Genomic DNA, 246930 nt, shown 5'->3' with positions numbered 1-246930 from the left:
TTATGTTTCTGTCTGGCAGCCGGGGGAAGGGGCCAGCTATCAGTCAACGTCAGAAATAGCAGCGAGCAACCAAACACTTTTATGCGTGCCGACGGCTGATTGAAAACGGAACAAGCAGGAGGGGAGAAAATTGGTTCCATCTATCTTCCCTGGCCGTGTATAATCTTGTTTTGTTTTTTTTGTGTCTCTCTCATCAACGCAGGATGCTGATGGGAGTGATGCAGATAAAATGAGCGGTGTTAATTGGACATTAAATCAACTCTAACTCCTCCTTGTGAGTTAAATGGTGGTGCTTTGAATATTGACCCAGCACCGCGGCATGTTGGGCTGTCTAAGTTATAGATCGCTCGCTCGCGCCGCTGAAAACCTCGTATCTCCAAAATGTCAACTTTCCCGGAGCTACGAAAGACACAGCCTTGTTTTTAGCTTGACCACCCTGCCTTTTTGAGTTTATCTAATTGGTTTTGAAAAGGTTTCGTAAACCCAAGGGTTATAGAATTTTCTCAACCCACAGAGGAGCATGTAATCTTTCAGTTAAAACATGAAAACCGTCAAATATGTTTATAGAAAATCACAGTTTTTCCAGTCAATAAAAGTGCTATCAGGTATCCCTTAGAATTTTTTAGATTTCATAATAACGATAATTTTATAAATGTAGGTGACACTTGTTTTTTTCAAATGTTAGATATCTCATTTTGGAACCAAACTCAAAAAATACATACGCATACGTAAGTGGAATGAAACTCAACAAATACATATACATATGTAAGTGGAATGAAGTGTCCTGAGCTAATAATTGTGTACAGATTCTGGCATCAGCTGTTTGTTTCCGCTGATAGATTCTGTGGTCGGATTGGAGTGACCGCTGGGATTTGATGGCTGGATGATTTCCATCTGGGCGTGCATAAGAGGATGATGATGATGAGGAGGAAGAAAACAAAGAGGAGGATGAGGAAGAGAAGGAACAAGAAAACCCAGAGGAAGAGCAAGGAAACGAGTGGGATGGGGTAAACAATAGATAAGAGGAAGGGGGGGGGGGGATGAAGATGAAGATGATGATAATGATGATTGGATCCAGTAAATCAAGGAGGCCTCTAATGGTCCGAGTGCTCCCAGGCTATCTTCATACTGCGGGCCTTCATGCTCAATTCCTAATTGCTGTTCATATCTGAATTTGTTTAATATTTATTCTAGGATGTAACCCTTATTGATATGAATTGACAGCACTGTTGAAAAGAGACGCATGTGCAGAGTAACAATAACGAAAGACGTCACCTCCGTTTTTGAACCTCCGTTTCTCATGCTTTTTTCAAACATAAGTGTTCACTAAATACAAGTTTGAAACAAGGGTATGGTTTTGACTGAATTGACGCAGCTCTAAAAATATCAACCAAGTTGTTATTTGTCCTTCTGTCCATTGTCGTGTCTCTTTGTCCTCCATGCTAACTCTGGTTCAAGCTGCTGTGGGTGTAGATCGTCTCAGGCGAATGACGTAAGACTCACTTATGGTTGAGTTGAGCATTCAAATGCAAATCATAAGTCGCATGCCTTTGTACTACATGTGCAACTCCATGCTGATTTTTGCTATTCACACTGAAAACATTAGATCTATGTTACATATGAGGGGAAAGAAACAGAATTGCGACACTTTCAGCTGCGGTGTGAACATAGCTTTCGAGACATGACAGGTTTCCCGACGTCACCTTAGCTAAAAGTTTGATGTGCTGGGAAGGCTGAGTGCTGCTGCTGGTGACACGCACGGCTCCACTTGGCAGCCAGAACTTGCAGTTTCGACCATAGGTGGCATTAGTCACCAGCAGCACTGAGTGGGTGGGAGACACTTAAAGGCCGCTAGACTTGTTCTCATCAGCAGCTGAGTGGCTGTGTTACTTTGACACGCTGTCGGTTTAAGGATTATTATTATTATCATGGCTGGATCAGAGTGGAGGGCCCCAAGCATTTTGTCCATATTCTGTCTGTTGTGTCACATTCTTCAGGAGCAAGTTTCTTTAAGGATTTGTGCAGCCAGTGAGCAGAAACTTCAATGTAGACACAGAATGTGGAACCAGTAAACGTTTTGGGACGTGAAATGAAAGAGGGCCGGGAGACATTGCATTCCTGAAAATCTCAATTTGGATGGGGCTCCATTTCAGAGTTCAGGTATTAGTGAAATTGACACAAAGTGCTTGAAAAGAGTGATTGCGCAGTTTCCTTAAAGCCCTTTTATTGGTTTTCATATGAGATCATTTGGAACATTACGGTGGCTGAGTGCACAGTCTCAGAGGTATAACTCAAATGGGATGGGCAATTAAAGGTAGGCAGGAAAGTGAGAATTATCAGGGGGGAATGCTCAGAGAAAAATAACATTTCTTTTACCCCTTTAGATTTCTTTTCACTTCTGGGCCATTGCGTCTTTGTGCCTGGAAATCTCTGGTGCATTCACAGTTTAGCCTCTATGCTTTGTCTTGCCAGTTTAATTAGCATTGGTGGAGCTTGTCAGGCTTTAATAAGCTGCTGTGATGACTGAGGCATTTGGATGAGATTGTCAGCAGCACAGCAGAGGGGGATTCAGAGTGCGTATGTATGTATGTGTGCGTGTGTGTGTGTGTGTGTGTGTGTGTGAGAGGCTTACAGCGTCACATAGAGGTTTGTTTGGGAATGACAGAACATGGTTCCCTCCACTATTTCAAAGTGTTTGCACCGAGTCTGAATCATGAATATGCAAGGAGAAAAAACTGAAGCTGCATTTGAATAAAAATAATGTGCTTGATTTTGTAAACAGTTGCAGCACATTTTGTGCAATTTGTGCCTTGAGTATGATCAGATTTAAACACTCAGCTATTTAAGACTCACAAATGTCTCTTATTTGCATTTGTATAATCCTAGAAGCTGCAAGAGGATTTTGTATGTGGTGTTGTAGTTTGCTTGCCTGATTGGCTTCCCTGGCTGAGGCAATCATACAAATATTGAATAATCACAGCTGCTGTGGTTGGCAGATGAGGGATTTGCAGCATTATTTTAGAAAAGAGCCTAAGGGAAGCTATTTCAAATAGCCTGTAATACAACTGACTGTCTTCAAATTAATTTGTCACCTTGACTCTCTACTAATACGCTATCAAGTAGTCGTCACTCTGTTCGGGTCGGTCCAGTCCATACTGCTTTTGTGATTGGAGCATTCAAATAAATGCGTAGTGAAAATATGCTTTATTTTGAAGGCATTGATAAACTCGTATGCCACTGTTGTTGGCTCATGTGGATCCTTTCACTGGTGTCATGCAGAGTTCCCACAGTCCTTGAAAATCCTTGGAAAGTGGATTTGAGAAAAAATAAAATAAAGGTTTTTGAAAATGAATGGATGGCCTCGAAAGTACTCAATTTAGATATAGCCCTTAAATTCATCAATGCCTCATTGACAAGATCATGAGTAAAAAGACCTCAGTGACTAATGTTATGTCTACTTTTTTTGTCCTTGAAGTTCGCCAAACAAGACCTTGATGATTGAATAGTCAATGAATTTGATAGGAATCCTGACTATGATAGAAAGCCTTACCTTACCTTTTTGGGCAGGAGGGTGATGTAGTGAGTAAGGAGCCACCATTCAACAGCTTCTCTACTGTAACAGAGATCAATAAAATGTCACATTATCATCGTTATTATTGTCAGTTTACACCACTGACAACTGGAAGTTAGCATTGAAGAAGAGAATAAAAGTCCAATTATGAAATTCTGCAGCTGTTCACATTGCAAATGCCTTAAACTTCTATATCATGTCATAGTATGTAACCATATTTGAGCTGGCAAGTACAAGCTGATTCCCTCATTTGATACAAACGAGGACACCGACATCACTGCTTTTTGGCACAGCTCCTCCTTGGGATCAGTTGATTTATTCATGGAACTCAAGAACATGGCCTGTTTATCTTTAATGTGGCCTAATAAATGTGCCTGCATATCTTAGCAAAAGTTTCAAAGGGCATATTTAGTAACCCCCAACCCTCAAAAAGCTCATATTCACTCATTCACTCATTCACCATTCATTTGGAAGCAGAAGATATGACTGAATATTGCCATGTTTGTTCACAGAGCGAGATACTTTACTTCCTTATGTTTTCAGTCTCATATTTCCATTTAAAACAAACAACTATTTCTCATGTCCTATTTAATTCTTAATTCAATAGGTGCTGCCCGCTTACAGATGTGAGCCCTTCTGACTCTTCTGGGAAAAATCTATTTCAGGCTAAATACGATTTTACTGGTCCCACGGAAGACTAGGCTGCAATGTTTTGAAGGGACCAGTGTTTTTTTTTTTTTTTTTTGAAGGATCAGTAAACTCACTTTCATTCCCACAAACTCCTTAATTTCTTAAGGGAACATAAGGTTATGACCAGCAAATGGGTAGTCGAAGCGTTTTTCGCACAAAACAGCCGCTGGCAAGACAGCAGTCAGTGAGCAAAAGCAGCCCTGTGTGTGTGTGTGTGTGTGTGTGTCTGTGTCTGTGTCTCTGTGTGCATGTGTGTGTGCATGCAGGCAGGTTGGTAGTGAGTGTGTTTGCCTGTGTGTGTGTGTGTGTGCCTGCTAGTAGCATTGGCCGGACTCCCCATGTTCTCTGGCCATGCTGTGCACAAGCAGACAGCTCGATGCCTTAATACGTTCTGACGGAGGAGGCGTTATCGCAGCTCTCGACTCCCATCTGCAGCACGGAGCGTGGAAGTGAGGCGTGACCGGTGATTATGGAGCGTTAGGGAAGACCGGGTGGCTCAGCAAGCCCCTTCCTAGATTATCTGACCCATCAGCAGCAGCAGCAGCAGCATCAGTCTCCTCACAGGCACGCTGAGAGTGGGGACACAGGAGGAATGTAACTCACTGAACTTGCAATTCAATTAAATTTTTTTTTTTTTTTTTTCACCTTGTTGGCCAGTTCTGCTTATCACAACCTGCACATATTTAACAATAAATGCCAAAAAAATTGTAAAAAAACCCCAACATTTTCTTGTATTTATAAAAACTTCCTGGATTTACAGATATTTGGACAATCCTCCCCTCTGCTCCATTCATCATATAAAACCTGCAACTTCACAACTTTCACAAGTGACATGAGTGGCAACGTGGTATAGTGATATATTTTTGGATGTATTTTACTCGTTTAATGAATATTTTTGATAAAACGTTACATTTCTATAATGGGAGATGGTTACAAATTTGAAAATGCCATTGGCCCTTATGGTGCTATGCCACTTTGATTGACAGTCAAGACTTCACTCGCTCTCTCTGTCTCTGGTGATGGTATTGGCCAATTATCAAGAGAGTCAATCAGAAAATTTGCCCCAACATTCCCGCCCACTCTCTCTTCACTCAAGACTCTGGTTTGTTGGAAGCTGTGAACATACAACAATATGTGGCGGCATTTTCAGAAGTAGCAGGTCAAAATTTTGAGTGGCAGATAGACATTGTCATCTACCTGCCACAGTGGCTGGGTAGAGAAAAGACCCTGGTATTCATCCCAAAACCCCTGTTTCAACCTGCTCACTTTTGACTCTGCCTTTTGTCCCGCCCCAATATCCAGTTTGAATCGGAAATACATTGAATTTCGGGAAGCAAGACAGTTTCCTGGTGACTTTAAGTATCCAATGTATTCAGTCTGAAGTCACTGGAGGGATTTGTGGCATATGTCAATTTGTCATACAGCACATTAATACATATGATTTAAGATCTTTGTATAGCATCTATATATTAGACTTTATTGATGTCCCAACGGGGAAATTCCTTTGTTGCCCTCGGGTTGGGGTGCAGCAGGGTCGACCAGCTAGTGTGACGCCCCTGAGGCAGGTCGGGTTATAAGCAGCTCGCTCAATGAAAGTCGACCTCGCATGGAGATCAGACCCCGACCCCTCTAGGTGGGGGACAACCTCACTAACTGCAAGGCTATCCTGCCATGTGTTAGGACTGGGCGATAATTCAATATGACCGTTTATCGCCTTTCAGTGGATTCATATCGTGATAATATGGTGATTTTGCTATATATCGTGATGCACAATTCTGCTGTCCAAACTGATGATAACAAGCAAATTTTATTTAGGTATGAAACATGCAAACAAACAAGGAATATTATTGGAAAATTTCAATTATGTTTGACATCACACCTAACTTTACCATTCGATTCAATGGGATGAACATGAATTTGATTATTTTTAACGTGTGATTTTGCATTTGTCAGCCATATGATCGATATGTAACGATATAGAAAAAAATCCATGATTATCGTGATAGTGATTATTCAGCCTACTATCTATATATCTTCATACACTGCCAGTCAAAGGTTTGGACACACCACATTTTTCTTTATTTTTGCTATTTTCCACATTTTAGAATAATAGTAAAGACATCAAAACTATGAAATAACACAAATGGAATTCTGCAGTGACCAAAAAAGTGTTAAACAAATCAAAACTATCTTATATTTTAGATTCCTTCCACCCTTTGCCTTGATGGAAAGGCAAAGGCTTTGGAAAGAAATTCACACATAGGCATCAACTTCACTATTTATATTTGTCTAAAAAACACATTTCAAGCATTTAAGCATGAGCCTTTAGATCAAAATGGCTGCAAGATGATGAAAAACATAGTGCATTCAATCAGGTGTGTCCAACTCTTTGACTGGTAGTGTATATACCGTATACATTACTTCATCCAACATTGGCTGACTCCTGTTCCTTGTTGCTACATTGCTGTTATTGCCAGATGAGACCCGCAGGGTGCAGTTCCCTCCTTCACCACTAGGTGTCTGTGTACTCTCAAATCTGTGCTTCTCTGAGCTGTGCACCTGTTTCTGCTGCTGCTGCTGCTGCTGCACTTGTCCTGTCCTATCACTTTTTTTTTTTTAAATTCTCCATCCAAAGCTCTCTCATTCTCTGCCATTTTTTTGCCTCGCTTCCTCAGTTCATTCTTCTTCTTCGCGGCTTTGTTTTCCTCGCACTCATCCGAAGCCAGTACGCACCCTCCACCAGTATGACACAGACCGCAAAGATCATTTCTTCCAGAGATTTGTTTTTGCTGTGGGATTGTTTTGAATACCGGAAACCCCTTAGAATATGCTGTTTATTGATCAGTTATATGACACAGACCGCAAAGATCATTTCTTCCAAAGATTTGTTTTTGCTGTGGGATAGTTTTAAATACCAGAAACCCCACAGAATATGCTGTTTATTGATCAGCATGTGTTTATGCTAGGCCATGCAAGGCCAAGTCATTACAGTAAAATAGGATAATGCAGTTTGGCAATTAGGATGGGAGTGGAGCTGGATATTGCCCTTAATGTTTTTAACTTTATCTTTATTTGTGGAGTGACAGCAGTGCCTTGCTTCATAGTTAAAGTTGTTCTTATACTGGGGGCTGCTAAGCTGCTCCACTGGAACAGTTTGGGGGTTAAATGTCTCAAGGGCATGTTGACAGGAGCTGTTGAAAGACGGAGTGTTTGTCATTCATTTTCACCTCCCAGATTTTCCCAGTCAGTCCAGGATTCAAACAATCGTCTGCTCACAGGTCTGCCTCTCTAACCTCAAGGTTACTGTCTGTATATACTATAATGTGATGTGTGTTTCATGTAGATTGTGCTCAGGATGTGGCACATAATTAATGTATTATGTGTTTCCTAAATGCAAACTGGTAGTATACTAATGGCGTGTTTGTCTGGGGTATCAGCTCATTTGTCTATAGACCATCGTAGTGGATTTTCTTCTCTCTTCCACTTCAGGTTCGAGGAGCTGAACACAGATTGAATGAGACAAACTCGGACTCTTTTTCCTTTGCCTTTATTCTTCAGATAACAGAGTACATGATACAACTGATATGTGAAGGGTCTGACCAAGAATTCTCATCTTCAGCTTCTTTTTCTACCTTCTGACCCCCCTTCACATCATGCTCCACCTAGAAGGATAGTCTGCTTGAGTCCTTGTCCTTGTCCTTGTCCTTGATATGAATGCTCTTCTGCGTACAATATTGGATCCAACCTCTCTTTCTGGCAATAACAATCCCATTATTCTTGCTTGTCTGCGAGAAACTTACTGGCATGAGCTGGTATCAAAGGCCTCTTTCTCTCTACTCTCTTCTTACTGCGCATAGTACATGTACTGTATGTGTGCTGTCTGATCAAAGGAATGTGTAAATATATATTTCTCTTTGATTATATTCATTAAGTATAGATTATGCATTGACTATGAAGATAACATAATTTCCTTCAACAAGACTATAGACCATGTTTATCCACGATAGGCCTGATAAGATGATAAAAATCAATAGGAGCGGAATAAATTTACCCAAGTATCTTGACAAACTAGCCACTCGGATGGCACAAAATCTTCTTCAGCTAAACTCGAGTAAAACTGAGGTCCTTGTTGTCGGCCTGGATCATATTATTTGACATGATTAGGCAGTGTCTTAGTCTGCTGGCACCTAACTTGAAATTTGAAAATCATGTGAAATCACTAATTCAGTCTTGCTTTTCCAGAAATATTGCCAAAATCTTTGCCAGGAAATCATCCTTGCTTTTGTCTCTTCCTGCCTTGATTGCTGCAGCGCTTTATAGCTTGGCCAAGCAACTATTGCGCGGTTGCAAATAGTGCAAAGCTGTAAGGCTGCTGACATTAAAGGTACCTCGTCTGTCTTACATCATCAACCCCATATTGGCCTCCTCACAATAGCTACCAGTTACCTTTAGGATCGATTTTTAAAGTTTTCCTAATCACCTGTAAGGCTTTGCACAGCCTGGCTGGCACCATTATATACAGTATATTAGTGAACTATTTACCCCTTATAAAACTGGAAGGTCACTTTGGTCTTCTGACCAGTGGCTTCAGGCTGTCACTTGGCTGAAATTAAAATGAGATTGTATCTTTGCTGTCACATCAACAAACTCTATAGAACGTTTTAAACAGCAGTTTAAAACACATTTTTTCATGCTGCCTTTTTATTGATGCTATTGTCTGTATGTTATGTGTGTCTTTTGTTACTTTGACTGCTATGTTTGCACTTTTTGTTTTGTGAAGCACTTTGTAACCTTGGTTTTGTAACACACTATATAAATAAAAATGCACTTTCTTGCTTACTAATATTGAAGAGCTTTTATTGTGTGGCTCGTTGATATATAATTGACATACTTCAATATTTGATTCATCTCTTGAATTGTTATCTTGACAATGATCCCTATGGTTTAAAGAAAATAGAAATTGTCATTCAACTGCTGAGAAGTATGAGGTTCTAAATCAGGTTCCTGGCTTGTTGAAATTGATTGACAGATATAATGTATGTCATGGAGGTTGTGCTCAAGGTATGGCATGTAATGAAACTAGGCCTAATGTGGTATGTGTTTCCTGAATGCAAACCGCATGCAGGTGGTGTGTTTGTCTTGGGCAGCAGCTCTGTTGACTTAGAAATGAAAAACTCTGGTGTCTCTCAGTATAAGACCATGTCTATCCATGATCAGTCTATAAGATAATAATAGTCAGTGGGAGCTGAATTATATTGAAGAGCTTTTATTATAAGGACGATTGGTGATATTCCATCTTAGATTCATTGCCTCTTGAATTGTTGGTGGTTTTAAAGAAAATAGAAATCGTGATTCAGTTACTGAGAAGTGTGAGTGAGCTTCTGGGTCCAAAGAGCTTCAGAAATCAACTTCGTGGCTTATTGAAATTAATTGAGACCACGTGACGCACCTGTCCTCTGGCCACTGATGGACAGGATGGCAGGCGAATGAATGATTGTCATGTCGGCTGAGGATCTCCGATCAAAATGAATCTGATCATCACAGAAGCGTTAACCATCTTGGCAGTTATGTAACCCGTTGGGGCGCCCAGTCTGGGGTTGGCTGAACGCTTGACGTTACAGAGTGACGACGACGTCTGAAGCCTGGACGCGATGGGACCTCACATCTCCCCGGGATGGAGGAGAGGAACGCTCAGTAACCAGGAGAACAGCTGATGTTCAGCTCAGTTTTGTCTGAAGATCCCGTGATGCGGCAGGGAGGGAGAAACTCTCACTCTGCCTTCTTGCAGCTGAAGTGAGACGAGGATGCGGTTTTCTGGCGGCGTCGGTCCCTGAGCCCGTTGTGACACCAGGACGCACACATTTGCCGCGCGCTGCCGGAGGGAACCCGGGAGGCAGAGGGACATGGCAGGCGCTAAACTGACGCCGTCGCCCTCGGAGATCGACCCGGACGTCAAGACGGAGGCTCAGAAAACCCCGGAGCCCACCTGGGTCAACCCCTCGATGTCTATCAGGACCATGGGCTCTTTCGGGAGCGATGCCGGCCAAAGGTAGCTGCCGCAGATCCGCACCAAGTCGCATGTTTCTGAATGCAGCTCGTTTGCAAACCTGCAGCATCCGCGAAATATCGGCTGGTATGTTGCCGGGAGCGCATGGTGCATATAAAGTCTTCCTGATAACTTGGCTTGTAATCATCCTTCGGCAAAAGTCGCGCCGTGATCAATATTCCATTAACATTAAATCTATCTACCCATGCATTGATATTGCCCATGGAAATATATAGGAATACGAATGACATAATCGTTGCGCACCGGGTCGTATGTTTTCCCCATTGGGAGCAAACATTAATACATTAAGTGCGCCTTTTTATGAGGCAGTTTTATGACAGATATTGAGAGAGAGAGTGGTTGCAAACACAGACACAAATCTGACCGTCCCTTTCTGCCGTCAATCAATTTTCTCTCGGCATCAATGGGATTCAATTTACGGCTGCAGTGTTTAGTGATTACATAATTCGGTGGATGCTGCATTGCAATTACAGTTTTATGAATCCTATAATGGTCCCAGACAAGAGGGTGGGGGATATATTACCCCACTGCATTCAATGGTGAAATTATTTTGGCATGATGAAACCATGTTGTGTTGCTTTCAGGTTGGCTGAGAAAAAAAAAAGATCACACTGAAATGCAAACCAGGGGAGATTCTGTTGACATGTGTAGAGCAGACGTGCACATCTGCACCATTTGATAAACAAATTATGGTGGTTTGTGTGAAGTGGGTTGGACCTACAACAACGCCTTTTTCCTTTAGAGAGACAGAGAGATAAAGAGAAAAAAAACTTGTTATGGTCTACAGAAATGCTGCTATTACAGCTCAGATTCACACACTTCTCTTCTCAGGAAGCTATGTAGTACTACATGAGGCTGGTTTGGCAGAAAACTGAAAGATTGTGCTGAGTTTGGCAGCATGTCAAAACCCACAGCACAGCCAATATGTTGTTGGTGCAGTGTGTTCAATCTCGGCATTTGCAGCACACATTTTTCTTTCTGTCAATATTCATTCATCGGGCATTGGCATTTTCAGTTATGTTTGTCATCAGAAATCTGTTAGGAATCTATTGACTGAATCATGCTGCATTTGCTTTGCTAATGTCACAGACGTTCTATAAGTAACACGGACATGTCAGCTGCACGTTAATTGTGTACAATCATACATTGTGATTTTAGCTTCCACAATTAATAATCACAGCAACATTGGCATGACCGAAATATTGAAACATTTCATTTCATATAGGATGACCAAGTACTTGAAAATAGTCAGGATGTTGTAATTTTATTTCTCAAATAATCAAGACTGATCTGCATAATTGTGATCACAATATCTAGCAAAGTAATGAAGATCTTGAGTTTAGTCATAATCGTGAAGCTCCTCTGTGAACCCCGTGAAGCCCCTGTAAATATGAATGAAATGGTCGCTCAGCCTCCCTCACTAGACACTATAATTTCCCTTCGGTAATAGAGTCATTGAGAAGTCTTCAGTGCTGCGCCAAGTCCACCCCAAATATTTCAGCCCTATCCAGTTTTCTCTTTCAGCTGAATAAGTGTGCCTCTGCACTGCCTTCCCCCATGGCTCAAAATGTCTCTTTTGCTTAGTTCCCGTTGTGTTGGACAAACATGTCACAGTGTGTTATGGTCAGAGGATGCCAGCCCAAATTCAGATGCAGGGCGTTTTCCCCCGGGATTTCAGGCTTGAGATGACACTGATCGGGGATACAAGCGAGTGGTAACAGTGATGAAATTCAGCACCAGTAATGATGTCAGTGATTGCGATGGTTATGATGATGACAGCCATGATGATGATGATGAAGATGGGTGTGAGGCTTGAGATGACAGGTGTAGCTCAGAGCAATCTGCTTGTCGTTTTCCATCATCGCAACGAGCAGGAAATACATGGTGGTCATGGTAACGGTGATAATAACAAAGCCCAAGATGACGTCCTCAAATGTCTTGTTTTGTCCACAACCCGAAGATATTCAGTTTACTCTCATAGAGGAGTAAAGAAACTAGAAAATATTCACATTTAAGGAGCTGGAATCAGAGAATTTTGACTTATTTTTCTTAAAAAATTCCTCAAACCGATTAATCGATTATCAAAATAGTTGCCGATTAATTTAATAGTTGACAACTAATCGATTAATCACTTAATCATTGCAGCTCTAGCGTTTTCATCATCACAACTAGCAGGAAATACATGGTGGTCATGATAATAATGTAAATACCGCTAGTGATGATGATGGCAGTAATGACATTGATGATATTCATAATCAATGCAATAACGATGATGATGATGATGAAGCTGGTGGTTGTGGCAACAGTGGCAGGTCTCTTAGTTAGAGTGATCAGAGCTTCAGCCTTGTGTACTCTCAAAAGCCTGTGAGTCAGCTGCAAACAGGCTGGAAGGAGAGCAAATTGGCCGTCGGCTGTGAGAAAACGGACTGTTTGTGTGGGGATCTAATACACAGTGTCAGCAAACGGCTGAGGCTGTTTCATATCCAATGTTTCATCTCTAAAGTACATTTGAATCTCTAAATTTCAGCTTTCAAATGTGTTATTCCCGTGCACCAGTATAGGTGAATATTTGTTGCTGTTTCCCGCACACAGAAACAAAAGGGTTTGTCCCACCCTCCATCTTTGATGTATTAAGTGACTGGTTGATTGATTGATTGAAGAATTGTTTGATTGAACGATTTGTTTCTTGCATCATTTTGCAGGCAGGTAAAGTATTTACTGACACAAATTACCTCACCAATGTACAGCTCTGTAGGAATGATTTTCAGTCTGCCTCCCATTGATTGTCAATAGAGCAGCCTCAAGCTATAGATGTGTACAACTTTACAAATTAGGCCCTTGGTTCTGTCATTTCTTGCTTTTGGAGAGAGTCTTTCATGTTGATAAATACTAATGAGGCTACTGCACACCACAACAATACCATGTGGTAATTACTAACATGAACCTTGAAATAACCTTGAAATACCTCATCATCTAACAAAGATGTTTGTGGATAGCAAACATACAAGGCATGCTGATGGATCAGGTTGCTGATATAATGCATACCACATAGTTTAATTTTTATAGTTTCAAATCCAGATTAATGCTTTCTGTACCTACTAAATATCTATATAATCTACTGTACATGATGCATAAATACTAGGGCTGTCAAAGCTAACGCGATAACGTGTTAACGCAAATTCGTTTTAACGCCACTAATTTTTTTTGACGCATTAACGCCGGTACTGCAAGTCGGATAGCAACTAGCAAGCAATGGATAAAGAAAAAGGTATTTTGAATGGCAAGTTCAGCTACAAAGCCCTGCCAGATGGGTCTGTCGACAAGACCAAAGTTATTTGCAGTTACTGTCGATGTGAATTGAGTTACCACCGGAGTACATCTAGTCTTAAAAACCATTTGCTAGCCAAGCACACAGCTAATGCAGGCAGCCCCGTTAGCCCCGAAACATCTCGCTTACGGCAGACCACGCTTGATAGGGAAACCCGTGGACAAACCTACAAGCAGCAACCTTTCAACAACAATAGCTAAATGGGTGGCTACAGCTTGCAGGCCAATTAACATTGTGGAGGACGAGGGCCTGCGTGAAATAATTCGGATCGCATCCAACGACTGCACTTATGAATTACCTTCGAGAGCCACCACCGTATTGAAGATACACAACTTGTATGAAGACCAGAAAGCAAAAGTAGCGGAGGAGTTGGGACGGTGGCTACGACGGTTGCGCTCACCGGGGACTATTGGACTTCACTCAGCAATCACAGTTACCTCGTCCAGAGTAACAGCGCATTATGCACATGCGCATTGACAAGCAGTGGGAACTTCGGTCGCATGCATTGACTGTTATGAAGACAGAGAAGAGGCATTTTGCTGCGCCGAACACTTTATGCAAAGTAGAAAAACAGTGGAGCATTGAACATAAAGTCAGCACACTCAGCACCGATAGTGCTCGCAACATGATAGCAGCGGACAGCCTCCAACGCTCCATCACAGTGTCTCTGCAGAACAGTTCGTTTGACACCACATTAGCAAAATGCAGAAAAGTAGTGGGGCATTTCAAACATAGTCCGCCAAACGCCGCGGAGCTCGAACAACAGCAAATTGCAAATGGTCAAAAGACAGAGTCACTCACACAGGACGTGTCAACGAGATGGAACTCTACCCTGGAGATGATAAAGCATGTGCAGAGAAACCAACAACCACTGAGAGCTGCACTGGCCCTACATACAACCAACGTCGCCATGCCAACAACAGCTGAGCTGGAGAAACTGCAGAGGTTGGAGACAGTGCTGGAGCCCTGCAGGTAATTTATTGATACGCTCATTGATAGCCAACGTGTGTTTCTTTGTCAGAAGTGTGTGTGTGTGTGTGAGAGAAAGAGAGGGAGAGATGAGGGAGGGCAAGAGAGAAAGAGGGTAGGGAGAGAGAGAGAGCGAGAGAGTGTGTGTGTGTGTGTGTGTGTGTGTGAAAACTAAATATGCCCATTCTTAGTGGTTGGTAGGCTAGTAAACAGACTAACCTGCAGAATTGACCACCCTCTCCACGCTACTCTGCGCTTCTCATATATATGTGTTGACGCAAATAGGCTACTCTATTGGCATATGGATAGTTTTCTCTCAGTCATCACCTGTTTAAAATTAGCTTCCCCAAATGAAACACCCACCCGCCGCCTAGTAGCTTGTGATTTCTAGGTCTCAGCTGCGGAAACACTCATTCATGCATTCATCACTTCCAGACTGGATTGGGTTAGGGTTAGGGTTAGGGTTAGGGATGGATTAACCCTAACCATTACTGCAACAGCGTCCTCTATGGTACATCCTCCAAAATCCTCAGAAAACTTCAACACTGCTCACTCGCTCTCGTACCCGCGACCACATCACCCCCGTCCTGCAAAACCTCCACTGGCTCCCCGTCCCACAGCGAATTCAATTCAAACTCCTCCTCATCACCTACAAAGCTCTCCACAACCTGGCTCCCCCCTTTCTGACTGAGCTCCTTCGCAGGCACACTCCCACCCGCAGCCTCCGGTCTGCTGACGCCAACCTCCTGCACCCCCCATCAGGACCAAGCACCGGACCTGGGGGCCTTCTCGACTGCTGTTCCCTCCTTATGGAACTCTCTCCTAAAGGACATCAGAGACTCTTCCTCACTCTCCACATTCACGAGATCCCTTAAAACAAACCTTTTCAAAACTGCTTTTAACCTCTAGCTCTCCTTTGGCCTCCTGGCGTTTTATTTTAACTGTCTTCTCTTTTTCCCACTCGACATGTTCTATTCTCTGTTTTATTCGTTGTTTTTGTTTGTAAAGCGTCTTTGAGTATCTAGAACTCTGAACTCTGAGCTCTGAACTCTGAAGAACTGGTCCCCACTGACTTCAGTTGTTTTGGAGAAGGCTGCTATGGAGTTGTGCTGGCAACCTCCCTGTGTGTTATATGGCCAAACTTCACCTCTGTTTCAACTGGCATGAGGGTGCGAATTTTCATTTCTGGGTGAACTATTCCTTTAAGGCCCTCAAGTGTCTGTGCAGACCTGAGAGAGCTGAGGTGTGGGGTTCAATCAGTGCCTTGCTCAGGGAGGAGAGGCCTGCACAGCCGGAGCAACCGGCGACATCTGAGCCACCTAAGAAAAGAGCAGCTGCCCTAGAGTTTGACTCTGATGATGAAGAGGACTCCATTGAGAAATGTGTGGAGTGCTACAGGGCAGAGCCTGCTATTGGCATGGAGGACTGTCCCCGACAGTGGTGGTCCAAACATGAAGGGGCACACAGCAAGCTGGCCTGCCTTGCACCCAAGTACTTGGCAACACCTGCCACATCAGTACCATGTGAGAGGTTATTTTCACTGTCTGGGCATATTGTGCAGAAGAAGCGAGCTGCCCTGTCATCCGACAATGTAAACAGGCTTGTCTGTTTAAGCAGCTGGCTTGGTGCAAAGAAATAGAAGTATAGCCTAACTGCTGTATCCAAAGAAATGGAAGTAAAGCCTAACTGCAGTATCCAAGAGTCCTATTTCTGTAATTTTCTTTCTTATACTCCCTTTCCACTCTTTCCTGCTCACTTTATTTATTGTTTGTTTTATTCTCTATTATCCTGTTTTGATCCCAAATAGAACAAGGGGATGTTTTTGTGAGCCTTTATTTTGTGATGTGATATGTGAGGTTGGACATAATTACATTGTGATTTGCTTTATAAGTGCAAATGATCTTTGATCTATACTGAAGTAATGGAAAATTTAGCTGACCAATGTACCTGTTGTACAATGAGTCTGTTTTTTGAGATGCATCGTTTCTTGGGCTTGAGTTTGCCATGAGTTGTGATTTGAGCATATTGGTAAATGCTTGACCTGTGTGGGTCCCTGGATTGTTTCAGTCCGTTTGTGTTAATGTTTAAAAAAAGGTTGGACACACTACATTGTGTGAGATACTTAGTCATATTACAAAGTAATGTCAAATTTAGCAGGCTTGAGTTTGCCATGTTATGATTTGAATATATTTTTATGCTAAATGCAGTACCTGTGAGGGTTTCTGGACAATATTTGTTTTGTGTTGTTAATTGATTTCCAATAATAAATATACATACATTTGCATAAAGCAAGCATATTTTGTCTACTCCCATGTTGATAAGAGTATTAAAAACTTGAAAAATGTCCCTTTACGGTAAATTTTGAACAGATAAAAAATGTGCGATTAATTTGCGATTAACTATGGACAATCATGCGATTAATCGCAATTAAATATTTTAATCGATTGACAGCCCTAATAAATACAAAAAACGCTAGAGGTTGCTTGCGTTATTCTATTATTTATATATTATTATATATTATATATACTATTTGCAACATCAACCGCCAGCCTCTGTCTGCCCTCCCCAGACACTACAGGCTGACAGGATGCTGTCAGGAAGCGGAGAGCTTTCTGGGTTGTGAAATGTGATCAGCGTGGGATTTGTGTCCAGCTGGCCGGAGAATGATGGGAGGAGTGAGAGAATCAATAATCTGGACCATCGCCATCAAGCACTCCTCATCTGATATTTATTTATTACTGCATAAGTTACAGCTCCCGGGAACCCCCTTGACATTAGCGTTTACAGTATTCTGTGTACGGTATGGATAGCTCAATACTTTAGGCTGTAAAGAGACTAAATGAGGCTTTAAACACTAAACAGTATGCATTCAAAACAGAATGGTAAACTTGCTCAGATTTATTTAGTCTTCACACCTATGCCGCCACATTGGCAGCCAAAAAATGTGGTTGCCAAAGTGTATTGCCAATTTGTCTGAGTGGTTTGCCGTACCTATTGCCAGGATTAGACCAATATATTGTATATCAAGTTGATGTTAGCCTTTTATTAAATATTGGGTATCAGCCAGTCATGTCATCCGCTGCTGATATGATGGAGGTTTCTTGCTGACCACAGCTACAAAATAAGTCTGTAAAATCTGCAATAAAAAAAATTTCTTTGCACATTTTATTTATAATTTAGGTCACCCTGCCTTAAAGAGCTGCTAACCCACCTAAAAGAACTTAAGATACATTTTTGGGGGGCATTTTGCCTTTATTTGACTGGACTGTTTTAAGTCCAGAGAGACAGAAAGGATTTGATCCCAGGGCATTGTGGGTAAATGGTATGCGTTTAGCCACCAGGACACCAAAAAGAATTTAATTAGTCTGGGTTTCATTGGAGAGTTTTAGTGTTACATGATGGTCTAAATAGCTGTTTCAGAGGCTTTTACACCCTGGCAAGAATAAAATTCTGGGGGAAACACTAAATCCTTGGCATTTTTGGGGCATTAGAATGGTTAAATTTAAAGATATTGAATACTGACAAAAATAAGGTATAGGCAATTTCAGCCTAAAAATAGCACGGTATGGCCTGATGACAGTGCAGGTATGGGAATATAACTGGACTCCACTGAACTTCATCTTTTGACATAATGAAAGATAAATCAAGTACATGCGATTCGCTCATAATCAGGTCAGCTTCCAGACAGATTTCATAATCTTAACTGGGTTTAATTGCAAACCCTCCTGCACACCAAGCAGGCTTTTAACTTATTTAGATTCAGGTCTCCCCTACTCCCACGCGCATTCTTGTCATCCTACGGCTGCCACTTAAATACAGTTATCCTCTTCAAATGGTGTAGTACCCCTCTTATGCCGCAGGTGCATTTAAGAGTGATGTTAGTATCAGCAGCAAATGTACGGTTTAGCCCCAATCCACCTTTTGAGGCTCCACTCAACCTAGTAAAGTAAGAGCTATACCTCGGGTAACAGATCTTAGATAAGCCGCAGCAGCTTTAACAGCTAAAAAAAGAGAGTATCATAGTCAACCAGGATAAACTGATGGGAAGCTAGTGGACGTGTAACCTGTTTCACTAAATACTGATGTAAATCTTCTCTTACCCCTTCTTGCTTACATTCTCTCTCAGCTATTTTATATTATCTTTATAGTTATGTGGCTGTATAATTGCCCTCAGTGTAGTTGTTTGCTTAATGCATCACACATATATGGATGGTTGTATCCTAAGATTCCCATGCTGCCTTCCTCGCAAGTGAAACAGAGAAATCAGATTTATTTGTTCATTAATCAGTTGTCAAGCTGTGGCTCTCTCCTTGCGACATTCATGGCTGCCTAGTTACACAGTAATAGCAAATTAATGTACTATATTTCACTATGTGTTGTCCTTTTTTTCTTTTTTTCTTTTTTAAACGTAGCCTGCCTTTGTACGTCCCCTCCTCTTTCTTGTGTTAGTCTTTATTTATAGCCCTCTGCTTTCACAGAAGAATTATGTTTTCATTTTGATTTGAGCGCCCGCAGTTTAACGAGCGGTTTTAATGTGGTCCTTGGGGTAAATTACGTGGTGTTTGTCATTATTGTTCATTAAGCTGAATGGATGGAATCTCTCATCAGTTGACTTGAGAGTTGAGAACCCAAAAAAAAAGAAAAAAGTGCCCTGATTGGTATGTCTGTTCCTAACTAAAATCTGCATTTTAAAAGACCCTGAATGTCATAAGAGACTCAAAAACATGGATAAGTAGCCTTTAATTAAGTCTCTACAGCACTGAGGTGTGTGTGTGTGTGTGTACATGTGTGTGCAGTTGCATGTCCTTGGGTGTGTGTGCGTACGTCTGTGAACTTAATGTGTTTTTGTGTGTGCCCTTGAGCATCATTACAGAGTGTGTATGTATGCCGCCACGTTCACACCCTCCGTCTCGCGTTCCTGTTCCTGCTTCTCAGGAGCATCAGTTAGCGGAGAATCAATAGTGAAGCGAGACTAGTGAGGTCGCTGTCAAACCGAAGGCATCTTCTCTCACAGTCCGCTCTGGCTCAGGCTCACTCCACTGAAAACGGTGTGTGAGCCCAAAACCAGAAACCTGGGCGGATTATCGGCAGGACGGACCTGTCAGAACGGAGTCGATTTGTGGCGGGCGGGGAGGCCAGCACTCTGATTTGATGATGTGCTTAGCAGAGAGCTCTTATGAAATGCTGTTATCACTGAGACCATGTATTTTTAATGATTCACTTACACATAGCAGACGTACACATGTTCCTCCGCAGTCATGTGACCTCCATCCACTCCTAACCTGCACAAACACAAACACAGAGCATCTATGTATCATCTATGTGTCATTGCAGTTTCCTTACAGATTAAGGCTTGGATAAATTCAGCTGCAGGGCAAGATATATGCCGTTGTGCGTTGTAGTATGAAATTGACAGTTCAGGTGATGGATATATTTGGTCATGTTTTTGACTCAGAGAACTCTGTGACGTGCCAGGCAGGGGGAATTGTAGTTTTGGGGGCAATGCTGGCAAGCTTCCCGGTGCAGGAAATAGATTGGAAACTACAAATCCCATTCATCCTTGAAATTACTGCAGAGATCAGTGTGGCGCCCCCCATGCTACGCCGGTGAGTCCTTGAGGACACTTCTCAGCTGATGTCGGTGAAAGCGTACTTTGATTGAAGGTGCCGGTCATTTTCACTCCTCCTCCCTGTCGCTCAGCTCATGTCTGGCGTTCCGGATCTGCCTTCAAAAGGTGAGAATCAATTTGCTGCTGCGTTGTATGCTCTCTTATCATCAACAGGGCAAGACAAGTCAGGCAGTAGGAGGCAAATTGCATGAATATTAGGATGTTTGAAACTTTCCAGCAGTCAGATTTGTCTGTGTTGTGTTGGCAGGACAGAGAGAGGGACAGAGGGAGTCGTTGTGTGTTTCGGTAACAGATTATCAATAGGAAGCTAATGGAAGCGAAGGGAACATCTGTTTATCTTAGCCTCTTCTGTATTGCTCTTAGCTCTTAGCAGCTCAGATAGCATCTTTATTGTTCATTATGGTGATAAATGTGTTGCCGGACAACCACAAAACCGGCACTCAGATCACAGCGGAGGATTTGAGCTCGTTGTTTGCTGTGGATCTCCCCCCGGTGAACTCTGATAAGCAGACTAATAATTCTGAGATTGTACTATTCTACTTCTGGACTGACTTTGTACCTGACCGTTGATGCGTAGCGAATGGCACAGGCAGCATTTGTATTGTACAGTTCATGCTGGTGCCCATGTACCTGTACAATAAATGAAGTGTTGCTCTCTCACATACAGAGTTTACTTCCAAAATGCCATATCCACCTTGTGAAAAAGTGACGCCCAGTTGTGCTAAAACTAAACTAAAAACTAAAAGAGTTCGCGGTTGACAACGTGTTAACACTTTTATAGAGAGCATCCTCTATATTTTAGAGATACTGAGTGATGAACTTCAGGTAATGATTCTTTTCCAAACTGGATATACAGCATTTTGAAATAGTCTTAATTGTTATTGGTAGAAAGTCAGCGTCAGCAGAATGAACGTAACAGATATTTATCTTTCGTCAAAACTCTGCTAAATGGTATTTGACAGTAATTGAGTCCCACAGTTGATGATTTAATGAGTCCTGGGGGCTGTAATAATCAACCGTTGCGATGTTGGTGAAGTCGCTAAAGGTTTCTACTGATTTGTTTACACTCGGGTGGTACCATTCCTCTCAGGCGGCCTAACTACTTCCTGTGTCTAATGGACGTTCCATTAATCCCTTCAGTGAGGCGTAAATGGGATGATGATGGGATGATCAGACGTTTGTCAGAAACTTTTCAACTCTACAGCCTGGAGTGCCAAGTAATGAAGTTGTTATGACACAGATTTCTTCTGTACTTCTTTATAAGAGACCAACAGAAAGGCTTTGATCTCTTACAGACTTAAGAGAGATTTCATCCTAGGCTGAATGTTTTTATCCATCTACCCGTACTGAAATTTATATTTTTAGAGTTGTCTTCAATAAAATCAAACTTTGCATCTTACCCAGTAGGATCACTACTCAGGCATATTCCTCTATTTACACAAAACAGACAGGACACTGCATTCTTTTATCGAACGAGCCTACTGTTCGATTCTCTGTGGTCAAAGAATAAATACGGAAAATGTATATTTATGTTTAAAATCCAATAATTTTCATGGTTCAGTCATGGTTTCAGAGGGAGTCTCTGAATGCTATAGAGCGCACTCCAGTGCCGACTTCACTTATTCTTCATCGAATCATACTGTATGTTCAACCTTTGACCCTATTATCCATCTTTTTTTTCAGCCATCGAAATCAATATTTGGATACGTCTCTGTCTGTCAGTTCCTCCAGTGTAACACACTCCCCTCTCTTTATGGTCATCTCAATATGGCGGCCAGTGAGATTGACCAAGAGAGGGTGTGTCCACTGATCCCCTGTGGTTTGCATTTAGTGTCCCATCTGTTCTTCAATCAGTTGAAGCGTTGTTTCTAATTAACCTAATGTTTAGCTTTTGCCTTGCATGTGTCCAGTAATAGCATGCCTCCAAAACTCGTATTCTGTTCCCCTCCTAGCCTGAACATCCTCAAGATTTGCTGCAATTTGTTTGCATGTACCTGCACTTTGAGTCTGAACGAAACCCATTGAAAACCTTTGCAGGAAATGTGACCACATAACAGCAAGACGCAGCTGGTTGAAGACGGGTGTAACAGCTTCCTGCTTGACAAAACAGATAGATGTGAAAAAAAGACTTTCGAAAGATCTTTTTTTTTTTTTAAATCCACTTTAAATGTCTCAGAAATGGAAAACTCCATGTTCATGTTCACTGATTGCCTCTAGCACACGCAGATCAAAATATACGTGGATCAGACAAACCCAGTGATCCCAGTAAATGGCTTTTTATGATGCAGCCTTGTATGTTAGGATTTGCATGTGTGGTCCGCATTTCACTTGCTCTCATTTTGAAATTTGATCTGCGCATACCAGAGTTCACACGGACACGTCGGACAGTGGGCAATCAGTGGACATGGACATTGACTTTTCTGTTTCCAAGACATTCACAATGGATTTTAACCACAAAATCAAACTTCCGCATGTATATTTTCTCCCATCTATCGATTTTGTAGATTTTCCCACAGGAAGCGCTGTATCGGCTCCCAGCGCATCAGATCCCGTCTTCCACCGGCTGCTTCTAGCCGCACAGTATGTGGTCAAGATTTCCCTTGAGGTTTTGAACAGATTGCATTCGGACTCAAGACGCAAGTAAAAATGCAAATAACTTGTAGTGGCATCTTGAGGTCGTTATTTCCCCCTCCCTCCTTCTCTTCCTCGCCTCCTCGTCCCACTGCTCTCTCCTAACCTGTGCCTATCTGTGTCCATGTGTGCTGCGTCCAGGTATCAGGAGGAGTACAGTATGGACTCAACCAACGCCCAGTAAGTCCCTGGCAGCATCATGCTTGCATGGCATGGAATGTGTCTGCAATGGTGATTGTACACGGGACTGTTTTGGAAATTTTTCACAGTTGTGAGCACCAAAGCACACAGTTCACTTTTGTAATTTGCACATGTTGGATATAATGCTTTGATTGTGTTTGGGGGGGTATATTACCTTTTTTTCTAGAAAGGAAAGGATACAAAAGGATTGGATTGACCTGGATTGTAAAGTTACTAATAGTTGTTCTGGTAATGCTGCAGAAAGTTTAGACCTACCTGTTCACCAGTTATTGTGACAAAAACTCAAAGAAAACATTTCGATCCAACATAGATCTTTGTCAGATGCCATCTTGTCATAGTAAATGGTGAAAAGGCAGACAACAGTTTGTGTGTTTTTATCAACTTTCTGCTGATGTGCACTCAACCCAGCACCTTGACTAAGTGTTCGCACCCGTCTTCACTCTGTACACGTTCCTGTAATGCTGCAAACTCTCTCACCAGATTCAACCAGTTTCAGCTAGTTTGATTAGTGTAGTTTCAGCACTTCTGATAAGATCACTTGTGGGAAAGTGAGAATCTTTCAGGATATCTGAGTTGCAATGTTTGTGATGTGATGTGCAGGGGGCGGAGAGCATGGACAATTGATGATAAAAGTGATGTATTATATTATTATGTTATTGTTTGGCTTTCTGTGGAAGTAATTATTATTGATGCATACTTCTATTTTCACTCTTTTCTTTAACTTTTAGTTGTCATGCATGTACAGCAAATTTTGGCTAATCGATTAAGTCAGTTACACGCCTGATGTGCATTTTCTCCTCACAAAGCGGCTCTGTGCCACGTGATTTATAAGATAAAACAACAGCCACCACAAAACTACTTTTGTTACTGGATCCATTTAGCTATTATTTCCCGAACGCACTTGTATTCGCCTCTTCCGAGGTCTCTGAAGTAGGAGCTTAGGACGAGCACTTAAAATCTATTTATTAATATAAATTTGTAAATGTGTAAATTTAATTTAACAGTGTAAATGTTTAATTTAACTCGTAACACTATGCTGCCATTATTGCTTTTATTACTGTTTTTATTTATTTGTTTTATTTTTAACTACAGTGAGAGGAGCCAGGCGAAATTTCATTGTACATGAGTATAATGACAATAAAGATCTATTCTATTCTATCTATTCTATTAAAGACGGCGTGAGAGTCAAAGTGGAACAGCCCAACTGTTCACCCATCAGACAGCTACTGAAGCCAAATGAATGGGAATCAATTTTAAATGTGTCAGTTGTTACATATTTAAAATTTGGGGCAAATTCATACGCAGCATTTGGCATAAAACAAGAAGAAACGAGTGTCGATTTTAAGGCACTGGCTCTCCCCGGCAAACTGAGGAATAGTCTAATTTCTCGTTGATTTAATTCAGCAGGAATTATCCAGTTAGTATGTACAAGAATGATGACTCTAATTGTAGGTTTTACACTATTATAAAATTCAATATTGAAATTCAAATCAGGGTTTTGTGGAGGTCAGTGGTCTTTTAGAAAAGACAGAGTTTCTTTACACTCCAAGTAAATCTTGCCCTTTGCTATTGATTGTTGAATAAATATTGCTTGCATATATTATGGTAATAATAATCACATTATTGATCTTCTCATTACCTTACATTATTGTTGGCCTGTGCGAGGATGCAGTTGTCGTGATTACCACGCAGTTGACAATCCTTATAGTATGGATGACCAAAAATAAATTTAACATCTTTTCGATCAATTCAGCATCTCTGCAGTCACCACCAGTATGTTTAGCAGGTTTCTTAATGAGCATGTTTCATGTTAGCGGTCACCATAAGTGAGCAGTGTCGTGTTTAAGGGGGCTGTGCTGCTGTCGGGGAAATGGATTGTGCTCCTTGGGGACGTGGTAAGTGGTGAGCTACAAGCATCTGTTGGCATGAGAGTGTTTCCTCCGTCACCGTTTCTCCACTTCCATGGCAGTTCTTTAAGTAGGAATTCTGGCTGACTGTATATATTGCTTTGTATGAGCTCACTTATGTAAATGTCATGTAAATCACCTAATGCACAACACCAAAGGTGCCTCTTTTTAGTTGATAGTGTGAGTTTTTTAACACAAAGCGCTGCATATCAACAAATTGTTAAAGGACAAAATCCACCCTAAAGCACTGTAACACTGTTAAAAGAAAACAGTGGTGGTGTATTTTTCTTATTTCCTCCCCTTTTTTTTTTTTTACAGGAAAACTATAATTAGGTATAGTTAAGCTGTCTTCATAGTGTTTGTATAGTGGACTTGGTGATATGTGCATTTTCTCCTATTTTTCTGAGAGTGGCTGCTGTGTGAAATGAGAAGAAAGATGTTTTCTTGTCAACTGGGAAAAACAAATCAACTGAGCAGTGGCAAAAAGGTTCAGAGGAAAGTGGCCCGACCTTATATATAAACTGTATCACATTCATATTTTGAATTAACGGGGTCTCTCTTTGTTTGATCAACCAGTCTGTTTTCCATTTAAATTGCTTGTGCAGCATAGCATTGTATACTATCCAAATAGTAAAACCTCATCTGTCATTTGACTGTAGTGTCGCTCTCAGCAGCGGTTCTGCAATTTTTTTGATTGGAATAAATGGTTGTGCTTTACTTTGATATGGGTCCTATTGTCAGTGTAAAAGTTGGTTCTGCATCAGCCAAAACACTATTATCAGACGAATTCCAAACCTAAAATCGGTTAGGACCATATTATGTCCTAGTCTTACTGTCAGTTTAAATATTCATGAAAAAAATCAAAATTGGAATGCTTTATTTTACTGAATATAATAAAGGCATGACTACAAAATGTGGCTGCTCTGATATTAGAGGTGCACACAGTGTGGATTCAGTCAGTTGTTTTTGTTGTTGCTGTTGTGCTGAGTATTCAAATTTCAATCAGATATACTGTGAATTGGTTTGATGATAGGACCAATTCACATTCAAATATTAATATTCATCAGTAGAAAGGCTTTATGAGGTCTTAGTATCACTGCTATTATAATTTACACAACAGCAAAATGTAGGGGAGCAGAGAATGTCGTCAGCATCTTTCAATACAGGGTGAATTTTAGTTCAAGGATACCATGTCAAGTTCTTTGTGGCTACTCTCCAAACCTCCATGCTCCATTTAAAGTTCCTGAGAGTCCTTGTGCTTTGTTCCAGGACTGTTTGCATGTTAAACATCATGTCCATGTCCTGGAGCGGTCTAGTTTATATGTTTCTTCCACATACTCATGTCATATTCTTACGCATGAAAAGGCTTTCCACAGCTCTTTTCAAGCCCATATGGTCTTTATTCTCTGACAAAAGGACTTTCAGTTCATCTGCCATTTTCTGAGCCTTACTATTTATAGTTTGTTGTTCAGAGACCATGGGATCTTTCTTTGATACTTGTCCCTGAGAGAGACTAATGCTTACCAAGCAGATCCTCACTCTCTAGAGCCTTTTTACCTTTTTAATTGGCCTCAAGGTTGCCATCATCCAATCTGCGAGCCTCCAGAGTTCAGGCAGCTCCTTGCTGAGGTCTCAGTGTGGTGCCTCTCACACAGTGGAGGCTTAAGCTCTGCAGGAATCTACACTCTGGTTTGAATCTTGAATCTTAAATAGCCTCTCACAGCATTTCTGTCTCTCTCGCAGGGTAAGATCTTAAGAACCTCTCAGAAAGAGTCTTCTGATTGTGTTTCTCATCCAAAACACTCATCTAGCCGCAAACGTTTCAGCTGTCTTTTTTAGCACAGCCTACTGAACCCCCTGGAGTCAACCTGGAGTGTTTTGATTTGGCTTTTCATTGAAACCTCAGAGTCCAGTTCTTTGGCTCTTTGGCCCTTTCAGGACAGAAGAGCATCTTTTGGTGAATTGGCGTTTGCGAAGGACTGACCTATCCACCTAGCTATCTTCGGTAGCAGGGTGGCTTCATGGTTAACCTTTCCTCAAGACCCTGGCTGAAATATTACCCCTGGCAGCTAAAGAAACTGACGCTATTTGATGCGTATTTGGGGTTGAAAAGGGTCTCTGCATAGGTGTTGCGTCCCTGCCCAAAAATCTCAACTTTGCACCAGGTCTACGTGGAGTCGCGCACTCTGATTGGTTGATCATAAGGGCCATCATGACGTCATCCAACTCTTTAAGCTCCAACTGCTCCAACACTGGTGATTGTCATCACATCTGCTTCTGGTTCCTCTCTTCTTCTATGTCTCGTTTTGGTGCGATATAATTTTTTATAAACACTGCCTCCCTGTGTATGGGATTTCTGCGACACGCTACACGCACATCAACGCAGAAGTATAAAAACTTAAATGTAAGTGCCACCGGGTTCTTTACATTACTTTTACGCTGTGTTCGAATATAAAATGCACTTAACCCTGCACTCAGACCTTGCTGCGGTCTGGTGAAAAGATGGTTTTCCCCCTTATGGAGCTATTGAGTATCATAAAAGAAACTTGGTCTCCTCCTTTGGTCCACTAATATCATCATTGCTCTGCAAGGTGGTGAAGGAAGAACAATTATTCATCTACTTGCACTTTCTTTTGAAACATACAGTGCAGTCCACAATAAAGTGAGCAGTGGAAAAAGATGTATTCCTATTACAGCTGCACATTTATACTATGAGTCCTTGACTGACCTTGACAGACATGCAGAGATGCTTTGAATGACTGTATTCTCAGTGTGAGGCTGTGTCTCCGCTTTGCAAGGGTAGAGGATTCATTCATATTGTGTGAATGACCTTCTCATGAGCATCCAGTCGAGCCAGCAAGGCCTCGCTGCTCTTTGAATAGCTGTTATGAAAAATTAACTGGATGAATATTCATGTTGCCATTGTAGCCCGTTGGTAAGAACAGTATCTTCACAGAGAATTAGTTGAGCCATCCGCAGAGTGATTCATTTAGAAACTGATTCAAACCAAATTGCACTATATTAAATTCTGCTGCAGTGCACTCTGCTTTGGCATATACTCAGTGTGGCATAACACAGTGCTCCAGTCTGGTTTAGGTCCTTAAACGCATTGTGTGCACACAATAGTAGCTGAGACCCTCTTCTCAACACCCACTCACATACCCAGCAGCCCACACTGAGTCTAAGGATGTCCCATCCCTGCTCGTTCATGCTGATCTTGTCAGTCCAAAAGCCACCCGGCTCCCATCAAGATGATTAACCACCCCCTCTCTCCCTCTCTCTCCCTCTCTCTCCCTCTCTCCCTCTCTCTCCCTCTCTCTCCCTCTCTCCCTCTCTCTATCGCTCCCTCTCTCTCCCTCTCTCTCTCCCTCTCTCTCCCTCCCTCCCTCTCTCTCTCTCTCTCTCTCTCTCTCTCTCTCTCTCTCTCTCTCTCTCTCTCTCTCTCTCTCTCTTTCTCTCGCTCTCTCCCTCCCTCTCTCTCTCTCACCCCACAGCTGATTACTGTAGAAACCTGGTGTGTGAGTATCTTTGGCATCCAAACAGACACCTCTCTAGAAGTTGCTGGCTTCAACCTCCATTTGAGAAAGTGGCTCCACACTTGCCGCAGCCCTTGTCTGGCCTGAATCCCATTCACCTATTTTTGTCCTGTTGGCATACTGTAATGAGGCTATGAACAAGCAGATTTAAAGGATAAGTTCACTGATTTTGGACCTATATATAATTTGTCTTTTACATACCTGCAGTACCTGGACCCGCAGAGAATATTGTCAGCAGTCGGTTGCAACGGCAAGTTGCCAGGCCTCTTGCTGCTAACAATGAGTCCAAAGAAGGTTTGATGATCATATCTTCAAAAAAAGCCATTTGTAGGTTCCACAGGGGAGTTGAGAGTCAACAGAAAAGTTGCAAAGTACATAAATTAAATTTAGCTCTGATTGCATGACACAATTCAGCTGACAGCATGACAGCTGACTCAGGATCCAATATTGTCTGTGGGTCCAAGTACTACAGGTATGACAGAAAGACAAATATAATGACAAATTATATATAGGTTAAAAATCTCCAAATTTACAGCTGACAGTACAATATTACAATTATTGTACATTGATTGTTGGAGTCAGATCATGTGATACTTAATAATGCAAGGCATTAAAAAATCATTCCCCATCCAAACACTATGGGAAGTGTTAGAAGTAGCTTGGCTACAGCTGGCTGATCAGAAACAGAATAACAGAGAGAAATCCACAGCCTTTGAATATTCATGTCTATCCATGATATTTTTAGAAGTCCCTGCTGCTTTTATATCAGAAACTCCTCTAAGGGCGGCGCCTGGAAATTATTCATGCTCCAACTGTTTACTTTGTCAGGGGGGTAATAGAGCAAGCCTGAGATCAGAGAAATGCAAAACATATATTCAGGGTGTGGTGGGAAAGAGTGATGTTGTGCTGTTGTTATTCTATTTACAAGATGCGGTATGAATGGCAAATGGTCTAAGCTCAGAGAGACTTTGTGCGCCTCCTGTCCCCCGAAGCCTCGATCTTATCACACTCCATTATACAAGGGGTACCAACATTCCCGCAACCTGATTGGTCAAAGAGAGCCATGCTGATAATTCCCACTCTTGCGATAACCTGGGAGTTGGTTATCCATCTTTCTTGTTTTCTCCTGTTTTTTTATGTATGTATACATATGTTGAAGAAAACGTTTCAAACTTTTTTCTTGTATCTGTCATATAAAATCCATAATACCCAAGAGGGCATGGGTACATTATGGGGATGTCTATGCATCTTCTATGGTCTTCTATGCTTGTACATTACCTACTGCATTACCGCCATACCCATACTCATAGTAAAGAACGCAACGAAATGGAAAACAGAGGAAGCGGTTGCTGTTTCATAAATCAGATCAAATATCAAACGTCTAGCCAGTCTTGCTGAATGCACTTTGTACTGCTGCATCACTCCATCATCTCAGGATTGACCTGCTTTACAGCTTCCTCCCACAGGTTTCCATGAGCATTTTATCCTCATTGATGTTACGTTCACTGATTCCGTTGTTCACCTGTGCTTGCCGTTGCCACACTCCCAACAAATACCCCATATGGCACGGAGCATCTGTGGCTGTTGTTCGACGAATGTTTTCAGCAATAGATGATTCAGAATGAACACAGGCTTTTAAACAGCTCTGTTCTGTGAGGCACATTATCCCGAGGTCAAAAAGCTGTCTGATGTTTATTTACAGTGTCTACAGAGCAGTTATGGTCTATCAATGTGTCGGGCGAGGGAGCATACAATTGTAATCCCATCACTGGCAGCGGTAATGGTGTGCTGTGTGTGCGCCTGAGTGTGTGCCTTCGGGTGAAGTATGCATGTGTCACCATTGTTGATGTTTCCCCAGCAATGCTACATAAAGTATTTATGCTTTCTGCCGATCCAAATCCATGTCTGAACCTTGCAGCTGGTTGGGTCATTGTTGTCCTCGGCGTAGGATAATGATGGTTGTTCTGCCTGAAATACAAAGGGAACAATACCACACATACATACATGCACACACGCTTGAACTAGGCTCAATGGGAGTTTTCTCAGTGTCATTAAGCCAATGCTAATCATGCAAAATGACAAGTGAATTGGGGTAATTGACAAACTGCCAAATGAAATCCCTCAAGAGTTGGCATGTTCTCCAGTTATACTCTCTGGATAGATCTGTTTCTATCTACAGATTTTCACTTCACTTGTTGCTGAGTTTCTTCTTAGCGAGTCATATTTCATGTTTTAATGTGTTTGCATTTCCTACAGAACATGCAATTACATCCAACCAAGCTGGGTAAACATGAAGTCAGTTGTTGCCCATGTTTATTCTGACAGCTGTGTCAATTGTCTGTTGTCCCTCTGTTTCATCACCATTACGTCTTTACGGCAGTCTTTTACTGCTTCTGGTCTGATAAAGCTGTCAATATACTTGCATGGTTTTCTCAATATAGCTATTTGTGTTAGGTAGGATGGTGTCACATGTGGGGGGAGATCAGTGTCTTCGTACAAGAACACTTCAGTGTGTATGTGTGTGTCTGCACCTAATTTTCTAGCACTGCACCGCACACACACACACACACACACAGGAGCGAACATTTCCTGCCTGGAAGCTGTCTCCATGGCGATGCAGGCGGGAGAGGGAGAGAGGGAAATAGCGGGAAGATGGTATACAGTCTCTCCATTTCTCTCCCTGTCTCTCACTCTGTCTCTCTCTGTCTCATATTCTCCTTTCTTCCACCTACTCTCTCTCTATATATGTCTCCCTTAGGAATTGCCTGTCGTAATTGCCCTCCTCCTCTCTCCTCTCCTCTCCTCTCCTCTCTTCTCCTCTCACACCCTGTATTCATCTTGTCAGACAAGGTAGCAGGCTCTAAGGGTCCCTGCTGGAGCTGAGAGGTCATTATTGTTCCCCTCCACACTCATTAGTGGCAACAAGCCCTCTACATTACAGAAACAGAGTTAATAGGTCTGCCTCACTTCTTGCATTCATCTAACCTACCTCTGGACATAGAGGTTACAGCACCTAGATCATCATTTGTACCTAGATCTTCATTTAGCCGAGCCCCCAGCCCCATTAAAGTGCGTTGTGTCACCCCGACCCTTTAATGGCCTCGATTTGTCGTTGAATGTGTAGAAAATGTTGCCGTTTGATTTGAAGCACTGTAGATTTGAATGGGACTTGTTTGTCAATTATAAATGAATGCTACTGTGTTAGTGCTCTATATAAGCCAGGCTGTTCTCTCATCCTCTTACTAATTCATGGGGAGAAAGAGTCAAGAATCCAGTGTGAGAGATTTGACATAAATGTAAATGATATTTAAGATTATGTGTATGTGGATGATGGTTTATGTGAATATGAAATATTAAGAGTGAATAGTAATTATTCAAAACCCCTGGGTTACTGTGTTGTCACACTTAAAGTGATGGGTTTGGGTCCATGACTCAGGGGAGAAATTAAAGCCCTTACCTTGGAGAGCTGAAACCTCGGATGTGTCATGTCTTTATAATGGCATATGCATGACAGCAAGTGCACCATGCACTGATGTACGAGAACATCGGTGTATGAGCCAATAGGCCTAAAAAAATTTGATGCTCTGCATTATTGAACACCTACCAGTGCTGCCTGATGGGATGAGTTGCAAGCCCGTATGCATATGTGGCTGATTTTAGCTACATTCTGTGGTAAGTGGGAGTGAACATAACGACTGATGGAAAATTAGTCAGAGGAGACACGTGTCCGGCTGTTTCCTTGGAGCGAGACGATCCAAAAGCACCCACTGGTAAACGTTTTAGTTGGAAACCCTCACTGCACAGGATACTGATGGTGACACAAGCAGAAGCATCAATGTACTTTTGAATTTACCACGATTCTAAGGAAGACTGTCGCAATAACAGGATCCAAACATAATTAATCTGACCCATTTTATAATACGCAGTAACCTGTATTATGTTTATGCTAACTGCTTTTTGTTTTTTTGTTGTTGTTGTTTTTTTTTTTATTGTTATGACATGATTTAATAATTTCCTGCCACAGTACCTGACAGCCACGTGATTATGCCTAGACCACAACAATGGGCGTGTGTTGCGAGACTTACTATAAGTGGCTTTGTTTTCAACAGTCTGAGATACTGTAAATCCACTGCTTCCTCTGGCACCTCATTATACCGCTGTATGATGCAATATACGGTCTTTAGTCAAATGTAATTTACTACATCTCTTGTTTATATGAACAGTTGTGAATTTCTGTGTGTCTGCATGTGTCTTGTATACTAACATGATGTCACTGTTTCCCCGCAGGGTGCAGGTGGAGTTCTATGTGAATGAGAACACCTTCAAGGAGAGGCTGAAGCTTTTCTTCATCAAAAACCAAAGGTCGAGTAAGTACAGCCGAACTCTCCTCTCCTCCCGTATCGCAAATGGTAAGAGGCTCGCCGCGCCAGAGGTGCTCAGAGTTAAAATGAACAAATAAAAGACTAATGCAGGAAATTGCAGGAAGTGATGAAGCATATCCAATTTCAGTCTCAGCTGGGGCTTTTCATCGTTACATTACCTGCCTCGTTGTTAAGTGCTGCATTTTGGATTTTCATTTTGTGACCCGGCAAGGAGTGAAGAGTAGGCTACAATTCTTTTGTTGAGAGATGATGCAGGGCTGTATTTATTTATTTTCTTTTTCTAATTTGGAGATAAGACTGGCACTTAATCTCTGAAAAAGACATTGGAGCAGCGCTGCAGATTGGTGCACCGTGTGTGTGGAAGCCATCCATTTGCATCCATTTGTTGTATGTGTGGACGTGTGCACCCGTCTGCGTCTGATAGCAACGTTTAAGATGTAGTTAACTTATCATTGGCATTGACATGGCTTTATTGTCTACTCGCCATCCGCTTGTCATTATCACTAAATCACGGTCATTGACAGAGAAAACCCCAGAATCTAATGGAAAAGTCGCATCTGGCTGCAGGGGTCTGACAGACTATTGCATTTGTGCTTGTCCGGTTTTAAATCATTTTAGCATTGATGCTGGTTTTTGTCTGAAGAGGTCATGTCACTGTAGATTAGGTGGTGGTTGTGTCTGACTGGAAACGTCGCCCTAAGAGAATACACCTAACGCCACCCTCTGGCTGCCAAGTGTAAATGCAGTCAGGCTCCAGTTTCTGTGTGTGTATGGGTGGTGGTGCATGGGGGCAGGCTCTGCTCAACCTTATGTGTGTGTGCCTCCATTTGTGCAAATAGGAAATTGTGCTTCCACTAACATTTTTATGCTGCCCTCCTGGCCGCTTCTGCACAGTCCACCAGTTATTCAGCTTCCTGTTATAAGCCCACACTTCAAAATGAAAGTGCCCGTGTTATTCTTCGTTATTCTTGGAGGATTTGAGAGTTACGGGTCAGAGTAAATGAGTTGTGACAGGGTGCCGGAGCTGCACCGAGCTGCATTAGTCACGCTTCGGGGCTTTGACAGATATAGTCACTTTAGGCCTTTCACTCTGGGCCTTTCCTGCACCTGAACAACTAACATTCAGCAGTACTTAAGCACTTTCTGATGGGGGGGGGCATGGGTGCATCTGCCATCAGAAGTGGACTCAGACAAGCCGCATAGCTGGTCACAATAGAGTAGAGTGATAGATGGTGTCAAATGAGGGAAGGGTTGTTGATGTCTAGACAGAGAGGCGAGAGCTATAAAGAGCTGTGAGCAAAAAGACCGAGAATAAACATGTAATCACCTAATCCACTTTCCCAGCCATTCATCTGAGTCAGTTTTAAACAAACCCAAATTCAGCCAATTATCACCTAAGCGACAAATGCTTTTTAAGTGCAGTCAAGTATTTTGTTGTGCTGCGGTTGATCCGCAGGTCTGAGAATCCGGCTGTTCAACTTCTCGCTGAAGATCCTGACCTGCGCCCTCTACATCCTGAGAGTCAGCCTGGATAACCCCGATCAGATCAACGGCGAGTGGTGAGAGTCTGACATCATACATTTTTTTGAACTGGTTGTAGTTGAGTCATTTGTTGTGTTCAAGTGATAATCTGCGAGATCCTTGTTTTTTTTTATTATTTATTTTGGCGATGTGTTTGGTGCTAAGCGCTCACTGCTGTGGTGTTTCTGCACTGAACTTCCCAGAGATCAAACCTTTGTCTGTTCAGCCATGGTGGCTTTCGCTGCTCATGTTAACTACCCAGTTCTTCTTCTATTTATTCCAAACAAACGGCATCACTTCCTGCGCACTAGAGAATTTTTCCCAGGAAAGACCTACCAGACACCGGGTGTTAAGAACAGCAAATGTAAAAGCTTTCATGAACTGGCTATAGGTTGAATAGATAATAGAGAGTAGCAAAATGGACATTTATTTATATGAAAATGTTGTGGATTATTACTTTGACAATGTTCATAATCATGGCTATGTGGTGTTTCTAAAGAATGGTAAAAATATTATATTTATCCATATTTCCTAATTGAGAATCAAGCCTGAAACTAAAATCATGCTTATCATTTAAATCAAAACATAGTGGAATCCTTTCATAACATTTAGAGTTTGTACAGGGATAAAATAGTTTATTATAAATAGTTTTTTTTCACCTTAAACACAAAAGTGCAGAGGAGCAGACGGAGCTTGCTCTTTCTCTCAGTGCAGTGAAGTGGAAGCTGTAGACCGTCTGTATTGTTCTCACTGCCAGCAGCTCTTAAAGACACATTGGGCTTTTTTCATAATGGCAACATACCAACTGATGGAAATGTTTACGGGTGGGGATGTTTTACACACACACACACACACTCAAACAAGCTTTCACACTGTTTTTGTCTTGCTCTCATTATTGGTTTCCTCAGCAGTCCAAAATGTCGGAACAACAGTTGGAATAATAATAATACGACAGCCCCGCAAGAAATCAACTGGTAAGTTATCGTCAAAATGCCAACCATGTTATCATTTCATTGTAAATTGAAGTTTTTTAATTGAAGTCTCTTTTTATTTAATCAACTGTGGGGTTTTTTTTTGTTTTTTTTTGTTTTGCTTTTGTTGTTTGACAGGGAGTTGATTTTCTGGGTTAACAGACGGGTTCCTGTATGGGCAATACAGGTGAGAGGAACGCTTCCAGCCCCTAAATCAACTCTAATTTCCACTGCACACAAACGGCGAACTAGTAGCCGTTTATAACATAAAAGCTTTTTAGAGCACAGTTGCTCCTCGGTGAAGGTTCAGCAGCCTGATCCGATGTGAGATTGCAGTAGCTGGGGTTCATTTGTCTCCCTCTCCCCTCTGCCCCAGGTGACAGTGGCCTTAATCAGTTTCTTGGAGACCATGCTTATCACATATCTCAGCTACAAGGTAAGGAATTGGCCCACATGTGCACTGTTTTCTCTCTTTAATCTGTGCTGAGGTCTTACAGCTGTCTGGTGAAAGCCCCGCAGTGGCCTTTTGCTCTGTTTGGTGGGCTGACAGCTTTCACTGTCCAATCTACGCGTTAGTACCAAGACTCCTATCAAAGCCAGGCTTCTTTTGAAAATAAGTCTACGTCTTGTCAGTGCCCTCAAAGTATTGCCAATCTCAAAATAAACTGGTCTCCTGAACAGTTCCCATTTTTGGAAATACAAGACTTTCATCAAAACATCGGCTGAGTCAGAATTCTGCTAGTTTTGGATTTCTATTTAGCTGCTGCATGCAGGGCCGCACTGAATACATAACCCACCATGTAAGGATAATAATAAACTTTATTTATATAGCGCTTATCTAAAAGCAAGTGCAAAGCTTGCAGCAGGGTTTAGAAAGTGCTTTACAAGAGGGTGTAAAAACAAGAAAAACAGTAAAATATACTACCAATCAAAAGTTTGGACACACCTGATTGGATGTAATATAGTTTTCATTCTTAAAGCCATTTTGATCTAAAAGCTTATGCTTAAATGCTTGAATTTTTTTCTTAGACAAATATGTAGTGAATAGTGAAGTTGATGCCTATGTATGAATTTCTTTCCAAAGCCTTTGCCTTTCCATCAAGGCAAAGGCCGGCTACTTTAAAGAAGCTAAAATATAAGACGGTCTTGATTTGCTTAACACTTTTTTGGTCCATGCTTTATTCCATTTGTGTTATTTCATAGTTTTGATGTCTTTACCATTATTCCAAAATGTGGAAAATAGTAGAAATAAAGATGTGTGTGTCCAAACTTTTGACTGGTAGACTAGTGTATATTAAAAAAGAGAGATATAAAATTGGTAAACACATTAAAAACATGGTTAAAAAATAATAATAATAGATGAATGCAGGCATGTGTGCACATATGTTATCTCCTGGGTCACACAGTAACTAAGCTTGTTGAAAGCCACTCCTGCTGTGCTCCGAGCCAAGCAGAGCCGGCCAAGAGAAAGCATCATTAACACTCTACAAATGAGCGCGTGCTTTGAATCCTAATGAATTGAAGACAGGTCACTTTGGACTGTTGTTATCTTGAAGCCCCACAGTAATTACAGCAGCTACTGTATCTTAGCAGCTTTCGTCAATTCAGGTGCCAAAGAAAGAAGAGATTTATCTTTGGGGTGTAACGTGTAACAAGTTTATGCTCTCTGAGTCCAATCCATGTGAAGACTTCTCACTAAACCAAACAGCCTTGTATTGATCACCGGTGTTGGTTGAGACTGCCTTTTACCCCGTTGATTTATTTCCAATTCGATTTTCTTTCCAGGGGAACATTTGGGAGCAGATGTTCCAGATGTCCTTCATATTGGAGATGATCAATACAGTGCCATTTATAATCACTGTGAGTAATTAGCTTCTCTTTCATTTTTTTTTATCAATCAAGCTACCAGAAAAAGCAATATTATTAGAGGCACCTTCAAATATTATTTTGGCTCCAGGCCATTTTGGTATTGGATTGCTCTAAACTGGGTTAAATAATGTGATGTAAATCCCCACTATCTTCTACCTCATCAAGAAAATACTGCTATTTAACAAGCAGTGGGTCTTGATCTTTCTGTGTATAGAGTATATTGATCATAGTGTATTGATTCCTGGTGGAGTCTCGTGTGTTTCAAGGACATCACAGTATTTCATCTATCAATTTTCTTTCTTTCTTTATCTCTTTCTTTTTTCTTTTTCAGATCTTCTGGCCTCCGTTGAGAAACATATTCGTCCCTGTATTTCTCAACTGCTGGCTTGCCAAAGGTGCCCTGGAGAACATGATTGTGAGTAATTTCCATGACTACATAACTACATACTGTAAAGCACACAGAACTGCATATGCTGGACTATAGAGAGACTTTGAGGTGACATAACCCTCTGGCGGCCATATTGGAGGTCCTCAGCTTTTGGGCAACAGTGGCAGTGAACAGCTGATTGTGCTTCTAAACATACAACTTGGCCGTGGTTAATTTCTGTGCTGTTTTGGACCAGGGACTGATCATTTCCCCACTGATATATCTGATTGGTTTTGTGTTTAGATTTGCGCACTAGCTAATGTAGATCTAGTAGACGCTACCATTTGTGGCAAGTCGCGTTAATAACATTGGTTGCTTTGCTAAATTAGCCTGCTGACTAGTTAGCGAACACCAATTTGTTTAAGTTTAATGAGCTGACCCTTCTTAAGTTACATTAGTGTTTTGGAAAAGAGGTGCAAGGGCTAAACACACTCAAGAAGAGAAGAAGAAGAGAAGAGAATCAGCTTTATTGGCCAAGTATGTCCACAAGGAATTTGACTCCGGTTTTTCGTTGCTCACAATGTACTTACACAGAATAAATATACAGCTAAAAACAAGGACAACAAAATGGACAGAGGTAAACCTAAACATCTAACTACTATGTACAAATATGCATATATATAAAAAAAAGTATAGAAAGTACATATATATATATGTATATATATACACATATGTAAACAACACTGGGACAGTAGTGCAATGGTGCAGAGTGCAAAGATGCTGGAATAAATGCTGGAATAAATACTATGTATTATATACACATTATATACACACAAAGACAGTTTCCTAAATTGAAACTATCACTTTTACTTATAACATTATTGAACGCACCTACATCCACACCACCAGGTATCTCTTTTTCTTGCCCAGTTGTTACATACAGTATTTATCCATTGCCAGTCCTCCACTGAACCACCATGATGGTGACAGCTGTGGTTGCTGGAGATTTGTAACGCAACTGCAAAGCCTCTATATACTCAATATGAACCTGAACGAAACTAACAGAACTGAAATGAGAAAGTTTTCCTTTGGGTCACGGCACATTCCATCACCCTGACGATGGCCATGTTGCCGAAAACATTCGGTGGGATGAATGAAGCACGAAACTAAACGAAAAGAGAAGCGAATTGAATTTGCTTTATAAGTCACAGCACATTCCAGACAAAAACAAAACGGTACAACTGTGGACAATGCAGACAAAACAGTGCAAAGCAATTTAAAAATTGTACAAAACTGACTAGTGCATAGAATTCAGGTATTACAGTCCAGGATGTAGGTCTCTCTGTTGGCATAGTGAAATTTCCAAGCAATTAGATGATACCCAACTGGCGTATATACGCTGTCGCTGTGATTCAGATGAAACCGTCAATGGGACAGAGTGAGGGTGCACTGCCAGGGCGGTAGTTGGGCAGATGGTAGGATCCAAGGCCAAGGAGACCAGCACAGGGAGAGAGAGAGAGAGCAGGGACAGCTGGGAGAGGTGACGAAGTGAGGTGGCGGCCAGGCAGAACACGCTAACAAGGTGTGACTGAACACGAGTCGTGAGCTGCTGCATTTCAAGAGCCGTGTGCATGACAAAGTAGATCACGGTAAAACTGCGGCTATCGGTCAGGGATGGAAACCGTAAAATAACTTCCTCGCTGAAATTTTACTTGAGTATAACTGAATAGTAGATTAAGAAGTATTAGTGCCCCATTTAAAATGTTCTGAGAGAGTAAAAAAAAAAAACAGACATTCTTACATTTGATCTTTCCCATGCGGTGCAAAAAGGATTAGGGGGTTGGAAATTGATTTAAAGTGCGAAAAGAAAGAAAGGCAGGAATCAACAACAGTTTAGGGATTTGTTAGTGCTGATTACAGACCATCCCTCTTTTCTTCACCGACATGCTGAAACAGTGTTTAAATGTAAACAGGTCAAGGCCATGGGTTCGGGACTGATTACAAACACTGACTTTCCCTAACCTTGTTTCATAAATTAACCAGTTTCTGATGCAATGCTTATGGAGAGCCTGCAAAATTGGATGTGATTTAAAATGTTGTGAAGTACAATACTTTAGTCAAGGCATACTGAAGTGAAAGTAAGACTATTGACTTAAAAAAAACAACTAAAAACATCACAAGTACAAGTTCCACCCTTGATATTGGCACTATAGTGGAAAAGCATCTATTGTTTATCTATCTTGTGTATCTAATGTATCTATCTTTCTCCCTACCTGTAGAATGATTTCCATCGAGCCATCCAGAGGACACACTCTGCCATGTTCAACCAGGTGTTCATCCTCATCTGCACCTTACTGTGTCTGGTTTTCACAGGGTGAGTGATCCTCTACTCGTGCCATTAGTCACAGAAACTGGTCTCTGGCCATATAGAGGCTTTCAACCCAGTTCACTGACCCTCAACCCAGAGTCTCTCCCCTGGACCTCCTACCAGATGACCCCCCTTCAGTTGGTGCCACACCTGACAATATACTGTACACCTCTGAAAATAGGAGAGATTTTCCAGCTCAATAACAGTTATACAAACATTTCTTGGATGCAGAAATAATCTTATTGGTTGAGTTTAACCTCAATGGGTGGAGCCAAAGAAACAGTTTTTCTGGCTAACTGTGCATTATTCACACATTCAGGCAACTACAATCTACTCCAATTATTAAAGAATTTAGTTCTGGCGGAATATTTCCCATACTGTTAAATATTATCCCAGCCAGTTTAGACTTTGTCACAATGCTGATCTTGAGAGAGAAAGTCCTTCTTGCTGTACCCTACTATCTTCTTCTTCTCTAGAGAAAGAGAAGGCCAGCCAGGCTAATTACCTAACCAAGATAACTTAGTATGACTAAATTGGATTTTTTTCCAGTTAGTAGCAAGAGAACTAGGCTTCGCAATATTGTTCTTTGGCTCCGCCCATTGAGGTATAACTCAACCAATGAGATTATTTCTGCTTCCAGATCAGCTCTGCCCTGAAAGGTTTGAATGTTTTAAATATATCCGATCAATGGCAGAAATTACAATAAGGGAACACAGCAGGAGAAAGGGTTAAAATGAGGGAGAAACCCAGAAAAGGATTGTGGCGGACACGGTTGATGCCCATCCTCGATTGCTTCCTCTCATGGATGTCAACTATTATTACAACCCAAAATTGTGTGATCACAGACAAAGCCTGTCACTTGAGTTTCTCATCACTGTGCGTTGCCACAGCCTCCTTGTGCCTAGACCAGCACCCAGCACCCACCGCCTCCACTCATCCTGTCACCCATCCTCATCCCTCCTCGCCCCAGGGTTTCATTAATTCTCCAACTTCTCACCGAAAAAACAAATGAATTAAACACAGGCAGTGAGGTGGAACCAACAGAGCAATCAATGGTGTCACTCCGAATGACTGATAGTGATCAGTAACCTAAGCTATATTGATTTCGGTGCCCTTTGATCTTGGGTAAATTGGATTTTGATATACTCACCAGGCAGAATCTTAATGGAAACCAGTGGGTCCTGCTGTATTACTTGTAATAATCTTTATCCTCAGGAGACTGTTTTAGCCTAAGAATTCTTTTAAGCATCATGTAAAAATGTCACACCGTCAAATCATCATATGAATCTCTCTCTGCAGGGCGTGTGGGATCCAGCACCTGGAGCGGGCGGGGAAGCACCTGACGCTGTTCGACTCGCTCTATTTCTGCATCGTCACCTTCTCCACCGTGGGCTACGGGGACGTCACGCCGCAGATCTGGCCCTCCCAGCTGCTGGTGGTCATCCTCATCTGTGTGGCCCTGGTGGTGCTCCCGCTGCAGGTAACGGGGCTGCGGTGACCTAAAGCGGTGGTTCCCAACACGGGGTCCGGGGAGCACTTAGGCGGCGGCCACTGATCCATCAGAAAACAGACAGAATTATTGTCGGATAGATTTCTGTTCGATGGTTTGTTTTGGAACGTCAACATGGTGGGAGAGGCAGTAGTACAGGAAAGTAAAGCTTTGCTCGTAACGGTGCTACTTCATAGAAAAAAGAAGAAAAACACTGTACAGTATAAATTAAAATTAAATAAGAAGCTGACCTGGAAAACCTACAGTCATCCCAAAATTATACCGGCTTTCCCTGCTTTATCTTTATTTTGGTCGTACTGTTGTCACCATGTTCGCCACTATTTTTTCCTGCCTCTGATTGGCTAAACAGATGATTATGAATCCGTCCGTCCAGAAGAAGTTCAGCTGGGTTTAACTTTCTTATTTCTGTCTGTCAAAACTGATCTGATGGAAACGGACACATAATCAGCCCTGTCTGGACAATGGACAGCTCTCACTGAAAATTCATTGAAATGAATGTAGACAGACAGACACAATGGATCAGTGTGGCTGCAGCCTCAGGCTTCTTGTGTGGGTTCCAGGGGCGCCCCAGCAAAATTAGTGTATTTATATAATTATTTAATTTTTTCCCTCGCTAGAATTAGCACAAGAGAATGTATGAGGGTGAGTTTCTGCTTATTTGACTTTTTACTTGAGAGCTGCTGACCTAGAGTTTAGAGAACCGGGCTTGTGACTGGAAGGTCAGCGGTTCAAATCCTGGATCAGCTGGGACTGCCTGGGTGGAGAAAGTGATTTCCCTGCTGGGCGGGGAAATAGTCTCGCCTCCCTCAACAATTATCATAGAGGTTCCCTGAGCGAGGCAATTAACCGCCAATTGCTCGCGAGGATCTTTTCAGTGGCCAACATTAGATGATTATGGTTTCTCCCAGGTGTGGATGTGTGTCTCTGTGAGTATGAAGGCATTTGTGCTAAGGGATTAAAAAAAAAAAAAGGGTTAAAAAAGGATGGTTAGGATGGTTGGTTAGACTCTTTAAGTGCATCCTACAACTGGGTGTCAAAACACTAAAAAGGGAAAGGAAAATAGTGGTTGAGAGAGATATACTCTACTATACTCTCTTTAAATTAAGGCGTACCAATAAATGTACGCATTTTGCATTTGAGGGGAATCATCCTCCGAAGCTTAGTATTCAGGTGTCATACAGAAAGACTGTTTTTGATTGTATAATCACTGATACCTCAGTGCAATTTGTAGTAGTTCTTGTCTTATAATTGGTCGGCCATTTCATTGATGTTCTACATCTAGTTGTGACCTGGTTGGGATTATCAACAATCGACATTAAAGGGCATATTTTCTTGCAGCCAATACAAGCCGACAGTAAATACTAATGTAATAAGCTGCCTCCCATTCTCTGACATTTTCGACTGCAGCTGCAGTCTATGAATCTTAATTAGAATTCAGGCCAAGCCATGCTGGCTCAGTGCAACAAAACACAAACACTCACTACATGATATATCCACCTCTTCACAGTGTTACTAATTGATGGAGATCGCAAACGTGTTCATTGGATCAGATGATGTGTGTGTCCTGTCCTTGCCGAGCAAATTAGCCGACAAATAGAAATGCTTTAATGAACTCCTGCTGCTGGCGAACTACAGCCTCAGTAGATTTCACCCCCCATGCTTTCACCAGCTATGCAAAGAGAGCAAATCCATGTCTCTTTCATTCGTTATTGCGTTCTTTTGCTTTTGACATCCTGCTGATCTTGCTGTTGTCGTGCCAGTTTGAAGAACTAGCCTACCTGTGGATGGAGAGCCAGAAGTCGGGGGGGAACTACAGCCGCCACCGGGCGCAGACAGAGAAGCACGTGGTGTTGTGTGTCAGTTCGCTGAAGATAGACCTGCTGATGGATTTCCTCAACGAGTTCTACGCTCACCCCAGACTACAGGTACAGCATAAGCACCAGGACAGCAGATCTTGAAACTTAATAGATTCTCTCGGTCGATCCCAACAACAGTGGGGCTTTAACTGTAGCCAGTGTAGAAGTCCAACTTTTCACTGCATGTTTCGCTGAACTTCTGCTCTACTTCGCAGTTCCTCTAACCCCAAAATCAAGTTTTGCTCTCTAGTCAGCCATCTGCACAGGGCTAGTCTTGTAATTAGCTGAACAAACACTATAGTTTTGTGTTGCAACATGCTAATTTGGTTCTACTTTATGTAAGAAAGAATTGTCCGCAGTATTACTCTGGAATAGATGTAGAATGAATGTAACTAAAACACTGCACAAGTAGCAGACATTACACAGTATATATGTAGATAAATACATATATATCACTGATGTCATGTGAAAACCTTATAACTCCAATTTTTTATGTTTTCACTTAAATTGAAGGAATACATGCTCCTCTGTGGGTTGAGAAAAAATCTCCAACTTTTTGGGCTTATGAAAAACTTCCAGAAGCCATAGGATAATGTGTTGTAATCAAGCTAAAAACAAGGCTGTTTATCTTAGTTCCTGAACAGTTAACATTTTGGAGATACAAGACTTTCCCCCGGCAGCAGCGATATGCAAGTAAGTGTAGCATGGTTGAATTAAATGCACTCATGTGCCTCCGTCCCGCAGGACTACTACGTGGTGATCCTGTGTCCCGCGGAGATGGACATCCAGGTTCGTCGTATCCTCCAGATCCCTCTGTGGTCCCAGAGGGTCATCTACCTCCAGGGATCCGCCCTCAAAGACCAGGACCTCATGAGGGCCAAGTGAGTGGCAGGAGGACACACACACACACACACACACACCCCCACTCACACAGAGACAAATGCCTGCATACAGACACACATGTGTGCACACAGTTGCGTACACACACACACGTCCTGTTATGCAGATGTGGATGCCCTCCAACAGTTAATGCACTCATGATATGACTGCTTTCTCCCTTGACCGGTCAGCCTAATTAGAGTTTTTTTTTGTTTTGTTTTTTTGGACAGATGTTGTAGGACTATTTATCTAATATGGGCGTGAAACCAGGCCCTGTGTTTTTGCTTATTTTTAGATCATATGCTATTTACTTGGAAGATTGTGGGTTCAAATCTAGTGCATGATCTTTGTTTTACTCGTTCTGGATAAGAGTGTCAGCTAAAAATGCCTAAAATGTAGATCTAAAGTGTAAATCCTTTCCTAGTAAATCAGAGTCACTGAAGTTGGGGTAGAGGGCAAGGTACTTACAAATCCACTTGGCTGTCCTCTGCTTGCATATCGTGTAATGGGATTTCACTGTCCACTGCTCATCTCCCAGCATTAAAGGCCAAATGCATACGCAGCAACAGAAATCGTTGCCAGAGGAGATCACATCAGAATGTGTTTAACCTCTCACCATCGCAGTCATAACTGACCTGTCAATATTGTCACTGTCACCAGACTATTGCAGCACCGGTGTACGATCCACTGTCCTGATATTCTTCATTGTAGCTTCAGGAGATTTTACTGCTCACCGACAGATTTTCGCATGCCGCTTTATATCGCTCGTCCCAGAGAGGGGCGAGCGTGATGAGTGTGAAATGATGCCTGACCACTTCTCACCAACACACAACAGTAGTGTGAAATCAGTCATAAATTTCTCCGGGAGCTGATCCCCTCCCCTTAGAGCCCCTCTTCAATATGCAGAATCGTGCAGGCAATTTCATGCATTGAAATTCAATAAATAAAATCACCCAGCCAGGTGAGCCTTGAAACCACATCAGGCCTGTGATGCTAATGGCTTTTCTTGTAATCCTTACACCTTGTATCTGGAGTTTGTGATTCTGTCAGAACATGGCGGTTTTTCTGTCAGAGAAATGAATGATTTTACCACTTTGCCCTTCTGTTGCAGTACAATTTCAAGCAAAGGGAGATTGTTTTCTTGCTACAGTAGGGATGTTATCACTTTAGCCACTGTCTTGGGACATTAGGGCTGATCCCTGTCTATCATCTTTTTATAGCATACATCTCCTTGAATAATGACTTATAAATGATTGAATACCCCCTTCCCAATCACCAACCCCCACCCCACCCTGTCTCTCTCTCTCTCTCTCTCTCTCTCTCTCTCTCTCTCTCTCTCTCTCTCTCTCTCTTTGTCTCTCCCTCTTTCCTAATCCTTCAGGATGGACGACGCCGAGGCCTGTTTCATCCTCAGCAGCAGGAACGAGGTCGACCGAACTGCTGCCGTGAGTCACATCATCAACAAACGTTTGTTGCAGTAATAACTCAGGGCATGATCATAATCTCTGTGAGCTTCCAATATGAACCCTCTCTTCATAAGATTGCACCAATTAATCCCAATGGAGCAATTTCTCTTCAACACTCTACTTCGTTTTCAAATTAGCCGAGAGAGAGGGAGATATTCAGATGATATTGCCATACTATTGGAATTGATATTGAGTATTGAGAGCACACTGCGTCTCTGAGGAAGACTTCAAGGTCCATAAAATTCAGATTGCCTTCACAACTGAGCGATTGGATCACAGGATGAGTTGAATTGGCAGATTGTTTCAGATCTTCTTCTCCAACAGGACCACCAGACTATTTTGAGGGCTTGGGCTGCGAAGGACTTTGCCCCAAACTGCCCTCTCTACGTCCAAATTCTCAAGCCAGAAAATAAATTCCATGTGAAGTTTGCTGGTAAGTTCGGGATCTATAGCTATTATGTTTTGTCTCTCTGCTTTTTTCTGTTCATCTGTTTTTCTTCTGCAACCTCTCCATACACAAAAACATAGCCATTTTCTCTCTCTCTTTCTGACTCTAACATACAGTATTACTCCATTTTGTCCATTTCAGATCATGTAGTGTGTGAGGAGGAGTTCAAGTATGCCATGTTGGCACTGAACTGTGTGTGTCCGGCCACATCCACCTTGGTCACACTCCTGGTTCACACCTCCAGAGGACAGTGAGTACATGCTATTCATCTCCTCTCAATTAAAACAATTAATAATGCCATTTATTTAGAGTGATATGCACATAATGCATATCACATGCACTAAATGTGAGGTCTAGTGTCAGCAATGTGTACCAGCAATATCACCAAGACTAATTCCTGTACATTTATTGTACTTGTAAAGTGAAACCAATTCTGACAGATTGAAGGTTTAGTTATACAAGCATTTCTCTGAGGCAGAAATAATCTCATTGGTTCAGTTAAACTTCAATGGGTGGAGTCAAATAACCACAGTTTTTTTTTTATAGCTAACAGTAATATTAATAAATATTAATAACAATATAAATGGCAATGACTTCATTTCATTGATTCATGACTATGACATTCATGATGTTGGAAGGTCAGCTAGGCTAGACTGCATTTTTCAGTTACTAGTAAAAGCGCTAGACTTAATAATATTGGCATCCTCCTCTCTTACATTTTGCCTTTTTCACTGCATGGGCTTCAAATATAACAGTATGCTACTTAGCCAGAAAAACTGTGGTTCTTTGGCTCCGCCCACTGAGGTCAAACGCCACCAATGAGATTATTTATTATCTACCTAATTCTGAGTAATCTGTTAATGATCAGTGCCTTCTTGTTTCCTCACTCCCTTGGAAAGATCCACTATTAAACTTCATGACTGATATCAGAGGAAGATGATTGATGCCACTGCAGTAACATTTGTAGCAGACTGTACATGGTTCAGTTGTCCAGAGCAGAGCACTACACCCACAACAATGCGGAAACTTGTCACTGCACAAAGGGGCATTTGGATGAATCTGTTAAAAGCACTGCAGTAAACGTCTCCCTTTTGCTTGTTAGGCCATAAATCTGTCTGTGGTTTTCATATTCTGTGCAAGGTGGCCACTTAGCTTCACCTTAGTATCCACAGCCTGACACAGGACATCCATCTTAATTTCCTTAATGGAAACTTGGACTGGCTTGGGGCTGTTTTGGGTGACAGGTACGGGGATAGACTGCTCTGTGGCAGGTGTTAATTTAAAGACCATCAAATTGATTAAAAGTTGTGAAGTAGATAAACTGCGCAGCTAAAATGACCTTATTGCCCTTTCTGTCCCATTGTCTCTATGAGATAATTATTGGGAGGAGAATTGAGGAGGTTGGGGAATACATGGCTGTGAAAGGTCGTTGATAATTTGTTCGGGCCAGATGGATCTCTCAGTAAAAGGAGAAATGAGAGCCATTGATTTGCAAATCAAGTCAGATTTGATTTAAGGGTCTTTCTTTTGTGAATTGATATAAAGCCAGAAGGAAAAATATGTTTCAAAAGGTTTGAAAAGAGATGGCAACTGCATGTATTGCTTGTATTCAACTGATATCTAAAATCTTTCCCAAATCTCAGAAATATAATTCTGCCTTCCAGACAGGGCTGCAGTTTATCAGCCGTCCTTCAGTCCGTGTTAGGAGGACTGAAATTGTTCATAGTTTAAGAAGTGGTAACTATTGTGATGCTGCCGTTGCAGAGAGGGACAGATGTCACCGGAGCAGTGGCAGAGGACGTACGGGCGCTGCTCAGGAAACGAGGTCTACCACATCCGCCTGTGTGACAGCAAGTTTTTTGGGGAGTATGACGGAAAGAGCTTCACCTACGCTTCCTTCCATGCACATAAGAAGTTAGTAACATTGTTTTTTGTGCACATTAATGTTTCTGTCATTTCAGTGACAAAATAGAACCTTATAATTACTGTGTCTGGGAGCAAGAAAACCAGCTTATTATGAGCTGAGGCCATTTTGAACCTGGCTTTTATAGTCTCAAGTCAAGTCCCAAGACTAAATGTAGATTACCAAGTCAAGTCCAAATCAAGTCTGTGTCATTAATGTCAAGTCAGAACGAATGAAGAGTCCAGTATCAATTTAATATCTTAAAGAAAAAAAAAAATCTAGGACTTTTCAATGCAATATTGTTATAATAGGATAAAAACTTGAGTCATGAGTTTGATTTCTATAATCAGTTTCAACTTCAATAAATTCAATCATTTCATCCTTTTCAAGTCATCAAAGTACAAGTCAAAGTCAAGTCCCAAGTCACCAGAACCCAAGTCAAGTCAAGTCTCAAGTATTCTCTTCATGCATCAAGTCAAGTCTCAAGCAATAAAAATGTGAAATCGATTGTGACTTGAGTCCAAGTCATGTGACTCGAGTCTCCACCTCTGGTAGAAAGCCTCAGTTTTGTATTGCTGTCAAGTTTAACTATAACACACTATGAACTACAGAGTTTCCAACAAAACCCCACCAACCTCTCTCCCCTCCCTGCCTCTCAGGTATGGCGTGTGTCTCATCGGGGTGAAGAGGGAGGACAACAAGAGCATCCTCCTGAATCCCGGCCCCCGCCACATCATGGCCGCCACCGACACCTGCTACTACATCAACATCACCAAGGAGGAGAACTCGGCCTTCATCTTCAAACAGGAGGAGAAGCACAACAAGGGCCTGCCCGTCTCCGGCCTGTACGACGCTCCCTCCAGGCTGCCGGTGCACAGCATCATCGCCAGCATGGGTGAGAAGTAGGCAAAGTGGTAAAGAAAGGAGGTAAAGAGAGGAAGGATGGATGGTTTGTAGTGGGACGAGGAAAGATTCAGGTTGTAGAAGTTGTTTACATGCTCTTTAGAAAGCTCTGAATCATGCTCACACTTACTGAACATTTTTTAATGGCAGCTGCTTCGGTGACGCTGTATGCTTTCGCTGACTGTTATGCATGACTGCTTACATGCTTTTTTTTCCTTGTGTTGGCTGACATTATTTTGTTGTGTTTTTTCTTTGACCTGTGAAAGTTGAGGCCACTTCATATGGTAAGTTTGTGCATGATGCATCATGTTATGCTATAAAGTACAATTTTCACCATTTATAGTACAGAATACACTGTGCAATATAGTATTTTATTATCATTTAACTAACACTTGTCTTAATTATTCTTTTATTCTTTTCTGTTTAAGAAATCTCTTTTTATTCAAATGAAAAATGATATATGTATTTATATACATATATCCTGTCAATATGATTTATGTGTGGCACATATAAAGTATTGACCTAGACACAATGCCAATGTTGTCTGTATGCTAATAGCCTTAGCTCTTGATTACAGTAAGGTTCAGCTTCAGAAAGCAATGCATTTTCTCCTCAAGGTCAAGCAGCTCAGCTCAAGAGGGTGCTGGTTTGAGGGAGATAAGATGGTGGTGGTGAAGACAGTTTTCAGTTCACAGCACTGGAAGGTTTCTCAGAAAAAATGGTCATGGCTCAGCAGTAAGGATGGGGCGATATATCGAAATGAAATATATTGCAATACAAAAATGTGACAGTACATATCGTGAGGGACAAAACTGAATTGTGATATTATTATATTATTATATAGTATAAATAAACATAATTCTGCACAGTCATACTTTGTTGTTATTGAGCTGTCTTGTGTTGTATTGAATTGCGAACCACATATTGTGTATCGAATCGCATTTTGAGATAAGCATATCATTCCATCCCCCCTGCTCAGTAGTACTCAGTAGTCCTTAGTGTAGATACTCATTCACCATTGACTTCACAACACACTGCAGTATATGTGCTGCGCTTGCCACTTCTAAATAGCCTTATAGTTTGGTGGTCAGGGGAATATAAACATAACAATCACATCACAGAGCCGGGGGTTGCCATGTCAGCATCTTAACCCCCTCCCCCCCCCTTTATTTTCAGGCACAGTAGCCATAGATCTCCAGAACCCGGACCCCCCGGAGGACAACAGCAAGCTGACCTTGCCGACAGAGAACGGCGCCGGGAGCCGCAGGCCGAGCATCGCGCCCGTCCTCGAAATCGCCGACTCCTCCGCCATCCTGCCCTGCGACCTCCTCAGCGACCAATCAGAGGACGAGACCAACCAGTCGGACGAGGAGGGCTCCGTGGGGTCGGAGTAAGTCATGGCCGTGGTTAGAGAGCGTGGAGGAGAGGTCGTAGAGGTTTGGTGGTGTTGAAGTGTACAATATGTCCCGTCTCTGGTAAGGTTACGGTGGGAGGCTCTAAGAGGTCGTTATGGCAGTAAATTTAAAATGACACGCTTGTCGTCGTAGAGCGTGGAAGTGCACTGCGCTGTATACTTGATTGGTCACGCCTATATCCTCCTCTTCTTCTTCATGTGTCAGAGGTTGTGGGAGGTGAGATGGATGGAGGTGGAATGGGCGAGTAGTCTGTGTGTCACGGCGCTTTAAGGTGCTGATGCGGCTGTGATGAATGTGCATGATGACAGAAGGGTCAGCACTTTCCTCTAGAGAAGTGACGCTCATGTAGGCCGACCTGACACACACCCTCACCCTTCACCGCTCATCTATCACCAGGTAGCTGCCATGATAGTGGTTCAATAGGACAGGAATCAGTTTATCTCATCCACTCTTTTCTTTTTATGTCTTTTTCCTCTCTTTTTCTCTGTCCGTCTCTATCTCTCTTGTGTTTCATTAGATTGAGATAAGCTCAGGACAAATTGCATGCCCGTGCCTCTGGCGATGTCACAGTCTCTTTCTCAACACCCGGTTAGGCCCAGACACCGACGGCTCTCATAAAGTGGGACATAATGCGGCCCTGCTAACCTCTGGGCCTCTGTTATGGCCCTGTGCCCCATGACGCTTGAGTGGTTTCCCTGCTTTGAGGGATGGCAGACGCAGTGCTTGGGGAGATACAGGCAATTACATTGTGTGCAGGAGTGTGCAGGGGAAGCATGGAGTAAAACCCGAGGTCTCACAGTGCCACCATGTGGTGATGAGGATGTATTGGTGTTTAGATGCAATTAGAGTCAGAATCACAGGGGTACAAAGAACTGACTTGGTTATATACTGCTGCCATATTACAAGTCTGTTACACAGTATTGAATTGACACACAAGGTGCAGGACAGGACGTGATGGGACTGCAAGTAAACGCATTACAAGTGTACAATACATGGCCAAAAGTATGCGGACACCCCCTCAGCCACACCCATTGCTGATATATAAAATCACGCACACAGCCATGCAATCTCCATAGACAAACACTGGAAGGAGAATGGGCTGTACTGAAGAGCTCAGTGACTTTCAACGTGGCACCGTGAGAGGATGCCACCTTTTAAACAAGTCAGTTTGTCAAATTTCTGCCCTGCTAGAGCTGCCCTGGTCAACTATAAGTGCTATTATTGTGAAGTGAAAACGTCTAGGAGCAAAAACAGCTGAGCCGCGAAATGTTAGGCCACACAAGCTCACAGAACAGGACCGCCGAGCGCTGAAGCATGTAGCACATACAAATCATCTGTCCTCGGTTTTAACACTCACTACCGAAGTCCAAACTGCCTCTGGAGGCATCATCAGCGCAAGAACTGTTCTTCGGGAGCTTCATGAAATGGGTTTCCATGGCCGAGCGGCCGCACACAAGTCTAAGATCACCATGCGCAATGCAGAGCGTAGGCTGGAGTGATGTAAAGCTCACTGACATTGGACTCTGGAGCAGTAGAAACACTTTCTCTGGAGTGATGAATCACACTTCACCGTCTGGCAGTCCGACGGACGAATCTGGGTTTGGCAGATGCCAGGAGAACACTACCTACCCGAATGCACAGTGCCAACTGTAAAGTTTGATGGAGGAAGAATTATGGTCTGGGGCTGTTTTTCATGGTGTGGGCTCGGCCCCTTTGGTCCAGGGAAAGGAAATCTTAACGCTGCAGCATACAATGACATTCTAGATGATTCTGTATGATTCTGTGGGAAGCCACTTTCTTGTTTCAGCATGACGATGCCCCCGTGCACAAAGCAAGGTCCGTGCAGATTTGTCGGGATCGGTGTGGAGGCTGTTATAGCAGCAACCAACTCCATATTAATGCCCATGATTTTGGAATGAGGTGTCCACATACGTTTGGCCATGTAGTGTACATTCAAAGCCATCGAATTGTTCTAGTGTTGCAGTGTAATTGATAAAAGTAGTGGGAGCAGTAATGAGTTCTTTAGGGTCACAAACATGAGTAGGTGGAGCAGAATAGGACCAATTTGAGAATGCCAAGAGTATGTTGATAAAGTCAGAAGCTTCTCACTGAATGTCTGTCTTCTTCTTTATTTTCTGTCAGTTTTGTGAAGGGCTACCCTCCCAACTCGCCCTACATCGGCAGCTCTCCAACTCTGTGCCACCTCCTACCACAGAAAGCTCCATTCTGCTGCCTTCGCCTGGACAAGGTGAATTCACGTGCAAAAAAAAAAGGCAAAAATAGCACAGTAACTCATTGAGACTCTCACTAGTTTGACAACAGTTATATCATAAACTTTTACTACCTGACACTGAATAACCATGAATTATTAAAAATAGAGGGCAAAACATAATTGTCCACACACTATAGAAAGTTGCTGTAGGCTCCTTAGAGCTCAGCCCGACTAAAACCTGATTGACTTGCTGTTGAATTGTCTGTCTCCATCCAGGGCTGTATGCATAGCAGCTTCGAGGACGCCAAGGCGTACGGCTTCAAGAATAAGCTGATTATAGTGTCTGCCGAGACGGCGGGGAACGGCCTCTACAACTTCATCGTCCCTCTGCGAGCCTACTACCGGCCCCGGAAGGAGCTCAACCCCATAGTGCTGCTTCTGGACTATCCGTAAGGCTGCACACCTTTCAGTAGAGAATCCCTTGGAATGTAGTGATATTGGTAAAAAAAATACTCATGAGGTAAATAAGCATATTATGATCATGATCATATTGTGTTTTCTGACGCTAATTCACTCTTAAAATCTTTCTCAACACAGTCATTGACAATTTTGCAAAGATGAAATCCAGAAAAAATAATTTGTAGGGTTTGGTGCAATATGGCAGATTTTGAAAAAAAAATGTTGATGTTGTTGCTGTGACATTGAGGCACTTAAATGACTTAATGTGAATTGGTAAATGTACCAAATTTCAGGTAAACACTCATGTTGTTGGTGTTTTAGCAGGTCACTGAGTAACACTGCATTTGCTGTGGCATAAAGGTTGTGAATTTTTATGTAATTTGAGTTTGCTGATAATGAAATATAGCTTACACCCATATGCATGACAGGCAAGCCCCGCCCCCGCCAAGAGGGCATATTTTACTTTGGTTGTAGGTACGGCAGTTATGCAATATGAAGTATCCATAATCATAGTAAAGAACATACATACAGCATACAGCAGTTACCAACAGCAGTTTCTGCAACGTGGCATACATACATAAGAATCAAAAACAGGAGAAGGTGAGAAGATAACTAATCTACCTCGTTACCACACAGGTTGGCATAGCAACCAGTAAAGTACGACTTCTACCTGGTGAGGACCAGGTAGAAGTCGTACTTTACAGGTTGGGATTATTGGATTTGGATTTATTAGATTTGCTTAGATACACATAGACATAGGGTGGTGTACGTAAATTTACGAAATGCTTAAAGTTGCATGATTAGTTCATTATTTCGTTGTGAGACAGTTTCACAGTTTGAATGAAGTGGGATTGCTTTCAGTAGAGTTTGTGCTTATACCTAAAACTATTTTGACTCAAGATATAGAAAAAAAAAAAAAAAATTTGCTTTGCACTATTCATGAATGGCAGCTCTCTCTGCAGAAGAATGAAATGCAATGCAGTGAATGTAAATGGATGGATGGTGTGTGCAAAGGTGCCTGTTTGTGTGTCAGTGCATGTATTCATTTGTGTGTGTGTGTGTGTGTGTGTGTGTGTGTTTGTCATAGATGAAAATTAATTGGTACTTTAATATGTACGCAATTTAGAAGCGCCAGAATTGCCTTTGGTAGAGAATTGGAAATTGTGAGTGGAACTATGGGATAACTTTGACTCAAGATAGAGTGAAAAAAAAAAATGTTTTGCATTATTCATAAAAATCTCTCTGCAGAATAATGAAATGGAATGCAGTGAAAGTAAAGAAATGGGTGGTGTGTGTGTGTGTGTGTGTGTGTGTGTGTGTACAAAGGTGCCTGTTTGTGTGTCAGTGTATTTATGGATTTATGTGTCTGTGTGTGTGTGTGTGCAGGAGAAAGCGAGAGAGAAAGAGAGAGAGAAGTGTAGTCTATACCTCTTTCTGCTCTAACTTACTGTGGGTTTCATTAACTTGGGCCCACTCTCCTGGGAAGCTGACACAGATAAATAACACAGACGGGGAGCCAAGAAACCCCGGGCTTAGCTACCCCCTCAGAGGTTTCCATAGCAACCGTTAAAATCCTCCGTTTGCATGAGGAATTAAAAACATATTTCCAACACGTTTCCTTATGTATGTCAACAACTAATAGAGTACATATCTGTCCCATCCTAATTAACACATTGCACACATTTCAGGGGATTACTTCAGTAGGAATGTTTTACGAAGCTAATTAGTGTGGGACACTAATCTTCAATATTTCCTGCAGGCCCGACAACCACTTCCTGGAGGCCATTTGCTGCTTCCCAATGGTTTACTTCATGGCTGGCACCATTGATAAGTAGGTTTGAAAAATAAAAATTGGATTAATTAACTAATTTATCGTCAATGAAAATGTCTACCTCAATGACATTTGTTTCCATTTTCATTACAGTCATATGTCATGAATAATGTGCAAAATAATCCTTTAATGTATGTCAACAGTCAGAAATTCATGTTTCATGGCCAGATTAAAGGAAAAATCTCACCTAAAACACTCTAAAGCTGTTAAAAAAACAGCTATTGGCGATGTACCTTGCATTTCTGGGCTCATTTTGTCATTTGGTAGTGTATTTTTCTTATTCCTGCTGGTAAATGGCCAAACTTACTGAGATATTTTCAGCGCAGCTACAATTGAGTTTGATAGCAGAATGTTTTTTTCAGCGATCAGCAGTAAAACTCAGGCTTTGATGTCAGTTCCACAGCATCAAAGAGCGAGGGGCTTCTTTCTAGACTCACCATTTTGCACCGACGTTCAACAATCATTCAGGGAGTAATCCATCGTAGAAGAAACAGAGAGACAAATTTCAGCAGCAGCCTCAATTAGACCAGAATGCAATGCAGCCACAAGACGTTACGTTTTGAGTAAGGGACGCGGCTTTTGCTCTTTCTCAAATGGAAAACTTCTCACTCTGCTATTGCTAGTCGCTATCGCTCTCTCCACCTACACATATAACCCACAGCTGAATGGAAAAAAGTTCAGGCCCGTTCTCTGGGGGTTGTTGGAAGGCATTCTGGGAAATGTAGGAAATCACTAACTGAAGTAGAAGCAGACGAGGCAGGTTGAGGGAAAGTGGGTACACCAAAAAAGTAAATTGTAACACTCCATCACAAAATAACTCCTGGAATGCATTGATGTTATAACAGTGTAAGAATATCCAAGGGTGTATTTTTCCTTTTAAATGTCATAACAAAATATTATTAAAGTATGAAGTATTATTATAACACTGTTGTTTTTTTTGAATGGGCCAGCTTGGACAACCTGCTCCAGTGCGGCATCATCTACGCCGACAACTTGGTGGTGGTGGACAAGGAGAGCACCATGAGCGCTGAGGAGGATTACATGGCTGATGCCAAGACCATCGTCAACGTCCAGACCATGTTCAGGTAACACAGAGAGAGAGAGTGACAGAGAGAGAGAGAGAGTGACAGAGAGAGAGCTGTTCGCTGTGTAGAAACATGTAGTGAAACACAATGAGTGGGTTTCAAGGTGAATTCAGACGTCTTGATTTAATTCCGCTGACAGGGACATTTCTCAGTTTAATTGCACGTCGGCTCCACACACTTTTAGGAAGACGCTGCAAAGCAAAGCCAAGTTTTTATTGTTTGCCAGAATGGAGAATTGGTTAATCTCAAAGTATTTTCAAAGACAGACTACCAACGACAAAGCTTTGAAACGACTCTTTTCTTTTATTTAACAACCCAATATTAAGCGTATTTATCAATGCCACCCTGGGTAGTTCCCAAAGCACAAAGCTTTTAATCTCTCTGCTTTCTCTTGTCCCTCTCTCTCTCTCTCTCTCTCTCTCTCTCTCTCTCTCTCTCTCTCTCTCTCTCTCTCTCTCTCTCCCTCTCTCTCAGGCTGTTCCCCAGTCTCAGTATCATCACTGAGCTCACACACCCGTCCAACATGAGGTTCATGCAGTTCAGAGCCAAGGACTGCTACTCACTCGCTCTCTCCAAGCTGGAGAAGGTGAGGATGTTAAGACTCCCAGGCTTTCAGCTCACGTTACTTTCTTCTCTGAACGTGACAAGTGTGAAGCCCTGTGATCCGTAGACGCTATCAAAGGACGGCTCATATCTGTTCATGTTCCATATCTCTCTCACTCTTGCTTTCTCCTTCCTCTATCTCTCTATCTCTCTATCTCTCTGTCTCTCCTTGTACCATTGTAGAAAGCCCCCCTTCATGCATTTATGCTGCATCTATGCTGCATTAGTACATTAGCCCAGGGCATTTGAGCAGACAGTTCTATTTTTGAACTTTATACACTAAGAAGAAATTAGCATATTGTGTTAAAAAACAAACTTTTGTGTCTTTCAACCAACTAGTTACCAGTTCAGTCCTTGCAACTTTCAAAGGCTTAAAGCAAAACCTGAGACTAAAACTTTTTTTTTTTCCCGAACAATTCCTCTTGGGGATGGAGCAAAAGAGCAATAGTTCAGGAAAGCATACAGTAACAACTGTGATTTCAACATCTGGCTGCTCTGTATCTCAAATCTCTTTCTGTTCCCCTCTACAGATAGAGCGTGACAAGGGCTCCAACCTGGCCTTCATGTTCCGTCTGCCGTTCGCCGCAGGCAGGGTGTTCAGCATCAGCATGTTGGATACACTGCTCTACCAGGTGGGTCGACAGACACTGACCTGTGAGGTTTATCATTGTATCTCTGTTTGTTTGTTTGTGTGTTTTTAGTTGTACCTGTTTACCTCATATATTACATTTTATTCCTATTTTCTATTATATATATATATTTTATGTTTCTATCATTCATTGTGGTAGTTTCACATCACTGCTTTTGGGTTTTATTGTATGTAAAGCACTTTGTAAACATTGTTTTTAGAAAAGTGCTGTACAAATATAGTTATTATTATTATTATTATTATTATTATTATCATTATTATCATTGGTTCAACACAGGGGAGGTCGAGATACAGTAAATGTAGGGTTAACTCATGCACACACGCCTACTGATGATTTGATCAGCCTTGGATTCTTATGCAGCTGCTGCAAAGCAAGTTAAAGAAAGAGCATGGTTAAGGTTTTTGGAGGTTATGGTTAAGGCTTGACCAATATGGGTTTGACCAATATGGGTTTTTGAAAGCCAATACCAATACTGATATATTTAGACTAAACCGATAGATGATATTTTCTGCTGACATTCAACATCTTTAAATTTGACAATTTTCATGCCAAAATTACATGTATTCAGTGTTTACCCCATAATTATATTCTTGGCAGGGAGGAAAAGCCTCTGAAACAGCATTTAGACCATGGGGAACCAAAACTAAATAAATTTACAGAAACATAATTGAATGATTAAATAAATCAATAATAATAATAAATAAATAAATCTATGCCATCGCTATCGCTGTCTCCGTCTACATGTAAAAACCCACAGCTGCATACAGGTCCCGGCCCGTTGTCAAAAGTAATTCTGGGAAATGTAGGAAATCACTAACTGAAGTAGAGGTAGATGAGGCGGGTTGAGGGAAAGTGGGTCCACCAAAAAAGTTAATTCCAGCACTTCATGACAAAATAACTCCTGGAAATGCATTGAACATCAGAGATTGATGATGATATAACAGTGTAAGAGTATAAAAAGTCATAAAAGGCTAATATAGGCCTGATATATCAGAAAACCTGTATCGGTCTAACTTGATTCCAGCTGAATTTGTTTACTTGAGTCAAGAAGCCTCACAGATAGAAATATTGTTGATTTCTTCACGGCGGCCATTGTTTCCCCTCTGACAGTCGTTTGTCAAGGACTACATGATCCCCATCGCAAGGCTGCTTCTTGGTCTGGACACAACGCCAGGCTCTGGGTATCTGTGTGCCGTGAGTACGAATGATTCTGTCTCTGTGCCAGTGATTTGTGAATGAGCTCAGCTGTGTGATGTGCTCTGATTTGACCCTGGTTCTCCCTGGTTCTCCCTGGTTCTCTCCCTGGTTCTCCCTGGTTCTCCCTGGTTCTCTCCCTGGTTCTCCCTGGTTCTCCCCGCTCAGATGAAGGTAACGGAGGAGGATCTGTGGATCAGGACTTACGGCAGACTGTTCCAGAAGCTGTGTTCCTCCAGCGCTGAGATTCCCATCGGCATCTACCGCACCGAGTCGCACATGTTCTCAGCCTCCGAGGTGAGACTGCCTGCAGGCTTCGGCTCCGGGTGTATCTTCCTTCCTTCATTCATTCCTTCTTTCCTTCTGTCCGTCCTCCCTTCTTTTCTTTTTTCCTTCATTCAAAGGAATGAGGATGAGAAGAGAGAAAGGAATGAAGGAAATAAGAGAGTAGGAAGGAAGGAAGGGAGAAGGACGGAAGAAGAAAGGAAGAAAGGAAAGAAAGAAAGAGGGAAGAATGGACAGAAGGAAGGAAATAATGAAAGAGTAGAGAAGGGAAAGTTGGAAGGAGGGAAGGAATGAAGATGAGAAGGGAGAACGCCATTCTCATCTTCATTCCTTCATTCCTTCCCTCCTTCCAACCCTTCTCTACTCTTTCATTATTTCCTTCCTTCTGTCCATTCTTCCCTCTTTCTTTCTTTCCTTTCTTCCTAACATCATTTCTTTCCTTCCTTCCTTCTTTCCTTCCTTCCTTCCTTCCTTCCTACTCTCTTATTTCCTTTATTCCTTTCTCTCTTCTCATCTTCATTCCTTCGATCCTTACTACCTTCCCTTCTTTCATTATTTCCTATTTTCTTTTATTCTCCCCTCTTTCTTTCTCTTTCTTTCTTTTTTCTTTCTTTCTCTATCTCTTTCTCTCTTCCTTTCCTTTTTTCTTTCTTCCTGTCTAAGTTTCTTGTCTCTCTCTATCCTCCCCTTCCATCCTTTGTTCGTCATTCCTTCCTCACTGCATCTCTTCCGCTCTACTCCCCCTGTTTTTCCTCCTTCCTACATTCTATCGTCCCCCCCTTCCTTTTTGCATCTCTCTCTTCTTCTTCCCTCAGTGCTTATCTGCTCCTGCTGTGTTCGGGCTTTTTTTCTGCCTGTTTTGATCATCAGTTGCTGCTCATTTTAATGATGCGTCAGTTGCATCATTGGCTTATGTGTTGTTATTATTTACATGTTTTGCCGAGCAGGGGAAGAAACTTTTTTGTCTCCCTGACACAATTTGTGATGGATTTCAAAATCCTCCAGCTACTTTCACAGCCAATTTAATTCTGAAAATAGAATGAAGAATGAACCTCTAAATAATAGTTGTAGAAAGTGACTGGTAGAGAGGACAAACTCACCAGCCACCAGCCAGAAATTTACCATTGGTGCTTAGTGTTAATGTCCCACCCTTTTTCCAAGTAAATACGACATATTTACTATTCTATGTGCCGGCTTCTGTGGATTTTAATGGTTTTGCTTGCTTTGGATGTGCCCATCTTTCATTTCATGTGTTTATTTGTTTGGTTTGTCTGTTTGTCCCTCTCTTGTTCCCAGTGCAAAGACGGTTATGCGCAGGTAAGATCCAAACCTCCTTGTCTTTGATTTTGCCAGCTGTCACTCCCTGCTGAAAGCATGCAATGCTAAAAAAAAAAAGGACCTCACTGCCATTTTCCTGTGATAAAAAGTTCAGAACGATCACATCTTCATAATGCAGTAGCACTCTAAAAGAAGTGCTGAAACCATTTACATATCAGGACTGGCTCTCTAAAATACTCTTATAAATGTGTAAAAGCCAGAAATGTATTTTTAATGTGATACAGACAGCTATTTCTATAAAAAAAACAACACTGCTATTCATTTTTGATGACAGTCACACTCACACCCCATTTCACACACACACACACACACACACACACACACACACACAGGATCCAGCATTAACACCGCCACCCTCCCTCCCTCCCAGTCTCAGGTGTCCATCAACGCGGAGGAGGGCGAGGAGCAGCGTGAGCGCGGCGAGTCCTGGAAGGAGAAGACGGCCCACCGAAACTCCACCACCAGCGACCAATCGGAGCACCCGCTGCTGAGGAAGAAGAGCATGCAGTGGGCGCGGCGCCTGAGCAGGAAGAAGCCGGCCAGCCGCGCCGAACGCATCTCCCAGCAGCGCCTCAACCTGTACCGGCGCTCTGAGAGACAGGAGCTGTCGGAGCTGGTGAAGAACCGCATGAAGCACCTGGGCCTGCCCACCGTGGGATACGGTGAGTAGGACAGCCAGTGGCACCAGGCTGAGGTCAGGGTTAGGGAGGTGTGTTGTAGCTGCTTTGTTAGGAGAAGAAGACGTTTTAAGGAAACAAAAACATTTAATGGTTTTAATATATAAATATCTTGAACGGCAAGACTATGAAAGCTTAATCACTATATACAGTATTTATCACAAATTTCTCATTACTAGCCATATCTAGTCAAGGCAGTTGATGTAAATTATATAATTGCAATTAGTCATGTTGTTTTTGAAAATGATTGTTATGATAATGCAATTTTACTATGCCCATCGCAGATTGGATTTTTAGTTATAAAACTTTTCCTGGAGGCAGAGTTGCTCTGAAGGCAGAAATAATCTCATTGGTTGAGTTAAACCTCAGTGGGCGGAGCCAGAGAACCACAGTTTTTCAGAGTGAACATTTGCTTACAGGCAAACTTGAATGGCAAAGAAGAGTTAAAAATATAAATGGCAGTGACTTAGTGTTTTTTTCATTTATTCATGACTATGGCATCCATGACCTTGGAAGGTCAGATAGGCTAACTAGCTAACCTAGATTACTTAGTATGACTACATTGCATATTTTCAGGTAGTAGCAAGTGTTAGGCTTCATAACATTGGCTAGCTCCTCTCTCACGCCTTGCCTTTTCACTGGGTTTCAGTCTGACGTTACTGACCCGGCGTTCACACTGCAAGCAATTTTTTTCAGGTATTTTGTAAGTTAGTACTTTGGGAAAGACCCAGTACAGGCAAATCGTGTATTTTTCACTGCTTTGGTGTTGCCTTTCAACATTGTTTTGATAGCCAGCCACCACTAATTAGGTAGGATTACTCGAAAATAAACAGGAAAAAAAGAGCAAAACATTACATCAGAGCTTGCCATCGACCCCAACGAGGCATGCATTCATAATGGAAACTGTTGTTCATGAAATGAAATCACATCGGTAGTGAAACAAGGAAGCGGACTGTTGACAGCCAATGACCATGAAAAGTTTAGCCATGCCCGACTTTTTTTGGTTGACAAGCTTGCTGACTGTCTGCACATCTGCCAAGTTTCTCTAGTTGCTTAGCTCTGTAGGAAATAAATGGACTTCTGGTGGTTCTTTATCTCAACCAATGAGATTATTTCTGCCTCGAGAGCAGCTCTGCCTCTGAGAAAAATGTTTAAAACTCCAATCTGCGTTCCAATCACTCGGTCTCATCTAATTGCCTGTTTTGATGCGGTGCTATGGGTCTTGAAAAGTTCAAGAGGCGTCATTACCATCATCATCATCAGCTTCACCATTAACCTTCACAAAACCTCATTCTCCCACTAGCATTACACTCTCATCAAGGTTCCTCCATGTTCCATAGCACATATACATGCAAGTACAAAACCATGATCATAACACCATGTGGATGTGCATAACCCCTTCATGCATGAGGATGCAGGAGCACTAGACCTTGAAGCATTTGCATTTGATCCCAGACAATTGCCTGCATTCTTATCTCTTTCTCACTTTTTTGTCTCTCTATTTCAAATTTCTTTTAATCTCAACTTCTTCTCTCTCCCAACAGCTTCACGCTCTTTAAAACAAAAAACAGAATCACGTTCCAGCATTGTTCCCCTCGCCAAATATTATGCAACATATCAATGAAATGCCTTTGAGAGTAGAAAATCCAAAAGTTTAAGATCTTAATTAGAACCACAAATGTCACTGAGGATTACTTTGAAAGGATCAGAAATGTGACAGCGGATTAATGTGGAGGTGATTCTGTGAAGGCTCACTTTTTTTCTTCAGCGCACATCACTGCACGGCTTTCTTGCATTCTCACTTTTTAGACTTCTTTTTGAAAACTGCCAATGCATTTGCTGCCTGCCTGATCGTTTTCTTTTTCTTCTCTCTCTCTGTGTGTTTCTCTTCTTTCTCTCCCCGACTCTTCTTACCTTCCTTCTTTGGCTTGTAGAGGATGTTTCTAATCTCACTGCGAGCGATGTCATGAATCGAGTAAATCTAGGATATTTGCAAGGTAATTTGTGTGCCGTATATATACAACTCATGTTCAACATGTGAGTCGTCACATCCATCTGTGGAGAAAGGAAGTGTCCTTTCACCGGCATCCTTTGTAGAATAATAGCGCACTGAATTTTATCCATAAGCACTAGATATAGCCTTTGACTCATTTGTGAAAGATTGTTTTCACACAGTTTGGCATATGTGTTTTGGATAGTAATATATATTTGCAAGTTTATTATATAAATAAACAAAGTGGGCCATTGAAGTTAACAGTGCTCCCGTTGCTTAGAGTTGCAGGACATTTCAGAGCATCCGTATACAGAGGGGACCAGGCCGTCAGGTTAGGTTGATCACAGTACTGCCACTATACTGCATGAGTGTGTGTGCGTGTGTGTGTGCGTGTGCGTGTGTGTGTTTGTGTGTATGTGTGTGTGTCCTGCCCAGAATGAGTGGTAGATCAGCAGTCTGTCTCTCTCTCTCTCACTACCTCTCCCTCTCTCTCTCTACTATCTCTGTCTCCAGTCTTTTTCTGCATTGTGTTGACTTGAGGTGACTTCCCACATGGCTAGAATACTGTGGTTACTGCAGGGCATTAGAGTTTGGCTTAAGAGTGGAGCAGAAAGCATTATGTCTGTGTGTGGAAGGTCAATTTACAGAAGAACTTATTCCATATTGAATACACTGGGAATTCCGCAATAAGGAAGTGTAGGTTTCGGGGGGAAAACGTCAAAACGGGGTGTTTCATGTGCCGAGTATAGAGCTAAACTTCACTCACATAAATCCCACAAACATTTTTTTTCACCCCATCCAGAAAAGACGTGATGATTTTCAGCCTTTCGCACATACAGGACGATCCCACAGTACACTGACTCCTTCCGCTCCCACACTCCCAATGTGTTTTGCTTCACTCTCAGTTTGGTTTGAGTCGCACTGCGTTTGTTCCAGTCTGACGGATGCTGGAGCATGTCCTTTGTGTCTGTGGGTGTGTCCGTCCGTCCGTCCGACCGACGTTAACTCTGGGCGGGTTGTGGGGGCTGAGTGTCGTTCGTTGGCATGGCAACCCTGGCGCCGCACCAGTCCGTCCGTTGGTCCTAGTCTGGAATGCGCAGGACAAAAGGAATGCGATGGAGAGCGATATGTTGCGGAGTCGCGGACGCTGTCTGCATGTTGGTTCCGTTTTTTGAAGCCGCGCATGGAGTGCGCTTGCAGCAGGCAGCATGGGCCTCCCCCGAACCAGACGCCCTGTCAGTAACGGTTAGCCCTTCTCTCTCTTCCACCCCGCCTGGCTTTATAAAGGGCCACAAACAGGTGGGTTGTTATGGAGACGCACAAGCCCTCCTTTACCTTCCTCCCTCCATCACCCAACCAAGCAAGTAGGAGTCGCCCCAGACACTGCACTTAGGACACACACACACACACACACACACACACATACCAGTACATCAACACACACTCACACACACATACATGTACATTAACACACACACACACACACTCACACACATACATGTACATTAACACAAGCGCACACATACCTGTACATTAACACATACATTCACACATACACACACATACATTACATGCTTTTGTCCAGAGTGACTTACAATACGTACACATACACACACACACACACTGTGTGAGACTTATTTGGGGAATGAATGTTAGGATGGTCAGTTGCCTACTGATGACTGAGAAAAAGTCAACAAAATATAAATGTAAGACCTCATCAGCACCAGGGTCAATACTATATAGTAATTGATATCATCCCAAAGTTTCTATGGTTTGCTTAATTAATCTTGACTAGATTGTCAAAGCAATGAAATACTTCCAAAATGTAATTGTTACAACTGTTAATGTAATAACTTCTCATAAATGTATTAAACCAATAACACATAACAATTTGTAGTAGTAATAGTGTAATAAGCCTGTCAAGGTAGTACATTTCCCATTAATGTAATACAAGTTACCTACAATTAATATTATAACTTTTTTTTCCTGTTGACATTATAATTGTTAGATTATTGAGTTAATTACATCAACTGGAAGATTTAAATTTTCTGTTTTTAAAAATTTAATAACTGAACTGATAATGTTATCATCAAAGTGGATACATATTCATCCCATTTTAAACACAGCATCGTAGTTAAATGCCAAATCTGTGAATGGACAACTGTTATAACATTATCAGTTCAGTTGTCACATTTTTGAACACTGAAAATTTCAACCTTCCTGTTAATGTAATAAAACCCAACAATGTAATAATTATCACATTAAAGTTATTACGTTAAGGGCAGACAACTTTTATTATATTAATGGGAATTTATTACATTAACAGGAATACACTATTAGCTGCATTTTTTTATTACCTTAGTTGTTTATTCCATCAATGGGAAGTTATTACATTAACAGTTGTAACAAGCATCATGCCCATTTGGAACTAGACAACTAGAAACAAATCATTTCTATTTTAACGATTTGTCTCAGATTTTCTCACCACTCGGTCTTGTACATGGGTGACTTTGCTCTCCCCTGACTGCAAGGCTGGGAATGAAGGAGTCCTTTATCTCCGGTGGTTAGAGGGATCATTTCCTGGCTAATGTAGTGTGTAATGGAGGAGGCTGCAGGGAGGGCTCCCGAGCAGCTGTGAAGGTCTTTTCTGTCTCTCTGTTGCAGATGAGATGAACGACCACCAGAACACGCTTTCCTACGTCCTCATCAACCCTCCGCCTGACACCATGCTGGAGCTCAACGACATCGTGTAAGAACCAGCAGCATCCCTCTTCCTCTTTTTATTTCGGCTGGTAGACTGTACTTTATGTTGCCTGTGTATTGTAACTGTACTGTAGGAAACTTGGTCCCATAGGTGCTAATTTGCAGGCGGACAGGGCGGCATCTCCCCTCAATATTTGGACAAGGATGAATTGTCCTCTAAAATTAGTTCTGCCTCAAACGCACACACTGTATTTTTACTCACTCTGTGTTTTTGGAAGCACAGTTGAGTTTTACCAAAGCACATTTTGTGATTGGTCACAAAGCACAAACACCCCTTTCCATTAAAAAAAACAAAAAAAAACGCATTTTGACAGCAAATTAGACTGCAGTGTTTCACATTTTGACTAGGCTTGCTAGAATGTAAACAACAATTTAAAAATGTCATTACAAAGTGCAAATAATATCATTTGGATGGAGAGCTTGTGAAACTGATTGGCAAGCCGTCTCATTTGTGATTTTCTGCCCCACGATATGTATTGTCACATATTTGTATTATATTATATATTATATATTATCGTCCCATCCCTACTTGCTGCTGCTCCATGCTGACAGATGATCTTGATTGTTCCTCTGTAGGTATATTATCCGGTCTGACCCGTTGGCACACATGCCAGACGATGCGCCTGTGGGCCAGTCCCGTGGCACCAGGAACCAGCAGGACTTTGGCACAGAGACGAGGGACGAAACCCACCTCTGAACCCCCCCCTCGGTCCTCATAACCCCCCCCTCCCCCTCCCCCTCCCCGTCACGATGCAGAAACGGAACGGGGGAGAGAGACCCAGACCCTGACCCTTAACCTCCAAGCCCTGCCCAGACTTATAGGGGCCCGTTTCTCTCACGCAGATGAAGTCTAGTCTTGGGCCGAGAAACAACAGTCCATAGAGAACGTGCATTAACGTGTCTTTCGGCCCGAGGCCAGACGTGATCTGTGTTATCGGAAGACGACCCCTGAGAGGACGTCCCGTTTTCCTACCGAGCTGCTACAGAAGGATGCATGAAGAAGAGTGCCTCGTCACCAACCCCTTACCCCCCTCACACACCTACCTACTAACAGACATCGCCCTCGCAAAACACCACAAAAAAAAAAAAAAACGCAGACCAGTCAGCGGAAACAGACTGGCAGCACGCTCCCCCTTCAGTCAGGTGAACCAACCAAAGGACTAAAGAGATTCGATTCATTTCGGGAGAGGTCACGCGACGGGTGGTCTGAGGAAGTTTGTGTTCGGACAGGATGTGAGGTCATTTCGCTCAACATGTCGTGCTCAGGGGGGTGAAGTTGTCCTCGTGTCCCGACTAAGGCTCAGCTTCCCCGCGCCCCTTTTTCCTTACCTTAACTATGTTTTGGGGAAATTGCAAAACTGACACCAGGTCAGAATCTAGGGGCAACTACACCCTTCTCCACATATTATCCACCAGATCAAAACAATCATAATGTTTTCTAAAGATATGGGGTATATGCCATGAATCTTAGTAGATATTCAAGTCATGAAATTACAGTACATGTGCACTTTTTAATCTAATACAAATGCTTTTTGTTAATTCAGTATTTCTCTTTCTCTTCTAAGATTTTTAATTCCCTTCTATGAGCACAAACTGTTTTTTTTTGGGTTTTTTACAACTAAATATGTCATCTGTGAACGTACACATTGTGTGTAGGGACACTTTTATTGGCCATATTAGATTTGTGAGCCTTTTTTCATTGTTGTGTTGTTTTGGACACTGAACATTTTTTTAGCTATTGTATTAGAGTGAATATTAGTAATTTATTCCATTATTATAAGTGTCACAAACCATATCCCCTATATGTGCCATGCGTTTGTCCACTCTATTTCTTTGTAAATATGTTCTTATCAAACTTTATGCAGTATGTATTTTCTTCATATCCATGTTAGAGCATCTTCTCTATTACTTCTATTTTACTCTTTCATCGGGGGTTGTCTAGAAGAAGCATTATGAATATCATGATAATCCAGTTTCATAATAGTTAACGGTTGTGAATGTAAGTCGCAGAATGACTGGTAGCCTAATTGTTTTGCACAGATAGCGACAGTCAGTTCTGTCGACGGTACCTGAGAATTAAGTGTTCTCCTCTCCAAATTGTACAGGCCACACCTTGTGCATAAGGCCGTGTCAGTGTGCAGTATTTAATCTTCATTTGAGATAATTTTGGTGATCATTTATCATCGTTGAGCCGTACGTCTTGTTTTATCACTGTAAATAGTAACTTTATATATCGGTTGTTTGGTATTCAGTTCCTTTTGGTCTATGCTGTACGATACAAAGGAAAGAGGACTTGAACTACTTTTGCACTAAGCTCTGTTGGGACGTCTAGAGCATAAGCATGACCCTTTAACCTGAATCTATACAAGGCGGCGGACAGTATTCAACCATTCCTATGAACTAAGATAGTCAAATGTGCGGTACCGAGTAGTGCATTTGCAGTTTTGATTAGCTTGCCATTGTTAGCCAGGTTTATTTTGGTGTGTGTGTGCGTTTTTTTTTTTTAAATTTGTCAAAGAAATATGAAAGTAATATCAGATGGATTGTTGTCTCTTGAATGAGATCTGCCAATGTCGGACTGGATAAATGATAGGACAGTGGGTTTTTTTTTTGGTTTTTTTTGAGGAATCCACATCAGCATTTCTCGGGTGTTTTACAGTGTGTGTTTTTGCAAAGTGTCCCATTGAAATGTATTGTTGATGCTCTTTACTTTGCTTCATGCGAGCCGGCGCCCCTCAGACGGGCAGTTTACAGGACAGGGGAACTGATGAGTGAGAGAGTGCGTGTGACCACTATGGAGGATATAAGCAAGTGTATAATCCCATTCATTCAACGTCTTCCTTGGGTCATCACGTCTCTCTGACAAACCTTCAATCCCCAAAAGGCCATCCTCCTTTTGGAAAATAATCTTACTAGTCACTTCAGATCTCCTACTGTCTGTACTGTAACACCACAAGGGGCATGTAAACACAAAAAGCATGTTTTGATATACAGCTTGCCAAGAAAGACATGTTTTTGTACATTTAGCTGGACAGTGAGACATCCCACAGCTAGAAAAAAATCATTAGCAATCACGTCAACTGCTTGTAATTTGGAACCATATCATTTGATACTGTGTATTTACATGAATGGGCCATGCATGTCCTCTAGGTGTATCAAAAAGCCTATGTTTACTTTCACCCAATCATGTTTTTAAGTCATTGTCGAAGGGGTTGATCCATTTTGTACTATTTCTTATAAGAAGTAAGTGTACTTCTCTACATGTAAAATATGAACAAATAAATGCTGCATGCAGCCAGATATATTGAATGAATACTCTTCTTTATTTCATCTCAAATCTTCAAATGACAACTTGATGAATATAAAGACAATCATTTGATAACATTAAGCAGATAGATGTTTGATTAAACTTTTTAAACACTGCCAGTAATCATTCAATCAGGGTGGTATTATTCACTCAGTTATCACAGGAAAAAAGACAATTATCGATGACATGATTATGGATTGATTTATTATCATACATAATCACACAGTGTGGGTCACAAAGATTATTGCATATTGCAAATATTGCAGCTCTCCTCTCCTATTTGTTTCTATACAGAAAGCAGGTAAAATAAACCATTTTACTTTCCGTAAAGTGGCACTGAATACAATTACAATATGGTACTGTAATGTTAACTTACACTACATTTGATTTTTTAAGAGAACTCCCAGAGGAAAGCAATATCCTAAATAAGATCCTGTTCTTCTCATTTACTTCTCCTTGATGTAGATGATTTCATTTAAAATCCTGCTGCTGAGAAACAACCTTTGGATTGTCTCACTCATGCTTCTCACTCAGTCAGCTCTTTCATTTTGTTTCTCTTTCATCTCAATATGCACTCAGTCTCTTCTAAGTCTCTAATGGGTCAGCAATGAGAGACTTCTCAGAAATCTATCAGCAATCTGTGAGTGTAGTCATCTACAAAAGAGATGATATGCTTTTCTTATTTGGCTTGACTTGCACTTCTTACAATGATGTAAGAACGCAGATGTATATTCTCATGTGCATCTCTTTATTGCTCCTAAGGGGGGATTTAGGATTTAGGAGAAAGAATTCAGATATCAGTGATCCTAAATGAATACAATATTGAGATATGCTATATTTCTCCAGAGACAAAGAAAAGGCAATAAGCAACTCTGACCTAATGCTCCTGTCCCTGTGGCTTGCAGCGCTGCTTGTTGAGGTGCGTCTGTTTCCATCTCTCTCTGGTCCAGCGGCCGTGGTTCTGGACGACCTCGTGCAGCAGGTCGATGTAGGCGTACTCATTGCTGCACAGCAGACTCTCGTCACCTGGGGAGGCTCCAGCAGAGGGAGCCTTTGAGCCACCAGGATTTCTCTGCTCTCCGCTCTGACTGCTGCTGCTGCTGCTGCTATGGCTCTCTCTTGTGTGGGCTCGCTTTGGTTCATTTATTAATTCTGCCTTTTTGTTGGTCTTTATTGTGGTGTTCTGGTTTGCAGGACTTTCTCTGATTTGTCTGGTTCCTTCAGGTTCGGGGTCTTGATTTTGACCGAGTTGGGCCTGATTCAGATTTTTGAGCTCGGTTTTCTCCTCACTGATTTGTCCCGCAGAGTCTGGATCTTGGTGCGTGATCTCCTCAGGATCGTGGCTCAGCTCCTCATCTTGACTCGGGTCAGTCTGGCTGTGAGTCTGCGCCTCACAGAATGGGGAACAGCTTGTGATTACGTGATATGAGCTGGACTCTGCGGTCTCATCATTTGGTTTTGAATAAACAACTTCTATTGCTGTGAAAATCTCTTGACAATCTGTGTCAGAGGTGACCAGGCGTGACTGGGACTGTGTTGATTCTATCAGAAGTTCCTTCATTTTAAGTGGATCTGGGTCTTGGGTTGGAGAAGCAGTTAATAAGTCCGGCATGTGAGTTTCCTCAGGCGTGTCTCCTAGAATACCAGTTTGATTGCCTCCCTCCAAAGCGTCATTACCAGAAAGCTTCTCCATTTTGTTTACCACTGCCTCCATTTCACCTTGGCACTCCTCAGTTTCAGTTTTGAACTCTAATGGAGCATTTGGCACGATCATGGTGGATGGAAGATGGAAGAGAGCAGGCCCCTCCTCCTCCCGAGCCTTAATGCTGCATCTTGCCTGCCATTGAACCGAAGTTGGAGGCCAGGAGGAGATCCTCCCCATAACTTTACCCACCTGTGACCTTTGACCTCGACCATCAGGGTACTGACCTTTGTTGAGCTCAGGGTTTAGTTTGTACTGGTCAGTGCCGATGCTAAAGTAAGGTACGTTTTCTGTGTTGACAGTATTTTTGTCTGCATTTTGCTGTCTTCCAGAACCACCATGTTTCTCTTCTTCCTCAATCGTTTCATTTGCGAGGTTAGCTTTTTCTGTCTGGCTTCTTCCAACCTCTTCAGTCTCTTTTTCCACTTTCTGGTTTCCTTCAGCTGAGTTCTTTGTGTCTTCTGATGGACCCTCTATCTCAGTCTGTAAACCGAGTTGATCTTTCACAGCCACACAAAAAGGGGATGTAGACAGTACAGCATTAGCTGACTTTGCTCTGACTCCTGTAACAGGACTCCTCCAAGCTACCTCTGGGTCCCAGTGAAAGGTTTCAGTCAGGTCTCTCTTCTCAGCGTGTTCTGGAGATGTTGGATGCCTTGCTCCACTGTCTTCTTCTGACTTCTCTCTCTCTTCTCTTGGAGGTCCGGGCATCACGGTTTTCCTCTCTCGTTTCCTCCTGTACAGCACTGCCAGGAAACACACCACACACAGCAGCACACACAGGGCCACTGCAACAGGACAAGTTGTCAGAGAAAACAACAGACATACTATGCAATTATTATGCATTCGACACCTGGCAATATTCTACTACTGATTCCATTGTTGGTTGTTAAAGGTCCAGTGCAATAAGAATTGTATTTCTCAATTTCATGGTATAATGTATCCTGTTAATGTAAAGTTACCTAATTAATTATAACTGTCAGCATTGTGGAGATTTGACTAACAGCCTTTGAAAAACTTTCCCTCTGGTTGTCAACAGTCAATCCAATCTACTTCCTGGTGTAAATGATGTCACGTACACCCAGGTTTTATTGAATGCTCTGATTGGTTGACAGTATGCATAGTTAATGCGGTGCCCCATAGTCTGTCAGACAATAGCCAGCCAGCTACTTGCCAAACCAGCCATAATCTCTGTGCCTCCATTGTTCTTGGATGCTGAAGTTCCACCACTGCATGGATATTTGTTAGAAAGTTAGAAATATTGCCTCTAGTGGATGCTTTGGCTCTCACTCAGCCCTACAAGCTTTGTACCATCTAACCATCAAAAACTGAAAAAAATGCTCATTATTTTAGAAATCAATATGAAACTTTTCCTGCCTGAGTTGAAATCACTGCACTGGATCTTTAAGAATTTTGAAATATCAAACTGAGACTCAAGAACAATCAAATGTACCAATCACTCCGATGAGCGTGGGCACTGTGATGGGCGTATCCGTGGGCTCGAGGTGGATGGAGATTTCCGTCTCTGGTGGGGGTCGTGACGGAGGTGTGGTCTCTGGTGGGGGTCGAGACGGAGGTGTGGTCTCTGGTGGGGGTCGTGACGGAGGTGTGGTCTCTGGTGGGGGTCGTGACGGAGGTGTGGTCGCACACACCGACACATTCCACACAGGTTTGCCACTCAGGGACTCAGGAGTCTTGCAGGTCACATCCATCTCCCTCTCCAGCAGAGATCTGTTCTGAAGACCTGAGGACAGGAGAGACATAAGGTTCAAACACCTGACTCGTTTTCTTCTGTAAACGACTAATCATTCGCTCCCCTCCCGTCTCACACCGCCCTTCTCTAGCACACAGACCTTTGAGGAAGTCAACAAAGTCCTCTACCCCGCAGGAGCAGTCCCACGGGTTCCCATCTAGTCTTATCCTGGTAGAGCTGAGAGACCTGAAGACCTGAGGCGCGACCCGGGTCATCCTGTTCCCAGACAAGTCCAACTCCACCAGGCCGGTCTGGAAGCTGAAACTACCTGGATCAATGGCTCTGATCCTGTTCTTAGCCAGGTTCAGCCTAGCGAGGCCAGTGAGCCCACGAAGCATGGACTCCTCCAGGACTTCGATATGGTTTTCCGTGAGGCTGAGGTCTCTGAGGACAGCTGGCTGGCCAAACCAGTTCGGGTCGATCAGGGTGAGGGCATTCTGGTTTAAGCTGAGGTTCTGGAGGTTCCGGAGGGAGGCGAAGGCTCCAGGGACGATTCCTGTGACATTCGCGCCGTTGATGGTGAGTCTGGAGACGGAGACGAGGCTGTCGCTGTGCAATGCAGTGGAGTTGATCTCTCCAACGTCTTTCAGCAACATCACCAGGGACAAATAACCAGGGCTGAAAGCTAAGAGCACAGAAATACAGTATCATGTTATTGCATAGAGACAACCTGAGATCACAGAAGCCACTGTATTACATGTATAAGACAAATATTTAGATTTGTTACAAGAAAACAGACAGTTGATGTAGAATTCCCACTTTGTACTGCATGCTTGATGACCTACTGCTGCACTTTGGCTCCATTCCCAGAAACTGTTTCAAAACACTTTTTGCTGCTTTTTTTCAGTCTTGAGAAGTTACAAGGAATGGTCTGGTAACTACTTGAGGCACTAAAATTTTGTTTTAAAATACACTAACTTGATTCTACTGTATAACATTCAAGAAATAATTGTCTGCAGTACTAATAGTACAGGGTAGATGTGGGATAAATGCATGAACAGGGACTTCTACAATGGCCACCACTGTATTTTCAGTGACCTATAGTAGGATTTGACCGATATAGCTTTTTGAAAGCTGATACTCATGTCTTTTTACTGAAGCTGCTGATAGCCAATATTTGTGCCGATATTCATTATCTTTAAAAATTGACCATTTTTGTGCCCAAGAAATAAAAGAAAAATTACAGGATGTACCAGGATTTTATTCTTGGCAGGGTGGAAAAGCCTCTGAAACAACATTAAGACCATGGGACAGAATGAAGAATTTCATTAGTCTGGGATTCAAGAGTTTTACTCTACTGAAACCCAGACTAATGAAATTCTTTTAGGTGGGTTGAGGCAGGGTGACTCACCACACCACAGTGGAACTCTGGGATACATTACTGGCTTTAAATGAAGAATTCATTTGCAAAAGAAAATATTCTTGAACAATTAAAGGAATAAAAACATTTTCATTCATGTAGCTTTGGTCAGGGAGGAACCTCCATCATATGAGAGGGTCCGATATTTAATAAAAGGCCAATATATCGGTATATATACCCTGACCTACATTCATATCTTTGAAAGTCTACATATAATTTCGCATTATACATCAAATATTTTAACCAAACCAAAAACACTCACTCGATGGAACCTCCAGGCAGATCAAAGTTTGTCCATCTGCTGTGCAGGCATGGCCCAGGCCCGAAGACACACACACCAGCAACAAAACAAGACCGGGAACAAGAGCTGTATAGATACATAGGGATCAGATGAGCATCGATCTTAACATCTCATCAACTCATACAAATATGTGCATGGAATAACTACAATATGCACTTACCTTTCATGGTGAACAATCCCAGATGTGGCTCAAAATAGACACAGGTATATTATCAAATATCAAGTAAACTACCTAGAGTAACAGTTTGAGAGTCTTGTGATCACCTGAACCGCCAGCTGTGAAAAAAAAAAACACTGTTGCCATGGTAGGTGCAAGTTTCTGTCTGCAGCAGTTTGCCATGGTTATGAGTGCTGGCGTGAAGGCATTAAACTCTGCTGTTCCGGTTGGTTGGTAGAGTGGGAGGCAGTTAGCACCCAGGGAGGCCTGAAGATGTTCTGTCTGTAAACTCAGGTTACTTAAATAGGATGATTTTGCAGTGATACATGTGTGTGTCATGTCAAATTATAAATTTAAGCTCTTGTTTAAGAAGAGATGCATGCAACCTTGACATTAGTTTTAACTAAATAAAAAAAAAAACGTGAAGGGATGCAGCAGTGGTTCCTTGTGAAAACAGGCTACTTTGGTGAGCTGCTGTGTAAAGATTAAAATCGGTGTGGTGCCAAAGCAACAACAGAAAAAAAGAAACGGTGAGTCCCACAAAACAGACAAATGAAGCCATGAGAAAAGAATAAAAATGAAAATGTGTTTTTATTTACTTGGAAAATTTATTCTGTTTCAGTGCGTCCTTTTTAAAATAAATAGATGGTATGGGATCAAAGATAAAATCAACAAGGATGAAAAGTACAACTAGTGTAACAAAAATGGTGACCAATGCCAATACAATCTTTTAGTAAACATAAAACACGCTCACATACAATAAAAGATCTATCCCCTGCCCAAAAAAAAAATAAAAATAAAAATGCAGCAAATGATAAATCAAGTATTCTATGTTGTTTTTGGAGACAGCAGTAGTATCAATGGAGGCCCTTCAGTTTTACTGGTCAGTATTAAATCTTAGTGTTTGGTTTAGTTCCACACAGGTTGCCTTTTAGGAGTGCACAACAGCAGTTTTAACAACAATACCATGTTCATTAGTTCACACCTAGTTTTGTCTGCCCATTCAAAAAGGTGAATTCCACTTTTCCCCCCCTCCCTCCCAAACAGCAAGTAAAGTGCACGTGCAACACTTCTGGTTGTTCTTGAGGCCAACACATGGTTTCTAAAAAGCACTTGGATTTTGAACAACAAAGAGACAGAGAAAGAGAGAGAGTGAGAGAGACAATGTGGCAGTGTTTGTTAACACCTTGGAGGAATGTTCTTTAATGTCGGTACATAACTGACCCCCAGACACACAGTAACCCATGGTGAATATATCAAATACTGTCATTCAAACCGGTTACAGCGCAGCGCACACACACTCTTCACAACAAGAGTAATGTGGCTCTCGGAGGGGGGGTTAAGATGGGACAGGCTGACAAAAACACTCAGGGAGGGACAGGGGGAGTGTGGGGTGGGGCGGGGGTGGGGATTTGGGAGTACATTGCATGAAAGAAGCCTTCGACACGTGTTCATGAGTGCACCTTTGTACAGGACAATTCAAGAGTGCCCAGTGGAGAGAGAAAACACAACTAAGCTCTAAACATCAGAGAATTCCTGTTATGATGAAAACACATAACATCAGCTCAAACTCTTTACCACATTGCTTTAATAATAATAAAAAAAAAAATAAGACAAAAAAAAACATAAAAGCATCATTTCTGTACCAAAGCCTATGATTCACCCTCTTTCCACACCCTCACTAAAAGGATGTTTTCAACAAAAAAAAGCTGAGTATTTAAAATGAACCATCATTAGATTTTTTTTTTTTTTTGCTATACACATATCCAGTGCTACACGATCAGCGTCTAGTTTTAAAAAGCGGTTGAATAAATAGACGATAGTACCACGATGCGTGAAAAGGCCAACGGATGTCGGAGGGAGACGGGAGGAGCTCCCAGTGACAAAAGAAGACAGTTCAGAGCAGCAGATTTGGAAATCCCTGGTGAGGCAAACTTGGCAATGCCAGCCTGATTTAACAGATTAGACAATCCACACTGAAGAGATTGTTGTTGTTGGGACAGCAGAACAGTCCGATAGTCCTAAAGGGTTGTACACAGGTCCCTCGCTTCAGATTTCTGAAAGGGAGAATAGAAATCCCCAATTTCCCCTCCTTTTGTAGTGGAATGGACCCACCCTTTTGTCCAAAAGAGAGGCATTCAAGGACCGGAGAGGGAGGGGAAGGATTTTAGTGCTGCAGCTGAGCTCTCGACCATGACAGTGCCAAACCAATAAATACTTCATGTAAAAATGAAAAACCCACCACATATGAGAGAGACAGAGAAAAATGCCACATGCTTTGAGTCGTGGTCGTCGTAGAAAAAACAGAGCTGGACCGACAGAACCTGAACAGATCACACTGAGATCACAGGGAGAGGATATTGTAGTAAATTCAGCTGGCATTCCCTTTTGCAAGCACCAGTCCCCTAAGACCACCGGTAACACGCACATACCTTTGCTCTTATCCCTGCCTTGGTTCCACCTACAGGTGACCACATGTCCGTTAGGCGTGGCCTCTCCTGAGTAGGTTTCCAGACCGAGCGTGACGGTTAGCTTGGCTGTGGGCATCAATGCAGTCTATCCAGGAAACGAGCAAGATGAGGGTAAGATGATTTGGGTAATGAAGCGTTAAAAAAAAACGGCCTGCTATTTTCCGCTCTTCTTTGGCACAGTACTTCTCTTGGCCTGCCACAGGTGGTTGTGGATGGTCAGGGCGTCCACGCTGACCGACACCGTCTTGGCGGGGATGACTGTGAACTGCTTGCGGTCCGAGCTGTACTTGTACAGCTTGTCGATCATCTTCTTGCTGATGCTCTTGGGTCCTGTGCCCGTCAGCTTCTGGATCTCCTCGGTGTCGGGAAAGTACGAGTAGAGCGCCCGGAACTGACAGCCGCCGTCACGAAACAGGATCATCAGGTGGTTGGATTCACACTTCTCCAACTCCTAACAGGGGAGCAGAGATAAGAAAAACATTGATAAATTTCACATTAATATAGCATTCAGGAGTTTTGTGAAGCAGGCTTGTCACCAGAAGGCTGCCGATTCAAATCCTGGAAGGGTGGAGAAAATCTGGGCAGGTAAAGTGAATAAGAAATACTCCCTTCTCTCAACAACTACTATGAAGATGAAAAGGCCCTTGAGCAAAATATCTAACCCTCAGTTGCTCCAGTGCAGCTGCTGGACATCAGCTCCTGTGTGTGAATGTGTGTAATTGATGCTGAAGAGTGTGCATGCTCAGTTAACCTTATTTGGTTAAGAAATTAAAAACACTGTTAAGTTTTAAGAATTTGCAACCCCCAAAACCCTCCCCCCCAAAAAAATCAATGGAGTGACTATCTCTGGCTTTCTGCTACAGAGTTCATTTACACTGAATTTTGGCTACACTGAGTGTCATTTCAAATGACCAGGCCCAACAAACTTCTTTAAAAATACTATAAACCAAATAGTAAGCTGGTCCATCTGAGGCAAAGAACTGACCTCTAGGATCTGGTTCTTCTGCGGCTCGTTGACCTTGCCAGCCAGGCAGCAGTGGGAGATGGCATTGTGGATGATTGGCTTGTTGGACTTGGCGCTGGGTTCCTTGAACAGCTTAGGACCTAAAGGAGAAAAGCCAATTCAGCCATACTAAATTAAGTATTATGTAACATATAATCAGGGAGTGAAATTAACACCAGCCAACAGCCAAACGCTGGTAAATTTGGCTGCAGCTCATACATTTTTCTACTTATCAGCCACACAAAAAACTAGCCATTGTTTTAAAGTTCTTTTGTATTCTGAAGATTATATTTGGCTGGTAAAAGAGTGAAAGTAACTGGCTGTTATTTGGCCTGTATGCAATGCATTCTAGGATAATGAAGAAAACAGGTTTAACAAGGCCTGCATCTTGCTGTTTTTGTCACCGATTAATGGCTGATGACTGAGGAAAAACACAACCACAGGTCCCAGTTACCATGATTACATATTCTAGTGTAGCTGAAAATAAGAAATAAGATAATAGAATAAAATCTGTGCACTGACCAGTGTATTCAGCCATGGAAGTGATGGAAGATGCGGTGGAGCCGTTGTCCCAGTCTCTCTCTGCGGTTCGACTGGTGTTACGACTTCCTGGAAACGACTCCACAGAGTCACAGCTGGAAAACACAATGACACAAGGCCTTGGTTCAGCAAATATGACGAGGACAGGAGACAGTCTTTGTACACAGAAATTAAAATATAAATACTGCCACTCTAAAACATGAACAAATGTATACTCACAAGGTTAAAAAAAAAAATACACACACAAACACACTGTGAGTGACTTACCGTTGGGAGCCAGCTCCTCCAGAGTTGACGCTGTCAGCCTCGTTGGTGGCAGCGGAGGCCAGGGACAGACTGGAGCCTGACTGGGCATTGCTCAGGTTGTCAGCTACGTAAAGCGGAGAAGATCAATTCATATCTTTTATAAAACTGTTATGATCCTCCTCAGTTCAGATTGGCACCAGGGTTTTTCCTGCATAGAGAATTCCGGGACAGCTACCTGGGTAATTTTCTGTGCTGCACTGATAAAAATATGCCTAGTGTCGGCAAAAATGTGTAAATATCTAATTACAACGGTAAAACTCTTCAGTGTTGCATTAATAACATGCATTGGTGATAGCAATCTAGTTGTAGCTGACTAGTTCCACTGCAGAGACAGAGAAAAACATCAAGCTTGTGTGTATGACTAGCAGTATTTGAAATTGTGAATGTCTCAGAGTGTACTGAGACAAATGTTGGATTGTTATTGTAGTAGACAAAGTGTGAGCCAAGGTGTGCCAAGTCTTATTTTCCTGTATTTTATGCCTTGATCTATCTGTATTTTATTGGGATGGTAAGTGGTAAATATGACTGTCGCTCATTTTCTGAGATTGCCAGGATTAATAATTGTAGGCATTGTAATAATTTCAGTAAAAACAGAATAGTTAATTTGATTAAAGAGACAGGCGATGACAAATAATGAACACAACAAAAGGGCCATCTTTTAAATTAATTACAATTTAAAATTAAATAAAAATATCAATCCCCATTACTGGTATTCATTATTGTTATCATTATTAGAGTGAAAATATGCTGTATAGTCACTACAACCAAAAAAATAAAAATGCCCCTCAGTGAAACGACAGTCAGCCAATAAGCCCCATAGCTCAGCGGGAAAAACTCTGTTGCCTTGGCAACTCAACGGAGTGCACCGTGTTGAGGCACGTGAAGAGGAATGGAGCTTCAGCTCACTGTCAAACAGATGATATAACTGAATGACTCGGATGTGTAATCTTACGTGTGGAAGAAGAGCACTTGGAGAAATTGTCGCTGGAGGACTCCTCTCTGAATACAGTCTTGGGTCTCTGTTTCTGCTTGGGCTTGGGGGTCTTGGGCGTCTTGGGCGTCTTGGGCTTCACCAGGCCTTGCTCCTCAAACATCTCCTGCTGCTTCCTCCGCAGGTACTCCTGCTTGATCAGCTCCCGCCGTGTCTTCTCATCCTCTTTACGAATGCGGTCCTCCTCGGCCTTACGTCTGGCAATGAAAAAGAAACACTTGGGTGTCAACAGCTGTGATGTTGTCAGGTGTACAACTGTGTGAAACTCTGATCTGAATCATGATGTGAAGCGTGGAGAAAATTAGTTACCTGGCTTCGTCTCGTTTGAGCTCTGAATCTGCTTCTAGCTGCTGTTTGCGGAGCCGAGCCTCCTCAGCTTTCTTCTGCTGCTTCAGCAAGAATGCCGCTCTCTTCTTAGCCAGCTCATCCTCTGCCTTCTGCTCATCCTACATGAGAAAAACAGAGGTACAGAATTCTTCTCTTTTCATGTATTTACTGGACAGTATAAGGGAATTACTCGACACGGGACCACTGCAATTTATAAAAATTATATTTCAATCTACCAACAACATTCCACACAACCTACCAAAACCTATCAATACTACAGTAATTCAATCTTCATTTTCATCCAAGGTGTTACCTTGAAGAAGAAGCCCATGACAGACTTCTGCTCTCCATCGCCCCCTTCTATGGTGCTGTCCTGGCCACTCTCCTCTCCCTTCAGGTCTGACAGATCCACCTCGATCAGGTGGGATTTGTTACGCTGCACCTCCTCCGACGGCACATTCTCTTTCCCTGAACCGTCTGAGGAATTGAGCTCAGACTCTCTCAGGGTACTGGACAGGCACTCATCAAAGGACACTTCTGGGACAGCCACAGCCGCCGGGTCCACTCGGGTCGGTAGGCGCATGTTAGCCTCGTCGTGAAGCCGGAAAGTAGCGCTCCGAACGTGGCCAGAGCCTGGCTTGTCGATTGTCTCTCCTGCTATGGGGTTTCTGGGGCTGGGGGTGTCGGGCTGCTCGGCCCTGGGGGACCTGCCCCCAGCTAACTGCCTCAGGTGGGGTAGTGTCTCCGTCCCACTCTGGGTCGGGGTGAGGGCCCTGGAACCCTGCCGACTCTGCTCCTTGGCTATCTTTAGCTCTGAAGGTTTGGATCTGGAGCCTCGGGCTGAGGTCAGCTTGGGGGGTTTCCTGGTTGGGGCGGTGGCTGCGGCGGCAGCAAGGGGCTCCACAAAGTGAATGGCTGCCCGAACCTTAGAGTCATTGGTCTTGTCGCTGGTGGGGGGAGGAGGTGGGGTTCCACCAGGGGGGGACTGTACATTCTGTTTCATTAACATCTCCTGCTGGAGCGACAGCTGCATCATCTGTTGCTGGATGCTGCCGATGGCATCGTTCAACAGCTCGATGGAGCGGTTGCACTCATTGAGGTCCAGCTCTTCCTCTAGATAGAAGCTTCCACTGCTGCCCTTCTTGTCTGTCTCTAAGGCACCTGGCGGGGCGGCCGCCTCCACCTCTTTGTCCCCCCTCAGGGCGTCAACACACAAGTCATCTTTAGATGCTGTTCCTTTCTCACCGTTGAGCTCGTCTTTGGAGTAGTCAGCCTTGAGCGGGTTGGGCAGTGTGTCACTCTTGCCGCCACCCTTCTTGACAATGTGCAGGAAGGCAGCCTTGCCCAGCTTCTGCCTCTGACGAGCCGACAGCACTTCCATCTTCTTCTTCTGGTGCTCGATGGCCCGTCGCTTCTCCTCCAGCTGCATGTGGAGCTGGACAAGCTCTGAAGCTAGCACATTAGCACCACCACTACCGTCGCCTGTACGACTGCCCCCTCCCAAGGGTGAGGAGGGGCTCTGGTCCCGTTTGAGCCTCCAGGAGGAGGCTAGGGGCCCACTGCACTCTGAGCCGTCCGGGGTGGTCCTCTGGGAGCTGGAGGCACTGGAGCGTAGGTCATGGTTGCTGCCGAAACGCTGCTGGTGGGCTTTGCGCTCGGCGAAGGAGGTCATGCGTATGCTGCCACTGGCCATGCTGCTGGCCTGGGAGTGGGTGCTGAGGCAGGGGCTAGAGCGCCCACTGCCACCATTCATGTCTTTGTCTTTGTCCTCGTGCTCTTTCACATTCATGTCCTCCTGGAGTTTGGCCGATTCTTCTTCCTCATCGTCTTGATCACAGGTTTTCCTGGGCCAGTTGGTGTCCTTAGTGGTGAGGGCTTCATCCAAATCCTCTTCATCCTCATCCACCTCCTCCAGCTCAGGCTCCAGGCCCTGGCCAGGCTTTGGTTCCTCAGAGTCTGAGTGCAGGTAGAAACCCCCGGCTGGCTCTCTGGACGAGGGGTCCACACTGCTGGTGACGACGGGCCTGAATGTCTCCTGGCCCTGGGGAGACTCAGTCGACAAGTCAAACTCCTCGCTGGAAGGGGTAAAGGTCCGGTTCAGGCTGGGGGGGGCTTTCCTACGAACAGCTGCCGCAGGACCATCTCCTCGGCGTAGAGAGCCCCTCCCTGAGGACCGGGGCACCTCTCCACACTCTTCCTCCTTATTTAGGCATACAGACTTCTCTTTGGCCGGTTTGAGCACGGCAGGCATCAGTGGTTCTAGGTAAAAGCTATCCGGTGCAGGTTTGGACTCAGTGGAAGGTTTGGGTCCGACCGCGGCAGCTGCCTGCGTCCCGTCAACCCGTTTGGGGATGGCGGAAGCATCAGTCCTGGTGACTGCCACTGGAGTTTCTTCCTCATCCTCCATGTTGACGTTGCCCAGGAGGCTGTGGCCGTTGACTCTGCGTGTGGCGGCCTGTGGAGGTTGGTGGCCGGAGGTCTGGTGCTTGGGTGTGACACTGACTACGTTGGAGGCCAGGCTGTCCTTGCTTATGGAGCGGGCCAGACTCACACTGTCGCCAGAAGCTATGTCGGCGTCGCTGTCTGTGGCTGTGTGGAACATGTAGGGGTTCAGTGTAGACATCGGTCTGCAGAGAGAGAGCATGGAGAAATCCTCATTAGTTATGTCAGAACAATATAGACAGAGTTCCAACACATTTTCAAAAGTTCAGTCCTTAATTTCTAGAGTGGATGTTTGCTGATAGTGGCAGGTCAACATTACTGTTTGTAGGCCATATCATGTCCATGCCCACGAATAGATAGAAATAGTGGACTTAAAACTTGGGAGAATTTCCATCAATTGTATTTATAACTATTTAAAGCTTATTACTTAAAGCAAAGCTCTCTGTTCTTCTCAACTTCACAGAACTATGGATGGACTGCTACTAGAAAGAGTCCTACAACAGGTTAGCACATACATCTCTTTTCGAAAAAGTACTTTGTCTAGTTAATGTACAATAGGTACCTCTGCCTCTTGTCGGGCCAAGCGACAACAGAGCCTCGGGGTTGTCCCTCCATCTGAGTCAGGGAGTTGGAACGGTTTCTTAGACCTAACCAGAAACACAAACCAGATACCAATCAGGACGCATAAATAAATAAATGAATGAATAAATAAATAAATAAACAAAAACAGCTTATTATTAAACAGCTGGTCACGACTATACTAACAAATGAACTTGAACTTAAGTCTTCTGCCAACATACATGAACTGTGTGAAGCTTGTTTTAGAAAGTGGCTGAACTGTTGTCCTTACCTGCACCATCCTCTCCTTGCTGCTTTTGTTGCCTCTGTCTCAGGGGCAGGAGTGGGTGGGAAGGGCTGAATGATGGACCCCCTTTACTGAAAACCACAAATAACTGAAATCAGTTTGGTGTTTTATTACCACACCTTAAGTGATATTACACTGTACATTGTGTAATAAGATTTCCAACAGCAAGTCTTCTAGCAGGTGCAATCAGGATTGCCATCCACAACACTATTAGGACAATAGATTGGCCAACATTTTTGACTGGAACTGGCCAATTCATGGATTAATTAAAACCAATAGACAACCAGTTTTTAAAATGGCTTTTGCTCCACACACCAGCTCAAGTTGTAACATTATCTTTCAACACAGACACAGTAAAAGCCATATAATTCAACAGACAAGCAAGCAGCATGATAACATCCAACCGACTCTTGCCTACCAACAGATTACTTATCAGAGCAACAGGTCTCATGTAATCCCTTCAGCTAGCTAGCCTAATCTTTCACCCTCCCACACAGGCACTCATATTGCACTCATATTGCACGCACAGGCAAACAGGCAATGCAAGAATCAGCCTGACTTTGTGCATATCATTATTAAATTTAGTGAAGGAGAAGACAAAGGGTTAAAAGTGGAGGGCACATGAGAATGAGAGGGCAAATAAGGTGATTCGCTGCATTGAGAACAAATTCAGAACACATTTCTGAAGCCAAACACTGCAGCACATCTACCCATCCTTGATGGTGAAGATGGCTAACTGGTAGAGAAACAGGAGCATGGTGTGATGGAATGAGAAGGAAAGTGAGAGGAGACTTACAGGGGGTCAGAGTCTTCGGGGTGCAGGAAGTACCTGTTACAGACTTCAGGGCTGCTCTGGCTTTCAGCAACACCAGGGCTGACCAGGAAGCTGCGCTTGGTGGCGTTGGAGATGGGCACTGATGGGCGGGCACTCTTGGGCTGAGCCATGGCTCTAGCTGGGGGAGGGAAGGGGAAGAGGTGTGGATCAAAAATACAAGGGCCGACTGAGGGTGTCTGTCAATAGAAAAATAGAATCTGGGACGCTGGCTGGAATTTAATTTTCATTTTGACAGGAAGGTTGACCCAAAAAAAAGTGGCTGGCATTTTAAATGCAACTTTGCATCATGTAGACATGAACCGTTTACTCCAAAATCTTATAGGGTTTATACCTAAATTAACGCTTAACAATCAGCCATGAAGAAAAATACCAGTTTCTTAGTTAATTTAATACTTCAGTAAAATACCACTTCATGCATTTCTCTGTAGCCATAGTCAGTTAGTTAATCCTTAGTTAATCCGCCTTGAGGGACTGGTACAGATGGACACGGACAAAAATAGATGCTTATCATCCATTATACTGCTATTGTGTAAAAACCTTACAATTCCAATTTGGGGATTTTACATGCTTTGCTTGAATTGAAGTTTCATGACCCTAAAACCAAGGATGCCGTTTCATAATATATTGTAAAACAAAATGCATAGTCATCAATCGTTTAGCAGTGTGAGACAGTATTGATATGAAGAGCATAACATTCACACTGTGATGCCTACCATCTTTAAACTCTTGGAGATCTCTGGGCTGGACAAACTCCGGCTTGACAGTCTCAAACCACCAGAAGAGCTCAGCGATGAACACCATCACATTGTGCTGCAAAGGGAGCAGAGCCAACATTTCAGAAACACTTGGATGCAGTTTCCTGATCATAACAAAAATTTAAAAATGCCACCAAGGATGAACATTCTCTGTTAAACTGTGCTGTAATACCTGGTAGGTCTGGAATTAACACCAAGCAAATATAAGTCAGACTCTAAAAATTGGTTTAGCAGGTAAAATAGTGAGTGTGACACGTGAATGTTGGTATTTAGCAGCCACTGTTTCTTGAGGATGAAAAAGTTGGCTTCTTGCACTACATTACAGTGTTTAAATAGTACTGCAACTGCTTATCAAAATGGCAGTAATTCTACCTTGAGCACAAGTGGCGAGTACAGCATGTCCTCTGTGGTCAGGTAGAAGCTCTTATTCAGATACTCGTTGGCGAACTCTTTGAGCAGCTGGATGTTGTACAGGCTGTCGGCGATGGAGGTCACCTCCTTCAGGCAGATATCTGCTCAGAGAGGCACAGGGAGGGTCAGCTCGGGACACAACTGCATGACCTGCTGGCTATAAATGTCACAGTGGACTGGGACAGCGAGCCATGTACAACCGACCAGAATAGCATCGCGCATGGATATCACATTCAACACGTTAGGGAAAAAGGTCTTGTGCTCTTTACAGAAAATAATTTTGAAGGGAACTGATAATTGCTGAAATTTAGCTGAGTATCAAAGTGACTGAGTGTGAGTGAGTGAGTGAGTGAGTGAGTGAGCGAGTGGGTGGGTGAGTGAGTGAGTGTGTGTCTGTGTATGCAAGCACAGCATACCCTCTAGCTTCATGAGGTCTGGGCAGTAGTAGTGGACCACGGTGAGCAGCGCAGTGCCGTCACACACGTCCCTCATCAGGTCCTCCAGCAGTGGGAAGAAGGGCAGTTGTCGGCCCGAGGCGTGCTCCCGGCGATACCGCACCTAACCACCAGGGGGAGAGGGGGAGGCTCTAATGAGCAGACGAGCCACGGCAAAAACCACCACCACCAAACGACTACTACCAGAAGTGTTGCATTAGAAAACATCCCAGATGCAATGACTAGTGTCACAAATATAGATCTCTTTTGTACTGAGATTCATGTCTGAACTAGTCAGTTATCCATGGATGTTTCCGCTTCAGTTAACAACGTTCTACTCTCCTTATTTAAAGTCACAATGAAATGAAAAATGACTTTTTCACCTCGTTAGCCAATAGCCTATGGCAGAATATACACCTATTTAAATAAATGTCAAAAAATTTACAAAAAATATATTTTCTTGTAGTTTTATATCAAAATTCCATTTACTTTCTGGGAAAAAGTGCATCGTTTTTTTAACATTCCCATTCCTACCATCAAATAAATCAGCCTTTCTCTCCCTAACTGATATCCCATTGGTTTACACTTTTGAATGATCACTCTGTGTTATGTCCCGCCCCAGTATCCTGTTTGAAATTAAGGAAGCAAGATGCTCTCAAAAAGCTGTTTCATTGTGACTTTAAGCCCAAGGTTCTCCCCAGGAGTTTGAGACAAAAACAGTGTCATACTGAAGTCAGATAATACTCCTCTTGAACTGAAAAATTGCAGATTGACTGAGTGCAGATTTCATGAGATGGTACCGCTGAACAACAAGGCGTTGTGGCATCATGGTTACACAGTTCAGGAAGAGGAGAACCCTGAAGACCCGGTTAACTGGGTGGAGGATGGAAGTGTGAATATTGGAGCAGTGACATGAAGAACACAGAATGGACCGTCAGCCACCCTCAGGCCTCAGTGGGAATGCTGTGTCACCGGCCAGTGGAGCAGCCCAGTCAAACCAGGCAACGAGGACAAGCTGACTGGGAGAGACACTGGGGAATCACTGGCCCACTTCTGGGAACCGGGTGTGTGGTTAGTACAGAAACTCACGCACCCCAGTTACATTACTGATGGATACATACTCTATACAGCTGGTAGGGATGGGCATCATTGCACAGATTACACGACTCACTTGATCAGATTGATGAATCTACACAATTCACGCAGTTATATAGGCTGTTGCGTGTACACTCATCTGCCTGCACTGTAGCTAAAAAAGGAGAGGACATACAGGCCAACAATCTGGAGCAACATGTAAAGTGTAAAGTGAACAGGAGGCCAAATTAGGCCCTCGGTAGATAAATGTGTCACTGTGTGAATCCAATCAGGCTTCTGCTATATGCCAACCTTAACTGCTTCTGCATCACTTTTAGCCAAATACCCTTTTCTGGGATCACCACTCACTATGTAATGGCTAATCATTCTGACATTTCAGATTTTTGCTCTCTTACTTATTATCTATTAACCTTTAGCGTGTCTTGTTTTGTTGATGTTTGTTATGGTTTGTTTGCTGGCTTGTTTAGTCTATTTTGTTGTGTTATCTTGAGTTATGAATGTGTGTTTGTATGAGCGCACTGCAGCAAATTCCAGGCAACTGTCTAGTTGATGCGGCAATAAAGTTAAGTAAGTAGGTAAGTATTTGTGGCAATAAGAGAAAAAAAGAAGGAATTAAGCGGAACAATTGGGAAATACAGACTGAATTAGCCTTGCACCAATTTGGAGAAAGGCGGAAGAAAGAATTAGCGTTGTGAGCCATGTGATCATAAAGGTGATCATAGTACGAGACGTGAGTAATTTGCAAGATCAAATGGATCAAAAGACTTAGAATTAGGGATGAATCCAAAAAGTAAGGAATTAACAAAACTTTATTAACAGCCGAATAACCTATTTAAAATCAAGCTTTGATCTCCTTATTTTTTAACACTTGTTTGGAGTACTCAAAAGACTGATTAATGATGCCCATTCCTACTGCAGCTATCAACCTAGCTTAAACCAGGTCTGGTGCAACTATGTTAAGACTAAGCATGACATTGAAATAGCCTACAAACAGCACAACACAGCTACACAGCTGTAAGATAGTGGCCTAAATCACTGAGAAGCTTACAGCATTTATTTCAGGCCATTCCACAAAAGTAGTCCAATTCTACTGAGGTAACTCCCATCAGGGGTTGTAGGTGAAACTAACAGCCAAACTTTAAGCAGCTCTACTGCAAGCTCTAGTTCTACATAAGGGAATCTTCTCCTCTCTAAAAAGGTGGCTTTGGAGAAGGAGCAGCGTACCGCTTCGGAGAGCTCCTCTGGCTCCAGCATGCAGTGGGCCAGCTCGTGCATGACGTCAGGCTGACAGACACACACACACAGAGCAGAGATACTGTCAGAGGAGACCGTGGGCACAGAGGAGAGAGTGTGAGAGGAGAAGAGAGACCAGAGGAGGGATGACACAGCAGATCAGTGAGAGGAGGTGGCTAGGGATGGGATTGCAAAAACAAAAAGGAGAGGTGGAGGCATGGATTTTCTCTCATTCTCACTGGCAAGCAAATGCCTCGCACTCATACACACGCACAGCAAATCCACATGGCCTACTTGAGTTTGAAATGAGAGAAAACATTGCGTACAAAAAAGGAATATCTTTGACCAAATATACAAAAGTCAGAAGAACTTTACACCACAGTGTGACATTTTTGCCACAAGGAAAAGAAGATAAGCAAAAAAAACAAAAACCGGCAGCTTTCTCCCCCTTGCTGACACACTGGCTACAAGCAGCACAGAATGAGCTTGAATGAGCCATGGTGGAGTGCGCGCGCACATCGACACAGAACTATGCGTGCAAGGGGGAGAGGGGGAAGAGAATGGGGTATGGGGACTACCATCCAACTTACAGGGACTAGTTTCCAATACCATTTGGAGGGAGACTATCCAGTTTGCAGGGATAAGAGAGGGGGGAGGGAGGGACAGATAAGGAACAGGAGCAGAAAGGTCAATAGGTCAGAGGTCACAGACAGAGGATCGGATATGCTTCCGGGTTAAAGAGAGAAAAAGAGAGAGCAGGGTCAGAACAACTCCAAAATGCCATTTGGGAGAAACATTCCTTGTCAAAACTGCAGACCTTGCAGTTGTCTTGCACCCAGCTTTCTCTAAATAAAGAGATTTTGTGGTGATGGCACCAACCTGTGTAAAGGCTTAATGAGGGAAAAATGTTACTTCTGGCCGCTGGCCTTGTAATTTCTTGGACTGAAGATGCTGTGCGCCTCTAGCCTTACCTTCTGGTGGCTGGGGGACTCCAGCGGGTGCTGCTTCACTTTGTGCTCCCTTTCTGTAATCTCCCTCATCTTCATGTTCACCTGCAGAAGAATTTATGACATATTCCCAGTCAGCACATTAACATAAATGGTTCCAGGTAGAGCTGAACAAATAATTAAAAAAAATTTTTAAATCGCAATATGAACTTCTGCAATTTCCAAATGAGAGGCTGCAATTAATGGCTTAAGAGGGAGTTGTGTCCAGCGTGAATTTCTGAACAAGGTGTTTTAGTGCTGCAGTTAATCTTTGGTCTATGAATCAAGTACAGTATTGGTGAAAACCGTTCACCATACTCAAACTCAGTAAATCCTGCACACTGACATCCATTTTTTTTTTTTTAACAAAATCACTTTTCTATAAACAATTTTAAAGTTCTAAAAAATTCATGACGAGAAGAAATTATTGCAATATTCTGTCAAATAATCGTTTTTAAAAAATTTTGTCAATATCTTTCAGCCCTTGTTCCAGGGTCATTTATTGTACAAAGTTCAATGTGGAGAAGAACACCTTGAGGGGAAAGTCAACCATCCAGTCTAGTGTTTTGCTCTCCTTATCCTCAGCTATACATGTCAGTCCAGAGTAAGTATGGAGCAGTAAGCATCTGTTCAACCAGAGGGGCCCTGGTTCAATCCCCAGTGTGGCCATACCTGTCGCAATATCCTGCAGCAAGACACTTAACCCGTATCTGCTCCAGGGGCACCAGAAGAGAAAATCCCTCCTTGTAAATTAATAAAATATACAGGACACACTTTCTCCCTTGTCCCAGACAGCGAGGGTGTGGTGTGGGACATCATGATGATTAAAGGACACACTGCGTCAGGGCTTTCGGCGCCTCAGGCTTGCAGCCCATTGAAAGACGAGCGTAATATGAGCCTGCATGTTACTGACTCATGTGCGTCCGTGGATGTGTGTGTGTATGTGTACTAGATCAGCACTCCACTATCTGTTGGCCTGTCTCTGAGCATCAGTGACATAGAGGCTGCAGGGAAACAAGCGGGCCACTGTAGCCTGCCATGTCAATGTGCAACACATTATTCATCTGACATTATGCTGAGTGAGGAGATGAGTGGCAGCCCATGTACACAGAGAAAAAACGGCTACAAGCAGTGCATGATGTGTGAAACTTTATTATAGTTTATTATTATTATTTTTATGTGCTGCTGTGTTTCTCCTTGTATCTACGCTGCACATGTCCAGGTGTGTGTTTAGACCTTGTTGATCCAGAAGACCATGGCGTCCTCCAGGTCAAAGGGCAGCTCCTTGGAGGCACTGAAGGTGGAGAAGCGCTTGACAGAGGCCACCACCTTCTCAATGCTGATCATCTCAACGGTGTAGGCCATCATCAGAGCATCGATCATGGGCATGTGAGCACTCTGGGTGGGGAAGAGAGGGAAACAGAGGACAGTTCAGTTTCGCTGGGATTTTTCCAGCTTCCAACCCAATGAAGGCAAAAGCTAGAGGCAAGTAAACTCAGACTGTAATCTAATGCATACAGATCCAAACAACAAAAAACTAAAAGAATGATCTAGCATCATCAAGGTTCATCTTTCCTGCATTATTCCAGCAAACAATCAAAACCATCCAAACAGTCTAAGCCTATGTCAAGCCAAACAGTCCAACTTTTGGGATTTACCAGGTATTGTGGCCTGTGAACAAAGACGCTAGTTTGCTTCCATCAACCTACACAACAAAAAAGAACCACAGAGGGGAGTGTCTGATTCAGAGCTACAATGGAACAATCCTGAGGGTACAAAACAATTGTGCAGCTTTAAATAACCTCCCATGGCTTTATCTAAACTTAAACTCCTCATCCAGCACATTGGGAGTCTGATCTCACACTATCTTAGGCCCACTCTCTACATCCTAATCCCATCAAGAGGCACAGCAGGGGATCCCCACTCCAAGTGGCCTCACACCTGGTGCCTAGCAGGCAAAATATTCCTCCTCGATACCCATGGTGGGAATTAACACCAGCCAAATGCTAGTGAATCTTTGTCCCTGCCTGGCAAGTTTGTCTGCTCTACTATCCACTTTTGCAGGTAACCAACCATCATTTGGAAGTCCTATTCTATGCTATTGAATTTACATCTACAGTACACTACCATGACACTGAACATACACTAAGGCTTACACCTAGTCCACACCATCACACCCAATAATGTAGTACACTACTTGTCTCCAAACAAGCCAAGTGAGTTGAATTTAAAGTCTGCATAATAAAACGTGCATCTGATACCAAATTACAGCTTTAATGGCTGTAAAGAGTGCAAGAAGAGATGATAGTTTAGTCCATTTTTTATAGTCAAGTTTTATTTACATCAACAAATGTAGATGGTGCTGTTTCAGTCTATGCTTTGTGTGACACGCTAGCCAAATCCAATTGGCGATGGGAAGTGCACAGAGATTAGGCTCGTTAACATAGCTAATGAGAGCTATTCAGAGATTTCCCCGCAGCAAAGACCTACAACATGGACTCAGATAATGACACAGGGAAAAAACAACTCAAGTGAAATAGGCAGACAAGCCAAGACTTCAACATATGAAAAAGGGAGGAAAGGATGAAGACTGTGCATACAGGAAGCTAGAGGTTGTTCAAGTTCTACTGGGCCATTAGAGTGATTCATTCACGCAGTAGTAATTATTTTGCAGGGTTCCAGAGTGCAACCATTTGGTCGCATTTTGAAAGTCTTTGCTCCAGTAATACCACGGAGTAATGTTTTGTGTTTTCATAGGTCATTATGCAAAGTAAGAAACTGTTAGGGGTAAATGATCATTTTGGGTTATCTTGCATTAATAATAATCTAAATAATGACTTAGAAAAACATTTTAAAAGCATCATAAGAGTTAATATGAAGAGATTTGTCGAAGATTTGTCGAAACACATTTCCTGAAACTAATGCTGTATTCAAGTGGGGTCAGAAATATCTTCATTATGGGTTTGAGCACACATGAATGATCCAAAAAATAGCTAATATGACAGAGTTGCTGAGATGTGAGATTTAGGGCCAGAGAGCATGGAAATCATATCAACAACTGATGGTAAAAGTCATTTATTATGCTATTGTTTGCCTTTTCATGTAAATAATTAGTACCGAACAATTAGGCCCATATGCCTTTCGGCTGATATAACATCAATTAGTCTAACATTTTGTTTTAGTATTAGGCTACTAGTAAATATGTGCATATTGACCTGCTGATTTATAATACACAAAGTAATGCAGATGGAGTATCACAGTCCTATTTCAGAGGTCAGTGTTGTCAGACAGGACAGTGCATTGATCCCAAATGTAACACCGCCAATTACTCAGTTGGCCCATTGCCTACTTTGCTTCCCCACACAAATGCAGAGATTCTGCCTACCAGTAGCTTGTGTCAATTGATTTGGCTGTGTGTGAAATACGTTTTTCAGGCCTGCCATAACACAGTCCAACTCCACTTTGGTTGTCAGGCAAAGTCCTTATTGGTTTAAAAAAAATTAAAAAAACACTTAAAATCACGTCATGATATGAAGCCTTCAGCAAAGACTAATGGTGAACCAAATCTGGTAAGAAGAGGATGTGAATGGAGTTGCCTGGTATAGCCTACTTCATTACCTACTGTAGTACATTCTTTACATTTATCCAATTGATACAGCACAACACTACATTCTAGGCACAGCAATATTAATTTCACTGAGCAACATATTTCTCTAGACAACATATTAATTACTGCGTGCGGAGCAGTCTCCGAACTAAAATACTGTTGCCACAAAATTATCTGCTGGTGCAACCAACATTTTTACAACATTATCTGTTGCAAGCACCAGATAATTTGGTGGTTTTCACAGTGCCACAAGTGGAACAAGTTTAGCACCAGATAATTTGGTGGTTTTCACAGTGCCACAAGTGGAACAAGTTTAGCACCAGATAATTTGGTGGTTTTCACAGTGCCACAAGTGGAACAAGTTTGCCCGGAGCCCTGTGCAGTCAGGGCCCATGAAGAGTGTGAGCAGACAAACAGTAGGTCAAAGGCAACAGGGCCTGCTATTCATTCCTTGGTTCCTTCTACGCCACACTCACACTTAATCTGTAATGCATTTAAATGTTGCTTAAAACTATGTGCAGAGTTCTATGCAAGGATCATGTGGCTCAAACATACTGAGATGAAACTGATCAAACACAGTTACTGATGATAATAATATGCACATATTATAACATACAATTTTGATTCACTGATTAAATGTTTTCATGAACAGATATGAAAAAAAAAAAAACAAGGCAAAAACAATGTTCAGTTCACACATGCATAACCGACACATGAACAGAATAAATCCAATAACTCTTGAGCCGCAACACAATGCATCTGCCACAGAATGATGCAGCACTGACAGAAATGACCAACTCTGAAATGACCAAACTTAAATCGGACAGCAACATATTTAGCACATTAGGTGTGATCGAGTTGTGTGAATAAATCAACAATACAGCAAAGACAACAGCATGGTGTGCTGTTCAATCCTTCATTCCCCTCTAACACTCTCACACACTGCCCTTCATCAGCCCGGCGTGGAACCCCACAGGGAGCAGGGGCTGTTGTTGCCCTGAGCTGTCTGTGCAGACAAACACACACACACACACACACACACACACACATTCACACACATGCAATCTAAGTGGACCCAAGAGGGTGGCTAGCATGTTGGGGTTTTACAAGCCCCAGCTGCTGCCCCAGTCAGAGTCAGACAGGAGGTGCAGAACTGTCTGCAGGTACTTTCACACACACACAGTAGGAACATGGAGGTTGCCATGGAAACACCTCGCCGAGTCAGCAAGCCAGGAGGGGGGTTCAATTCCAATAGTCTATCAAAGATAAGCATGCTCCTGCAAAGGATTTTCAACCCCTCTCCAGGCTTTGTGTCTGGCTGCTTGCACAGAGGCCTGCATGTGGATTATTTTGCCAGGCCACTGTCAGGAACCAGACGCACATCCCTGACTAGGCAGCCCGCAGGAGAGGCTGCCTCGACACCATCTCCGGTTGCCATGGTAACAAAAGGGTAGGAAGATGGCTGGAAGCAAGCGAGCTGGCGTTCACTCTATCCTGTATAAAGTGCTCTCTGTGAAATTGCGAGACATCGGATCTCATTGCCACAGAGGGGGGGGGGGGGGGGGGGGGGGCTGCTCTGCACTTTCAAACACACGGCCTACTTTATTCAATGGCTGTGACGTGGCAGTGTTGATTCAGGCAACAACCTGCAGGCTGTGGCTTATGTACTGAGGACGTTTTAGCATGTTTGAAAGCTGACCTGTGAAAACATTACACGCATTACACTCATATGACGATTACAGGAACAGTCAACAGAACGAAGCCTCCAGCTTCCTGCCGAAACAGAGAGACATGACCTTTCTATCAAAATATTCCGCATTTGCCTATAGATCAGAGCTAATGGGGATGGATTAGAGACAGTCAAATTGAGCATATGCTGACATCAAACGGGGCAAGGGGAGGACGTTCAAGTGCCAGACCATTCTTTTTGCAAACACACTTTACACATGACCAAAATCTAGGCTAGAAAAATGCCTGTGACAACAAAATCCATTCCTAGAAGTATTAGTGGTAGGGTAACCCTCTTTACACTGATGCCCCTGAGTAGGGATGGGCCTCCTTTTGTAATTCGTTTTCTTTTACCACTTATTACTGACATTCTTTTGCCATTGATTAAACCCAGGTCCCCCGCTTCGTCCATCTCTGTGACCACTAGGCCACCCAGCTTCTTATGTGCGTGATGTAAAAAACTCTGCAACACAACTGATGGGATGGTGCCTTCAATGAGTTTAACAGTTACCATGGTGCTGGTGTCAGCAAAACACCAGCTTTAGTGTAAACCGAAAATCTGCCAGTTCAAAATGAGAACAGGTTTTAGGACTTGGCCAAGAAGTGGCTGAGAGCAAGGAGCTTTCTGACCGCTCCGAAAGGGGTAGTCTATGGGGTGTCAGGAATGTCCTAAATTGCACCAGATTCACTTCTGTATAGCCCTAAATGCTCTATGTACAGACAGATGGAGACAAGGATAGGCGAAGGAGTAGGTACCTGGAAAAACATCAAAGGTGTTCTTTGTAGAGTGGAAAATAAGCCTGGCCAAAAAGGTCAGGAGACATACTAAGAACACCATTGCCACAGCACAATAACAAAGACACCACCAACCCCATTCACAACCCTCTCTGGCTTGGCACGAACTGTCCTCAAGTGTCCTGCATGAGTAACAGTCAAATTATACCTCCTACTTTGAATAAAAAAACGATAAGGGTGCAGCCAAATGATCTGGAACCTGTTTCATTAAGTCAAGCTGCAACAACATGTCTAAATCTCCCTGACACGTAGTGTATGACGTGAAACTCGAGTATGTCTGCATGTCTCTCCTCCCAAGGTTTCTACACGTTATACTAGACAGGTCCACTAGATGAAAGCCATCCCAATGTTCCAAAATGCTGCAGCCCAGATGCCAAGGCTAGATAACAACGAACAATGGCCACTTTCACTGATTCCACTGTGGTGAGATAATATATCAGGAGCAGGAAGAGATCAGGATTGCCCAGGTTATGTGGCAGGCTGTTATAGTTTCTGCCCTGGTTTCCGTCTCCACCTTTGACAGGCTATCTATTGAAGTTTCTAAAGGCCAATGTGCTGTTCTCTATAGAAATAGGCTATATTACATTTTGCAAAGCCTCTATGGCTGAGAGTCTGCTCTATGGCGACATCATGGGCTGCCTGGTCCTGATCTGTTGACCTGGTCTACCACCAACTTGGGCTACAATTCATTTTGTATAATGTTATTTCACAATTTTATTTTCCACATTTAACAATAGACTATTCACGTATCAGATGCAAGACAAGAAATAATTTTGTTACATCACTGAGACTAAAAATCTGGATTAATAACTGATCAAGAATAGATATCTAGCAAAACAATCAGGATTATCATTTTAGCCATAATTATGCAGCCCTACCACCACAACCATGGTCCTGCACTATCCAATGCTGCAAATACAAGAAGGCGTGGCCCACCGCCTTCTATCCAGCCAACTACCAACCCATCTATCCGCACCCCTGATCCATCCACTCACCATTTTGATGGGCACACAGGCCAGGTCCCCCTCTGTGACGGGCGTATCATCACTCTCCACGACATAAATGCCCTTCCTAGACAGAGCCTGGATGACAGACAGGTGGGACTGAAGCGAAGCCACCTGCTCCGTCTTGAGGATGAGGGCGCAGACGCGGCAGTAGAGCTCGCAGGACAGCAGCAGCCGGATGACAGGCGGCTTGATGTGCTCCTGTTCGTACTGGTCTGTGTAGAATGGGTCCCGCAAGTCCTCCGGGATGTGGTCTGGAATGGAGAGAGTGAAAGGTTAGGTGAACCGGGTGGCATTGCCATGTGCTGTGAAGAAGGCTGTGCGTGACTTAAGCTTTTACTGCGACCTGGATTGATCTCAGAAAAATGGGCTGGTCAGAGGAAAAGGTTACAATATGTGCTGAGCAGCAAAGGGGGAAACAAGGCTGCTTGGACATGAACAGCAAGCACCTTGATAAACCTAGATCCATGTAAAATACCAATCTGAACATTTGATCCCCACATCCAGACATATTGAAAAAGCTGTTTACCAGCAAAATTTGACCCCGACGTCTCTGAACAGCTTCTTAAAAAGGCCATGATACCCGCCTTCTCCAGTGTCAAGCTAAAGGAATGCAACAAAGCGCCGCGCTTGCCATGTATTCATATTTGTGCAGGCCTCAGTTTACTTGAGTAAATACGCCGATCTATGATTAGAAGCCACAGCTCCTAGTCTCATGAGTACACTGGGAAACAGAGACAGTGGCCTAAGCCAATTCTTCGGTGAGAGCAGGCTTCTCAGGTGACACAGTGGGCCTGCCAGCACTAACTTAACAATACTGGAGCCACAAGGAAAAGAAAACAATGACCTATACAGGGGATTCTGTTGCTTTGGATGTGAAGTCACTCGCAAAACCAGAAACCACAGCCATATAAGGGCACGGGACAAAGCACTTGACTCAAGGCATGCACAAACCAAATTCGTACTGCGCCATATAAAAAAAATAAATTAAAAAACACTCACACACAAACTTAAAATAGGTCTTAAATGATGCACACACACACACTCCCTTCAAAAAACACTTTCTCCATAAAGGTGTGGTGATAGAAATAACCCTGTTCCATTACTGACATCTGTTTTGAACTATGACCGAGCTCCAGTAAGACAGTATAAGCCACCATGTGTGTGTGTGTTGTATTCTTAGTGTCTGCTCTGACTGATGGGATAAAGGGAACCACTCGTCAGCAATCCCCCATCCGCGCAAACAGGAAGACAGGCAGGCAGGGCTCTTCTTCAACTGGTGCCCGACAACTCTATATGGTACACAGATGATAATCCACCAAGCACAAAGGTTGTACTGCAAACGTGAGGCGGCAACAAACCAGGCCTTGCGAAATACGTAAGATAACATCACGGCAGCAAAGAATAGGAAAGCATAAAACCATTACCTAGCAGAGAGAGATCAATTTAGAGCAATGTCAGTGGGTACTGATGTTTAGAACGCATCAATCCTGTGTACTGTATTACGCAGTATCAATCCTGTAAACTGTATTACACATGCATCACGACAACCCAAGCCTAACAGATACACAGACTGCCGCCGTATGCTCACAAATACGCCTGTCATTGTGCAACAGCATTAGTCTAGGATGCATAACAACAGCCAGCAGTGCGGGTCATTCCTGGAGAGCTGTGTTGGAGTATATTAACGCATTAGAACAGCGGGACTGATTGTGGGTGAAAACAAAGGCGTCTGGCCCGGGCCGGTCTTCACGTTTGACTTCCCTGCGGAGACACTGATGCCGTGTGGCAGCTGCCCCCCTCACCCCCTTTCTCGCTCCCTACCACCAGGAGCCAGGCTGAAAAATTTACTAACTGGGAAGGGGTGGAGCATGGGGATAAGGTCTGGCAGCGAGAACCGTTATATTCTATTGCCAGAACAGAGCGGATTCAGTCATCCATTCGGTTAGCATCCACACCAGGCTCGGCGCAAGCAGGGCAGGGCAGGGCAGACCATGCAATCTGCCTGCAACCATGACGGGTGCCCACTCTCTCCGACTCTGTATCTGGCCGTCTGGCTGGCTGTCGCTCAGGTTGGGAGCAGCTGCGCCACGTGCAGAGGGCACTAGGACAGGAGTGCATACACACAAACACAGACACACGCAATTAAACACTTAACACAGAATCCACACTGATGAACACACACCAGACGCACCTGAATCCCCCGCAACCCCCGCATCACATGATGGTTGTCTTTATTTATAATGGAGTCAAGTCAGTGGGGTTGTTTACATGACACTGCTTGTGTCTGTCACTCATCGCAGGAGTCGAGCAAACAACTGCGCAGCATTACCACTGTACTAGACACCATATGAGCCATAGGGTGAAAAGCAAACAGGCCTAATATATTCAGTTCCCATGAGGGGAAGATGATTGCTGCTGCACCTGGGAGTAGCCCCCCTCTCGATACCCAAAGCTTTGGGGCTACCGTATGCTTTCGATTTAACTGAACAGCATCTCCACCCCAGTTCATCTGCGGTGCATTGTTTCTGTCTATACAGAGATATTCTTATGCTCCATCTTTCTGTCTGCTTTGTTAGCCAGGGCCTGTGATGACAGACAGCGAGGACATTCCTCAGAGTGAGACAGACAACAGACAACCTTTCTTGTCAGCCATCACTACATAACGCCAATTAAACTTGCCCAGCCTTGGCATGAGCTTTGGAACCATATGAGCCTAAGTAATACACAGGAGAGCAGGGGGTTTCAGAGCAAAATGCTGGGTTCAAAAAACATGGGACGATAGCTTTCCATCCTTAACCTGGATAACCATTAAAACACTGAACTTACTGTCCTTTGTTTACTATGGATGTTTCAGTGGAATTGGGAAATCTGTGTAATGACTGCAGATGCAGTAAGGCAAAGCAGCATACAAAGGAAAGGTTATCTGAGCCTCTGAAATAATGATGGATGATATGATCAGAGCACTACACTGATGCAATAGACATGCAAAATAGTAAATGGTGAGCCTTCTGCATCAGCTAGCCGAGGCTTACACTGAGCTGCTATGATAAGAGATACCCAGTGGCAAATCAAAAGGTAAGTAGGACCCGTGCAATAACACAATAGCAATATGCTGTGATGTTATTCTCAAACCCATTTCAGACGATGATGATGGTGAAACACCTGCCAACCAGTCAGGATGTTGTCCCTTGCAATGATTCTGTGTTTAGAAGTTAAAAATTTATTACGAGTGCAAGGGCTCTCTGTGAAAAATTAGGCCAGCAGTCTCACACGTGGTTTCTTCTCCTGGTAATATATTGGAATCTTCAAAGAGAGGCTGGACTACACTTCCTTCCAAAACAACAGGGCCCATAATAATTAGTAAAGTGCATCTAATTTACTCATGTGCTAAGCTAGTGTGCACATACAATACCGTATTGGCTGGGGATATGATCAAGACATAATGACTGGTCCATTTAAAATTCACCAGCCACTTTAATTATTTTACCAGCCAACTAGATTTTTACAATTGGAGCTCTAAACGATGGCTGGTTACGTGCCTTAAGTGGCTACCAGACTAAACAAACTCACTAGCCACAGCCAAAATTCACCCGCGTTTGACTGGTGGCTGGTTAATTTCCCTCACTGGACATGACCAGTGAGGTTTTCAGCACACTCACTGGCTACAATAAAATAAGGAAAATGGGCTCAGTGTATCAACCAGACAACAGAAGACAAGCACTGACGGTCACTGCATGAGACAAGGAGCACTATAATATGACCAAATGGAAAATCTATATTTCTCCCTGAGCCCCTGATAAACATAGGACTCTCGCAATGACCGTATGATACTGAAACTGGTGTTGCTTTTATTTGGTTGGGGTTATTCTGAAGGCTCTCGCAGGCCTATAGGCTATGGCAAGCGAAAATTCCAAAAAATATAAATAAATCATATTCCTTCTACCTACTCTGTTAAGGTTCACAGCAGAACAGACCATTAGGCCTATACCAAATAATTGTTGGACTATGTTCAGTTGGTGGCCACCAAAATATTACCTTTAACCACAATATTGTGTCACTTTCTCATCAAAATTCATAAAACGCTTTACAGTTCCAACCCTAGACAAGACAGGAAAATCTAGCCTACAGGGCCAATTACTAATGCTGACACCATCTTGATAGGGAGCGTGAATGGCTAGCACTGCAGAGCAGTATTTTCCATATCCTGAGTACAGTGTAATAAATATAGCCTAATGCTCAACTACAGTCAGTCACTCTGCCTGCTTTGGGTTCAATCTCACTGGCCACTACACAAGAATGGAAGGATCTGGTGAGTCAGTGGGGAAGACTTCAGTTGCCAAGTGTCATGGGGGAATTAGTGTTAGCTCAAGTGCACACACACACAAATATTTCTTTCTCTTGGGCTCTTGCTGTCAATGTTTCGCCAGTAAAGCTCTGCACATTCTGCTGACCATCAGTATGTCGTCAAGAAGACCAAACACATTGTTCTGTCCAACAATAACATCTGAATTAACTATGAGGGTGTGAGGAACATATGCTGTGGATCCTCAAGTAAAGCACAGGTTCAGTGAAACTGCTGGTGGTTACAAATGCACACTTCCTAAGGCTGTAATGCTAGAGGTATAAATATTACTTAAGTCATACATCCCTAAAAGTACTGAGTGAAATATGAGTGGATCTTTGAGCTTGTAATTCCATTGTTAGGTTTGGTTTATTTGATAGGATCCCCATTAGCTGCTGCGTGAACAGCCACTATTCTTCCTGGGGTCCACATGTACACATCCATTGTACTTTCCTGAACCAGTGAGCACCTGCAAAAATTAGGCCTGAGCTTAGTGTTTGTGTGTGCATGTCCGTGTTTGTGTGAAATAACTTACCAATGCCATAAGCTTTGGCAAACAGCCACCGTAGATTGGCATCTATTTTTGCTCTGGCAGAATCATACATCTCCAACGGTACAACTTCCATTGTGCCTTCTGCAACCCCAGCCAGATCCACTTTTCTCCTGGTACTGTCCCCACCAGCACACAAATCAACGTCCATCCTTAAAAAACGAAAACAAAAAGCATGATGTAGCAGACGTAATTATAATGGCCACGCCAGCTGCCTTAACATGCCAACTATGCATTTGACAAGTGGTAGCAAGAAAAAATCCTACATGCTCTTTGCTACAATCATCAGCTAACTAATCTTAATGTGTTGGGTAAAGAAAGCAGCCAAATAATTTAATAGGACATTAGGCATCCACAAGCTGCCAGAAGACCTGCAATTCTCCTTGGTACTTCCTGCGTGAGTGGCTGGATGCTCTATGGGAGTGATTCTTCTACAAGAAATTCCATCATTTGGTGCTTTGTTGATGATGATGCAAAATGTTTTCTCGGGTGCCGCTCTTAAACCTCCCTAAAGTGGTCATTTAGGCTGACATCCGGTGGCTGGGTCAGTATGAAAAGCTGCAGTCTGGAAGGAATGATCACTTCCATCATGACCAATGCTTTGCGATAAATGAAGGTGATCACTATGCAACTTTGTATTAGGCTAACTGGTGTTAAACTCTCATACTACAGTATATGAGTGAACCTAAAACAATCCTGCCAGGTATATGCCCACCACACAATAAGGAAACCTCCAGGACCAATAAATGTGGGAAACAAGCACTCAGGCCTCTATGTACATTGTGGCATACAACACCCTGTACCGTACTAGTCCACCAGTTAAGAGCAAAAGATGTCTGATGGACCATATAACATTTCCCACTGTGCCAACAGATTACTGCATTGGTTCCTTAAACAATTTTACTTTTAATTTTACTATTTATTTTCAGGAGAAGTAGCACTGTAATTTGACCATAGAATACCTCAATGTGGAATTTGATGGACTGTTGATGATGAAGCAGGCTGCTCACACCCTGTATCTGCAGTCAAGTCAATCAGATTTGTTTATTTTCACTTTCATCTTCAACCAGTGCATACATCAAATTCGGAGAGTACGTTATGCGCTTTCAATGACAATTGCCCCTCCAAGCTGATGCATTTTTCTCAGATTTCCATACTACCATAACCTTAAAAATTGTTCTCTGTGAGACATTAACAATAGTCTTTGTCACTGAACCTTTCTCAAAGACCTAGAGCCCAAATAGTGTGCAGCATGATGGACACGAGAAAGGATGCGGATACTGAGGAGATGCATATGCATGCACCTGCTTTCAAGACGTTAAACATGTTATCCCAATTTGCTCCCGTGACTTGCTTAATTGCGACAGTTAACGTAGTTATTGTTAGATTACCTGTAGCACGCCGCCATTCAATACCGTTACCATTGCGGTAGTTACGTTATCATTAACAGCGGGATGCTGGCTTGCTGGAAAACCTGGCGCTAGCTAACAGTTAACTTTCAACAGTAACGTCAATAAAGTAATGTTATGATAACTAACCAGCGAGCTAGCATTAGCTAAGGTAGACAGTTAGCTTAACGCTAGCTAAGCAGCCATGCATCCCATAGCAAACGTTAACCTGCTAATAGCAGCTAGCCGTTAGCTTGCTAGTGTACTATAACGTACATAGGGCCAGCACTGCATTCATCGGCCCCATGAATGTTATGCTGAACAATCAGCACATCGAAGTTACCTTGACGTTAGCTAGTTGGCTAGCCATTTAACGTTACCTTGAAAGGTGTGGTGTATTTCCAAGTCACCCTTCTGTTCCCTCGGGGTAAACAATTAACCAAAGACTCGCCTCGCTATACAATGGCCTGCTGTGTAAAAAATACACCAGCAGCAGCAACGCATCATAGCCAGCTAATGCTAGCAAGGAGGCGAGTCTCAACGGTCTCCTCCCAGCAACACAACCCAAATTGCGGCCTGTGTGACAACCGCTCCGCGGCAGACTTCTTGCTAACACAAACGCCAAGCAGAAAATGGCAGGCTCCCGACATAAAGCAAAGCAACGTCCAGAAGTTCTTCTGCTAAAAATCTATCTTTCTATACGGCGCCTCATGTTAGATCACAGATATTCGCATTTCTTTGAGGCTTGTAAGCAGCGACAACCTCAGAGTGTTCGCGCTCTGCCCATAAAAATCTAATTATCAGTCCCATCCGTCGTAAGGCAACGACTACGCCTGCGTGATTACCTTCCAGACAGACACTGCTACCAGTACGCCTACAAAGTGACTTTTTTTTTTTTTTTAGCACGTATACTTTATTCATTACTATATATTTTAGATGCCACAAGATGGATTCAGCTCCTGTCTTCCAAATAATTTTCTTACTTTCATTTTACTCCTAAATGTCTTAAAACACAAGATGCCGATCGTTGTAAACATTACTTTGGGAGGCTGACTGAAAAAGTAATGTGTATGTCTAATAGACTTGTCCATTCTGAAATGGACTAGAGTAGCCTCTTGAGTCAGTGTTAACTAATGCAAATATAGATAGTATTTTTTGTTACGAAGCACGATTTATTAACAAGTCCTGTATGTTGCTCCTGTGACATTGACCAATAATGCCCTCTAGCGGTAAAAGTGTGGTAGAAGAATGATGAATCTTTGAAGCATCTAAATTGTTTTGTACAGTAGTAGAGTAAACATTCATTGCCCAATGTTATTTTCATGACCAGAGATTTTTTTTTAATTCACATTCACACACAGTGATCTCCGACATTCACACACAGTGAGAACTGAGGACAGTGGAAATACTGGAAACTGGTGAACATTTTGCATAGGAGCTTTTTGTAATGAACCAACATCGCGATTTCAGATGCGATTTCTGTTTTTAAATGTTAATTTGTCAATGAGACAAACATCTTGATGAACAATTGTAAATTTAATCTGCATTTGATAAGCAGAAATTACTTTGTGTTTTTCAACAGCTTCAACATGCTTCATGGACTGCATTTGTATCGCATGCATTGCATGCATTGTGATGTCATCACTGTCTATTGTGACGACAGCCTCCAGCATGCCCTATAAAAGCCTATGGGTTAGGGTTAGAGTTGGAGAAGCCATTCCATTGTACTTGTTTGACAAATATTGCTAGTATCACATATACCGAGGTAGATCTATATTTTGAAAATGGAACAGAAACCCCTGTTTTATTGGGGGAGCTCTGCCTGGGGAGCCAGGCAGAGCTCCACCAATTCACATTCTGGTGAGTCCTCTGCTGATGAAGAAATTGAAGAGGAGATCACGGAGGAAATTATGGATGAGACTGAGAAGCAGGTCTCTGCTGCTGACACTGAAAAGGACCGTCACTCCCCCAGCCTCAAGGAGCAAGAGGATAATGAAGCTTCCATTGGTAAAGTGCAACAGGATGAGTACTCGGGGGCCTATGACTATTCCAGTGACATGGAAAGTTACTCCCCAACTTCCACTCACCCCTCCTCAAAGATGCCAACAAAAACAGCATCCAATGGGAATGAGAATGTCGAGCTTAAGGAAGCCCTAGAAAAGGAGAGAAAAGCCAGAGCTGCTCTTGAAGAAGCCTTGGAGAAGATGACTGCTAAATCTGTCCAAGAAGCCCAAGAGAAGGAGCAAATAGCCAAAGTGGAAATGGAGAACATGAAGGCACAAATGACTACTCTTACAAAGTCACTTAAAAAGGAGCAGTGCAGTAATGCAAAGCTCAAATGTAGAGTGAATGAAATGGCAGTTGAGCTTAAAAAAGACAAGAATTTGATCAAGAAGCTCAAGGAAGATCTGGCTACTTCCTCTTGCCGTCACAAAAGGGACAAAGAACAGCATGATAAAAAGGCTCTAGCTAAAATCCAGGCACTGAAGGACAGCCTCATCCAGCAGCAAGAAGAACGCTTGGAGAAAGTCAGTGAAATTGAATCCTTGCAGGTAAAAATACAGAATCTTCAAAGAGAAAATGAAGACATGGACAATCTCCTGACTTCACTGAAGCAGAAAGCCAAACAATTGGCTTCAGACCTCAAAGAAGAACAGCAAAACAACTGTAGACTCCAGAGAGACGCTGAGGCTGCTCTCTCTGAACAGCAGAGCGGAGCAGAAGACTTAGATCGTCTGGCTCGTGAAAACCTGTCCAGGGTCAAAGACTTTCAGGAGTTAACATCAGCCATGGAAGCAGAAAAAGCTCTTTGTGCCAAGCTTCAAGATACACTAGAAGAAGAGGCTAAACACGGTGAAGACCTGTGCATACAGATCGAGGCCTTGCAAGAGGAAACCAGAAGTAAAGATGTGCTTCTGGCCTCAAAAGACCAAAGAGCCAAACAACTGGCTTCTGAGATTTCAGAAGAACAGATGCGGAACAAGAAGCTGCAAGGTGATCTTGAGGCTGCTCTAACTGAGAGACCGTTTTCTCAAAAACTGCTTGAAGAATCCAGAGCAGCCTGCAGTAAACTTGAGGAGGCTCTCATGAAGGAAACAGCTCGGCTCAAGAGAGTGTGTAAAAAAGTTAAGTTGAAAGACAAAGAGCTCTCTGAGAAGACTCTGGCTATTGAAAAGAGCCTGACTACTGAGAGATTGTTGAGTTCTTCCCTTAAAGAGGAGAAGATGCGCTCTGAGCAGATGGCTGTAGAGAATCAGACCAAAGTCAAGGACCTGATAAACCTCAGTAACCAGCTAAGTGAGAGTCTCGGATCTGTGTCCTCACAAAAAGAGCGCCTGATCTGTGACATGCAGACCTTGAAGATGGAGAATGAGGATATCAGGGTCAAATGCAGGGTTATGGAGATCGAACATGAGAACCTCCTGTCTAAATACAACTTTGACTCTGACCTTCATAAAGAGCAGATATCTAAGAAAAATGATATCATCTCTGAGCATGAAGGTGCCATCAATAAGCTCCAGGCCATGGTGGATCAACTTCAAGCCTTTCTGCCAGAAAGCAAGACTAGACAGACTGAACTTGAAGATGCCCTAAAACAGGAACAGAAGCGTAGCTCCAAGTTCCAGCAGAAAGCCCATAAAATTGCCTCTAGTCTCAAAGAGGAAAAGGCCACAAGTGAGAAATACCGTGTTGAGCTCAAGGAAGCTTTGTCCAAGCAGATAAAAACATTGGAAGAACACGGACAACTGACTGTGGCACTCCGGAAAGCTCAAGAGACGCACTCCATGTTTCAGGGGCAGCAAGCAAAACATGCGACAGAGATGGAGATTCAATCCAGACATGTCCACGACATTGAACTGAAGTTCTGCATGCAAAATATTGCCCTGGATCAAAAGACAAAGGATCTATACAAACTTCAAATGGAATACCAAGATTTAGGGAAGCGGCACAAGGACATAAATATTGATTATTGTCAACTGCTTAAAGATCACAGTGCCCTCCAAGTTAGACATGAGAGGCTCAGCTATGCACAAGGCAAGCCCCGACCAGAATTCTGTCCACCTTATTTTACAGCTTGTAACTAGAGTGCTTGCTTCAGCCAAACTTCCTTGCTACTTCTCGACCCAGTAGACCTTATTATTCCCATTCCATCTTGGAAAAATGTTATGGTCGATACACTCCAGTTGAAATAAACAATTTAAAAACCACCATGCAAGTTGCTTGTTTGTTATGTTAGCCCAGTGGTTCTCAACGTGGGGTCCGGGGACCACCAGGGGTCCTTGAGTGGGTTCCAGAGGGTCCCCAGCAAATTGATGAATTGTTAAACTTCCAACCATAATTTCATTTACAAGAAGTTAACGGAATTAATGGATAGTTTCACCATTATCTCGCTACCTACTCTACAGATGGAATTCAAGACAAAATCATATCGAACAATAAAAATATTCTACCAAATATTCTACCAAAGCTTGTACCTTTGCTGATTCTGCAGTATGAAGTAAGGATACATCTCCATTCACTCAAATTGTAATCTAAGAAGGCAAACCCCTTTTAATTAGGCTCAGTTTCCCATAACATCTCACACTGCAGCCTGTGTGAGGCAGAAAATTAACCCTTCTTTCAACTTTAGAGGATACTACTATGTCAGTGCTGCAGTGAGCAATATTCACAGAGAGGTGAACGACACTCTTGAAATGAGCGCAACATGTTAATGTGACATTCAAGAGCACATTGACAATAAACACACAGGCCTAATATATCTTTTTTTCTTGTAAAAACATGACCAAGACAGCATAGTGTACAGTTGAGTCAGTGTTAACTAATGCAAATATGGATAGTTTTTTTTGTTACGAAGCACGATTTATTAACAAGTCCTATGTTGCCCCTGTGACATTGACCAATAATCTGCCCTGCAAAGTCAAAAGACCTTAACTCGCCAGAATATAAAACTGAGAAAAATGACTTTAAAGTTGTTGTTGTCCAGCCAAAAGAATTGTAGGCAGAATATTGGAAATGTGGCAAATCTTTGTTTTGTTAATTAAGTTATTTATCTACATACAAATCTTGAGCTCAAACTTGACCTTTCATTCATCCTTTATTCGGAAGTTAATGTACTCTGCCTTTGCATCATCTGCAAAATAATAAGGGGTCATGCCAAATAAGGCAAAAGGCATTAACTTCCATTTGATCGCTCACTTGGTTGGATTTAACTTCTCAGAGGACGTTGTTTGCAATGGATTTTTATCAGGTTACAAGAAAAAGTAGACTATTTAATTGTGAATTGCTGAGCTTGTGTGTGTGTGATTAGGCTACTTAAGAGGTGTGTCGTGTGTCTATGCGAGCCCTAACCCACTCGCGCTGTTTCCTTGGCTGTCAGTGTCAGGCTGTCACAGGCCGGCACTGACTAGCCTGCATGACATGAAAAAAGCATTCATTGCGTATGATTTATGATTACTTATAGCTGGCAAGCCATCTAGTTATTGGTTGTTTCCAATGCTTTGTTTGCATTCTGAGCGCATACGGGAGCAGTTTGGTTTTGTTTGTCCAGTAGTTAGCCTAAGCTAGCTAAAGCTAGGTTGCGCTAAGTAACGTTAGTAAAAACAACCACTGCAACACTATTTGCTTTACACTTTATTCAAGCTACTGTGTGTGCGTCAGACATGCTTCGATGATAGATATTAATACATAGGCATAACACCGTAACTCCAGTGCGGTAAAAAAATATTCAGCTCTATTATTGATTCAATTGTGGTAGTTTTACATCACTGTCTCCTTGGGTTTTATTGTATGTAAAGCACTTTGTAAACATTGTTTTTAGAAAAGTGCTATACAAATAAAGTTGTTATTATTATTATTATTATTCCCCATAAGTGAGCCATCAAGAAGCAGCCTCGCTACTTCTCGACCGGGTAGACCTTATTATTCCCATTCCGTCTTGGAAAAATGTTATGGTCGATAACTCCATTCAATTGAAATAAACAATTTGAAAACCACCATGCAAGTTGCTTGTTTGTTATGTTAGCCCATAATTTCATTTACAAGAAGTTAACGGAATTAGAGAATGTAGAACAATGACTATTTTGATTAGTTTCACCGTTATCTCTCTACCTACTCTACAGATAGTCATGGAATTCAGGACAAAATCATATCTAACAATAAAGATATTCTCAGATTTGGGTCTGAGATACCAAATCTCATCAAATAGACCCCAGGAAGACTAGTCTGCCGCTTGTGCGTCGACTAATGGGGATCCACAATAAACAATAAATGGGCGTCCGTGGCCCCAATGTGTTGTACTAAATTAGGGGTCCATGGTATGAAAAAGCTTGAGAATCACTGTTAAACCACCCATATTCTTTTTTTTAATAAGCATTTATAAAAAATCATGGTACACAAACTACTATTTCTGCCACTTGTTTTCTGACATGTCATTCACTTTGAAAGAACACACAACTCAAAGAATACAGCCACAAAAAATACTTTAATGTAAAAGTGATTTAGATGCCAGTAGCCATGAGGCTGTTTCACTGAACAGAGTGTGAGAGTCTTGGATGGGCATTTCAAGCAAAAATACTATTCAATATTCACTGGGAACTATTCGACCATTCTTCGAAGATGGTGTCCCTAAGCAATAAACTAAAGTTCATTTTGCTCTTTTCTGTTCCTGTTGACAGATTTGATGGATGTACTGCATTTTCAGTGGATACCTTTCTTAAATGTAGACCTCCAATTGTTAGTTTCACTACATTTGGGAAGTGAGATGTTTTTTTATGGATGGCAATGGAAAAAAATATTGGTTGGAAGTTGTGAGATAGTTGGTCACTGTGCTATTGTGGTGTAGACGAGTGCTGAGAGGCTTCCAGAGACGTGTTCACATCCTGTATAGAAATTAGGGATGGGTCATGATTTTCGAATAGTCGTTAAATTATAAAAAATCAAATTGTATATGCGACTATCGTCTTGTCTTAAAAAGTATATTTTCATAGCTTGCTAGTAGTAAATAGCTTTGGCTTGATTAGCCCCCTACCGGTCCTTCTCTCATTTTAACGTTAAAACGAGAGAAGGACCGGTTCGGGCTAATCAAGCCATAGCTATTTAGCCGGACTAGGTAGCTGGCTTAGATAGCTAGCTCTATGCTAATGTCCGCCTAGCTTGCTAGTTAGCCTGGCTAGCTAACGTCAAAATGGCTAGTACAAGATTGAGCCTAGTTCCAACCGTCCGTGCAGGGGGATCTTCGAAGAATGGTCGAATAGTTCCCAGTGAATATCGAATAGTATTTTTCCTTTTAATGTCCATAATAGAAATACTTCCACATTCAAAAATGCTGTACTACTTCTAATCACCCTGTGACCTGCCAAAGTACATTTTCTAATGGTTTGTAAAAACAAGATTTGAATCATATCATTTTGTTCCGCATAATTTATAGATCAGCTTTCAGGTTTGCTAAAAATGTTATAAATAAGAGCAAGTTACTATTTTAGCTTCAATATAAATATAAATTCAATATTATTTTTAAAAACATTTAAATATTTTCAAATATTGCATTTACCAAACCATGTTCTGTGGTGCTCTGATTCACAAGCAAAGTTCTTAACGGATTAGTTAAAGCCATTTTTCAAATGCCAAACTAGAAGAGGGTGAGTAGAGGTTTGCCATGGTGACAGCACTAGAAAAACAATCTCAGCCTCCCTGAGCAGAAAGTCACATCAATACCACATTTCAAACATTGAATAAAAACACTCAAAAGCTTGGCAAAAAACACACCACCCTCCATATTGTTTTTTAACTCGCAATACAAGTAGGAGAGGCAAAGCCCACCATTTTGTAGCTGGAGATTTTTAAGTACTTAATGCAAAGGGTAATATTTATTACTACAGCCACACTTCCCATTGCGTTTCACACATCTCTAACACTCAAATCCAATATATTTCTTTACAGGTCAACATAACTCCAAATATTCAGCTCTATTATTGATGTAATTGTGGTAGTTTTACATCACTGTTTCCTTGGGTTTTATTGTATGTAAAGCACTTTGTAAACATTGTTTTTAGAAAAGTGCTATACAAATAAAGTTATTATTATTATTATTATTATTATTATTCCCCATAAGTGAGGTGCATGGAGAGTCATATCCTTCTGCTCCAACCTGCCATTGTGCAGAGGTGTCTGCAGAGAAGAAGTGAGCTTTCCCAGGTCTGTCCATATGTCATTAGGGTGTTAATAGTTTTGAAAAGCTGATCATGTATAATCTCACTCTACTCATGTTAATGTAGATAATGATGCTCAAGTACGACTACTTAAATTAATTACTGTGTTATGTGTTTCGTAGTTGGTGGATCATGAGAATGCCGAGCTTAAGGAAGCCCTAGAACTTCAAATGAAATACCAAGATTTAGGGAAGAGGCACAAGGACATAAATATTGATTATTGTCAACTGCTTAAAGATCACAGTGCCCTCCAAGTTAGACATGAGAGGCTCAGCTATGCACAAGGCAAGCCCCGACCAGAATTCTGTCTACCTCATTTTACAGCTTGTAACTAGAGTGCTTGCTTCAGCCAAACTTCCTTGCTACTCCTCGACCCAGTAGACCTTATTATTCCCATTCCGTCTTGGAAAAATGTTATGGTCGATAACTCCATGTATTCAATTGAAATAAACAATTTGAAAACCGCCATGCAAGTTGCTTGTTTGGTATGTTAGCCCAGAGGTTCTCAACGTGGGGTCCACCAGGTTCCTTAAGTGGGTTCCAGAGGGTCCCCAGCAAATTGATGAATCGTTAAACTTCCAACCATAATTTCATTTACAAGAAGTTAATGGAATTAGAGAATGTAGAACAATGACTATTTTGATCATAGTTTCACCGTTATCTCTCTACCTACTCTACAGATAGTCATGGAATTCAGGACAAAATCATATCTAACAATAAAAATATTCTCAGATTTGGGTCTGAGATACCAAATCTCATCAAATGGACCCCAGGAAGACTAGTCTGCCGCTTGTGCGTCAACTAATGGGGATCCACAATAAACAATAAATGGCGTCCTGGCCCCAATGTGTTGTACTAAATTAGGGGTCCATGGTATGAAAAAGCTTGAGAATGACCGTTAAACCACCCATATTTTTTTTTTATATACATATATATATATAAGCATTTATAAAAAATCAAGGTACACAAACTACTATTTCTGCCACTTGTTTGCTGACATGTCATTCACTTTGAAAGAACACAGAACTCAAAGAATACAGCCACAAAAAATACTTTAATGTAATAGTGATTTAGATGCCAGTAGCCATGAGGCTGTTTCATTGAACAGAGTGTGAGAGTATATTGCATAGGTTGTTGGTCTGGGACAGTCCTGCATGAAAGCTGAGTGAAAACGATACAATAGTCTGTGACTCCAACAAGTCTCTGGTGTCCCTAAGCAATAAACTAAAGTTCATTTTGCTCTTTTCTGTTCCTGTTGTCAGATTTGATGGATGTACTGCATTTTCAGTGGATACCTTTCTTAAATGTAGACCTCCAATCGTTTGTTTCACTACATTTGGGAAGTGAGATGTTTTTTTATGGATGGCAATGGAAAACAATATTGGTTGGAAGTTGTGAGATAGTTGGTCACTGTGCTATTGTGGTGTAGACGTGTGCTGAGAGGCTTCCAGAGACGTGTTCACATCCTGTATAGAAATACTTCCACATTCAAAAATGCTGTACTACTTCTAATCACCCTGTGACCTGCCAAAGTACATTTTCTAATGGTTTGTAAAAACAAGATTTGAATCATATCATTTTGTTCCGCATAATTTATAGATCAGCTTTGAGGTTTGCTAAAAATGTTATAAATAAGAGCAAGTTACTATTTTGGCTTCAATATAAATAATGTAATAATACATTGATCAAGCAAATACTTATTTTTAAAAACATTTAAATATTTTCAAATATTGCATTTACCAGACCATGTTCTGTGGTGCTCTGATTCATAAGCAAAGTTCTTAACGGATTAGTTAAAGCCATTTTTCAAATGCCAAACTAGAAGAGGGTGAGTAGAGGTTTGCCATGGTGACAGCGCTAGAAAAACAATCTCAGCCTCCCTGAGCAGAAAGTCACATCAATACCACATTTCAAATATTGAATAAAAACACTCAAAAGCTTGGCAAAAAACACACCACCCTCCATATTGTTTTTTAACTCACAATACAATTAGGAGAGGCAAAGCCCACCATTTTGTAGCTGGAGATTTTTAAGTACTCAATGCAAAGGGTAATATTTATTACTACAGCCACACTACCCATTGCGTTTCACACATCTCTAACACTCAAATCCAATATATTTCTTTACAGGTCAACATAATTCCAAGTCCTAGCTATTGCACAGAAATACAAGGTGTGTTGTCAAGGGATACATCTAATGACAAGGCAAGTTATATAGTGAAATTTTGGTTTGGTTTGACAGCATAAATGTTCATTGCTCTCAAAAGAGAATCATGGGTTTCATCTCAAATTCCTTGTAATAATTCATCAAAGATGCTTGCACCTTTGCTGATTCTGCAGTATGAAGTAAGGATACATCTCCATTCACTCAAATTGTAAGCTAAAAAGGCAAACCCCTTTTAATTAGGCTCAGTTTCCCGTAACGTCTCACACTGCAGCCTGTGTGAGGCAGAAAATTAACCCTTCTTTCAACTTTAGAGGATACCACTATGTCAGTGCTGCAGTGAGCAATATTCACAGAGAGGTGAACAAGTGCTAAATGAGCGCAACATGATAATGTGACATTCAAGAGCACATTGACAATAAACACACAGGCCTAATATATCTTTTTTTCTTGTAAAAACATGACCAAGACACAAATAGACAGCGTAGTGTACAGTTTTCCTCTCAAAGGCAAGAAAGTTAAATAAATATTCTTGAAGAAGCACAAAAACAAAAGTTCTCCTTTTTTAAATTGAGAGGAGCGTGATTTACAGTGACCAGACAGGCAGGCTCTCAAGGTTGAACGGAGAGAGAGGTAACGTGTCTGAAAGCCCATATGCCTTAACAAACACTCGACTTCTGCGACTGACTACCAGGCTCTCAATATAAGCAGAGATATTTGTTGAAAAAGAGACAAAGCAGGGGAAGGAAGAAAAAAACAAACTTGGTACTAACAGGAGTCCTCCAAACATTCACCACTGATGAAATGTAACAATTTAAAGAGACAGACAAAACTGTAATTGATATTTAAATATTGCAAAACATACAAAAACAGTTTTCTTTGAAGTGTAAACATTAAATTGATGTCTGATGGTCATTTTTTTGTACATGGAGAAATTATATAAAATAAATCATGTCTGTCATAACTATAAATTGTTCTTATTAAAATGTAAAAACAACATACTAAATCTCAATTTTTATTATTATCATTACTATAATAATAATAATAATGTTCATGTTAACATCTGTTTTGTATAAGTGTTTTTTTTTCTGCAATGTTATAAATAGTTATATGTGTAACATCTCTATTCACACTTTTGACTCCTCTGGCTTCGTCTTTACAAGGCAAAAACAATACTTGTGTCCCTGCCACACCCAAACACACACACACACACACATCCCTGCTCATTCACACACACACACACGCTGCCACAGTCACACGGGGGAGGGGGGGTCGCCAGGAGGCTCTACGTGCGATTGAGGGTCTGGAAGATTCTGGAAATTTGGAGCATGACGGGTCCGGTCTCGGGGTCGTTCATCCACTGGGTGCTGTTCAGCGGATTCTCCAGCATGTCTTCAAAAGCTGCACACAAACACAAGCCACATCAGTGAGAAGCCCATTCCACAGCAGCAGCCTTCCAAAAGTCTTCAGAATGACACGTGAAATTATATTCCTATCTATTCTGTGAAGATACTTTCATTTTGTTTAGATAATACATGTAAAGTGGATGCATCTTAAAGGGAAAGTCCACCCCTGGATACTATTATACTATGAAGTGTTGTAATTTACTTTTTGGTTGTACCCACTTTCCCTCAACCTGCCTCATCTACTTCTACTTCAGTTAGTGATTTCCCACATTTCCCAGAATTACTTGGTCTCTCTGCCTCTTCTACAATGGATTTCTCCCTGTGTGATTGTTGAAAGTCGGTGCTAAATTAGACTAAAAAGAAGCCCTTTCTGAGGGACTGACACCAAAACCATGGTTGAAAACATTTCTGCTAATGAACTCCATTGTAGCTGCACTGGAGATAACTCGAAGTGACGTCACATTGTCTACGTTTGACCAGTTATCCACAGGAGCAAGAAAAATACACCTCCAAATAACAAAATGGCCCCACGAATGCAAGGTACATTGCCAATAGCTGTATTATTATTATTTTTTTAGGATGGATTTTTCCTTTTAAGTGTGATTTCACTAGAATCTCTGGCTACAAAGAGCACAACATCCACAATCCTGGCATTTGTACTGAATTGGACTAGACTGTGTACCAAGCAGAGTCTTGGGATTGGTTAGGCCCAGCTGGACCACTGGGTTCTCCAGAATGGCTTGGAACAGCGGGCTGTTGGTGTCGATGCCTTTGTCCAGGTCCTCTGGAGAAGGTTTCCTGTCCCCCAGCAGCCACTCGCACTGCAGGATAGAGAAGTACTGTGAGAAACCAAAACTTGGCTCAAGTATCATGGATTTGATTCTAAAATGATACCATGGTGCTCAAGAAAGATACCATGAAACTGATGCAATAACTTAAAAGTAGCATGAAATATGAAATAATTCTTGGGGACAAGAGTTGAAAATTAGCAATAGCTATAAACTCTCTGTGCAGCACATCAGTTTCATGCCCTGTATTGGAACTATGTTAAATTGCATCGTCCCTATCAAATAAAATTCAAATAAAAAAAAAGTATCATGATGTGAACATCTACAATACAAAACACCAGGTCTGGAAAAACTCTAAGACCAGTAAACCTACCGCAGCATCCTGTTGGTTGTTATTGACTCTCAGAGCATCGATCACCTCCTTCTCATCGAAGCCCATCTCCATCAATGCAATCACAGCCTGCAGAAACAAAGTCAAAGAAAAAGGTTGTTTGTTCAGTTTCACAACTTACCACCCTAGTTACAACAAAACACATTCTCAGTTCCATAGATCTTTGGCTCCTTAAAAGAAGTTTTGAAACAGACTGCTATAAATTAAGTATAGTACATTGGTTTTGTGTGAATCAGGAGTCATGATGATCCTTTGCTGCAATTTTCCATTGACTTGACAGTATATTGCTAATAGACAAATGAACCATACCATAACCAAAGCTATTATGTCTAGCAGTAGGCAAGCTGTTAAGTGGATCAAATGTTGCATCTTAATGCAATTACATTGTCCTATCTTTGTTAGGGATTATTACTCAGGCATACGGTCATGATACCACACATATAAATGCATCAGAGTCAGAGAAGTGGGTAAACTGTTGACAAAACTGATCAATCACTCATTTTCAAATCTGGAAGTTTGTGGCTATGTTCCCGTCTTTGGTTAAGATTTTGCTCTCACTTTAAATGTACGGCTTCTGGCTACACCTAGAAGCAGCCCCTGAACTCCTCTCTGATAGATGAGGGCACAATCTGTTTGATGCACACTGGAGAACAATTGCCATCTCCTCACCTCCTTAAATAAACGTAACTACAGGGTGAACTCTCCTGAGTGTGATTCAGCCACTCTAAACTAGGGTTTGAGCAATATGGGATTTTTAAAGGTCGATACAAAAAGACTTAAGTCACCAACAGCTCATATTTTGTGCCGATATTCAATATCTTAAAATTTGATCATTTTCATGCCAAAAAAGTATTCAGTGTTTCCCTGAGAATTTTATTCTGGCAGGGTGGAAAAACCTCTTAAGCACCATTTAGACCCTGATGTGACATTAAAACTCTCCACTGAAACCCAGACTAATGAATTCTTTAAGGTTAGCAGCTCCTTAAGGCAGGGTGACCCACAGTACCTACGCAATGGTAGGGGAGGCTCTGGGATACATTAGGACTTTTAAATGAATAATTAATTATTACACAAAAAACATACCCTAACAATTAAATGAATATACAAAATGTGCAGAGAAACTGAAATTTCACTGCAGGTTTTACAGACTGTTTTTATGTAGCTGTGGTCAGGGAGGAACCTCTATCATATCGAAGGTGGACACATAACTGACAGATATCCTATAGTTAATATTTAATACAAGACCAATATCACCCAGATATATCGGCAAACCAATATGTGGGTCTAACCCTTCTCTAAACCGAGCAGGTGTGAAAGTGGTCTGGGATGAGTGTTGTAAAAGATGAGATAGGCAAATGATAATTAATAGAGCTGAACAATTAATCTTGAAAAAAAAAATCTAATTCACAGTATTAACTTCTGAAATTTCCAAATCGCAGAGGCTGCAATTAATTGCTTAAGAGAGAGGGGTGTCCACAATGGATTTCTAAACAAGGTGTTTTAGTGCTTCAGGTATTCTTTGGTGCATGAATTAATTACAATATTGGTGAAAACCTTTCATGATACATGATACATGATACTACTTCAGTAAATCCTGCACACTGACATCTATTTTTTAACGAAAATCATTTTTCTTCAAACAAGTTCTAAAAAATGTATGACATGGAAAAACTTTAGAACTATGGCATGAAGTGTCTCACAAATCATTAGAATGGACACAAGTGATATCAATCGCAGTTTAAATCACAGTTGTGATATTCTGTCAAATAATCGTAATTAGATGCTTTGTCAATATGGTTCAGCCCCCCTCGCTCCAAACAGAGAGAGCCACCTACTCTCGAGTCGGGCCTGAACTCTCGTTTCCTGCGGATCCTCTTGAAGATCTCTGTGAGCTCGTCCTGCCTGGTGCTCTCCTCTGTGCTGGACTGGGAAAGGCTGCGGAGGAGGTGAGGGCCCGAGGCCGAGGCCGAGGCCGAGGCCGCGGCGGAGACAGAGGGGCCTGGTGTGGCGGCGGCCGTGGCTCCCGCTGCCCCAGAGGAGTCCTGGCCAGGTATAGGTGTGTCCACCGACGGGTCGTCCACATGCTCGATCAGCCACTCCATGGCCTGGGTCACCGACATGCTGCGGGATGAGAGGAGGCAACGACAGAGTGAGGCTTGTGCGTAGGCTTCTATGATAAATGGCACTATTGGCAGGTGAAACAAGACCAGAAACAACTTGTGATTGCCACTGGTTTTTGGAAATGTTGTATAAATGTACATTTTTTTCTAGTTTTGTTTTCCATACTTTTTATCCAACTTAATTTGATGTGTGGTACCTTCACATCAATGTCTCTTTGTGTTTTACTGCATGTAAAGCACTTTGTAAAAATTGGTTTAAGCAAAGTGCTATTATCAAGTTATTATCAAAGTCAGTCATTCAGGCCAGTTCTCAAATGTCAGAGCTGATTTAATCCCGAATTCATGTGGTGTATTCCTCTACAGTTCGACTCATCCTGGTGATCAGTTGTGAATGATTTAGTATATCAGTATAGACTCACTGGTTCAATCGGAGAGCCTTGATGGCTCTGCTCTCAGGGAAACCCATCTCAGTGAGCTGCTGAAGGGCCGTTTCATCCACCCGATCCTCTTCGTCCTCATCCAACATGGCTGCCGGACACAGAAACACACACAGAGATTATAAGACAATTGTACTGAAACTACACTTTGACTAATGATTGTGAATAATCTCAGTGACCTGCTGCTCATGTTTCAGAAACTTAATTTTTGCTGTGTATCCTAACATCATAACATTGAGATTCTGGACATTCTGGACAACGATTTCAAGTGATCGTAAGCTTTACCATTGGCCTTTTTGAAGAGTTCAACAGCATCGGGGTTCAAGGCGAGAAGCTTCTGGGCCACTTCAATGAGAGAGACCAGGATTTTTCTAAGCTCCGTCTGAAACTGGTAGAACACAAACACACATGCCAATAATATTTCTTACTTATCGAATCTGAATTACACATTAATCTTCATTGGATTTGACTGCAATTTGCCTCTCTGATAAAGCTTTATAGACATTAAATTGTGTGGAGTGCCCATAAATGACTTTTTATACGCTCTGTCAACTAAAGCAATCCCTCCAAGAACCTTACGTCTCTAATGTTGTGCTGGGTGACGGTGCGGTCGGTGTGACGGGTGGACAGGCTGGCGGTGGCCTTCAGGATAGCATCTTTGTCCGGAGCCTTGTTGTCTTGCTTCTTCTGTGACAATAAAGACATGGTAAATAAAAAGTACTGGGTGGCAAGACAAAAAGTGCAGCTTTTAAGATGCAGGTCGTGTAGAGTTAGACCAATCTGATGAATTATCTTCAATTCTGTTTTGATGAGACCAAAAGTCGATTAGGCTTACCTTTTCCTCTGTGGATATGTCTGCCAGCTTTGGAGGGGTTGGTGGCGGTCTTTTCTTTATCAGCAGCAAGACGTCTAAAAACGTAAGTCACATACGGCCAGTTCATGGCAATCAGCGTAAAACGATTTTCCTAATAATCTCACAACTTTTGAATTAAGATGCAACATACCTTTATCTTTGAGATTTTCATCGGCAACTGTTTTAGTGTCGGTGAGGACTCTCTCTGTAGCAGCGTGGATGAGTTTATGGTGGGTGAGGGTTTTGGGGTCTTCTAGACTTCCATGGACGTACTATAAAATAAGCACAATATAATTTGGAATAGCTGGGTGACAAAAACAGCTCAGAAACAAGCTGCAGTGAACAGTAAGGCAGACTGAATAAAATGATAATAGGAGGACTTAATGTGGTAACTGTCAACTTCCCTCTCTGTGTTTTCATGATGCAAGTACCCATGTAAGTTACTACTCTGTGAATCTTAACAGCTTGCTATGCTGTAATTAAAAATAGACATTAAACTACCACTTTAAAATAGGTTAGGCTATACCAGAGAAGGTGATGTGAGATGGGTTGTGTAATAATAGACATGGCCTGAAAAGCAACATGCCTTCCTATCACCTAAAGCAAAGCCACTGGGAACATAAAAGGGACACCGTCGGACTGTTAGCTAGCTGGTTTGAGAGGGAGAGCCAACTTGCTAAATTATAAATAGCTAAGTCTACCCAGTTACTATAAATACGGAACCAGTGACACTGACACTGACAGTTTACACAGAGGGCCTGGCAGGCTGCAAGCACCCCAGGCAGAGGAGTGACAGGCAGAAACAGCACAGAGAGAGAGAGAGATATATACACAACACACAACACCACCCAAACCTACATGTTTCAAGCACTTCTCTTTGAGTTTCTCCACAGTAGTGTCTTCCGTGACCTCTTCCAACCACTCCGTCCCCTCCATGGTACATATGTGTATTTTCAACACTTTCCCGGCGAATATCTTCTCCTCCTGCACGAACATAGCTGCACTAAGCCTTGTGAGTACCAGTCCAGTGATGTTGGCTAGCTAGCTGCTGTTGCTATGTGCTCCTAGCAAGCTAGCGTGCTAACGTTAGCACCCAGCTAGCTGTCGCCCTGTAAATCCGCCGACAACAGTGAGAGTACCGGCACCGATTAGCTGAGGACCATTTTCGATTTCCTCGACCGGTTTTCCCCGCGACAGCAAGCGGGCGATGTTTCCCGTGCTCGCCAAGTTGTTTATTTTTCCCCGTGAAGACAAGCAGCCATCCACCAAGGACCCTATTTTGACGGTAATGTTTGAACTTTGAACTTCAGCGATGCAATTACCGGTGCATCATGGGAACTGTGGTTCTTTTGGTTAATTTGGTATTCCACCACGGTTCCACATGAAAAACACATGCTAAGTGATAATATGCCTAGTTAACAACAAAGATACACAATAACTAACATAGCAGTGGTTCTCAACGAGGGGTCCGGGGACCACCAGGGGTCCTTGAGGGGGTTCCAGGGGGTCGGCAGCAAATTGATGAATTGTTAAACTTCACCATTATTTCATTTACAAGAAGTTAACCTAATTAGAGAATGTAGAGGAATGACTGTTTTGATAGTTTCACTCATAGTTTCACTGTTATCTCTCTACCTGCAATACAGATAGTCATGGGATTCTGGACAAAATCATATCAATAAAAGATATCGTCAGATTTGGGTCCAAGAGACAAAACCTAATCAAATCGGGGTCCGTGGCCCTAATGTGGACTAAATTAGGGGTCATTGATATGAAGTAGGTTGAGAATCACTGATATATAGTATCGTTATGATGGTAGATATGATGTATAGATGATGGTGAATTTATTTTTGGCCTTATGTGATAGCGCTATTCCCACACAAATAATAATAATCATAATAATCGTGTCTGATCGTGATAGTAATGATGAAAAATTACCCTCGAAGGACAACATGGTGCAACTGGACCAAGGTGGTTATGTTTTTCACAAAATTGCAATAAAATAAATAAATAAAAACTCGCACCACTAGAGGGAGACATAGTAAGCAAAATGTACTCGACCCTGCAGCAAATGTGGTAAGGTGAAATGAAGTGCATACTATTTTTGTATATGAAGAGAAAGGTCATCACTTTCTCACAATTTATCAATGGTCATTACATGTCACCATTCATACTCACCTAGAAATATCAGAGGTGTGTTCTCAGACTAGCTGTCAGCTGATTTCTTAAACTGTGTTGTTATGTTGTCTATAATTCATCAGTTGAATAATGAACCAGAGCCTATGTATTTTCCTTAAACTTGCTCTGCAAATCTAAATTCAAGTGTGAAATTCAATCTGATCTGAATTTGTATTCAAGAAATTGATCTTTGGAGTCCATGTATACAGATTTGAAAAAAGCACAGACCAGTATATGAAGTTCAATTCAAGACACACAGGTGCCCTTTATTATAACAAGAAACATTTTTACAGATTGAAAATTGAGGGAAAAATACATTTCTTGTAAATTATAACTTTATAAGAGGAAGGAAACATATTGCGGGTATTACAATTTCACTACAGCCTAACATTTTTTTCATTATAACATTTTGAGAACTATACCATGATGTGTCTCACAAAGCATTAGAATGGACACAATAGAGAACTTGGCCAACAGTTTTCCATTTTAGTAAAGAGTAAAAAAAAAATATTTCATAATATGCACAAATGGCTGCCTAGAGGATTCTTTTGTTACAGAACAGTAAATAAATATGAATTCATAAAACCTCAATATTTCTGTATTTTCTTAATGAGAAAAAAGTCTAACAATATATTGTATGTATATATACTTCAAGTGGCTCTCTGCGTCTGGGACACTAGGTAAAATATATGTTCTGTTCTGTGTATAACATTTAAGAGGCTGTTGACTGCTGTGAGACGTCTCTATCAGAATGGCATGCTTAAGACATCAGATTTCTGAAACAAAATCCTGCTTACAAGGGAAAAGCATAGCATATTTACAAAAGAAAGAACACAGCCATAGGCTCAAACTAATAGGAGGGAGAGGGAAAGTTAATTTTCCTTTTCCCTCTGGACAACAAGATACAATGTGGCCACCAGGCCAGTTCTCCAATTGCCAATCTCCAAGATGGCTGCATACTGTACAACATCACATCCCCACCCCATCTCTACAAATGTGCGAACACACGCAATCAAATATAGTGGCACAACGTAATGTTATTTCATTGATTCAAGAAGTGTATACAACTCTACTGAGTGTAACTAAAAGAATCACATGGAATTTAAACAGGGGAAATTGTGGGAAACAGCTCATACATCATACAGGACATGTGCATGAAATGTGGGACACTTTTGTTCTGTCAACATTCACAACATGATTTTTTTTTTTTTTTACAAACTCCCTAGAATATTTCACACACTTAAAACAAATTGAAGTAACACTGGAACTTAAAATGTGCTCTATAAAATGCCCTTTAATCACGGTTTTGTTTATACACAAGATTATACAAAAAATAGCAAAATATAAACAAAGATTGAGAAATCATATGAAAAAAAAAAGGCAAAGACTAGAAAATCCTTGAGAAAATAAATACCCAGTGTGTATGCCGTGAGCCAGTTCACTGCAGAAAAGAAGCACTAAAAAGAAAATAAGGAGAGCTCTAGTCTCTCTAAAGGACTTTCTCTCCCCTGCGTATGACCCAACACCATGGATCCCCGAAATTTCTGTAAGCAGGCGATGAAAAGTATAAATAAGACATTAATAAATAAAAAGAATGGATGAAACACAGGTCATTCTTGCTGTTAGTATAAAAGCATATAAAAAAGTCCTTCTGTCAACTCTACAGCTTTTGCCTTTTTCCTTTTTTTTTTTCATCGAGTGCCTTTTTCATAAAAAAATATTCAGCAGTTCATCTGGGCGAAAAGATACAAGCTTCTTATTTGAACTGTTCGGGTATATGTCCGATCTGAGACTGCATGCTGGTCGGCGGACTCGAGATGCCCTCTGACCAATCGGACATGTTGGAATGCGGAGAGGAGCTTGACCATTGGTCGGGGGAGCCGGGGGAGGGGGTCAGAAAGGGGTGGTCAGGCACCTGGAGCTGATGGTTGGGGGTGTTGTCCATAGGGCCTGAGTAGCTGTGCTGGGAGGGCGGGGTGAGGAACTGGGTGCTGGGCATCGACTGGCTGAGGGAGGAGGGCATGATCTGGGTCTCCTGCGGCAGGATGGTGTGGATGGGCATGCTGGAGCTGCCCGTTCCCTGCTGGAGCTCCGGAGAACTGAGCTCGCCGCTGATGAAGTTCTGGCTGTTGGCAGTGTTTGAGTTCTGGTGCTGCAGCTGGATGCTCTGCTGCTGCTGCTGCTGCTGTTGGAGCTGCTGGAGGTTCTGCATCTGCTGCATCTGTTGAGCCTGCTGCTGCATGATGTGGGGCTGCGGACCCAGCCTGGTGCTCTGAATCCCCTGGTAGGTCATCATCTGAGACAGGCTGGTGGTGGGGTGGGCGTTGTGGAGCGAGGTCATCATCCCGTGCTGTCCTCCCTGGTGCAAACCTCCCTGACCGCCGGGCCCTCTCATGGGGTTGAACTGGCCCGGCTGGCTCATGCTGCCGTGCATCCTGGAGAGCCAATCGCACTGGCCGTTTATGCCCCCCTGGCCGTTGGAGCCGGACACGGGCAGATGGGTGAGACGGGGAGGCAGCGGGTCAAACTGCATCCGGGCCAGCTCCTGCTTGTTAGGCATGACCATGTGGTTGACGGCCAGGTGGGGGTCGGACATACCCTGCAGATGGTTGAGGGACACAGACGGCGACTGCTGGAAGGGCGAGGTCATCATGGGCGGCGAGGCCACATCTGAGATGTAGCCGTGGGGCGACTCCAACGAGTCGACCGGGGACAGAACGGCCGAGCTGTCCAGCAGGCTGCCAGACTTCCCATCCTGGGAATTCTTCTTCTTCACTTTCATGTCTTTGCCATCCTTGCACCCGATGCCCTTGGAGCTGGGCTTGCGTGCCTTCTTGCCCTGGCCTTGGCCCTGAGGCTGCGGCTGCTTCATGCTGCCCAGGTAGCTGTTGGGCGAGCAAAGCGGGGGTGACAAGGTGGTGCCGAGCGAGCCTCCGTGCATGGGAGGACTTCGTACCAGGTTGTACTCGTCCATCAGCCGCACAATGTCATGATGCATGCGCTCTTGAGCAATGTCTCTGGGTAGTCGGTCCATGTGGTCGGTGATCTCTCGGTTGGCAAAGTGCTCCAGTAAGACCTTGGCAGTCTCGTAGCTTCCTTCCCTGGCAGCCAGGAATAGTGGGGTTTCCTCCTGAAGCAGACAGACAGACAAAACGTTAAGAGATTCACAGATGCACAAGGAATGTTGTTTTGGAAAGATATTTCTCTATTGTTTTATTGTTAAGTGGGGGCAGAGAAGATCTGTTATTTTGAACCTTGTTATTTTGCATGTCCTTATTGGCGCCATTCTTCAGTAACACAATAGCTGCCTCCACGTTGTTAACTGCTGCAGCCCAGTGTAAGGCTGATTTACCTGTCGAGACAAACATATGTAATATGTATTAAAATCTATAACACATTATTGTCATACATTTGACACATTAACATTTTACTATTATGTGAATATGAAGTTCAGCATTATATTGTGATATTTGTTTTGCTCATGAGTGAAAGAGAATGAGCTTTGCATCATGCAGAGAAACTTTACCAAAATCATCGATGGCGTTGACGTCAGCATGGCAGTTAATGAGCTCCTCCACCATGCCTTCCACTGCCAGCCTGGCGGCCAAGATCAGCGGTGTGGTGCCATCATGCATGCGGGCATCCAGGTCTGTTGCACGGTTCCTTATCAAAATCTATAGAGACGATCGACATAAGACATAAGATCAACACACTCTTTCTGATCTAAACATGATCAGACTGACTCATGATCAGAATTCTGTATCTCAAAAGTTGACACAATATTCTCAATAGGTATACTTTCAATATGGCACCCAAGAAATACCGGTTGGCATCTGGAACCCACCTGGAAAACCCCCTGGGCATCAGCTGCTACGGCAGCATGCAGCGGCGTCCTGCCCATGTTGTCCTGGATGTTGGCATCAGCACTGGCCTCCAGGAGGCGCTTGGCAGCGTCAGAGCGGGCGTAGCGGGCAGCCAGGTGAAGGGCAGTTTCACCTGTGCGGTCGGTCTGATTGTGAAGGTTAGCGCCCTGGTAGATGAAGTCGTTTATAACATTGGCAGAGGCATCCTCCTCTTCCTCGCTGTTGCCTGTTTCTAATCCTCCTCCACTGCAGGATGCAATCATCAGGGGTGTGAATCCATCTGGAGAGAGAGGGGGGGGGGGGGGGGGGGGGGGGTAAGTGAAGGGAGAATGTGAAGGCCATTTTCGAGCACCAGGTGAGCACTGGTAGGTAAAAGAGTGCATGCTCAGCACAGCACAGGAACTGCTACAGGCAGATAGGCGCCTGCACTTCAAAGCACCAGGGAGATCAAAACAAAGCAACAAACAAATCGAATGTGGATTTGACACTTTTGCCTGGGTTGAATCATCACAGCGCTCTCCTTTCGATAACGGATTCTGATCAAGCCCCGGCGCAGGAGAAGCTTCAGAAGGAAAGCGAAGCTAGGGGGATAGAGGCCGGGGCTTGCGAAAGCTAGGCAGCTGGAAAAACGAAGCATTATCATCTATCTGTGAGAGGCAGCTCAGTCAGTCGACTTGGATGGGTTTTCTCCTCTTCAAAAGGATAGCAAGCCCCAGATCTTGCAGATTTGGTCGATTCAAGTGTATCGATCTGCCACAGGGAAAAAAAGTGTGCTCTCGAGTTTTTAACCCTGTTACTTTGATTTTTCTTAGACATTCTTCAGGGGATTTGGCACTTACTACGAAATTGTGTTTTTGTATTTGATGCCTTTATTGGTCTTATTAATATGGCATGGAAAAACGGAGGCCCATTACTGGTCAAATGATTAATCTGAGCAGGAATCAGTGTTTTCCCCCAGGCGCCTGGCTTCCAGCCGGCTGCTTTGAAGAAGATCCCCTTACCCTGAGGACATGGGGCTTTAGCAACTCCTACATGCACACACTTAAACACACACACACACACACACACACTAGAAATGTTCGCTCAGAAACGGTATTAAACAATCTGCTAGATGTATTACACTAGATAGAGAAATACCTTCAATGTGGTGTTTCATCTTTTGAATTGTGAAAAAGGTTTGCAGCCACAGAATTTTGACAAGGCAGAAACATTAAAGCAAATCAAAATTCCAAATAATTCCTTTTAGAAGATGGCTCCATATATATTTTCCAACACAATCAGAATCTACAACAAGATATTTAAAAAATAAAAACCACCTAACTTTATATTTTGAACTTGACCTCTAGACCTTTGACAGATGAAGCACTTCTACACCATGCATCTGACAAACTAAAATCCATTTTTCTTATTTCTTGTTTATTTTTTTCATTTAAACTCAATGTATCAAATCTTTGTTTATGTATATTTGATTTTTAAAAACAACCCAGTCAAGAAGGATACAAATGAACCTATATGCTGTGTTCACATCCACTTGCACAGCAGTCCCTAAGATTTCCCTAATAAGCAGCGAAGCGTTCAGTCACCCACCTGGTCCGCGGACGTTGACATCCATGCAGTCATTTTCTATTTCGCCCTGGGGCGGTGTGGGGGCGATGGAGGGTATGCGCAGGTCAGCGGCGTCCAGGTGCTGCTGGGTCCACTGGCGGTGGTCCGTCTGGTCGTCCAGCTCCAGTATAGCCTGCTCCTCAAACTGCTACAGGACCAGAGACAGGCGGAGGTTAGACATTAGAAATCAAATCAAGTTCAAAACGAAACGCAATATGAAATCTCAGCTTTTGTCAAAAAATTTAACTTTATTTTAAATAGATGATCAAATTAATTAAATGCAATATTTTGAAAAATCACAAATCCGAGTTTTATAAACCTATATATAAAATTTCTATGTGTAAAATTCAGTAATTCAAATATTTCCTTGAAAATAGTGTAACAAAAATGTCAAAAAAATGCCTAAATCCTAACAATCTCCGATGGCATGTCGTATTTGTGTTTCCTTACCCTGAAGCGCTTGGCGTCCGAAGGCTCGTCTTCTCCCCAGTCATTCTGGGTGTCATCCATAAGGGAAATGTCTGAGGTGTTCTTCAGTGGCCTGTGGTCAAGCAGAAATCCCATTGAAAATCCTTGTATAGTAACGCTCCCATCTCGGCTGAGCCCCTCGCCCTTAATGGTGCAGCAATGCCGAAAAACAAAAGCATTGATTGAATCCCCACCCCACCCCTCTGCTCTGCTCCAACAAGTCAATTAATGCGCACCTAAACCTGCTATATCATTATCATTAATGATCCAGGCAAACCCCCCTTTTCCCAAATTTGTCTGATCACCGGTTTCACCCATTTAGTCCTTCAGAACTAGCCCTTCACCTGACCCGCGAAGAAGCCGGTACCCATTGACACAAAACACCACCGGTGAATAAACAGAAACAACTTACTTTAATCCCACCGAATCCTCTCCGACAGGCTCGCGTCTCTTCTTCTTGCTGGTCTCGCTGGTCTTGAAGCCCTCGGGGAGCCACAGGCGCCCGTGCTCGTGGTGGCGTTTTCGGGAAGCCACCATCCCCACCCCGCAGAAGGCCAGCAGCGCCGCCCCGGCCAGGACCACGTATATGGGGTAGAGCTCCTGGGGAGGCGGGGCGTCCACCTCGCCTGGTAGGAAGAGGGACAACATGGTCATGACACCGACCGAGGGAGGGACGTGGACCGGCGTGGACCGACAAAGGAGAGACCTGAACACCCAGGATCAGCCTGAGCGTCTGAGCAGAGCTAGTCCGGCTCTTCTTCGCCCAGCGGTTCCCACTCCGAGAACCCCCGGTTTGTCCACAGCCAGCCAGCGCCAAAAACCGACTGACGATCCTCACCGTTTGTAAAGCTAGCTTCTTCTATCTATTCGGTAATAATCAGAATTGCTAACCACTTTTCATCAAAAAAAACAAAAAAAAACGGATGGGGCGTGATAAAAAAGAAAAGAAAAAGGAAAAAAAAAAACCCAACACCACCTCCTCTCTCCCTTCTCAACCCAGGGTACCAAGAGACAACTTTACCATTTCTTCTTTAAGGGAAAAAAAAGAAGGGGGGGGATTAATGAACTTCAAATTACTGCACGCGCTTTAAGCTGTAAAGACGAAGGATTTATTAGGATTTTCGAGATAACAAAGACTCCCAACTTCTAGCACACTCCCGATCAATTTTTCCCCTTCTCTTTTTTTCCACTAACGATTTTGAAATGATAAACTCCCCCAACCTAAACCCTTAGAGATGCATTAAGTCCTGGTATTACATTCAGCGAGGTGAAGGTTGCAGCAGCCCCTCACACTGTGGGATGAAGTGTGTGTGCGTGCATGCGTACGCGAGTGTGTGTGTGCGTGTGTGTACTCGTGTGTGTCTGCGGATGTATATGTGTACGTGCGAGAGTGAGAGATAGCGAGAGAGAGAGAGAGACAGAGAGAGAGAGAGAGAATGTTATATTGTGTGAGTAGGGGTTTGGATGAGTTGATTTGCGGCAATTAACCATTTTGGAGCCTGAAGCCAATGGATTTACACACCGAGGGAAGGATTGATTGTTTAGGCCATGAGATTCACAATTGCATTTGTTCACTGCTGCATAACAAATACACAATCAAAGAGTGCTAGGGTTAGGGATACCTTCAGTTTGAGTGTGTGTGGAAGCGCACGTGTCGTATCCACTGTGTGCGAGTGTGTGTGTGTGGACACTAACATACGGCCTTCGCTCAAAGGGCTTTCTATGAGGAGATTGAGCAGTTTATAACGTTCTTTATTAGAGGTGTGTTGTGTGTTTAATTCTTTTTATTGTCATTTTCCCTTTTTTTTTTTTTTTTTTTTTTTAGAGACGTGTGCCCAGACTGACATTCTGCCTCGACTCATGCAGCCTTCTGCGAGTATGAGCTGTACTTACTGTGAACGGCCTCGATGATGTAGGGAACGTTCAGTTTGCCGCTGGAGGCCAAAGCCCCGAGGAAGGCCGCTACGTCGGTGGCACTCTGGAAACACTCGGTGGACTGCTGGAAGCACTGGCGGTTGTCTATCTCCAAATACACTATGGAACTGCGGAGAGAAGAAGACGGCGCATTCAGATCTAAGGTAAATCAAAGACCGAGGAGACGAGGGCACAATCCATGCTCGGTTGTTTTTGCACACAGAACCGCAAAAAGTGCAAGGGGAAAAATCAATCACTGAAATATATATTTTTTTGTATTCTCTACACAAAACTAAGCCTCACCCTTTGATCTGCATGTGATCCAGCTCCCTCCGCGTCCGCCTGCTCCCGCCTGCCATATCGTACAGGCTCCTCTTCACCAAGTTCAGCACGTTGCCGGGAATCTCCGCCCACGTGTCCACCGAGCGCTTGATGTTGTGCTTCTTCAGCTCCTGCTCGCTGCCGTAGTAGGGGTACACCATCATGTCCCCCTGGGCGTCCTTCCTGAACACCACGTTGGTGTGCAGGACGCGGCTCAGCTCGCGCAGGAAGCCGAAGGAGTGGTTGCGGAGCTGGTCGGGCAGGATTTGCACCACCAGGACCAGCCGGCCCACCGCCAGCTTCTCGGGCATGTTGTTGGCGCAGTCCAGGCCGTCCCACTCGCACTCGGCGTTGTTGCAGCCCTGGTCGCAGTGGCCGTCGGCGTAGTGGTCCTTGCAGTACTGGTCATACAGAGGGCTGAGGAGGGGCAGATGAAGTTAGGGGTATGGAGATTTGGATATGTGTGTGTCATGGACTCTTACAGTTTTGTGATACACAGAAATACAAATCGACTTAAAATCACATCATCGCATTAAAATCACAAGGAAATTCAATGTATTTCCAGTTGAAACAGGATGTTGGAGTGGGACATAACAGAAGGAGGGACTGCTCAAACGTGTTAAAAAGTTCAAAAGTGCTTTGCGCATAATCATGAGTTGTCCCAAATTACGGATTATTCAAAATGAATTAATTCCAGCCACCGGGACGCAACTGGGGGGTCTTAGGAAAGGTTTTTTTTTTTTTATACTTCATTAAATTATCATAAAATCGTCATGTAAACTATTAATTTAGTGCTGTTATCTTCTGCTTCAGCCGATCTAGAGTACAAGATGCTGTTTTTAGTGCATTCTAATATGCATCTATTTTACACGGTAATTTGACCCTGGTCTAATTTAGAGACAAAGAGGGACACTCACTTGCACTGTCCTTCCAGGTTCTGGCAGTCAAAGCCATCGTAGAGGCATCCGGCGTTGTCACACTGCGAGTCGCACTTGCCGTTGTTGAAGTAGCGCCAGCACTGAAGCGAGGCCGAGCAGTTCTTCCACGGGTCGTTGAAGTTGAGCGAGCAGTCGCCGCCGTCCCATTCGCACGCGTGGTTGTTGCAGACGACGTCGCAGATATTGTTGCCCGTGCGCTCCTTGCAGAGCGGGATCTCGCAGCTGACCTCCACCTCCGGCGGGGGCAGGATGTCGTGTCCCAGCCCGCCCAGGAAGTTGTAGTCCAGGATGTGGCACCGGAGGCCGTTGAAGTTGGTGGGGCACACGCAGTGGTAGTACGGCTCCTCGGTGATGTATTCGCAAGTGCCGCCGTTGTAGCAGGGGTTGGAGTTGCAGGGGCTGTCGGTGGGATACTGGCAATCGGGCCCGGTGAAGGACGGGGTGCACAGACACTTGGGACTCTTGTGGCCCGAGATGCAGGTGCCTCCGTTGCGGCAGTGGAGGCTGCCGCAGGCCTGGGCGTCATACTCACATGTGGAGCCGGTGAAGCCCTGAAGGAAGGAGGAAGACACTTAATTGAGCAAATACATTTAAAAAACACAATTGGAATTATGTTTTAGTTTAGACAATATTATTTCTGTATGTTATAGTCAGGGTTAAATTTGAATACAGCCACAGACAGTGACTAGTTAAGTGTTTTAATTCTGTACATTTGCTTCTGCCAGAGAGAACGGCTGCATGCAGACGTGTGTGTGTGTGTGTGTGTGTGTGTGTGTGTGTGTGTGAGTACTCACAGGAGGACATTTGCAGATGAAGCCGTGTGGGGTGTTGCTGGCTACAGCGCAGGTCCCTCCATTGCGACAGGGTTTGCCCTTACAGCCATCAAACACTGTGTCACAGCGCTGGCCTATGAAGGAGTCATACACATAAAAGGTTAGTCACATTATGTAATCGGTTCAAACTATAAAGTCACTCCTAAAGCTTAAAAAATGTCTGGGAAATCTACACTGAGACAAACATGCAGCATACATCAAAAACTATTTCCCCCTTATTCTCTAACCAGACCCAAAATGGCTGCCTAGCTTCCCCCCCCTGGAACAGGCAGTTTACCGGTGTATCCGGTGCGGCACTCGCAGCGGTAGTTGTTGGTGAGCTGGATGCAGTTGTGCGTTCCCCTCGGGTCACACGGGTTGGACAGACACTCGTTGACGTCACCCTCGCAGCGCTCCCCCACGTAGCCTGCGGGGCAGGTGCAGTGGTAGCCCCCGACTCGATCCACACACTTTCCTTTGTTGAAACACTTGGGCTCGTTGGTGACGGGGTCGGTGAACGGGGTGCAGTCGTCGATGTTGATCTCGCAGTGCACACCTGTAAAAACATCAGTTTTTGCTGGTTAGATATTCTGCTGGCTGTTACACTCAAAATAAAGGAAACGGAAAATTCCACTCTTGGATACAATGGTAGATATGATCAATCTGTGATGTTCAATGCATTCCAGAAGTTATTTCATGATAAAGTGCTGTAAATTAGTTTTTTAGTGTAGCCACTTTCCCTCAACCTGTCTCATCTACTTTAGTTAGTGATGTCCTACATTTCCCAGATTGCCTAAACATGTTCCTTTTCAGCTGTGGGTTTTAAATATAGGTGCATAGAGCAATAGCGATAGTGTAGTAAGAGCTGTAAGAGAGAGTTTTTTAATTCAAGAAAAAGTGAGAGTTGCACTCCTTACTCAAAATTGCATTGCATTCTGGTCTATTGAGGCTACTATCAGTGGAGAAATTGGTATTACTGCCTCTTCTACGATGGCTTTCTCCCTTTATGATTGTTGAATGTCGGTGCAAAATGGTGAGTCTAGAAAGAAGCCCTTGCTCTTTGATTCTGAATGTTTACCGCTGAAGTTTTAGATAGCTGAACATTTTATCTATTAAACTCCATTGTAGCTGTGCTGCGAATATCTCAACATGATGTCACATTGTCTAAAATTGGCCACTTGTGCAGGAATAAGAAAAATACACCACCAAACAACAAAATGGGCCCAGGAATTCAAGTTACGCCAATACCTATTTTTTAAAAGTGTTTTAGGGTGGATTTTCCCTTTAGTGTTTAAAACTTTCTGGTTGTTAGCCAAAACCTCTGGGATTGTTCAACTTCACAATCAAAATATCACCAACAACATGTCGGCTTTTTTTGGGGATACACCCAACTCCTCTGGCACTTTGGCTGACCTACAAGACACACTCCCTTCATGTCCGAGAGACAAATCGATGGCGTATTTGACGAGTATCGGGAGGAAATGGAGGCAAGAAGGGAGGAAGAGTTTTCAGACATGCCCTGGGTGCTGTTAAGCCCTAATTAATGAAGCGTGGAGAAAGATGAGGAGGAGAGGATGGAGGGAGAGTGAGAGAGAGAGGTGCGGAGGAGTGTGCGTGGGGTCCGCTGACCTTGGGTTCCCCGGGGACAGGAGCATTTGTAGGTATTGATCAGGTCAATGCAGGTGCCCCCGTTCTGGCACGGCTGGGAGACACACTCATTGATCTCGTCCGAGCAGTTGGTCCCCACATAGCCTGGCATGCACTGAGAGAGAGGAAGAGAGAGAGAGAGAGAGAGAGAGGGAGGGACAGAGACAGAGAGGCAGAAGAGTGAGCGACAGAGAGAGAGAGATAGAGGGAGAAGAAGAGGGGAGAAAGCATAATCAATGTCTGACATGAAACAAGGATGGTTTTTGTTTACCTGGCTGTTTTCTGGCCTCCATCCTGCCAAGGCCAGCAGATCCTTTATTCCGGGGGAGATTAACATAACCGAGCTGTTTGCCTTCTATTTATAAACAGGCCTCTTCATTAGAGCTGCCCACTGATGTTGTGAGTAAGAACCAGAAGGAACTATTGGATGTGGAGGTTGAAAGGATGCCTGCTGTACACCCAGGCATTTTATCGAATTCAATTCATGCTCATGATACCAAAATGAATTTAAAGATGTTGTTTAATGCCAGCTAAAATGAAATATAAACCAATTTTGCAGCTGAAATAAAGTGAAATTTAAAGTGTAGACCAATCAGAATATCAGAATATTGGTCTGATTTCTCATCAGAACAACAGCAAACCAAGAAACTGAAATATTTTTAAGATCTCTAAAAATGATTTTAAGAGTTGACAAACTATATTTAACTGTATTCAGGACCTTTTAAGGCCTTGGGTTTAGATAATATGACTTCAAAAAAACATTTGAAATCCATACAACTCTGTGTGTAGATTTCTTCGGGGGCCTTACTTTGCAGGAGTATCCTCCGAGGAAGTCGGTGCAGGTGGCTCCGTTTTGGCAGGGGTTCGGGGTGCACTCGTCCACCTGCTCCTCACAGTAGCTCCCAGTATATCCAACCTGGCAGTGGCAGTAGTGAGTGTTGCCTGCATCCAGACACTGGCCCGAGTTACGACACAGATGGACCACATCAACGCCTACATAGAAGGGGAGAGAAAAGGATGAAACAGTGGAGATTTGTTTTTTTTTGTTTTTGTTTTGTTACAGCGTTCATACCACAAAGCTGCCCAGTACGACTTGACTGTTAGATATGAAACTGTGTACTTAAATAGTGCAAAGAATACTTGTGCATACATTTTAAAGGCAGACTGACATGCTTACACACTCATACCTGTCAACACACACACACACACACACACACACACACACAGTGGATTCTTTACACCCTGGTGCCCCCCATGTTACCTCTCTGTTTGGCTGCCACTTCACAGGAGACACTCGGTACGTCACAGTACAGCCCCGTCCAGCCGGTCTCACACTCACAGCTGTAGGTGGTTCCCGTCTGCCAGCAAGTTCCCCCGTTCTTACAGGGAGACGAGTCGCACCAACGGACCAAGTTCTGAAGGGACACACACACATTTAAGATGTAAGATACATCAGTTGGATGCTGGCTAAACATACCTAAATAATCCAATATATTGTCTATCAATCTCTGTGGTGTTTGGTGAATTTGACGCACTCAAAATCGGCATGCTTTTGGGTAAGACGCAACATTTGCCATTTTTTAGACATCATATTAGACTCATGTATGGTAAGTCAACAAACCAGTTATAAAATGAATGACTGCACCATAATCATTCATTTTTAAACTGCTGCTAACAATGCAAATATCCATTATAGGGTTTTCCTCAGCATTTAAAGTGTTGATTTAGGTGCTTTCGAGTACTTTCAAGGCCATCTATTCATTTAAAATAAACTTTTAAGGCCTTATTTTATCTTTCTCAAAACCACAAACTTTCAAGGATTTTCAAGGCCAGTGGGAACACTGTTCACGGATTTATATTGATTACACTTCATTAGGCAAGTGAATAAAGAAACTCTACAGTGACGATCAGACTTCTCTGTCTTCCTACCTGACAGTTGAGTCCGGTGTATCCATGGGGACAGGTGCACTTGTAGGTGCCGTAGCTGTCCTGGCAGGTGCCGCCGTTCAGGCAGGGTTTGGAGTCGCACTCGTTGATGTCGTGCTGGCAGTAGCTGCCGGTGAAGCCCGGCGGGCATAAGCATGTGAAGGTGTTGATGCCATCCACGCAGGTGCCGCCGTTGAAGCAGGAACTGCAGAACAAAAATGGATGAGAATGTTTAGGAATACATTGAGAACAGACATATAGGATTCTGCAACTTAGAAAAGAGATTGAGGAAGATTGGAGAAGAGAGATTGAATAAAACTGTCATGAGCTGAACTGCTGGTGTCTTTTTTTAACATCTAGGGAAAGTCAGCTAAACACACATGCCCTTTTCCAGCAACGCCCTCACTTCCAGCAACACCTTGACACTAGTTGTTGAGGGAAATTAGCGGATGACTCATTCATTTCCTACAAGCCAGTCCAGGGATTGTAGGAAATAAAATAGGACGCTGTGTCCTTTGCCGTCATTTTGTAAAGCATAAATGTCTTGTTGTGGAGTCTCAGTGAAAAGGTCCTGCTCACAGAAGAAGTCATACAGCCGTCATGTGTGCATCGTATGACTTCCACAGGATGTCAGGAGTTTAGCCCTCAGGCTAGTGTTCATTGTTAGAAACAATCATGTAAGAATAGAACTTATGTGAGTGTGTATTGTAGAACTGGTTTTGACTAGATTGAAGCGTGCTTATTACATCGGCCATACAATGATTACTTAGAAAAGGACAAACACAGCAACTACACATACTGATGTGAAGCGCTTTGTGTACTTAGAAAAGCGCTATATAAATGTAATGAATTATTAAGTGTATAAGAAACTGACATTTCTATCCTTTGGTCAGAGAATATCCTGCAGCCTACTGAAGTGTGTGTGCTTAAGTTTTCCCTCCAGACATGTCTGAGTCAAGAATCCGCGGAAGAATCCTGAACCTTTGCTCAATCATTTTGGCCCACAAGGGTTAAGCTCATTTTTCCCCTACATTATTCAAACCGGCAACCCTCTGGACACAAGCTCATTTCTCTAACCTAAACGGTACTACCATGTTTGATTTAAAGCTTATGGGACAGCTTCATTGTTAAGAGGTGTTGGAGTCAGTTGTTGTTGATCAATATTCCACCACAGGGGGCAGTAGTGGACAAGGAAATGGAATCAACATGTGCAAGAAAGTGAACCTGTTGATCTGAACAAACGCAGCACTACCCAACCTGTACACATCTTGTCACTGCCTCCAAGTTGGTACACTGATCCAATCCTCATCTCTGTCTCTCAATGTCTTATCTCTACAAAATAAAAGCTGCGGGGTCTGAATGTGATACTCAAAAAAAGCATTCCTCGATCTCCGTACCTCTCAGTGCAGTCGGGGGTGTTGTTTTCACAGTGGATCCCGCTGAAGCCAGGCGGGCAGGTGCAGGTGTAGCTGTTGACGCAGTCGGTGCAGTTGGCCCCGTTCTTACACGGGTTACTCTCGCACTCGTTGATGTCCTCCTCGCACGTGGTTCCCCGAAACCCGGGCAGGCAGGTGCACATGAAGCTGTTCACCTCGTCCTTACAGAAGCCACCGTTGCTGCAGGGGTCTAGGGAGGGAGGAGGGATAGCGTTTGGTTTAGCTCAGCGACTGTGTTTCGGTGAATTTGGCTAGCTTGTGTTTTGAGGTCTTTTGGCCTTCCATGCGCTTTTTTTTTATCAATTAACGACCGTGAAGGAAAGGGCGTAACGGGAGAAGGATGGGAGCACTTACTGGGCTTGCAGTCGTCGATGTCGGTTTCGCAGTTGCGTCCGGTGTAGCCCGGGTTGCAGCCACAGCGGTAACTGCCCATGGTGTTTTGGCAGGCTGCCCCGTTGCGACAGGGGTTCTTCACGCACTCGTTGATGTCCACCTCACAGGTTTGGCCTAAGAGGGGAGGACAGAGGAGGAGAATGAGTAACTTTCTCTTGGAGATTTGGTGCTGTCTGATGAAGCCACAGAAATAGGATGGAAACCTGTGTGTGCACCTCTTTATTTAACTGGTAGCGCAAAACAGACACATGCAGGAAATGGTTCTTGCTGCTAAGCCACTATTGAAGGCCAGTTTGAAGCTCTGTATGCTTTTGTTCGAAGTTGAAATACTTTTAACTTTTCTTACTCTGTGTTCTGAGAGCTAAAACGTGCTTTTCTCTGTCAGGAACACACAACAGCGCAACCTTTCCATTAAAAATAACAAGAAAAAGAAGCCAATGGTTCCTGGTGGACACACAGGCGTACAGACGTTAATGTTTACCTTGCCATCCGTCAGGACAGTCACAGGAAAAGCTCTCATAGTCCTCTGACTCCTGACACACACCTCCATTCTTGCAGGGCTTGGGGCTGCAGGGGGCCAGCAAGGTCTCACAGTTCTCTCCTACAAAACACACACACACACACACACACATTAGAACACACCTCTAATAAAGAACATTACAAACTGTGCTTAATATTATTGTTTGACTATCATGTGGAAGTCATGAGCTTGGAGATAACCCGACCCACACGGACACCGAATCATCTTTCAATCAGTGCTATCAGAAGATTCTGGGCCCGCAGGCTCTTTCAGCATTAGAGGCCTACGGAGACATTTCCCTATCTGTTTCCACAACACACGGCCCGTACAGGAAGCCGGCTCCAGTTTCCGGCCATTGTCAAACCATTTGCTGTTCTGTGAGACAGGAAGCAGGCAAACAGGAAATGTGTCAAGCTCCCGTTCCCACCCCGTCACCGGCGAAAGCCCGTTATTTTTCAAGAGTTCTGTGGATTTTTCCAAAAAGACGACTCGACGAATAAAAAAGAAAGATCTGCCCTAAGGTGTTCCATCATTATCTGTTTTTGTAATAATAAGTGTGAAGGGATGGAGGGGAAATATTTTCCTGCTTTGTTATCAGGAATCCTTGTTCAAGTGTCACGGAGGGCCAGCGTCAATCTGTGTCTTTGAGCCCGGAGGAAGTCTTGCTGCTGAACTTTACTCGACAGTTATTTCACCCGCAGCACGTTTTTTCCTCTATGACCAATAACTTAAAAGGACGCAGGGCCTGGAAACTCTCTGCCAGTTAAGGAAATGCCAGAACGCTAGGCGAACATGACGGGCGTGTCAAATATTTTTCAATAATATTTTCATACCAGTGTATGGTAGAACGCAGTTGCACTTGTAGCCCGCGACATCGTCGATGCAGGTCCCCTGGTTGAGGCAGGGGTTGGAGGCACATTCGTTGATGTTGGTCTGGCAGCTTGGTCCTGCGGTTAGAGGGGAGAATATATTACACACACACACACACACTTCAGTGAGTGTAGAGGGTCAATGGTCAAGTGGATATGCAATGCTTGTGGTGTGGGAAGTGATGTTTTGAAGACACAAACACACACTAGCTGCATATATGTGCAAACCAAAACATTCACCAGCCCATCCCTCCCATTGCTTTCACTTCCACACACACACACACACACACACACAAACACACACACACACACACACACACATACAACACACAAACACTGACCGGTGAAGCCCATGCGGCAGGTGCACACGTATCCGCTTGTCATGTCCTTGCAGGTGCCTCCATTCATACATGGGTTGGACTCACATTCATTGTTGTTGATGTCACAGTTTTTACCACTCCAGCCAGAGTCACACAGGCATTTATAGCTGGAGGGGGGAAAGATTGACCAAGAGTCAGTGACAGATTTCAGTAGATTAACTAGATTCATTAATCCATTCACTTATTTTGCATTTTCAAAGGAAAAGTCCACTCTGGGATACACTTACACTGTTATATATTATCAATCTGTTGCCATTATTTTGTGATGATGTGTTATAATTTACTTTTTTGGTGTACCCACTTTTCCTCAACCTGCCTCGTCTACTTCTACTTCAGTTAGTGATTTCCTTTATTTCCCAGAATTACTTCCAACAACCCCCAGAGAACAGGCGTGAACTTGTTGCATTCGGCTGTGGGTTACACGTGTAGGTGGAGGGAGTGATAGCAATAGGAATAGCAGAGCAAGAATTTTTCCAGTCAAGAAAAAGTGACTCACATCCCTTACGCAAAACGAAACATGTCTTATGGCTGGATTGCATTCTGGTCTATTGTGGCTACTGTCAGTGGAGAAATTGGTCTCTCTGCCTCTTCTACGATGGATTTCTCCCTGTGTGATGGTTGAACTTCGGTGCAAAATAATGACAAAAGTCTAGAAAGAAGCCCTGGCTCTTTGATTCAGAGGGACTGACACCAAAACCTGACGTTTACTGTTGATATTTCCGAATTTTTTTCCTTTCATTTCCACTGTAGTTGCGGCGGAAATATCTCAATGTGACAACAGGGCGTCAATGTTTGGCCAGTTATCCACAGTAATAAGAAAATGGGCCCAAAATCTGTAACAGTGTTTTAGAGTGGATTTTTTCTTTAATCCATTGGAGAGTCGGCAACATGTTTTATTTGGTTAATTTAGTCCCGTTGAATATACCATCCTAGGTCAGTTTGCAGCCCGACTCACCCATTGACCTTGTCCTCACAGTGACCATGGATACAGGGGCTGCTGAGGCATTCGTTGACCTGGGAGAAGCAGGTGGTGTCATGGTAACCTTCCGGACACACGCAGGTGAAGCCGTTGATGCCGTCGATACAGGTGCCACCGTTGTGGCAGGGGTTGATGGCGCACTCATCGATGTTGATGTTACACATAGTGCCTGTTAAATGAACATATGGATGTGTAGCTTATTTTCTGGAGGAGGGCATTTAACTAATTATATCAGGTAATTGTGTTTTCAGTCTTTAGACAGGGAACTGGTGGGATTTGAAATGACTACAATCATTTTAACACACAATTTTGTACAATTGAAGTATCATTTTAAAGTACACAACGCCAAGTCACAGCAGCAGACAAAGCCACCACACAATAGGGTCTATATCTCGCTGCAGTGAATGTATCAATTTCCAGAAACATGAGGGGTTTTAAGTCGCCCTTTGTCGGCCACTTGAAGCGTTGACGCCATTCAGGCCGGTGCCACGCATAACATAAAGGCAGCCCATTTAGCTTTAAAGCAGGGACCGGCTTCCAAGCTTTTAAAAGCTCAACTTTCAGGAATCTTTCAGGGAATCTTTTCTCCCGCTCAAGTCCCCAGTGACTGTGTGCGCCAGAGTGTGTGTGTGTGTGTGTGTCCTCTCTTTGTGTGGGAGGGCAGCTTGCGTGTCCTAACAGCGGCAGGTTGGGGACAGGGAGGGACTGGAAAGTGACACCGGTCGAGCCTCAGAGGAGTGTGCTCACTCGCTCGCCATCTGTCACCCTCCCCATCAGGCCCACACTCCTCCATCCATACCTTCATTCCTCCCCTCCTCCGCCTCCAACTCTCATTGTCACCTGAGAGGCCTGAACAGGAGGCACATTTAGCCCGACTTAAATCAGCTCTTTCTGCAGATCGCACATCTGGAATAATTTGATCGTTAGAGGGAAGATGGCTGAAAGTCTCCCTGTAAGATGGAGCCTCTGTCATATTTCTAACACCCAAATGTTTTAGGACTGAGTGCTGAGGGTGTACAGGGGAAAGGGCATGACAACCCTCCAATCACCAGCCACTTACCGGTGTAGCCGGGCTCGCAGGCGCACTCGTAGCCGTTGATCTTGTCGATGCAGGTCCCATAGTCACAGGGTTTGCTCTTGCAGTCGTCTATGTTGATTTCACAGTTGACTCCTGACAGAAGAGGGCTTTCAGTAAGCTCAAATTTCTGACAATTTTGTGTTTGTCTGTGTCTGTGTGTGTGTGTGTGTGTCCTACCTGTGGTGCCCTTGGGGCAGATGCAGACGTATGCGTTCTCTCGGTCCTGGCAGGTGCCTCCGTTCCTGCATGGCTGGCTGACACACTCGTTGATGTTGGCCTCACACAGCCGGCCGGTGTAACCGGGCCGGCAGTAGCAGGTGAAGGAGGCCAGGCCGTCCTTACAGGTGCCGTAGTGACACGGGTCCGAGTAACACTCATTGATGTCCGTCTCACAGTGCCTCCCACTGTAGCCTAGCAAAGGAAGAGGATATTTGTTTTCTTTTGTATTGAAACATTCACTTTTCTACTATTTAGAATTGCTTTTTGTTTACATTATTGGGAATTTGGTGAATTTCATAGGCCTTACATTAAGTTACTTAAGTTGTGTTTTTCTCTTCTTACCATTCCAAACTATTCCCACTTGCTCCTTTAGAATTGCTAAATTTCACTGGCCTTAAATGTTGAGTCGTGTTTTTACTCTTCAATTTCAGTTTTTGTTCACTTTTGAAAAAACCTTTGTATACCTTCAGTGCACTCGCAGGTGTACTTGTTGGGCCCGTCTGTGCACTTGGCGCCATTTCTGCAAGGCGTGCTGGCACACTCATCGATATCTATCTGGCAAAGGTTCCCGGTGAAGCCTGGAAGAACAACAAGAGGGAGTTAGAGTGTGTGTGTGTGTGTGTGTGTGCGCGCATGTGTGTGTGTGTGTATAGAGGCGGTTACTGTGTTCTCACTATTTCAAACTATTCCCACTCCCTCTCATAATCCTGAGCCTGTATTATGACGAGGGCTCTCAACGAATCAGAAGGCTGCATGTTAATTAACAACTGCGCAACACTACAAGCGCTCTATTTTCCCTTTCACTCCTTTTCAGCACAGCTCCGAAAAGAGAGGGAGAGTGGGGGGACCAACTCGTCTAAAGGAGGGGGGGGGGGGCAGGGAGAGAGGGAAAGAAAGAAGGAAAGAATGAAAGTTGCGAGGCCTCCTGACCAAGGGGTGAGAGACAAAGGGGGGCCTGTCTGCTCAATGCAACGCCAAGCTGAGCCTGCTGCCTCCTTTGTGCCCCAAAACTTTTCCATCACAATGTGCATTCTCCTGTCTTGCTTTCGGCCCCCCCCATCCAACTCCCTCCCACTCCCTACCCGCCTCTAGAAAGGGCCAGCTTGACCTTTGGCCCTCTACTATTCAAGCCCCTTGTCATTCAAAATCAACCAGCAGGCTTTCTCTTTCTTTCCTCCAGTTATTCTCATCTCTGTTTTTTTTTCTTCTGCTTCTTCTCGTCTTCCCTCTGTCACTTGATGGTACAGTCCAAGGGCCAGTAGGAATCTAATCTGGAAGGGGGGGGTGTTGTTTGATGAAGAGATAAAGCTTCCCACCCCCCACCCCCCCTACAGGAACACACAGGTGGTTTAAGCCAAGAAGACAGACTCAGTTGTGGCTAATCCGGTGAGGAAGTATCTGCATGGCTGGCGGTGAGCTGACTTTTCTCCCAGTGGACTTACTTAGCAAACTCCATTCACTGTTTTCTGGCTGGGCCACAAGCGTACACATGACATGAGGACTGAAATACAAACACAAGCAGCACACACAGAGAGACATACACGTGTGTGTTTACATTTATACAAATACACACATGCACGTACACACCAGGGTCAGAAATGGCCGGGGGCTTTGGGGCAAAAATGCTCTTGAAAGTTCCTAAGATGCCAATGAAATTAATAGGAGTTTCGTTTTTGCACTTCAGCAAGCTCACATTTTTTGGTACGTAGTCGAATAGTGTGAATGTGACTACTGTCCCCCATGGGCCACCATAGGTGATTCGAGTCTATGATTCATTCAGTGCATTCTGGGCCAGAAAAATGGAGCGGTTTTTGATTAGAAAACAACCAAGTACGCAGCCTGAAGCAGTAGGAAATGTTGGTACCACACAGCCAGCAGTAGAAAATTCCAACCCCACACAAACCACTGTCAACAAAAACCCCCCCCCAAAAAAACTCAACAATCAAGGGCTAGAAGATGGAGTAGGGAAAACAACACCATCCTCTTCTGTAAGGCCTGCCGCCAGTTCCCAGCAGAGGGAAAGAAGTTGAAACATAGTCTAGCGGTGCAAATTGGGCGTTTATTTGCCAATACGCACCGCAAATGTATTATTTCATAGTTCAATAAATTTGCTCTCGACAAGGACCGAAATGCCTCTAAAATTCAGATCAAAGGAGCAAAAAAAATGCGCTCTGACAAAAAAAACAAAAAAAAAAAACACGCTCGCACACAGAAATACATGCATGCACTGGGACAAACACACACACACATACACACACCTCAGCAGCAAAAGAGGGATTTAGCCCCAGTCTCCTGGAATCAGACATTTCAATGGCCCTCAGTGGGGTTTCCATGGCTATGCCGTGTACAGGAATGAAAAGAGGGGACCCTAACCTTGGGCCTGGCTCGCAGCGGGGACAAATTTACATCTCAAGCAGGGCGACGAGGACCCCTCCCTCTCCCCTCTCCCCGCTCCCCCCCTCCGTTCCCCCTCCCCTCCCCTCCCTTACTCCTCCAGCGTAACCGTCTGTGCGTCTCAAACTCCCTGACCCCCCCCACCCCACTCTCAAAACCACTTTCACCACTGTCTCATTCAGGTCCTATCTCATGCTGCCTCCCCACATAACCCTCTCTCTCTCACTCACACACACACACACACACACACACAGACACACACACAGGGTTCTTTTAAGGCGCTAAGCTCTTGTGTTCGGTCCTGTACCCCCCTTTCTATTAATTCTACAGCTTCCTTACTAGGGTCTCTCTCTCTCTCTCTCTCTCTTTCTCTCAACAGGGGGAATCCTGCCTCTCTCCACCCAGGCCGCCTTTGATCCACCCGACTCGGAGCTACGCTATTTTCCTCCCCGAAAAAAAAAATCACTTCCACCTCAATGGTCCCACTGAAAGAATGAAAAACAAAAAACACATTTGGGGAGTTTGAAGAACCTTCCTTTCCTTTCTTCCTTTCTCTCTCTCTCTATCTCTCTCTCTCTCTCTCTCTCGCTCACTATCCAACATTCAATAGTTGCATTCCTTCTCCCCTGAACAAAGCATCAATACCTCTCACACAAATAGTGTAATTCCAATGGCATTTCTGGGGAGAAAGGCTGCAGCAGAACAACTAGCTGCTACGCTCGGCCCTCAAAATAGACCGAACGAATACCTCACCCACCGCCACAACACAGAAAACGCTCCTTTATGGAACATAGTCGTCGCCAGGCCTTCTATTATTAGCTCTCCCTTGTTCTCTCTTACAATCGCCATTCCTCTGGCCCTGAAAAACCGCAAGTTTCTGCTACAGTGAACTGCGCACTCATCAGACTTTGGAAGGGATAAAAAACTTGTTTAAAGTTCAAACTTCCTCAAGCCTTTCCCTATAGATTTTTTTTTTTCTTCCTCCTCGACTGCTGCGTTCGTTCGGGGCTACCCTGGCCTGCATAAGCCTGCCTCAGGGCTGGGATTAGCGCCCCGTCCAGAGGGGTGTTTGTGTGTGTCTGTGTGTGTGTGTGTGTTAGAGAGAGAGAGAGAGATATAGAGAGAGATCGACCTCCATGCCCCCCCCCCCCCCCCCCCCCCTCTGCGGCGGTGCGCCAGCCTCACCTGTGGGGCACTGGCAGTGGAAGGCGTTGATCTTGTCGATACACTTGCCGCTGTTCAGGCAGGGGCTGTTGCCGCACTCGTCAGTATCGATCTCGCAGAACTCCCCCTCGTAGCCTGGCCAATTAGCAAGGGAGGACCAAGGGGGGTTATTATTGGTTAGGGAGAAACATTCCTGGATTGCTACACTGCTGTAATGGATTTAAATGGTATAAAATATATGTATAAAACTATATAAATGGGACCATGTAGACAGGATAAGAATAAAGGCAGGTACACACCAAGCAAACTCTGGAGTTTTATGGGTATGAGGAGACGGATCTCTATCTTAACTGGTATAAACACCAGAGAAGGTAAATTACAGTAAAGAGCGCACACAAGTCCATCAGGCTTAGCTAAAGTTACAGGGGAATCAGATTTGTTTTGTCCCCCTCTGCCACCAGGTTACCAAAACCATCATAGTCCCATAAACAAGCTACTTGTGAGTCCATGTTAGTTTAGTTTACAAATCCTGGTTCGCCTGTTATTGGGCAGTGTGAACCTAAACAAACCAAGTACTTTTGTATTATTCAACATAGAAAAATGTCCACTAAGATTCAGACCAAAGAAAACATACTGATCACATTCTAAGAGAATGAAAATTACTTCAAAATGTGATTTACTTGCTGTATGTTGCCCTATGTGCTATAGACAGTGCAATAATTATACTGCAATAACTATAAAGATCAAGATCTTTTTGGCACCTACTAGTATGTGGTTAAAAGCAGTTCTGGTTGCATCAATTCACTCTTTAAAATTATAATAATCTTAAAACAATCTTAAAACATACCTGGCATGCAGATGCAGTGGAAGTCTCCTATCTGGTCCAGGCAGGTGGCCTCGTTCAGACACGGGTTGGACATGCACTCGTTGATGTCCAGCTCGCAGCGCGGCCCCACGTAACCCCGCTGGCACTTACACTGGAACGACCCTTTGGTGTTCAGACACTTCCCTGCATGCTCACACGGGTTGGAACCTATTAAAACACAGATAAGCACTTTGAGTATAAGACGCTAACAAGGAGCGATGTGAAAAGTGAATAAATATGTAATGACAGTGAGATGACTTGGGTGGTTTAGTGTTGTTTGACAGAGCCAAAACAAAGCCAAGACTGTGTGTGATTATAGCAGTAATACCCGGGAGGGCGTTATTTACTGTGATTATGGTTGCAATTATGGGTAGCGAGGTACCCATAATCACAGTAAAGAACGTGCTTGTATTTTGGCTTTTATACAACGGTTACCAATGTGTGTGGATTGATTGAAAACTTTCCCCACAGTAGTACGGATACATAAGTATTAAAAAACAGGGGAAAACAAGAACGATCGCTAAGCAGCTCCCTGAGATGGCAACCAATAAATCACATCAAGCTGTGTTTTATGGGAGTCATCAGCACAGTTGAAATGTGTCTTTGAGCAATCAAGAGCGCTTGGCAGAAACCACCCGTTGTATAATATAATACACAACAGACGGAGAGAGCTGGGCAGGTCAGCAGTGTGAGTTTTACCCAGCGAGCACTCGTCGACATCCTGGTCACAGGAAGCCCCGAAGTACCCAGGGGGGCAGGTGCAGAAGTGGTTTCCGCTGACGGGGTTGGTGTCACAGTTGGAGCCCTTCTGACACGGGTTGCTGATGCAGGCGTCGTCCAGCTGGCACAGGAGTCCTGGTGCAGGATACAGAAAGTGAACGTTACTACACTGAACTTTAACTCAACATTAACCCATCTGTTCGATCTGATGCACCAGTCACTTTACAGTTTACTGAGTAGCACTCATTTTTATTAAACTCTGCAACTCTGAATTCTATGCACTAGTCACGTTATATCTACAACCTGGACTGTAACATCTGAATTGTATCCACTACTCCCTTTTATACTAATACTGTTAATATTGCTTGTTTTGCTTGCACTGTTTTGCTTTTGTATTGTCCATGCTGCTCTTGTTTTACTTGTTTGAAATGTGCTGTGACTTTCACTGTGGAATGACAAGTTGAACTGAGTTGAATTAAACTCAAGTTGAAATAATAATAATAATCTGCCTGTGCAGTCTGTCTGTTGATCATTAAACAGACAGACTGCACAGGCAGATTATGGGAAAATGTGAAAATGGCCTACACTGAAACAACATAATATTGATATAAAATGTCAATCTGGGGAGGGATAGAGGGGGAAAAGAGACCCCTTATTACCAAAAAGCTAGTTGAAAAGAACTATTAACATTAGGCAACTTTGCATGTTGGCTACTCCAAATGGCAGTGAGAGGTAACTGATTGAAAAATTTGAACTTCAACACCCAGAAATCATGTAACATGTAGTGGACAATTACATTTGGGCAAAAAGAGAAAAATCTCAAATGTCAGTTTCAATTAGAGCAGATGGACGCTCTTCTCTACTGCAGCTCCACCTTGGGATCCAGGCTATTTGTGCAGCTGAAAGAGCTCCGTTCTGACCTGTGCGGCCGTGGGGACATTCGCAGTAGAAGGACGCGACGCGGTCGTGACAGGTGGATCCGTGGTGGCAGGCGGCGTTGGCACAGTCGTCGATGTTCTCGCTGCAGTCGTCCCCGGTCCAGCCGTTCACACACACACACTGGTAGCTGCCGTAGGTGTTGTGGCACGTGCCGCCGTTTTGGCAGGCGTTGGGCATCAGTTGGCACTCATCAACATCCTCTGTGCAGAGCTGGCCTGTGGGAGACCCAGGGGTCAAAGTATTGACGAAGGTTAATTATCTGCATCCCAAACACTGTTTTTCCTTGTGTGTGGGCTTGCTGCAGACAGAGTTTGGTAAAAAGCCGGTGCTCTTAAACCAGTCCTATGTACTTTGAATACATAACAGAGAAAACACAAGTGCAGGTTGACATCCAAGTTCATAAAGTCCCTTTAAAATAAATGTTGAATTACAACAATCGGTTAAGGAATCACTGAGATTTTGAACAATATGTTTGGGAAAAAGAGCAGTTATCAAAAAAAAAAGTTAGTGCACTTTTTAGACAAACGCTTCAACCGATTTCAAAAATTCTTAAATAAATAAGCACAGAGAACAACTGTACAACAGAAGACGAAAAATTCAATGTTGGGCAAAAATGGGTTAATCTGATCAGAATAAGTGATCGTCAGTTTAGTTTCCTAACTCAGCTATAGACTGGGGCCAGTTGCATAAAGATAGACCCAGTCTTAGACTTAAATATGACCTTAAGTCAAACTTGCCATAGACACTTTTATATTTACCTGTTCCTACTACTTCTTGATTTTTGTAGATCTCTAATGGTTTGTTTCTGTCTCTAAAGACTCACTCTTCTTCAGGTTCTTTCCAAAAACCAAAGATTTGCCATCCTTTATGAAATAGCTACAGTATTTAAACTTCCCGCTCTGACAGTTAGGCCGACTCGTTGCCATAACAACAAACTCAAGATTAGCCAGGGGGAAGGTGGCTAACTTTCCTACCTCAAAATAAGTCAGTCGTAATATTTAAGTAACAGACAGTCTTAATTAGCCTAGTCCAACCTGAGAATGTAAGACCAGTCTAAGGCTTGGACTAGTCTTGCCCCTGGGCTGGTAAATGTAAAGGGAAATCCCCATTCATACCTGTAAATTCTGGCCTACACTGGCAGTTGTAGGTGTTGACTCCATCTACACAGGTTCCTCCATTCTGGCACTCATGGCCTGGACAGTCATCAATGTTGTGGTCGCAGTTCTTTCCTGAAAAACCTGAAGGTAGAAAGAGAGACAATTGTTTCAGTGTACATGGTTGGATTTGCTTCACTCTGTGTCAGTGTGCCATCGCTGCCACTGAAGGCCTCAGATACTCAGTTGCTCATTCCTCCTGGTTTCAAAACAACTTTCTCCCATTCACTACAAAGGGAGCGAAACTCCTCAGCAGTTGAATGTGGTCAACTGTCTTTTTCCTCCGAGGAAAGAAGGCAGCTGTACCCTCTTGAGGTCTGTGGCAAGACACACACACACACACACACACACACACACACACACTTCTCTCATATGAAGTAACAACCACTCTGCTATAGAGTTACACAACATGCAACCACTGGACTGCACTAAATGGCATACTGGGTAATGCCAAGTGAAAATCAAAACCAGTACAAGTCAGCACCGGCATCGCCAAGAGTTCATTCATAAAATATCTATTTCTGTTATTCTTGTTACTGAAAGCCAAATGTGAATTTAATATCATTCTTCCAACTGTTGTGTGCAGAAGTGTTAGATGTAACTCTTAGTGATAATTTTAGTGTTACTTGTGAAAACCACATAAAAATATGAAGCTTGAAGCTTTGGATTTCCAGAGTTTCCCAGACAAGCTTTTATTTTTCTGTACTATTCCTATTTATTTTCCTATTTGACCCTAAACATTGCACTCTTTACTATTGGTTGCTTGCAATTTGCATGATCTAGGAACTGAAGCTTATCTTACAGTTGCACTCATTATAAACCAATCAATGAGTGTCAGCTAACTACCGAAAATGCTATGTGTAAAAAAATACTATAAGTTTTTTCTTTTTCCTTTTTAAAACAAGAGATATAATACTAACATAATAATAAGAGCAAGCAGAGGAGATGGTAGAGAAGGGATGGAAAGGTGGCGTACAGATTCACTGGATTCATGGATTTCTAGTGGAAAAGCAGTAGAAAGCAAGGCAAGACTAGGCTGTGTGGAAGTGATGAGGCAATGGGCGGGGCTTTAGTCCCAGCAAGCTTTGCTTCACTCCGCTATGTGAAAAGGATGTTGTCCCTTGACCATTTCCTTACGATAAGGCCTGATGCCTTCCTGCTCAGCCTTGTTCACACAGAGCACACACACACACACACACATATACATACACACACACACACACACACGACACAACAGGAGCAGGAACGGCCCTGCCTTAAATGACATCATCTCTTAACCAGTGACTAGAGCAGGCGCTGACATTTAGGTCGGCCTGAGAGACTGAGAGAGTAAAACAGTGAATTTAGGAATGAATTACCTGACACTATTGGCTAAAGCAAGAGGGGCATATGATCCCACTATAGCTTCAGCTTACTCAGGTCCTATCTTCTATATATTTCATCTGAAGGTTTTTTTTCTAAAACCAATGACAAAACAAAATTTTCCTCTTATTTTCAACAAGAATAGGTGTAATGATTCAGAATGTGGTCTGGCTCAATGGATTCCAATACGAGTTGGGCCCCCTTCTAAGTTATTGGGCCCTGATGTGATACGATGATAAAAGCCTAGTAGACCCTCACACACAGCTGTAACCAAAATCCAGGTGATGGGAAAGTAATACGGGCAGAAATGTGTGTATAGGTGTCATGAAGCAACAAGGATTTCACTAAACTCCCTAGGCAGTTCGTAGGAAAGCCATGAATCTAGCAGGGACTGGGACTTCCTGTACCTGGCACACAGGAGCATTCGTAGCTGGTCTCTCCCTTCTGAATGCAGGTGCCCCCGTTGTGGCAGGGGGAGGGGTTGCAGGGCATGTAGCGGCTCTCGCAGTGCTTGCCCGTGAACTCCTGCGGGCACTGGCAGCGGTACGTGCCGACCTCGTTGACGCACGTGCCGCCGTTCTTGCAAGGCGAGGGGCTCTGCGCGCACTCGTTGACGTCCTGCTTGCAGGTCTGGCCGTAGAAGAAGGGCGTGCAGGTGCAGATGTAGTGCGACTCGAAGGCAGAGCACTGGCCGCCGTTGGCACAGGGGTTTGAGGCGCAGGGGTCGGCTTGTTGGCACAGTTTACCTGGAGACACACGGAGAAATGAGATGCATGATGTCTGAGACAGGCTTCGTTCTCACAACAGGTTCGGAATAAATAAACGCTCGCATCGGCTGTCCATGTTAAGGAAACTTCTTTACGTTTTTTTGGGCTTGGTTATTGTGTTAATCTAACCCAAGGGAAAGCATCCAGTCTGTATCATAGTTGTTCTCAGTCATTTCTGTTTAGCCCTAATTTGAAATGTCTTGATATCAACACCCATCCAGATTCTTCAAATTCATCACAGACTCTACACAAATATATATATTTTCTGGTGCAATCTTTGAATCTATAAGCTCATTTTATTATGCAATAGAGCAAATCCTTTGTTTAGTGTAGCATTCTGCATGCTAACAGAATCTGACGACTTTCAGCTGATTCTCTCAGTACAAATGTCCATAAACAGGAAGAAAACTTGACTTCTCATTGTGAGAATCCAACATTTTGAAGCTTTGTTACCTTTTTATGCATTAAATTTAATACTTACATCCCAAAAAAAATTGGTACTGTACTGTACTGATTGGTGTCATTTTTCAATACCCAGCCATACTCCTATGTCATAACACTGTTTTGCATTACCTGACCATCCAGGCGGGCAGCGGCACTTGTACGTCCGGAGGCCTTCCAGCTCGCAGGTTCCTCCGTTGCGACACGGCGAGCTGAGGCAGGCGTCGATGGGCGTCATGCAGCGGCGGTCGGTGTAGCCCAGTCTGCACGTGCAGCTGAAGTCCACCGTGTTGCCCCGGGATACGGCGCGACACAAGCCGCCGTTCATGCATGGCGAGGTGAAGCACGGGTCGCGGAACTGGCACCTGCTCCCTACGTATCCGTCCCGACACCTGGAGGAGGGACAGGACAGGCGGAGAGGAGTCAGAGAGGGACGGAGAGTCAGCAACATTCTCTGAGGCTCAGGAAGGCGCCGGTCGCTTTTGAGGAAGACGTGAGTAACTTCTGTAGACTGCAACATGTATTTCCTCATATCACCTTAATCTCTCACTCACAGGTACACAACCTTATAATGTTACTCCTACTATTGAATAGGGTTCGACTGATATGGGTTTTTTGAAGGCTGATACTGCTATGTTTGAAGCTGCCGATAGCCGATACTCAACACCTTTAAATTTGACCCATCTTATGCCCAAAAAATTGTAAGCATTCAGTGTTTCTCCAAGAAATCCATTGTTGGCAGGGTGGAAAAACTTTTCTTTATGTAGCTATGGCCCAGGAGGAATGTCCATCATATCGGTGGTGGACAACCCATCCAATATTTAACTAAAGCCCAATATCATCCTGATATATTAGCAAACCAACCAATATATCTGAATTCCCATTCCTTACTTAATTTTCCTCATCTAAAATTAACATCACAAAAAGCAGGACCCGTGAAAGGGAATTCAACCACACTGTTTTCACCTATTTTTCAGCTCAGTGCAGATTAAAGAGTTCACAAGGGCAAGAAAATGCTTTGGACTAGCAAGGGTCATCCCATTGTGTGCTACTGTGCTTATAAATCTATTGCATGGGAAACAGCCTTTGCCAATAGGACTAACTAGCCATTTCTGTGAAAGGAGGGTCAGGCGGCTGTGTCCTGCCTCGCTGTTTTTACAACTCGGCAACACCGGCATGAGAAACTATGCGGCAAACGGGACATTCGTCTTTCTACCATCACCCCCCCCCCCCCCCCCCCCCCCCCTCACACAATGTGTTTTAGGCCGTAAAACAGAGTGGCTTGAAGAGATGGAGGGAGGAGAGGAGGGGGAGAGACTGAGAGAAGGAGGGGGGACAAACTCCTGTGATGTTTCTCACAGGTTGTGTTGGAGTCATAAATGTTGGACCCCAACGAACAAGTTCCCAGAGAGAGAGAGAGAGAGAGAGAGAGAAAGAGAGACAGAGGGAGAGAGAGAGAGAGAGAGAGAGAGACAGAGGGAGAGAGAGAGAGAGAGAGAGAGAGAGAGAGAGCTGCTGCAGATCACAGCGACAGATTTACACATTTACAATTACAAAGAGAGGAGTTGAAGGGTGTCCCCTGAGGATATGCGCGGCTCAACAAAAGGGCCACACACACACACAGCATGCACACACACATTCATACACAGTGTGCAATCTCTTACACACACACACACACACACACACACACACACATACATACACACACACAGGATTCTCACATACAGATTATACACAGGCACTCGTAGGTTTACGTTCACATTCGCAGTCACACATAAACAGGCACGCACACACACACACACACACACACAATAGGGGTGTGACATAAAGATGGTCACACCAACTGTCCCATAGCTCAATCAGACTCTGCTTTGCGCTGCACTGGAACCTCCCTACTGCCAGATTCCCATATTCATCACCTTCAAAAGGTTCAATACTGTTGTCAACAATGCTGGGTGGCCGGGGAGAGTCGGTCAATACAAAAAACAAAGCATCTGCTCAATAGCACCAGGGAGGGTAGAGAAGAAAAAAAAATCTGTGGTGTTTGGAATTCTTGTCCGTAATCCTGTCTCTTCAAAAGTTGAGACAGGAAAAGCGGCCATCATGGCACCCTTCAGCAGCTCTTAGGGCTGAAATGTGCTTGCTTCAGCCCTTTTGTCAGCACTCATTCATCCAGAGGACAAGGCAGTGTCTATGCCACAGTGTTTGAGCTGCGAGCCAACATTATGGCAAACTTCAAAAGCGCCGTGCCGCCACCTCAATGCTCGTTATTCTTCCCGACCAGAGAGGATTTTCTCCAAACATCAGACAAGGGGTCGAAAGAGGAAACTCTTGTCAAGAGAGCCATGAAAGATTTCTGAAAAACTTCCACTCGGGCAAATTCCTGAGTAAACTGCAGCGCAGGAAAATTACACGGTGAATATCTGGGAATCGAAAAAAAAAAAAAGACTATTCATTTTGTTTGTTTTTTCTGCTCCAATTTGTGATAAACAACGGTTGCTTTGGAATATTGTCGTGTTTTCCCCCTCCTGCAGAAACAATATTCTGCATAATATATCCTCCTAACATCAAAGCAGCCTTCCCACAACAACAAAACCCACTGTCACACTCAAATACCTGAGCAGAGCCAACGAGTCTATTAGCCCTGAGGGGCTGGCAGAATCACGTCCCAAAACATTCCCAGGGGGTCCAGTACGTGTGTGTGTGTGTGTGTGTGTGTTATATGTGTGTGTGTGTGTGTGTGTGTGTGTGTCAGTGGGGGCCAAGCTGTGCCCCCCTGTAGGGACAGGCGTGTGTTTAGACAGGGTCTCCCTCTCAGGGGATTAGGCAGTCCTAGAACTGTGGCTAGCAAAAGAAAACATCACATGCTAGGCTGCCCGCTGCATAAACACTGAGGGAGTCGTGGCATGTCACCATGTTTAGAGTGGAGAGCGGTACCTTGGCTGAGCGTCATAGAGCTCGGGATCACTAGCGGATCTCTGTAGCATTAAGGATAAATGGTGAGAAAAAGAAAATATAAAATCATTTTCTACTTCGAGGACAGAGGGAAGAAGCGCTATTTAGGTCTGATGTTAACAGACAGGTGCTCTTTGGAGGGGCAGGTAGATTCAAACTGATACTAGAAAACTTTGGATCCTTCAATTGCTGGTAAAAAAAAATATTTAAAAAGCAGTGACCCAAAAAGAAAACCAGGCACTCTGTCCTTAGTGAAAAAGATTAAAAGCCTTTATTACATGTGCTGCAAGGCAATTAAAAATGACTAATGCGTGTTGACCTATGGTCTTCTTCAGGGTCATGAATGATTTTTACCAGCAAGTAAAAGGATCATTTTCTGGTATCATTTTCTTCTTCATGTCGCTCCAGATTTATGCATATTTTCCCAAATACGCATAAGCAAATAGGGAGAATCTGCAGTGTCTAACTGGTTGGGATGGGACGCTCTCTATTGCAGCCCCACTGTGTGATTTAGGCTGATAAGACGGTTTATTTTTACATAAAAATCTTGTTTAGTGCAGCTTTAAGAATTCATCCACAGAATTCCTGAGCATCCATAGTCATTCCCTTACAGGACAGCAGGTGCGTGTGTGTGTGTGTGTGTTTATGTGTGTGTGTGTGTGTGTGTGGTGCAGAGGGGGGGCAGTGGAGAGCAGCAGCAGAAGTGGCTGCTAGAAGGCCAGTCCAGTTAAGACCCAGCGGTGGCGGCGGCGGGTGCTGAGGTCGTGAGGCGCCGCACGAGCTCGCTGGAAAAAGGCCGCAGGGAGCAGGTGCGCATGTTAATGAGGAGACGGCAGCTGCTGCCCCGGCCATTCACCCCCCCCTCCCCAACCACCACCACCCCATCCAACCCCTCCGCCTCCTTCCTTTCCCAGTGCTCCCCCCACCCCATCCTACCCTCATCCTCAACCCCCGGGAGAAAATGGAGAGGCCTAGGCACTGCAAAAAAAAAATCTTCACATGTAATTTAGTGGCATATTTTCATTTTTAAAATCTTGTTTTTTCTCAATACAAGTGAAAAGTTTTGTGGCGGTGAGATGGGGTGGGGGGGGGGGGGGCAAGAAAATGCCACTTTCTTCCACAGCAGTTTGACTTGTTAGAGGAATTATCTTGAAACAAGGCATAAAATAAGGCAGATGACTCCACTAGTATCAAGAAAATGACACTATAAAAGAAAATTCTTGAAACACCAGTTGATCTGCATTGCAAAGTGAAAATATCTCTCAGATTTTTTAGAAAATGAAGGTTTTAAGACTCAGCGCTAGATTAAATGACGTGTTAAGATGGACATTTTTTACAGTGTGGGTGTTTGAATGGCCGCCCCCCCCCCCCCCTCCCTACTCAGTGGAGAAATGGAGAGTGAGAAAGAGCGAGCGAGGGAGAGAAAAGAGAGGGAGAGAGAGAGAGAGAGAGAGAGAGAAAGAGAGAGAGCGAAGGATGAGTGGGCCCATTGTTTTTCCTCCCCATTCAGAGTTGACCACAGGCCGGGCGCATTCAGCTGTTAAACCTCCTCTTTCCTCTCCTCCCCTCCTCTCTCTCTCTCTCTCTTTCCAAAAAAACTTTCTCTAAATCTTCCCCCTTTATGTATGGCTCATCCCTGGATTTTCTCCCTTTTTTCCTTATTATTGGTTCACTCCTCCTTTAACTTCCTCTGTTCAAAGCCCCAATGCGTACAGTCGCTGGCATCCGCTCCCTCCCCTCTGTGTACCTTCTTTCACTCTTTCCCTCCAAACCCAGCACCCCCCCACCCCCCACCCCCTCCACCCCCTCCATCCAAACCCCCATTTCTTTTCATAGGGTTGGCTAGATTTGTAAGACACCATATTAGGATTTATAAGTCTCAACTGACTACTGCGCACTCCCCAAAAAACTTTCCCTACTCCAAGCTGTTCTGCAGCTTTTTCAGCGGTCTGCCATGTTCGAGGCTAAGTGTGAGGCGAAAGAGAAGCTTTAAAAAAACAAAAACAAATCCCAAACACACAAGCAGCAAGACAAACAAAGGCGTCTGAAAGAAAGGAAATTGGAACTGGTTTGGTGGGGTTTTATAGTGGGGAGCTGCCAGTGGGGAGAAAAGAGAAGAGGGGGGGGGGATGAAAAAGAGAGCAAGAGAGGGGGGTTACCGGTTTATAAGGAATGTTGGTGTTTACTCTAAAAAGCTGCCCAATGTCTCCTGTCCCGATCCTTAACCCGGGAAACCTCAATAGAGGCTAGCTGGCAGCCTCACTTTACGGTTCCCCGAAAAAACTCACACCGGCTTTGAAACGGGGATCTGGCCTCCCTCGCCCTCGCAAAGCAGCCCAGCGTCTCACACCGAGGCCCAAAAGACAAACAGCCGGAGCCCCTTCTCCTTTACCTTGCCCCACGTGGACGCACTGTCCAAACACACTCAGGCTGAGGTGCTAGCAGTAAGTCAACTGTAGCACACGCGAGGCAAAGAATGCTAACAGTTTGCTCTTTAACTTGGCGAGAGCCCGTCAAATACACGGTCAGCACAAAACGGCTTTTACAGGCGTTCGAGTTAACTGCCTCAATAAGAGCTCAAACTTATAAATAGGGGGATAAGACAAAAGATATTCAACGACTCTTTTATAGAGTCTTGGCTGCGTTCAAAACAAACAGTCCAAAGCAGCTGCTTCAACAAGAGAAATCTGCTGGCCTAGCGAGCAGGATAATCTCAACAGCAGCAGGTAAACCAGGCTGCAGGAAAGATAAATAAAGAAGACATGAAAAGAGGGGCACAAATCAGAAGCTGAGCAAATATCAGGTGTTTGGGCGGTATCATATAACTCCAGGACAGCAGTGGAATTATCTCTGCGGTAAGGCCGATACTGTTATTATCTTCTCTGTCATCCCTGCCCAGTAGCCTGCATTGTTCCCCTCTCCGCTCACTTCTGGGCCTTCTTTTCTTCAATCGCCGGCGCAGTCGCCCGTGGCAACAGGTCTGCGCCAGTGATGGGATGCGTGACGAGGGCCGGGCGGCTCGAGCCCCGGAGCAGATGTTGTGGTGACATCTGACCCCCGGCCAGGCGTCACTCTGAGGGGCTTCCTTAGTGTCGGGCCAATCTGCCATCTGCCATCTTTCTGAGGTCACACGCACACAGAGAGGGATGGGCGGCTGGCTTTGAACACGCATAATATGTGGGCTACACATGTGCACTGTATACAAACAAAAACCGAAAGGGAGCGCACACATTTTGGCAGCTGTACAGCCACTCTCCTACCCTGGTAAGAGGCTTTAGAGGAATTAGGTTGTGCTTTTATTCCATTATTGTGCCAATAAGCAGAGTAAAGCACTGTGGGATAGTAAGAAAACAATCTGTCTTGTTCTGTTTTTTATAAGAGAAGTTATTAGGACTATTTAAGACAATTCTTTGTTTATCGATCTCTTTTTCTTCTTCCCAAATTTCAAGAAAAGCGTATAGCGTATATAAGAGTATTAATGTTTAGACCGTCAGTTAATAGAGTAGTTATGTCTGTCTCTCAGGTGTCTCCTCCATTAACAAAGAGCTGGAGTCAAACTGTGTTAGTGGAACATGTTGTTACCTCTGGCCCCCCACCCTTCCCTCCCCTCCCCTCCCTCCCTTCCCCTCCTCTCCCTCCCGGCCGTTCTCATTTCCTGGCTGTTTGGTGTCTGTGCCTGGGCTAAGTCCCCTTTAGTCTTGTCTGATCTGTTTTAAAAGCGTTGCCCAAGGGGGGCCTCGCTCCTTTCTTCCACCTCTCTCCCTCCACACTTCCCTCTCTCCTTTCCCCTCTCTAGTGTTTCCCAGTTTTCATTTAGCAGTGCTGGGACTCCACAGTGACAACTTTACCACCACTGTTATTAAGAGAGAATCAAACATTTAAAAAAATCATAACTGAGTCTAACTTTCCCCTCCTCAACACATACAAAAATGTTTAATATAAGTGCATGTTTAAAACGAGTGCTTTTATCATTTTAATGGAGCCGATTCAACTAAAAATAGCTACAGCGCTGCATCCAAAACTGCTACCAGAATGAGGGTTTGTTTGTTGTGGAACCGAAACCAAAGTTACCACCAAATCCCCACGGTTACAAAAATTACAGGGGAAACACTGCCCCTCTTTCCCTCTCCCTCCATCCGTCCATCCCTCCTTCTTTTCCTTCCTCTCTAATCGTACAGGAGAGATGACCTGGCCGGCCCACATCTGGCAGCCTTCATTAGAGACCCTGTTTATTCGGTACCATTACTGACACAGCCCATGGGAAAGAGATTGCTCCCCCAGGGACCAACCACTCTGTGTGTGTGTGTGCGTGTGTGTGTGTGTGTGTGTGTCTTGTGAGTCATAGCAGCTCTAATGACTAGTGCCACTGCCTGCTTTACGAGGCTGGGAACCACTTAAAGGCTTTACGGGTGTCTGAAGGTGTAGCTGACAGTGCAACCGGACACTCGGGGTTGTTACTGTACACGGCGACTTGTTCCCTGTGCAGTCTGGCTAAGTGCTATAGCTTATACGCCTCGAGAAAACTGTCAATTTGTTGTTTTTCTGTGTCACAGATACCGTGATTGGTATCGGCCTTATGATCTGCATAGCTGTCAGGATGCCTTGACTGCACAAACCGCTCCATTTCACTACAAAGGCATCACGCTCCATTCTCCCAAGTGTCCTTTGAGTGTGTGTCTGGCAGTGAGAGGGACTTGAAGCTCTAAAAGCGCACCTGGCAGAGTAAGGTAGGTATTTTCTATGCGTTCTGTGCGGAGCTGAATGGGCAAAACCACAAGTAATCATGGGCATTATGGAGCATGCTGCCGCGTGGGTGAGTGCACGTCTCTTTTAGTTGTGATACTGCGAGCCACAGACAGGTGGTCTGGCTCAAAAGCATGAAATGAGGAAGTGTGGTTTGGAATATGCCCAGGGTCTTTGTCTCACGCGCGCACACACACACACACACACACACACTTTGACTGTCAGTCATATCAGCCGCTGATCAAAGTCTGTGTGATTTGTCTTGGCATATGCCAACCAGGGAGGCTCAAATATCACTAATCCTCGGCGCTGAGGTTCCCCACCACCAAGTCGCTTCAATCAGCCTGAACGCTCAGCCGATCAGCCCTCTCACCAGCCGGGCTCCTGCCAAAAGGAACCCAACACCGGCGGCAGCGGCCATATAAAAGCCCTGCGCTGTGTGTTCCTCGTTGTGTGATGATATGATCAGATACGGCACCTTTTCTTCCCCCGGGCCACTCCGAGGCTGTTTCCTGACTCTGAATGGAGGAGGAGGGGGCGTGGAGCGGGGTGGGGGGGGGTGGGGGGGCTAAGATGGACTCGTCTGACCAGAGCAAACAGAGGTGGCATTGAAGAATCCCCAGAACCGCAGAGACAAGGGCCCACTTTCATTGATGTGGATGTATACTGTAGCAGTCTCTACGCATGCCAGCCAGGAATTAATGGGTCTGCTTGTTATCTGACTGGAGTGGTGGAAACACACACGTATGCATGCACGCACAAACACACACACACACACACACACACACACACAAACACAAACCAGGGAATTCATCAAAACCCCAGTGCCACTTGAGCAATTGATTATCTGAGGTACAGCGGGGCCAGGATCAGGTTGGCCTCGGCTTCAGGCCTCAGGCGCTGACCAGATTATGTCTCTCTGTTAGCATAGTAGAGGTCTTGTGTCACAAGAGGGGGCATCCTCATTAGCTGCTGGAGTAAGATTGCACTCCAAGAAGGTCTGTTATTCACTAAAATCAGTGGTGGAAAGAGTAGTAGAATGTCGTTCTCAAATAGAAGTATTGTTACTTTGCTGATATTCAGTAGAAGTAAATGTAGTGATGTTAAAATCTAGTGAAGTAAAAGTACAAAGTAGCTCATTTAAAATCATTCATTTAAAAGCTCATTTAAAAGTGGAGGAAAAGTTACTGAGTTACTTTTTAGAAAAGAGAACATATGATCTTTCTCTTTCTAAAAGGATGAGAGGACAGAGTACAAACTAGGCTCTTCTAATTGGAAAAACTGGAAAGTAAAACACACATAAAAAAGTAAAGTCAGAATGCTCTTCTATTCTTTGCTGACTGACTCTTCACTGAAAAGGGCTCAACAATTCGTCAAATCAGTTTACCAGTGCATCATTGTAAGAAGCTGTAACCCAAAAGCACCGAGGAACTACTGGGGTGTGTTTGCAGGTGAATGCCATCCTTATAACTCATCCATACTAACTCCAAGTCTAAGGGCCTAAATCCTTCCCTCCTGATCTATCACAGGTCACATGATTCACTGTTATCAGCAGGCTGTCAAAAACCTGTTGTTTTATTTTCATCACGTTTGTCAACTAACTGACGATGCTGGTATGCGAGCTCTCAGCAGCGTCCTTCCTTACTCCCTAGCTGGCCCGACATCTCTCATCTCTCTGGGTAGCAGCTCTACTAAGCTCCTTTGATTCTAGCCATTGTGCCACTGGAATTTCCTTTTTTTTTTTTTTTTTTTTTTTTTTCCTCTCTCCTGGTCTGGATCGGCTCAGCTCAGCCCGGCCCGGCACTGCTTTCTGTTACTGCCAAGCCCGCTACAGTAAATGAGAGGCCTCCTTGGAGCTCTTTGGAGATAAACTTCAGCCCAGGCCAGATACGAGGAGCAGATGGTATTCCTGGTATGGCATGTCAAGTAGGCATCTCTGCCGTACTATATAAAACTGAAGCATTCAATGCCACTTACTTGACCTCTAAATAACACTTGACTAGAGGAGCGGCTGCTTTTGATTGAGCTGAGAGCAGCTCGTCATTTTGTCAGGAATGGAAGTGTGGGATCTGGAAACACCTCTCTGTGTGGTGGACTTTCATTAAAGAACACTAAAAGACTGTTAAGGCACATTCACATGTAGAACGATAACTGTAAAGATAACGATAACTATAAAAAGATATAAATCATTCTAAGAAAATGGAATCTGTGTTCCCAATAACGAAAGATAACGATAACTTTAAAAACATCCAAAAACGATAACTATAACTATATTTTTGGTGTGATCTCAGAGCGAGATAATGAAAAAAATGTTTTCAACCAATCAAATTAAAGTTGTAATAAAGAAGGGGGCAGGAGCATTTGGTACAAACTTATCACAGATATCTGTAGTGTGAATGCTTCAGCAACAATGTATTACCATAGTTATCTCTATCTTTACTGTTATAGTTTTAAATGTGAATGGGCCTTTAGCCTGTGTCGTTCACCAGGCCAGGCAGGCTATCGCTGAACACTATCTTGGTGAAAAATTTATGAATTACCCCTTTACCGCCTGAGCATTAGTCAAACAATGTACTTAACAATGACCTTTAACAGGACCTGTGTCTGATGGGTTAACTGCAACAGGAAAAAGCAGACAGGATCCACCTGGTTGTGATTATTTCTCTCTGTTTTTTCCTGACACTGCCAACTGCGCTGCTTTACTAGAGTTTTAGCACCGACCACATCAATGCACTTGCTAAATAAGTCATCGATCCTGGAGAATACTTGCAGGACGTTCATGTTAGAGTTCACGTTATTAAACCTGGTACAGCAGAATCACACACACACACACACACACACACAGTAGAATCATATGATAGTAAGCACTTAGCCTCCTCTGCTGCTGTTAAAAATCACGTGCCGTCCTCACAGCGAGAGTTTGAAAATTCTCCAACTGTCAAAACAAACATAAAGCGCTCTTCCGAGAAGCCTTGAAAGAAGTCTTGCCCTGTGTGATCACTGTTAATCTTAACATCACAACAACACTGTTAATCATCTTAACATCAACATCTTTTTTTTTACAATTACAGCATTCTAAATTAAATGAGATGAAATTAAGCGCTTCCACATCCAATAAATGTATGATTATCAATTTTGGAAACTAAATTTGCGATTCACGATATTGCACAACCAGTTTTGCGGCTCTACCTTGAAGAACCTCTGCACTTTGTCTACTCAAGTGCCAAGCCCTCTGGTGGCACAGTGACATTAACATCAACATTAACACACATACACACACACACACACACACACACAGACAAACACTAAGCCTTGTGTGCCCGCTCAAACCTTTTCAAAACTGTGACGCTGGAGTGAGCCCCTCATGCCCATCTCCATGTTTAATTGGAGACGTCTAAGGAGGAGGACAGTGCAGGGGCACAATGATGGCTTTGTGGCCCAGTGAGGAGGGTGGGGGGGAGGGGGGGGGGGGTGATTGAGGGGTGAATAACACAACCAGACCGAATTAAGATGTGGCGGGGGGCCAAGATGGCTGCCTGGGCCCTGCGGTCCCGAAGCTCTGACCCGGCAGGCCCTGATTCGGCGTTCACCACACTCCGGTAAGACGACACTGGCTGCCGCTGCTCATGCCAGGTTGGAAAGTGAGCCAACCTACAGGTAGGCTTTTGTTAAGAATGCATGGTAAAAAAAAAGAAAAAAAAAAGAGTTCAGGGCGTAATAGGGGGCTTAATCCTAATTTATATGTCACTGAACTGTCTGCAAAGGAGGCACAACTCAGAAAAACGTGATCTAACGGGCAAAATAAAGAAGTCCATTTGTTTCATATAGGGTTAAAATGATAAAAAAGACATCTTGTGTAATTACCCTCTGCCATCTGCCCAGGGGAATGAGAGGGAAATTGAGAGAGAGAGAGAGAGAGAGAGAGAGAGAGAGAGGCAGAGAGAGAGAGGGAGGGAGAAAGAGAGAGAGACAGAGAGAGAGAGAGAGAGGGAGAGAGCATTGAGGGCCATTGAGGAAGGGGACAAAATCCCAGGAGAGAGGCGAGGAGAGAGGGGGTAGGAGGACGGGGTCTGAGGGTCTCTCTGGGAAGCCTCACCCAGATTAGTCACACAGAATTAATCGCAGCGGAGAACAATGGTCGCCGAGCTTCTGGCAACCCCAGCTGTCGCTCCGTGAAAGAAAAGAAAAACAAGATTTAGGGCTCCGAGAGCCTGCGAGAGTTTGGCTGTAGAGGGGAGAGTGTGGTGGCAGTAACAGACTGAGACACACACACACACACACACACACACTAACTCTCTCTCTCTCTCTCTCTCTCACTCTCTCATACACACACACACACACACACACACACACACACGGTGACCCCTGTCCTCATCAATGTCCACACATTTCTGTCTTTGGCTGCGAGGCTCTCTGGCCATTTGCCTTCCAGAAATAGCAGTAGCATGTGCGCTCGCCTTTTAGAGGCTTCACATATCCCCAGTACACCAAACATCTGAAGATCGCCAAATAAAAAAAATAAAAAAACTTTTCCAAGTCTTCTCTGTAGGTGCGTTACCCATCATTCTTTGGTAAAGGAGAAAAATACAGATGTTAAACTTACTTGCACTCTCCATTTCCATCTGGAGTTGCCTCACAACTCCCCTGGTTCAAACACGACTCCGTGGGCATGGAGCATCTTAGGCCTGCAAATGGAAAGTTTTAATACAACTGCACTTTGTAAAACTCAACTTTTAAGCATTACAAGTCTGTCAGTTTTTCACATTAAGTTTAAACAGTTACTACAATATAACAATCATTCCAGGTGGCAAACTTCAAAATGGCCTCTAAATGTTTGTTTTCCTCAGGGGCATAATAAATGGCACAAGCATTACTCAATGAATGTAAAGTCTAGGTGTGACTCTTGCCACCTGAAAGTGCAGTTTGTGGTGAATGGGACTTGACACCAGATTGGTAGACGCATTCTCCCCGATGCAGCTGTCCCAAAGAATGTGCCATTTGGGGAGTTAACATGGCTTTGCAAGAATAAAAAAAAACAAACATAAGAAACTGTTCTGACTGCAAACTGCAAAGGCATGAGTTTTCATACTAGTGAGAAAAACCTGAGTGTGTGCTGGACGAGCGCGCAACAGCTGTCCGGCCAAAGTAAAAGGCATAAATTCATCCAGTATGCATAGAGAGCAAGTCGGCTCGTGAACAGACTTGTTTAGGCTAAAGCCAACAGGTGCACGGATTCATGTATGAATAATAAAGCAGATAGATGTAAATTCACAGCAAATCTCTAACCTGGAAAAACTGCAGGATGATTCAGAATAAAGTAAGGCAAAAAAAAACGGCTATATTCATGTTGAGAGCCTCCAGATTCAGTCCATCAATTGACAAAACAAAGTAGGTGCAACAAGTTAAAACAAAACTCCACGCGAGTGATGAGTAAAACAATACAAAACTATTATTTTTACATCTTATTGACAAAGCAAAACTACTAGGACTGTGTCATTCCCAAGAATCATCCCCGCCACTCACCTCGTGTTAGTGCAATCAGCGACAACAAGAAAGTTAGTTTCACAAAGAAAATATGCATTCCTTCTGATTTAAAACGGTCCTATAAATCCACGTGGGTTTTTTCATAGATCCGATGTGTGCCGTCCTCTCCGACAGGTAAAAAAAAATAAACAACAACAGACTTTCAGTTCATCCTTCAGTAGATCCAGCGAAAGTGTAAGTGCGTCTCTGAAGTCCGTACATGAGATGTTGTCACTTCAGTTCCCGAGTTGAAAATGACTTGAGGGACGCTCTTCTCCATTCCCCGCTCCACATCTAGGGGCGTTATTCTTCCACGCTGTGTGGCTTTCCATACACACACACACACACACACACACACACACATACACACACACACAGAAACACACACACTTCACAATTACACAGTTGATCCCAAGGCACAAGCAGCAGAACTTGATACAGAGATATTAAAGAAGTTTTATTTTCCCGGGCGTTTTCCCTTGTAGTGATTGGTTAATTAACAATTAGCCCAATAATCAGTTCAACAATTAGTCTATCTATGCCAGGGGTTCTCAAACTTTTTCATGGCATAGAGCCCCAAATAGACACACATTAGAACCCCATATGATACGATTTTATCCCAGGACAACCCCATATACTGTAGATGATTTTGTTGTTGTTTATGTATTTACTGATGTATTGAATTATCTCTCTGCAGTCTGCATGGGGAGGTAACAGAGTGAAATATATGATCACAAGTCATTCTTATACATTCTCTAATTGGGATAATTTCTAGTGGATTGAATTCTAATCACATTAAACAATTCCTCATTTTGCTGGGGACCCCCCTGGATAAACCCTCAAGGATCCCGGACCTCACTTTGAGAAGCGCTGGTCTATGCAAATAAGAAATGGACAACTTCTGAAGAGTTTGGCCAAGCATTAGCCTAATCTGAGGTAAAAAGAAGACCGGTTGGTTCTCAATCTTTTTCACTGTAAAGCAAGTTTTAATGTCACACGATGCTCTCACATGCTTTTTTCAAGAATAAAAGTCTAAAAGTCTGGGGGAAACACCTAATCCTTGCAACTTGTTGGAATTTCTGGCATGAAAATTGTCAAATTTTAATATAGCCACCAAATATTGGTTAGAATCCAGAAATATCGGTAAAGCAATCCATATTGGTTCGAACCCTGATAGCCTCCACTCCTGCATGAGGGCGTCCCAATCTGATAAACCTCAGTCAGCATGTGAACTGGTCTGTTAACAGGCAGGATCGTCTGCGCTGATAAGCAAACGCTGACAGCAACTCAGGTAAGTTTTCACTCAGCCAGTGTGCAACATCAGCAAAAGCAGGTGCAGTTTCCCATCAGATGGTTTGTGAACAGATCTTGAGCAGCCTCTCACAGGTAGAGCCTTAGATTGGAATACAGATTAATAAAGTGTGTTTTTTATGCAGTTTTACACATCAACATTTTCAGACTAGGTCCAATAACAGGCCTATAGTAGAGGGATTATGTAATGTTTACCCTCCTTTTCCCTGGGATATATGGGGATATATAGGCTAGTGTATGGACATGTGAGGTTCTGTGCAAAATCTCCTATAATTTGAAACAAATAATAATAATAAATGACGTCTATTCTTACACAATAATTGCTGCCATGAAATTAAATCACATTGTGGGTTACTACTAAGGTTATTAGTCATCTTAAGACCTTTGCTTACAATGTAGGTTTGTGAGGACAGGATCATCTGTGTTTTCTGAATTTCTTTCCAATATGCACTATAACATTTTGTAATGAAACTCTTTATTTATGTATATAGGTTGTACCAATCTATCAGCCTAATTAACAATAACTTCTATTGAAAAGTGGAGACATGCCACTGCAACACTGACTGGGCTGCATGGAAACCTGTCAGAATACACATGTAAGTTAACTGCCAAGCAAATTAGGCCTATTTGAGTTACCCAATCCACTTGATGCAGTCATACAGTATCGTTAATCATAACAAGGTGGTAACTGTCTGTTTCTGTGCCTTCGGGCCCTCATTTGTTTAATAAACCATAATGTGACACAGGGAGAGTCTCTGCCAAGAAGTTACAGGTACAACAGCTGCCAGGGAGCATGGAAAAAATCAAGCAAAACGTTTGGATCCCGAGGGCAGAGAATCAAGGAGTGCTGGAAGAGGTAATGACGGAAAGATCCAGGTCTGTCCGGTGTGGGAGGAAAGTCACACCAAGCCGCGTATACGGGAAAGTCCCATGTCACTGCCATTCACCAGACCCACGTATGTAAGTGCACTTGCTTAATCATCTCCTCTCAATGGGCGGTGACTTTATGAAGTAATCAAACCCACATATGTTTACATTTTTTAAGATTTTTGGGGGGAGTATTTTTGCTTTATTTGATTTGGTTGGCAGTGGAGACCAACAGGAAAGATGAGAGAAACAGAGAGAGAGAGAGAGAGAGAGAGGCTGATGACGTGACAAAAGTCCTGGGTTGGATTTGAACTCAGGACGCTGCAATCACATGCGCATTTTTAAGATAATATGTTCAAACTTTAATGATCCCTGTGGAGGAATTGGATTGTGGCAGCAGCAAAAGTAATCGAATCCAACAGGCCAACTAAACCACCTGGACTCCCCACATGTTTACGTATTGTGTTCAACACAGCCAACGACAAGACACTCCCGACTAGGGATGGGACAATGTAATCGAAATTCAATATATCGCGATGCAAAAATGTGACAATACGTATCGTGTGGGGAAGAAAAATGAATCGTGATATTAGCTCCATTTTATTCTGCAGTAGTAATCACAAATGAGATGGCTTGCCCATCACAATTTCACAAGCTCTCCATCCAAATTATATTATTTGCATTTTGTAATGACATTTTTCAATTGTTGTTTACATTCTAGCAAGCCAATGCCATTGCAGAAAAGATTTGTGTCTCAGAAATAAACATAATTCTGCACAGTCAGACTTTGTCGTCATTGAACTTCTGTTTATTACATTGTATCGTGGTTGAATCATGAACCTCTAATCGTGTATTGAATCGTATCGTGAGATAAGCATATCGTCCCATATGTCGTTAGCTTCCTCTAACTTTACTTTTAACACCAGCTTTCTATAGCGCACCTCAGAAAAATGAGCAAATGATGCATGGACCCACATGACGGGTTAAACACTGAACTTTCACACAGACTGGATCAGTTTGACCTGCGTCTCAACCCTGATCTTGACCATGGTCGTTGTGCAGGATCGACTTACCCAGGTCAACTATTTCACACCGTTTAACACTAAGGATCAACCTGTGCATTTCCCTGGTGACTAGTCCGACTAGTGAGAAAGCAGTGTCAGCCAGGACTTCATATGGTCTCTGGGAGTTATTAAAAGTCATTCTGGGAACTTATGGAAATCACTAACTGAAGTAGAAGTAGATACGGTAGGTTGAGGGGAAAAAGACAACATTTGGTCTATTATTGGTTATGAGTAATAACAAATATGAATGAAACAACAAAGCACTCCTCCCTCCCTCCACTAGTTTTCATACATTTTCAAGCATATACTGACTTAAGTTGTGTGTAAATTACTGTATTGTGCTCCCTATTGTGCCGTTGCTCAATGTGATAAGGGGAAATATGTTTATTGTGCCACATTGCGAGGCTGAGTGTAAACAGGATTTGTGTTGATTTCCTTCTCATTGTGTTGACCTGGGGGTCGGGGTCTGTCCCCCACACTAGTGTAGCACAGATGGAGGGAGCTGCTCCACTTTGTCAGCCTGCTGCCTCAAAAACAGAGCCAGCTGCACAGGGTTGGATCAAATCGGAAAACTACAGAACAATCTGTTAGCTAATGCAGTAGCCCTCATCCAGTGAGTGATGCATGTGCTGTCTCACGGGTATAATTATATGGAAGACATTATAGTATAAGAGTGGCTTTCAACCCTGGTCCTAAAGTCCTGCTCGTTTTCATTCTAGCCATCTAATCAGGGATTATTTTACACCTGGGATGCAAGGTGAATGCAATTAACTGTTCCCAGTAGGATAGAAAACCAGCAGTGCTCCGGGGCCCGAGGACCAGGACTGAAAACCACTGGTGCAGCATATCCATTTCTGTTGCCTCTTGTGGTCCGCTTGTGGTTTTGTATAGCTCAGGGATCGATGGGCAACCATGTGCCATGGAGGGCCAAGAGTCTGCAGGTTTTCATTCCAACCAGAGTCTGCAGCAGGTGATTTCACTAATTAACACACCTTCAACCAGAGAGGGGGAAGTTTCAGCAAGCTGAAATGCATCATTGGTAAGCCAGTATAATAAAGGCTTTTTAACATTTTTCACGCAAAAAGTGTGTCTTGGTATTGTTTTTGAGAATGGCCCTTTTTGTTTTATATTTTTACATTTTGCATGTTCCAGGCCATGATCTATCTCTCTTTATGAACTACAACAACTGCTTGAATTTAGCAGGTAAGTTGGTTAGCTTACTAGCTAATTAGCTACTAGCTAGCTACCTAAGCTAGATTCTGGTGGCTAGTTATAATGGGCTAAATATGTTACCTTAAAATTTGATCCATTCGCGTCTTCAGCAGGGAAACTGTGAAATTATAAACTCCTGATCTTGGTACACAACAGCAGGACGTACTTGGGCTGTACCTGCTCTTCTGGGTTTTCAGAGTTTCCCACACCAAGTGTACCGTAAGTTCAAAATGGCTGTTGTGGGAATGAGGTCCATGGCACTAACACTGCCAGGCTTGGGGGCTTGTCTCTCACTGGGTCCACCCATGCTAAAAATATATGCACTCATGGTACTGTGAGGCACTCTGGGTAAAAACATCCAGTGGCATATGTTACAATATGAAATCACACAATGAAACAATAGACAATGCACGCTCAAGGAGAGAAATGAGCTGTGTTCGGCACTTTTCTGTCACCCTGGGTAATGATAACCTTGTTACGACCCGTCCTGGAGGTGCAGGTGTCTGTTGCTGCTACAGTGAGCTCATCTCAGTCAGAGGCTCTGTGTCAGTTTGTTTTAGCTGCAGCTTTACTACAGGGGTTAATCCCACAGCAATCAGTGCCTGACCAAACATGCACTAGGTCTTTCAGATAGCACCTACACACTAGCTGCTATCCTATTGCAATGTATTGTGTGTGTGTGTGTGTGTGTGTGTGTGTGTGTGTGATAGTCTGCTAAGATCTGATACTCCCTGCTACAGCCAAACTCCTCCTATTGTCACCAAGACCACAGAAATTTGCATGAAAAACTTTTCTTTTTTATGTTAACAGTTTACTCCTTTAATCAATAAGCTGCATTTCTATTTTCTACTTTTTTGTTTTTCATCTATTTGTATTGAATTTTATCTCATGTAGCTAAATGTGTTTTTGGATTTTTGTTGCTGGATATATAGATTTGTGAACAGATTCAACCACAGATCCCGCTTTTAAGACAATAAAGCAGTAATTGGTCAGTCTGCATTTTGCATTTCTATTTGTGGTTTTCACTAAAATTAGTATTTAAATATAAAAGTAGATCCGTCTCCCAAACAGGAACCATCTCTCCTACATTGTATCCCTCCGCTATGTTCTCTTCTATCAATAAAAATGTTATTTGGCGAAATTATGTTCTAAAACGTTCGACCAACTTTCAATTGAAAATCACAGTAGTTGTTGAATCTGTTCACAAACGTGTTAAATGTCGGTTTTCATTCTATTTTCGTGGTCTCATTCAAATGAATGCAAAGTCAAAATCCGAATACTACAAACTCATCCAGCTGCATCTGATCTTGTTGAGTAGTTTTTTATATTCTGGTTTTCATGGCGGTCAAATGCCAAATAGCCCCTAAGTTAGAACTAAGTGGAATATTGCTTTTAAATAATCCTTTATTAGGCTTAAAAACCTAAAACATGTTTTCCATTCACGCTGCTTTGTGGCCACAGTTTGGGCTTCATCAGCTGAACTCAATGCATATTCCAGGTCTGGATATTTTGCTTGATTAGTTTCTCTGTTGTGAAAAAAGCAGGCGCACACCCAATGTTCTTGGGAGGTGCTGGCTGACGGGAATCAACTCGTAAAAAGAGAATGCAAAGCCGCACACTCATCATCTGCCAGGATACCATTTATTCTGAACCAACGTTTCAGCACACAGTTCCTTTGTCAGGGTGATTGATTGATTAGTTTCTCTACAATTACAACAACTCTATTCCGCTGATGCATATCATGTGTCTTGTCGTTCACTCGTTGGGAAAGATTTATGGCATCATTCCCCGAGCACAGCCAAAATATTTGCTCCATCCTGATCTCTATCTGGGCTGCTGTGAATTCACTGCAGTTCTTTTGTTAACTGCCATTTGTCTCTTCAAGAAAAAAATCACATCCCTTTATCCCCTGAATTACATCCCACTTTCCACTATCTTTCTCTTCTACTTACACTAATATTCTCTTGTCTATATTATTGTTTTAATCCTCTCTACTTCTCTCCTTAGTTCTTCCTTTTCTAGCACTTCTCTAAGCACTTCTCTATCTTACCTAATCATTCTAGGGTCACGGGAATATTTTGTTAGTCATGGCACGATGCCTCTGACCCTTGAACTCCTTACTATTGGCTGCTTGTAATGTTGGTGTTGTAGTAATCTTAGAAGCATATTTAACTGCTGCACTCATTGTAAGTCTCTCTGGGTAAGAGAATCAGCTTCATGCATAAAATATAAAACATAAATATAAAATGATTTATGCTCTGAATAAAAGACGTTCTGCTTGTTCCTTTGAGAAGGAATACACGTGCCTCTACACTTTCTAACAGGCTGGAGTGTGTGTGGGGTGTGGGGAGTGTGGGGGGTGGGGGGGGCTGCAGCGGCAGATGTGGTGTGTAAGGGACAAGTCGGGACATGTTTACGTAACCCACTCTCATGTCATGCACAAGTCAATTTGGCTTTTATCCATAATGTAATATGGCGTGGCTGGAGGAACTGTGGTTGCGGACAACTGGAATCACAAAGATGATTAAAGCTTCAGCACTTTATGAAGACAGCAATGTGAGTGTTATTTGAATGGAGAAGTTCAAAAGAATGTAAAAAAAAAAAAATGATATTCCACCCTTGGATACTCTTACACTTATATATCATCATCTGTGATCATCAACATCTGTGATGTTTAATGCATTTCAGGAGTTATCTTGCTATGAAGTGTTGTAATTTACTTTTTCGGTGAACCCACTTTCCCTCAACCTGCCTCGTCTACTTCTACTTCAGTTACTCATTTCCTACATTTCCCAGAATGGCTTTTAACAATCCCCAGAAAACAGGCGTGAACTTGTTGAATTGAGCTGTGGGTTATATGTGTAGGTGGAGAGAGCGATGCCTTGATACTAGGAGCAAGTGAGAGGAAGGGTTTCCAGTTGACACTAAGTTAGTCATGTCCATTACTCAAAATGCAACAAAATGTCTTGTGGCTGCATTGCATTCTGGTCTATTGAGGCTACTGTCAGTGGAGATATTGGTGTCTGTACCACTTTTACGATGGATTTCTCCCTGTATGATTGTTGCAAAATGTTGAGTCTAGAAAGAAACCCTTTGCTCTTTAATTCTGAGGAGCTGAAGTCAAAACCTGACTTTTACTGTTGATGTTTGAGATAGCTGAAATTTTTTGTGCTGTCAAACTTCATTGTAGCTATGTTGGAAATATCTTGACATGATGTCTCCTCATCTACATACGTTTGGCCAATAAAAAAAAAACTACAAATTGTAATCGCTGTTTTAGGGTGGATTTTTCCTTAACCAATAGTGATCCAGAAGAAAATGGATTGCTGACTATTTCTTCTGGAGGAATAAATCAGACAAGTGTAAATTTCTCTCAAACACTTCCTTGGTAGGATTATGAGATAAGATGATGAAGTGTTTACAAAGGACTCAAGCAGATCATAAACCCATTAGCAGAAGTGTGAACAACTATCGGCCTTATTGTCTCTTTCTTTTTCACATCCATGCTTGACATCACCTCTACATACGCACACACACACACACAGACACATATACGCAGTAGGGTGTGAATACTGAATCTTATACACTCCCTGTTGACCGTGTCACTTTTCCCGCTGAAACTGAAGTGAAAACTGAGCTGCTCTAATCCCCTGACCCGTCAACTGACCAGCTTCCTCTCGTTTGGCCCTGGGTGCTGATTTCTTCACCCTGCTGTTGTGTCCACTTCTCTTACCTCTTTGTCACTACGCTCCCCCGTGATGGCTTGGGGTGGCACTGTGTGTGTGTGTGTGTGTGTGTGTGAGGCAGAGAGAGAAAGAGAGAGAGTGCACATACTTCCCACAGATTACAAACACCCAAAAAGACTTTGAAAACATGACTAATAACAAAAAACTTCCATATCTGCTGGGTGAAGTACAGCAATGTGCAAACACAGCAGCAAGATTTGTGAGCTGTTGTGACAGGAAAAGGACGTCTAATGGAATACAACCACCGTAAAGACTGTCAATCATCTGTGTATTCCTGCACTATCTGCACCGTGCTGATCTCTGTAAATAGACATACTGTACATACAAACAGACAACCTTTAAATACATTTGTAAACAAAACAAAAATTGTTGCAGTGTTTACACAGTTCTCACTTATTTGTATTTATATTTTTTAACTGCAATATCCACATTTTTCTATTTTTATTTTAAGTTATCTTTACTTTGTATTTTTAAGTTCATTTTACCTACTCTTATGTATATATTTGATTGCAGTGTTGCAATGTTACACAGCTCTGTTTACACATTTCTTTATTCTAGTATATCTTTAATTGTACGTACATTTTTTGTTTTTATTTCACACTTGCTTTGGCAATGTAAACGTATGTTTCCCATGCCAATAAAGCCCCTTTGAATTGAATTGAATTGAATTGAGTGGGAGAGAGAGGGAGAGAGAGAGAGAGAGAGAGAGAGAGAGAGAGAGGATTGATAAAAAATAATTAACTAATTTTAACCCTAAACCCAAATCCTAATCCTAAACTAGAATGTCAAAAACTCAAACTTGTCCTCTCTCTCTCTCTCTCTCTCTCTCTCTCTCTCTCTCTCTCTCTCGGATGGATGGGTCAGTTTGGGTCTTGGATGGGTCAGTTTGATCAATTTTTGGTCAATCCTCTCTCTCTCTCTCTCACACTCTCTCTCTGTCTCTCTCTCTCTCTCACACACACACACACACACACACACACACACACACACACACACACACACACACACACACACACACACACACACACTCTCAACCACCCAACCTCCACCAATTCACACTGAGCATCCCAAAGGGCCCCACAGGGTCCAAACCGTCCCAAAGAGGTCGTTTAGAGCTTCTTCTCTAATGACAGCCCCCTTTGAGCCTTTAGCTCCTGCTTCTTGTCCAGGAAATAACAACAACTACCGGGCCATTACTAATTACACCAGACCTGTATATACAACTTACAAATTCACAGGCCTGTAACGAGCCTTAGAGAGGGATTTGACTCCTTCACCCTCTCATCCCCTATGGGACTCTCATTAGTTGGATTGTTTAGGCCCAGGTTCACTGAAGGTCTGTGCAGGGACGAGCGCTGTCTATAACCACCGTGACCAAATCAGAATGCCATGCTATTCACTAACAGAGCGTGATGAGTGGAAAGCTGCCTAATACCGCAGGTCAAAACTTCACAACAACCCAACCCAAATTGTTGTTGCACATATAAGATCCTTTGAAATGTGGCGTAAAGACTTTGCGCAAGAGACTAGTTTGGCCCTACAGAATGGCTGCTATCATTACTGACGCAGGCATCATCGCCAGCTGAGTTGATGATGATGATGATGATGATGATGATGATGAAAGCGAAGGAGAGAGGTTTCCATCATAGAATCTCTGATAAGACCAGAGAATGCTCCAATTGTAAAGGGCTACTTGCTTGTGCAGTGCTCTTTTTGAGGGCTTGTTTGCACCACAACTTGATTTGCATAAATTTCTTAGGGAATAAGACGAAACCTCTACACTCTTAGTTCAAGCAACTGAGGCGCAAAAGAATGTGCAAATTGCCCTCAGAGCAATCTTGGTGAATCTGGACCTTAGTGTTTGCCTCCAGGCTGTTGTTCGGTTCATAGACCTGGCACGTCTTGAACTGACATGATAAAGACATCATGTGTTCTCCATTTGAGATGCTCAGCTTGTAGTTAAATCTTTGAGGCAGCAAGTTGTCATGTTCAACACAGACTTAGCGTTAGACAAGAATGTTCTGTCTGATTCACTGAAGCGATTATCAACGCTTTGAATGCAGTTACTCCGAGCTGGAACAGATGTATGACTTCAGCTATAAATTGGCATTCCTGGATTTGTTTTTGACAGATTTAAGATACACAAACAATGTAATTCCAGGATGATTTGCTTTTTGGCTTAACTTCATCAAGTCACAGTCATTGCTGCTCATTATCTTGATTTGATCATCCATATCTCTTATTGTCAAGACAGAACGTGTTTCCTCAGGAACTTCTTGTGAATTTGCCTAACATTGCAAAATCCTGATTCCAAGAAATGAATAATCTTCTTGTCAGGTCAAGTGAAGCCTAACTTATTTACAGTATATAGACCTTTCTTTTCAAAGCCTGCCTCAGATGATTTTACAGAGAATGAGCCTACTGAGATCTAACTAATCAACAATCAGCCACAAAACAAAATGATGAAATACAATATGCAAACAAACTAAAACACAAGGAAACAAAGCAAAGCACAAGAGACAAGATAGACATAACAGGCCTATCTGACCTTACCAGCACCACCAACCTTAGACCTTCAGTGAAGACAAGGAAATGCGTGTAATATAGGTGCCGGGACAAAACAGCAAAACAGACAACAATAGAAGATATGAAGAAAGCAAATCAGACAAAGAGAAACAAGCTGAGGCAGAAAGATCACAGAAACATATTGTTTGGTCTAAGATATGTCTTTTTCTAGCTTTTGTTTTCACCCTTAACATGACTACAGCTGGTAAGCTCAAGACTGTCTTTAACACTAGAGGTTTAATTTATTGTGGAGGTCCACATCACATCCACTACCGAGACAATACTTCCCACTGTGATCCACAAACGCACAAAGCATACCTGAGGGAAGGAAAATAGGCCATTGTATTGCAGTCGTATTATTTCCTTAGTGTTTCAAACACAGATTAATGTATCCTGGTGCTGGTGTATTGTTCTTATCGTTGGCAGAGGGAGGGAGTTTACTGACTTTATTGTTGGATTGTAGGTTACGCTGCCCAATGTGAGGAAATGCAGGCTAGGGTCCTTGGCTCCTACTTTCCTGCAGTGGCAAGGTTAGGGGAAGGAGATGGCTGTGGAGAAGTATGGCATGAGTAAGGAAACCAAATGTTTGTATACAGGCAGAGGCAAAAGTGTTGGGATATTGGAGGAAAAACTGGTTCTCTGCTCTCAAGACGCATTCGCCCTGCGTTCTTCCTCTTTAATCACAACTGTCAACTTCTATTTGACACCAGAGTCAGCATTTAAGATATTGATGAAATCCAGGGAAGATCCATCGTTGTGCAAGCGACTTACCAAAGCATCTCAAAAGAAGGAAGAAGAAAACCTAGTGATTCTTCTTTGAAATTCTGTTAACTCTTTTTCTTGTTTTGATCTGTTTTTGTGTCTCCTGTTTTCTGTAAAGCATTTAGCGACAAACCTGTTTGTTAAAACCGCTCTATGAATAAATTTGACTTGATGGCCCACGGATTTGAGTCACTGAATGTGTTAGGGTTAAGGTTAGAGTCAATTTTAGTTAAATTTGAGTAATCTTCCCAATATCTACACTGTTCTCAGATAAGAGGGACTGTTTCCCACAACTGTATCTTTTCTCATTTTTAAACATCTGCATGTAAAGTGTCAGAATCTCAACCCTTTCGATCTGAAATATGAATTACGTAAGTGTACAGCTAAAATAATTAATTTCCCTGTCCTTGTACTTTTGTGTATTGCATCCCACGACCCAGTATTGGATCATTTAGAGTTTTTTGGGGAATTACCAGTAAAAAGATATCTAAATTTCCCCCCTAATGAGAACCGGATCTGCTGTCAACCCACTGTGAAAACTACTGACTAAGCAAATGACAATCTTACAATAAAGTGCAAAAACTTCTTCCTGTACTTCTAGTCATTAAGCTAATTACGCTAATCAGTAGCTGACGTGTTGCACGGCATGAAGACCGTGCATTTGTCACTTTTATGTCTGCCGCAGCTGCTTCCCAGCATTGTGGCGCCCCGGCTACGCAAGCACAATGTGCGGACAGCCAGACTCAGCGGGTCAGTGGTACTCCTGCCCCCAGTGTAACGGAGTCGTGGGAGGTCCAGAAACCCTGGTTCTGTTTTTGGACACATAATCACAAACAGGAAGTCGCTGCAAGCCAGTCACACAGGGCCACTTCCTCCTTTTGTTTACAAGGGGGGGTTGAATTAAACTCTGCATTCCCATACACAGTGTTGTACCCGTGTTTGCATCCATTCTGCCCCCTTTATCTTGGCTCTTTCTGCTTCTCACCCTCCTTCTATCCCTGTACAATCTCTTCGCTGAACCTGCTTTCATGGCGTTTCTTGACCCACATGTGCCTCTCCGAAGCCTGCAGCTCGGCTGATGGAAGTTGCACATATTTAACATTTGGATATAACTTTTTGAAAGAAAAATGCAAACTACACAGCAAAATCATCAGTGAAAATTTAACTCTGAGGGTGTAAACATCAACGCTATGCCAGCGTTTATATAACGCCACACTAACAACACATTGTTTAGATACTTTTAGATAGTTTTGAACTCAGAGCCATATCAGCTGTACAACCTCTCAATGAAAAATCAACATTTATGAACACTAGAACACTGTAAAACTTGCTGTGCATTTAAACAAATTAAACGATTGACCAGTTCCCACCTGTCTCACATCTACAACAAGTATAAAGCTAATTATAATTACAATAATGGATTACACAAAGGAATTAAACTTTTGCACTTTGAAAAACTGACTATAAAAATTGAGATTATTATATGTATTTCAGTTAATTTAACCAGTCAACCAGATGGGAGTGAGAGGACTTAAGCAGAAAATTTAAGCAGGTGAGACAAGTCACACAAGTAGCTAAAGCATCTAAAACTGTTCCTCACTTCTATATATGCAGGTGCAATTATGTCTGCATTCATCACATCATCAGTTTTCTATATGATGAAAGACGGCTGACTCGTTGCAAAACTGCAGAAACACAGCGTACACAATGCAGTTCACACTCGTAGATGCGTGTGAGCAGATTTCCCTTTCAAAGGAATGCGCTCGGCCCTTCATGGCTCCACTAAGATGCAGTGTGACACACCTCCAAGCCACTGTTCCCAGGCAGAGAACACCATTCCTTTGTTCCTTAAATATTTGATAATTACTGCAGAGAGAGCGCTCTCACTCTCTCGGCATACCACACCACACATTACCTTTTAAATGCTCCCTCTACTGTGAAAAATATTCCTCCCCCTTGATTTGTGTGAAGTCTCGGTAATTACGTAAAAAAAAAAAAGCTATTACATACTTGCGCAAGTGGTAAAAAAAATGGCTGGAGTATTACCGGAGGCTCTATTTTGGAGATGTAAAGTCTTCTCTGCGGGTTTGTTTGTAATTTAAATGTGAACTTCCCAACATTATTACACTGAGGCTACTTGCCTGAGGTGCAGCCAGGAAAAAAGGGCTGAGTTTTAGTGAGTTTGGGAACTATGTGGCCTTTCCCTCATGAGGGTTTCCCCAGGGACTCAGTAATTCCAGTCCTCCTCCATTCTCCCTCCATCTTTTCTTGTTTCCATCTTCTCCATCTCTTCTCATACCCTCTCCTCCCTGTCTCTTTCCTTTCTCCCCACATGCTGTCTCTTTTTCTTTTTCGATACCATCTTGATCTCATTCAGCGTCCACTGCCGTACACCCTCTCCTCTCTTTCTCTGCTTCTCCATCTCTCTTTTCTCTCTCTTTTCCTGACTCTGCTGTAGGCCTACAGCTACCAGCCAGGAGCGTTCACTCCCACACACCAAGCCATGAGTCAGAGGTCCAGGGCCTGTTTAATTCCCAGGGCAATTTTCTCCAGAATCCAATTTTTTTTTATTTCTTTTTAAAAACTGAAACACGAAACTTCCCATCAAACATATTAATAGACTTAACCCACATCCATCTCATAAAAGGCCTGGTTTGTTGCTTAGTCAAAAGTAGTGACGCGTTGTCAAATATAACTCATGTATAAATCTTCAGCAAAATTTCCTATGAGATCGCCCTGATTAGTGTGCTGGTCATTTTGATCATCGGCCAAAACAAAGAGAACTACAACTCAAGTTAAATCAGGAAATCGGCTAAACAAAAAGGCATTCAGTGATGCCACATTCTGCATGATGATGTAGTTAAACGCGCCGTATTCTCCGGCATTGCATCACCTCCCACAGAAATAAGGGCCACCACCTAACATTACAGTTAGGTGCGTCACCTTTTCCCAGTCGCAGTCCATTTTGCTCCAGTTTTTTTTTTCTCGCAGTAATAGAGACGCCGGTCCAACCCCTCTTAAGTATCCTATGGGTTTTTGAAGCATTATACTGTGAGGAGAGACAGGAAAGAGAGACGTAACAGCAAACTATGAGCCAGGATTAAGACCCATGTGCTTAAGGGTGTGTGGGGCCTTGAGGATGAATCCATTCTGAATTATTGTAATTGCCTTCCTTTATGCATTATATGGTCATGCATGATGCAAGCAAATACATACAGAGGAAAAAAGCATGCATGTTTTTGAAATTCCTTTATATGAATTACAAAATTGTTTACACTTTATCCCATTTTCTCGACTTGAGTGTCAGCACCTGCCTGTCAGCATCCGTCTGTACGATGAGAGATGCCGAATGCGATATTTGCCCTCACAGCGCTCTCCCCTGATGCAGCGGCGACACGGGAGATGTGATGCGAGAGGCCAAGGATCGCTGAGCAGCTGGGACAGACTGGCTCCGCGACCCAGTGGAATTGTGGGTAAATATCTGCAGCCCAGTCATGGGAATGAAATAGCTACATGTCAAGTCTCTGAGCCGGGAGTTAGTGATACAGGCTTAAACACCGCAAGGTCACTGCTGGGACCGAGGGGGGAACTTTCTGTCTTTCTCTCATAGGGGATTTTCTATTTTCTATCTATTCTCTAGTCTCTTTTTTTTCCACTTTCTCTGCCTGTCTCTGTCTCTGTTTGTGTCTGTCTCACAGCTAATATACACACAAACACTCTGTCTCTTTTTTCTCTGTCTTTTTCCCACTCTTTATCTTGCGAACAAAAATATTTGCTGGAAAACAACTGTTTGCCTAAGACTTTGATGCTCTCCGGTTTATTATTTGAGGATCTAGTGCCACTTAAAGTTCTTAAAGTTTGGACAATATAAGTGCGAGAGCCTCAGTACTCATGTGCATGAGTGTGTGCGTGTGTGTTTGTGTGTGTGTTTGCTGCTTGTTTGTGAGTGTAATCTCATAATTGTAGTTTGGGAGAGGGAAGGAAGGGTGAGGATTAGTGCTCCTCTGTGTGTTGCTGTGTAATGTCGGCATGAGAACAGTGCGGGAGCTCGTGACACTCACAAAGAGCGAGGAAACCAGGCTTTGTGTGGGACAATGAGACACCTGAGGGGTTTCTCTGGACGCTGAGCGCTACAGAGGATGTGCTGGAAAAATGTGCATTTACAATCAAACACAACTTAACTTTTTAGCTACGTGGGACTTTTTGTCGCTCCTTTCTCTGTAAAGCGCTTTGTGATGCATCTGTTTTGTTAGCTTCATAAAATTAATTTGATGTTACCAGTGATACTTACACTACCTACATAACTCTCTCATCTCTCATGTTTTCATATAAATATATTTCTATTTTGCTACTTTCAATAGGGATTCCATCTATACTGAGTTCATGAAAGCTTTTACATTTGCGGTGTCTGGTAGGTCTTTCCTGGGAAAAAATCATCTGGCGCACAGGAAGTGATGCGTTTTTTGTTTGCAGGATTGTTATATAACAGAAGAAGAACTGGGTAGTTAGCATGAGCAGCAATGGCCACCATGGCTGAAGAGACAGAGAAAAGAGTACCACCTACAGAAACTCAAACTTATTCAAACAGTACTGGACACACTGTTTGAGTGACAGGTGATCTCTGGGAAGTGTGGTGCAAAAACAGCACAATGATAAGGTTTAGCACCAAAGATGTCACCAAAATAAAATGAAAAAATCTTGTGGATTACCGCTTTAAAAACCACTCTTCTTCTCAAAAACACACCATCAAGATTACTGAATCACACCAGATTGTCTAAAAATATTCACAGATAGCCTGAAGAAATATTCCACACACTAAGACTGTGCGTCTGCCCCCTAGATGATTGATGTCAACTTGGAGGCAGCATGAGAAAGTCAAATCATAACAATGGCTCTCACAACAAAATGGATGATAAGCAATAAGGTGCACAATCATGGAGGGCATACTTCCTCCTTAGCTTACAGAATCACCTACCGGGCCGCTTTTCCCATCGGCACGTACACAGTGCAGAGGAAGTAAATGTTTTGTTTTGATTAAGCTCCTTAGCTCCTTGTGCTAAAAGGGTCTCGGGTCTCTCATCGTGTTGTGCTGCTCCAGCTCTCACCTAGACCTGCTGGATCAAGCATGTCTCTGACTTGTGTTTAACTTGCTGCAGAATTCCCCCTTTTACATTCAGAGAATTTGGAAGAACTTGCATAAATGATAGGCTTAGTGACTATTTGCTCATGTACTTAATCCTGTTCTGAAAACAAAACAGCTATTTGAGGCTCCAGCTCCCATCTTGTTCACAGGGTACTTGAATATCCAACCCCCCCACCCCCCCACCCCCACACCCCCCCTCTGTCAAAACAGAGCCAAATACAGTAGTCTACACATTTAGACCGGTTTGTCTCTGACTGACTCTTGTGTTATTATTCCAGCTTATATTATACTCACAACAAGGCAGTCTTACAGTGGTGGGAAATTTATAGAGCAACTGGGCTACATAATTGGGTGGCAGTAAATCCCTCAACTACACCTGTGAGAAAGTACAGGAGAAACAAAAGAGTTTATTACACCTTTTGACTTGCTAATAACGGTGAGATTATCACTTCCAACCAAACAAGTACGACTGTAAAACAAAACAATTCGTCATTGAAAAGGAATACGAATTTTCCCAACACCAACTCAAAGGTGTTTTTGATGAGTGATAATGTCTGTCTTGTCTCACAGGTCCTTAGATCCAGCTGCCTCGTCACACACGTCTTACTTATTTTAAGCCCTCCTTCGTCACCCGGCCGTTTGAGTTCAAATCTTTCGGTAATTGCTCTCTGAGCTATCTGCTGCTCCTGTTTTCTCTTAGCAGAGAGTTGGCTTCCCGCTGAGCTCTGAGAAAAGGTGCAGCATGCAGGCTTCAAAGCATGAAGAGTCTACTTAAAGGGGCAATAAGATTTTTGGGAGGGTTTTTGATCAATACCAGTGACTTAACGATTACTTCATCAGGTGCTGAGATTTCTGACTTTCAGAATTCACTTTCCTGTCTATACTCTGTTTTGGAAGAAAAACTCCCCACCCATTGCTCTGCTCTGATTAGCTTACTGTATTGTGAAAATAGAGTAGATCAAAATTCAGTTATTATCTACTCACCCCCATGTCAGTCAAAGCAACAAACAACCACCAAACACACAGCGACTGAAAATGCTCTGGTTGCACGTATACATATTCTGGAACAAAGCATTGTCAGTGAGAAAAATATAGCAGATAATGTAGTAAATATTGGACTTGGATAATGCTGCATAAATTGTTTGGAGAAATTTGATGACTTTGATAGTTTGGGAGACGGAACTGGGGGGTAACTTGCTTTGTGTTTGGTCCTACCAGCTTCAATGGAGTTTTGACTGACATGGGGGTGAGTAGATAATGGCTAAATTTTCATTTTGGGGTGAAGACACAAATGTGTTTTGTTCGGAAGCAGCATCATACAGCTCCACAGTGATCTTCCAAATCAGAAAGTAGCTGGCCATGACAATGTTTGAAATAATTTTGAACCAGCATAATTTGACTAATAATAAGAAATTGATTTATTAAGTCTTTGTAATATTGTTCAATATTGTATTTTCTTCAGGGCGACATGATATCACATTTATGGCTGCTGTGTTATCCTGTTATGTTACATGTATGACCCCTGTAAATCCCAATATACCTGAAACAGACTTCAAACAGAAAGGCCTCTATCATAGCTTCTTCATGTGTTGGCCTTGATTTAATTGCCCTTCTCATGTTGGCATGCGTGAACATGCCGTGCCTCAAGTCCCTGGTCGACTTTGGTTCACATCGCTGTCCCACATCCCCAGAAGGCCAGAGGTGGAAATCAGATGTCTCGAGCGCTGTGCAACAGGAAATGGCCTGTTATTCCCAGCAGTGGAGCGGAGAAACCGTGTCGCCGCAGAATTGTGATTCATACAGCACAATGCAAGTCATCATAAGAGAGTACAGCACAGTATTCATAACCTTGGGAACTACTAGCTTAAATAACTGGAAATTGCTTAACTTGGAGGTTACAGTCAGAGGCTAGAAGCTAATGAACAGTGTTTTCACATATTTGTGGCTGATAGTGGAAAAAACAACTGTTGGTTAACCGTGTTACCTTGCAACATCCAAACCTCCAACTTCCATGTCCAGAAAAAGACAATTGTAAGATTCACACAAGTCTTATCGTACTTTTAATCAGTTTCCCACAGTGTGTGCGCTGCACATGAAGTTCCCTCGGTGTTTGTGATCATTTTCAAATCGCTGACACTGTGTAATAGAGTTGTTGTGGTTTATGTGAGGCAGTATTTCTCGTTCCCCTGCCCCGACCCAGGTACCTGCTGCCATCTATCTCTGAGACCATCAGACTCCTGTTTCATTCATCTGACACCTGTCATCCTGTTTCATCCCAGTCAACGGTTTGTTTCCCCTCTCCATTCCTGCAGCACAAAGGAAAAAGCCCGAGGCTATTGGCCATTGTTTACGATCCAACCCCATATCTCTTTCTCTCCCTGTGCACAATCATTGGTGGGATTTTTTTTTAAGCAGGAACAAAATTCCTTTGGAGCCTGGGAACAAACTCCTTAGTGGGGAAATAATATTGATGTTTCTGTTTACAGTTTGGTATTCACACACACACACACACACACACACACACACACACAGTGGTTTCACTGGCACCTTGTAGAGTTTTGGGTTACACCATGTTTTGGGTCTGTGAGTCAAACTGTTCTTCACCAGAAATACATTTGCATTTTAATGTGGTGTATGGCAACAAACAGTTATTTACCGATACACAGGATTTAATATAACTATTTAACGTGAGCACCTATGTAGAAACTTAGCTGGATGATAGGGGAGGGGGGGTATATTGAGACTTTGTCCAAGGCTGCTTGCATTGATGGCTGGACAGACAAGTGAATCAAATGGGATTCAAATAGTCAAAATACTTGAGACAGAAACTGTTGCCGATCTCATCAGGCAGCTGGTATCATTTTGCATGAGCATGTTTATCCTTTCAACTTCGAACAGAACAGTGGGAAGAACAATCAGAAAGATTTTGCATAACAGAACTTTATTAAAATTTTCAGTTGTGAATAAATATTTTGGTGGTTGTGTGATTTTGTGTAGCAACAGCAACAAAGTCGGCCCCAGATCCCTGTTTGTCTGATTTAAGTCAACGGCAGGCAAATTAATTCAGAAACAAAGAAGGCCATTTTTACTTGTAATGAGCCCATGCTAACCTTCTGTGCGGCCTCTTAGGATCTCAGTCTGCCTGTCCATTCGGACTCACTGAGCTTCGCTGAAATGCCCAACAGGGACAGGTCAGATGCCATGTGTCCGTCCCTCTCACAAGTCCCGCCAGCCACTAGGGTTCAACTGATATGGGTTTTTGACAGCTGATACTGATACCAATACTGTATATATTTTAAAGATTATTGTTTTGGGAGCATTTTTGGCTTTATTTGATAGTTGACAGTGGAGACAGACAGGAAAGATTGGGAGAGACAGAGGAGGATGACAATTTACACCTTAATCAATTGAGCCACCAGGACGCCCTGATACCAGTATTTTTGGATTGAAACTGCTGATGGCCTATATCGCGTTTCAATATTCTGTATTTTTAAATTTGACCATTTCATACAAACTTTTGATGATTTTCATGTTTTAACCTTAATTGATTTGAACGAAGTTGAAAGAAAGTTGAGAAAATTCTTCAATCCTGGGGTTAATTAAATCTTTTCAAGACCAATAAACTCAAAAGGTTTGTTACTGAACTAAAAATAAGGCTGTTTTTCTTCCTGAAAAGTTGACATTTCAAAGGTACAAGGTTTTCACCCGACAACAGCAATATCACCTCCATAGCAGGGGTGAACAACACTGACTGGCCGATATCCGATCTGATTGAAAGTCCAATATCAGCAAACCGATATATCGGTCTAACCCTACCAGCCACACGTCCCAGTGCCAGAACATGGGACCAAATTAGTGTGTGGGCTTATGCCGGGCGAGCGCTCCTTTAATATTGAGCCACTATTTTGGGTGCGCTGGTCAGCGCCTCTCTATCTGGTCCCTCTGGGAACAAAGGCCCTCACTGTGCGCGGATGGACAATGTTCAGAACAGCGAGGCGTCTGGCTCCGATAGAGTCGACCCGCCGGCGACGCAGGCCACACAGGCTCACGTCCTTTCATCGCAATTACGCTCGGCCCTTCTCCTAATTGCGGAGAGCTGGTTGGAGTGCGGCGAGGGGAGGGTGGAGGTTCGGACTGAGGAGGTTTTATTGAACGGTGGGATGGAGGGAGGAGGAGAGGGATGGAGCGGGGTCAGGGAGATGGTCGCTCATTAGGGATTGAACAGCTGCCAATCTCCCAGCTGCCTCTGCTCAACACAGGGATCGACTGAGGAGGCAGGAACAGAGAATCTGTATCTCTCCAGCTCGCTCTCTCTTCCTGCCTTTCACCGTCTTCCTCTCTTTTTCTTGGCCTTATTGCCATATCTCTTTTCTCTCATTCTTTGCCCCGGTTTCTATCCTCACTCCCCGTCTCTCTCTCTTTTTCTCTTTCTCTCTGTCAATCAGGGTCGGGGCCATTCATGAACATAACTGAGAATGCATGGTAAATTCCAATTCAGTTCCTGGAGTTGGAATTGGAATGTCACCCAGCTCTAAGGAAACAGAATGTGAACTGAATTGGAATGACAAGAAACGATTGAATTCCACAAAATTCCATGAAATTCCACAAAATTCCATGAAATTCCACTTCTAAGAGAGTTTGTCTTGACTTGCTAAACATTATAAATCAAACATTATGAATCACATGAAAGACAAGCAAATCATTAAACATTAAACAAATGAAACACATTCAATCATAATGTATGTATTGCAACTACATATAATGCATCAAATACCACCTGAAAGGTACCATTAACATTTTATGATATTCAGTATTGATACTAGGCTATATAACACTATGTGTAATCTCAGTAAGAAAAAACAAAAAAAGCATGGAATTTCACTGAATTTCCCTGAATTAAATTCAACTTAAATTCAATTCCAATTCTGTTTCCTCTAGGTTTTTTGAAATTCCAATTCCAGGCCATCAGTTGAACTGGAATTAATGAGTTCACTCATGAATTGACAGTCTCTCTCACACTCTCTCTCTCTCTCTCTCTCTCTCTCTCTCTCTCTCTCTCTCTCTCTCTCTCGCTTTCCCTACTTTTGAGAGCCCCTGTTGTGTTTCTTATCCCGTTTATCAATTAGCCTCGCCCTTCTTTCTGTGTGTGGCCAAAGAGGAGGAGAGTGTGAGTCCAGCTTAGCAGCGAGATCAACACCGTCTCCTGTAACAGTCACCACCGATGCTACGGACGCAGCCATCTGCAGCATCATGCCAATCAAACGTCACATAGCCGGCCGCGTCGTTAAAGGGATATTCCGTCAATTTAACTCTCCAGTGACCAGCGATCCAGTTTTTGAGAGTGCAGCCTGGTGCGTTTCCCATTCGAGAGCCCAGGAAAGTACCCGACTATAATGAGGTGTTTGATACATTGCGTGACAAATTAGAGGTTTATTAGCGTTTATGCGGTGAGTTAATCGAAGCCACAGGTCCCCAGAGGACGGGCCCCGGCAGATGGAGAGGAGCGGTGGGAAGGAAGGAGGTTTTTAAGGAGGTTTTGAGATTTCCCACTCCAGTCAGAACAGAAGAGCCATTCTCTTTCTTCCGAGTTGAAAACTCATCTCTTTAACAAATGTTTTTATGTCATCCTTTCCCCACCGAATCATTCCCCCTCTGCCAAAGCTTCCTCTTCTGCTCACATCAAAAAATTCCCTCAACCTCTCTCCTTCGCTCTCATTTTTATTTGTTGCTTTTATACTTCTTACAGGAAAATTGTAAGAGCGCTATGGCTTTGATCCTGGTACAGTTGACTTTCCTTTCCGTGGAATGTTTGTGATCTAGAAATTTAAGCTTATTCTACTGTTGCACTCATTTGAAGTCGCACTAGATAAGAGCATAAGCGAAAGGCCTAAAATGTAATTGTAATCTTGTATCTGTGTCTCTACTTCATCTTCATTTCTCTATCTGTTTTTTTTTTACTCTTTTTCTTTTTTTTGACCCATTTTCATAAGGTTTCCTCCCTCACAGGTTTTATTTCTCCTCCCTATTTTTCAGTTTTTATCATTTGTATGTGCAAACAAACTAAACCTAAACCAAATCCACTCATGAAACACATTGTCAGGATTGACAAATACCCGTGTTACACAAATAATAGTAATACATGCACAGAAAATTGCTACGATGTACAGATGACATAGTACTTCAATGCTGCACAGATTTACAGTATATTGAATCCCTATGAGCCATAAAAAGGATGACCAATAATAGATCCAGATCCAAAATAAAGATCACATCAAGGAGAATACTGTGGCAATAAAACACCATTATGATTCATATATCAATCACTTCACAGTCACGCCTTTCACTGATTAATATTTCTCACTCACAGGAAGCTCCCAATTGAGGAACAAGTAGTCTTGTCCTTGAGCTGTGTGTGTGTGTGTGTGTGTGTGTGTGTGTGTGTGTGTGTGCCTGTTTGTTGATGCTGGACTGAGTCCTTGTATGTCGGGAGACCTGAATGAGGACATTGTTCGTGTTGTGATAAGGTGTAATTCAGTCTTGGTTGTATATGAGAGTAAGAATCTACGGAAAGCATTAAGTTTTTCCCTCCATTGAGCTCCCTCCTTGTCAGCAGGAAGTCAAAGTTGATTTCACTGCAAGACATTAGACAATAAAGACAAAACACTGAGTGCAACTAACACATTTGAAAATGAACATATTGCGGAAAGTTACTTTAAAGGGTAATTAATTTAGTAGTTACTTCGTGATTTACCTTAAAAACTAGTTACTTTGCAAAGTTACTATTTATTGAAAGTAAGTTAGAGTTCTTTTACATTATCCAGTGCAAAAACATGCTTTAACAATATGTGCTGTGTGTTGTAGATCATATTAAATGCAATGCAAGACTATTGCTCAACCTAATTTATAGATAGGTTGTGTTTTCAATTAGCAGCATTAGCAGGATATTCACCTTTTTCTCCCTTTTTTAAAAGTTTACGTTAACAAACAAAAAAGTAAAAGTAACGACATTCTAATAAAAAAAAACGTTAAAAAAAATATTACAAGAATTGCAAGAATGGTTGACCAAATGCTTCTGCTCTTTTTCATCCACACCCTGCTTCACACTCTTTGGAGCTGGCCAGTAAAACCAGCAGTCTTCCACTTTTGGCCACTGAGCAGCCCCACTGAAGCCCCAGCTCCAATGCCTTGCTCAAGGGCACCTCAGTGGTAGCTTTTAATGGAGAGTGGAGCATTTCATATTCACTCAATTTTTTCCAGCCAGTGCAGGATTTGAACCAGCAAACTTCTAGTCACAAGCATGCTTCTTTTACCCTCTAGCCTGCTGATTCTGACTAATGAGAAAGCTGAGATAGGATGAATCTTTATTTATCCCTGTGGGGAAATTACGTCATTGCAACAGCAAAAGTAACAGGAATCAATGAAGGGAAATGAAATAGAATGTAAGCACACATTTAGAATATGAAAAATAAGCAATTCATGTAGTAGATATAATAAAATAACTAAACAATAAAAGCAATAAAGTAGAATATACTGTAGTTGCAGGGTCATGTAAACATATGCTGCCGACATTTTCAACACATTAACATTAAGTAGACTGGAAAGGTGATAAGTATTGGAATGGAATGGATGACTAACACTGATGGATTTAATATGACGTTTCAAAGCACCAACCCTTGATAACTGACAGCAGTTCAGCTGGGCATCAGATCTGTCAAGAGCTCTAAGACTCGGCTTATTATCTCTGTCAGCTCATCATCTGTCCGGCTCAGACAGAATGTCATGAACGTCTGGCATGTGAGACACGAAAAGGGACGAGGGGCTGCATGTCCGTCCGCCGGCGGCGTTCCTTCCTGTTTCCTCACCAGTCAGATTGATCAGTAACATGTCTCAGCACACTACACAGGCCACAGAGCAGCTTGAAGGATCATTTGGCCTAATGGGGGCGCTATACTTAGGGGTGAAACATTTTAAAGACCCTAACTCCTACACTGTCAGTCCTATTGACATAAAACTTGCAACACACATCCAGCTATGCTTAGAAATTACACCGATTGGCTTAATGGGGGCACTATTATTAAAGGTCAAAATGCACAGTGCTTAGGGTATTTACGGTATTAGGGTAATTACGATACTTTGACAAAGACAATATGTCGAAACGCGTTAACAATAAACAATTAACAATAAACAGAGCTATTTTAAGAGCAACAATGTTGCAGAGCGAGAATTTTCTTTATGTTATTGAGACTTTTTGACAAGCACCCCTATTCCAAGAAAAAACATTTTGCTGCGCCAGCACAATACTGGGAATTACAGTATGTTAAGACTGCACAGGGCCCCAGGAGCCTTGCATAATGGAAGTGTGTGCTCATACACCAGGCGGTACGGTTGAAGTCGAACAAAAGCATCAACCAACTGGAGGCTGGTGGCTGAACATCCAAATACCAGGAAGCAGTAGTAACTGCAGCGGCTAAGTCAACGCATGAATTACTTTATGTTAACAGGTGGAGTTTTAAAAGTCAATGTAGTTCTCACTCCAATCATGCATATCTTCCACCCCACCCCACCCCCCCTCCACCTGAGCACATAGAAAGTGCTAGCATATTGTAAAATGTAGAGGGATGACACATTTTGGCACTGTGTTCTGTGTGTTTGAAAAATGACACTGATTGGCCTGATACTCTACACTATACAAGCATTTGGTAACATCATTTTAAATGATTAGCCCAAACATGGACTCCATCATGCGTGGGGGATGATGTGTTTACTGTTGCCTTGTTCTGGTTTGCTTTAGCCTTCTTAGGTGCCAGATGGGTGGAGTTGGAGTTGGAGTGCCAAAAATTGAATATACTTTTCTGTAATCACTTGATGCAGTAAACTCCACACATCTGGTACTACGTGCAGGTCAAAACAAACACTGTTATTTGCTGCTATGTTTTGCCTCAGGATTGACAGCTTCATACACACACAGCACCAAACCACACAGACACGAGTCCGCCAACGCACGCCAACACACACGCCAACACACACCGTCTCCCTCATTCAGACTGTAACAAACCACACTTTGGCATGTGAGGCATTGCTTGTTTATTCCCTCGACTGCGACACAGCCTTGCTTTGTGAAACCTGAGTGGAGACAAGTATGTGTCATCTGTTTGATGATAATTTGTTGTGTCGTCCAAGAAGTAACATTATACCCTTATGAACTATCAGCTGTTGCTGTGTAGTTAGTGGGAGAGAGGAAAGGGTTTTGACACCTTGGCTGTGTTGACCTTGGCTTGTTGACACGTCCCTCTGAAACACAAAGTGATAACTCCAGTGGGTAATCAGTGATTTGAGGTTTCACTCCAATGTATTTTTTACATTTCATCATCCAAAAACTCTTTATTTGCTTTCCACAATGGTTTGATTTTTGATTCAGGGGCTCAAACACTCCAAAGAAAGCTAGTTTAATACTTAGGCGTCTTATAACTTTTATTTCACCTTTCTCTTTTCTACTCCCTCTGAAAGATAAAAGGTAGGCAGGTTGAAAATTTCACATTCGTAGTCGAAAAATGCTGAGCAAATCTGTCCAGCGTGATGTTGAGAGATATTTTTGGCTAAGGGGTCCAGACTGGAGCGTGCATTGTTGTAATAATATTGACACGGTCCACAAGAATGGCAGGAGTTAACTGCAGCAGCGTGAAGGCAGGCCGCACTGCTAAGAGCTTTGGGAGCAGCGGGCCGCTCTGCGCCGGCCGCTGGCTGGCAGACATACATGCTGCCGACAGCTGCTGCACACACACACACACACACACAGGATTCACACACACAGGAGGTCTTTACACACAGCATGCCATTGTTAACAGCTGGCAGGGGTTTAACTGCTGTATTACTGTAGCAATGTGGGACACGCAAAGAGAGAGGAGATAATATGGCATGATAACCTTGACTGTGAATATTGGGGCATAAATGCAACAATGTGACACAAATACCCATTTTATTTGCAACTGATATTTAGGATTATTTGTCATTTACAGAGAAATATATTATAGACACAATCAAGATTGTTTATCATCACTTCTCTCTTAGGAGTGGCTTTTCTTTCCATTGTTAGGGGGTGTTAGGGTGTGTTCACACCAAGTGTTTAGAGCAGTTTATTCAAACTCTGGAATGCTTACTCCAACTATTTACTATTTCAGTTAATTTGGGCATGTGAGAACAATGCCTTTTGAACTTGGGTGGCACCAAATAACTGTGCCAAGACGCCTGAAAATCTGGGTCTCGTTTGTTAGGAGTGAGAATATAATCTGAATAAACTACAGGAAACAATCCCAAAACACACTTTTGTATGGGTATAAGGAAATGGATGTTGACATCTGATAGTCAGCAGTTACTCAGCTTTGGAAAGCCTAGCATAACAAAATGAACCAAGGGCAAACTTGGAGTCACAATGAGGTGAAATTCTTTGGTACCTGCGAATGAAGTCAAGCCGCTGTCTTGACTGATGCTCACATACAGGTATTTAGGTTAGGCTATATAGAATAGGTAGGCTGTTATGTCTTGCTAAAATTATACTTTGTTCTGCTTCTTGTATGTTTGTTTTATGTTTTATGCTTCTGTTCTATGGTTGATTGTTGATCAGTTAGATCTAGTTAGGCTCTTTCTCCTTTGAGACATGCCTGTGATAAAGGGCTATATTGAACTTGTATTTCTTCACATTTTCTTAACTGTTATGAACACCAGAGTAAATTACAGCAAAGAGCACAAACAAATCCATCATGCTGAGCTAAATTTACAGGGACTGGACAGATTTGTTTTGTCTCAAGCCCCCACGCCAAAATGTCCAATCTTGTGGGATGACCAAAACTCTGTCCAATAAACAAGCTACATCTGAGTCCATGTGACTTTTGTTTACACGCTGAGCAAATAGGCAGTGTGAACCTAAACGAAATATAACAATGCAACAAAGTAAACATTTCCACTGTGATTCGGACCAAAGAAAACAAACCGTAGGTGTGATCGCACCCTTATAAAACACAACATCACAGAGTGTTTCACCACAGAGGGAGAAGGACGGACAGGACAAACAAGCAGCAGTTCCCACCAGCAGCTCTGCTGAGGTCCGTGAGAGATGAAAGGTTCCTCAAGCTCCTTCAATTATCGCCTACATCCATAGAGGATTGGAAGGAGAAAATCACCCATATGCTCCCACACACATACACAGAAGCACATTTGCACACATAACGCAAACACATGTAAGAAAGCACATACAAATGCACAAAAAGGCACACATGCATGCAAACACACACACAGACACACACCGTAGACACTATGAGGACTTTTGACTTTTCCACTGACATTTGCAAAGGTGATAATGAGTATCATCAAGGGGGGTGGGTGATGGTTGATGGGACTGAGGGAGGTGGAGAGAGAGAGAGTGATAGTGAGGGAAACGAGTAGGAGAACTGGGGTCCCAGCCGGGCAGACCAGGTCCCAGGCCGATGGGGGACTGGTTAGAGCACTGAGGGGGGGTTGGGTGGAGCGGAGCAAGGTTCCCATGCCCCGGAGGCCCCTGGGGAGTAGTGGTGGCAGATGTGACGTCTGGGGCCCTGCCTCCCTCCCTCCATCCCTCCTTCCCTTCCTCCATGGTCTGGCTGGCTGGCTGGATGTCCGTCTCTCCTTGTCCTGGCTCGTCTGCTGGCCGTCTACTGATGAGGGGGAAGACTCCAATTTATCACTCTGCCTCCCCTACTCTATAAATACATACACAAAAGTCCCAACACAGGCTCTTATTGGCCAATAACAGCTGCTAGCCTTGTTGTCGGTCCAATCAGAAGTGGTTTTGTGTGCTTGTCTCTGGGAACCCAAGTTGGATCCTAAACCACCAAAAGTCCCATCTCAAGAGGTCATGTACATTTTCATTTTTCTATTCTGTTTTGGTAGTTTCTGTGTCTGAGAAAACTTGGGAAGGGGCTACGGCTTTGCAGTGAACTACACAGAGTTATGAAGTTGCACCATGGGGAGAACTTATCATAAAAATGATAAAAGAGATCTGTGGGCAAAAGAAGAAGGCCAAGCTCAAGGGTTGAAAAGTAGAGTGAGGCTGAGGAGAGAGAAACAGACCTGTGGAGGAGATACAGCAAGAGAAAAGGAAGGGATCCTCCCAGATCCACCCCGAGCCAGTTTTTCCAAGAGGCTGTCAGCATGAGACAGCTGTGAGGAGAGGCCTTTATCTCACTAATGCACTGTATTACAGCAGGCCCCTTGGAAAAAGCCCTGTCTCTGTGCGGCTGGATGAAAAAGATCCGGATTGGATACCCTCCTCTGAACAGATTAGGGCCCTGTGAGCAGTCACACATCTGCAGCCGCCACGCTGCTCTTTGAAGCCCTGCGAGTGGCTGTCGACACCCATCAAACATGGCCAGGGGGGCGCGGCCCCTGACGCCGCGCCAAGGGAGCGAATCTCGGGGTTTGAAGACCAGCAGGCAGCCGTCTTTGAGGCCTCTTCCCAAGCTCCCTGATGATCTGTAAATAAACATCTTTAAAGTCCCTGACTGATAAGTGCCTGGCTGGCCGATGCTGGGTTTTCTTTGGGAATAAGAAAAAAGGAGAGGAGGTGATGGAGGCATAACAAATTAAGCAAGGACTTCCTGGATGGATGGAAAACAACCGCTGGGCTATTCAGGACGATAGCATCGGAAATACACAACAGGAAATGACCTCAGATCCTTTGTGAATAATGCCTGTGGACTTGAGGTCCTTACTGTAAATCGAGTACTTTAAGGTCGTTAGAGACATCCTCGTTCTAGGATATTGATGCGTTCTTGGGGCATTTTTTTCCTCACTTAACTAAGAAACTGTTTCCTAAACTCAGACTATTGGCTAACCTTTTTACCAAGAAGGTAAAATCTTGTTCGTTAGATAGGATGGTAGGTAGGTAGGTACTTTATTAATCCCAAAGGGGAAATTAGGTTATCTCATGGCAACACACAGTAGACAGACAGTCTTAAATGACAGACAGACAGACTTCAATAAAAACTAACTAATAAAACACTGTACAGGCTACTGTATGTCTTAGGATGTTAAGATGTGAGATCTATAGCCATACATAAAAGACATAAAACAAGAACCGGACTGACAGCTGTTTGACTTGTCACTAGCAGGCCAGTGCTATACTGTATTAGCTGCTGAGCTTGCTACTCATAACTTGTGAGTGTATGGATGTGAGTTAGTTGTCTGTCTGTCTGTCTGTCTGTCAGCAGGACACCTCAGAAACCTATGAATGGATTTCCATGAGATTTGGCGGACAGGTAGGGCCATAAGCCAAGGAATTGAGTAAACTTTGCAATTGATACGATTTTGGTGGTGATCTGGGATTACGTCCATTAGACGATTTTTTTTTTTAAGCCATAACTACAGTATGAAACTATAAGAGATGGAGACTTGAAGGTATGTTTGCAGGGTCAAGAAATCAATTTAACTTAAAATTTAAGTAATAGGAATGTTGTTTTTGGGTGTAACAGCAAAATAGAGAATTGTTCTGGTTTTGTCTAAAATCGACTGACTCCTATCTCTCCTATCCTCTTGAATAAGGCCATGCAGAAACACTAGACTAATGATGCCTTGTCAGTGACTATTTAAGTGTATTTACTATGACCTGGGTTAATGTGTTTCAGAGATGAGGGCATCAGCCAGCAGGCCATTAATGATTAACTCTGCCATAGATTAATCACAGTAGAGGATGAATCCTCGTTTCTCTCCAACAGTGTTGACTCTCAGCCGTGAAATCGAGAGAATGAGGGTCAGGAGGAAATGCCTGTTTGCACCTTGACACTTTTTTGACACTTTGACCTTACTGAGTGTTTGATTCATGAGACTTGGCCTTGCTGACCGTAAGCATTACCCACACTTATATTTAACTTATATCTCCCCTGTTTCAGTTTCTGAGTGTCTACATTGACAACTCTACCAAAGATACTGTTAAGATGTTAAGATACTGTGTAAGTAAGTTTTCACTGTAAAAATCCTGTTTCCAGTGGATATTGTCTTGTAGAACACAACAGAGAAAGAGCTTACTTTGTATTTAAACTGAAATTTATTTTTGTACAATTCCATTTTGTGCAATTCTCAGCCAATAAATATTTATTGTATGTATATGTGTAGAAATTAGTGAATCATTGGATCTTTATCCAGTGTCAACTTGGAATAATCAAGTGAAGTGTCAGACTGAAACTTTGTCTGTGAGGTTTTGTCACAGTAAATCAAAGGAAAGGTGGACAATAGTATGCAGGTTTTTTTTTTTTACTTTCTGCTGGTTTACACCCAACACCCAGCAGTGACTAGATGTACGTACGCATCTCCACCCGGGACACAACAGGGATCCATGCAGACAATTGTCCGCTTTTAGGGCTGCATGTATTGTATTGCCATAAAGCATCCTCCTGTCTCTTAGATATTCTATTCACACGCATGTAAAGTCTGCACCATGCAAGGGGAACTCTTCCCTATCGGTCCTTGGGGAAGCCCCGACCGTCCCTGCAGCACCTGTTACAAAGAGGACATCCTCTCGCCCGCCAACCCCCGACCTCCACACAACAATACAGAAAACCTATACTCCTCTGAAACACAACACAGGGATATACGGTGGAGAGTTAAGCAGGAGCAAATATAGATCCCAGACCCCGTGTCCCTGCGGAGCGCCCACCTGATACCATTGTCAGTGGGTACATTAACACCCACGCCCACACAAAGCTGAATGTCTGAGCACGGCTGGAGGACAAGGCACGGGAAAGACAAAGGCTGGTTTCTCCGCCACAGTGCCTTCCTCTCCCTATCTGCCTACAGGGCAGGGCTTCCCTGCCCCTGAAACTGTGATACACAGAGCAGATAGAGAGATACCAGCGGCGTCTCAGAACTGGGATCTGGTCCGCTGTTGACAAAGGGTCAGATTTTGGCTTCCTCGTCAGGTTTTGTTTCATATGTTTGGTTTTGTGAAAGAGACATTGTGAGTGTGCTATGAAGAATGGCAAGTGACTTTTAGACCGACCTCAGCTGAGATTCAGTGTGTAAGTGAGAGTTATAGCACCACTGCCCCCTTCTGGCTGTGACAGCATATCAGACAGGCTTGTCTGTCTTGTATCCTTGCTTTAAGTTTAGCAGCATTAATATCTGCTCTTGAAAACTAGACTACGGTATTTATTGTAGATGTATACAGTTAACACTGTGGTAACAAAAGGAAAAAGGAAGTAGCTGCTCAGAGTGTAAAACTGAGAAAAATGTCTTTAAAGCTTATTTTGCTGCCCAGCCAAATGAGTTTTAGAAAGACAAAAAAGAAGGAAAGGACCAAGGCAACTCTTCTTCAATTGAAAAAGTTAAAATATTGCATGGTTCCTATTGAATTTCTTAAAAACTCCAACATGTGTCGGCAAATATGCCTTCATCAGGGAGTACAAGACTTGAAAATGCGATTTGTTGACATAGAGGTTATATTTTAACCACATTAACACTGACATAATGCTGACAGAATGTGATTTATGACCAGAATTGAAGTTGCTGCCTTTTTCCTTTGCAGGTCAGAGAAAGTTAGAACATTCCCTAGACTGGTTTTTCACACTGGGTGGGAGAAAGTCTTTCCAGTCTTTGTGTTTTTGTGAGGCTGGCAGGCTGGCAGGCAGCAGTGCGGTGCATCCTGAACACGTTAGTTTACACCCAGGCTGCAGCTGTGTCAACAACACGGCTCATGGACTCCTCACATACTGATAATCTGTCACTTTGTTCTTGAGGACAGACAGAGATAAGGAGGATGACTAACTTTTTAATGTGCATGGGCTTTAACTTGAGCATTTGGCTGGTTGAATCGTGCCTCTGGTCAATGAGGTTATAAAACTTACATTGTAAAATTTGCAGGAATAAACATGTGCGGCAAAATATAGCTGCCATCTCATTGATTATTATCCATCATCAACACTAAGCATAAGTGGCTTTTGAACCATAACCAAGTCCAGGATGAAAGATAAACTTATTATGAAATTGAACATGTACAATTTACAATACAATTAAAAACTCCTTTGCTCATGTTTCCTCTTCATAAACTCCAGTGTGTAGCTATGTTCCAGTGATCCAGAAGCGGTGAGACTTTTAATGAAATTACTTCACGATGGGCTCCTCTGTAAGTCACCATATGGAAGTGATCTGTGGAGGCTTTATTAAAGGGCCGGGGCTCGGGACAGAGGTCAGAGGTCACTGAGGGTCATCAGGGCCCCATCAGTGTCTTCAGCACCGCAACTGCCTGAGGTCGACTCGGTAGCCTCTGACATGGAGCTCTATTGTAGATTTATTAGTTAGGGCGGATCCTTTCACATATAGAAATGAAAAGCCTGAACGAAGTCTAAGGTCTACCATACGTAATTGTAATATTAAAATCCTACTCCAGTGATTATTGAGAATATTACAGGGAAAAAGAAGACCAATAAAGAATAAATAGACATTACTATCCATCCAAGCTCAGTAAGGTGGAAAAGCATATATGTGATTTTACTGAAAACAACCGAAAAAATACATAAGCATTTACTCTCTTTACACCGTGGATAAATATCTTTATAGCTGTGACACTTTGACCATTATCAAGTGAGCGAAGGTATTCAGCTACTGGCTTGTAAGTGTTTACCTTCTCAAATTGCTTAAGTACCTAAAGTGACAAAGGCCAGAGGTTAATTCAATGAAGGAGACTCTCTTAATCTCAGGTCATAAAGAGTTCCCTCTGCTACCTGGTGCTGCAGTTCCTCACTGGAACACTGATAAGTCCAGGCCTAAACGCAGATGGAGTATTTCCACGGTCCAATCCTCCTAGAAGTAATTAACAGTTTAGGAGATAAAGTAGACCAAGAATAGTCCAGAGAAACAGTCAGAAAATGGTTCATGGTGTCAAATGTCATGCTGACATCAGCTGAGGCGGTGAATAATAGACTTTGATATTAAAAGAGCGTTGATGATGTCTGGTGATCTCAGAATTTAAGCTTATTTATTTGTATTTATTTATTTTATTTAACCTTTATTTAACCAGGTAGATCCCACTGAGAACTGAAATATCTTTTTCAAGGGAGACAGTGGCAAAACAGGCAGTTATATACATACAAAACAACAAAGGTACAAAAGTACAATCATATTAAAAAGGAGAGAGAGAGAGAGAGAGAGAGAGAGAGAGAAGAGGATGGAAGAAGGAAGGATGGGACAGCTGGGAGGTGAGAGATAAGAGAGAGAGAGAGAGAGAGAGACTATAGTCATAACTATAGTTATTCTGCTCATTCTGAGTCACTCTGGATTAGAGTGTCAGATAAATGCGTAAAAAGTAAAAATGAAACCAACTTCATTATTGACAACACTATATGGTTATAAAACAACAAAAATATAAGAGATACAGAAAGTCCAAAAACAACACGAAAAATCCACTTCATCAGCGACAACAAAGAAAAAAACTCCACCCGTCATTTTGACTGACAGCAGCTCAACTTTCTTTTGAATCATCTTTCATATGTCGTCTAAGCCGGCAATACTATCCATATTAGCGCTGAGAGCCATACCTGACCTTTCACTCTATTATGTCGCCCGGTCAAAAGCCAGAGGTCACTGTCTGACCCCCGCCAGCGCTGACCGCTGCAGACGGGACACAATGAGGCACAAAAGACCCGGCTCTATCCCATTACTGCCACATCCACTCTCCATTCACCGCTTCCTGGGTATCTGGTGTTGTGTGTGCCGACTGAATTCCAGTGTTTGTTTCTTTCCCAAGGCTTCCAACTGCAACAAACAAAGGGAAGAGGCCGGCGAGGACAAACACACACAGAGGGAAACGCGCAGCGCCAGAGCCTGCATTCCTGCTACAGTGGAGGTTCATTATCAGCGCTGGCTGGGAACGGCGGGAGAGATAGTTCAGCGAGGCGCAGGAAGCAACAGGAGGGAGCAACTGTATGTTTGGTGATTGTAGTGCAGTGTGAGATTAGTCTGAGGTTAGACTCATATCAAATCTAAGCAAATAGCAGCATTGGGGCCATTCATGAATTGAATTGAGAATGCATAGTAAATTCCGATTCAGTTCCTGGAGTTGGAATTGGAATTGGAATGTCACCCAGCTCCAAGGAAACAGAATTGGATTTAAATTGGAATGACATGAAACAGAATTGAATTCCATCAAATTCCATGAAATAAACAAATCAAATACATTCAATCATAATGTATGGATTACGATTACATGTTCTGCATCAAATACCAGCTGAAAGGATACCTTTAACATTTTCTAATATTCAGTATTGATAATATGTAACATGTGATCTCAGATATGTGGAATTTCACAAAATTTAATTCAATTAAATTCAACTTCCTGAAATTCCAATTCAATTCCAATTCTGTTTTCTGTAGGGGTTTTTTTCAAATTCCAATTTCAATTCCTCAGTTGAACTGGAATTGATGAGTTCATTCATGCATTGGGCCTGACCCTGGCAAATAGATTGATCCAAACTCTCATCTGTTTGTTTACTCAATGCAGAGAAACCAGTGGGAGCGCATTGTGCAGTTATTAAAGCAAATATGAACTGTAAACTCTGTATCAACTTTCTTTCCTTGATCACAGATGGAATGTAAGCATTAAAGTGGGAATGGGTGTGTGTCTGCGTGTCTATTCCCATTCGTGTGTGTGTGTGTGTGTGTGTGTGTGTGTGTGTGTGTGTGTAGGTGTGTGTGTGTGTGTGTGTGCCTGTGCCTGATGTGGTCACGGCTGGCTGCAGTCATTCACTGCTCCAGAGCCTGAGGCCTCTAACGTGTGCCTGCTGTCTGTCGGCTGGAGATGCTATCATGTATGATTAGTGTACAGCATGCTTTCCTGGCACATGCTCTCTCAGATAGCAGTTACACACACACACACACACACACACACACACACACACACACACACACACGCCTGTGAGCGCACGCCCTAAGGAGAAAGTCCTGCACCTGTCTCTATCTTTGCCTGTTGTAAACAGCTAAAAAAAAAAGGGGGGGCGGTTGTGTGGGAGAAGGAGGGGAAAGTGGGATATAAATGGAGTAATTTGCACAGACAAGTTCAAGTTGTGAGGGCAAACTGACGCCTTCATACCTGAGGAGATGAATTGCGTTGTCCTAATTAGAAACACTGATGCCGGAGTGGAGATTACAGGGGTTCATGGGGCCGGAACTGCGGCTGCCCTCATGCCACCTCAGGGATCGCAGACCCCGAGGATCACCGATGCAAATGAGTTGTGTGTGTGAAATGAGGCAGGAGATTGGTGTGGATTACACCCAGCATGTTGGAGCAAAACATCACCTCTGGGGGAGATTCAGCCTCCATGGTTAACTGCCGCAGGCTCTCAAACCAGAGAACTATTGTCTTGTCCAGTCAGAGCAATGCTTTATAGACAATAAGGTCCAATTTGTGCAAAACCTGTTGGAAGTTTTCAAATTTATCTCAGAAATACAGTGCATCAACATTTGTTTGTTTCTTTGATGTTTATTTGATAGTCACACATAAAGTTTCCAAATCTTATTTCCAATGTAGTCTTCTAGTCTTCTTATTTCCAATGTAACTTCAAATGTGGTCCTCTTTTAGTTTATTTTACATAGAGTTCAAGATAACAATAAGTCAATATGACTGTTTCTAATTTTCAATAATATGGTTTTGTTGCTTGGCTGTTTTTATTCTCAAATTATTCTCAAAACAATTGTGCAATGCAACCATTAAGTACGACATTTCAAATGCCATGTTTATGTTTTGTTTTGGTTGATGTATGGTGTTTGGAGATATAAAATGATAAACAAGGCTGACATCACTCATCGCTGTGAAACTGACAGTTAAGGAGTTGTGTGTCAACTTGCAACACGTAACTGAAAGTGCAGCAAGGAGCCATGGGAAAGAACCATACCTGGTGCTGAAGTCGCTGTGACTCGTTGCACCTGAAAACAACTTATAAATAAACCCTCATCTATTTTGCAGCATCAAACATTAACACCGCAGCAAAACTGCTATGGGTGCAATCATGTTGATTTTTTTCCATCGCAGACTTAAGATTTGCTCTTGTTATATGCAATGATTTTCTGGGTCTCCACGGAGCGAGATCTAGGGAAAAATGGAAACCTGCCAAAAAGGGAGCTCTGATGTTGCGAATCCTCCCTCAGGTTAAAAGACAATGAAACTACACGAGGCTTTGATCTGCGTTCATATCCAGGCAGAATAACGATGGCTCCCTTGACAAGAGCTAATCATGTCTGCGGTGCATACGCGTACTGCAGAGGGGGATTTTTAGCCACACGGGCACCTTTAATGAGTTTTATTTGTTATGTTTTATCCCCCTCCACCTCCTGCTCACCTCAGTGCAGCGGGTAATGAAGAGGGAGGGGTAGAGCGGGCGAGGAATCAGCCTTCCCCACACCTTCATGGGGCTAATTATCCAGCCCTCGCAAGGATCACCGCACAGCTTCACCTAAAGAAAGAGATTTCTCTCCCGCTCTCGGCACATAATTCTACATTAACCTCCTTCGTTAGTGTAAATTGGAGTGCATCTGTCTGCCTGGGTGCTCTTGTTGTGGATGGGGGTGATTTTTGCATAGCATTTTGATACTGCCTGTTCCCATCCACAGGGCTTAAAACAACACACTGCTTTACTGATGGATATGAAGGAATAGAAGGGAGAAGTTTTGACAAGAGAAGGAGAAGGAGTGGCAATGTGTCTTTTTGTGTGCCATTTCAGTTGCCACAATTGCTAATTGGAGTAATTTGAATAAACTTTAAAGTGTGATTTTCAATTAAAAGTACTACTTAGTTAAATTTAACGTGGTAATTTGTTTTATTTTGGTTATAAGTGGTCATTGCTGTGGTCTTTCTGCACTACTTCCCATAAATCACATGTCAATCAAACAGTGTGTCCCATACTGTGACGTGTTTTTCCTTGGATTTTCTGTTGATGAAGTTTGAGTTTCTGTAGGTGGCGCTCTTTTCTTTGCCTGTTCCAATGACTGTAAAAATAGCTTTGTCTGTTCAGCCATGGTGGCTATCATTGCTCAAGGTAACTACCCAGTTCTTCTACTTATTCCACAAGCTGTTGTTGCTGCATCACTTCCTGTGCACCAGAGGACTTTTCCTGGGACAGACCTCCCTGACACACCGGGTGTTTAGAACAGCATGCAAAAGCTGTCATGGTTATAAGTTGAATATTCTGTTGTATCAGTGGGCGATAGAAAGTAGCAAAACAGAAATTTCCTTTACTTTGAAATATCACAGACTATGAACTAGCATAACGTCACTATCAGGTAAAAACCTTTAGCTTAATGACAATGCATTTTTTTGTTTATCCTATATGTTTTGAAAGGGTTTCATGAGCCCAAGAGGTTGGAGAATTTTGTAAACCATTAGAGGATCATTCAGCTAAAGTGAAAATATGAAAATCAGAACTGGAGTTGCAAGGTTTTCAGACAACAGTAACGATAGACTAACTATAATTTGGTGCTCATTGCTCAAGACTGCCCCCCAATGCCCACTGTGTATGTAGAACTCCAACCTAAAACATGTAGAAACGTCCCTAACTTGTGCGTTAATTCTTGGCTAAAATAAAACACAGAGACTCAGCAGCTCCCCAGGGCTCATGCATTCAACTTTAATCCGTCTGTCCCACTTCAGAACAATTTCACACTCTCAGAAGTCATAATCACTGACATTGACGTTGCCTGGAAAAGTGTGTCCTCAAACAGTAGGCCTATTGGTCGCAGCGCCTCATCCCACACAATACCCATCCCTATCTCTCTCCGTCGGGCGGCAAGTCCCGGTCCATCTCTTACTCATTAAGCATATGTCTCATTTTCCATTTCAGACGGGCGAGATAGCACATAGAAGTGCACACAAAAGCACTATTTTCAGGCCCTTCGGCTCATCTCGTCTGAAAGTCTAATGAGAGGGGATCAAATATAACTGACACCGAGGGGAGACAAAGGGAGACGTAGCCCTGGGTGAGGGATGAGCCGAGGCAGAACAATGGGCCCGAATGTGCCGTCGCTGCGGCGGCACGGAGCGGGACCAGAGAATGCAGATGATTCTGTAATGAGGGATTAAGTGGTGGATTACGGGTCTTTATTAAGATGTTTCTGATCCTCATTAGGCTGAATCTCATATCAGCGCATCGATTCCCCCCTCGCTCTCTGGAGGAAGGAGACAGAGAGGAAAGAGAGAGAGAGACACACACACTTAGAAGGAAAGATAGATAGACGGAAAAACAGAAGGACAGAAGATGGAGAATGAAAGATGGACTGGAGGTTGAATTTTGACAACATTTGTGAACGTGTATGTGTGTCTGCATCTTAGCAGAATAATACTTAAATGTATATATGTGGTTCTGGAATTAATTAAAGTAGTAGTATTACATCACAAATTGAATGCTGATTTTTGTTTGACCCATAAAATCAAAAGTATGTATATTAATTCATACAGTACATAAACTATAATATATACTGTATTATATGAATTATAAATTATCATTTTTATCATTCAAATATGATTGTGCCATTTCTATTGAATGTGTCTTCACAAAAATCATGATTTAGTTTGTGACAAAATACATCAGAAGTCTATTCTAATCACAGTATGAACCAAAGCGAGTCAAACAGCAGATGGCACTGGACTCTCTTCTGAAACTTTGCAATATGACTCCACTCAACTACAGCCAGCGTTTCTGTTCAGCTTCATTTTCATAGTCACATCTATGAAAATAAATATGAAAATAAACATAACGTTTAACCAAATTAATTCAAAATGCATTAGAATCAATACAAAATTGTAATATATTCACTAAATATATTCCTTGCCTCCAGTATATTGTTACCAGATATGTATAATTTGTCATTTCATTGTAAAAAGACTTCTCTATGTGTTTGCATGTTTGTGTGAGTGTGTGTACGTGTGTGCATTTGTGTGTGTGTGTGTGTGTGTATGTGTGTGTTTGCTGGTGCAACTGGTCTTTTACTGTGTTCCTCATGAGAACAGCGCTAAAGGAAACACACAGTCTAGCAGAAACAAGCCTAGGCTGTCCAAAGTCAATATTTACATCTCATAACAACTCTGAAACCAAATGAGGACAGTGCTAATATAACCAGAGATTCTCAGCTATTCCACTATTTATGCGAGGATGTCCTAGTTTACTATGTAAGACACTAGACACAACAGTTTAAATTCCAATTAGAATCAGTCTAAACTTCCTCGGGTTTCCAGTCCAAAAATTATGGTCACTTTGAATCTGTGATGAATTTCAACGGCACAAGCTTAATATTATAAGGATAAGGATAGACCCATTCAAGCCACAGTTTGAACAGTATTGATCACCACTTCTCAGTTGCATAATTATACCAAGGCTTCACAGATTGTGAACTGCCCTTATGAGAATCAGATCCACTGCATAGGAATTATATAAGAAGCAAGAAGAAGTGCAAAAATCTGCTCTCACACACCTGCCAACTGCACTGACCCTCTTGTTGCTGCATGTTCACTGAATGCAAACAGCTTTCACTCTGTCCACAGACAAGCAGTGTGTGTGTGTGTGTGTGTGTGTGTGTGTGTGTGTGTGTGTGCACGTCAGCCTCTCAGAGTAACAAGTCTCAACTCATCCCTTCAAAAGCCCCATAGAAGAAGAATGCTATTCTCCACTATTTCCTTTTACAATTAATCATACGACCAAACCTACACCATATCAACCTAATGATTCATAGTGGTGAACAACACATGACAGAAAATTATCTGGAAGGCCAATGATCTGGCAGAGGCGGTCGCCTAGAGCAGTGGTTCTCCTCCACGGGGTCGCAAGATAATTTTGGGGGGTTGCGAGATGAGTTATTGGATAGGAAAAAAAAGATATTTCTACCATACAAATTTATTGTCTATTTTTTCTGATATTTCTATCATTTTTACTTTTTAGTTTTCAGCCTTTAGGCCTCCCCTGATAATCAAATGAAACAACCTGAAAGGGGAAAATCATTTTTTGGGTGAACTGCCTCTGACATGACAGGGGGTCATGAGTAGACATTGCTTTGTTTTAAAGGAATAATTCACCCAAAAATTAAAATTCTGTCATCATCTACTCACCCTCATGCCAGTTGAAACACAGGTGAAGTTTGTCCATATAACACACAGGGAGGCTGCCAGCACAACTCCATAGCAGCCTTCTCCAAAACAACTGAAGTCAGTGGGGACCAGTTCTTCAGAGTTCCAAAAAGACCTACAGTATATTTACACCATCATTTAGTGCAAATCTTAACTACAGCTGATTGATTTGCAACAAATAATGGTGTATAGGTCTTTCTATTCACAGTGTGATTGTTTGTCTGTTTTTGTTTTGGAACTCTAAAGAACAGGTCCCCACTGACTTCAGTTGTTTTGGAGAAGGCTGCTACCAAGTGGTGCTGCCAACCTCCCTGTGTGTTATGTGGACTAACAAATTTCACCTGTGTTTCATTTGGCATGAGGGTGAGTAGATGATGACAGAATTTTCATTTTTGGGTGAACTATTCTTTAAGGGGTTGGAGAAGCAGATTAGTGATCAGACGGTTGCTGATTTTTGTGAAAAACTGGATGGGAAGAGTGAATAAGAAACACTTTCCCCACTGTCAGAAACTGCTTTTGAGGTGGAGCCACTCAGCGGCCAACAGTAGAAGGCTGCAGTTATACTGGGCAGCTCCCAAATGTGAATGGGTGTAATTATGAATGTATGTGAAGCAGGGCATTGCTGAAAAAGAGCAACTTTCTCTAGACAAATAGATGGATAAAAACAGTTGAAAAAAGACTTGAACACACCAGCAGCTTAGGTAAGGACAGTTTTATTCAGTGCAAAGAGAGCCTAGTAGCAGGAATCCATGATGCGCCTCATGCTCATGAACCTCATGCCGCTCCAGCCCATGTTCATGAAGCTCCTGTACTCTCCGGGACGGAAGTACATCATCCTGCCTCTGTAGTGGGGCTGCTCGTACATCAGCCAGTGGCCGTCCATCACGTTGCAGGACATGCAGTTGGACATGCGGTAACGGTCCATGATGTTGTCACAGTCGTCCATCAGCTCGTACATCTGGCCGCCGAAGTTCTCCCTCTCGTAGATCCTCATCCTGTAGTTTCCTCTGTACTGTGGTGCAGAAGAAAAGAGTGTTTCAGTAAAGAGTAGTTCAGCTTTATTTGGGCAAATCTGATTGGAAGCTCAAGTGCTTTGTGTCATAAGCCTTCACAGATACAGCACAAGCTGAAATGTGATGCTTAAAGATCTAGGCAGGTTTGTGGTCTTACCATGGGGATCATGCGGCAGGACCTGATGGAGTCGCTCATGCCGAACATGCTCATGTAGTCGGCGTACTCGCCCCTCCTCATGAAGTACTGGTTGCCCATGAAGTTGGTGCGGTCGTAGACCATGAAGCAGCCCCTCTCCACCCTGCAGGAGTGGCACCTGCTCATGTAGGAGGACATGTCGGGACAGTCACTCATGCACTCATAGGAGCGGCCCTGGAAGTTCCTGTCCTCGTAGAAGGTGATCTAGGGGGAGAGAGGCGAAGGCTTTGGTTAGCGTCCATCGGGGCGAGAATTACAGCTGCTATGTATTAAATATGTAAAGCTGTGCTGTGTAACTTTGTACACAGTTAGTAGAAGTAACTGTGAAGAAGTGTGTGAGAGAGAGAGAGAGGGAGAGAGAGCTTACCTTGCTCATCATGTTCATTCCAGTGGAGGTCATTTTGATGGTTCAGTGGGCTGCTGCTGCTGCTGCTGCTGGTGGTACTGCTGCTGCTCTTGCTCCTGAACTGAACTGTACCCTACCTTGTTAACCCTTTCCTTTTATACCTGAGCGCCAGACTGGCCCTTTGTCTGAAACCCCCCGAGTCAGCAACACGTCATAGATATCCACTGAGCACAGTGGATATCTATGATATCTGGGGCCCAGTGGCCTCATGGGTCCTTTCAGCGGCACACGGTCATACAAAGCCCGCTTTGAAAGGGTTAACAATCAGCTGTCACATCTTGACATTGTCTACTTGGTATGAAATAGTGTTTTGTCAGCAACAATCTTTTTTGTTGCTGTTAGTAATACTTGTTGAATAGTGCGTCATTGGTAGAGTGACAGAGTTCAGTATATTTCAATGTATGTGGAAAGTTAAACTACACTACCAGTCAAAGGTTTGGACACACCTCAGTGAATGTACTATGTTTTACATTATCTTAAAGCCATTTTGATCTAAAGGCTTATGCTTAAATGCTTGATATTTGCTTCTTAGACAAATATAAATAGTTGATCCTATGTATGAATTTATTTCCAAAGCCTTTGCCTTTCCATCAAGACAAAGGGCGGCTACTTTAAAGAATCTAAAATATAAGATAGTTTTGATTTGTTTAACACTTTTTTGGTCACTGCATAATTCCATTTGTGTTATTTCATAGTTTTGATGTCTTTAGTATTATTCTAAAATGTGGAAAATAGTAAAAGTAAAGAAAAATGTGGTGTGTCCAAACTTTTGACTGGTAGTGCATACACTCCATGTCCAATCCTGTTAATTTCATGAAAATGTCCCATTAAAAAACTGTTAAAAACCCATGAAAAAAAAGCATAGCAGCAACATTCTTCTGTGGAATTCAACATTGGCAAAAAGGGAAGTATGTAATGAAAGGCCACAAATTTACACTACAAACATGGTTTCTGACATCCAAAGACACACTGAGTATTATGTCTTGATTATTGCCTAACACCTAGTGAGGTTTGGGTAAATAAACTCAAGTCAGGGAACAGAGGTGAACAACTTTCAATATAACTAATATAGTATATCATATCCTTGAATATCTTAGTATATATTATGGTAAGTAGTAAGTAGTATCAGACAGATGTAAAAATGGAAAATGTCTTACAAAAAAATGAAAGACAATTTTTTTCTCATGGTACTTACATCAGTCTGATATCAGCACAAAGCATTCTAGGATATCATAAAGATATACAGTATATCAGCTTAAAAGAAAGATATGGGTAACCTTTGCTGACTTTACCCTCAGTTATATCCCTTATGCCATTATTTATTTACATTAATACCTGCCAATTACAAACTGTATTCTTTACCATGGGGATATAGTAACCTAATTGAGGCATTTAGTGATGAATGACCAACAATGGATGGCATCGCTACAATGTTTTTTCCTTATTTATTGGTAAACTTTCAAATGTTCACTTGCCTTATTGCTGTCTGTAATTTAGCTGTTGTTAAGACAGATGATTCTCTGATACAGCACCTTCTAAAAAAGATGATAGATGATGTAAGGTGGTATGTTGAAGCTTATTCTACTGTTGCAATCACTGGAAGTTATTCTGTATAACTGCATAAGCCAAATGTGTGAACATATAAAACGTAAATGAATTCCCTATCAGAGACTTTCCCGTCCTATAATAGATAATCAGATAAAATCCTGGTTCATGACCCTTTTCTGCGATTGTTTAACGAGGCAAGTTAACCAAGAACGTATTCTTGTTCACAACAGCAACTCAAAGTTGGAGGGAGAAGGAGGGTTACAGACGTACACACACACACTCATTGCATTGACACTATTGGAAAGGAATGGTTTTAACAGTAAGTAAAGTACGCTGTCTTGTTTAGCTTTGGACTGGACCGATGATAATGACACTCTAGAGGTCTCGAATTGAAGTATTTGCCTTTCATCATAAGGACACAGGGGCATGCACGCCCAGAGAGAGAGAGAGAGAGAGAGAGAGAGAGAGAGAATTTCTGTAGTTTGATTTCTTCAATATGTACCACTTCAAGTCTAGCATTGTATTCATTTTACTTTCACTTTTATATCGCTATGATGTACTTCAAAGCTAAATGTAACGGACTAAATGTTGTGGGACCTACTGAAATGCTTTGGCAATATAGTCTCTCTTCCATTCATACCGATAAAGCTTACTTGAATTGAAAATTATTTGAATTGAGAGAGAGTCAACGAAACAAAGTAATCTGTATAAATTCTTCTTTATTAGGATACATGTAGATTCATGAGATGGTTATGGAAAAGGGTTCTACAACACAGGCTGCATTAACAGATGAACATGGTTTTGAATGTGTTGCATGTACTTCGAGCTCTCGGCACAAGAGGGCGCTGTGACCCGTGTGGTGCTCACTAACATGACTCTCTTGTCTTGGTAACAAAAACGATGTTGTCAAACGTTGCTAAGGAAGTCCCTGCTCAACGAGCTAACGAGAGTTAGCTAATCTGAAAGCTAAACAACAGTAAACATGGACATAATGTAATAGCAAGGTTTACTGTGGTTATTCCCTCTCCCTGGCTCTGTTACAGGTAAATGAGCGGCACGTCAACTTTAAATGCATACGATGGCAGTTGCCAGAAAGTTAAATATTATCTTGTTAACGTTAGCAGCTTGCTAACTTTGCTAACAAGTACACCTTTTACAAGCTAACTAAACTAGCTTGTAAACTGGCTAAGTCAGCTAACATTGTTCGGCTTTGGCTAGCTTGATTAATAATCAGACATACATCGTTAGCACTTTAGCTGTAACTTGCTGACTAGAAGATGTTTGAAGAAATCAGATCATTTCAGTGACAGTAAGTAAAGGGTAATGACGGCCCGCTAGCCCACGCTAGTTGTGGTAACGTTGCCTGTTTGTTCTGCAGTAGAAACGCGAGGCTATTTAATCTGTTTACAAGCTGACGTTATGTTGTTAGTTAACTAACTAATATGTCAGCTTAAGTAACGCAATAACTTAATTGTGGCGTTTACATTGACCAATGTCCACATGGTAGTTAACGTTAATTTATGAACCAACCAATTCACTGACTTACAAACGTACATTTGGACTGTTGACGTTAGCAAACTCGTTTTCCGGCCAGCGTTTCAATGAATCATATTCTAACCCTTTATCTGCAGATTTCTATCAGCTAGCGATGAGAAAATGGAACCCACTTGACCACAGCAGGTGTTAGACATGACGTGAGGATGACTGAGAATGGGGAGGACAGCAGCCTCTATCAGTCCTGTGGAGATCCTGGTAATGGGGATTCAGCTGTCAGTGACAACAGGCCATTCAAAGCCCCCTTAGCAGACCCCAAAACCTACAAGGACCTCAATGACTCCCTCAAACTCCCCCAGGTCGCCAGAGACCCAGAGGGTAACATCAGTCCGTACCAGCCTCGCCCGCCTTCATTACCCAGGCTGTCGAAGGCCAAGAATGGCTCAGTGGAGGAGACGGTGAGAGGCAGGAGACTGAGAAACAGCCAGGAGAGTCTGAGCGACCCAGCAGAGACCGGCTCCTCCACAGACTCCCTTAAAGAGGACCAGACAGTTCCAGCTCCGGGCGGATTTGTTCTCAGCAGTGCTGCCACCTTCAGGAACGGCCAGGGCTCCACCGTGGGACCCCTCTCTACTACTCTGACGGGATCCCCCGTTTTCCGGAACAGGGGGAACAGTCTGTCTGAGTATGAAAGGAGGCCCCATAACCAGCAGAGTGACCCCGCAGAGCAGCGGGTCAGGTCGTCCAAGGTGCGTCTGTCTCCAGTGCAACCCACTGGGCCACTGCCTGCTTTGGAGAAGAGCTTTGCATCGGCCACCTTAAGGGCGTCTAATCGGATCGACAGGGATTGTGTGGATTATGGCGTGCTGGCCAGAGGGGGGGCCGGGGAGAGGCTGCACAGGAACCTGAGCGACAGCCGGCTTCTGGAGAACATGGTGTTGGACAGTGCCTCTGTCAACTCCATGAAGTCCACCCTCAGCGTGCTCAACCCCATCAGACCCCAGGATGTGAGGAACAGGTACAGTAGGCTCAGTAGGTGCTGTACCTGGGGTCATCCTCAGACTAGATGTGGAGGCTCGTTTGTGAGATGGACTCATGCTGGTGTCAGAGTCCCAGTAGAAAAACCTGTAGCTTTCTAGGATATCTAAGCTCCTAAAGCACGTGTTGGCAAGGCAGAGCTAGTTCATGGTATGCATGGTCATCTCCTTTACAACTATAATACATTAATGTAGTGAAATATATGGCACAAAATATTCTACGTTAATACTCTGTCAGGCTTCAGTCAGAGTTAATATAATAATATAATAAAAACTCAAATGCAGAAATGCAGCTCAATTTGCTTTACTATAACTAAATAGAGGAACAAACAAATTAAGGTAAAATACAGAGTCAGAGAAAAACAGATACATTTTTAAAAATTCGTTTAAAAATCATATAAAACAGTTAAAACAGTGAAAAATTGCAGATTTTAGAATAAAGAACAGTAGAAGTACTGGCTAATTAAAGGCAATACTAAACAAATGTAGTTGTACTCCTTATCCTCACACAAAGGAAATTTCTTATGCACACGTGCTGCATATGAATGAAGTAGTTTAGATCCATTCAAAAAATACTGTGTGCACTGTGCAGCAATCCTCTGGGTGGTGGTGTTTCCCTGTGGGCTGGGCCAATTAGCATAGCACATCTGGAGCTTGGTGCTCTAGCAGTGGCGTGTGTTTTAGCAATGCTGACTTAAGTTCTGCCTGTAACCAAGGCTTCAGAGATTTGCACTTTGTGCGTGTACAGTGCTCAGTGTCAGAGAAAAGGAGAAGGTGGGAGAGTGGAGGGGGATTAACATGGGATCAGAGAAGATGCTTGTTCAGCACAGCTTTTGACAGCGATAGGGGAGAAAGAATGGGTCTCAATACACAATCAGTGTCTTAGCAGGGAAAGGCTCAAGCAGTTGGGGGATTTTTTTTTTTTCAAATAGTCAACATCTCAGACAGCAGCCTTGCTCTCTCTTTTAACAGCATATTCTGATTCACTTCCAACATCCTATTCAGATTTAGGTCAACACCAGATGCAGTCACTTGAGCTGTAGAAGCCTTAACCAGCCATCCCACAAACCAAGACACTTTCCCTTTCGACATGTTTCACTGTGTGTGTTTTCCAGGAGCTTTCTGGAGGGCAGTGTGCTGGGAAACGGTGCGCTGCTGGGGGCCGAGGAGCTGGACCGCTACTTCCCTGACAGGAGAGTGGGTGTCTTCATCGCCACCTGGAACATGCAGGGCGAGAAGGTACAGTATTGGGGTGGCACGGCTCTGCAGCATCCCACAAGCCCTATAGTCGAATTACCGCCTGCCTCATTCCAGGCGCCAAGTCAGTTGTAACCATGTTTGTGTCATTTCCAGGGGCTTCCAACCAACTTAGATGATCTGCTGCTTCCGACAGACTCTGAATTTGCACAAGACTTTTACATTATTGGAGTCCAGGAGGGCTGTCCTGACAGGTATGTGATGGTATTTTTTATTTTTTTTATCAATATTGAATCATTTTGTATCAGTCAGTATGATCGCTAATAACAAGTCTTTTACACGTGTGTGTGTGTGTGTGTGTGTGTGTGTGTGTGTGTGTGTGTGTGTGTGTGTGTGTGTGTGTGTGTGTGTGTGTGTGTGTGTGTGTGTGTGTGTGTGTGTGTGTGTGTGTGTGTGTGTGTGTGTGTGTGTGTGTGTGTGTACGCAGGAGGGAGTGGGAGATCCGTCTTCAGGAGACTCTGGGGCCATACTATGTCATGCTGTATGCAGCATCACATGGCGTTTTGTATCTCACCGTCTTTGTCAGAAGGGACCTCATCTGGTTCTGCTCAGGTCAGTCCTTCTTAATCAACATAACACAGGCAATCAACATCAGTGGGAAAGGAAGCAACCCTTTTCATATTGCTGCACCCTTGCTAATATAAGTTTTGTTTAGTGCAGATTGTTGGAAGATAATCTATGTGATGACGTATTTTTCCAAATGAGTATCTGTCAGAATCAGGATCAGTGTTATTGTCCAAATATGTTTGCATGTCCAAGGAATTCAACATTAAACATACTCAATATGATAAAAAGTAGTAAAAAAAATAAATTTTGAAATTTAGGAAATGGGTCCCTTTTCTGTACAGTATGCACATGGTTTTGTGTTGGAACCTGGAAGCCATAAAAGTCAGGAAGCCATGGAAGTCAGTACTAGGAAAAATCTGTACCCGTCAGTTGGAATGGTATAAAGAGTAGAAATAGGTAATTCTGTCCTCCTCAATTAAAAAAAACAACAACCTGCAGTAAAGAAATTTACAGAATGATAATAATCGATCAGTACTTTGAGTCTCAAACTGCACATGCACGCTTGGTAGCTTTTCATTTATAATTAGGAGCATCTACTACGAAAACGGTAGCACTGTAGAACCTTAGCTTGACAGTAAGGATCCAAATTATAAACTGCTGTGACTGTTAAGAGGCTGACCTTAAAGTTTGTTCTGTCGTCCCACACAGAGGTGGAGCACGCCACAGTCACAACCAGGATCATCTCTCAGATCAAGACCAAAGGGGCCGTGGGGATTGGCTTCACCTTCTTCGGCACCTCCTTCCTCTTCATCACATCCCATTTTACCTGTGAGTAAGGAGTTTCCTGACTGGTGCAGCGATTGATCATAGCGGCTATTCTCTTGATGGCCTACACAGGAATGTTTGTGGTTACCAATGGTTACGAGGGACATGCCACCATATTGGAGGAGGGTCAACAAAAGCAAAGTTTATAACGTTATCACCTCTTCCTCATTGACAAAACAAGGAAGATGCCCAAGTGTGTGGTTGGTACAGTGTTCAGATTGGTCTATAAAAGAAAAACATTAAATCACTCTTAAGAACTCACTTTTTCAGGATTGCTTTTAATTAATTTGTTTTTAATCTATTTATAATGATTGTCTTACTTCTGTTGTGTTAAACTTTTTATTTTTTATTCTGTAGCTGTACAGATTTGATCTTTTCTTATAAAACACTTTGTTTTGAAAAGTGCTCTATAAATAAAATTATTATTAGTAGTAGTAATTTTTATTATTATAAAAGGGGGGACAGTAATGTTGCAATCCATCCTTTTGCTGGCACTCCTCGAATATAGTGCCATGTCCATTGTAAACAATGTTAACCGTGTCCATACATTCTCTATTACTGCTTTTATGTCCGCCCATAATATTACATAATTTCCATGAAACTATATGATAGTTTTGGTGAAGCTCGGTAATATCACATGCATCAATCACTGATTCTAAGGCCATTCTCTTGTTCCTCTAGCTGGAGATGCCAAAGTTTACGAGAGGATACTAGATTACAACAAGATCATCGAAGCCCTAGCTCTTCCAAAAGGCCTTCCAGACACCAACCCTTACCGCTCCACAGCCTGTGAGTCTCTGAGTCTGCTTTGTTGGTGTTGTCGGTACTTTTCTTGGTGAAAGACTGTAGAGGAAACAGTGGCATGTCATTGGAATTGATACATTTGTAGACGACAAGAATTGGCAGATGATCTTTTAATATCTAAGTGTATAATTCTCTGCCACAGCTGACGTCACCACGAGATTTGACGAGGTCTTCTGGTTTGGAGACTTTAACTTTCGGCTGAGTAAGGACCGGCTCGGTGTGGAGTCCATCATGAACCAGACAGGAGGCGGTGACATGGGCCCTCTGCTGCAGCATGACCAGCTCTCCAAGGAGATGAAGGATGGTACGCTTTCCTAAAAGATCCAATAACACTGTGACAACTATAAAAATGTAGAGACATTTCCATATAAATTGATTTTTATCCTGCGTTTGTGCTTTGTGTCTTTCCTAGGTTCAATCTTCAAAGGCTTCCAGGAGGCGCCCATTCACTTCCTCCCCACATACAAGTTTGACATCGGCTGCGATATCTATGACACTACTTCCAAACAGAGAACGCCTTCGTACACAGTAAGGCATCAGTCTTTCCCTTTATAATCTTCTGCATGGGCAGATTCTATTTGGCTTCCCATCTCTGGGAAGCCAAATCGTTGTTCGTCGTTACTAGTCGTTACTGTTTTGTTGTGTTTCGCATCCTGTTTACTATCGTCAGCTTGCAAAAAATTCACACTCATCAATCCTATTTATTTACACACAGATTAAGTTTCTCCTACATTTTCCCAGAAATCTTGCTCCAGGTGACTGAAGATAATCAAATCTTTTTCTATGGGCTGTTTTTCTGTTTGTATGCAAAAGCAGGGGAAGTTGCAGGACAGCAAAATTTACCTATGGGACACTTTTTTTTTTGTTTCAGTTGCTCCTTTTTTCCTAATGCTCCTATTAGATGAGAAACTCCAAAGCAAAAGTTTCCTTGTATATTTATTGCATTTTAAACAATACTGTGTTATTTCATGTTATTTTATTGCCTCATTCTTATTACTGTCACTTTATTTTTCTGTGGTGTTTTTTTTTTTTACCTTTTTTGACAACACTATTCCTTTACACATATTCCTCTTACACATTTTCCAGCTGCTGTAATAGAAGTATACACTGGCCAGGGCAGTAAAATTCAGGGTGGTGTGGCTCTCAGCAGTGTGAAACCTCTCTCTGCTTGTGTGTGCAGGACAGGATCCTGTTCAGGAACCGGCAGGTGGACGACATCAAGGTGGTCAAGTACACCAGCTGCTCCAGCATCAAGACCTCAGACCACCGGCCCGTCATCGGCGTCTTCCAGGTCAAACTGAGGCCAGGCAGAGACAAGTGAGTCCCAGACAGATTCCGCTTGACCGCTGAGCCTGTCAGTCAAAAAACATACCTAAAACACAATGTTGGTGTCAGCCTATTAAGCAAGATTTGAAGATGCATTAAGCAATCTATCGACCTCTATTGGCGACCAGTAGGAATCGCAAAAACGACAGGTCTCTGGCACAGCCCCCAACTCCTGCTCCTTTCATCCCTTTGACTTGACGGTGGCCTGTAAATGACATTAAAGTATGGTAGTGGAGTAGAGTAAAGTCACATTTTCACACTAGAGACGAGTAAGCTAATTAATGCAGAGATCCAACAGAAACATTTAGTGAGGTAATAAATCACAATGCAAAATGCTGAAATAGTCATTGGCTTGAGGAGGAGGCTTTGTTGAGTCATTGATATTGATCAGTAACCCTATCAACCCCCCGCAGATACTATGGTCATTTTGTGCTATGGGGCAGTAAAAATCTTATTAGGTGTCCCTTTAACAGTAGGCTCTTAAATTGAAAACAGACAAGTTGCATTTACTTGCATGTGGATCTCAGAAATCCAGGTGTGTTATATTTGCTTGTGTGTGTTTGTCAGTATTCCCCTAGGTGCGGGACAGTTTGACCGGAGTCTGTACCTGGAAGGCATCAGGAGGAGGATCACCAGGGAGCTGAAGCGGAGAGAGGCCATGAAGAACCAAAGCAGCAGCACCATCTGCTCCGTCTCCTAAAGCTAGTCTGGACTCACCAGACCGGACCAGACTGGATCAAACCGCCCATTTAAAACCAACCAGGAAGGGACCAAAAGGAAACCAGAGTTGTCTTGCCAGCACAGAACCCCCAATGCAGGTCATAGTGACTGAGCAGTGCATGCCCTCTAATGGGCGTTGTTGGGAACTGTGTGTGTCTGTGTGTGATTGTATGCGTGAGTGTGTGTCCTGGTGAAATGGGGCAGGGGAAGTGGCTGGCTGCACTTGAGGGCAGGGACCTTGAGGTCAGACAGAGGTCTGCAGACACAGCAGTCTGGCCTTTATTTATACAGCCCCCTCTACTCAAACAGGAGAGGGGGGGGGGGCAGCCGTCGCAGCTTATTTCAGTGAACTGACTAAACCTTCAAGGCTCTGTGTAATTGCATTCATTTTCTAATTATTTTGTATGTATTTAACAAGCAAGGTTGATTATGGACCACGTTGTTGCGTTTTCCTCTTTTCCTCTAATGCTACATCAGTGTTCAAATGCCTTGTGAATTTATTTCCATCGAATAGCGTACCAAACAATGCAGTAAACGTTAGGTGCAGTTTTTAACGTATTGATGTGTATGCCAATGGGTGGTTTTCACTTTGCACTGGATTTGGTTCCCAACTGAATGTTTTGTAGGAGATACAAGATGGCCGCCGACGGGAGCTGTGACAAAACATTACTGTACCTACTTCTTTCATACGCAGAGCAGAAACGGTCATCAGATCACATATATGATTTCAAGAACATGAAACAGCTACAGTAATGTGATCATTACTGATTTGGTTATATACTAGTGTCAAATTTCAGGGAGATCAGATTTATTTGATAGCTTGTTGAACCCATTTTCTGCGAGAACTCACTTCCTACAGCAGAAAGCAGATGGTATATTTTAATGCCAGACGATACTGTATAACACCTGTCACTACTTTACTGTGTCTCTTACTAGGCTTAGGCGATCATTTTGCAACAGAACAGACTGTAACTCGATTCAATGCCTTACCTCTCATCTCACTGCTGTGTAACCTCATCACATATGAACTGTCCATGTACTGTACTACACTAATGAGCTTAAAGAGAAGTTGGGTTGTAGTCGTATTCCCTGCATGCGGAGCGGTGGCTCTGGTGTATCGGTGAATCATGAGGTGTCATTCATCCCTCTGCTCCTGAAAGTGCCTGTGGGTCTTGTTTTGATTTCCTCAGGACCTCTTTTATCCGTGTGACTTTTTTCTATAACACCTTCTCTGTGACGTAACATCCCCATAATAAATGTTTTGAAAACAATTAGCAAATTTTAAAAGGACTTGTTCATTGGCTTAAACTGTTCACTCGTCTCATCACAAGAACCGACCGTCGATCACAATGCAAGACCTTTTTAAAATATATGTTCTTTTATTCATGGAAATAATTACATTTATTTACCGGCTGGCTTGTACAAGTTAACAGACTTGAGGGTTCACATCCAATATAATCACTCTAGTCAGAGGCCATTGAAATCGTAATGAAATACACGTGCATATGACTGCAGACCTACAAAATGTGTTTTTGAAATGTTCTTTAGCCAACAAATGGTAACCTCTCATTAAATGAACACAGAGGAAAAAAGACATCCGAGGCAGAGGAGATGTATCCCTTACTTTAGCCCCTTCCTCTCTCTGGTACTTGGCAAGGACAAAAACACAGCCACACAGAAATACAAACATACAGAAACACAACAGATGGTAAAGTCTGACCTGAGGATTAGAACCTCCTTACAGTACAGCTGAGAGATGCGTAGGTAACAGAAATCACATCACTTAAGTCTTGATAAGTGAAGACAAACGGGCTACAGTTACAAGGTTCATCAAAACATTCCCCGTAGTTCTTGTACTCATTATTTACTGTGCTCTCTATATATATTTATATAGTGTGTCTTATGTGGGAGATTCTCAAGGGAGATTCTGAAGTGCTGTCATTTGAATAGCATCAGTTTTTCGACAAAGTTTTGAGCCATCCTTTCTGGAAAAAGACAAGGCTTTATAGGTGAAGCTCAGCGAGTTTTAGAGAGCTGAGGGTGAGCCAGCTGAGGTAAATAATAACTCAGAAAATGGTGCAAAAACTGCTGGGATGTTTGGCCCCCCACCCCCCTTCTCTCTCTCCTAACACACACACACACAGAACGAACCTGCTAACCAGGAGCAAGAGGCAACCCAAAAGAGGCAACTGCAGATTACCTTTTAAGACCATTTCACAGTTTAACGTCACATTCATTCAAACACTTGAACAAAATTGCTCGGTTTGTCGATATTTTTGTGTGAAATGAATACCTCAAATTTGGGTTTTTGGGGGGTTGAACTGTCCCTTTACAACCAAACTCGTGCAAACCCATCCCAGCAGGAAATAAAATAGGTCTTCTCGCCGGCAAAGAAGAAATACAAATACTCCAACTGTATAGATCATATAGATCAAGGCTAGTAAAGAGTAAAATGTAGTTTTCTTTAAAATCACCACTCCCAACAAGCTCAGTTGAGATCCTGGACATAGTCCCCTCCCAGAGCTTTGTGAAGCTCTGCGTTGGGAGGGAACACTAGTGTAAGCTTCAGTGTCTGTTCCAGTCCAGTTTATTTACAGTGATGCTTGCCAGTGCTGACTGGTTAAATAGGGGGGAGGGGGTGGAGGTTCTACCGGAAGAGGCGGTACATGCGGGGCAGACGTCCGTCCTTGCTGGACAGCGCTGCCTGGATGTGTTCGTAGGAGGGAAGCTCTGTCAGGTCGCCCAGCGCCGCCACTGCAGGCTTGCTGCGCAGCATCTTGGCGGTCACCTTCTTGATGTCACTTGCCGTCACGTTGCCTGGGAAACAGGAAATGGAGACGTAAGGATATGCAACCACAGCAGTGCCAACACAGAATCAAAAGCATTACAAACTAATAATCAGATTTGGCTACAAGATGCATCAAGAATGTCGAAATGTTATTTAGGGGGTATTGAAAGACAAACAAAAAATAAGTAAGCTTTGATTAGTCCCAGTTGGCTCTGTGGTGGAAAACTGGCTACTGGCATGTTTGGCAATACCCCAAAAATGAAGATAGCACAGTAAGAAAACAGGACCAAGCTTGTTTATCTGATTTTTACTGGCAATTTGGTCCTTTTGGAATTTTATTTGACTATGAAATAATATATTTGCATTGTATATTGGCAAATAAATCAAATTTGTACCACTAAAATTGGTTTTTATTTTAAATCATAATATACCACACATTACACACTATATTTGACTACTCTATGTAAAAAACTGAACAGATTGAAATGCAAAAAAGAAAGGTACCTGGGGGTATTCTAACTCCTTCATGTTTTAATTTCATGTGCATTTTATGAACTTTCAAGGGCATTTTTGCGCTCAGCCCCCTTAATAACAACCCAATTGCCATGCTGAACCACAAAATGTAATTTTGGTCCAGTACTCACTTATGAGTGTGCACAGTTCATGTGGCAGCTTTCTCTTTCCTGTGGAGAGAACCTGGCGGCCAACATCCTCAAAGATGACCGGCCGCGACTCCAGGTTCATCATCAACATGGACTTGAGCTGCGTCTTGGCCCTCTCCAACTCCATCTGGATACACACACAACAAAAACCACCAAGTTCTGTGAGTGCCACGTGCTACTGTTTCAGTATTCTACAACAGCAATCAGTTTTGACAAAATTGTGGCTATTTTCCCCTTTACTGAGCCACTAATGCCCAATTCATTACCTCTCCTGCTGTGCCAGCCATTTGAATGAACTCTCTGGTTATTATCTCCACCATTTCTCGCACCTGGAGAGGAAGGTATGAGATGAGAAGAAAGATCACATAAACAATATTATTAGCCATTCACATAGGAGCACCCATTCACACAAGAATGCCACATGCAAATGCAGAAAAATCACCTCTAACCCTAAGCCATTACAATTTACACCAAATCATTTATGAGTTCAGTTTTGGAGGGATATTTGACATTCTTATAAACCCTCCTCTGAAAAATTAGGATCGGTTAGGAAAATGGTTATGTGGATGCCAAGTTACAAGAAAGCAGAGCCTTTTAAACCCTGCTGTTCTGAGCCTGTACCAACCTGTCTGGGGTCAGCACTGGCATGGATACACAGCAAACCGCTATCCTCATAGCTATGATGGTAGGAGGTGGCGTTGTACATCCAATGATGCCTAGAAGAGACAAAAAGAAATGATTTAACCCTCAGAAAAACTGATAAAACTTACTGATTGGTTTGTTTATGTGACATATGGTCAGGATCATCTGAAACACTGTGGAATTATGTATGCTGGATATTCACCTGTTGAGTACATTCAGGTACAGGCGGGTGAACATGCCTTTCCCAGGCCCTCCGGCGGAAAAAGACCCGCCTCCACCCATCATCATGTTGAGAACAGCAAATGGGATGAAGTCGTCTTCCTGCAGTGGGGAAACAAAAAGTCCCTGTTGGCTTACAGATATCAATCAAGTGAATAGAGATTCTCCAAGGTGGCCAGTCACTATGAACACGCACCAGGAAGGAGCAGCTCTCCAGGCCGATCATGATGTGGGTGAGCTCTGGGATGGGGGTGGGGCCCAGGCTCACGTCGGACATGTCCTTCTCCATCTAACAAGAATGAAACAAGATGGCTATTAGCTCCGATTAAAAGCCTAATTAAGCAGAGCATGCTTATATAAAAAGTCTTTCCCCTTTTCATTCTTAAATTCCCCTTTTGACTACACAGCTTTGTTGAATACTCAATTCTGATTGGCCAATGAACGCTTTCTGAAGTTTGTTATTTCTGATTAACAGACCGCTGTGACCGCACATGATCTCATCATATCACTCTGCAATCAAGATGTCTGGTCAATTTTGTTGATTTCTAATCAAATTAATTGGCTATGCCTCATTACTCACTACTTTTAATTTATTCAGACAGCACAAAACTATTGATTGCTGGTTAGAGGCTGAATGGCAATCTTACCGGCTTTGTTAATGTTGCTATGGTTACAGTTCTGCTACCGTGTAGCCTATGATTTTATAATACTGAGTCTACAGACGTTTCTATGGCTGCAGTCCTGCTGAACTATTTTTTTGGGTGGAAGCTTGAAAATAAATTTAGCTTGTAATAAAAACCATTCAAATTGTGTCAAATGATCAATGGTAAGTAGCTGTGTAATAAGCAGGATAATATGCATAACAGGGTGAGAAAGACCACTTTGCATTGTCAGCTTTTTTTGTGATAAAGACCTGTACATTATCCTTATTATCCCTCCATATTTTCTTTTTCACCATTTTACAACTGCAAGATCCACTAGATAAATACTAAGGTGGTTGGGGACAATTATGCAAAAAGATGACATTGTGCCAACAACACAACCTGTAAATCACCTTTATGATTCCGCCAGTGTACTGTGCCACAGAGAGGTCGACGTTGGCGGGTGTGCTCCCTCCCCACACTGGCTTCACACCCAGCAGATACTTCCTGGCACACTCAACCAACTGCTCGTGCTCGATGCCCACTCCGGCCAGCACCATGCGCTCGGGACAGTAGTAGGTGCGCAGGTAGTTGTGAAGCACCTTCTTGTCAATCTTGTCCACATTGTCTGCAGGACAGAAACGAGGCAGTCCGACCGTGTTGCCTCGATACGCTGCCTGGAAACAAAAAAAAAAGGAACTGTCACAATAATGTTCAAGGCAAAAGCTATGACACTCCAGTATAACCACATTACAACTATATGGGGTTTAGTTCTAGTCTTTTAAAGGTGCAATAAGTAAGATTTTTACTACTCCATTGCACAAAATAATATATCTGCAGAGATTTGATAGAGAATCAGTGCTAGTGAAGAAACTTCTGTAAGAGGAGATCTATTGATGTTGTTGCAATTCTTACTGGTCGCCCATAGAGGTCGATAAAGATCATAGATTACTTCATGCCCCTTTAACAGAGAGCTAGTGTTGGAGCGTCTGAACCAGTGGTGTGACTCACAGCATGGATCATCTCTGTGAGTAAGGGTTCAGGGTCGGGCCTCATGTTTAGATCCTCCAGCTCAAAACGCACCGCCATCTTGGTCATCTCGACCTCTTCATCTACAGGTAAACACACAGTTTACGTCTCAGAGAGGCAGTTACATCAGTGGAGACAGAGACCCATTTGTCTCTGAAAGTGTAATGTGGACTGACCTAGCAGGCGAGGCTGCAGCACGGCATCAGAGAGAAGGCTGACCACTGTGTCCAGGCCCTTCACTTCAGCAGACACTGCGTACATGGTGGTATCTCTGCAGAGCAATATACATGTGTTATATCACACAGAATAGGCCTGTGTTACACACACCCTCACTCACACACAGTGGAAAAGCCTACTTTGCATGTGGAACGCAGGAATAAACAGGCAGTTTTATAATACTGAGACAGGCAGGGCAACGAAAGACGGCATACCTCGATGTTTGGCAGTCACATATCCCTCCATGTTTTTCAAGTGTGAGGAGAATTTCATCTTTACTCCCGTACTGAGCTGTGGACTAAAGATGCAAACGTCTGTCAACATCAGAGCACAATGCAGCCCATGGTGACTGACTGTTGGTACTGATAGACAGTCATAGAGGAGAGTCACTACTTTAATTTAAATTCCAATTCCATAATTAGATTCATGTCCACTCCAGGCATTGTCACAGTTGCTTTAATATCCAAGTTTCTATTTCCATTGGCAAGCTCAGCACTTCAACAAAGTGTGCCATACACAGTCTTTTTAACTGTGAGCACAACATTGAAAAGCCAGAGGGAGCACACTGCAATAGTGAATAAAAAACAATGTCTCTAGTCTAATGACCTCTGCAAATATACAACATACTGCTGAATGTCTTCATTATAATACAAAATAATGGCTCCATTCTGGTCTGTCTCCAGACAACAGTCACCTAGGGCTGGACATTGCAAAGAAATGAACGCTGTTGCATCATGTTGCAACTGCGCATGAGGAAGCTGATAACATTAAAGCAGAGAGTTAATAATTTAGCCTGATATGGCCAGTTAAATCTGACAAGTTTATACTTACAGAAAATGCGAGTTTCTCTAAGAAGTGTGCTATTCCACTTGGGTACTTTGCCTCATGTCTGGATCCAGAGTTGACTAAAACTAAAATAGAAAAAGAAAACATTGTCATATAATCTGCTGTAACTAAATCCTAAAGACAACTGGAAACAAAATGATCAGTGTTTCGTATCACTGATACAACTTACTTCCAACTGTGCAGAATTGACCAAACTTGTTCTGGGAAGCAACTTTAAGGCCATTTTCCAACGTGGTGATCTTGGTCTCGTATTTCTCATGGCCATCCACCGATGCAAACACCGGCTTGGGGATCCCGGGCAGGGGCGAAGAGAGGGCGATATTCGGGTACCCGCTGCCGCTGCTGTACTTTCTGTAAGCTGCGACTCCAAACCTGGAGAACAGCAAAGCAACGTTTCTTCAACTTCTACAAGAAGCAACGTTAGGCGTTTACACAAAACATACACCCAGCCTGCTAAATATCCTCATCAACATCAGTGATGAGTAGGTCAACTCACTGGCGACTTTCTCGTATTTACGTGTTTGACAAGGTGTCAGCTATCCTGCCTGCTACAGTGCTTGTTTGACGGCTAACAGTTAGCATCATGCTAACTGAGTAAGCTAATCTTGGGTGATGGCGTAAAAGTTTAACGGTAAAGTTGTCAAGGGGAGACGTGAGGAGGAAAACACTGTATGCAGCTGTGTAATTCTGTCTTTAAATTCGTACTGACGATAATTTAAGCACATTTAGTTAATCGTGCATTACCTTTGAACACGACTCCAGGTTCTACACCGCGACATGTGGGTCGCCATCTTGGATCCTCTGTGACCACAAATCAACCCGGATGATGATGAAACTGTCATGAAGCACTTCCGCCGCAGATTTCTTTATTTTTTTCAGCTTTTCTGATTTTTTTATTTTTTATTTTTTTTAATGGAGGAAAACAATCCAATTATTTTGTCTAAAACGTACATGTCATGATGAACAATATATAATATACAATATATAATATATAATATATTATAGTGTCTGTTTAACATTGTGTAATTGTAATGGACAGTTGACTTAATCACTCAATATATATGGGTAAATACCATACATACTGCTTTCATCCAATTTAAAATGTGACACATACAAGTGATCAAATGAATAGCATTATATTTAAAAATATTATTAAGAATATTAATAACATTTTTAGAGGCAAGCACAAGGTGATGCACTTGTATGGGCTATTACTGACAGTAGAAAGGCAAGAAAATCAAGAAAATCAATGGATTAAAATTTGATTTTAATCACATCCTTTGAGACAATTCAGGGGAATGAAAGGACATCAAGTTCCACCCCTTCAGTTTATTCTGGGACTGTTTATCATCCAAAGGAAGTGGTGTCTTCAGAGTACAGAGCAGAAGCTACAAGCTTGATCTCCTTCTGCCTAGGAAGCCTAGAGTTTCTGACCTGACCTTTGACCTTCTGAGTTTTCTGCCCTCTTTTCCTCTCCATGGTGTCTCAAACCTCCTCTGTTTTGTCTTTTAGGGTTTCACCTTTGTGATCAACTTTATGTTCACCAAGTTGCCATGGCATGGAATTCATTTCCTGCCTGAGATAGATTTTATTTATTCATTTGTTGTTGGTTGGTTTTATTCAACCAACTCTGCTCACTGAATGCAGCTTTCAAGGATTAAAAAAATACTAACTCTTACTGTATCTATGTTATTCATGTTTTGGGGTGTCCTTGCCTTGGCAGGGGATGCAAAACAGAACAATTGATCTTTGAGAGTGGTCTACTAGCCAGGAGCTTCTAGTTACCCATCACTGTATTGATTCTGGCCCAGAAATAGGCCGGTTCCTGATTGACGATACCATTTCCACCTGATTTTGAACCACTGTGGAGCAGCAGAAGGTTTTAGCTGCAGTCGCTGCAGAAAAGGCGACCGGCAGCAGCTTTTGGAAAGCAGCATTGACCGACAGCGGGTGGCATCCAGTCATATTTCTCTGTTTACTGCCATGGCCTCGAGGGATAAGAACATGCTCTTCTTCTTGCAAGTCACTGCGGCGTTTTGGTTGCTGTCTCTGATTCCGAACTGCAGCTCAGCCTACGAGCTCCAGGATACCATACGCACTCTGAAAGAAGAAAACCTGCATCTGCAGTACAGGCTGGAGAATCTCACCTGGGCTCTGAGAGATTTGAAACATCTGCTGCTGGATCACTCCAGAGGTAAGAACGTGTTTGGATGGAAGCAAGGCGGCTTGTTCAAAGGGATTTACCGCACGTATCATGGAATCACATCAGAGTCGTCTAGTGCTAGGATTTTAAATGAGTACATCTTCTGAATGTTTGCCCTGAATGACTGTTTCTTTCACATTTCACACAGTGGCTGGGGGGGAGCGTGACAGTGAATACCTGCGCGCCTGGAACGAATGGACACAACACGGTAAGCTCATGCCTCCAGTTGGGTTTCTAACAACGACAAACAACTCATATTTTTGCATGTAGATGTCTCTCTCCCAACAATGTTCTCTTGTGTTCCAGGCATTAGCACTGAGACTCACCAAATGTTGGAGCAGGCCTTCTGCTTGCCTGACCTCCACGGAGCAGCCCGGCCCATCTTCATCGCTCCTGTCCTCCTCCTCTTCCTCTCACCTCTCATCTGCTTCAGCCCAATGCTTCTGTAATGGCTAGGCTCAACTGTGCAGCTCATACAAATCACACCTTGGAAATATTTCCCTATCAATTATTAGTGGATTAGTGAACGATTTGTAAATTATAAATGTTTAAGATGTTACTACTACACTGCAAAAAATCTTAATCTTAACAAGTCATTTGGTCTATTATTGAGTCCTAAAATTGCCATTTTCTTTTCTTTCTCCAGTGGTTTTAGATAAATTTCACTTGTTTACAATGCAAATTTTGTAGAATCAAGTGTAATTTTCTTGATAGTAGTGCAGTGATCTGCCTTTTTCTGACTTGTTTCATGATACTGACACTCATTTATAGAAAATTCCTGAAACAAGTGAAACTGCATTGGAAGCAAGTGGAGTTATCTCACCACAATTTTTCTCTTGGTTCAAGAAAAATAAGATTTGAAGGCTGAATTTTTGCTGTGTATCTTTAATGGTTAAGTTAACATAATAGCAAATCATATTGTAACTATAATCATGTGTCAAAAGTTACTGTTGTTATTAATTTATTCAAAAGTCAATTAAGAATAAGCCTTTTTGGTATTCATATATCATTGCTTGTGTGTGAGTGTGAATATTTAATCTACAAAATCTGAAAAAGCAAAATGCTACAAAGACGACTAAGAGACACTGTGGTCTGTTTTTAATCTCCTTGAACCCAGGCAGAAAGTCTTTGCGTTCTTGTCAAGGATTTCAATAAAAAAAAAAAACAACTCTGTAGACATGTGCCTTCTTTGTCAGTGTTTCAGTGACTATTCATGACCAATACTATGTTGATTATGCCTTATGACTCAGCTGCTTCAGAGCGACTGCATGCTTATGTTTAACCAGAGGAGAGGCGAGGAAGGTTTGAATGCAGCCAATTTAAAACCACCCACACCCTCTCAGACAGAAAGGCAACGGCTCTCACCTCTCACATCATTGCTATCCCACTCGCCCCAGCTAAATATTTATACATCTAAATACTTAATCGTTTTGCAGAGGCAGTATCACAGTAGCACGGACGTAATTACTGCTGCATTAGGCCTACTGCTAACCATTGATTATCATTCAAAATGTCACCCAATACCCCTCAAGGATGACTTGAAATATAGTCGGCTTTGGAAGTTTTGGCCACACTGCAAAAAACGTCCATCTTAACAAGGCACTTCGTCTCATATTCAGCCTTCAAATCTTATCTTATTATTCAAATCTTATTTCTTAAACCAAGAGAAAAATTCTGCCAGTGAGGTGAGAAAACTCCACTTGTTTCCAATGCAGTTTCATTTCTTTCAAGAATTTTCTATAAATGAGTGTCAGTATCTTGAAACAAGTCAGAAAAAGGCAGATCACTGGAACCTTTTCCCTCCAGACCAACTTGCGGGAACACCGACCACTTGGTGTTCTGGGACCTCATAATTTACAAATTAAGCACTGACTGCACTTCTATCAAGAAAATTAAACTTGATTATACAAATTGTTGAAACAAATTGATTTGCAATGGAAACAAGCAAAACTATAACGCCATTGGCAGATTTTCTTTAAGAAAAATATGTTTTTAGGATTCAATAATAGACTATAGTAACAATAGAATAGATGAGACAAGATATTTTGCAGTGCAGTATCCAAGGACATCTTTTCACACATTAAAGTCAGTAAAGTGCATCCTATCGGATTTTTGTTTGCTTTAATACCGATACTCAAATGCAAACGAAACAGAATATTGTGGTAGCTGTCACTGTATCAGCAGGTGTGAACAACTGATAGGGTAATCAATACATACTGAACAGCTCATTCAGTATTGTACTTTCTCAGAGCACTGAGATAAGTCAATGGGTCTTCAATACAAAGGATACTATTTCAATATCTGTGTTAAATTGTGTTTTTGTCAAGCTCTTTCACACAAACTGTCAGGGAGAATTGATATGCTACACCTCCTTTGGTGGATTTCTGTGTTTGATGTTGTCCTGAACCAACAATGTTAGATTTTGCCTACTAAATCAGTCTTTGTCTGCTTAATTAAAATGACCCTTCCTGCATAGATTATAAATCGGTCCATTTGTACTTTAATTTCCATTTGATTATGCTGAATGGATTGGGAAAATAAGTCAATTTACATTTGCAAAGACTTCCTCTGGCCAGGTAGACATGTGGCAAGACGAAGTGCTGCTGCCACTGAAACAGAAGCCACTGGAGGGACAGTTGTGTCCTGTAATGTGTTCTCCTCTCCTGCCGATAATGAAGAGATCTTAACAAGCCAGTCCAGTATTAAATGAAAAAAATCCACCGCTGGAGTGAGATAATCACACTTATTTCCAATGTAAATCTACTAGTAATGTCTGTAACTAGTATGTAATTTTCCAATGTAAATCTAGTTCAAGAACTCTTTTGGAAGCACGTGATATTTTCTTGATGTTAGTGGAGTGATGCACCTTAGTAAAGTCAAGTCAAGTTTATTTAGCACATTTTTATCCAAATGCAGTTCAAAGTGCTTTACAAAACAAAAAAATAATAAAAACAAATACAGAAAAATGAAACACAAATTGTAATAATAATAGTAGTGACAGCAATAAAAAAAAAAAATGAACCATTTAGCTATACTAAAAATAAAGGTCTTAAGTTTACTCTTAAATGAGTTTATTTCCAGATAGAAACCAAAAGAGATGAAACTGTACTGGAAGATCTCACCCTACTGCCATATTTATGCCATATTTATTCACTGAGAAATCAAGATTTTAACACTTAGTACTAGATGAAATGGCTTGTTGTTTTGCAGCGGGATCTTTTTGATTACATTATGATTACATTACTGAAGAGACACCTTGATAAAATGCTTGTCATCAAATGATCTGGACAGGTTGATCCAGTATTGGTGCAGCAGCCATCGTTGTCCCGCTTTAACCCACATTTAAGAGAAAACAGTCCAACCTGCACTTAGACTGTCACACATTCCATTAACAAATCCGCTGAGGTATAGATCGCTGTCTGCTGACATGGCAGCGCTTCATTCACTAACAATCATTACTGTTAATGCAATGTTGGCTTACTAAATATTATGCTGATATTGTGGCTGGGTGGGCTAGCGGTTAGAGAGCCCGTCCCGTAACCCAAAAGTCACAGGTCTGATCCCCACCACAGCCGCATGTTGAGCAACACTCTGAACCCCCACCTGCTCGTGCTGTGTCATTACTCTGAGCATCAGCCAAATGCCTGAAAGGTAAATGTTAATCTTGATAAATCAGAGACTGGCATCACTGTAGTGCCATGGGGGGTTTGGATGATTTTACAGTACTGATTGTAAAATAATTCAAATATTGTCTCTACAAGGTGCAGGGTTCCCACGCCTTTTCACTGATGAAATTCCAAAACTTTTCCATGGGCTTCTCCATGACCCCATCAACCATCAACTAACCTTAAGCGTTTGTCACATTAAAATCAAGGATTATAATATTTTATCTCTGTCAACAAAAAACAGTCAGCAACCAACAGCAGGGAGGTGTAGACTGTTTTGGAACAAGCCACAGCTTTTTAGTAGTATTCAGTAGTATAATATTCAAGAAAAAAAAAAATCATTAATTTTGCTATTAAAATTTCATGACTTTTCCAAAACCTTTCCCCCTTTCATTTTTTGTTTCATTTTTCATACCTTCCCCAGGCCTGGAAAGTACTATTTTAAAATACCATGGCATTTCCAGGAGTTTAGGAACCTTGAAGGAAGTCACGTTGTTCAACAAAATCCCATCACAGCTTTTTATGCAACTGAATTTAGTATCATCATCAAAGAATCATCATTTAAATCAATCTCTCAGTCTCTGCTTACATGCATTTTCCTGTATGTACTTTAAGATAAGATGACGTTTTTTGATCCTCTAGGGGAAATTGGGTCATCGCAGCAGCAAAGAGTAGAATATAGAAACCAATACAATAAATAAAAAAAATATTGAGGATGAAAGATATAATATCCTCATTATGCTAACCATGACTTCCTATTGGCTAGAAATACTTCTCGCAATGTTGACCATTGTCAGTTTTACAGAATTTTGTTTTTACATACATTACAAATTCACAGTTCATTGCAAGAACATACACACAAAATGTGCAAAACATCATCAGATTTCCATTGCAGATGTGAAAATGTGCATCACTAGCTTTTCACTGAGTGTGTCATCAATGTCATTCACATTCCCAGATTTACATATGGAAGTAACATTATGTACAGAAACATATTCAGAAGTGCAAAAGTGCATCAATAGCAATTCACATTATTGTGTATATGGTATGTAATGTGTAACAGTTATTTAAAAAAATGATCATGGTGGATAAACAATATTCCAACTAATATAAATTAATTGAAAAGCTCTTTCTTCCATATTTCCCAAGTTCATGCTTCCTTATTTGCAACAATAGACACTTGGCATTACTTTTTGATTATATTAGTGTATTTTGTGAGGAGAGTGTTTGTGTAATAGATCATTTTTGCTTTTCTATTCACTGTGTCTAAATGATGGCTACACACTTCACATTAATGGTTTTGTGCTTCATTGCAGCCGCTCACTATGAGTGAGCATGATGTGTGTGTGTGTGTGTGTGTGTGTGTGTGTGTGTGTGTGTCCACCACATGTAAGCGGCAGTTGCTTGTTGTTCTCACCCAGCTGAAAGCTAAGCATATGCATCAGCAGCAACAGAGGTTCTGCACAGCTACAGACAGAGACCGAAGGCGAATGGGCTTACTGCAAACCAACACAGAAACACAAACAGTAAGTATCGTTACTCTCTGCTGTATCTTACCTACACTGATCTTCTTTCAGTGACACTGATATGGGAGAAAGAATGCTTTGCATCATGAACATCTTGCAAAAATTTCAAGCATGTATTTTCCCACTTGTTAGAGTTAATTTTTGAGTGTATTTAGTGTTGCATGTAGTTTTTCATCTTTACATTTCCTTAAACTGTAGATCACTGAAACATAGCGTATGTGTTTGAATGCGCTGTGTGTTCCTAGTGGTAATGTGCTCCACATTCAATCATATGCAAATGTTTAGCCCTGGTCCAGTTGCTGAGGGCACCGTTGCTGCACAACATGCACTGAATTTGAACAAGCATTGAATTTGTATTCCCTTTTGCATACCTGTTTGATTCATGCATGCATTTTAGAATGCTTCTGTCACTTTTGGTGCCGTGTTAATGTTGCTGGGACTGGGGATGATCTTCATCATGATGATGAGAAGAAGGGGGAGAAGGAGAAGGAGAAGAGGAAGGAAGGAGACAGAAGGAGGCACATTTTGTCACAGAATAGCCTTGGGCGAGATTTAAAAAGAAAACAAATTACCATACTAAGGAACAAACAACAAGCAGTTATTTAATCATCAGGCGAAAAAAAACATTACAATTTTGTAACTCATTAATTATGGGCAAATCACATTTATATATATATATATATTTATATATATCAAACTTGTGGAAAAAAATAAGTCATCATCCACCATCTGAGTCAGAACACCTTTGGTGGAATTAGCAGAAACTGTATTGAAAGAAGGAGCATCCAAGTGATCGTGTGGTTTAAAAACAAACATCTTAATGACATGATAAACAGTGTAAATGGTCTGTTGTGAGCCACAAGCAAATACACACCCCCAGACTCTTAGCATTCTGTTAGTATGCCCAGCCACCAGGCCAGATGAGTCACCGCTCAGAAGTAGATGATCAAGCACTTCCTCGATGCATGTAGTCCAGCAGTTATTTCTAATGTACTGATGTCTAATGTAGAGATTTCTGTTAATATTACTACAAGGACTGATGCTGCTGCAGCTATATCATCATGTTATAACTGGTGGTTGTTTGATTTCACCGTTTCCACCGTGTTCTTTTGCACAAATAATACTTTGGAGTGCCTAAGTTTGCCGATTTCACTAAAGCTTTATCCCCTTACAATACACCATAACCATGCAAATGAGTAGTGATGAAATCTGAGGTGAGGTGACTACATCATTCAGTGACTATATTTGTCTTGACTGAATACACATGCTGAATCGCAAATCCTAAAATATCACACTATCATTTCATACAAAATATCTCTTTATACTATTCTCTGGTCTCTCTGTAAAATGTCCACATCCTTACAATGCAAACCAAACCCTCTCACCTTCATCGTTATTTTACATTCGATTTTAGTCAACCCTTTCATCATACATTTTCTCAGATCAATGAGCTTCTTGAGATCAAAACTATACCTTGGGTATGTTTCCCTTAGATAATCTCCCTTCAGTCCTGTGATATTTACTTGCACAAATTCAGGATTGCATGAGCAAAAAGTGTGCCACGTTCAGACAATGAGGGATCTGTCCTTACATGGCCATATTGAGGATCATGAAAGCCTATATGATCAGACGGCTAGCTTTCCTTCCAGGGACCGATAACTGATCTTCACAGTACAAAGCTCCGCAGGCTCTTTTCATGTCACTTTCATTGAGTGGAGGGCCACAGCGTGAGCTCTATAAAGTGGCTGGCCCCATTCAAGGGACTAAAGAGGACAAAGCTGAGCTGCGATTGCTGCGGTGCCACAGAATCACAACCAAAATAGGAATGAAGCAGGGAGGGAGAGAGAGAGACAGGGGGGGAGGCATGGAGAGCAAAAGAGAGAGAGAGATAGAGAGAAAGACCAAATGTTAAATTCATCTGCTGAGCATATTTGCTGGGAACTGATCAAAAATGAATCTTTTCACAGAGCATCTGCAGCATTGTTGTAGTGCAAAAATGCATATGCACACCTATCTAATTTGAATAGTGACATGACTGTGTTATAAGATGTGGTAATGATGGAGTGAGTGCATCAGAGAAAAATGAAAGCATAACTCCAACCTGGACCCTATTTTCCCATCTTTTTTCCATTATACCAATCAGTTCTGACCGAAATCTCCTCAATTGCTTTACTATAGAGCTACTAATGTTTTAATGCATGGGAGTGGCTCTCCAGTACAGTTGTATAAGGCCAATGGATGCTCCAAAAATCAACATCAAAAACACCTAAAGCATGCCTTTTTCAACATACTGACACTCGTTTTGTGAGGAGACATGTCAGTAAAAAGATGGAAATTAAAATGATCTAAAGTCAGGTGTATCTCGTACAGTTATGATGCTACCTTGGCCACTGCTTCAGCACTTCCTTGCTTACTCTTTGCCGGCCGGCTGCGACTGCCTTAAATAGTGATAGTTGTAAGATAAAGTGTGAGTATCAATATGTGGAAAAAAGTCATGGTTTGGGTGCTATTGGGGTTGATTTTTGGAGAGACGTAAAGAGTAATCATAAAGCAATTTTGGTCAGAATCGAATGGTATGATCGAAAATTATGGGATAAAAAGAGTTTAAGTTGAAAACCACCAAATTTATGTTTTAAATTCTGCTGGACTTTATGTGTGTGCCCAGATGTTCCCAGCTGGTACCATGGATGAAGCTGTCTGGGCGTCTCCTCACGCCTCCCAGGGAGCGCTGCAGTAGGATGCACGGCTCCGTCTCCATCTGGTCTCCCCCGCTGATGACTTCCCACCTCTGCCTGCTCATCCTCTCCGGCTTGTTCTCTGTCCAGCCAGTCTCATCCGAACTGGGTGAGTGAAGCCAAAACTCAGTGTGTCGCTGAGCAATCCCTGACTAAGTGTCCCTCCTCGGCCAAAAGGATTCCTCTTTCCTGGGCCAGCTGGGAGATGTTTGAAGATCCTTGTTCTTACCTAGTCTGTTACAAATGCATGATGTTAGCAGTGTGTCATGGCATTTTATGGCAGAATAGTATTCTATTGTGATAAACTCAATTGAAAACACTAGGCATTGCACTGAAAAAGGATAATGTGGATAGAAGAAAGCAAAATAAGAATCTACGTCCACTGCAAATGAATCCTCCCCTCCTTGCAAAATCAGTTTGTGCAGGCATGTTTCTCTCGTCATATAATTTGCAAGCCAAGGCCTACTGAATATGACTAGACATCCATGGCAAATAATTCTTATGTCATTGATTGTCTCTTGTTAGTATTGAGCCCATGCTAATTTCCATACCCCATGTATAATGTGACAAGTGCTTAAAAAAAAAAAAACTAGCCCAGCTTCATCAGTAACCTAGCAACGTGAATTTCCATGGAGCTCTGAAAGGTGTGATCTGATTGAAGTTTGATGCAACTGAGATGGATCACGTGTTTGGGAAAAACCAGGCATTTAATCGTCGGCACAATGAGATATTCTGCTGAGACAAAATGGATATTCTTAGGACCAATGCAGTTCGACAAATTAATGTGATATGATGTCATTTGCTTCATGAAAATGCATAATATTGACATTTTCAAATGATCCTCAAGATCTTTTGAGACTTTTGATAAAATGTAGCTGATCTTTATCTATTCTTTATAAATAAGGTTACTATTATTATTATTATTATTATATTATTATATTATATTATTGCTATTATTATATTATTCTAATGTTTATGTGATACTGTACAGTTATTGTTCTTGAATTAAAAACAAAAGTTAAAAATAAAATAATATTCAAGGATAATACCCCATATAGGAACAATGGCTGAAATAAACAAAACAGTAAAGATTTCAAATATGTAGTTTAACATAATGCATTAATCAGTTTTGTGCTGTCAATCAGCTCTTTCCAATTCATAGCATTCTGTTACATCACCACATGGCCATCTTGGTAGTAAAATAGCAGGTGATTGTAATAAATTAACAGGTTATTATAATCAAATGACAGCCACAGCCAATGAGCTGTGTCTAAAGCTGTGTGTAAAGCACCATACTGGTAGAAAATGCATGTGACATCAGGGGAATAGTCTATCTTAGTCCCCACCAGACCCAAGACCCACCAGAGTGTATTGAATGGCTGCATTTTCTTAACAGACAAGTAGTCCCAGCAACATTCAGGTTAAGCATAAGCGTCCCCTTCGCAGTCCAGACGTGTGACACCTTTTCCTCTCCTCATGCAGTGTTCTCCACCCAGCCGGAGGATGGGCTGGCGGAGCTGGGAGCTCCTCTGGCTCTGCGCTGCGCAGTGTACGACTCCCGGCAGCAGAGGGCGCTGTCGGTGCGGTGGGACAGAGCCAGCGGACAGCCCGTGGACCAAGGAGGTTTTCTAGTAGATCCGGACATCCACCAGCTGGCCGACGGCTCTCTGGTTTTCCCCCGGCTGAGAGAGAGACACCTGGGGAAATACGTCTGCAGCGCCGGCGCTGGATCCGAGCGCATCAGCAGTGTTGTACAAGTGGAAAAAGCTGGTTTGTGACCTTTAGCATGTAGAAACTAATGTAACAACTGCCAGATAATGTAATAACATGACAAGTCATTACATTATCTGGCAGTTATAATGCAATAACTTGATAATGTAATCTGGCAGTTATTAGGCCTACATTATCAGTCATGCCCCCATAGTAATTATAGTAAAATAAATACTTTCAAGTGTTGAATCCATTTGGAGATGCACTTGAAAGTATTTTTTTTTTCAGCTTCTTTATAATTTCTTTTAGGTTTGGAGGATGTTTTCTTTAGTCCCCAGGCCCAGACAGTCAGGGAGGGGCAGGGGGTTTTCCTCCAGTGTGTGTCAGGGGAAAGCTCACCGCCAGCACACATCACCTGGCTCAGAGATGGGACCCCGGTCACAACAGGTAGACAGATTCAGGTAAGCAGTGTGTGTGTGTGTGTGTGTGTGTGTGTGTGTGTGTTTGACCGATATGGGTTTTTGAAGGCCCATACCTGATACAGATATTTTTGGATTGTGCTGATATTTTTGAATTTGACCATTTTCACGCCAAAAAATATCAAGGATTTACCACAGAATTGTATCCCTGACAGGGTGGAAAAGCCTCTGAAACAGCATTTAGAGCATCATTTAACACTCACACTCTCTGCTGCAACCTTAAAATGTGTAAACACTGAAATGAAAATAACGTGCAAAGAAAATACATTTAATTACAGGTTTTATTGACTGTTTTTATGTAGCTGTGGTCAGGGAGGAACCTCCATCATATAGGTGGTGGACGACATGATGGCTGATACCTGATTTTTAATAAAGGGCCAATGTTGGCCTGATATTTCTAGTGTGTGTGTGTGTGTGTGTGTGTGTGTATGTATGTGTATGGAACATTGCTGCCATGGTGAGGGAATGTGCACACTCATGGTATCATAAGGCACTTTGGATGAAAATATGCATAAATGGATGTAAGTGTGTGAATGTGTGTGTTTATACACGTCTGTAAGCATTCTCACTTCACAAATAATAACTACTGTGTTTTCCTGTTCAGGGTCAGTATGGAGGCGGTAACCAGAAGAAGACCTCCGGCACTCTCCATCTTTCCAACGTGACACTAGAGGATGATGGGATATACGTTTGTGTCGCACACAATCCTTTATTGAACATCAGCCGGGAGAGCAAGCCAACTAAATTAACTGTGCTGGGTGAGTCAATCCACAAGTTTTCCTTTAGTCTCTTGCTTGTTTATCCTGATCAATTTATACCTGCAGGGGGCTAACTGGTGTATCTGACAGCTGTAGTGCAGGTGGCCGTCACAGTCTATCACAATCATTCATTCATGAGCATATAAGGTCACCACAAAAATACACATTTTACAAGTCAAATTCAGTCTAAAAATCTTATTTTTCTTAAACCAACTGAGTGAGATAATTCTACCTTTTTTCTGTAAGAAAGTGAAATTAGCAGATTGGCAGATTTTTTTTTTCACTTTAATGAAAAATAAGATTTCAAGACTCAATACTAGATTAAATGACTTGTTAAAGTGTTGGGACTCAGCCTGTGTGTTTTCCCCATCTCTCTTGCAGGAGTCCCTAGAAGGCTGCAGATCACTGAGGGCCCTGACAACATCACTGTCGCCATGGGGACGGAGGCCTTCATGCGCTGCGCCGTTCGCGGCTTCCCTGTTCCCATGGTGCACTGGTTCAAAGACGGCTGCCTCCTGACCAACTGCTCCGCCTCATTCAGCCTCCAGGACAATGGACAGCTGCTCGTATTCAGGTCCAACACTGGACAGAAAAAAGGAACATTTGTTCTTTATTGTTTATTGCCATTTTTATATGATGAGCTGAGAGGTGTGCACTAAAGCAAAATTACTTCTATTTCTGCTTATTTCTTTTGGTTAGACCATGAAACGCTTTAGATGTGTTTCAAAAAGATGCACTATATGTGTTTCATTTCATCTATACAGGCTAATAACAGTAACATATTCTATTTGTAAGATTCCTGAGTTTGTTCAGCAATATTTCACATAAATTACATGATGTTTAGATGTGTCTTGTGTGCTGTAATGGTCGCTCCACACTCTACTGAAGTCTTTGATGCTCTTGTATTGTGTTTTTAGTGTCCTCTCAGGCAGAGATAAAAGTGTAATTTCTGGCCTTGTCCCATAGGAATGTGTCCAAGGAGGACGAGGGCTCCTATCACTGTGAAGCGTCCAACCAGAGAGAGACAGTCAAGTCTCAGTCAGCCTTCCTGCTTCCAGCTGGTACTGTATGCCAACAACTACAGTCAATTATCCTAAACAAATGAGTTCATGGTCAAGACAAGCCTCTGTCTGTTGCTTGTGGTAGTTGTTTGTGCTAGTATTTATATCAAAATGAAGACCACATTTCCCATAAACCCTGTTGCAAAGAGGATGTTGCTGCTGTCCCTCTTCCATCTGCCTAGCGTCACTCTGCATGCATTTTTCTCTTTTGCTTTACTGAAAAAGATATTTGTGGGATATATATGTTGGAAGTGATTTTTCCATTGGCCTGTCACTCTTTCTACCATTAAGGGGTGCAAATTCTCACAAATATGTCCATGATGTGAATCAGAAGACAATATAGATAATAAAATCACATACAAAAGGGACTTATTGGCTTGGCATTAGCTGCATTTTTAAGCACAACAATGTATCTTGTGGAGGGAGCTAAAAACATGAGGAGGGGGGAGAGGTGTTTACCAAGTTCTAATCTATGACACAACTATCATAACTAAATACTACAGATGTTACATGTCAAATGTTCGAGGGGGCACAGCTCCCTCAGTTTGAATGGGCATGATACTAGCGAATGGAGTCTTTGTTTACTGATTCAGCATATTTGTCTGTCTGCAGGTTTAGTCACAGCTCTTGACTGCTGCAGCTCAGTGAAATGGGGAACTGTGAAACGCACACAGGGACACAAACCTGCAAATATACACTTCAATGACACCCTGCTCTCTTTCCAGTAATGGGTTGGAGTTTTGTCCAGCAGCCAACCAACCTGACGGTGAAGAGAGGAGAGAACGCCACTGTAACCTGCCGGCCGCCCCACAGCAGACCCTCGGCTCACGTCTCCTGGTTCAAAAACAACCGACTTCTCATTCCCAGAGGTCACTTTACTGTGACGCCCAGTGGAGACCTCTTCTTCCACAGGTGTGTGTGTGTGTTTGTATGTATATGTATGTGTGTTTGTGTGTATTTGAGCACATGCATGTGTGTAAATATGCATAAAAGTAAGTGTCAGTTTATGTGTTTGTTTTGTGCATGTGTGTGTTTGTGTCTTTGAGCACATGTGGACAAGCACACATGTTTAAAAGTACTATGTTTAAAAGTACAAATCATTAGTGTGTGTGTGTATTTGAGCACATGCATGTGTGTACATAAGCATAAAAGTACACATCATCAGTGTCCTGCAAAAACCTTGAATCAGCAATGTTTTGTGAACCTGGGACCAAGTGTGTTGAAAGGGCATTGCAACATGTCAGTAATTCATGGTCATAGACAGAAAAAAACACCATAAAAGTTTCTGTTGGCTTTCTGACAAAACCTTTCTAAGAGTGTGTGTGTGTGTGTGTGTGTCTCTCAAAGTTTTGTCTACATTGTTCTTGCCTCCCCAGTGTCCAGGAGTCCGACAGCGGGACCTACTTCTGCAGGGCCTCCAGCACCCACCTTCACAGATCTGTCACCTCTAGAAGAGTCACCCTAACTGTGCTGGGTATGCCGTTACGACAGACCTGCCATATCGTGTCATAGATCAATCAAACTGTATATTGCTTAATCAGTCTGTCCCTTCTCATCATAGCCATCCTGCATCATCATAATACGGCAGGCAATTCTTTATTGAATATTATACAGTAGAAACACATAAGTACACTGTAACAAAAACTGTCTTTAAACCAGCTACCAAGCAAAACTTTTCAAACAATTCTTGGTGATGGAGCGAAAATGGTTGCATCTGTTTTGTGTCATAAATCAGTCGAAGCCTAATCAGCCTTTAACAGTCCTCCTCATCCTTCCCCCTCCCTGCCAGCCCCTCCGTCAGTGAGGCTGTGGCCCCAGGCGGTGACGGTGCCGGTGGGCGCCCGGGTGCTGCTGGAGTGTCAGGCGCGGGGCCACCCTCCACCGTCCATCAGCTGGCTCAAGAAGGGCCACTCCATGCAGACTGGGGGCAAGATTACTATGGGGTATGTTCTCATCTAATATATATATATATGAAATTAAATGGTGACTTTCTGAAGAGTTTACGTGTTGCATCTTTATACAAAAGGAATGACAATACTTTAACATAAATGTTAAATCATGCAAGTAATGCAAGTTGTTTTCTGCATCCTAGTGATAGAACCATAATTTATGCAACACCAGAGTTGTGCAACATATTAATTGTAACTTACATTATATAATTTAATGGAAGGTTTTATCCAGTGCTCCTTACAGTACTGTGCATGCATTTTCAGCATTAGTGCCCCCTAAACCTAGCAGTGCAATTCTCTACCCAGTGAACGGTACAGGAAAAGTTGAAGTAATAACCAATGGGATTACACTTAAGGCATTAGAATATTTTCCGCCTTGTAACCTTTTGGCACACTAGCAAAACCACAGGAAGCACTGCTGTAACGACATTTTTCAACTCAGAGTGTCAGTCAATAGACTGGCTCTTAGACTTATTTCACCCCTGTCAGCAGTTTCATAACCCCATAATTTATAATTTATATTTTAAACTGTGCAATACTGATTCTAGTAATAATTTTGTGCAATAATTCAACTGTGCAGTTATTATTTATTTAATTATTTACACTGTTGTATATATTGTAGTATGATGCACATATTTGGACATAATTCTTATTTCTCTTATTTCTATATTATCATTATTATTGTTATATATTATAGTATAATGCACATATTTTACATATTTCTTATTTTCTTATTTATATTTTTCTTATAATTTCTCTATGCTTATATATATTTCTCTTCTAGAATGTGAGCAACTGCAACGTAACCCAATTTCCCCTCGGGGATCAATATCAGTATTTCTGATATTAGTAGTATTCTGATTCTGATTCTGATCATCTTACAGTAGCATGTGACCGTTTGCGTCTTTCTCATACAGAGTGAGAAACGCCACCCTTCACATCTTGTCAGTCAGGAGCTACGACGATGGGGCGTACACGTGTGAAGCCTCCAACACTCTGGGCCGAGACCGCAGCACAACCACGCTAAGAGTCGCTGGTAACTCTCACATCAGCTTTCTCACATCAGTGATGCGCTAACAGCTTGCGACCTTATTTACCACTGTGCAAATACCACTGAGGAACTCACGCTGGGTCAATTCAAAAGCATCAAAATATGTCTCAGCGGCGGGGCTGTAGTCTCAAGTCAGAGTCAAGTCAAGACCAGGTCCAAAGAGGATCGAGACCAAGTCAAGACCGAGACCAGAGCAAATTGAGTCCTATTCAAGACCAAGACCAAAATAGCAGTAAATGGTGTAAATTTTGTTCCAAATGCAAAAATATTGACTAAAACGTTTCTTAAGGATGAACAGAAATGTATAGTACACCTATCTGAAATCTGCTCTGCATTAAACCCTTCAGCATCCAACTAATCAATGCATAGAAGGGTTTCTAGAGGTGAAATCCCTTAAGTTGTATATACTGCTGGGGAGAAAATAAAACAAACATCAATAAAATGACCCATTTTTTACACTTTTAGATAGACAAAGAAAAAGTTGAATCAATATCCAATCGTGGCCGAGACCAAGGTAAGTCCAAGTCAAAAACAGATGCAAGACCGAGACAAGCCCAAGATGTCAAAAAAGTGTTTTCGAGACTGGACTCAAGACCAAGACCTAGACTTGAATACTACAGCCTTGGTCCGAAGCATGACAGTTACATGACATTAGTCTTGATCTCCTGATATGTGAGTCATATCCTGTGTGTTGAGAAATGATGTGGAAAATATAAGTTGGAACTCTCTGTGTCTCCACCTTTCTTCCCTTCTCCCAGTGAGTCCCATCATAGTGTCCTTCGTGCGGCAGGTGAGCAGCAGGACGGGAGCTTCGGCGGTCCTGCCGTGCAGAGCTATAGGGATTCTCCCCATCACATACACCTGGACCAGAGGCGGGGCGGACACACACACCTCCATCGGCCCCAATGACGACACACACATAGACGGTGAGTCCTTCAGAACACGATGGGACCCATTTTACTGTTACTTACTCTATTGATCCTGTAAGGGAAATTAAAGGTATGCAGCAGGGCAGAACAAGGCGATTACGGAAAACACTTTGACAGTCCCTGAATACACGTTATAGTTGTTGGACCATATTGTCCATGTTAGTGTATGGTTTCCCTATTTATCATGCAATTTCTCACAATCTCCAGGGAGTCTGGAGGCAGCTTTCTGACTTTGTTTTGCCTTCTCTAGTAAAGCTGCCTTGCCAACATGCTACACCATCAAAAAACAACACCAGCCAGCATGTGTAGGTAGAGGGTATACAAGACATTTGTAGTGACATTAATTATCAAATTATCTCAACAAATTATCTCAATTTCTCAATTTCCTGAGGAAGAAATGGTGTGATTGTGCTTTTTGATAGACAACACTGGTGCTGTCTTTATAGTCTTTTTATTTCTATCCCTGATTAAATGATACAAATCTTTCTAGCAACATAAGTCAGCGTCATAATTTAAAGTTCAGTTGATAATGTCTTCCAGTAACAGTGACAGAGGTTTTGCTGTATCAAAACATTGTCTGTGAGATTGTGAGATCAATAAATGATGAAAAGGCAACTAATGGTGTTTTATCAACCTTCTGATGATTCATACATCGGCCCAGTATCTGCAGATTAAAATTGTGGTTATACAAACATCTCTCAGAGGCAGAGCTGCTCTGGAGGCAGAAATAATCTCATTGGTTGAGTTAAACCTCAATACCCCAGTGAAAGGCAAGAGATAAGAGAGGAGGAAGCTAATATTATGAAGCCTAGTACTCTTGCTACTGACTGAAAATAGCCAATCTAACCATACTAAGTAATCTATAGTAGGTTAACTAGTTAGCCTTCCAAGTTCAAACGAGCCTTAATACCCTATATTTACTGTGTAACTAGCTAACTAGCTAATAGCCTCTAATGAATGAAAAAAAGAAGCCATTGGCATATTTTTTATTTGAATTTTGACCAGAGTTCCCTTTTTGCCATTAAAGTTTGCCAGTTAGCTAACCTGTGCTCTGAAAACTGTGGTCCTGTGGCTCCGCCCATTGAGGTCTAAATCATTTCTGCCTCCAGAGCAGCTCTGCTTCTGACAAACACTGTTGCCGACTTGGCAACTTTGTGTCAAATCTAAACAACTGATGTTGATTTCCGTTTCTTTCCTTATCTAACCAAAGATGTCTGATGATCACAGCTCTTCTCATAAACAAAAAGCGGGGACTGTGGCAAGTGTATTGATATGCAAATTAGCACTGGTGTCATCTGGCAACTTCTATCGACTTTTTGAGCAGCCAATACTTAATTTCCTAGGAAAAGAGTCGGCAACACTACTGAGAAATGTTTGTGTAACTAAAACTCCAATCTGCCCAGCACTTAGACTGGATGTGCATACAAACCTCTTGTCTGTACTATATTCTTTGTGATCTTTCTGCCTGTGTAGACGATGGGGCTCTACATATTACCAATGTGCAGCGGGCCGACGCAGGTGACTACTACTGTACTGCTGAGAACCGAGCAGGAAGACAACAGAGACAAACCACCCTCACTATCACTGGTACGTTAGTATCTAGTCACTGTTTAACCATCCATCCTCTTTAATGGCAGAGTACCAAATTAATAATAAACATACACACATGTTGTCCTATCACAGTGTATTCAGAGTGAGTGTGTGTGTGTGTGTGTGTGTGTGTGTGTGTGTGTGTGTGTGTGTGGGTGTGCGTGTGAACATGCATGTGTGTGTATGTGTTTGTATGTGTGTGTGTGTGTGTGTGTGTGTGTGTGTGTGTGTATGTGTGTGGCATGCTATCATTGTATGGGGAATGCAATGCACACATATTTTCAAGTTTTGCAAAAAGCCTACTTGTGAGGCCTTGTGTTACTTCCAGAGATGGTCATGATACCTGCACACACACGCACGCACACACACACACACACAATCACACACACATACATGCACATACACACACACAAGTATTCATCATAACACTTGACAGCACACACGCAAGTTTTCCCTCATGCTGACCGTTATCTCCTCTATCCTAAGCTGAAGATCACCCAGCTGATAGAGGCAAGCAGACAAGGCTGATTTTGTCTGCCGTGAGTAAGGATGTTGTGAAAGTCTCTGCTATAGCTTATGTGGTGACTTGCCATTGTCAGTGGGTAGAAATGCAACATTGATCAAATGACGTCATTCCTCTGATAGTTGTGGCTCAGTACCTGCTCATTACCTGTTTTGTGGATCATTTTGGGTGCCGTTCTGATTGTGTCATCTTTCTTTACAAGGTTTGCTCCTACCTGCCGTTGTGTTCTGAAAAACTGAGAGCCTCCATTTTCATATTTTGTAGAGAACCAACACTGATGAAGAGTGGGAAATTTCCCAATCGAGTGAATCTGGGGCAACCCATTATCCACATGTACAGACCCAACACAAGGAGACCATGTGTATGTACTTGAATCACAAATTAAATGGGTATTAAATTGAGACAGTGCATTAATTGATGATTTTTTCTCTATTTCCAGGCCCTGGATCACATTGCAATCCTACCACAAAAAGGCCTATCACTATCACATCTTTTTCTACATCTCCAAGGGGAACCATGGTTGGGCTAAAGAAGCCACCAGAGTCACCGGTCCCTCACTCTTCACAACAGCCACCGAATCAGCCCACAACCAATCCGACCCAGCCCATACTCACACAGATGCAGCCTCCTATGTTGCCACCTCCTCCTTATCTGAACTTCCAGTCAGTAGAACTCCTCACACAGCCGCCAGTGACCAGTGCTCCTCATTTAATCTCAAATACTGAACCACCAATAGCACACAGTCAACCACCAGTGGTCAGCAATCAGCTTCTGGTTACTAGCATCCAGTATCTGCTCTCCCAAAGTCTATCCCATTTGACAAAAATGTCATCGCGTACACAATTCCAGCATCAATTCGCTGAACCGCTGACGCAATCTGTAAAGCATGAATCCCAAATCTCTGACGTCCTCGCTGTGTCTCCACCCAGTGAAATCATAGTTCCTCTCACTGAGACAGCATTGCCTCCGTTACCATCAAAGCTTTCACTGACTAGACCCTCTGGCTTTCCCAAGCAGGCTCCATACTCTCTGACTCACACACAGAGTCCTGTAACCCAAGCTGAGCTCCATCATTCAGATTCGGTCACCTTGTCTTCATCTTCGCTAGCTGAGCTGCAACTTTCTCAAACTCATCCTCAACAACCCTTCACCAAAAGTCCTTTTTCCCAATCCCACCATGAGCCATCCCCAACCCAGCCTTCACAAACCAAGCTGCAACAATACCAAGACCAACTCCTAGATCAAAACACCAGTCGCCAGCCTTCATCAACCCTCTCACAAATATCTCAAACTCATCCTCAACAACCCTTTACCCAAAGTCCTTTTCCCCTGTCCCATCTTCATTCACCTTCACCTCATCATCCACCTTCCACACAACCTCAACCTCCTCCACACCAAAGTCAGTCTCCACTAACCAAGCCTCAACAGTCCCAGATTCAGGATCATCCTTCCCCAACACAGCCTCAACCACCTTTAACCATATCTCCGCTTCCTCAATCACCTCCAACCCAACTTCAACCACTCCACACGCCACCTCCACCACCACAAACAGAGGCTCTTCCACCCGAAATCCAACCGAGAACCCCTCTTCAGCTCCAACCCTCTGTCTCGACCATCCGCCCTCCTGATCAGCGCTCCAGCCCGTCTACTTCAGACCCTGAGGTTCCAGTTGTCCGTCAGGTCACCACGTCAGATCAGGTGCATCCAAACGCTAGCCAGCAGGCTCACCCAGCGCAGTCGGCCAAGTCTGCCAATGACACCGAGCTCACGGAGTGGCTGAAGAGGAACACCTCCCTGTCCCCTATGACCAGCAATGCCCCCAGGTAGGTGAAATAAAAAGATACTGAGGTGAAGGATGTTTTTAAGACCAAACACTGTTTTGTGTGAGTGTTTCACATGGTCAGAAAACCCTTCCAATCATTTTCAACCAGGACTTTTCATTGCCTTTAGCGCAATAGATCGACAAGATTTCACTTGTGTATATTTGTTTATCTCGTGCATGCCAGAGTGACACAGCAGTCTCCGTCTTGGCTGCCAGTGCTTGAGAAACATGACATCCCCATTGTGGTGGGAGTGGGTGTTTCTCTGGCCTTCATCTTCATCACCATGGCCTTCTATTCACTGGTCCAGAAGAACGAGCCTGCGCCTACAAGCCGAGCAGGTCAACTACATTTCAGTAATTGTATTCTCATTATTAATGAACTTTCAATGTTTGCAACTTAATTAGTATAACCTTGTTGAGGTATTGATATTGTTTGAAACTCATCTTGGGCTTTTTACCTCACCTGTGCATGTATATTTCTTTCCATTTCTTTCTTTGGTAATTCTCTTCATGTATTTTTTTTGTTTTTGTTTTGATAGTTTGCTTTTTTAATATAAAATATAGCACACCTATTTTACACTCAACTCACACAACCGTTAAAACGGTGAAGTCCTGCAAATTGTTCTTAAAGCTATTACATGTTCTCCACAGCTCAGAGGAACCTAGGCGTCCCCATACGACACGCTGAACGCCGAGCCACAGGGAGAACATATGAAAACAGGTGAATACTGTATTACACATAAAATAATTCAATTCAATTCAACCTTTATTTATTTCTCGAAGAAATCATTGAGGGTGGCCCTCATTTACAATGATGTCGAGATTACAAGGATAAAACAAAACAAAGCCAGACAAAACAACAAAAAGGACCTGACTTAACAGTAAGGGATGAATTAACAGTTAAAAACAAGTGCATACAGATTGGGGGAAGGTTTGTGATCATGTGAATTATTACGAGGCTATGCAATAGTTTTTTTTTTACCACTGTGTAAATGACTCATTAAACCACGAACTGCTGTGCGTCTCGTCCAGAGCTTTTGAAGACGATGACTGTGTGGCGGTGATCGAGCAGAGCCCCAACACGTCAGACACCCGTGCCAGACCGCCGGGCCCCAGCCTGGTCACCGTGCAGATGGAGCCCACGTCTGAGGACCTCCAAGAGGACACCCAACCCACCCTGGATGACCACTCTGTCACTGTGGAGACCTATCCGGAGCCCATTCTTGACACAGAGGTTAGATAACTTAGAATAACACACACCAGGGTAATACATTTAAATAAATACATTTGCTTTTCAGAGGGCATTTGTTGGATCCATGATCTGATCAAGCCTTTTGGTCCTTTTTGGGGGCAACTGTATTAAACTATGAAATAATAAATTTGTATTGCATATTGGCAAACAAATACTCAATTTCTACCACTAAGATTTGTTTTAACTTCTTTCCCATCGCTGGAAACTGGTGGCAGCCCTTAAATAAGAGGATGGTACCCCCTTGTTTTTAATTTCACAAGCATTTCATGAACTTTTGCCCCGTGCCATTGTTAATTTCTGACCCTGACACACACACACACACACACACACACACACACACACACCTATTTCAGATCGATCCGTCCCTGGAGGAGGAGAAGCGCTGCAGCCTGTCCCAGCCCAGCATCCAGCTGCAGTGTGTGGAGGACTGGGCCAGCGGCGGGGGAGACAACCACGGCCCGTGCCAGGACGCCCTGCCCCCTCCGTCGTCCCTGCCCTCCCGCTCGCCCTCCCCCTCCCCCCCGCCGCCCGGGCGCGAGGAGGGCCTGCGCTCCTCGTTGACCCTCCAGACCGCCGAGCCGTGCGCGACACCCGTCCACCACAGCCTCAGCATCTCCCATGGGAACCCCCCCCTCCTCCTCTCTCACCACGTCTCCCTGGGGCTCACTACGGTCGCCGTGGATGTCCATTTTTACCCAGCAGCCACTGCTGCGGTGGCAGTGGCTACCAGCACTCACATTAACTCCGTTTCTAATACCGCTTCGGTGGCCACACCTCTGTTCAGTTCCCCATTGGCTAACAGTCAGGAGAATGACCAATCAGCTGCCAGAATGCATCAGAGTAAGTAGAGCATCAAGAGTAAAAATCCAAAACATCCTGATATGACCGACCTGATGGACAACTCATCTCCTAGTGACTGTTTACCATCTGCTTTTTCTGACCTCTTCTGGTGGTGAGGAAAATGTGTCTCGTGAATTTGTATAAATGATCTGAGAGAGAATCTTCACCAAAAAAATACAAGCTATGAGATGAACTCACCTGAAGGATATTACTGTCCACGTCTTTTTGTAAATGTGTTTTTCATAGCTCTAGTACAGCACTTTCTGTATCACCTCCTGTACTCGTTACATTAATTACCGTTATGTAGCAACATACTAACACGTTTGACTTTAGTATAGATGTCTAAAGCGTAGCTTGTACTAGTCTTACTTTCTGTTGTACGATTCTTTATTTTAATACTGAAACATGGAAGAGAAAATGTAGATGTGTGGTAAAACCTGCTGTCTGTGTGCACATGGGTTTACTTTTTTTGTACTGTAGAAGTCATTACTCACTTGGTTTATTCTGATTCATATTATGTAATAAGTTATGATGAGGTGAATGAGGTGTATAGCCTTGAAGTTTTACAGCCAAGGATAGATGCTGTACTTAGTCAGAAAACATTGCAATTTATGCGACTGTACACGGCCTGTTGAGGAGACCCGTTGTTTTTCTTGCATCAAGCTACTGACTGTTACATCTTTATTGAAACCAAAGGAAGTTAAGAGGGGCTATACGCATCAGACACTAGACAATACTGACTAATCAATATCCTCACT

General features: G+C 42.8%; 7 protein-coding genes across 11 annotated transcripts; 2 read left to right on the top strand and 5 right to left on the bottom strand.

Moving 5' to 3' along the window:
• The first annotated feature begins 10027 nt into the window (after positions 1 to 10027).
• kcnt1b (potassium sodium-activated channel subfamily T member 1b) lies at positions 10028 to 68760 on the top strand. The gene is made up of 28 exons (XM_071524142.1): positions 10028 to 10310; positions 32817 to 32896; positions 34368 to 34470; positions 35542 to 35590; positions 35780 to 35839; positions 37189 to 37263; positions 37604 to 37687; positions 39919 to 40013; positions 41307 to 41487; positions 43278 to 43442; positions 44118 to 44254; positions 45634 to 45697; positions 46043 to 46151; positions 46308 to 46416; positions 47931 to 48080; positions 48729 to 48964; positions 50149 to 50362; positions 52530 to 52635; positions 52876 to 53048; positions 54818 to 54889; positions 55840 to 55974; positions 56449 to 56560; positions 57108 to 57209; positions 58338 to 58421; positions 58590 to 58718; positions 60415 to 60706; positions 65379 to 65463; positions 66054 to 68760. Exons 1-28 carry the CDS (start codon positions 10165 to 10167, stop codon positions 66172 to 66174), a joined length of 3468 nt encoding a protein of 1155 aa, XP_071380243.1. The 5' UTR covers positions 10028 to 10164; the 3' UTR covers positions 66175 to 68760.
• A 6865-nt stretch (positions 68761 to 75625) lies between these two features.
• Positions 75626 to 102838, bottom strand: camsap1b (calmodulin regulated spectrin-associated protein 1b). Its single transcript, XM_071524144.1, has 19 exons — positions 102549 to 102838; positions 100766 to 100932; positions 95877 to 96139; positions 89988 to 90149; positions 88737 to 88817; positions 87757 to 87816; positions 85420 to 85561; positions 84965 to 85104; positions 84551 to 84647; positions 83799 to 83955; positions 82988 to 83073; positions 82700 to 82784; positions 80009 to 82322; positions 79678 to 79814; positions 79330 to 79565; positions 78339 to 78441; positions 78054 to 78166; positions 77514 to 77632; positions 75626 to 76979 (listed from the first exon to the last, which is right to left on the bottom strand). The coding sequence occupies exons 2-19, from the start codon at positions 100929 to 100931 to the stop codon at positions 76683 to 76685; spliced, it is 4758 nt and encodes a 1585-aa protein (XP_071380245.1). The 5' UTR covers position 100932; positions 102549 to 102838; the 3' UTR covers positions 75626 to 76682.
• Positions 102839 to 111420: 8582 nt separating this feature from the next.
• On the bottom strand, positions 111421 to 119806 carry ubac1 (UBA domain containing 1). 2 transcript variants are annotated; one of them, XM_071524146.1, is made up of 11 exons: positions 119392 to 119806; positions 118685 to 118805; positions 118516 to 118589; positions 118260 to 118367; positions 117966 to 118068; positions 117663 to 117771; positions 117085 to 117244; positions 116959 to 117036; positions 115106 to 115192; positions 114627 to 114765; positions 111421 to 113939 (listed from the first exon to the last, which is right to left on the bottom strand). In XM_071524146.1, the coding sequence occupies exons 1-11, from the start codon at positions 119527 to 119529 to the stop codon at positions 113824 to 113826; spliced, it is 1233 nt and encodes a 410-aa protein (XP_071380247.1). In that variant the 5' UTR covers positions 119530 to 119806; the 3' UTR covers positions 111421 to 113823. The 2 variants fall into 2 exon arrangements, with proteins under 2 accessions (XP_071380247.1, XP_071380246.1); XM_071524145.1 differs by having other exon boundaries at positions 116959 to 117244.
• Positions 119807 to 120978: 1172 nt separating this feature from the next.
• On the bottom strand, positions 120979 to 163328 carry notch1b (notch receptor 1b). Of its 3 annotated transcripts, none has more exons than XM_071524139.1 (34): positions 163107 to 163328; positions 162187 to 162268; positions 150018 to 150277; positions 149085 to 149423; positions 147277 to 147399; positions 146143 to 146376; positions 145202 to 145357; positions 144485 to 144670; positions 143659 to 143772; positions 140544 to 140657; positions 140038 to 140271; positions 139843 to 139953; positions 138759 to 138951; positions 137765 to 137910; positions 137388 to 137501; positions 136516 to 136635; positions 135996 to 136148; positions 135603 to 135831; positions 134209 to 134410; positions 133541 to 133694; positions 133088 to 133272; positions 132262 to 132394; positions 130931 to 131188; positions 130615 to 130727; positions 129800 to 130371; positions 128865 to 129299; positions 128541 to 128689; positions 127060 to 127273; positions 126630 to 126720; positions 126162 to 126327; positions 124556 to 124854; positions 124238 to 124385; positions 123966 to 124063; positions 120979 to 123841 (listed from the first exon to the last, which is right to left on the bottom strand). In XM_071524139.1, the coding sequence occupies exons 1-34, from the start codon at positions 163162 to 163164 to the stop codon at positions 122468 to 122470; spliced, it is 7557 nt and encodes a 2518-aa protein (XP_071380240.1). In that variant the 5' UTR covers positions 163165 to 163328; the 3' UTR covers positions 120979 to 122467. The 3 variants fall into 3 exon arrangements, with proteins under 3 accessions (XP_071380240.1, XP_071380241.1, XP_071380242.1); XM_071524140.1 differs by having other exon boundaries at positions 126162 to 126324; XM_071524141.1 differs by lacking the exons at positions 149085 to 149423; positions 150018 to 150277; positions 163107 to 163328 and having other exon boundaries at positions 162187 to 162212.
• A 41308-nt stretch (positions 163329 to 204636) lies between these two features.
• LOC139648078 (gamma-crystallin M2-like) lies at positions 204637 to 210689 on the bottom strand. Of its 2 annotated transcripts, none has more exons than XM_071524137.1 (3): positions 210675 to 210689; positions 205074 to 205316; positions 204637 to 204915 (listed from the first exon to the last, which is right to left on the bottom strand). In XM_071524137.1, exons 1-3 carry the CDS (start codon positions 210687 to 210689, stop codon positions 204637 to 204639), a joined length of 537 nt encoding a protein of 178 aa, XP_071380238.1. The 2 variants fall into 2 exon arrangements, with proteins under 2 accessions (XP_071380238.1, XP_071380237.1); XM_071524136.1 differs by lacking the exon at positions 210675 to 210689 and adding an exon at positions 205480 to 205512.
• On the top strand, positions 207984 to 216305 carry inpp5e (inositol polyphosphate-5-phosphatase E). The gene is made up of 11 exons (XM_071524135.1): positions 207984 to 208109; positions 208698 to 209578; positions 210713 to 210836; positions 210951 to 211048; positions 211282 to 211406; positions 212070 to 212189; positions 212868 to 212975; positions 213133 to 213294; positions 213403 to 213518; positions 214171 to 214307; positions 214884 to 216305. The coding sequence occupies exons 2-11, from the start codon at positions 208767 to 208769 to the stop codon at positions 215014 to 215016; spliced, it is 1935 nt and encodes a 644-aa protein (XP_071380236.1). The 5' UTR covers positions 207984 to 208109; positions 208698 to 208766; the 3' UTR covers positions 215017 to 216305.
• Positions 216306 to 216399: 94 nt separating this feature from the next.
• Positions 216400 to 222877, bottom strand: pmpca (peptidase, mitochondrial processing subunit alpha). Its single transcript, XM_071524147.1, has 13 exons — positions 222824 to 222877; positions 222249 to 222451; positions 222065 to 222144; positions 221449 to 221531; positions 221194 to 221288; positions 221000 to 221100; positions 220402 to 220665; positions 219544 to 219636; positions 219331 to 219449; positions 219112 to 219202; positions 218753 to 218815; positions 218469 to 218613; positions 216400 to 217853 (listed from the first exon to the last, which is right to left on the bottom strand). The coding sequence occupies exons 1-13, from the start codon at positions 222868 to 222870 to the stop codon at positions 217684 to 217686; spliced, it is 1554 nt and encodes a 517-aa protein (XP_071380248.1). The 5' UTR covers positions 222871 to 222877; the 3' UTR covers positions 216400 to 217683.
• Positions 222878 to 246930: the final 24053 nt, after the last annotated feature.

Source organism: Centroberyx affinis, unplaced genomic scaffold (assembly GCF_046629955.1).
Source record: "Centroberyx affinis isolate AG114_WGS23_722 - 3 ecotype Tasmania unplaced genomic scaffold, CSIRO-AGI_Caff_v1 ptg001156l_1, whole genome shotgun sequence".
Taxonomy (NCBI): domain Eukaryota; kingdom Metazoa; phylum Chordata; class Actinopteri; order Beryciformes; family Berycidae; genus Centroberyx; species Centroberyx affinis.
This window is presented reverse-complemented; position numbering and strand designations above follow the sequence as displayed.

Bases quoted from the DNA above. Each gene is read 5' to 3' on its own strand.
- LOC139648078 (XM_071524136.1), bottom strand. From the start codon at position 205,512: ATGACCTCCACTGGAATGAACATGATGAGCAAG. The intron at 205,317-205,479 runs GTAAGCTCTCTC...CTCTCCCCCTAG, and splicing joins GAATGAACATGATGAGCAAG to ATCACCTTCTACGAGGACAG. The intron at 204,916-205,073 runs GTAAGACCACAA...TCTGCACCACAG, and splicing joins CCTGCCGCATGATCCCCATG to TACAGAGGAAACTACAGGAT.
- notch1b (XM_071524139.1), bottom strand. From the start codon at position 163,164: ATGCATATTTTCTTTGTGAAACTAACTTTCTTGTTGTCGCTGATTGCA. The intron at 127,274-128,540 runs GTAAGTACAGCT...TCTTCCTACCAG, and splicing joins CATCATCGAGGCCGTTCACA to GCGAGGTGGACGCCCCGCCT. The intron at 124,064-124,237 runs GTAAAGTTTCTC...TTGTCTCGACAG, and splicing joins CAACGCCATCGATGATTTTG to GTAAATCAGCCTTACACTGG.
- camsap1b (XM_071524144.1), bottom strand. From the start codon at position 100,931: ATGGACGTTGATTTGTGTGCTGGTGGGGACAGTACCAGGAGAAAAGTG. The intron at 96,140-100,765 runs GTAAGTTATTTC...TCTCCATTCCAG, and splicing joins TGCCAAAGCTTATGGCATTG to ACCACATCCCGGAGGACTTG. The intron at 78,167-78,338 runs GTAAGTCACTCA...TGTGTTTTCCAG, and splicing joins GGAGGAGCTGGCTCCCAACG to CTGTGACTCTGTGGAGTCGT.
- kcnt1b (XM_071524142.1), top strand. From the start codon at position 10,165: ATGGCAGGCGCTAAACTGACGCCGTCGCCCTCGGAGATCGACCCGGAC. The intron at 37,688-39,918 runs GTGAGTAATTTC...CCCTACCTGTAG, and splicing joins GTGCCCTGGAGAACATGATT to AATGATTTCCATCGAGCCAT. The intron at 40,014-41,306 runs GTGAGTGATCCT...CTCTCTCTGCAG, and splicing joins CTGTGTCTGGTTTTCACAGG to GGCGTGTGGGATCCAGCACC.
- inpp5e (XM_071524135.1), top strand. From the start codon at position 208,767: ATGACTGAGAATGGGGAGGACAGCAGCCTCTATCAGTCCTGTGGAGAT. The intron at 212,976-213,132 runs GTGAGTCTCTGA...TCTCTGCCACAG, and splicing joins CCCTTACCGCTCCACAGCCT to CTGACGTCACCACGAGATTT. The intron at 214,308-214,883 runs GTGAGTCCCAGA...TGTGTTTGTCAG, and splicing joins CTGAGGCCAGGCAGAGACAA to TATTCCCCTAGGTGCGGGAC.
- pmpca (XM_071524147.1), bottom strand. From the start codon at position 222,870: ATGGCGACCCACATGTCGCGGTGTAGAACCTGGAGTCGTGTTCAAAG. The intron at 222,145-222,248 runs GTAAGTTGTATC...TTTCTATTTTAG, and splicing joins TCAATTCTGCACAGTTGGAA to TTTTAGTCAACTCTGGATCC. The intron at 219,637-220,401 runs GTGATTTACAGG...CATTCTTGTTAG, and splicing joins ACACTGGCGGAATCATAAAG to ATGGAGAAGGACATGTCCGA.
- ubac1 (XM_071524145.1), bottom strand. From the start codon at position 119,529: ATGTTCGTGCAGGAGGAGAAGATATTCGCCGGGAAAGTGTTGAAAATA. The intron at 117,245-117,662 runs GTGAGTCTATAC...CTCATCCCGCAG, and splicing joins AAGGCTCTCCGATTGAACCA to CATGTCGGTGACCCAGGCCA. The intron at 114,766-115,105 runs GTAGGTTTACTG...TCTATCCTGCAG, and splicing joins ACAACCAACAGGATGCTGCG to TGCGAGTGGCTGCTGGGGGA.